The 284,868-nt window shown below is 39.0% G+C and overlaps 5 protein-coding genes and 2 long non-coding RNA genes across 14 annotated transcripts in view; 4 read left to right on the forward strand and 3 right to left on the reverse strand.

The window, feature by feature from the left end:
• Positions 1-649: 649 nt before the first annotated feature.
• On the reverse strand, positions 650-17,776 carry ODF2L (outer dense fiber of sperm tails 2 like). Its single transcript, XM_085067998.1, has 17 exons — positions 17,641-17,776; positions 17,111-17,250; positions 15,670-15,831; positions 14,124-14,186; positions 13,820-13,891; positions 12,980-13,096; positions 10,152-10,337; positions 9,186-9,295; positions 8,242-8,377; positions 7,561-7,671; positions 6,274-6,378; positions 5,516-5,662; positions 4,921-4,977; positions 3,786-3,871; positions 3,539-3,701; positions 2,529-2,654; positions 650-1,883 (listed from the first exon to the last, which is right to left on the reverse strand). The coding sequence occupies exons 2-17, from the start codon at positions 17,234-17,236 to the stop codon at positions 1,755-1,757; spliced, it is 1,896 nt and encodes a 631-aa protein (XP_084924124.1). The 5' UTR covers positions 17,237-17,250; positions 17,641-17,776; the 3' UTR covers positions 650-1,754.
• Positions 17,777-25,254: 7,478 nt separating this feature from the next.
• On the forward strand, positions 25,255-47,673 carry SH3GLB1 (SH3 domain containing GRB2 like, endophilin B1). 5 transcript variants are annotated; one of them, XM_085068001.1, is made up of 11 exons: positions 25,255-25,454; positions 28,306-28,447; positions 30,977-31,105; positions 32,861-32,994; positions 33,387-33,479; positions 34,672-34,758; positions 36,152-36,175; positions 40,405-40,494; positions 40,947-41,047; positions 45,980-46,211; positions 46,599-46,718. In XM_085068001.1, the coding sequence occupies exons 1-11, from the start codon at positions 25,383-25,385 to the stop codon at positions 46,653-46,655; spliced, it is 1,161 nt and encodes a 386-aa protein (XP_084924127.1). In that variant the 5' UTR covers positions 25,255-25,382; the 3' UTR covers positions 46,656-46,718. The 5 variants fall into 5 exon arrangements, with proteins under 5 accessions (XP_084924127.1, XP_084924125.1, XP_084924126.1 ...); XM_085067999.1 differs by lacking the exon at positions 46,599-46,718 and adding an exon at positions 47,202-47,673 and having other exon boundaries at positions 25,262-25,454; XM_085068000.1 differs by lacking the exon at positions 46,599-46,718 and adding an exon at positions 47,202-47,673 and having other exon boundaries at positions 25,263-25,454; positions 34,672-34,710.
• A 5,185-nt stretch (positions 47,674-52,858) lies between these two features.
• Positions 52,859-85,935, reverse strand: SELENOF (selenoprotein F). 3 transcript variants are annotated; one of them, XR_014853749.1, is made up of 8 exons: positions 85,565-85,935; positions 82,644-82,811; positions 71,630-71,693; positions 63,910-63,959; positions 60,987-62,248; positions 54,740-54,894; positions 53,875-53,958; positions 52,859-52,953 (listed from the first exon to the last, which is right to left on the reverse strand). XR_014853749.1 is itself a non-coding variant. In XM_085068005.1 (5 exons), the coding sequence occupies exons 1-5, from the start codon at positions 85,628-85,630 to the stop codon at positions 62,117-62,119; spliced, it is 480 nt and encodes a 159-aa protein (XP_084924131.1). In that variant the 5' UTR covers positions 85,631-85,935; the 3' UTR covers positions 59,057-62,116. The 3 variants fall into 3 exon arrangements, 1 of the variants encoding a protein (XP_084924131.1); XR_014853748.1 differs by having other exon boundaries at positions 52,859-53,958; XM_085068005.1 differs by lacking the exons at positions 52,859-52,953; positions 53,875-53,958; positions 54,740-54,894 and having other exon boundaries at positions 59,057-62,248.
• Positions 85,936-86,313: 378 nt separating this feature from the next.
• HS2ST1 (heparan sulfate 2-O-sulfotransferase 1) lies at positions 86,314-164,426 on the forward strand. Its single transcript, XM_085068006.1, has 7 exons — positions 86,314-86,641; positions 143,694-143,932; positions 149,795-149,880; positions 153,496-153,634; positions 157,035-157,132; positions 158,188-158,345; positions 159,812-164,426. The coding sequence occupies exons 1-7, from the start codon at positions 86,518-86,520 to the stop codon at positions 160,036-160,038; spliced, it is 1,071 nt and encodes a 356-aa protein (XP_084924132.1). The 5' UTR covers positions 86,314-86,517; the 3' UTR covers positions 160,039-164,426.
• A 59,121-nt stretch (positions 164,427-223,547) lies between these two features.
• Positions 223,548-256,218, forward strand: LOC146433895 (uncharacterized). The gene is made up of 6 exons (XR_014853750.1): positions 223,548-223,658; positions 234,525-234,661; positions 244,657-246,440; positions 248,660-249,269; positions 249,375-250,145; positions 255,868-256,218. It is a non-coding gene; the product is annotated as an uncharacterized LOC146433895 (long non-coding RNA).
• A 4,766-nt stretch (positions 256,219-260,984) lies between these two features.
• LMO4 (LIM domain only 4) lies at positions 260,985-276,667 on the forward strand. Of its 2 annotated transcripts, XM_085068026.1 has the most exons (5): positions 261,007-261,915; positions 264,138-264,376; positions 271,188-271,284; positions 271,650-271,805; positions 275,920-276,667. In XM_085068026.1, the coding sequence occupies exons 2-5, from the start codon at positions 264,141-264,143 to the stop codon at positions 275,926-275,928; spliced, it is 498 nt and encodes a 165-aa protein (XP_084924152.1). In that variant the 5' UTR covers positions 261,007-261,915; positions 264,138-264,140; the 3' UTR covers positions 275,929-276,667. The 2 variants fall into 2 exon arrangements, with proteins under 2 accessions (XP_084924151.1, XP_084924152.1); XM_085068025.1 differs by lacking the exon at positions 275,920-276,667 and having other exon boundaries at positions 260,985-261,915; positions 271,650-273,270.
• LOC146433897 (uncharacterized) overlaps positions 274,487-284,868 on the reverse strand; it is a 353,820-nt gene continuing 343,438 nt past the window's right edge. The window contains exons 16-18 of the long non-coding RNA XR_014853751.1: positions 283,346-283,427; positions 280,377-280,523; positions 274,487-280,115 (exon numbers count right to left, since the gene is read on the reverse strand). This is a non-coding gene — a long non-coding RNA (uncharacterized LOC146433897). The remainder of the gene's footprint in view (positions 280,116-280,376; positions 280,524-283,345; positions 283,428-284,868) is intronic.

Raw genomic sequence — 284,868 nt, forward strand, 5'->3', positions numbered from 1 at the left:
CTGGAGCCCAACTCTTCCTGCCCAGCTGATGCCTGCCTGGCCAGCTCGCAGCATGTTTCTCATGAGGGATTTTGAGCACACTCAACCTAACAGCTCATTAAATCCTGGCGACCTTCTGTGTGTGCTGGCCAGTCAACAGCTGAAGTATCCTTTTCAATCGTGCATATCTGGCTAGCAGAGTCTCTCTTCACCCAACTATCAATGACTGAACTGATTTAAAACTGAATAAAACCAAGTGATCTTTGTGACTAGCAGCTCTATTTCTACAATGCAGAAGGATCCCCAAACAAAAAGTTAATGGAGAGCAATAAAAAGAAACAAAACAAACTAAAAAGGAGGGGGAAAAAAATCTAATTTCCTGGAGAGTAAAATGTAGACCAAAATCAAATTGCTGTATAACTTTGTATCATGTCTCAATGAAAAGCGTACAGTTTTTCAGTATGAGCTTTGGAAAAATCACTCATGGATTGGATTGAAAAATTTGTTTCTGAACTCTTTCCTTTATATTTGATGACTTTCAAAAAATTTTGGTGTTTTATAAGTAGCACAATCAGAACTATATGAATACAAATGTTTGTGTGTGTGTGTGTGTGTGTGTGTGTAATGCAAATCCCCCAGATTTAAAAGAAATAGTTGCTACTAACATGTAATATATAATAAATTATAATTTTATTTTTTAAAAGTGCACAGAAGCAGATCATTAGCACATGTCAGTATTTGTTAGGATGGATAAACATTTGCAAAAAAAAAAAAAAAGTCCATATTCAACACAGTACTAATAACTAACAATGAAATAGAATGAGTATTGTCCATGCATGAACAAACTTATGTTTTCAGTCAAAAAATATGTATTATTTAAGTACACATTGTAGATTAACTTATATTTAACTGAATGTACTGCTTTTCAAAAACCAGATCACAGCATATATCTACAAAACCAATTAGAATTTTATAACAGAAACTACATTCAGAATTGTTTTTTGTATTAGTCCCATATCAGCTGAATATTTACGTGTATTTTACCTGAGGCACAAGTCAGTCTTGCTCAACAGCAACTCTTGACAAATACTTAAATATCTTACCCAAGCTGTGTCACCAGGTCTTTCCAGCACATTCATACTTAAACTATATTTGTATCTAAAATATTTTCCTACTCTTATATTTATAAATTATTACTACAGTATATTCCTGAGAATAATGAGATGTAGAGGAAAAAGGCTGGATAGAACAGCCTTGTGGTGGCAACTCTCCCATGTAGTGCAGCAGTGTGTGCTACATTGGTGCTAAACTGCAGGGGGAAAAAGGGGAGGAACCTAATGATCCAAATTTTTGCCTGTCTTAATAAGTTAGATATCATGGAACTGAAAGATAATCTGTGATCACCTGCATTTACCATGGACTAAAAGGACACATATAAGATTTTACTGCCCAGGACAGTCACAGGCCAATTTTGTGTGCATACCCCACACTAATGCACCTGCTACTGCCATGCACTCGGCCTTTGCACTGCTGGGCCATGGATAACACAACTTTTTATATCACTAATATCAGCTCCATTTCCCACATGTGACCAGCCAGGAGGATATATAGTAATGACTGACCTGCTTTCTCCTGCCCACAACAGATGCTTTCCTAGGGAAGAATTAACTTTATAGAACTCAATCTGGCAAAATAGTGTAAGGTCTCAACAGCTTCGCTTCCAGCAAGACTGGGAGCCAAATCCTTACAAGTTTCTTCACTATAAAATAAAGATTTCAGCCAAATATTGTAACATATGCATCTTTCAAAAACTGCACGTAATTCTGGATGCTCTGGTTATTGTTCTCTGACTTCTGTAGCCTGTTCTCCAGCTCTTTCAAATGTACTTCACGGTGCTTTTCATTCTAATGAAAAAAGAGAAGTGCAAAGACAATTAGAAATAAAATACAAATCAATCAAAAAAACAATCTAAGACAATTAGTACCTAATTCTTATAGCCTTATTTACCTGTAAAAGTTTTCAGGGGCTCCACAAAAGCAAAGGTGCTAAAAAGGTCCCAAATTATTATTTATTTATGTTCAGTCAGGACCAAACTAAACATGTTTGGATAGACTTAAAAGAAAGTCCTACAATAATTGTAAATTCAGATTATTGTAATCATCTCAGGAAAAAAAAAAAAAAAGATACCACTACATCGTTATGGAATTGTTACGCATCAAATGAAATCTAGATATGTTTACTGGACATGATTGATCTGAGAAGGAAATCACAATTTCATATACATTTTTTTATTTTTGTCTTGCTGGGCAAACTGGTCTGAGTAAGAGTTGTAAACTCAATATCATTCAAGTGATTTAGTTAGACTGGGCATCTGTCAGGTTAATAGGAAATGTCAATGTACAAAGTATATTGTCAAGATGAATTAATTTACTGTCCTGAAAAGTGTATATCAACTGTATTAGTAGTGTGTTTTCAGTAAAAGGAACTTTTTTTGTAAATGGTGATGTGGTAAGTGATTTATTAAGTCTCAAAGAGCATTATTTACTCACATGTTGAAATAAGCAGAGGAGTTGGTTTTTTTCTTCTTGCTGCTGTCTCACTTCAGCTTCAAGAAGTTGCAGTTTTGTCTGAAAGGCTTTTTCTTTGTATGACATTTTTTCCTGTTCTTCAGCTACCTATAAAATTATTGAGAAATTATATATATATATGTATGTATGTATTATATATACACATTTACTCTTAAAGCCCAAATCAAATTATTTTCTTATACCTTAACATTTCCTATTATTTTATCTAATAATTTACTTACTTCCCATGCACAGGAATTAAACAAACCTGAGAAATACTCTGGCTAAGTTTGAAAAATGTTTCAATTTTGGAAAAAATGTAATACTAGTGGGAGTGCAACACTTTTTAGCTCATTTTTAAGTTAAGCCAAAATTTTAGTTTTTTTCAAAGAAATATCCTCAGACAGTATTGAAAAAATCAGGTAGTTTATTTCAACGTGATTAATCTGAAATTGCAACTTCATACATTTTTTCTGATTAAACTAATATAATTCACTACAATCTAATTTCCTAAAGTTCCTCTTGCATTTGATTTACTGTTTGCATAGATTCTACAAATGACAAAATTTGTTTTAATATAGAAAGAATGCAAACTCTTCCTCTAAAAAGAGATGGATTTCAATAACAAAGTTTTTGTGGGCTTCTATACCAGAGAAAATAAAAGGTAAGATTAAGCTTTTGTTCCAAAACTTTTTGCCTTATCTGTCAGATTTAAGATTAGGTGGTTAAAACATTTTGATTTGTCAAAAAACAAAAACATACTTGGTCCACTGAAACTTATTATTAATTTCTGTAGGATCCAAACTTGACAAAGAAATTTAATTGTTCAAGCCATATTTAAAACATGCAGAAATTCATAGTAACATTTTTGTATTGCTCCCTATATGCAAAACAGTCTTGTCCCACCATTTTTTCTCAAGCACATCTTTTTCATGCTGTTTTAAAATAGAAAATGGAAAACAAGACTGAGAAACATATTAAATCACCAATACCATTTTTCTCTGCTCTTCCAAAGCAGATTCAAGTTGTCTGGTTAGTGCATTATATTCTGCAATTTTCTCTTCAAGCTGCAATTCGCTGCGCTGAAGACGCTCATCTACATTTCTGAGCTGACAAGCAAGTCCTTCATTCTGAAATTCCACCTCTCCTAATTGCCTTTACACAAAACAGATTAATGCATTATAATTCACTATAGCAAAATGATGTAGGAATTAATTTCAATCAGATTTTTAAAGTTACCTTTTAAGATGATCATATTTCTTCTGAATGTTATATTTCTCTTCTTCTAAGGAAATATTTCCCATAGAAGTTACACTATGGTTATCCTGTGAAAATGACAATCTGTTTCTGGTTGAAGAGACTTCTATACAGGATCTTACCAGAGTAAAGTAAGCTTGCCTATTAAAACCCAATCAAACAATTTAACTGTAATTTCAGATAAATGCTATGCTATATTCAGACAAATGTTATATTCAAGTAAATGTTATCTTGTATTTAAAATTAATAAAATACAGCCAAAGTAGCAGACTAAAATTTTGTGTGAACAATTTAGATTAAAAACCTGCTAGGTAACAAAATCCACTTCACATGCTGCTCATGCAGCCTTGTGTATTAGGAGCTGGTCAGGTCTATCTATCTCCCAGCAAAAAAATGCTCCCTCACACTACAGTCACAGGAGACACTAAAATAACACTGCATATATATATATATATAGCATATATATATATGGTTATCATGGAAGAACAGTGCAGCACTGGCAAAGGATTTCAGAAAGAAGTGAATATGAAAAAAGAGCAGCAGCAGAAGCTGAAGGAAGCAAGAAGACAAACTGTCTTCTCCTGCTCAGCATCCAGAGTGCCAAACTTTTCCATGTTTTCTTTCAAACCTCAGTAGCAATGAGATTATTGCTCCTTCTACCACCCATCAACAGCATGTTAGCAATAAACATGCTGTTTACTGCCTACTGGCACCATCATTCAAAGGGGTGACCCCCACCATTCATTGGAGTACCTCAAGCAGTCCCATTCAGCAAATTAAGCTTATCTGCCTAACACAGAATTTATTATGATGTATGAATTTTGCACCCAAAATTAATTATTGCTTAAGTACTTTGCCAAACAATGATAGACATGAGAGTTTACGAACATTCCTGGACGAATCAAAAATCAAGAGCTATGATTTTTATAAACATATAAAATTCATAGGAGCACAGAGACTCACTGTACTTCAGCTGTAGTTTTCCCACAGACACAGGAAGATGATTATTCCCCTTTCCCACCCTACTAACTTAAAAACCTTTGTCATTTGTGCTCTTCTAACTAAAAAGCACATTAAAACAAAGACAAAAGACAATACCAAAAAACCCCAAACCTACCCTGCCATTGAAATTGATGTCACAGACAACAAGAGCCGAGGAAAATTCAGATTCTTGCTTTAGAGAAAATACAAGCATAAGTGTTGAATACAGATAAAAATAGAAATTATCCTATTAAAGCATATTTAAAAAATATTTAATCAACCAAAACATTGCAACAATTAAATGCAATTTTAATTACAACATCAAGAATATAATTTATCTGATTAAATATTTTATGGCTTATAAATTAGCCATTAACACCAAAACTAATGTAGAATTTAATTATTCTACTGGGTACAAACAATATCTAGACTTGCATTTATTTCCAGGGAAGAATTCTGAAACACATCTAAGGACATAAGTATTCAAAAAGATCAAAAATATACTCACTCTAAAAGTAATGTGTCTTACCACATAATGAATTCACATAAATATAGTTGGCAACAGTTGTATTTGCATTATGCTATTTCTACAGAAAAAGCTCTTGATTTATGAAGAAAATAACAAAGGAAACCTCACCACTGTCACACACACCAATAAGGAAAAAAGTCCCAGAGACTTTTTTCCACATAATTTTCTCATTTATCTTTAGACACCAGCATGTTCTAACCACCTGAACCTCCAGCTCCCTAAGGGTTTTGCATTTCTCTGCATGGATCCTTTCCCGGGACATAAGCTTCTGCTGCTTTTCCTCAGCTGCTTTCAGCGAGTCACAAACATGTTCTAACTTCTTTAACTCAGCCTCCATTTTGCCCCTCACCTGCAAGGTAGCATCACAGGAGAAAAATGTAAGTGTAAAACCATAAATTAATTGGTGTAATACTGAATGGATTTTCATGTAAGTAATAAAGCTAAAATTCTACAGAAGTTGCATATCACCTATTTTATAAAATACTGACAAAGATTCAAGTTCTTTTCTGATGCTTAAGAATGTGCTGTGTTTCAGTGTTCAGCTCCATCTGCTGAAAAACTTGTAACTCATCTCAGTATGGATTCTCAATTCTGTTAGTTTTTAAAAAAAAACACTTACAGTAGGTTTGCTTCCATACACAACTTTCACTGCTGTTCCATCAAAAAGTTAGTTTCAAAATCATCAACAATAAAACCACATTTTTGAAAGTGACAAAAGAATTCTGGAATTCTAAAATAGCAGCCCAACTACTTTGTCATTGCGCTAGGAATCATTGCTCATTTGTTTGCAATTCTGTAGTATCCAAAAGCCACCTGCTTGAGATAGCAGTTAGTAAAACTCCCAGAAATTTAAAAACAAGAGACTGTACCTTATGACTTCTAACAGGATCACAAAAATGTAGAAAATAGGAGTATCCTACAGAATTGTTTCAAAACATTTTTTATTAGTGCAAAACTTACCTTATCTACTTCTAAGCATTTGTTTTCTGTTATTTTTTTGTTTTCATTTAAGACTGTTTCATATCTGCATTTCAATTCTTCTGCTGCAATTTGTCTTTTTTTAACCTAGGACAACATATATCTTTCACATACATTTGCAAGATAGAATCATTAGTATGAAGCATAAAGGAAAACCACTGATTTCCAAATAGTGTTTAAAGTTTGTCATTATTTGAAGTTATTTATTTTCATTACCCTACTTGTCACAGCAAGTATACAAGTGTTACCAGGGAAAGAGCACTGTCATATCAGCAGTGTGTTACCAACAATGGAGAATGAGCTGCAGTTGTGCTGTAGGAACAGCCAGTGTCACTCACACCTCTCTCCCCTGATAACAAGCATCACTGACACTTCCCATCTGGAGTCACCACAGCTATGAGCTGGGGAATTTTACTCCACTCAATGCTTAAGGCTGGCTGTTACCTGGAACTACATCTACCATCTTAAAACTGGCAACAACTTTAATTGTGACAATGCATTCCACAGACAAGGCTCACTTGCTCTACTTAGATTTTGTTTCATGTCTTTCTTTTCTCTTGTCAATGTTTAAAAAAAAATAAGTGAAGAATGTCAGTGAAATTGTGTCTAGACTATAGCAGCAATACATACATATTTGAATCAATGTTCTAAAATTTCTGAGTGAATAAAGCCAAATACAAAAAATTAATTGGTAAAAAGCCCATTTTAAGTTTGGTTTATTCATTTTACTGGTATTTTCAGTGTGGATTTACCTACTGAAATAAAAAACTCATATAACCCTATACTCATTACCCTATCCTTATCATATATTTCTTGAATTAACTTGAATTTCTTGAACTTACTTGAATATTTATATGCTCTTAGGAACATGAAAATAAAATGTGGCCAAAAAGAGGTAAAATATCATTGGTATATCCATTGAAGACATCAGACTCAAACTTACTTTTTAAATACATAGTTTACTAGGTGCTAACCTGCTTTTTAGGAGGCAAATGTTGTCAAAGCAAATTTGCAGTTGTTGGCTTCAATGAACTTCAAGTGGGCTTCACACAACTCAGTACAGACTATGTGTTTTTGTAAGTGTGGAGACTATTCTTTGATATGGTTTGTAACAGCACTTTCTTCTCCTTTTATACTCAGTATTACAAAAATATGACAATCACCATGACAACAAAATGGATTTATTACAAACTAAATCTTTATAATTTCCTCAAAACTGCTTACAATTTTAAAAAAGCATACTTAAAGATTTCAAACATGGTGAGTCACCTCATTTTTATGCCGTTCTACAAGTTTTTTCTGCAGCTTTGCTTTTTCTTGAAGATGTAGCAACTCATTTTCAGCAGAAACTCTACTTTTTTCCAATGCAGCAAGGGAAGCCTTGATCAAAACATAGAAAATACAAAAATTTGGAAAGTGTTATTAAAATAACACATTCCACAATATGATATTACCAGCAAGTGACCTGCAAGCATTAGGAAGAGTGACAGAAGTATTTTTCCTGTCAAACAAAAATGATAGTCCCTAGTTCATTTGTCAGCTCATGAGAACATTTATATCAGAGAATAAATACAATACAAAACCTGTAAACTCTTTCAAAATTGAAATTAATAATTGAGGTAAACTCAGTTCTTTAATTTGAAAGACAGTTTAACAAACATAAAAGAACAGTTTGTACTTAAGCATTTGTGTAGTTACTGACAGTAAAATAAATACCATCCAGATTAAGCAGATATATCATCAGACAACCCTGTTCCTAGTTTTGCCATAAATTTCCACTGAAAATTTTTCAATGTTTCATTTACCCTTACTGTTATAAATGGATGGCAAACTTTATTCTACAGGTTTGGTCCAAACTTTATTCTACAGAAGGTCCAAAGAGAATTAATGTGGTTACTTCATTAATGTATGAAAAATGTAGTGCCATTCAACAATTATTTATAATCTCACCTCTAGTTTTTTGTTTTCAAGGTAAATCTTTTCATTTTCTGAGTTAAGAGAATTTAGCTTTTCAAGAATTTCCTCCTCCAAATTTCTTCTCCAGTCCTCCCTTCCTTCCATGTTTTTCATCAGGTCTGTGATCTGACTTGTTAGACAGGAAAGAAATTCTCTATAATATACAATGCTTGCAAAACTCTCACCATGAAAATTAAATTGAACCTTAACACATTCCGCTTCATTGTTTATACGTGTGTATATATATACACACATATAAAAGGGAGAATGCATTTAAGCATCCAAAGAAAGGAGTATCTCCTAAAATAAGAAACTCCCTGAAAGATGAGAGTTTCTACTCCAAGGAAGGGGTTCTAGCTCAATCATAGAACACCAAATCATAGTTTCAAGAGAACACATGCATAAGCACACTGTACAATTGGATAATTGATTGGATAATTTTGTTCTGCTTTTCCTCAAATGAGTAAACAGTTCAAAAGGACATCTGAGAGGAACCCCTCTCTATCCTCTAGTGAGGTGAGACATTAATGGAACTGAAATAATTTTGCCATCACTAGTCTTAAGTAGGAACTAGAAGTGAAAGAACATTTTTCTATTCTGTAAACACAAGGGTTAACACTCAAGCTGTTGAATCAGATATTAAATAAGTGGTTATGTGGAGGCAGCATAGTAGCTGCCAGCAAGTTCAGGCTAATCAGAAGTATGCAAGAAAAAGAATATGTTCCTTACTGGTAAAGAGGAATAAAGCTTTAAAATAAGGGAAATGCAGCATAGAGGAGGCGAAAAATCTTTAATTGTTCTTATTTCCAACTTCTAAATTCTGCTCAGAATTTTAAAATATTAATAAACTTGTTTACTTTGTCATCACTGAGTATTGCATTATTGAATATCAACACTCCAATACAGAAATAAATAAACACATATACAGTCTGACTTACTTCTCAAGATCTTCTTTTTGAACTTCTAACACTGTCTTTTCTTCAACTAGTCTATCATGCTCATTTTTCCAGACATCAGAAGCTGACAATATCTTACGCAGTTTGACTTCCTAGAGAATGTAGAAATTATAAGTTATATAACAAAAGAATGCCACCGAAGAATGCCATTTAATTCAACAAATTTTTCTAAACATAAAAGCTATTTAATATAAGATGGTTTTATTGGATCTTCTTGTACAAAGTGAAATAATTTTTCTTTCATCTCAAAAGAAAACCAGCAAAATTACCCACATTTTTTAAAAATCAAAGTCTAAGTACAGACTTACTTTCAAGGCAGAGACATAGTTAAACACTGGTACTGTATATCAACTGAAGAATACAACATTTCAAAATTTAATATAACAATCTTTTCTTACCAAAAAAATTGTCTTTGATACATCTCAACTACATATAAATTACATAAATTAATAAACAAACAATACTGGCAAAAATATTTTAATAATGAAAAATACTAGCCAGGTAAGAAATGAAATGTTAGGTAAAATCCCTCAAATGAATATAGATAATGAAGCAATACATGCTATCTTGACAGTGCATCAGGTTTTCAATGAGGAAGAAAACAGCAGTGTGACTACAAAACATCTGAAGTTCAAGAGTTAGTTGCTGTCCCTCTATACTGCTAGTTTTACTTAAAGATCCACTACTGTCTTCTCACAAAGATCCAACAATACAAAAACCATTATTAATCAGCTCCTGACAACAGACTTAAGACAATCACTAAATTTTAACAAAACCAAGGCAGTTTTCATGTCACCTATAGCAACCTTTTCCTTAAAAATGAGCAACAAAACAAAAGACATAAAAGCACAGCATAATCAAAAAACTTTTTCTATTTTCCACAGGTGAAAGTCGATTGTTCAGTTTCAAACAATACAACACAACATTGCTCATGGCATAGTCACTCACATGTTCTCTTATTTTAGAGGTTACATTTTTCACAGCTTCTCCAAAGTGTTGAGCTCTTAGTTTCTGGGACCTAATTGCTTCTTTCAGAGCAATCTTCTTTTGCACACATATTTCCTTTAAGGCTATTTTCTGCAGCTTGTGTTCACCAATTTGATGTTTCCATGCTGCTATTTTCTTTTCTATAGTCTGTAGCAGAAATAAACATCAACTCTTCAAATTCTAAACCTTACAGATAATTTTGTAATATTAAATAATCAGGAAGAGCAGTTTCACTTATAACCTGTTTCCACATTATCTCGGTGTCTCAAATCTTGTGGTTGATACAAGGAACTAAGTACAACGGTAGACAAGAAAAATACAGAGAGAAAGTCATTACAAAGATGAAGAGGCTGAAATGGTGCAGGAGCAGGCAGCAGTAGGGGGAAAGACAGAAATCTGACCACCTCTGTGTACTCTTGGAAATGAATACAGAATTTCAGGGTAGAAGGCATGGCATGGATCTTAAACCCATTTATGAGGAGGGAAAAGATGGTTTCATCAGAGTATTTCTGTAAAGAATATCACCTTAATGATGCTACCAGTGATATGCATGGATGTATTAGAGTATCTGCTCTGAATCTGGTGACACACACACTACTAGGTCTGGAGATAGGCTGTAAGACTATATGAAATTTTAATATGAAAGTTAATATTGTGGATTTGTGTTTTAAAGTCAGGAAGCTAGAAAGGCTGCGGTCTTTTCTTGAGTATATGTATTATGATATTGTCTGTGATTAGATGACAATATACTACTTTCTTGCCAGACCTCTTAATTTTTTCATGCACAAAATCGTCCCACTCTATTAATGACATGGATTTTTTTACTGAAGAAACTATTTTTTATACACAATGAAGCAGAAATGCATTTTAATGCATTTAATAATATTATGAAACATATACAAAGCAGTCAAGATGAGAACTGGTTTCTACAAGTGACATTGTATTATCTTTTCTATTGCTGTTATTGTTTCTGACTAACTATATCCTTGTATCGCTTTGATGAAGACAGTATACTGATCCCATACCATCCAGGAAGCTGATCTCTCTAACTTCATGACTTTTGTATTTTTCATCTATGTACCACATAAATATGAATGGAAAATAGCAACAGACATCAAAACACTACATTATGATGTTCATTAGAAGCAATACCAGACTCTGTTTCAAGGAGAATCTCAGACCCACTTATCAAACATGACCAAGCTACCAATAGACAATTAGTTTCATAAAGACTAGTGTAAATTCTGTTCATATCTCATACTATTCTTCCACCAAACTCCAGCAATGTAGTAAGCCAGCAGTATAAATACATTTCTCCGTTCAGTGATAAATATCCTAATTGTAGGAAGGATTAATGCATTTGTTTCCTTCTTTTTAGCCCTGGTCTGACACTACATTACGTACTACATGGATAAAGATATAATACTTAGCTACTGACCACGTGAATGTTCTAGCCTTATTGAAGATACTCACTGCAAAAGTACTACTTCAAAAAATTAAATTATTTTTAAAAACCCAAGTATGTAAAAAGTAGTTTTTCTATGTAAGTGCTTACAGGGCATCTAATAAACAAAGATGTGATTTGAAGTGGTGGATAAACACCTTCAATAAACACGGCAAATAGAAAATCTCAGTCTATGCAGGAATTTCTTTAACTGCTGGTATAAGTAAACAGCTGCTATCCCCTATTATAACCACAGGAGGTCAGAATCACACTAAGAAAAAGTGCTTTGGGCATAAATCAGTCGCTGAGGTCCATTCAAACTGAGAACTAATTTCATAAGAGTAATGCTAAGCTTTTGCAAGCTTTTGTCTAGATGTTAACAAAATCATCACCGGGATTTAAGCTAGCAAATTACTTCAGCAATTTCTGAAAGTGAACAAAACTTCTAAATAGAGATTGAATGAAAATACAGCTGTATATCAAGCTATTTTATCTAATGAAAATGTTGTTGGAATTCTATAATTGTACTAAGTAGAACAAGAAAGTAATTTTTATTTGGAAGAAAACATGAGGCATTTATGCAGACATAGACATGATTTGAAATTGCCTTGATATATCAGGTTGTGTAACAGCCTAAAATGATACAATTAGCAAGGGATGTATGCTAGTAAAAAGTAGTTTGGAAATTGGAAATACATTATTTTTAGCGAACATTTTCTCATTCATGCCTATTTTCTTGACAAGTTTCATACATTGTATTCTGATGCCACAGCTCCAGCCTCTCACACGTGACCTCCTCCCTGCCTTTTTCTAAAGCCAGTTACTGATACAAATGCCCAAATTTAACTCATGCTTTTTAGAACAGAAAATGGAAATAATTCAGCCTACCTTAAACGAAGTGAGATTAGGCATTAGTCTTTAGTGTTACACTTTCAGTCAGTATTAAGAGACTCGATTCCTTCACAGACAGTAAGAAGAAACAGGGTGTGGCTGCCACTGTTCTCTTAGAACAGAAAGTCACCACAGGGACTTGCCTATCTCTTTCTCCTGACTGTATGGATACTGTCTTGTAGACAGTGCAGTTAAGTGAGTGCTAACACTTCTATGCATGTTTCACTTTGCTTCACTGGAACTGTATGAGTGAGCACAAGCTGAGAAAAGAAGAAAAAAACAAAAAAAGCAACCTTGCAATTAAAATAATGTGGCCAGGCAGATCTTGCAAAATATAAATACTTATGATTTTAACTGTTTTGGATCTTTCTTTTACCAAGAATTTGATTTCAAAACTGGCCGAAGTAAGGTTTTGCTATTTTTTCCCAATAAACACAAGCAAAAATATTTTGACCTGTATTTTCACTCTTAATTCATCATTTTCCACTTCTTTTCTTTCAATCTGACACTCCAGGTGAGCTAGTACTTCCTTCATAGATCTTGACAGCTGATTTCCTTTCTGTATGTTGGTCTAAGAAAGATAAACACAAATCTATTGGACTATGCTGTATGATGCTCTCTGCATTTTTACTACTATGCCGTAGTTTCTAACTGACATTTGAATGTCCTCAAAACCTGGAAAAGGTAAAACATGCTCTGTAAGTATATTCGCAAACAGTAACTTGTTACTAATTGTATTAACATTATACAGAAATCACCAAATTGAAACAACTTATGTTCAATTATTGCATCATATATAATCCGAGTTAAAGTAGTAGGAATAAGGCCTGGAAGCATGAACTCAGAAATCCAGGCTGAGCAAAGGCATCCAGCTAACAGGATGACTAACATTAAGCCACACTGGTCAGCTGTGCTGTGACTAATTAGACCTGAACTGACCTTCATTAAATTCCAAACTTACTGTGAACAGTATCTGTTTAGCTTACTCCATATTACTTCCTTATAAGTACTGTTTCCCCAGAACTATTGCAAATCGGTAAATGAGAAGTTAAAAGCCGTTAGTCTGGATGTGTGCCTCTCCCTGAACCTTAGGATATTAGTGTTAAGGATAATCCTTAGTTGGTTTCAGTACAGTTTTGATAGTTTTAATACATTTCTGTAAGAAACACCTTTCAAGATTTTGCTTTTTTCATACTTGCTTTGAAATAATTGTTTTACTCAAAATTTAAATTTTGTAATTAAGAATTTATTACATTGGAAGTAAACATTCGTTACAATGGAACTGGTCACTCACCTTTTCACAATGAAGAATGGATGAAAGTTCTTCAATCTGTTTCTCCCTTTCATGTATTTTTTTCCTGAGATTCTTCATGGGGGAAAAAAAAAAGAAAAAAAATATTTTAATGTCAGTGTACAACAATGCATCAGTAGTGCACATTGATGAACATTTCAGATGTAAAACTAAGATTCCATTTTGTGATAGTAAACCACAAACATTCCCACTTTGCCACTGTTACTGGAAATTGTATGGCCCTGTAAGGCAGCCAGTTTCAGATGTACAGCATAGAACAAAGAGAATTTAATTTTAATTTACTTGCCGTATTCTGAATTTCCTTTTCACTTAGCTTTTGCATCCAAGTGTCAACGTTTTTACTGTTTAACTGCAACACAGGAAACATTAAAAATTTCTTCTGATTGTAACTGATTTAGCCTTTTTTTCAATGTTTTTTAATTGGTTACATATATTTTGCTACATTTTCAAATCTGGTACATATGACTATAAAAGCTCACATACAAGCTACTTAGTTGGTGGTTTAGATTCAATTTATTTTTGTGCACAGAACTTTGTAGCTGAAGAAAACAAACATACAGCTGTTTATTTCTTTATTTTAGTTGGAAGGGCTCTAAATACCATAGGTAAGTGTTATTTAAGCAAGTAGTTGAATGGTAAAAGCATTTGAAGAATTCACAATATTTCAAAGACAAATATTAAGTGCTACAGCCTTTCAGGAGCCTCAGTTGTTAGGAAGGATTTGAAGATTGAACCAGAAAACATAAGTTGGAAGATCACAAAAATCAGTTTGCAATAACTCTTTCTAGAACTTATGTGCCCATGATATTGTCAACTAAGCTTGTTATTTTAAAATGTCCAATTGTGTGTGTGTGTATGTGTGTGTGTGCATAACTTTCTATTTTAAAAAAGCAGACTTTTGTGGTTTTCAGATTGTAAATCCCAAACATTTTAATTTCACTAATGAGAAGATAAACCCACTAACTCAAGTTGGAAACTTCGGCATCAAAATTTTACTACAACTCCTTCATCTTATCCTGGCCTGCATGTAATTCCTCATAATGTTCTGTAATCTCAATCCCATGCCTATCTGTAAAGTCAGTTCATGGACCTTAGTTCTGCATTCAGGTTTCCACCTTGGCATGCACAGCAAACTTATAAATATTGTATTAAGCAGAAGTCCTATTCTTTCCTGACCACACAGAGTCATATTTGCTATCAGCAAAAAAAAAAATATATATAAACAGGAATGCTGTTTAATGACCTGACACTAATTTATCAGCAAAAATGCTTAGAAGACTTCCAAGAATTGGGAAGTGACTGGAAACCTAAATTACTCATACCATCCTTCCATTCTCAGAAAATTGTCTTTCACACAGTTTGCTCTTTATGAACTTCCTGTCTTTTTGTTAAATGATCAGCAGAAAGCCTTATGCCTGTAAGACAGCTATCATTGTTTATGAAAACCTGAAAATGAAGAATACTATCTTCAAACTAAAAAAATAAAGATCAGAATAAACATCCCTCTTTGTTAGCTTCTGAAAGAGAGTTAAGTAAGTAATGACAAATTACATTTAATTTTAAGAGAAATCTACATTCTTCACTCCATCAGATTTCTGTGTGAGTTGCACATGACTACTGTTATACAGGAATTCACTCAGATCCACCTCCTGTTTCAACATACATAGTTCGACAAATGTGATGCAAATGTTTAGGAACTTTCTTAGTGCACAGGACATAACAAAAAAAATCTTCCCCAAGTGTGTCTATTAAATAATATGATATGACTAAATGTTTCTTTCAGACTTGTGTAAGAAATGTATATTTGCATTGATTCTATGTTTATGCCTTATATATTTTCTTACTTGGTATTCTCGACTGTCATATTCTTTGCTCAGATGAGTAAAATACTTTTCATGTTGGGTGGCACCTGTAGTTCTATGAGAATCCTTTCTATATGGCTGACTCAGTGAAGAGAGTTTTCCTGTTTCTCCAGGTGGCACATATATTTTCCCCTGAAATAGCATTCATAATTATTTAACATTTAGTTTCACTCACAGTTAGGTCACTGATATTGCTAATTCAAGGATATCAACATAAACCAAATCAGCTCCTCAGAAGATTCCTTTAGGAGAAAGTTTAGAGATCAAAGAATCACTTAGGACTTTCAACAAGAATAAAAGCCTGTGATATTACAGGACATACCCTCAAACAGTTTGCTCACAGAACACACCTAATCTACAAGGCAAATGCATACAGACTACCTCCAATGAAGGTGAAGGCCAAGACCTGCTCAGATTCCAATACTGCTGTTTTCCAGAGCAGTAATGGAAACTTCCAGTTTGGAGGCAGTAATGGCTTTCCTCTTTTCCCAGTATGGAAAAAGGCAGGGCTGCTCAGGAAAATGCTGCTGCCCATGCCATGGCAAGTCCAGAGCCATATCAGGGCTACTAATTAACTGCTTCCCAATCCCCCACTTCTTTATCAAGCACCAGGAACCTGTCATCACCCTCACCCCTTCTCCTAACACCTCTCTTCTGCCTTTACCCTAGCACTCCAGCATGACTGATGCCTTCATCAAGCATAAAGTTATCTGTTTACTCCACTCATTGCTCCACTGACTACTCATTTTTTCAGAAGTGGATTGTGTTGCCTTCCTCACCCACTAGGACCCATTTCTCTTACACTTGGCCTGTGCCAGTTGCATCTCCATCAAAAGAATTTGTCAGACTAAGAGTTTATATTCTTACATCCATATTCTCCTTCATATAATTTAGAAAATGAGTAACAAATGGAAAGTTCCCATCTTAAATAATCCCTTCCCCATAGAATCAGAATGCAGACTGCTCTGTTTCCAGTTGCTGTCTTAAGGCAAATAAGCACACTCAAACAGCTAAGGTGTTTTTTTTTTTATGTGTGTGTGTGTCTTGTTTTATTATAGGATTAGATTTCCTGACAGACCTCAACTTGTGTAACACAGGGCAACTGTAGCCTTTTCCTGGATATCCAACCCAGTATAAAACCAAGTTCTTGAATGTAATTTCCAGTGAAAACAGCACCTTGGAAGATTAAACATCATGCTTTATTTATCATAGCCAATCTGTGTAAGCAGAAGAGGACAAATAAGAATTTTGCCATAGTTTCAGTATACTGTTGCTAAGTCCAGCACTGTCACTTAGCCATTTCTTGAAATATCACCTACTTCACATTTACAACTAGGAAGTATATTTCAACCTTGTTAACAAAGTAAATACAATTTAAAAAATCACGTTGACAGGAACAAAATGAACTTGCCTGAACAGTGTGAAGAAGAATAAACTTTTCCTGAAGATGAAGCTCCAATGAAGGAGCAGTACAGTCATGTACAGGCAGGGCCCAGGCTGGTTGTGATGATGATGAGGATGGTGATGATGATGACATTTTGATTTAATGCTCTACAACAAGACAGTATATGTTAACATATGTTTGTGTTCCACAAATCAGCAACTGAAGCATCACTGGTATCCCAGGTTGTTCCCACTACAGTAGGACTACTGGACTGGACCAAGTAAACCCCAGTCACAGCAGAACTGTAACACAGCTAATGCAACTGAAATCTTCCACAAGAACTCACAACTTTCAATTGCTTAGGCAGCACTGAATTCTCAAATCTGCTGCACAGAAATCAAATCCCTCCACAGCAGAAAACTGAATACACACGAAGGATGAGGTAAATCCCGCAGCTGCAGTTTCCCACTCCCACGCTCCCCAGCACACAGGACAGGCTCAGGGGCACAGGTCACCCAACGCCAGCCCTCCCCGCGGCCTCACGCCCGGCCTCTCACCTCAGCAAACGCCCCAGCCCTCGCAGCCCGCGGCTCCTGTCCCTGAGGTGTCCCGAGGGTCGCGGCCCCTCAGCACCGCTCCTGAGGGGCAGGGACCCTCAGCACCCCTCGCCGCCGGGAGCCCTTGCCGTTGCCGTGCCGTCGCCGTTGCCATGCCTGCCCCTCTGGCGGCGGGGGGAGGCGGCGGTGCCCTCCCTGCGCCGGCCTTGCGCGACGCTCTCCGCGAGCACCCACTGTCCCCGCCTGGGGCCGGAGCGGGATGGAGACCCCGCCTGGGGCCGGAGCGGGATGGAGACCCCGCCTGGGGCCGGAGCGGGATGGAGACCCCCGCCTGGGGCCGGAGCGGGATGGAGACCCCCGCCTGGGGCCGGAGCGGGCCTAGACAACAAGGTGCTTCAAGAAGCGGCTGTGCCCCTCACCAGCCAGCGACGAGTCCGGGTGCACCCAGGAGGTTACTGTCAGACCCAGATGGACAGTAACCTGGAGACCTCCGGGGAGCTTTAGATCCTCCAATTAATTTCTTATTGGGTGTTTCCATTAATTTTTAATTTTTTTCCTGGGGTTAAACACTACGTATTGATGTAACCTGACTGTATGTGAAGCTGCTTTGGCAATACATTGTCAAACACTGCAGAAAAGCCACATATTTTTAAATAACCACGTTCAGATGAAGAATGAACCAATTACTCTTGCATCATACCATAGGAGAAAGCACTATTGCCCTTGAGGCAGCACCTCATAGAGTATCTAAGACACTACAAGAGATGTATGGAAAGATCACTTTCAGATAATGAATTGTGCAAAACCAAGTGATCGTGTGATATAAACATGATTGTTTGTACAGGTGCATATGTAGATATGTACATAGACACATAAGCTCATACACAATTATAATTTGCACATTTTGTATAAAAAAATCATACTGATAGAAATGTTACATTTTAATATGCTGAGCAAATATCAGCATCAGCAACTTACACTAAAAAAAACCTAGATAGAAATAATCAGAAATCAAACATCCTTTGGCATCAGTTATAAGCATGCCAGTGTGTATTACCTTCTACTGCTTGGAAATGGAACTTCTGAGAGCAGTTACTCACTTTACACACTCTTTGAAGAACATTACCTAGCCATGTGCGTCTGGTAACGAAAATCAATGACTAAATTTCTACCTTTTTAATTCAAGTAGACATGAAATCCTCCATTCTCCATTCTGGAGTGAGTGTCTGATTGTACCTAAATTCCAAGGGAGATTTTGTCTTTGCATGTCAAAAAAGGCCTAAGGCTTTGTTCTCTATAGGACCCACAGCCTTGAACTGAGAATTCACCACCTCTGAGAGACTTTTGCTTCAGCACCGCAGTTATGAGCTGTGGCTTTGGTACCCCATAGTCACCTCAGAAAAAATTCTTAATTTTAGCTTCCCAGAACTTGCAATAAGATTGGCTTATTTTTAAAAGAAAACAATAAATTTTTGCAATTTTTAAAAAATCTGGTCATAGTTTATAAAATAAAGCAAGCACTACCCATCAGTGAGGGCTAATTAGCATGATAATTAGCATTGCACTCTATACCTTGTAAACAAAGAATGAATTACAAGTTTCAGTCCTCAAAACCACATTTTAATGACAGTAGCACAATCCACAGAGTGGAATATAATTAAAGGAAATAGGACACACAGTTCCACAATGACATAATTACAGGCCTTATTGAAAGAGATGTGCTGGAGAGAAGCTTCTTTAGATACCACAGGAACACTGCTGAGTGTTTGTCACAGTTCATGACTTCATCTGCTCTAAAGGTATAATTGAACCTTTCATTTCCACGTCAGAAATTCAAGACTCCAATGTGTTTCTTTGTTCATTGGTTAATTTTGGCAATAGCCTGCTATTGCAAAAGCTTCAGATTTACTGTGACTCTGTCCCTTTCCCACCCTTGTATGCACTGCTTGGTGCAATACTGACCAGATTTAATTTCTCCAGCAATCCTTACACTCGCTGCTTTATACAGAAGTGGATATCTGTCAGAGACACAGTATTGTGTTTTCAGATCTAAAAGTTCATTTTCCCAAGCAATAATCAATGCTGTAATTTCCCTTCATATCAAGGCCAGAATAGCTGTCACATTTAAGAGGAGAAAGACTCCTTTGGAGAAAAGAGTCAAAGATGAAGCATTAGTTGCTAGTACCAGCTCCGTCTAATTGCTTTTAGGTCAGTGAATGTCCTTCATTCAGAAATATCTCCTCTTGTTTGCTTCTGATAAGCCTTTTTATTCCATAAAGGAGTTCTGCTGCATACAAATTCTTTGATAGGAACTCCACCATACAATCAGAATAAGTGGGTTGCACCATTGGTCCTGTAACTAGTTTGCAGTTATGTAAAAATATGATAGACCTTACACAGACAATCCCCACGATCCAAGACAACTCACCCGTTACTCTGGGACACCCAGTCCCACCTGCCTAGTGAGCAGAGCTGCAGTAGTCTGTTGTGTGGCACCACTGACATCTAGTGGGCTCCAACTACACTTCCAGTTTTCCCAAATGTTCCAAAAATCGGTCACAGCATCTCTTTTTGAGATGCTCTGACCTTGATATAAATGCATATTTAAGATCACAATCAAATATTAATTGAATTTAGCAATTAAGGTGAATATAGCAATTAAGGCTGTCTCCTACTATAGTAGCACAAGGAAGATTTGTTTTAATTAGGAGCTCAGGTTCACTGAGCTCTGCTGATAGTAAAAGCTCTGAAGAAGTCAGTTCAAGTAACGCAGGATTGAGCACCTCCCCAGACATCTCTGCAAAAGACAGACAAAATTTGTTCTTTCACGCTTTCTGACAAACAGGTCTAAAATGACAGGGTAAGGTTGTTTGATTTTCATTATTATGTTTACATGTATATGTGAATACATATGTACTTATGTTCAAAAGCTCTGTGGGCTGCAGGCCCTGTTGCCGACACAACTGCCACATGCCAGCTCAAATTACCTAGAAAAGATGTGATAGTTGATGTCAAAACCATAAAAGCTGTGCACCTCAATATGGTCTTCCCAATGTTCTTAAAATAATTTCAGCTTCCAGCTTCCTACCTAGAATTCATGATGTTCCATGAAGAAGGTAAGTTTAATTATTCCTATGCCACATGTGGAGAAACCGTAGTACCATATGATGAAACCACTTTCCCACAGTCATTAAGGAAGTGGTAAAGCTGCAAATATACCTCCAGTTATTAAGCTATCATTGGACAATAAAAGGAAGAAACCCCCAAAATTTTATTTCTATTTTCTCAGGGGCCAGTTTCTCCAAGTATAAGATAGTCAGCTTCTTCTAAGATGGACAGCTGGTGTGGGGGACTAAATTATTATCCGTCCTGCTCCAGGAAGTATGATACTGAAAGGACAAAGACCATGGAAACAACACATGATATACCTCGTCCAGTTCCTGAAATTTCAGGACTTTTGCCTATTGAATGTTTTGCCAGTTACTGCATGCAGTCCTAGTACAACTCCAGTTCGAGTGTTTAGGGGAAGAACAGCAACAGCTGCCACAAGGACCACTGAAAGGCTGCACTAATGTGAAAAGGAGCATTAATTCTCCCTCAGATAACTGTAGTTTCTGAGCGGAAGTGTGCTGTTGAGAACAGCTGCTTTCTGGTTCTGTCAAATCCAGTCCCCACATTTTTCATGAAAGCCTGATTGTACACAGGCCAGGCAGCTGGCACTACTGATTTTATAATCTTTGCCTGGTTATTATCAAACTAAGCTTACACTTGTTAATGTTGGCAAAGAATCTATGGACTCACACATGAACAAATGTCCTTACCTATTTTAGTAAAACAAGTTTCAGTTATTAAATGGAGATTCTGCTCCTTTTATTTTTATATGTCTTTTCAATACATTAATAAATGTTAAATCAAATTTATACACACTTATCTGGAAAATCTGGTTCCAGGATTGCTACCATTCTTCAAAGTATTAGCTGGCATTCTGCAGGGTTTTGACTGGTAAAACATTGCCAGAATTCCGAATTTGCCATTGTTAAATTGCATTAATTTATTACATTAATATGTTAAATATTAATAAAACACCTGTTTTATGCAAATATATGCTGCAGTTACATAATCGTGAGTGGGAAGAGGTTTATATACATGCAGTGACACAAGACATGACCCATAAACCTCAATGCATTACAGAACTAAATAGGTATGAATTCCAACATGGGCACCACATTATTGGGATTAGATGTGCTACCAGAAGGTGTTTGTTTCATTTACAGTGTTTTCACAGGATATAAACTGACTTACGGAGGCATTTCTGGGATTGTGTTTTTCAAATCTTTGGCTCCAAAGCCTTTGGTTTAAACATTACCTTCCCATACTGTCAGAAAGCAGCACTGGGAGTCAACTGAGAATCAATTCAGTTATAAGCTAGTATTCTTTACATAAAAATATTTTACTTTAATTACACCATAAACTTTTATATTAATATAATTTTGGCTGGTTTGTTGGTTGGTTTGGGTTTTCCATATGAATTCTATTTCTAGTCATAGAAAGGGATGTTTCAGGGTCCATTTATATCCAACTGTACAATGTTATAAAAGGTTATTTCTTCTTTTGGGGTATGTTACAAGAAAGGCTGAAGATCAGACAGTAGACAAAGGATGGTGTTCACAATACCTTCTGGTACATTGGTCACACACCCTATTCTTAATTCTAGAGATTGGGCACAGGACAAACTTTATTTTCTTTTTCAGCCTGAGACAATTCTTCAGCCTGACAATCTTATGGCTCCAGTACCTTACAAGTGACCATCCCTGCTGTCTACCCCACACTTCTGAGGACAGGTACTGTTTGATACTGTTCCTCCAGCACTGCTCCTTAGCCCTGGCAACTGATTTTATCAGAATGCTTTGGCGTATCTCTCTACACACTGTGCATGCTTTGAATATACCTTCAGCACTCCCTGTGTGAATATCTGGGTTGTAACTAAGCCTGTGTGCTATGGTATGGCTTTCCTTACCTGAGCCAGATACATCAGTTTATCCCAAACCCAAATCCCTGACCATGCTTTTGGCTCTGAATAGTAGTTGTAGAGAGGGACCTGAGTTCCTACTAGAATCAGGTATTGAAGCGTCCAATAAAGACAGGGTAGACAGCCTGAATTTCTTAAAAATAATTTCTTAGAATGGCAGCAGCAATCTCCAAAATTTTGCTGTTAACACCTCCTAGGATGCCAAAAAAATTTCCAGAGTTTGTCCTGAATAGTATGTAATAGGCCTGCAGCATGCAAACAAAAGGAATGTCAAGAGAGGGAGAAGCTCAGTAGTGTTTCACAAGTAGTAGAATACTGTGGAATTTAGAAATCATGGAGTTCCAGGTTGTGATTCATTAACTGGATTTATTTTTATATTAAAGTACAAAATGGGAAAAATATCTGAACTAGAGTTTTATAGGAAATATATAATCATGCAGTGGAACAGATCTTCCTCTTGAACAAGTGCAATAATCACTAGCTAAAGAGTTATTTTCTCCCTCTCACTCACATTCTGACCACTTAACATTCATGAAAGGAGGAAGGATGTTAAAAGTGGGAACTGAAACACCAGATCCAGTGCCCCACGTATGCCAAGCAGCCCATCTGCTAGTGGTGCAAATACTGGCTACTTAAGGCATTTTCCTAAGAAGTAGTATCACTCTGTTTCGGGTTCCTCAGGAGAGCAGCAACTAAAAGGAGGTGTTCCAAATACTACAAGATCACTCTAACCCATGGGGCCTTAAAGGATGGGAGTCTTGTTCCTCTTCCATCCAGCCATTTTCTGAAGGAAAAGCAGTGCCAAGAATGTCAGACAAAGTCACAGAAAGCAGCAACTTCCTCTCTGGCAGGTGAGGCTCACATGTCATGGGCAGCAGCAGGCTGCAAGCTTCAGGGAAGAACTAGCAGTATTTTGGGAAGATTTAGACTGACTTGATGGCTGTCCATTCCAGCCTGAAAATACTACACATCCAAGGCATTATTGGGGTTCATCGCAGCTGAGGTGGTGGTGCTTCTGCTTCAAGCTCAGGCACCATTGCTTTCAGTTGTTTGGCATCTTTTTCGTGGAACTCCATCAATGGGAACTGCTGGAACTTAGTGCCAATGGACGTTATGAAGTGAAATAATTCCATCCGTATATCCAAATTTAAAATATTTGATGTTGCTGTCTTTTCACACATGCTAAATTGATATCACAGTGAATTGTAATCAGCACTTACATGACTGTAATCAGCTTTTATCAGGCCTTATAGTACTGAGCATTGAAGGAAAGACTCATGGAGCTTCTATGTAACAGTAACACTTTTACAAAATGGAAACAAACTTGCCATATAGATTTATATGCAAAAACTTATACCAACGTAGAAGCAGGGCAATACAAGCTGAGAAAGGTAAAATGATTCAAGAAAAGCAAACACACACACACAATAGCTTTCAGGCCCTGTTCTTATCAGGATACAAAGGTACAATAGGAACTTGACACAGCCTGAGTTTTGTTTTGGTTTAAATTCCTGGAATCTGACCGACATGCAAGCAAGATTGCTCTGATTGTTAGTTACTTCCCTTCTCTGGAATTCGCTTCTTGTCATAATGCCATAGGACTTCCTTTGACTTTATCAAATTCAGCCACACATTACTTATTATTTGGATTATGAAATAAATTACTTAACTGAATGATCAGGACAATTTTCAAGGTGGATATATTAAGTCATTGCTAATGATGCTCCAACGTAAATGTTTTCTAATTCCTGGCCATGTCAAAGATCCTTTCTTCTTCAACATTCAAAAATCACGATAAGAAATGTTAAAATACTGGAAATTACTAAAAGTAGAGACTATTTTCTCCTAATTTGCTTGATTACTGCTATTGAGTCTTGCTACTGTATGCAAGGTTTTCAAAAACTCTCTTTGTGATGTTTTAGTGCTATCCCCTAGTTGCATCTCAGTAGATGTATATCCAAACATCTTTTACTAAACAGCCTTTTTTTTGAACGACTTCCTAAAAATTCATCCCCAGCTTGCTTTACGACGGTCTATCCGAAAACTATTTTTCGTGAAGACAGGGTTTCACTCACAAAACTCAGGACACAATAAGGGAGCGGGGGCGGGACTTTTTCTCCCAGAGAGTGCCAGCCCCCGGGACAGGCCGGGCCGCTGCCTGGGACCGGCGGGATGACCCGCGCGGGGCGCGGCCGATGTGCCCGGGGGTTCACCCCGGCCCGCCCGAGGGCACTCTGCCCGTGCCGCCCACTCCGCTAGCGAGTCTTTAGGGCAAAGGCCCCCGGCTCCCTTGCCCGGGGCTGGCGGGCGGGCTGACCCGCCCCGAAGCAGCCGCAGTGGCAGCCTCGGGGCCGCCGATAACGCCCGGGACCGTCCAAGACTCCGCCGGGCCTCCAGGGCCAACGCTCTGCGCTCGTCCCACCCGCCATCCCCTCACGCCAGCGCAGGGCGGGCCGGAGCCGGGCCGGGGCGGAGCGCGGCCGGGGAGGAAGGCGGCCGGGGCGGAGCGGGGCCAGGGCAGAGCGGGGCCGGGGCGGGGCGGCCGCCGGCGCCGCTCCCCCGGCCGATCCGGGCCCTGGGCTGACGCCGCGGCCCCGCCAATCCGCTGCGGCCGGGCCGGGCCCGGCACCGCCCCCGGCGGCTCCCACAGGGACGGGCCGGAGCGGCCGCCGCCGCCGCGGGTGCCCGGGCTGAGTCAGCGCCCCCGCCCAAGATGAACATCATGGATTTCAATGTGAAGAAGCTGGCGGCTGACGCGGGCACCTTCCTGAGCCGTGCCGTGCAGGTACGGGCCTTCCGCCCCTGCCGGGGCCTCGCCGGGACGGTGCTCTGCCGGGGCGCTCCCAGCCGGGGACGCGTCAGCCGGGGCCGAGGCCGCGGGTGGCTCCGTTGGGCCGCCGCCGCTGGGCCCGCCGCGGGGCGCTGGGCTCCGCCTCGGGGGCCGGGAGGGGCCGGGCCCGCCGTGGGCTCCCAGCGCGAAGGGAGCGCCAGGCTCGCCTGCGCCGGCGAGGCCGGAGCGCTGGCCGGGCCGGGCGGCGATGGGCTGCTGCGAGCTGTCCCTTCGGCCCGGGCTGGGCGGGCCCGGCGGTTCGCCAGGCTGGCTGCACAAGGGCAGCCTCGGGGGGCTGGCGGGGGTGATGCAGCCCAAGGTCAGACAGGCAGAGAGGGGAGAAGGTGCCAGCACTGGGGGGACGAGGTGCGCAGACATCAGCTGCCGGGAGAGACTGCCGGACTTTGTGCATGCAAAGGACAAAGGTGTGTCTCTCCTCAAATAAGCGGCTGGATTTTACTGGCTGCTAGAAATGTATCCATGTCGCCGCCTGATCGGTAAAAGTCGAGCTGTGATGTGACACATGAAAGTCCGGTATGTGTCTGCTTCAGCTTTTTGGTTTGCTCCACCTTTGGTATCGTTTTTAAGCTTGTTTGATAGCCCATTGTTTCCCATTCGGTCTTCCCCTTTCTTCGCAGTAAGGACACTAGAACTGTCTTTTGTTCCTTAGTGCTTGTCTTGCGCTGTAATCCCCTTTCTTTATATAATCAAACTTGAACAGATTTCCTGTATGGAGATGGGCATCCCAGCAGTATACAGTAATCCACTTTGGTTTCTTACGAGTTCTCGCTGGGTCACAGTCCAGTTTGGAACGTGATTAGCGTTGTTATCTGGTCTGATCAGTCTGATGTGTTGCCCTAAAACTCAATATTCATGCAGAAGCAATGATCAGCAGCACAGCAGAGCTCTGAAAATGCAAACTCGTCAAAAAACATTGTTGTTCATATTTAAATTACCTAAAAGCAGTCATTGTGGCTTCTCTTTGTGGTGGAGGTATTTCCATGCTTCCCCCACTACTCCTGGCTGCTTCCAGGTCTACCTGCTTCCCAGATCGACTCTGCCTTTCCAGCCTCCACTTTCTCTTTTCTTGTTGGACAAGGGAAAAAAAGGAGGTGCAGTTTCACCCTTCATTGTAAGATCTTGTGATGTGACCTTGTGATTTCATGTAAGTGTATATGTGAAATCTTAACATTGTGGTCTTCACTAAGCAGTCTTCACACTGCTGAGAAGATTTATGGAAATATTAATAGGAAATACTAATAATTTTATTTAGAAATACTCTTGTCTGTAATTAGTAAAAAATAATTCCAGAACTATTTTTACTGTATTGAAATGAATCTGTACCAAGTTTTTGAGAACACCTGGCGTAGATTTAAAAGCCTTTTACATGGTAGTAGTAGTAATACATCTATGAATAAATTCCCTTCTTCCCTATACGGCAGCTGAACTTTCTCATGAATGCAGTTGTTTTTATGTAGAACTGCAAATGCCAGAAGCATTTATCAAGGTGTGCATGCTATCAAAGTCGGTTTTAATCTCCCTGCAATGGAAAGTAAAACAAACTTGGACAATGCAATTTACATCTATTGTATTCTTGTTTCTTACTAACCACCAAAAAACTTGTTAAGAATGAAGCTGGGCAGTCAGAATGCTTCCAGTCCTGTTATGTTCCTAATTGGTAAATTTGTTAGGGACTTAATCATAAGCCAGATTCTCCTGGAAATGCCTGAATTTGAACAACGGGCTGTCAAGGGATGAGATCATCATTGTTATGAGGAACTGCTGCTCTGAAGAGAGGCAGGCAAAGCCCTCACTTCCGGCTTTGCTTGCTTCCCTCATGTGAAACGTGTTGCTTCTCCCTGTCTGGGATTGAGGAATAAACTGCTTGTGGCAGTAAGACTTGGCATGAATTTTGTATCTTGTGAAATGAATTGTCTGATGGATTTATTTAGCTGAATGAAGTTATATTGTACTTCATGGTCACTGAAATCACAGCTTGGATGAGAACAGCAGAGGTCATATTACTGTTTCTGTAATGCATAACAGGATCAGTTATCTCAGTTATATCTAAACAGTTTATCAAACATTGGTTTGTCCTATTCTAAAAAGCAAAACACCCCCCACTCCCAAAAAGCAAAACACCCCCCACTCCCAAAGATACATATTTCATAACTTCCCAAGAAAGTTTGTTTTAGCATTTAATCCTTGTCATTAGAAGCTTTCTTTAATGTGTAATTATAATTTAAATCTTCTTACTGAATTTTAAGCTCTCTATTTTTGTCCTGTTTCCCCTGGACAGGACTTTTTTTTTTTTTTTTTTTGCAATATATTCAAGGTAGCTGCAATGGGAATCTGTTTTGTTCTCAGGTTTTACACTGGAAGAATTGACAAACAATTACAAAATATACAAGACTGAAGTAATCTTTTAGTTTTTGTTATTACCTCTGGACTTTCTTTCATTTTGGTTCATGTTTTAAAGCACACTGTACAAAATTGGTCAAAATGCTTCATGTGAGAATTCTCAGTACCAAGTTGAGCAGAGGATTTTTTCATAATGTTATAAACAACCTTTCTCATCTTTTGTCTGACTGACATCTTCCTGCCCCTTTTTTTAACCTGATAGTATGGATTTGTTGGTGAGCTCAATAACTTTCAAATTTTTCCTTAGATTTTTATTGATGACTGGCTAATGGTTATATCTTTTAAAGCATCATCTTCAACCTAATACACGTGACTGTTTTAAATTTGTCCTGGAAAACTATTTCTATGAATTCTATGAACAATTTTTAACCTGACTAACTTGCAGTTCACAGAAGAAAAGCTTGGTCAAGCAGAGAAGACTGAACTGGATGCTCATCTGGAGAACCTTCTCAGCAAAGCAGAATGCACTAAATTGTGGACAGAAAAAATAATGAAGCAAACAGAAGTCTTATTGCAGCCAAATCCAAGTAAGGAGTCCTGGTTTTTGTTTTCAACTTTTGAACTAATAGATATGCCGGTGTAACTATTTACTGCAATAGTTATTGCATAAGTTATGACTACAGAAAGCACATTTTGAAGAGCTGCTAAGAAGTGGAGAAACTGTAAAAACTGCTGTTACTTCCTTAACTTTTCAAATGGGGAAAACTTTAGAGAGAGCTTTATAAATTGTATAGTATTGGTTCCATACTCTGGTCAGTCTCAGGTTGATGGGTTTTTTAGCTTGTTTACTGTTTAATTGACTTTCCCACTCTTACTTCCATGTATCTTGGGTATCTGTAAGAATTTTAAAGTTCTTCATGGGGTAGATACCGTGGCTCAAGAAACTTCATTACTATTTCATTACTTAAACTCTCTGCAAAATACAATTCAGCTTGAAGCAGGCAAGGTGAACTAAAATACCTGTCTTTAACAATTCCATTACTAAAGAATTGGCGCCCTACTTAGGCAATACAAAAAAGTTTTAAATATGATTTCATCACTGTTGAGTCTTTAACAATAGTAGAAAAAAACATGGGTAGAAGAAAGTGAAGTTTTATGGTGTGTTAATTTTATTTGTTTCTGAAATTGCTGCTATGAGTAGTAATGCTGAGGAGATCAGTTTCTGAGTCATCCTACAGTTGTACCAGAGCTGGCAGCTATAGGAATTTGCTTAGTGTATAGATCTAAATTTCAAGTCAAGACCTGGTCTCTAGTCACTGGGTGAACTACTTTACTGAAAAAATCTAAATTTCCTTTAGGTTTGCTCAAATGATAAAATTATAATACTGCTTCTGCCTCTGCACTGAAACCATACATACTCTGCTTGTAATGACATACTGAGCTAGGATTTATTAGTAACAGTAAGTCATACACTCTTAGCACTTCTAATGCCAAGTAGATAAATTCTTTATAACAGTGATGTTTGAAGTATGGCTTTGGAAGTCTGTGGCATCTTTTAGTTCCATAAAAACAGTATTTCAAAAATAAACTAACTAATCCTGTGGGAAGGATGCAGTAGAACTGGCAGAATATTCTGGCTCAAATTTCTACTTTTGTCTAGGCCAGAGGAAATAGTTGTCTTTTTCATTCAATTCAGTATTTGTACTATCCATTGGACTTTTTTAGAAACACGTAAGCTTAGAATACTGAAGGCTGAGCTTCCTAACTGGAGGCTAGTGGAAGTGTATAAAGATGTTTCAGTAGGAGGATAATGTATGGCAGTATCTCAGTTCTGCTCACCACTCCATTTTCTGATGGCTAAAAATACTCAGCATTGAGCAGTGGTCTTTGTGAATGTAACTTCAGCTGTTTGGTGGCCTACTTGGGAGAAAGATCACATGTTGCAGAGAGCTGGTTTTGCTGGTTGTTAGTGGAGTGACCCTGTCTGGGGGAGAAAAAATCACTGAGTCCTGTTTTCAATTGTGCCTATAGATCAGACTCATGTAATAGTCCAATAATTGTAGGTAAATTTTCAGTTCTTTTGTGGTTTAGTAAAAAATAAATATTATGGCTTGAGTAAAGAAAACAAACAACTTTGGATTATTTTTGCTTCACTTGTTTTAGGGAATGCATTGGTTGCCATAATTGTCTGTCTTAGATTAATTTTTGTTACCTGCATGAGAGAGCAGTTATTTAATGCACCGCTGTTGAAAATTGTTTAATTAACAAGTAGTATTAAAGTGGCAGGTTCATACACTAGAAAGTTTCTTTGTGATTGTCTGTACTATTGCAGGCTGAAATTAGTTCATACTGACTGTATAAATAAAGCCAGCTAGATGGGAAATGAAAGCAGGGAAATCGGGTACTGTCTCTGAGGAGTTTGCTTTTTCAATTAACAGAGCCCCTGTTTTAGGTGTGTGAGACCTTTCCCCCTAAGAAGCTCACTGTGGGTTAGTATTATTATAGATGGGTATTAATGCTCACATACTCTTGACAAGTTTTTCTGATAATATTATTGCTCAAACTAAGAATATATCAGAATACCAAATGAAACATTTTCTAATATTTTATGATGATTTCTTTTAGAATGTTTCAAGGGAGCATGGGGCATGGGAAAGAGGATATAATTTCTTGGGCCACCAAACTTTCAGAGTATCTTAATAGGGAACTTACAGTAGTTGTTGAACTTAATTCCTATTCTGCTAATTCTAGAGAACAATTTTGATTATTTTTTCTGGAGGGGGAACAGAAGACTGGTTTTTTTAAGAAGAAGTGTTCTATTATTGCTCTTACTGTGAAGACTTCTGATCAAAATTCTGAAAAGTTGTATAACTCTGCTAATGGAAAAGTGTATTTTTTCACTTTCCCAGATCTAGGAAACACTTGAACATGGCATGGCAAACATGGAATACGGTCAGTTTCCAAGAACAGGATTTTCAGCTTAATATTATTCACTTAATGTTGAGTTTAATGGCTGGATTTTGAAATTCTTTTTTGTGTTCCTTTTTTCTTGTTTGTTTCTCTTTCTAACTTGTGCTTTGAATGACAGTAATTATTTCAATTAAACATTTTTTTAGATGCCAGAATAGAAGAATTTGTCTATGAGAAGCTGGACCGCAAAGCACCAAGTCGCATGAATAATCCAGAGTTACTAGGCCAGTATATGATTGATGCTGGGAATGAATTTGGCCCAGGAACGGCCTATGGTAAGAAGTAAAAAAAAAAAAAAAAAAAAAAATCACAGATTTTGCCTTGTTAACAAGATGCCTTGTTAACAATATAAAATTATATTTCTTGTCTTCCTCTAGATAAAACAGTTTAATGACATTTGTATCAGTTTGAGTTGACTTGCTGTATAACTTTGAGCATTAGGAGATCAATGATGAGATTTCTATCCAAATCTAGAAACAGAACATGTGGTTGGAATGGTATCCGTCTTTGTGGATGTATAATTTTCTTACCAGAATAACTAATTTTGGAATTCAGTTTCCGTGTTCAAGGAACACGTTTGCACATCTGAGAGTATTTATTGATTTTATTTATTGTTTGGAGTGAAAATGTTACCTGAAATTAAATTCTATAGTAAGAAACCTCTCTAATGTACAGTATTCCTGCTTTTCTTAATATATAATATTTTGATAAGCATGAGAGTGTGGAACACAGTCTAAATTTTATACCTTCTCTAGTAAAGTTATGACAGGATGGTTGGGGGTACTATCTTTAGTATTTTTACCCTAGTGTTAGTTAAAAAGCCTAAATTCTGATGTTCTCTACAACTGTTAAAGTTGCTGATAACTTCAGCTGTTAATTTAACTTAGACTACTGAAAAATATAGCTGTCTGTATATGGTATAGTGTACAAAGTCTGATAGTTCCCTCTCTCCAGTTCTTTCTTCAAAATTACAGTGGGAGAGACAACTTCTGTTCTGTGAATGAGTTCCTTGTATCAGTAAATAATGACGTTCCTTTCCAAAAAAGGAATCCAATTAAATAAAAGTAAATGTTTATAGAATTCTTATGGATACAAAGTCAATAATAGCAGGCTTTGTTCTTCTTACTTCCACATGATTTTATGTATCTGTTGCTTTCCTTCTGAGCATCACCCTCAAGTCTTGCTTTTTAACATCAAACAGAGTTGCACTTACAGGCATACTGTCCCTTAAGTTGCAGAATTTTTTTAATTCAGGCAAATAACATAAACTATTAGCATAAAGATAGATACACTGTTAGGGTTTCATGCACTGTCATAAAATGTTAGTTCTCTGAACACTTAGTGTCCTTTCTGACTAAGCTGTGTCAACCTGTTGACATTCCATTTGACACACTAACTTCAGTTTCAATACCTAGGTTGCAACCAAATTTCAAAGTATTGTTTGATTAATGTGCAAATGCCTATTTAGAAGTTTGAGTAGATGGGGAAGAGGAAAAGCACATTATTTTCTAGTATGTAAATAAGCTTTTTCCTTGCTACCAACTGCTCCTGTGATAGTGTAAAAACGTTGTATGAGGAGAGGAAGTTGTTGGATTAAAATAAGTAGGTATGATATCCAGTTCTGAAATACGTGTTCAGCATGGAGTTGTCATAGTACCATTTCTACATTGTGGCCTCACTGAAATCTTGCCTTGACCTGTGATCATGATAAAAATGGTTTGGCTTGGTGTTTGCATGGTTGTTTATTTCGGTGTGGTTTTTGTTTGTTTTTATGTTGGGGCTTTTTGGTGTTTTATTTTGAGGGGTTTGGAGTGTTTTTTGGTGGGGAAAAGGGGGTTATTTTTGTTTTTTGTTTTTTAGTTGGTTTGGTTTGTTTTGGGGTTTTTTTTGCACATTTTTTTTTCTTTTGAAGGCCCTTCTCATGGCATTGGATTGTCTTTCAAACTGCTGGCCTAAACTTTCTTAACTAGCAACCTGTTTTGTTAACCTCCTGCCTGAACCATATGATTAACATATATTTTCCTTTGCAGGAAATGCACTCATTAAATGTGGAGAAACACAAAAGCGAATTGGGACTGCAGACAGAGAACTGATTCAAACTTCTGCCATAAACTTTCTCACTCCCCTAAGAAACTTTATTGAAGGCGACTACAAAACTATTACTGTAAGTTTAATTGTACATTCTTCAGTATTTAACACCAATTGTAACTGTCAGTCTTCAAAATGTAAATGGTGCATTATTACTTTCCTCAAGGTAATATAGAAAAATTCAAGTTAAATTTGTGCCTTTGGTGTATTTGCTGTTCTTCTGCTGAGGTAAAAACAAAATAATAATGAAAACATTTTTTAACTATTGTTCTATTAAAAGTATGCATACTGAGTATAAGCTGTATAAGAATAATTAGGATCTAACTTTGCCTCTCTCTTTAACTGGAGAATGTCTTTTTATATGATACTTCATTGAAAACATTTCCAAGTATGTCTTTTACTTGTGAGTATGTGTATACTTGTGAGTATGTGTACCTATTTTCACAAAGTAACCTAACTCACTTTCAGAAAGAACGTAAACTGTTACAAAATAAAAGACTGGATTTGGATGCTGCAAAAACCAGACTGAAGAAGGCAAAAGTTGCAGAAGCTCGAGCTGCAGTAAGTAGAGGATTTTGTTTTGTCCATAACTTTCAGATTTACTGATACATATTTATCAGTTTGACTGCTTGGTTATGTTTCCAGTCCTAGCCTCTTACCTTGGTTGTTTTTCTAGATACTTTTGTAAGAAATGCCTTAGTGGAGCACAAGGAAATGGAAGTGAGTTACTGAGCAAGGTGTTAGTCTTCTACTTTTAAATATTCCATCAAACTGAACTTACTTATTCTCTTCTTGCTCTATACTAGATGAGGCTATACTGCCAAAAATTACTTGCTACAACCTGCCAGTGTGGGTATAAATACAAATATTTGAATCTCTGCAAATGTTGAAGCATATGTATAATGGCTTTCAACTGATGAACCTATGTAAACTTCTCTATGTCAACAATATTTGTGGTTTCTCTTTAAGTATTGCTTACTATTTCACACTACCAAACAGAGGTGAGACTCTTTAATTCATAATATACAATATATAATATGCATATATATATTGTACTTAAGTTTTAGTTCCATCACCAGTGCAATCATCCAGAGCTTGGTGCCAATTGCTGCTGCTACTACTTGATCCTAAGTATTCATACAGCAAATATGCAGTTTTATGCACAAATAATTTAGTGCTGGAAGAGCATGAAATTCTAAACCTCTTCACTATTTTGCCTATACTTTAATTTTAATTACATTTTGACAATAATGTGCATGTTTAAGAAGTATCAGATTGTAGAATTCCAGCAGAAATAACAAAATTGCAGCTCTATTTTATCCTCTGCAATACAGAAGTGAGAACTAACCAGGATGTAGGTGTGATGCAAATGGGTCATATTCTGGAAGGAATATGATATAAAGGAAGAAGCCTAACAGGGCTGGACTGATAGGTTAGTGAAGTATATTGAGTTATGATGCAAATTTTTATGTTTTACTATTTTCTTTGATAGGATGAAGTGATAAATTATATCTACATGTGCTTACATATTTTTATAACTGAGTAAAATAATATTTGAAAATTACTTGTCCCATGCTTACTACACAACTGAAACAGCTTAGATCAGTGTTTAAAATCAAAATCAACACTATTTTATTTATCTATATTCACTTCACAGTCTTGGTTAGCTTAAATTTGTAGTGCTTTGTGCTGATAATACCTGCTATATTCACAGTGTTGTAACTTGCTTTTGTCTTTTATCTATACATTTAAGCAACTAAACATCTCTCAGCCTGAAGAGAATAACATTATGGTAAATGTCTCTTACATGCTCAACTTGCTGCATGTAAAATGGCTAAAGGTTTGTTGGCCTCCTGTGTTCATTCATTTTCCTGCCAAATGTTTCCTCTTGCTATCCAGATCATTTTGGTCTTGTTTCAGATGTTTTCCATTCTAAAATAGATTGGTATAATGCACTAAATGCACTTATGTCAGTACAGCATTGGATGTTGTTTTTATCAGACTATTTCTGATAATTTGAAATATACAGTATTATATTCCTAATTTCTGTGATTTTATGAATCACAGTAAACTTAGGATACAAAGGAGTTGATTTTTCACTTCTGACATTTTTCCCAGCTGTTAGAGGGAAGGAATTATTTAGTTTTCCTATCTTTTTAATATGAGTACAAGTGAATTATGTGAAACAGCCAGGAATACATAGAACTTACTCCCTTCAAGAAATATGTTACAAATAAATGCAACTGAATAATGTCACAGAAGTTAATGCCTTAACTTAGAGTACAACATATCCTAAATTTGTTGCAGGAACTCGCTAGTGCAGCTGGTTTTAGCACTGTAGTGGTGAAAGTGGAAGAGAATGGGATTAATTAGTTATGTACAGCACAGACTGTGCTATCCAGCCTGTTCTGGTTGAAGTTTGGATCTGCACAGCATATTGGATCTCACCTCAATTTAGTGTTCAGATTCCTCAGCTGTGATCAGATAAAAAAAGGAGCGAATAAACTTGTTTGTTACAGTTTGCTCCTGCAACCTTTATACACATTTGTTCCTACTCCTGATTGTGTCATCATCTTACAGTGGCAGGGGATGAGAACCACATTGCAAGAGAAAATTGGAAGAGCAAGCTGAAGTAATTAACTTTTAGACTAAATCCCTTGCGGTTCTATGATTTTGCTGTGCTGCTTGCTACTACTTTAATACTCAATTTGAGATACCTCTGTAGCATTTTTAATTACATTTACATTTCAGCAAAAGTGCATGTGAAATAGAAAACTGTTAATGAAATTAGCAAGAGAAAGCATTCATCTGTTTCAGTGTAAAAATGAGAATAGCTTTCCATAGTTTTCCATTATTATAACACATTAAGGTAACTTAAGTTTCTCCTAAGGTAATTTAGTTTGTCTGATTCATGTCATTTTTTAAGTAGTTATGTGTTGCGGTGTAATAGCTTGTTTTAAATAGATTCTTATAATATATGAGTTCTACAAGTCACACTCTCTTCAGTATCTAACTTGTTTCATGGATGTAGTGTTATCCATATTCATTGTAGATTCATTGTATATGAAGGGCTTTGGACAACTGACTTGTAGCACTCCACAAATCCCTGTCAAGTTCTGAGGACAGGAAAGTAGTTAAAAGCCAAAGTATGATTACATACTGTAATAGAGTACCGCCAATGTCTAAGTATGGATATTTTTATTTTTTCCTCCCCCACTCTTAATGCTGCCTAGATATGGGCTGAGGAAGTGACAAAAGTAAGTAAACAATTTTAAAATTGCAGAATTCTGAAACCATAACTTGTGCTAGTTGCTGTAATAAAGGATATTACATGTTGTTGATTTCAGTCTGATACTGGCAGCCCGATGCATTACATCAGAGTGCACTGCACCCCTCCAGGGCCTTCCAAGTTTCAGTGACAAAATAATGCCTGGGGCTTGTTTTATAGTAAGCTGTTTCTGGCTGTCACTTAGTACCATATAATTCTCATGTGACAAGATACAATAGAAAGACACCTACAGGACTTCTCTTAAAATGTACTGGTATGGTACCCTGTTAAGAATGTGCTTATGTGAAAATTTTCAGAAATACTTGGGTCTAGTAATCTAAGCTGTCCTGAAAACACTGATCTTCAAGTTTTACCCAGGACATGGAACATGCCACCTTTCTCCCCAGTGTCACTGGATCTTCAGCAGCTCACATTAGGGGGTAGGCACATCTGAAAACTACACCTGCCCTGAAGGCTAGTTCATAAACTTAGTATTAGCCTTGGGATGGGGGTTGCAGCCTTCTCTGTCATGCCACCCCTTGCCATGGGACAAACTCAGAGGAGCTAATGGAATGTTAGGCAATAGCTGCTCTGGTGCCATTCCTAGGCTCACTGGCTCTGGCAAACCAGTATTGGCAACAGGCTGTGAGGGGATGTGCTAATAGTGAAGGAGAGATTTCTTAGTGGATTTCTGTAAAGGAGGGGTAATTAAAATTAAGTCAGTAAGAAGGGGAGTGCAGGGGCTTTGGAGCATGGTTTTTAAAGAGGATCTAGCTAGGCAGCTGTGGAGGGTGTAGGGAGTAGCTGGGATATGCAGCTTCAAATGACATCTTGGGAGTTGTGGGAGAAATTAAGGCTTTTGCTCTTCTGACTTTCTGGGAGTTATGGTACAAACAGGTGAGGATGAGTGTGAGTTCAGAGGAAAGGAGGCATTTAGAGTAAAATGAGGGTTAACTGTAAAAAGAGCGTTATATCAACTTTGATCCCAAAGTTTGAGAATTACTTTATTAAGTAAAATAACATTTGGAAGCAGCATACCTGTCTGTTGTTATACTTGGTACTATTTTGGGGAAAAATGGCAGGGAAGGAGTACTGCTCTAATGAAAACTAATCTTGAAGCTATTTGCTTTTCAGAGACAAGGACAAGCAATTTTAAGGATAGTGAAATTTAACAGATTGTGTCTTGGAAAGAAGAAGAAATAATACAAAGTACTTAACTACAGCTTAAAGAAGACTAAAACCTCTAGCTTTTGTAATAAATTATGTAATTCAAGGTTCCCTTTTTTATTTAGTATATAAATTGCAGAGACTATTGAGAAGAAACTACAACATTATGTACTGTAACGGAGCAGTAATCCATCCACATTTTTAAAGGAAATCTGTCCTTCTGTGTTTGAGAGTTGGAGGAGGGTATTCATAAATGTTGTCAGTTTAAACACAGGAAGCTTCCCAGCAAAGATTTCAGACCATCCAGTCATCTCTGGATCAGTTACAGGTTTTGGTTTTTTTGGGGTTTTTTTGAGTTAGAATAAAAGATGTGCATGGTGGCAATGACAAACTTCTTCAGTTTGGCTTCCTCTAACTCCATTATTTCAGAAGGAATATTAAATACTAGGCACAGCAATATATCCACTATCAGTGTTTTACTAAAAGTGAGTCTATTAAAACAATCTTACGAAGGTGATTTTATTTCATATGCTTTTATGTGTGTTGTCCCTTCACTGCAGGACTTCACAGTGTTTCTGAGAGGTCCTGTATTCCTGTGTGAAATCTGGGGAGATTGTTTACATATGAATACTTGGATTTAAAACCTGGGCTCAAATTCTGAAGTTGCAGAGCAAGTACCATTTTGAGGGATCTTCATGAGACTTATCTAGTGAGACCTTTTAACAGTCCTAAAAACACAGTACAAGTGCAGCTGGAAAGTTTAGTCTTAGGTTTTTGAGCTCCTCACTCTGTTCAGAGACAAAGGTGATCAGGCCATACACTTGTTAGATTGGAAGTCAGCTGGTTTTCACCTTTACCCCAAGGTGTAGAATAGATACACTGTCCTGCTACTGTTCACCCAGCAGTACTGAAAATAGGGGTGGGCAAAACTGATTAAACACATCATTACATAATTCAGTTCATGTAAATCTCTACAAAACCAGTACATCAGGCTTTTGTAAATACATTTCAAGGCACTCTGTAATGGCTAAATTAGTATGGGTTACCATGTAATTGGCTTTGCCTTTTCTTAAAAGTAGTTGATTTGCTAGAATGTTGTTGAAACAAATATAATTATTCCGATGTATATGTCCCCTTCTTGTAAGTTCCTGTTCTTATGTATTTACTTACTTGACAGGGAGACAGAAACACATTAGCAACTGCTGACTTCACAGCAAGAGATAACTGTTTGTCTCCAGATAAATGATTTACTTATTGTTTTGATGGGGTTTTTAAAAGAAAATTAAGATGTTGCTTTTCTTTCCCTCTTGGCTATCAGATTAGATTTTTTCATCTGTTTGTTCTTACATTTCTCTCAAAGACTGACAGATGGATTTCACTGACACTAATTCAGATTTAATCAGAAAATTCCAAGCAAAGATTCTTTCCTCAACAAACTCTGAAAACCTAATTAGTTTGGAACTTGATACAAGCACTGCTATCTCAGTTTTAAGTAAGAGCTACACAGTTCTCTCTAGCTGCTTCCTCACTGTTTAATTACTGTGTAAACCTTTCCATCTGCAGTGACTTCAGATGGAAAAACATTTCTTAGGTAACTATCATTCTTCAGTGCTCTTTTTTGAGATTCCGTGTGACTTTTCATACTGATTACCATTAGCTGAGTGCAAGAGCAGAATGTTTGCAAGCACAAATGATTGCAAATGCTTTTTAAACCAGTGTTTTACTGATACCACCTCATTAATTTTCCTGAAAATGGTTTTCCTCCTTTGTTGAGAATAGTAACTGCTGCATCTTGGACTTAATGTAGATTTTTGCTCTTGAGTTTGTTTTTAGAAACAAGGCACTAAATGAATATAAGCACTGAGGCAAGGTAATCCAGATTCCAGGCTGAGGACATTCTGTCTTGGAACAATGAATCTTAGATATTAGAGCACATATTCTGTATATGTGTGTTTAGTGTCCTTTTTTCTCCAACCCCCCCCCCCCAAAAGAAAGTACTCTAAAGTAATTTTAGCTGTGCTAGATTGAAATAATTTAAAACTACTATAACACTGATGACTTACTTAAAAATTTTGAGAACTATATGTAACAGGGAAAAAATTTGAATTATTGAAATATGAAAGTTGTATTACATAATTTTAATAGAAATTTTACTCTAATTGTAACACCAAGTGTTAGAACATTTGTTATAGTTTAGATTTATTTATTTTCAAAGACTCCTTGATCACAACCTCCAGAAACAGTTGTAGTAGTTTAGTGGCCAGTATAAGACATTAAATTATGAGACATCCTGGTAAAATGTAGCATCAAAGATTTATGTACAGCTGATTGCTGTGTGTCGCTGTTGAGCCACTAGCAGAGAAAAGGACCCGGGTTCTCAGTGTGACAAGAGAAAGAGGACTTTTTTATTTTGATTTCAGCTTATATAGACTTTTCAGAGGTCACCCAGATTGGTCAGTCAGAAACTTTCCCCCAGGCCTGATTGGCCAGGCCTCAACTGTCCAAATCTCAAGACACTGTTTTTAATAACATCCAAACTTTATCTTTGTTTATAAAACACAGAAGAAGTTCTCATGAAAAAGACCTGTGCTAGCCACAGCTGTGCAGTTACCTGGCAAAAATAACGTGAGATTTACCCTGAATTGTTTCCTCAGAGACCTGCTAAGTTGATGTGTAGGGAAAAATACATTATTCTTGGCTGCCACTGGTATGCTGACAGAATCCCTGGTGCAGACATGGTTATGCCAGTGAACACTTGCTTTGTTATTGGGAGAGGTGGGGTAATACTGCTGGCAAAGAAATGCCTTTCTTTTGCATGTGTAGTAGGTGTGTGATAATAAAGCTGCTTGTTGGGTACACAGGGCCTCAACATTTCTGAACCCAGAATGCAATTACTGTTTTTGCCCAGTAAAGATCTGCAAAGGAAAGGCACATTTCAAACACCTAAGCTTGTGATTAATGCATTTGTATGAGCATCAAATGGGACTGTTGCAGTGGGCAGGTGTAGCAGAGAGCACTGTATCAGTAGCTGACATGCATTCTTATTTTTAGTCTGAACAGGAAGTGCGAATTACTCAGAGTGAATTTGACCGTCAAGCAGAGATTACCAGACTGCTGCTGGAAGGAATCAGCAGCACACATGTGAGTACCCAAAAGGTGTTGAGGGGGAAAGTCAATATCAGGGCACTTCCTAAAAATAGCTACAGTAGACTACTTGGGAACAACTCTGTTCTATGAGGTTTCACTTCAGTGCATGAAAGCATCAAACCACAAGGATATTTTTGTATTCTAATTTAGCATCCATTGAATTTACTTTCATATTAACCATCAGAATGCAGGAGCTTTCATTTTCATTCTTTATACCCAGCTTCCCATTCATCAGATCAATTGAGTGTTGAAACCACAAAACTGTTTGCTCAAATATGTTAATTTTTGTGACATTTTATCCTGTTTACCTGATAAATCCAGGCACTATGCCTGTCTGGTGTTTATCCCCAAGTGCCAGTATTGGCATTAGGACCTGACTAGGGGCCTGCTCTTTCTAATGCACCATGGAACCCTTGTAGACTGAACACTTCTTTGCTGTGTTACAGGCACATCATCTCCGCTGTCTGAATGATTTTGTTGAAGCTCAGATGACCTATTATGCACAATGTTACCAATATATGTTGGATCTCCAGAAACAACTTGGAAGGTAGTAATAGTGTATAAACTTCAGGAAAAAGCTCAGTTTTTAATATGTGCTTATGAATGGTAGGAAAACTCACACTGATACAACAGTAGTGAACACACAAGCATGCTGGACTAAAAGGAAATATATCTGTTCTCAGGTACTTAATATGTAATTACCCAGTGCAACTACTTCCCTAAGCCTACACACAGCACTAATGCCTTTTGAGGGTTGAAGGTGAGCCCGTGGTAACTTCATTTAATGTGACAAAAAGGAATTTCTAGAGATTTATTTGTAATTACTCGGTTGTCTTATGCTTCATGCTACTAAATCTCTGTGCAATGTGGGAGAAGTTTTTATATTTCCTATAAATTCTTGTTGCCTCTTAATTCACTACAGGTCATTATCTGATTTTCAATGAAACCCTGTCCTCCACGCTTAACTGAGTTGCCAGCATAGATACTGTATAGGTAGAAATCTACATCACAGCACATATCATCCAGAGCACACACAGTGGAATAAACAAGTTTGTCTTGTTTCACTGTTTCATGGGTTTAGCATTTTTAAAATAAGAGAAGAAACTGACTTTAGTTTGTGCTCTTAATCCTTTTTGTGTGATTGGTGGGAATATAGAGAGATACAATTCATCAAGTTTCCCTGTTCTAATTCTTTACAAACCAGCCTTTCTTAGAGTTATACAGATCATGTTATTTGAGTGTATGCATTGAAGGATTGTCTGTACTTAGAAGTTTACTGTAGTGTTTGTTCTAGGTAACTGTCTCCGAGGTATCTCTGTTTATGTTTTCCATGACAAGGAAGTAAAAACAAAAGTGTTCTTGAGTCTTATCCTTTTCCTGTCTTGCAACTTCCTGTGGCATTTGATTTCCTTAGTTTGTTTGAATGTGTAAAGACTTCTTTTAGTCTTGAAAAAGGCTTTAAACTACTAAACTGTAGTTTAAAGTGTTTAAAACTTAGATCTAAAAAAAAGCTACATCTTTTAAGTTACATCCCAATCTAATGCATTCCAAATATTCAACTATAAAATGTGTGTTAGCACATAAATACAAGTTGTAGAATTGAAAGCCTGAAAACAAACATTTACGGTACTAAGGAAAAGCAACTCTTAAATTAGAAATTAAGTGACATATATTTACACAGCAATTTTGAGAGGATATTTTTAAAATGTGTACTCTTATCCTAGTGCAGTTACCAAACAGGAAGTCTTAAGCATTGTAGCCTTATTCTAAGAAATATGCTCCTCTCTAAATTCTGCTTTAGGATGTATAGCTTGTCCCAGAACAGCTGTCTTTGTTTAAAATCTGTGTAAACTGGTACCAGGTATAAAAAAAGTGTATTTGAAGAAAATAGTGCCTTTAGGAAAATAGGAGGTGTCTTTATGTGGTTGTGATCTGATTAGTATTTTTAATAAAATTATTATGACTGTTAGAAGGGCAAAAGCATGGAAGCTTTGTAAAATTCTAAATGCCTTGAACAGTGAAATGAAGTTTCTCTGCCTATGTGGGTTAAAATAGTTATGGTATTAAATCTTGGGTGTGTCTTTCCTTCCCTGTGCAAGAAAGCCCCACTGAACTATAACAGAGCCCTGGGACCGTGTCTCAAGCTGTGCTCCTTGTTTTGGAACAGTGCCTTCATTTATAGGGATGTGGTGTGTAGCACTTGCATTAAATAAACAGATTGGTAGGGTTTGTGTTCGGTGCTCCCTATGTTATGCAGGCAGATACAGACCAAATAAACAACTTAAGCAGCTCAGCTAGAGTTTGGTTGTGTCTGCCAGTGCTGTGTTGGTTAACACATAGTGCTGAGTTACACGTGTTCTTTTCACACATAAAAGATTGGTGTGCAATATTCTCATATGAAAGCCAAGAACTGTGAAGGACTTAGTTTTGTTTTGAGGTTGTTGATGGAGCTGAGGTGTTCAGCCTCTAAGTGAGATTAGTTTGTTACTTGAAACAGAAACCTGGTTCGCAGAGGAGATGGATATTTTTACCTGGGTCAGAATCTAGGGCATAAATGCTGTCCTGGTTCACATTGAGACTATTCAAGTTCAAAGCTGAGCACTGATCTTCCTGATCAGTGTGCAGAGACACTGTGCAGAGTGTACAGAGACAGCTGTAAGGAAGGTGGGGGAAAACTTGTACTCAGCTCTCTTTATATAAATAGACATGTTTTTATGGATGTTTCTCTTCAAGGCAGCACCAGCTGCTTATCTCTGTACTGCCTTACCCTCCTGTGGGGCTGCATTGATTCTTTAAATCAAATCTCCCTTTTTTCTTATTTTCAGTTCCTCAGAATGAACTAAACAAATCTATTTCAAATGCTCTGGTACTCTGGCTGCTTTTTTTCTTCCTGATAACTGGTTTTGCTCTGAAGTCTCTCAGCTTCCCTGACAGGCAAATGTAAGATTTGGCATAATTATTTTTTCAGATTATCCATTACTAGTATCCTACTCTACAAGCTGTGAAACTCCTGTTACTCAAGGTAAAAAAAAAAGCCCAAACCAAGCAACCTCTGTATAGCTGAAGCCTTCCAGTAAAATGCCTACATAAGGCTTTGCAAAAAAAGTGAGACTTAATGTCCCACTGATGGACAGAGAGATTGTAAAGCTTTGGCTTTCTGTTCCACTGACTGTACAAACCAGTGACCCTTTGGACTGAGCAGAATGACTTACAAGTAATTAGTGTGTTAACTGAGAACAGGTTTAGCTGTATATTAAACAGTCATTTAGCAATGTTGAGAAACAGCTGATTGTCATTTAAAATTAAATCAGTCTGGTTGAACGCCAACTAATCAAGTAATAAATACATCATGAGGCACAGCTGAGTTTTACCTACAGAAATGTGGGGTCTGGTTTTGGCTGTCTTTGTTCTGCTTGTTTGATTTGTTCAGGGAACATGGTGAACTAATTTGAAAAACTAATCTAGCAAATGAAAAAAAAATTGTGGAGCTGGAGCCTCTTCTTAGGGAGTTGAACCAGCTCTTTATGATCAAGTGGGGTCAAGGTAAGCCAAAGGGGGAAGTGGGACTTCCTCCCTTGCATGGTAGTAAGCTGTTAACTAAATTCAGAACAGTCTCCTGAAAGTCTTTGCTATGTTTACATGCAATTCAGCCTGACTGTCGGCTAGTGCTGTCCTTTTCATTGCACTGCTGCTTTTTCCCTTCAGTCAGATACAACTGTGTGACTGCAGGGTAAACATGTTTAAAAAGCTGGTCTCATGGAAAGTAAGCATATCTTCCTGATTTTTTTATTAGATCAGATTGTTGAATCAAAAGCAGCAGATTGCTAGGTCTGACTCAAATGACAGAGCATGAACATTTGTGCAAACAAAGGGTACAGGAGTGGATCCACCTGTTTGGTGGCACTGTGCGTTTACCAGGTTAAGTATAGTGTGAACCTCTAACCTGTGTGCAGGACTGCTGCAGCTCTTACAGATTTGAGCTGCATTTATTCCACTATTTATTCCACATGAGCCAAAAATTAGTTTAGTTTTCACCTACATCAGCTCCCTTAAAACAGCTCCTCTTATGATAGTATGAGCACCAGTAATGTTGCAGACATGGTTATGGGAATATCTTGGTCTGGATTTACATGGGTGAACTACACCTTTAGAAAGAATGTAACTGGAGAGCAGAGGTGGGAAGGGATGAGATGAGACTGTTTTCTAGTGAGTTCATATGGAAGGTATGTATAGATTTTCCTTACTTCAAAAGAGAAGGCAAACAAAAGGAGTGGGGAGGTAGTATGTCCATGTCCCACATGTTAATGAAAAAACATCAGAGTGGAAGGACTGATGAGAGAATGTGGGAATGGACTTGTCAAAAGAGTGGAAGGAAATGCAGCTACAGTTGCATGTCATCATGACTCGGTTTAACTCCTAGTTGCTGATGCATTTTTACTGCATCAGCACTTTTTAAAACCATCATTGATCTGTTCTTTGGGTAGAATCCAGATGAGTGTTACAACAAAGTAAGGCAGCAAAGGGACAAGAAATTGCTACATCAGCTTCTTAATAAATAAGTTTAGTCTGCCATGGAACTGCGTCCTAGGATGTAGGGCAGAGTGACATCAGACAGTCTCAGAGCTCATCGTTGCTGTTTCATTCTTCCTACTCCACTGCCCCAAAAGCTCTTGCTGCTTTGCTCTCCTTTCTGCTCCTTCCAATTTTCAGTCATGTTGTTCTGTGCTTTCCCTTGTATCTGTTCTGTCACTCATAACAGTTTTGTGTGATTGAGCTCATTAACCAAGTAGGAGATTATATACTTTTTTCCCTCTTTTTCAGTCAGGTTAATGAGTTTAATTGACTTCATGGGAGGGTCTGGCAAGCACTACAGCTGGCACTGAGCAAGTAGCAGCTTGACCTAGAAATGAGGAGCTTAAGTTGATATAAGTTCATTTTTAGTGTAAAAAATATTTTTGTTTTGTAGTATGAAGTTAGCTGAATCAATGAACTGATTTAGATTACAAAAATAGTTGTGTGATTTTTCTTGCTTTCAGAGGGAGGCTGTGTTTTTAAGTTGCATTATATTTCCCTGATCTGGTTTGTCAGCACAATCTTTTGTGTAACCACATAATTGAGGAATGAGCAGGAGGAGGTGGAGGCTACTTTTCCTGGCAGAGCTGTCAAAAGAAATGTTTATCAAAATACAGTCTGAATTAAGTTTGACCAACGGTGCTTTCTTGGTTCTGCCTTTTCTTAAGAGGCAAATTCCAAGGGTTTTTTAAGGTGGCAGTATTTCTTTTAAATTATATTGATTTGATTTATGCTACTTATCAGGAACAAGTATATTTATGTTATAAAACTCTCAGTGCTGTTCTGTTACTGCTATCTGCTGCTGTTTATTGCTGATAAAAATAAGAATGCTAATTTAGGCATGGGAGCATGTATAATGTCCTGTGTAAAATAGATTCACTCAGAAGTCTTTTTTTTTCTCTCGCAGCTTTCCATCTACTTTCCTCTCTAACAACAATCAGTCTTCCACAACTCCTGTGCAGAGTGTTTCTACTCCCTCAGTCTTAGCCTCAGCCTCTGCTTCATTGCCTTCAGTAAGCAATTCAATTGTTACTTCAGGCTTCAGTGAACTGAAGTCATCAAGTGGCAGCAGGAAAGCAAGAGTTCTCTATGATTATGATGCTGCAAACAGCAGTGAATTATCACTACTTGCAGATGAGGTAAGAGTTTTCTATGTACTTTGATTATTTGAAAGTAAAATGGGAGTGCTTGTGAGTAGCCAGTTAATATGTGCTACATCTAAAAGTCTGTGTAGTTGATTATTTTCAAATTAGATTTCAGTAATATCCTTGGAGCATTGTCCTATACCTATGTATCCTAATATTCTACAGAGGGAGTCAACGTTTGTTGCACCATCTTAGCTTGCAAGAACATCTGCTAGACAGCCAAGATACAGTTCTGCTGTCTACTTTTCACCACACCTTTTACACTATTATCAATATGATTCGTTTTTCCTATGTTGAATATTGCAATTTGGGAAGAATATGAAAAGACAACTATTTCTTGCTTTCATGGTGAAGGTTGTGCTGTGTTTATTCCTGTTCCAGTTCAGTTGCAGTTATAAGTCAGAGAGTCTAGACAAAGCAGATGGAGATAGATGTTGAAGCACAGTGCTGGAACAGAGTTCTACCTGGTAATGTGACTGTAGCTTAATGCTGAAAAAGAAATTTTGAAAAAAAAATCTGAATTTTGGGGTTTTTAAATGTGCATTACTTCAATATTTCTATTTGACTCTTTTCTTATCTAAAGAGTGACTTAGAAGCTGTGGGCTTAGATTTTCTGTGAAGATGTAGCACATCAACACCATCTGTCTTTCTATTGTGCAAGCTAAAGAAGTTTCTTTTAGATTGCCTGTTAAAGCTGATGGTAGATACACAAGATTTAAACATAAAATATAATAGAAAAGAAACAGTAATGGATAGAATTTCAGTGGAAAAAAAGATACTTTAAAATATGCTACTGTGTCTATTCTTTTCCATGGACCAGTGAAATAATTTTTATGAGGATTAGATTATGTTTCATGGATGCTCTTATGAAATGCTCTGTTTAACCTTAATCTCAATTCTAAGATATTGGAAATCACGTGAAGGTAGGCTGTAACTCTCTTCCCTGCAAACAGAGTTTATGATAATGTGTTTCTCTTTTTTTAGGTGATAACAGTGTACAGTATCCCTGGCATGGATTCAGACTGGCTGATGGGTGAAAGGGGAAATCAGAAAGGCAAAGTGCCTATTACTTATTTAGAACTGCTAAACTAAATGGTTGGCCTGAATAGAGACTGTCAATTATGGCAACACCATATTTATATACAATTAACGTTATGTAAGCAGGTTTATGTGTCTTCCATGTCATTGTCTTGAGGGACAAATACCAGCCATTAAAAACTGGCTTTTCTGCCAGCATGGTTGCACGGTCAATACTCTATTCAAACTTAATGTGTTTTAAGCTTTTACTTCATGTGCCAAGAACGTTTCCTACAGATTTGTTTCTACTGAAGTTTTCACTAATACAAGCTTCTACTTTTGAGTAATCTAGATTGAAAGCAGGAGGTACTGTTTTCTACTGAAATTTTCATTAATGGCAAAGCTTTTCTTCACATAAAATAAACTTATTGTGAACTGATGCAGGTGTAGTGCATGTTATTTGAATAACCAAAACATAAACCATGAAACATAAAATGTGGGTCTGTCACCAACACTTGTGGAGCTCAGATGTGCTGAGGCACACATGGCTTCTGAGGAGTGTCTCCTGCATTTAGTCACCTCTGAAAACTTAAGGCAAGTTCTCAGTATGCTGAAATTTTACACTGCACCTAGGTGCATTGATGCAAGCTAGAGACATACATTCTGACTTGTTTTTAACCTTGCCTTGTATTTTTTGCCTTTAAATGCTTTCCAGAAAAGAGTCTAATTCAGTTTGATTAGTAATTATAACAATTCTTTCAACTGAAAATCAGCCTTTATATTAAATTAAGCACTGCATTTTGCTAACCAAGTATGCACTGTCTCCCTACATTTAAGTAGTTCTATAGATGAGCATACATTTGTTCAGATTATAGGTTGTAATGAAATTCTGCATCCCCAATTCTTATGCAACAGTTTATTGTCATGTTCTAATTGGATTCAATTAGTGGTAGGCATTTTGCTTTGTAAGGGAATCTCCTTTCAATGTGGGAAGAAATGTTTTGAATCTAAAAATGGCTTCATCAAAGGTCGTATTATTTGTAAACAAAATAACATTTTCCTAAACACTGTAGCCTTTAGTGTTTCATAAGTAGCAGATCTTTCGGGCTGTAAAAAGATTTTAAAAGTATAGTTGAGGGGAATCATCCTTCCTTTCTTTTACTTTTAGTTTGAGTATTTTTAATTAATTGGGTTGCACTTGTAGAAGGAAACTCCATCCACTGAGAAGGAAATTCTTCTCGCACCATTAACGGAAGTCCACTTCAGCTCTCAGGGAGCACTGGTACCAATGCTTAGCTAACTGCTTCTGATCAACACCTTTGTTTGCAATGACATTTCTTTAACACATTTTTAACATTGTCATTGCAAGCATGTAGTGATGAAACTTTCAGCAATAGAAATTACTTCAGTGGTATGGATAAAACTATATTAATTTAGGTGGTATGGCGGTTTAATTAAAAAGTGATTTTCATTTTGAATTTCACTTCCAAAAATAGTCTCTTTCATTTTTACAGTGCAGAGGTTACATTAAAGCAAATATATTGCATTGGTTCATCAATTGCAACCTTCTTGGGGTAACTGCCAAGAAAATCCTAAATTTATTCTGTCTATTAAATGCAACTATTACAGGGAACAATTATAATAATTACTGACTAATTGGAAATAACCATGAATCATTCATGATGCATTAAGTAAAATAATTATGAAGACAAAAACCTACAGGTTAGAAGCAAAAAGACTGAACCATTTAACCACTGTGATGATCTTCTGTAGTCCTCTCTAAAGTGAACTGCTATAAAATGTGTTTAAATTCAAATCAAAATTGTTCATTTGACTTAGTTTGTAGAATATTCAAGATAATTTTTTTAAGTCTCTTTGCTATACTGGCCTATTTACTTCCTATTTTAGTGCAATAAAATGTTACAGAGCAGCATTTAAAATGATGATGGAGATTTGGTGAAGTCTCTAAGCAGTACAGCTATGTGAAGGCAACATTTGGCAGCAGTCAGAATTACATTTTGTTATATGTCAACATCTTAAGCTGTGTGTGAGAAAAATTGAAGTTGACCCTTAGTCTAACAAGGGTGAAAATCCATATTCTCAGTTCTCCCTGGTTTTGTTTAATTTGAACCCAAAAGTAATTTAAGTAAAGAAATTTGTTAGTGTTTTCTTAAACTCACGTATTTTGAGATTCCCTGTTGCACCCTTGAGGAGGGGAGCTGGTAGAACAGTGCTTGTTTGCACTTGTGTTACATTGAATAGAACTTCACTGCAGGTAGTCCCAAAACTCAGTCTCTCTGTGTGTCACTTTGTGGGCAACTTTCAAGCAAAAGTTGACTGGAAGTTTTTGGTTTTGCTTGCTGACTCAATGATTTTTGCAACAAATATGAAAGGAACTGATTTTGGCTTTGGGTCTCTCATTTCTTTGGTTAAATTCCCTGTTTACTTAGAACAAAATTAATTGGTTGAAAGGAAGGAAAAAAGGTAAACCAGGCCAAAAAAATCCTGTGTGAAAGTTCTAGATAGTTATGAAATCAGATTTCAAACACAGAAAAACATAGAGAATATGCATTATCTTATATTTAATAACTGGTTTGGCAAGATAAGTACATTTGGAATTGATACCTAAGAATATGTGCATGGGGGAAGATAAATACTTCCATTGCTGTTCAATGTATATTTTTTTTTTTTCTGTATTCGCTGGCATTTTACTTCATTATTCTAATTAATGCTAAGATTTTGAACAATTTCAACTAGAATAGTCATCACATTTATATTCTGTAACAGACCTGAGTGAGTTTTCCTCACAGATTATCAGCTTTTGTGGCAGATGGGATAATATACAACATCATTAGTGCCAGTAAATGAATACTTTTAGAAAACTACATACTAGTTTTATGTAGTTTCTGTCATAACTGCTGTTTTAATGCTTTCTTAGTCAGACCAAGCTTGAAAACTAACTCCTACTGATTCTGAACAGAAATCCTGATTTGGACTTTTTGCAAACCATGAGATTTTCATCATTTTTGTTACTTCTTTCCAAAGAAGTGTATCTTGGAGCAAAATTCTCTACCATAAGGTAATTTTGGACACAGGTAAACCCATCAGTATGTAGTGTCTTAATTTAGACAAATGTGTGTGGGGAGGTGGAGGAAGGAAAGAAATGTCCTTGGAGTGCATGACTGTGCAAAGATACTGAACTTAGCAAGGGCTCTACCCAAACTAGTAAGTCTTGTGAAATGCAAGCATAATTAGCCCACAAACAGCAGTGTTAGTACAGCTCTGCTGCTGCTGGGATTGGAGCTGGCATCTCTGGATCTCATACACAGTGCAGGAATTACTGTGCTGCCACAGTGTCATTAGTGCAGGTACCAGTTTATTGAATGCTGTTGTAGGAAGGGTAGAGTTAAGCCCATATATTCTAGTTGTCAGGATAGCCCATATCTTCAAGGCACACTTCAAGGAGAGTATCTTTCTTGTTACAATGCAGATGCTGTAGTGGCAGACTAAAGCAGTAATATGAAGATTGAAAAATACAAAGTTTGATAACTGTGGGTGCTCTGCTAAAACGAACTTGAGAGAATTGCTTACAAGCTGCTTAGGCAATGACTTGCAAGCCCATGTCCAACAGAAGCTACCAAAAGTTGGTTGTGATGTTTCAGGAAGAGAAGCAAAATGGGAAAAGCCCAAATGTGAAACCTAAAGATACTTTGACAAAACCATGCAAATAATGGGAGTTTATGTATATGCTCTGCATGGGGCTTACAGTAAGTAACCACTGAAAATGTATAGGTGTATTCTGAAACATTAGCAGAGTAAATTATAAGAGTGATCTAGATTAAATATTTACATAAGGTGGTTGTAGCTTGATTGTTTTTCTTTTCATGCAGGTAGCTGTACAATTGAGCCCTAAGTTTAGCCACAGAATGCATCTTCATAATTTCATTTTGCTGTATTGTTCTCAGTAGAAGAAACATACGTGACAGTTTCACTTTTAAATCTGGCCCAGGGAAAAAGCTAACATTAAAACTGTTTTGGTTCTGCTATCAATAAAACATTTCAAGTTTAATCTGGGAATTAATTGTAAATCATTAGATTAAATGAGATTAAATAGGAATCAATTAATTTGATTATCTGCACTGAATAAGGGCCTTTTGGATCTCAACTCGATTCTTGGAAAATTGTGCAAGAGTGACCTGAGGTATATTCTAGGAGCCTAGGCGTGAAAATATATAGAAAATTAGTTGCCTATATAGTGCTTCAAAATAACTGATACAAAAGCTCAGTGTACTATAGGCAACTCGAGTGTATCTGTGTAGAATGTGGGTTTTCATATATTACATCTGGGATCTGGGCTTTCCAGTCTTTCTAAAAGTATGCTTTCTACCAAGCAGCTTCATCAAAGTTCAGTCTGGGAGTCTGACAAAGGTTTTATTCATCCTTAATACTTGGACCAGGGCATACATTGAGCCAATTTTAAGACCAATTATCATTTTAATATTCCATGACAATGCTTTTTACTATTGTCTGAATCAGTCATGCCACAAAATAAGCATCAGAAGTACAACATATGTAGCTACTTTTGTCAGAAAATTATGGTCTTTATTGCTTGGTTTCTGCAACAAGTTTCTGCTGTCAGCAGTCTGTCTGTCTGGCTTTTTGAACTGGCAACACCACAAAGACATAATGATATCCCCTTTCAAGCACAGGCATTTGAGAGTTTGTGCTGACTCCAACAATACCAGCAATTACCCAGTGCTATTAAATACCAGGCACTATGAAGGTACTCCAGCAGAATCCACTGGGGATGTGTTGTTTTTGGAGGGTTTTGTTTTCTTTGGGAGTCATTATGCCTTCCAGTATTATGATACCATGCTAAAGTTTGAGGTTTAATATGACAAGAATTCTTCTTTTATGTAGAATCTTTTTAGCATAGTGCCAGTTATCACTGGAAGATACGTTTAAGACATAATATGTTGAACAGAACTGTGTTAGTGGCATGCTTTTAGGTTAGTGGTGGCCAGCGTCTCAGTTACTAGGAATTAGTCTGACCCCACACTATCTCATTGGTCTTAAAAAAATGATCCTGATTTTTTTTTTTTTATCTGGTTGTACTGAATATAGAGATGCCTTGAATTTATATTTTGTTTTGTTTGTCTTCCATTTTTAGCTTATCCCCAGGGCTGACTGTTGTTATGAAACAGGCTTTCTGATCATTAGAACAGACCAAGAATATATTGCAACTCAGAAAACATAAGAACAAATATAGAGCTTGTTAGGACTTGTGCTGGCTGTGTCTGTACTGTGCACACACCTTGTCTGGGATTTCAGAATCAAAGGTATTATTCACTGTAAAAAAATTTAGTACTGGTGTCCACATAATACCATCAGTATTGATTGGAATAGCTGAACTGTACTTCATCCAGCTTGAAAGCTGAGAGGGCTTAAAAACTGATTCATTATGAAATAAATCTTTGGTCTGGGGTTTAGCCAGGTAATGCAGTCCTGTGAAGTTGTAGGGGAACAGCAGTAGACTTCCTCCTTGCATTTTAGAAGGCCCAAGAATCACCATTTCAATGTTGTACACAGAAAGGCACTCATGGCAGTCCACAAATATGAAATGCTTATGAAGCAAATGTTCTTTATTCAAAAGACATCATATTACTTCTCTGACTCAAATTTCTGGCAGGAGTCCCATTAGTCATTTTTATGCTTCCACCTAGAGTGAACAGGCATAAATATTCCCATTTGTATTCAGTACAAAATACTTGAGCATAAAAGGAAACAGATTTTCAGTTCCCAAAAAATGTAGACTGAAATTGTCAATGGAAGCTGGCGAAGCTGTGTGAAATTCTTTAGTGCAACATAGTACCTTTTAATCCCTCTTTCAGAATTTGTGGAGTGTCTCTACCTAAACATGGAACTCCACATTAGAGTTAGAGCAAAAGGATTTAGTGTTTAAATGTCACATCAGTAGTTATGTTTGTGGCTTCCCGTATCCCAATTCAAGGCTGGTCTTTTAGAGGGTCAGGTAGTCATCTGGTCTGAAATAAATACTTCTGGGAAAGAGAATATGGCTATCAAAACCCCATGAGCCATAAATAAACTAAGTTCTGGAATCTTGTGTAACAAGAACTCCCATGAGTTTGTACCCTGTAAGAGGTGAAGGGAAATTAGCCATTGCCTCTCTGGCACTATGGCTGCAGGTGCTGTCTAAACAAGGACTGCAGAATGAGGCTGTCTTATTTTCCATGAACTGCCAAAGGTATCTATTTAGGCTTATAGTCTGCCGAGTCCTGTGAGACTGGTATTGAAGCCCAGTATCTCAGACCTCCTTGAAACTGTTTTAGTTTTTTTCTTCTATTTCATTCACCTTAAGAATTTATTAATTGCTGAAAATCCTTGCTAAACTCGGCCTGCAGCCCAATCCTGATTCATTTTCTTTAAGCAGAATTCCTAGCTTATTTGTTCTGATATAATGGGCTGTAACCAATTAATCACACAGCTATTAATGGAAGTACAAGGCAGTACATTGCAAGCTTGTTAGTTTGGCCATGCGAATTTGTGTTTGGTGAAGATGCAAAGAACATCAGTCAAGCTGACAGACAGCCTCAGTTGTCTTCTGTGCTGCTGCCCTTACCATTGAGCCGTGACATGGAGCATTCACTGTGGCATCTGGTGGTGAGAAACCCCTCCAAGCTGGGTAACTTAATGAATTCTGCACCTTAGCCGAGGGAAAGGCAAGAAAATGTACCATGAATGCAAACACTGAACTACTGTATGAATGTTATGCCTTTTTTAAATAGTTTCCTGCCAAAAGTGAACAACAGGAAATACATTAGCATGGGGAGCTTGCATGCAATTAATAATCTGGACTTTTTCCTCCTGACAGCACAGAATTGTTTTATAAATTTTTTAAAAACATTAAATAGGTGTTTGACATGAGCAATTAAGGAAAGCTATTTGGAATTGCAAAATGAATTAAAGCTTTAAAATGTCTTTACACAGTTATAGGCAGAAGCAAAAGTACTGGAAATTGAATAATGAGGAAATTGTTTCTTCAAATAGAGAAATGTTTGAAACAAGAAATCTTCCAGTTTTTCTTCTGAATTAAACTGCTTTTAATTTTATATGCTCAACAGTGATATTTGTATACATTGGGAGTCTCACAAAAACAGGGAGGGTTTGTATGTTAGAAATCTTGAAAATGTGCAGATCCCCTTTTTTGAGATTTTGGGGAGTTATGTTTTATGTATCTTTGGAAAAGGGAAAGGCATATGTCACTGAAGCTTAATTTCACATTGCCCCACATCAATCTCTACATGCCATCCAATGGGAAAAGCATTGATGTTTCTTCATTGAAAATATTGAGCACCTAGGAGAATTTCTAGGTTTCTAATCCTGTTCTCTGTGCAGAGAAACTGTTCATTATTTTCAGTGTAATGCCTCCACATTGCTGATCATAAACTTAGCTTATAAAGGTGACTGTCATTGTCTCTGTTTACCTGGGAGAACAGCATGGAAATGGGGGATGATTCATCCACATCCTCTTAGTGATCTGGTGATTGAAGCTACTGTTTCCTGATGCCTTGTGCCTTCATCATATCCTCCTGTAAAGATGGGCTCGCAGATGACCTCTCGAGGGCTCTGCTTACATTTTCTATTAACAGCAAGAAAAAATTACTTTAGATAGAATTCTTTCTCACTGGTCAGAATGAAAAGAGACCTTGATATTACTTCACAATTTTTCCAAACTTTAATTTTGCTCTGTTATTGTGTTCAGCACAAGTTGTGAGAAGATCTGGCAGCCACTCAGGGGAATACAGAAGTAGACAGGGTCCAACCTAGATCAGAACAGATGTATTTTTGACCTGTGCTAATAGAATCACTGCTGGTGTCAGCTTAATATGGATTTTCTTTTCCATGTCAATTCAAAGCTTTCTAGCTTTTTTTAGATCTGTAGATTTTAATATTAAAATACTTACAGACACAAGACTATTTTTCTCCAAAGCAGGATAGTGACTGTAGTGCATCAGGTGAAGTTACCATGGCTACCCTAACGCTTTTGCAAGTCACACTTGGCTGAGCTCACATTAACTGCAGTTTGTAGCTGTGAAAGACTGAAAGGCCAGTGCTGCCTCCCCCAGAGCTGCTGCCCTGCTGACCACCACAGCCTGAAGTTTCCCTGCCCCAAATGTGGCACGGGAGACCTTTTCTTAGACAAGCAGATTTTTCTTCCCTCCAGCTTCCCAGACAGGGTCAAACCCTGCCAACATTTGTGGGCAAGAAGGTAAGAGGTTGTAGGGCTGTGGATGGTGGGAAATTAATGATTAGAAAACCAAAATCCAAACTGCAGCTGTCAGTGCAGTGGAAATCCTGTGGTGTCTGTTGCAATCCCAGCTGAGGCCATTAGGTAGCATGTGTTCACTAATATGCTGGGAGGTTTAGAGAAATCACTGATAACAAGGGAAGAACCTAAAGCTTTTCAATAATTACATTAATCCTGTAAAAAAGCATAGATCATACATTTTTCTCTTTTTTTTTTTGTTACATAATTTGAAGACATGCCTAAGGATAAAAAGTGTTCAGTTAAATTTGGCATAAATAAGGAAACTGGTTAAGTTTAGAGATGAGTGGAGGCTGGTTGTGTGTGAATTCTTAGATAGGTGTGATGGGCTAGATTGGTAGCTTACTCTCTTTAAATTGTAGCATTGGCTGGAGAGCTATTTAAGTTTTGGTGCCAAATGAATATTGAGCAGGTGTGCTGGAAGCTGTATTTAATTCTCCCAGAGTCTTTGATCACTATGTATGAGACTTGCATAGACAGTCTTGCATAGGCAGCTCTCCCTAGACCACACACTGCCGGATACAAAGTAAGAAAAGCCCACTTACACCTGCTTCCTGACATGATTGTGTCTCTCAGATCCCCTTAGATAAACAGTTCTGTGCAATTCTGATACTGGTTCTCATCCAATGCTGCAGTGCAGACCAGTCCCTCTCTGCAGTGGTTGGTGCTGAGGCAGGAGCAGGGGCAGCCAGGATGTCTCTGAGCAGCAGAGCGTGGAGAACAGCCCTGCTCTCCCTTCTTTCCTACACACACCTCCTTGGGTGGGTTTCACATGTCCCTCAGTTTGTTTGACAGTAGTAAGTGCATTGCCTGATGGCAGGATCTGCCTTTTGTTCCACTGAAGCAGAAATTATCTGTAAGGCTTATTTCTTGGCCTGGCAAATCTGTTTTGAGGGCTGGTGACAGCTGCCATGCTTTCATCAGGAAACCCAAATCTTTGCCACCAGGATTAAGGCGTAAAAGATCTGCTTTGGTTTAGTTTCTCTGTATTTGCTATTCTGATGGACTGTGGCCTCTGGTGTGACAGGAATGGGGAACCAGTGCCAGCTCCAGAGGGAGCTGCTGCTGTAGGGTCAGAGGTCCAGGCTGAGCTGGGGGTCATGGAAAGACTGTCCCATGGCCAGTGACACAGCTCTGACTACTCTCTGCAACCAGGAAAATCAGGTTGTGGATATTTTTTGTCACGGTCCCTTTAGCAACCTTTTGGCAAGGTCAAAGGTGGCACTTGGCTGTTGCCCTTGGTCTTTGTGCATGAGGTAACCTTCCACTGGGAGGCTGTGTCCTGGGCAGGGAAAGCCTGGCCAGGCTCCCAGGGAGGCGTGTGGCGTGGGGGGCACTGGAGTTTGGAAGCGACCGGTCATAAAACTTGATACTCTGTGACTGATACAGAGTATCTAATCAAGCATTAGCAAGACTCAGCTCTGGAGACAGCTGCTTCAGCTGGGGCACGCCAGGATGAGCATGTTTGCTGCAGCAGGGATGGGGCTGTTTCCTTACTCCTGGGTGTGGAGGGAAGCTGTGGTTTGTCACCTTATTACAGCTCTGCTGTCAGACCCAGGAGGGGAAAAATCCAACCCGGCAGTATTAGAAATCACAGTCTGACTGGAAACTCGTCAGGTTGGAGCCTGTCTGCACTGAGTACAGAGGCTCTGAGGTGTTTCACCATGAGCCACCTAAATCTGCTGCTTGAAGATGTGTCTGTCAGCAAGACCTTTCCCTATCAAAGATGAGTGCTTTCCAAAAGCTGGGTCAGGAGGCCTAAAAATCCAGAGTAGCACTGAGAAGGCAGGTCACTGAATGCAGGGGAAAAGGTGGAGCAAAAATATTATCTACTGATCCTGTTCTCTGCTTATCTTGCACCAAAAATATGTTTGCCCATTGAATTCCAGTCAGTCAGGAACAGTAGCCAAGAGACAGGTTTGGCAGACATCCTGCTTTGAAATTACCTACATTCTGCAACAGAAAAAAGTGGACATTTTACCGTGCCCATATTTAAGATGAATAATGCTTTAGTCTGTCCTACAAATCTCACTTTAATCTTGAGGGGAGAGTCAGAAAAGTTCCTAACTAACCTAATTAAATCCAACCTCAAAAGATCATCATCAAGAGAACATCCCCCAGTATGTTTCCTGATTCTCCTCCCCATCTCACTGTGGAAAGGGAGAGAGCAGGGGGCTGTGTGGTACTTTAGCTGCCAGCTGGGGTTAAACCATGACAGCTTGACAACTCAGCCAGAGAGCAGACAAATGGACTATGAATCAAAAGAAGGGCTTGATTGATGCAAGAGTAAATCATGGTCAACCGTTTTGATCATGGTTGCCTGAGGAGTGGGAAGTGCTGAGAGAACTCTTCCATGTCTCAGTGTTTAGACACTTTAACTTGCATGGTGGTGGGCATGTGCTGATGTCAGGCTTTCACTGTACCAGGGACAACTGAAACGTGTTATACACCTTATTTCTTGGACAGCAACAAAGCTGATGGGGATTCCTGAAAATGAAGGAGGCCTATTCTAAAATGTAACAGATAATCAGGTACTCTGTAAGACAGTCTGTGTTCACCTGGTGCCAGGGTTCCAGTTTAGATCAATAAATACCAGACAACACTGATCACTTCTGTAGTCTGTCTCCTGTCTGAGCTCACTAGGTGGATTATTTCATAATGCACTGCCTTCTGTTCATCTTTCATGACCAGTGATAAGAAAAAAATTACTGAGAATATTATCCTCTATCTTCTTCTTAGACCTTTTATAGCAATGCATTTGGGAGTGAAGGTGGTGTTCTGAATCACAGTATTCAGTGACTTACCAGCAGGCTGTCTCCTTAACTGTCTTCTCCTTGGGCTCTTCCTCTTAAGACATCACAGCAAATTTGTTTTAAAGTACTTGTGTTGGGCATTAGCAGTTAACAACTTAAGGAAAATCACACAAGTTCAGGAAGTTTTCTTTAGCTGTTTTTTGTAGAAATACTCTGTCTTTTAGCATTTGATGGACCCTTGTCAGGCACACTTGAAAAATTTCAAAGTCCATTTACTTTAAGTGGCCAAAGCATCCCTAGCAAAGAAAATTTAATGCTTTGTCTGACCTTCCTTATGCACTCCAAGAACTGGCAAATGAGGATGTTCCTTGCAAGGCACTCTTGAAAACCATCTTGTTAGATTTGAGCCTGCTTGCCTTTATGGGTAAATGTAGAGAAATTCTACTGCAGCCCTTAGAATCCAGCATCCATGCTAATGAAGTAGAATGACACCTATAGCATTTTTTGGTTTTTTCTCTTTTTTGTGAGGTGTGGTGTCAAATCTCCCTTGCTGAACACCAGAACATATATTCTGCTTCTGAAAGCTCAAGTTTAAAAACAGTGACACTCTGAATAGCTGCTCTGGCTTCTAAACACAATTTTTTGGTGTGTTTTTCATTAAGTTGGCTATCTGTTCTTATTTAATCTATGTGCTGAAACAATGAAACAAATACAGAGTGGAATACTTGCTTGCTTTCCATGCTTTTAATGTCTGCTGGAAGGTTTCTCTTAACTCTGAAACAGATTTTTGCTGGCTACAATCACGTAATTCAGGTTCACATTACAGGAATCTATGACTAAGTAAGTACCCAGGAAACCCTTAAAAGTGGCTTGTACATTATGCTTCAAGTTCCTCTACATAACATATGTATGTGTAAAATGGAGTGTACAACACACTTTTTTCTTAAAAGTACAGATATTCTCTCCTGCAAAAGGATTGCTTTCTTTCCTTCTTAAAATATAGGGGTAGTAGATGGACAGTTCATGCTCCAACTCAGTCATGCATGCTTGCTGCTTTTATTTGTCCTTTCATTAACTCTCAAGATTTGGCACAACAAGAGCATTATATAAGATTAAATAATTCTTACATAAGTCTGAGTGAATGCCTTTCATGAAGTACTGGGTGCTTATCATGGCTATAAGTAAAAATGAATCACTTCCTTTTTAAACTGGAGCTTTCAACCTTGTATTCTGTGTGGTTAATTGCCACAAGCCAAAATAACCTTTTGAGCTCTATGAATTTTCACAGCTGCAGACTGGAGAAAAAAAACCTCTCACCAATAAATAGAAACTTAAGAATTTCCAAAAGAAATTATTCCCCACTCTAATTGCCTCTTTTAGCACAAAGCCCAGCTCATTTGTGCCAGAATGTTAAATGTTCCTAACACATGTCTGTAGAGCCAAGAACCGGAGTATCATCTAAAGGACAGAATGAGAAAGAATAAAGCCAGGACAGTATGAATTCCACACTTTAGAACATCATGGAGCACAGCCAACAGGTCAGGAAGTGTAGGTAATTAGTTTTTGCTAAAAGCTGCAGATTGAGTAGGATCAGGGCTCAGCAGCCCAGTAACAGAATCATGGAGGACTCTCAACATGTCCCTAAATTTAGGCAATTACAGGAATGTACCTTGTGCATGCTTTTAACTGGGGCTGTATGTATCAAAGGCCAGATTAGTATGTGGAATAGGAATCAGCAAACCAGGAACCTAGGAGGAAACTGGGAGAAAAGCTTATTTCCAGTTTTCTTAATGGAAATACTTGAGAACCAGTATTGGGAAAGGTCAGAAACTGCAGAAACAGCACTGGGACTCCAGTATAAAACTTGATTATGCTGGAGGAGAAATTCTTTGGCCTGTCAATCTCCTCCACTCTGGCAAGGTCCTTGCCTGGTACAAGAGTTAGTTCCTTCCTTCTCTGAAAAACAAGAGCAGCGGTGAAGGACCTGGTGAAAGAATACAAAGTCTGTGTAGGGAAGTACTGGGTTGGCAGTAGGAAGCCATAGAAATAAAAGGGAGACTGAAGGTAAAAGAAACACTGGCTGTCATGTTAAGGAAGAAGAAAAGGAAAGAGTTGAGGAAAGCAAAGAGAAGTATTTGGTAGATATCAAATCAAGTGAACAGTCTCTCTGATGAATGGTAAAGAGTACCTAAAGCTGGAGAGAAGAATGAGGTTGAAATATTCTGCTAAAACAACTTGATAAATCATCCACATAGAAACTGAAATCCCCTGTGGGCAAACAAAGGAATGGGAAGTATAGTCAGTATTTTAAAAGACCAGTGGATGGCAGCACATTTTTACCAGCAGAATGCTGACTGGGTTGTCATGCCACACATTCTGGTTGTAGCTCATCTGCTGACTAATATATCATATAGCCCAAGAACAAGTCCAAATTTGATTCTGACTTTGCACAAGCTGCAAAGATTTGTGCTTTTTATGTACAGATCATGTTTCTCCAAGACAGTGGTGACCACTATTGTAGCTGTCTCACACTGACTCATCTGGAAGATCAGGAACATACTCACAAGAATAGGAGTCAGCTGCACACACCTTCTGTGGGTTTTTAAGAATATTTCAGGAATAAAAACTCAGAAGCTATGTCTGAAGAATCACCTTAGTGTATTACTTCTGATAGTTCAACGTTGTCTCAGTCCCAGGTTTATTGTTCTGCTATGAAGCTGATGATTTCTTCTCAAAAGCTGGGGATAAAGTCTGTAAATTACAGAGAAGTTTCTGGAGATATAAAATTACATATGAAGAGAAAAACTGTGTATTGCTTCAGGTCATATCATAATACCCATCCAACCAAAAACTGGTGAGTATGAAGTAAAGGGAAGACTTATTTGCTAATTAGACTTCAGAAAAAAAACCCCACACTGTTCTTGATTACCGTATTTATTGATTCAAAGTGGAAAAAACCTGACAAGTTTTAATGGATTTGATTCATTATCATACATACTGTCTATATTCCCTGTTCACATAAATTTCAACTGAGAAAGAAAACTATACATTTTAAAAGAACAGTTTGAAGATTCATTTCATAAACAAACTTCCAATAAACTTCTGAAAGTTAGAAGGAAAGCTTTTTCAAGAGTTATAGCTCATGTTTTCTGAAGCAAAACACTTAGTGTAAAGCACACCTGACATCTGACTTCATACACCACAGAGGTTTTCTATGTAGTCTTCACTAAAGTGTACTTACTAAATGTTTCACAGTATCAAAGCATGAGTTCCTCCATCAGCTTTCAAACCTATGAACTAGGTACTCACTGTAAACAAGGCTTCTATAAAAAGACAGTTCAAATACAAAAAAAAAGAGGGCATTAGTAGCCAAGTTTCTTTGGGAGATAGATTGCATTTGGTTCTAACTTCCTTAGAAAGAGCAGCAGACAAAAACCATGGTAATAATTTCTATTATTTGAAGCTCTTCAATTTTATGAGCATTTGTAAAAACAGACCCGATTACAACAAACTGGGATTTGCATAATTAACTTTGAAACAAAGCATTCTTAGTGATAAATGCATTAAGAGCTGAAATAATAATGTTAAGACAAGCTATTGTTTGTCAACTTGTCAGATGTGTGTGCTGAAGCTTCCCTTCTAATTACAAGATGTTTAGTACAGCACAACAGATATTTCAAAACTAATATAGAAGCTGGAATGTTTCTTCAATTGTAGCGCACTTCATCTGAGAAGATTACCATGACAAAATATGAAAAGGAAAGAGGACAAAAAGCAATTATTTATAGACGTTCTAATTTTTCACTTAGAAATTCTTCCACACTATCTGTATTCCACTTGAGAATGCTCAGTTCTTCTGCAATGTTCCCACTGTCGTCCAGCAGCTTCAGTACAGGATCAGAACCACGCACATACTGTGGGGGAAAAAAGAAAAGTCAGTTACCTTGGGTGGGAAATGCATTCTCCACATTAACACTGCCCCTGCTCTCAAGTGATTTAAATCAGCTCAGACTTCTGACTTACATTTAATGTCAGAGGGAGGAAAGTGGAGGAACAAGTCAAATGAAGGGTGCTGGGGGTGGGTGTCAGAAAAATCTTGTTCTCCTTGGTGCACCACACCAGTTAATGCTTGTGCAGAGGACCAGTGCCATAGGCCTGGCTTTCAAAGGGTATTTACTCCAACTGTTTAAAGTTACCAAAGCTGGATTGTTGAATCAAGCAGATGAATGATTTTTCTCATACGATCAATAGCCTTTTTACCATTTTAGAAATTCTGGGTCACTTTAACAGGTCAAAGTTCTGCTATCAATTTTTAATGTAATCACATTCTTTCTTGCCGTGTTTTATCTGTGCCTACCACGCTTTGCTGGTAACATAATTCTTCAGTGCTTCTGCAAACTCACTAAGTCACAAAATAAGTAATGCACATAAAAGCTTTTAACAGTATCAGAAAGCTCTGACTATTTAAGTTTATGGAAAGATTTGCCCAGAAATATTTCTCTTTACTCAACTGAGCTAACCTAGCTGGTCTTACTTAATGAAGCAAGTGGCACCTCTAATCAGTTTTCAAAAGTCTTGTGAAATAAACACAGATTCATCTACACATTTTTTTCCTGGTAGCACTCAATACCAATTGTAGTCTAGACTGCTATGATGTTCAATAAATCTACAAAGTTAAAAAAAAAGAGATAGACGTACAGAAGGAGAGAAAGAAAGAAAGAAACTGGAGGACACGGAGACATGAATGCGTGAGACAGACAGAGGAAATCTGTTTTACATAGAATCTGCTGCTAAGAAGACAAATCACTTATTGCAGCCATGCATAGCTATGAAGTGATTCCAGATGGTGCCATTTGGGCAACAGAGATGGGAACACAAGATGTGAGAATCAAGATGTGTATCTGTGAAGTACACTCAAAGTTCACACAGGATTTTAAGAGGAAGGTGAAGTCTTACGCTAGATTTTGAAAGCAAAGAATTGTTGAAGCTTAGGGCAGTGCAGCTTATGCAACTTTGCATATATGCAAGTCATAAGAAACACCATTCAGTATATGCATTTCTATAAAGCTGGACATTTGAAGTATAAAGAAAAACCAGCACAATAGAACACAGCAAGGGAATTCTGAGAGGAAGGAGAAAAATCCAAGAATTACTAAATGTATGGAAAGGGCAGCTCCGTAAGAAAACTAGGTGAGAACAGAACAGGAAAAAAGGAAACTGTGGCAGAATAGCTTGAATAAATCCAAGGTATCTACAAAGTAAGAACAGAATATAAGCATTCCTCAGACTCTTTTCTCATCTACAATAATTTTTTTTTCTTGGATTAAAACCAATCAAACGACAATAAAATCAACCAAAACTCCCCCACCACCAAAGAATTAGTACCAGTTACTGACCAATAAACAAATCAATATTACTAGCAGGAACTTGTAAAGATTCATACTGGCAATTCAAATATATGTCCCCTGCTAAAGGATTACTTGATCAGAAAATAAGAAACAATCCACAGGAGGACTTCTCCACCAAACTTATTTCTTCCTAACATCACAAATAAAAAAGCTGGGCTACTACTCACCTTGATTTGCAGTCCCCTGAAGAGTTTTGGCTTATCACTCCTGACAAAAGCTGGTTTGGAAAAGAGAAAGAAAATAAAATTCTTGTCTACTTGCGTAAAGTAGATTTACATCAAATTAGTATTCACCAAATTATTTTTTTAATGATGCTTTAGAAGATATTTTAATGTTCAAATCTTAGTACCTTCACAAAGTTAACAATACTAAACTTATTATGCCAAAGGAAGAGCTATTTTTGCTAGTAACCCAAACAAGAATTCTATCTGCTTGGATTTTCCTCCAACACTAGTGCAACTGTGTAAGGCAGTTTATCTGCACGTACATCTGACAGCCTTCAGCAGACTGGCCCATATGCTGCTGCTACGCAAATGTGAGGGAAAGCGTTGGAGCGATCAAAATCTGGCAGAGGATAAGCTTTGTGAGGGAGGCTGAATGTGACACCCATCTCATCAGCACGCTCCACGCACGCCGCAGCTCTGCGGGGGACAGGGCAACAGGAAACTTGTGGGGAGAGGTGTTATTCTGGTGAACAACACGGACAATCTCTGAGACTGCGTGTTGAAAACCAGCAAGAAAACAAGGCTAGAAAACAGGAAGAGAAGCTCTTGACACTTGTGAAGGCAGTCAGCTTCAAGGCTCTATGGGCTGTCAGGGAGCTATGTGGAGAGAAGGCCAGCTCTGAGGTGAGCTGCTACTGCACACCCCCTCACTTGCAGGCAGCACACATTTACAGCAGCAAAGGCTCTGTGACACTACAGCACAACCCAGGCCTTGTGTTAACCTTAACTTTGAACAGAAAATAGGAGGTATTTCAGGACAAAGTGTGAGCATAATCCCCTACTTTCAAGCATTTCACCCTAATGAATGTCTGAGTTCTAAAAGTATTTAAAATTTATTTAGAACATAATAGTCCTCATTCCTCCTTTTTACAGTCAGGTTGTGCTAAAAGCTGAATTTAGTATCTGTATTGACATTAAGTGGATTCAGGATGCTCCTGCAGTACGTCAGCAGCATCTCCCCAAGGATGAACCCTGTCAGTATGGATTGACTCCTACAAGGGTGCCAGCTGCATGTGAAAGCTGCTTTTTCAAGGTTAGACAACAATGAATCTCTCACAAATTGCAGTGCACCCAGCTGGTGCACGGAGATGAGTGCAACCTCAGGACTAATGTTTCACACTGCCTCACAAAATGTAATGCTTTCCTCAGTAATTGCAGAGATATCCCCTGGCATCTTTATACCTATCTTTACATTACTGCAGATAGTTACCTTAACACTTTCTCAGCATGGTTATACAGAGTGGCATTTATTTTCTTCCCTTTTCCACTGAGCTCCCAGTACAGATCAAAATCATATACTCTGCTTGCTGCACCAGCCACTACACAGTACAAACAAGGTAAAAAAAATATACCAATGGCCCACAGAGATGCCAGATGTACCGGGCCCCTGAAGAAAATGAGACTTTTCTTTATTCTTTCTACAGGACTATACACTAATGTAATAGTGTAAGCTGTGTATAACAATTTCAAATAGCACAAAATAACCAGTACGTGCTCACATACCATAGTTTGATTCTAATTTAAACTCAGACATATTTCCAACTTCAGTGTTTCCCATGTCCTTGTGACATGTTGTCTTGGCTGTCATCAAATGTAACATACAAAAAAGCAGCAAAGAAATTTCTTGTTCTTTCTTAAGTGCACAGACTGTTGAAGTGTTTCTGGAGGAATTTTTCCACATTTTACTTCAATTTAAATCTAAAGCTGAAATGAGTCTATAGGGCTTTATATGAAAAGGAGGTTGTGAGAAGCAGTCAGTACAGTGGGTAACATTGCAAAATTGTAAGAGAGCATAGTAAAATGGATAAAGTTTCTGAAGCAAATCTGAACTCTGGAACTTAACTGTGTTAAAAAATAGCCTTTGGGAGGGACCTCAGGTTACAGCATTTCAAGCTTGTAATAGGTGTGAGGATTTGTTACTTGAGTGACAAAGAGATGAGAGCTCACTTGGACATGAGAGGCTGTTCTCTGGCTGCAGTGTTGGACTGAACAAGCTCACATAAAGTGGGAACAATTAGGTGGAAGAAGAAAGTATTCTAGAGGCAGCATTACATTCTGCCACAATAAAAGTAGCTATTACACACTTGTATCAATGTCAAATGTCTAAATCTTCCGAAAGCTGAAGCACTACAGAACACTTTTCCTGAAATTTTAGACAGCTGGAACAAAATTAGCTTCTGTTATGGCATATTTATTCCTAATGCTGATCATAGTGACTTTCTGCATCATTCACTTGAATTTGCAATGCAACAAAGAAAAACACTCAATGTACAAATAACTTAATTTGTATATTCTGAATTTTGGAAGCTAAAATGAGAAACTCAAATACTGACATGCATTAAAAACACAGATTATCCCATCAAACACTTTTTTTTTTCTTTCCACAAAATCAGTCCTCAAGTTGAATTAACAGCCTTTGAAATGATGGGGCTAGGAAGTCAGATGCAGCTACAGTGCACATTTTGGGACACATGACTGCTTGCTTATCATGTGATGAGGTGCATATGCTCCACCTTCACATTGCCCCAACAGTTTCCCCTCTATACCCTGAGATTAATGCTGCTTCTTATGGTTCTATGTCTAAAGAGTAGTTGCACATCATCCATACACCATTATTTAGCAGTTTGGTGTTTAATACTAAAATCCTATCCTAGCTATCTCCCTATTTTCTTTTCTCTGTAGCAGCTTTAGAAATTACACACTGCAGAGAAAGAAGCCTTTCTCTACCCCATCTATGGGTGAACACAAGAGGCATTTTCCATTGTGACTTCTTTTCTCAGATGAACTCTGAGCTTGGTGCCATGACACCATGTGCTGGTGAATTAAACACTAGACCAGAAGTCAGAGCTATTCTCTGGACAGCTTTGAAAAATCACTTGACCTTATGCACTTACAAGCCATGAGCAGTACCAAAGCACTTCTGTTGGAAGGCACTCCTGAGGTGTTCCTGAAGAGCAGACTGGACTGCCATGCAATCAACTACAAGGTCAGAGAAAGACCCAGTGTGTATGAACATTTTAAAGCCTGGCCCCATGAAACTGTTTTGCAAAGAGAGGTAACATTGAACCTAACCTAAGAGCAGCCTCTACCTAGGAACATAGTAGAATGGAAAACTCACTGCCATTGTTACAATGTCCCTTTGTTTTGATACAAAACAAAGAGGTGTTACAAGAAAGTCTCTGAAGTCTAGTTTGTTGGAATTAAATGCCAGAGTCCTAAGTGCAGACTGTTAAGGAATCTAAGAATCACTGTGGTTCAAAGGGCACATGTGTGTATAAGCACACACACACCTGTACTATTCTCTTAGGTTCAGTAGGACACAGCTTAAGAGAAGCTCCTGACCCAAAATGGACACAACACCACATCTCCCCAAGCAGAAAACACTTGTTTTGAGTAAACTTGAATAAACAGAAAGCAAGTGTAATATTACTCCAGCTAAGTCAAAGGGTAGTCTCCTTGTTTGGCCATGGATTATTAGACACCAGCTGTTCAAAAGAAAGAAATTTTACTGGAGACACAAGTTTGTGCATAATGGTGCAGAATCATATATAAAAAGGCACAAAGGACTTGACCATATAGACTTGACCATTTTGTACCTGAAATGAACTTGAATTAAAAAACATTTTACTGATGCATTGCCAATTATCAAGTGTTAAATCTATGAAAAAGGAAAGAAACTAAAATGAAAGGTAGAGTGAGACATTTTATGAAGACAGGAAATCCCAACATTTAATTATGCCACCAATAGCTAAGCATTGCCAAGACAATTGGCAATACTTGCTAAAAATGTGAGTATGTAAATCACTGGGCAAGCCAAAACCATTAACGTCTTTCCTCAGGCTTTTTAATAACTTGTTTTGGGGACAAATACATGCTCTGCAGTTTTGAAGAGGGTATGAGTCTGCTTCAAAAGTTACCATGAAAGCCTAGCAAAAAGACTGAACTACAGGACACAACAAGCACCCATTTACATTTTAATAACTATAGCTCTTTACCTTTTGGGGACCTCAGTTTGAGATTAAAATTTAAATTTAAGATTTGTATGGCACATCAATAACTACTATTTGTAGTCTCTTAATCAAGTTACAATGCAGCTGTTCAAGATTTTATAAAAAGCACCACATGCTTTCAGAAATGAATCCAACACAGAGCTCCAGTCAAGCCTGTAGAAGAAACTTCAAAAAATCTCAAAGACAGCGTATTTTGTATAAGCAGTTGGGCAAGGGACATTTCTGAATCTGAAGGGAAATATTGTTTTAATTTGTGAATCATCTATTTACAAAAGATTATGATAAAGCAATGCATAACTCCCATTACAATATCTGTATTTTTAGTGAGAGTTTTACTAATGTTTTTATCTGTACAATGTTTAATATAATTTTCGAAGTTTCTTTCGTCAGTATTTATGGATTACAGATTAAAATAATTAGGAAATGAGTGATCTTACCTCATACAATTCAATCCCATAAGAAATTAGATTTTAGTGGCTAAAAGAATCCCCCTCACACTTGGAGAACTTGGGTGATATAATAGCGGTAATTGACTCTGAAGTCAGAGGATCTAATGTAGCTGCACAATGCATGAATTCAAGAATTAAGGACCTTGTTTCTAGAACAGATTTGCTGGGACCACATCAGTTTCTTAACTAAAGAGTCACACAGGGAGAGGTGAGAATTAGTTTATTGAAAAAGAAAAGAATGGAGAGAAATATGAAAGGAATGTTCAATGAAAAAACACAGCCTAATTCAGTTTTTTAAACAAACTAGAAAGAATGTAGGAGTCTAAACACTGAACTCCTATCTCACGGTAAACAGAACACAGCTGCCACTGAAAAGTCAACTTAAAACAAATATGCTAGATTAATCACTGATGCAGTTAATTTATTATTCTATTCCAGAGCCTTAGTTTTATGTATGTCAGCCAAAAACTGTCACATTTTGTGCTACCTGGTGTATTAAGGTATTGCTTCATCTATGAATCTTGTGACTTAGGTTTTTAATGTTCTGCTTTGATGGAGTGCTTTTAAATGGCAAATATTTAAGAACAGTTTTATACCGATCTATTTCAAAATTTATGTAATATAGGAATTAATTTTCGAGTACAGCATTTATAATAGAGCAAACTATTTTTAAGGGAAACTTATCAGTAAGAGTATTTCAGTATTGAATTTGAAAGATACATATAGAAATGTGGTCTGTAACCAGACTGATCACAAGAAACTGTACCTAAAAACCTAACAGACAGCCTTGGCCATATTCACAAAAGCATTTAGTAGTTTAGTGTGACACTACAAAGAGTAACATCCAGTTCAAACCTAAGATAATCTTGCTGAAGACCAGATTTTTTCATCCTCTTGCTGAGGACTTGATTTTTTTCATAACTTCTCACTCCTTGGCTTTCCTAGTACATACAAATATATTCCATATGTAATGATTTGCACATTTCAGGCACACAGGTGTATTCAGCAACTGTTTATAGCTAAAGACTATATAATCAGTAATTTTGAAAGAAACTTAGATAGACCATAGAATATTGCATTTAGTAACCATGCACAGCTTCTTCCAACTGTGTAACTTTTACAAACCTTTATTAATTCACCTGTTTTCAATCCTTAACTATTTTAATAAGTGAATCTCACAATAAAAAAATCCAACCACAACAAAAAACCCAACAAAACAACACTATTCATCCTTTGGCCAAATAAAACATTACCCAGAAATAGTCTGAGACATATCAACTCCGTGGGACTAAGCCAAGTGACAAAACAATTTACACAGGTACTTAAAGGTCAAGACTTTGCAGTTGCATACAGGAGTAACATACACTGATCCACGTAATTCCAGCATATACACAGTCTTGTCGTTAACAGTGCCATTTTGTGTATATTCTGGGGAAAAAACACAAACACACCCAAAGAAACTCTAACAAAAGCCTCACAGAAGCTATGGAAAAAGATTCAGTTATTTGTGATGAGACATTGTCACTGACAGGCTACACAGTTCAATGAAGCCTACAAAGACAATGCTTCAAAAGCAGTAGCATGACCATTAGGCAACCTAACTTCATAGCAAATGTCCAAGTGCAAAGTTGAAATAAAACCACTTTTTGAGTGTAAATGTCTTAAGATGGAGACATTAAATATTGTATCTGTTAGAAGTTAAAATAAAGGATAAAATCTAAATATTCTGAGATTAATACCATTGTGAAGACAAATACCAGGAAGAATATATTCTATTGCTTTTTAAAATTTCAAAGTATGCTCCTAAAATATATTCCATCTTCCAATCTGTTCTAATATTCTAGCAGTAAATTTTGTCAAGATAAATTTAGATTGAGTAGCTGCAGAAACTGGTGATGAAAAGTCGAAAGAGAAATTTAAGTGCACTGCTCAGTCCTTTTCTAATTCTTACTGTACCAAAGAAAAACTGGTAGTCAAAACAGAGATCCTACTTAAACAATGAAATTTATCCAGCCATTTAAAACAGTAAGCTATATGATTAATGGAATGTAAATATTTGAGGAGGTTTAAATAGCCAAGAATTGAAAGGGAAAAAAAAACTAGCCACAATTTTCAAGTTTTTCTTTTGCACCATTCCAAGTCTTTGGAACATGTTTCAAGGTGTGCACCCAGCAGAAACTGAGGGCCTTTCCCTTCAAGGAGCTACACATGAAGATAACTGAGGACATAATGCAGGCTGGAGTCAGGCTAACAGGTTGACCTTTTCCTTCAAACCAATGGCTCAAATGAGCATTTAACTGTTATAAATCCAAACCACAAGGCAGCTGAGCGAATAGGCAACAACAGTTGGGAACATTTTTATGTTTGCTAAATTTAACAGTCATGGAGATAATATGGACTCCTGTGCTAACGAAGTTAGTGTCCTCACACCCCTGAAGTAGGACAAGTCATTTAAAGAATTCTTATTTTGACATATAATACAGTGGAAAAGAGCTTTGCTGTGGTCTTGTAGTCATTCAACTCAACTGTGTGTGGGCAGAGGTGGCAGAAAGGGGTATAATGCAGTGCAACTTATGTAAATTGTAGCCTGTTTTAAAACCTTTTCTTTCCCACTGTTTGTCAGCCAGCCTTCAAACAGGGAGATATTAATACTTCCCATGGTAAATGGAGACCTGCTGTTTGTGCAATTTTTAATTCTAAAGCTAGATTAGCATTTATGTCTAACTAAGTGTAAAGTACAGTATCAGGGAGTACAGTATTAGGGTCCGCGTTAGAGGAAAAAAACCCAAAATAACCATAGTACTGCTATCACCTAAGCTCTTCCATATTTTATAAGAGAAGTCCAGTTTGAAATTTCTAACAGAATCTTTTCCTGTAGCTTCCTCCCACCAGACACTGATGGTAGTGATTTTCCTTTTACACTACTGTATTCCATTCCTGTTAGTTGATTGTCATTATCCACTGATAAAACAATTACATGGCAGGATCTAGTCATTCAAGTGAGAATAAAGTCATTCCATAAGTGCACAATATAATTTCATCTATCAGTTATTGGAGAGTAGTTCTATGAGTCTCAGGTCAATGCAACTTTACTGATATAATACACTAAATTTATGGTTGCTTGTAAGAGTACATAAAAGTACATTTTGTCATTCAGCTGTGACAGGATTTCATATTTGAAGGAATACTAGTGGCTTTACTTACCCTGGACTTGAGGGAACCTTCCCAATTTTCATCCACATACCTCCAGGACAGCTCCTGCATAAAGCTGCAATAATAAACAGAAGCTGTTAATGACAAAAGTAATCTAAATTACTAGTTTATTTATGGTGTGTTATTGGTTGAACTACTTTCCTCTGAGGATGCAATATGCTACTCTGTTGATGCTAATTACAAGTAAGATCCTAAACATAATCACAATTCTAGACCTCTCTCTGATTTATGCAACAACTAACTGTTCACTCAAAATATATGGTAATTTTCATTCAGTATACTAAAAATGTAAAAAGAGGAAAAAAGAGCATTTGAGATATACTGCTAGTGTAAGCAAAGCTTCATTTAAAAAAATGCAACTGGACATTTTACAATGGGAACTATGTGCTTCCTTCCCAAAGATACTAACAAACTCCCACTACATGAAATTTTGGTTTCCACTTTAAACCTAACTTGGACAGTAAAATACTGCTTATAATAAAGATAAGGCAGTGACTTTTAACTTCTCATTTGGGCTATTGGTTGATTTTAATTAATTGTGTTTGCAGAAAGAGGACAGATCACATCAACCAGCCTTAGGTGAAGTAATATGTACAGGCTGGGTTACCTTTGATACTTGCACTTAGATGTCAATCACTTCTGTCAGCTATGCAAGATACTCCGATTCAATCTTCTTAAAATACAAGTTATTTTCAATTTTATATATCTAAACTTAAAAAACCTCCACCTAATTATCTTGCATATGGTCATATTTTAAAACTATTTTGCAAGTTTTTTTGCAACATGCAAATGATTCTATAGTTTGCTGAATCTTAAATAAATTAACAACAGATTTTCCAGCTACTAAAATAGAACTTCATACTCAAAAGTTAGGCATTTTAATATTACACATAATATATATACTATATATGTAATACATAGTATATATTCAAGCCTTAAACCCCACTGTTTATAGATAAGCGGACAGAATGAGCTTAATTCAAAAATTTTTAATTCATTAGCTTCCACAGAGAATTAAAACCTCTGCTTCCATTTCCTTTTAGATAGTGTTTTCATAACAAATGTGCAAGTCAGGATATAGAAAAATATAATCTTACTGAAATTAAGTAAATTCACATTTCACTTAAAATACAAAAACTGTGAACACAAGTAATTAAAAGTAACTTTCATGAACCACTCTGAAAAACCAAACCACACATGACAGGACAGAAATCTCAAAGACAATTTTATTAACATTTTGTCACCTATTGTATGGAAGCATTATGGACAGCCAGAAATACATCTTCATTTCTGAATATTCAAATTCTGAATTCAGGTCCAAATCAGTATTTGCTTAAAAACTACAAATTAGAACTTAAGAAATACTCTAATCATTTGCAGGGAAATTACAATTTCTCTCTTGGCGTGAACTAATCAGTAATCATTACTTCCATAGGAAACTGAAAAGAGAATGTTACGCTGCATTATCTGTTCAGACCAGCATCTCAGAAATTTGCTTAACTACAGATACATTTCAACGAAACATTATATTTAAGATAAAAACCTAAGATTTTACTGTTAAAACCCAGAACTACTATGAAACGATATGCAAGAGATGAAAAATATCAGATTTTTTTTAAAGCTTTCTCACCACCAAACTAAAGGTTTTAATTAAAAAAATGCAGTGATAAAAAGCTCAGATACTAGCTTGCATAATTAAAGTTGCTCTGAAATTAATACATGAAGTAATTACAAAGATGAAAGAAACATGAAATAGTGGTTTATAAACATCACTTACCTTGTCTCTGTCATTCTTTAAAAAACATTCAACAACAATCCTAAATTTGGATACTCCTTTGCACACTCACTAATCCACTGAACATTTATACTGATTTTTCTAACACTAACAGTTATCTGCATTTTTCTATCAGGAAGTCAGTATAAAGAAGTAGACAAAGGAATAAATAGCCTTTTATCTATTTAATTAACTATTTTAAGTAAGTCTATAATGAGCTAAGTGCACTCAAATTGAGGATAACACTAAAATGAGCATTTTTTAATTCCCATTACTACAAATTATTCTTAGTTATTTTTTTCCTTCCAAACAAAGACTTTTATGGAACAAGATCACTGTAGGAATCTAAAATATGCAAGACATTTTGTAACTACTCACTATTCCCAGTTTGTAACTCCTGGCCAATATCTGATAGAAATTTAACAAAGAACACAGCTCAGTCATTGATGTCTAAATTTTGAGCCTGTAATTCTGCCATAATTGAAACCCAACTGTTCTGGTACAAAAAGGTTTAGATTCATGCTGGGACAAACAGCTGCTCTCCTGATGGCTAGACCAGAAAAAAAGAAGACTCAACTGGCTTCATTTATAACTCTAAACAAAGGTGTCTTTTGCAAAAACTGCAGGTTTATTTGCATCACTTAACCCACCACAAAAGCCTAGTTGTTAATATCTGCTGCTGCTTCCATCTCATTGTGTCCAGAGCAGATGTTCTCCAAATTTCCTTGTGAAGGCAGTCACTGTGTTCAAGTATTAATACGAATGATATGTATCACTCAGCATGGAGGCACACAAACATCTCGAGTCAGTTCATTACACAATGCTTAACTCATGAGTCAGTTCATTTCAAAGTAATGCTTCACTTGTTTTAGTGCTCATGAAAGTGAGTTCAGTACCACAAGCAATGAAATGAAGACTCTCTAAACCATTACTAGTGCCCATGCTAACATCCAAAACAAGTGCTGTTATGATTTCCAGGCTGATTCATGTCTGCATCTATAAAAAGAACTTAGCTTTTTTCACAACATTTTAATAGCCATGTTTTCTAAGGTTATTGGGACAATATCTGAACTTTTGCCTCATCTTTTCCAAAGCATCAACTTGAGTTCATTCAAAAGTTTTTGTGAAGCACCTGAAACTCTCGTAACAGTTCATACTGATGTAATCAAGATGGCTCTTCAAAAGTGAGAAGAGAAACTACATTATTGGTCATGTCTGTTTTACTGATGAAGGATAGTGCTAATTATAGCAGAATAACACCATTTACGTAAGAATTGTGCTAGTTAAAAATATGCATTGTAAAAATAAGGAACTTTAACTTACATGAAAGAAAACATTTCACCTGCTATTAGGCAGGGAATTGAAGCAATTTCTGAAAGAAACAATTCCAGCAGTGCTTCATTTATACATTGATATGATGCTGCTTCACAGTTATTCATGGCAAAGACTCCAGAAGAAAAGTTACATTCCTGCTACATAATCATTAACATTTATAACCAAACAGGAATTCAGATCAAACTGAACTGCAAAATGTGGTACTGAACAGAGAGTGTTCCTTGATCATAATAAAATTATGTTAGATCAAAGGTGACAAAAAAGTTTTATAAAATACAGCAAATTATACCTAATTTTACTTCTATGACACTTAGGCTTTGCATGCTTCTTTCTTCTAACTACTGACTAAAGGTGACTCTGCCTGGCACAGGTTACCAACTGCCATTCAGACTGGATTTGTACAGCTGTTTGTAATCAGCTGAAAAAAATACATGTCTTAAAATATAAATTAAAATACCAGCATGTCTTAAAGCATGAAATTAAACAGGCTGTTAAGGCAGACCCATAAAAGGGTCAATAGCTACTTTATGGTATCTGGTTTCTCTCTGATATCTGTGTATTGTCCTCTCCTGATATTTAACAGCTTAAAAAACATAGTTAAGCTCTAAGAACAAGCAGTACAGCAAACTTAAGACTACAGCTAAACCTCTAGAATTTTCACTGGCCTCAGGTACAAGATGATCTTCCACTAACTATTTAGCAACAACTCCCTTTCCAATGCAAACAATGTTGCCACGAAATTCACTGCAATTCTAATTTCATATTACAATATATGCAGATCTGCAGAAGAGAGGTCCTCATCTCCTATCAACTTCCAAAAATTTCAGGAAAAAATATGGATGTTATTATTCTTAATGGCCAAAGTTGCTTGGTATTTGCAAAATGTTACTGTTGAAAAAGCAGGTAAATGATCTCTTTTATGAAAGCATAAAAATTAATTTTTATTGTGTTCCATCCACCCAGAAAAGCAAAACAGGTTAATTAACATTTGTTCTTCTGAGAAATTTATAGCAAGAAGACATTTTGTTGCATTTTCCTAAACCCTTCTGATTAGCAGTTCATTTGAGACTTTTACTAGAAAACTAATCTTCTAAACTAGTAAACTTTAAAAGAAAATACATTGAGATATGAACTACGAAATATTTTCTATGGGAGAGAATGCACTTATATGGACAGCTCAAGGTTTTCAAAATCACTTGTTTTTTCTTTTCCTGGACGCAGAACATGAGTAAGAATCTGTGGGTTAGGAGGCAGCAGTCAGAAAGCCTCACTGCCAGGAACATTATGAATTACTGCTCTGTAATACAGAAAGCCAAGAAAGTCATTGCTACACACACACATCATTCTGAACTGATGTCATCAGTAAATTTAGCAACAAAGCAACTTCTCCCATTGACAGCTCATTATCCTGTGAGGGGAGATGCCTAACTCTAAATAAGAATTTGGAAACAGAGTCTAACAGTCAAAAACCAGTTATGTGAATCAGTGTTACTCCTGTTTGTCTGTATTACAAGCAAATTGCTCTGAACAAAGATGAAGCAGAATCTAAGCTCATTTATTTGTGGGGAAGGAAATTCCAACTGAATATAAGGGTGAAAAAAAGTCTCAATGATGGTGTTTAAGCAATGAAATAATTTACTTAGAAAGACTGGATAATCTGCATTCTTGGAGATCCTCGGGACTTTGAGTTCTGCTTTGAGTAGCAGACTCTAAGGAGACTATTTATTCTGCACATACAAAACATAGCTGTGCATTACTATTACATTCTTCAGCATACAGGAAATGTGTCTATCACTATTTTTGATAGTTGTGTCATCTATCACCAATTTTGTTAAATTGTATCCTCATTGCAGGATACAATTTTGTTAAATTGTATCCTCCTTGCAGGATTTCATAAATGTTTGTGCTCTTTAAATGCAATAACCACCGAAAAGTTCCAAAAGAACTTCTGCTCCTGGCAGCCTATATTTATTAACTTTGGTCTCTGAAATACTTTGGTGTAAGGTCATGTGAGCAAGAGATCTGGCACAAGGGTGAGAGAAAAAATGCAAAAGCTGAGCAACCATTGACTTTAGACCACTGGAGCTGTAGCCTGGATTAAGTGGTGTGAATACCCAAATGGAGTGGGGTGGAGAGCAGAGCTGAATAGGCTCCTATGGAAACTCCCTAGAAAAAGGGCTCCTATGTTCAGACTCTCACTTGGACCTAGTCAGAATTATGCAACCAAAAGAGTATAGGCAGGAAGTTAACAGGTCAAGTTTCAATTCTGGAATATACCATCTGATTCCATCGAAGCACCTACTTATCTCTAGAAGTAGAATCCCTGAACATCTCTTTTATTCTCCAGTCTGTGCTTTTGTTAAAAAATAAAGCATCTTAGAGTTGCAAAGAAAACGGTGAGAACAGGTCTCATAAGATAGTCATTTAACCTTGCGCATTTCATTAATTTTGAGACTTTTACTTTTGGAAGTTTCTTCAACAAATGTAGAGTCAAATGCCAGTACCTTATCTAGATGAAGGCCAGCCTTAATTAGCTAAACCTATTCCATTCACCAGCACAGATGCACATCAACAACTGAACTCACATTTAGCAAACTCACATTTATAGTTTCCCTAACTGTTTTTTTTTTAACTGATGAGATTAGATGCAGCTCTTCCATGGGTAAGTCTTACCCTATGACAGACAGATAATGTATTTTATCTTAGTTTATCTGACAGAGATGAGCACTTGGTGAATCTGAGCCAAACAAAAGACAGTAAATTTCTGTCTTAGGCATTGACTAGGTAACTACACCTTCCTTATCTAGCACTACTGCTTGTCAGCGTTAATTTTCATTGCCAATAACATCATGTACAGAAGGAAGAGAGAGAGTGTACATAGTAAGGTTCTTGAGAAGGACATCCATTGCAGCACATTTTTAGTAGAAGGAATGGTTGAGAACAGTATTTTGAAGCAACAGTACTGGTAAGAGACTTTCTCAATTAGAGAGAAAATTATCATCTCAGTTCCCCTAACTTCCCTATCAATACAGCCCATATGAACTATGTGGGACACTTAATTAAAAGCAAACTTTGAAAGGAGATCATATGACATATTAGTCTTAATTACAGAGTTCTGATTATTTACTTGAATGTTAAATAGAATATGCTGTCATTGAATCACACTGGTTTTGAAGTCACACTTGCTACAAAACCAATGAATTTGAACCATTTTGTGTAGTATGTTAAAAATAAGGAATACAGTTATGTAAAAACACAATTTGATTTTTTACAAAGTAGCCAAGAGACTTTACTAAGCACATCAAAAGACAGAAAAAGATGGGGGTTTTGAGAAACAGCTAGAAGAAGTTAACTAAAATTCTAATTAATTTCAGTAAGCATTGATATGACTTACACTTTCTTAACATCACTGAGATGTTAATGAATTCTAAGTAGTTCTCTGTTTTTAACCATTGAGTTGAAAACTGGAAGTTCCAATGAGAGTGGAACTATTCCCGTTAAGAGCCTCTGGCAGAACAAGCAGGCAGGCAACAGTAATTTGAGTGTAGCACTTTAATTAGTGAAAAGGAAAAAAAAAACAAACCTGAAAAACGAATGTAAATTGGGTCACACAGGCATAGCCAGAAGTATTAAAAGCACATCAAGTTATTCTACTTCCAGTAATTATTGTGAGTTTTGTAAACTATTTTTTGAGTTTTAAAAAGTAAGTCTGAACAAGAACGCCACCTTATTCCTCCTTATAATTCATAAGAGCACATTTAAGAATTCTATACATGTAAAATAGTGGAGTTTTAAGAAAGCTTTCAATTTGTGGTGTTGGTTGTTTTTAACAGAAGAAACACCTAGTCACTACATCTAATGTCATGTTTTGTAAGCCACCAAGCACTTTAACATTATAACAACAAATACTTGACAGTAGGAATTTAAAATGCTAAAGTTCAACACATATTAGTGAGCAAAATATATTTCAAAGCTCCATTTAGATATATTGATAACTTTAATGGGTTGTAGCAATCCTGCACAGTGCGACTGTGAAATTTAATGTGTTGCAAATTTTATCAGAGAGTTGATTTCTAAAATCAATTTGGATTTTGACACGCATGTATTGTTGAGATAAATCTAAGATTATAATATACAATTAATGGAACATGCTTATAGCTATGTCTGAAGTGATCACACAGCCTAAATGAAGCTGCAGATGGAGTGCAGCTATTTTCAGCTACTGAAAAATATGGACAATCTCTCCTGCTACTACAATTTCATGCACAGTTAGCTTCACCTCCATTTCATCCTTCTATGTTTTACACACCAGCAGTACTCTGCATCTGACAGACTGAAGCTTAAAACTTGCAGCTGTCTAAAGCAATACCGTTTAGGCTAGCTTCTGAATTAGTGTGAGACTTCATACAAAATCTCTAGAGGAGGAGAAAATAACCAAAACATTTCATTTTACCCACAGTCCAATTATGAAGTAATTAAAATATTTCACTGGACAGGTGTCAGCAGAAGCTCAGAGCAAGACAAATTCTGTGTAACAAGGATATCTCACAGCTATTTTCCACAATGTCAATTCACAAACTACTGGACCAATAACAAGAGCAGGATTAATAAATCAACTTCTTTCAAGGCTATGAAACAGTTCAAATCTGTGAACATCTCATTTGAGGCTGCACTGATACTATGCAGCATGAAGTATTTTTAGGCCTGAGGGTGTTTCACAGATAATTTGTGAAACACAGCAATTACACAAAAATTCTCAGATAGATGTGCTATTACGTTTAATTTTAAATTCTTGTTTAGAACTCAGGCACGAGTCATGCAATAGACTAACTCTTGCTCTCCCTATTTCTAGTATTTGCCACATACTTGCAAAGAGAATTAAATTACAATTCTGAAGCCTGTCCTGGAACTCCAATAGTTTGCAAGTCTGCTTGTAGCACAGACTACCAACCTGCTGTGCCACCTCATGGGAACCAATACCTGCTCACATAATGAGCAAGCTGTGTCACGTACTGGAATCCTGGTTCAGAGAAGAAAGATTCATGTACTTGGATGATTTTCAAGCATGTAGTCACAGCTTTAGCACAAACCAGAGCACCACTGCTCTGGAACTCTGCAACATGCCAGGCTGCTCATCAGAAAGTCAAACATCTTACTTTGAGATGCAGGATTTCAGAGTAAGATTAAAAATTCTGCATATAAGCAAGAGGGTAGGAAAAAAAAGACTTTAAAAACTTTCAACACCCATTCACTCTTTACTATCAAATTTTCATTAGAAAGAAGATTTCTGTGGTAATGGAAAAAAAGAGGGAGGAAAGGAAAAACTAGCATAAGGCAGCATTCAGTTTTTCTATTCTGCATGTATATAATGGAAATTCTTTAGCAAGAAGCTACTATAAATTATATTGTTAATTTTTATGTAATAGTAAAATCTCAAGCTTAATTACAGACACCTGTTGCAACCAGCACTATATATTCAGAATCATCATATTTTGGGTTGACTTGTGTTTTAACAATCTGTCAAGATAATACTAACAGTCTCCAAACACTAATTTTCCCCTGGCTAGTCTTAAAAAAAAAAGTTACTGAATACAAGTTAAAAAAAAAAAAAAAAAAAGTAAAACCTCCAGACAATCACCAAATCTGAAATATACATTTCCAAGCAGTAGTAACAGTATAAAAAATTTCCACTTTCTGAAAGAACATTCATAAGAAAAAATACAAATGATGCTTCAATAAACCATATAATCATAATGTTGTAACAATCCAATATTTCTATTCATGCACACAATATGGAAAGCATGCATTCAAATCCAGACATGAAAATGTATGAAAAGACTATCATATTCCCTCCTATAATTCATGCTGATGACTACCATATTAGCTCCAAATCTCAAATACCATTTGTATTACATTTCTTCAGAAATGTCACAGAAATAAGAATAGATAAAGTAATGATGAAAATGTACATTGCTCACATTTACTACAAAACCCAAGCAGAAAATGAAACTGGGTAAACCAACACAAACAGATTAAAAACAACTTATAACATACCATTTCTTGCTTCCTGTGAATATACAAGGAAATCAGGTTCACTATGAAGGAATTTGTCAAACAACCTTGAGACCCTGTCCAGCTCTATGCTATTAATTTTATTTATCATGACTAATATAAAAATAAGTTTTCAGACTGATAATTCTTACAGTGTGAAGTCCTGACCACAAAATGGCATTTGCTTATTCTTATACAAAGTGTGATTACCAACAAAATGAAATCTAGGTCTGATTAAGGAAATTCGGAAAAACATAAATTGATTTAATTTCTGTTATTTGATCCAACTTTTATTAACACAGTGTTTACAGTACTAAGTGACATCCTTAAGTGTGTTACTCATATTACTAAGACTTTTTTTTTCTCAGAGGTTATATTGACAGAAATGCAAGCTTACTTCCCCATCAAATGACAACTTACTTCCTCAAGCTTACTTCCCCATCAAATGACAACAGAAATTGTCCTGCTCTGTAAGTTCTTGTGCTACATCTTATGCACAGAGGCAGAACTCTTAAAAATATTACCTGAGCAAATAAAGCATCTTCTCCTTACATGAGGACATGTAGACTTGCTGCTGCTGCCAGCACAACTGTTACTGAGCACACTGGAGACCCCTTCTATTTTGCCATTCCCTGTTAGTACATTTCGGTAGACTTTATTCTGAAACTTCAGGTTTTGTCTATGTATGGATATGTACATATTTATGTATATATATATATATGTATGTATAGACATGTAAAAGAACTGGAGCATTCCCCAGAGACAAACTTTCCTTTATAAGGTTCATATATCTAGCAAAGAAAAAGCCTTACATATCAAGTCCTGTAAGGATTGTACCGAAATATTACTTTGTTAATGTATAAAACAGCACAATTTATAACTTAAAGTCTGTCAGTATTAGGAAACTACTAATTATTCATTCCCTGCCAATCTCAAGCACTTGCTTCTTGATACTTAATATATAGTACCTAACATTGTAATGAGTGGTTTTATTAAAAATTAAAGGCAGACTTTCTTTTTTAAATACTAGGCTGAATTTAACTGACAGGAGAAACCTGCTAGATTTCCTCATTAATTTTATGTTGTCAGTTATTTCACAATCTCCTAGCCATTAAACATAATTTCAGCCTCTCTCCTCCTTGAAACCTCTACTTTCCTGACAACTGATTTGTCTTTAATATATTCTAGAACACTGTTAAATTGCCACATATTAGAAAACATGTGTTCTTTTCAAGGACTCTAAAACTGCTTCCTTGATGACATACCTTAAGGAGCACAAATACTCATTTACTACAGATAAAGGAAAGGTTTTGCCTTAGTTTAACTGATCGAAGCATAGCATGAGCTCTGAGAGAGATCATTCCCAAAATATCCAGCTGTTCTCACTGCTGCAGGATGGAGCTGAGCAGTCTTGCTTCTGTTGGGTTCTGTCAGGTTCATGCCACTCCAGGAACTGGAGGCACCAGCCTTTTGTTCCTCAGGACTGACCTAAGCTACCATGGCCATTACATTAGGGCTCAATGACCAAGCAGGAGCTGTGATTAAGCACCACTCTCCTTATCCTCTTCTTTTGCCCTCTTCAAATCCCATGTACCTTCCACTCAAAAGAAGTTGGATATAGTTCCCATGTATGGTCACATCACACCAGAGACGGGCTGCCAAAGAACCAAAGATTCCTCTACTGGTACAGGGACATGATTTTAAGCAATAGGGCAAGTCTGCAAATCTAGACCTTGTAGATGTGTATTGGATTATGAATAAATGTTGCATTTTCCTCTTGAAATTATAATCCAGATTCTCATAACATGTTAAATTATTCCACAAGGGATTTGGTCCAAAACTCACCTTTCTAGTTTCCAATTGAGCTTCTTCTTGGCAGCACTCCCTGCAGAATGGATCCAACTGATTCAGATTGAATTGTCCAAGAAGGTTGCAAGAACTGCACAGCAAGTTACTGGAGAAGCCCAGCTCTCTGCAAGCTTCTGATGACAACTGTGCGCCATAAACACTTATCTGAAAGTCAATACAACGTTACACTTTAGTATTAATTCATTTTTTTAAGACTACTTTAAATGTTTAATGATTAGAAAGAGCAAGTAAGTCTCTTGTGATTGTTTTACAATAATGCCAAAATGGTCAGCCCAAGGATTCACAGCACCACCCTATTTTGAAGAAGGGTCTTAAGCTAACAGGGAATTTCAGACACTCATAAATATGTACATTTCAAGGTATGAAACCTGCCAAAATTAATTTATATACACTTCTGATAACTACTGCTTTCCTATTGCTACCTCCAAATTAAGAAAAAGCCCCAAAGGTAATGATTCAGCTGGAATGCATGTGTCTACAGCTTTCCAAAGCCCCCTCTTCAAAAAGAATTTTAGGAAGTTTTGTATCACTGAAAACACTCTTGGAAAGCAATGTAACAGCTAAGCTTGGGAAAAACACAACCAGGAAGTGATGAAATTACCCAAACCACTCAACAAGAGAAGTAAGATTTTAATTTCATGTTTGCTTTAATTTTACCAGAAAATCGTATATCCTGTAAGTGGAAGAGCAGAGAAAAACCTGCAATTCTGATTTATTAGCAATACATTACAACAGGCAAATTGAATTATATGGGTTCTATGTAAAACACCAGTTCTGCCTTTTAGGGGCAGCAAAAATAATGCAACCAAACACAACACTTAAATGATATTTGGGTTCTCATAGAATCACCAAGGTTGGAAAAGACCTCTAAGGACATTACTGAGTCCAATCATTAACCCAGCACCACAGTGTTCACCCACAAACCATGTCCCAAGTGTCACATCCACGTGCCTTTTGAACATTTCCAGAGATGGTGATTCCACCACTTCCCTGGGCAGCACATTGCAATGCCTGACCACAATTTCATTGAGGAAATTATTCCTAATATCCTATCTAAACCTCCCCTCGTGCAACCTGAGGCCATCTTCTCTCATCCCATGACTTGTTACTTGGGAGAAGAGGCTGACCCCCACCTGCCTACACCCTCCTTTCCAGCGATTGTAGAGACTGGTAAGTTCCCTCAGCTGCTCCTCATAGAACTTGTGCTCCAGACCCTTCCCCAGCTCCACTGTCCTTCTCTGGACTCAATCCAGCACCTCAACGTCTTTAATGTAGCAAATTCACATTCCTACTTTTCTACACATGGATTTCTCATGCCTTGGCTTAAAACCTTCCCTTCCATCTGCTTGTTTTGGAGGAGAAAATGTGAGAAAGGAAATTAAGAGAGAAGGGAGAAGGTTTTCCCTGATGCTCCTCAGTCTGTGTAAAAGACCTCAGGCAAAACTTGCTACATCCAAAGCACCAACAAAACAATCAGCACCACCGTGTTCAGGGATGAGTGAGAAGGCAACACAAACCGCACTGGATGATAACAGACTAAGACTCGGAAGAATTACGCTGGGCCAAACAGGAAAGTACAGAAGTAAAACTGAGTTTGCCATTCAGCAAATCAGACTTCACATTTACACATCATCTAATCCCTCAGCACACCCAAGCAGAGACAAAACTCTTTTCCTCTGCTGAAGTGCCCAACCTACAGCTGAAGGAGACATGTCACTTATGTGACAGAAAATATTCTGGGTTGGGAATTGGCAGAAAATATACTAGGTGCTTCATTATTCTGTTTCTCTGTATCTGCTAAAAAAAAGAGTTAAAGCATGAACAGAGAAGTATAACATACAAAAAACTACTCTGTCAGACAGAAAGCTATTTTTCTTCTTCCTATAAGATACTGTATGACAGCAGGCATGCAAAATAGAACCTTGTTCTATTGGAATAACTTTTTTTTAAGTATTTTTACTAATGTATTTAGTTTTTTTAGCATTTTGTATTTATCATTTTTATGTATTTGTTTTCTTAGGAATACTGACAATAAGAAACACAACAACACAGTAGTATAAAAAAAACTCCTAAGGAGCATTCAAAACACTGCCAAAGCTACATTTTAATTATTGTTCACTTATTAAATTAATGATAGTAGTAACCAAAGCAATTTTCTTGCACCTTGCTGCTTGCCATCCACCCATCCCTTTGATGCTTTACCATCTTTTCACCACTTTTGAATCTGTTCACCTTGGAGCAAAACCAGGGCTACTGGCATTGTCCCTTACACCAACAGTGTATGAAGGTGAGCAACGACTCCATCACATGGTAATTCCTCACTGAAGCCGTTGTGGTTACAGGGCAAGCTTAAAACAACTTGAGAATACTTGACAAAACTACAGAGAGGTAAAGGAAAAAACAGATAGAAGAAAGTCGCTCTCCCTAATATTTTTCTTTAGCTTTTAGTACTTTAACTATCATATTATCCTGAAATAATACATATGCTAATCATAATAAATGTCTCTGATTGGGACTGGAAAAAACCCCTCACACTTCAGAAGGTAAATTCCCATCAGAACAAGGTAATTTCAGCTCCTTAGCAAGTGATGCGCCTCATTTCATCACCATTTTCTCCTTCAAAGCTTTGACTGCAAATACACGTTACACTGTTGCTTTGTTTTCACACTAATAATTTAATCTATTAAACCCAAGGTAGCACCAATACAAACTGTTTCAGGAAGAAGGCAGAAGCAGAGCCCACTCTCCGCCACGGCCGCAGAGAGGGTGGAGCCGCCCACAGCTCCCGCACCGGGACACGTCTCACCCCGCCTCCCCCGCCCTCGCACCCGCTCTCTTTCGCTCAGGAGTCGCAGCCGCGCTCAGCCCGCAGCGCGAGCACGCTAGCCGGCCCTCACCGCCTGCAGCCCCAGGAGCCAGCAGAGCCAGCGCCGCCCCAGCACAGCCAGCTCCGCCGCCGCCATCTTGTGCCGGAGCGCCCTGCCAGCGCCGCCGGGGGCCGCGGAAGGACCTCACCCACCGCGGGTGACCGGCACGCCGCCTGATGCGGGAGAGCACACGCGTGCTCCCAGCCCGCGGCACCGCAAGCAGAAACAGCTAACCCAGAATATCTCCTGGAATTTTAGAGCAAAGATGCTCTAGTCTGTTCAGAGCGGTGCTTCGCAGCGAGGCTAAAGGAACTGCCGTTCCCCAGCGCTGGTCGGGCATTGCGCAAACAACCCTGAATAAAGCCTTTTCCCCTTTCTCGGAAATTGCAGCCAACCGGCACATCGGCCCCCAGCCCCCTGACTGACAGCAGATCTGACCAATAGTATTGTGCTTCTCCCAAGAGCCGTGATGCCTGCGGCCAATGAGAATGGGAGGATGGGCGGGACTGAAAGCAGCCCTTCCAATCAGGAAGGGACGCATGTAGGCGGGACATGGCCTCGCTCCGGCGGCTCAGCGCCGCGGGGAAGGCGGAGTCAGCCTCAGGGGGCGGGGCGGCTCCGAGCCGGGCCAGTCGGGCCGCGGCAGGGGCGGGGCCGCGGCAGCACCGGCCAATGGCGGAGGCGCGGGGCGGGGCGGGCCCGGCGGGGGCGGGGGCGGGCGCGCGGCCGGGCGTTCGGTTGCTGAGCAGCGCGCGCAGGGCGGGCGGGCGGGGCGCGGCGGGGGCCGGGCCGCGCGGGCGGGGCGGGCGCGCTGCGGGCCGTGCGCGGCGATGTGAGAGCGGCGGCGCCGGGCCCTGTCCGCGCCCCCGGCCGCGCTCCCTCCGTCCCTCCGCGCCCGCGCCGTCCCCGCGGCTCCCGCCGGCCCCCGCGGGCCGGGCCCCGCGTTATGTCGTGATCCCGGGCGGGCGGCGCTGCTGCTGCTCATGGGGCTGCTCAGGATTATGCTGCCGCCCAAGTTGCAGCTGCTGGCGGTGCTGGTCTTCGGGGTGGCCGTGCTGTTCCTGGAGAACCAGATCCAGAAGCTGGAGGAGTCCCGCGGCAAGCTGGGTGAGCGGCGGCGGGCGCGGCCGGGGCGAGGCGCGGGGGGCGGCAGCGCCGGGGCTGAGGGAGCGGGCCGGGCTGGAGAGCCCCGGCGGGCGCTGCTCCGCCGGCTCCGTGCGCTGCCGTGCCGCCGCGCCGCGGGACCGGAGCGGTGCGGGCCGGCCGCTCTGCAGAAGGGCTGTCCGCGGCGGGCTCGGCCTCGAGTTCATTTGTTTGTTCTGCGATATCAGGAGACCTGTGAGAGGTCAGTGCTGGGAAGGCAGACGTGTCTGTGGTGTCTGAACGGGTTTTGTCAGAAGAGCCGCGGTGCCCAGAGCCGTGGGCAGCAGCGGCCGGCCTGCCCGTGCCTCCTCAGGCACCTGACGAGGGAGGAGAGAGGCAGCCGTGCTGCCCAAACTGAGCCTGGTGCTGCTGCTGCTGCAGCGAATTAGCATCTTCTTCACATCTAATTTCTGATTCAGGCGTTTTACTAACGCTTAGCACTGTAATGGAAAGCACGGTGTTAAGAAAAGAAAGCTAAAGACATCGCTCTTAAGGACAAATGGGTAATTTGTTTAACTCTTATTTAGTGTAGGATGCTATTTTCTGCATTTACTGAGTGTAGTTAGTGATTTCTTAGAGTGTCACTGAGCTGTACTTAACAGAATAGTGATGAACTAGAAGTCTCTTGAGTAAAATTTGTTCTTCTCTTCCTGCCTTAAAAGGATATTTTTAGAGTAAATATCTGCCTGGTAGGTAACATCTTGCTACTTTGTCTGTTTTGCATAAGGCTACAGAACTTGTAAAGATTTTACATTAGTTAATGAAAGGTCTCAAGGATGTGAAAAAACACCATTTTCAACCTAGTTTGTGGTGCTTAGGACTTGTGAAAACAGAGCACTGAGACTTTGTGGTGTATACAAGAGCAAGAGCTGGTTTGCACACATTGTGGGTTTGCTTTCTCATATTATTCTACTAATATATTTAGAGTATTAACTATGGTTAATAGTGTAAATTTAAGTTTGAAGGAAGAAAAGTGCAGATCATGTTCCTTCTGGTGTTAACACTAGAAGTGGATTTGAGTCACATGGCAAGTTTAACAATAAGTTTTTAACAGAATCCACATAACTTAATGTTGAGCTGTATGAATGCCATTGGAATTTTACTTCACAGCATTTCTTTTCACTCTCTGAACTGCATATTACAGATTAGAACCCTGAAAATTGCAGTGGCTTGAGTTGAGGGAGGCCCTTACTCTGCATACTTTTCAACTGAAAGTTCCTACCAATTATAATCGAGGCATTTTTTTTGCAGGGTCTCAATAACTTTAAACAAACATTTGAAGAAGAAAATGAATGAAATTGGAAGATAAAGCAAGCAAGTGCTGCCATAGTGCTGAAGGTTCAGTGGTATTTTGTATACATCTGCTTTAAAGTGGTTCATAGCCATGGCTTCAATGCTTCTGTTGCTGATAGCGTGTTACTTTAGGGAAATCTACCTCCTGGCATGAAAAGAATAACATAATGCCTCTGAGAATAAAGAATTTTGCTGGTAAAACCTCTTCTTCCTCCTTAATATATACGCAAGTGACATGTTTAAGTTACATACTTATAGGATTAAAATATTCATACTGCTTTGGGACAAGAATCTAATTACTGTCTTCTGCTGATTTTATTTCTTAAGGAGAAGAGAAAACTGCTGTAAAGTTTCTTAAATGTAAGATGGAAAGATTTGCTTTGTCCGTAACTTACTGGTGATTCTCCAAAACCTGTAGAAGGAAGGGGAAAAGGGCTTTCTGTAGCAGCTTTGAACTCAGATTCCATTTCTTAGTGTGAGAATATGCTTTGTTAAAAATCTGTCTGAATGTCTCCCTTTTCACATGTTTGGTATGTATTTTATGGCTAGCAAATATTAAGGTTTCATTATGGTTTTTTTACCATCGTGGGTGGTTATATTTCTGCTGAGCTGCAATACAGAAAATGTTTTTTTCCAAATCAAAGTAATTAATTGGCCTAATGTACTTGAATGCCAAGTTTTCTCCCTGCCCCCTAAAAGAATGGGAGTGGTGTGCGTGTGTGAAATGATACTGTGATTTTAGGGTAAGGACAGAGTAGCTCATTTGGTTTTTCAGTTGTGTTTCAGTGGGTGCTTTATATCAGAAGTCATGTTGCACAGCATTTGGGGCTGGGTTTTGAGCTATGCCATGTGTTTGCATTGATATATGATAAACTGTCATCTTGGAAAGCTCTTGTAAGAGTTAGGCATTGGCTAGGAAAACCAAGTGACTTCAGATTTGATAGCAAAACAATTGTGCAGTCTTATCAGCAGTTCTAAAAATTTTCAACTGTGCTTTCTGACAGAAAGGTCTTTGTCCAATTCCTTCACAAATTAGCAACTCCAGATTCTGTAGTGAACAGCTGGGGGCCTTAATTTCAGTTTAATAACTTAAGATATCTTGCCTGCAAGGTGAAATTGCAGCATGTTTCTGAGTGAAAAAAAAATGGCAACCTCCTTTCTTCCTGTAAGACTTTATTATATAGGTAATGTCAGTCACCCTGACAAGCTTTTCTAAGTTGAGAAGTATGGGATGTGTAAGCAAATGAGCATCACAAATGCTGCTGCTGCTTTTTGTCTCAGTGATGAAATTACTATGATCCTTTAAAAGGATATTTGTAAACCCGTGGGCTTCTTCATTTGAAAAATAACTTCCTAATTAAAAAGAAGTAAATCAAAATATGAACTTTAACTTCTTTGTAGCTCTTTACGAATAGTGTGTAGTGGTGAGATCACAAGCAGAGTGTGAACAATTTGAAATACTTTTTTTATTGGTGAGATTTGTACCTACAGCTATTAATCTTTCGTATTATTTTCAGGTTTACATGATAAATTAACATTCTCTCTGGACTAAGCTGTCCCTAATTGCCAGTGAGAACTTTATTGTTTTTATTTAAGCCTGGTGTAGGTATGTGCCTGTTAGCTCTAGGAATGCACAGCTCTAATAGAGAATATTGCACAGGAAAGGCAAATGTTGAGGTTTCACTGTCGTTCCTGGAACAGAAGAACAGAAGTAATGTCTGACTGTCACTTTTGGGTTTTGGAAGCCTACCAAGTGTGGTTCTGCCTTTGGTATAAACTGACCTAGCATTTAACATGTTTAATGTGTACCATGCCATCTCCTGCATTGCCATTAGTATTTGTGGAGAGTTGGACCAAAAAAAATGATCCAGCTGGATGTAATCAGTCCCTATCTTCTCTTCCCTCCCTGAGATTTTGTAAATTATTGGTGGGGAGAAGGAAGAGGGAAGTTCATATGTGTTCTAGTTCTTCTGTGGAAATAATGATGTTTTACAACACCAAGCACTAGAAGCACTTCATGTTTGGCCAGGGAAGTGGGAGAAGACAATGCCTCATTTGAGGATTGAAGTCTGTAGGATTGATCAGAGAAGGTGAGGATAGCAGCTGGAAAAGGATTGCGCTTTGGTGAGGTGGAAATTAAGTAATAGTGCTGCTTTCTAGCACTTCAGTGATGTTTACATATTCCATTTGGAAAAAGTCTAGTCTGAGAAACATGATATACTGTAACAGTGAAAGCACGGATTGAACCTGCTTCAGATCATGTTGAAACACTTCTTAGCTGTAATGTGGGAGTGTTTGTTCTCTTAAGTGAGAAACAAAATAATGGCTTGTATGTATTAATTCAGCACCTTAAATTCAGCATATAAGAGTCTGTAATTTAAAAGAGAACCCTAATATTTTAATTTTTTTGTTTGTTTTGTTTAAAAATAATTAAACAATAATTAAATAATTCAAAAGGCTAAGGCTCTTTTCCTAATCCCAGGAAAGAAAATTTAATTGATGATTTATTGCCAGATTAAAAAAAAAAAAGGTAGTTTCTTAGTGCCTGTGGCCCTTTCTGGGGTATTGTCTTTCTAAGCACTGTGTGTACCTAATAAACCACTGTTCCCCTGAAGTTAAAGGATTTAACTTCCCAATGATTAAATCTTATGCTTTATGGAAATATAAAGTTTTCTGCTTTTTTGGAATGATGAAATGATAGGCATCTCATGTTTCTTTCATTTAGAAATAAAAATTCTCCTGTTGGTAGGCTTGCCTGTTGCATGTTGTTGGAAAATCCCTCAGAAAACTTAAGTTGTCTGTTCTAACAGAGCACTCATGGTTCCTTAGCATATTGTTATTTATAATTGAACATTTGTAAAGAGGAACACTGAACATTTATAAAGAAAAGTTAGTGATTATTGGCAGGTCTACTCACACACCACGATGCAGATAATTTCCTAGCATATTTTAAAATATTGTCTTGTTACCCAGTAGCTATTATTTGCTGCTGAGTTGCCCTAGGCATTCCTTCAGAAGCTGTTTTATTGTATACTGGGTTTCCTGAAATAAGAATTGTAGTGCTGCTTCCTTAGTATATCTCCATCCAGTGGAACTTTCTTCCACTTTGTCTTGATGGTTTTTTCATATTTTTTCACTTGGTTCCCTCTTACCGTTCCCTTCCACCATGCCTCCAGTTGTCCCAGACAGTTTCAGAATAAATTTTATACTATTCCCGTAGAACAATTGTACTTCCCACTGAAAACTGTGATATTGAATAATTGTATGAATTTTGGTTTACTTTTTGTTCATGTTATTGTTCGTGTTTTTGTATTTCTTTATAACTTTTTGGGGAATAAATGTTGCAGCTGTTGTATTTTCTGTGAAATTGGTAATGTCTGAATTTTGACGAGTACAGAACTGTGCACATTCCCAAGCATACAGCAAGGCAGCTCAGATTTGTTGATGGGCTCTGTGACTTGATCTCACCCCTTTTTGCTGGTACCCCAACAGCTGGTTATAACAGTGGAAATAAGAGGCAAAACTTTTTAAAATACCTTTCCCCTTCTGAAAGGCTGCATGTGAGAAACTTTAGTATTGTTGGACCTAATTTGCAGGCATCGTGCTTTAAGTAAAATAACTTGGAGAATTGGTGATGTGCTGACAGCTGTGCCTTTGCTTCTAATAGCAGATGCTGTGTTGGAAAGTTATCTCGCAGGGGGTTATTTTTATTAGAGATATTTTGAGGGCAGTTCTGAGAGGTGAAGTGGACTTGAGAAATCAGATAAAGCACCTCCAGTCCTTCCGAGTCCCTCCAGCCATGGGCGGTGGATGAAGTAATCACCAGGTAAGGTACTCTATCTTTCTGGATTCTCCATTGAAAAAGGCCAAATTTGGGCCAGTATGTATCTGTCTGTGTTACTTAGTAAGGCACAAATTGAGTTGAAGAGCGCATGGAAATCCTGGAAAAAAGACATGTTTGTAAATCACCTTTTTAGGATAGAAAAGGCTTGTTGGGCAGCCAAAGAAATGTGAGTACCATGTTCTTCATTGTGAATTAATGCAGTATTAAAAATTTGTAGTGATGGCTGTGAGGTAGCTTAACTGTGAGTTCAAGGCTGACAACCTCAGGAGAAAGTGTTTCAAGGAGTTCTGCATCCTGTTCTTCCATATCATTGTTTTTCTGCTTAGGAAGAGCGATTGGGTTATTTCAATAATGAAATACCTGGCAGGTTTTCATTTTGTGCTTAGCGCTCTAAAAGGAAAAGTGGTAACACTACAGGAAATGAGAAAATAATGCATTTGATGCCTTTATTTACTCTGTGCTAAAGCAACTAAAACAGCATCATGGCATAACGGCATGCTAGTGCTCACTTTGTTTTTCTTGTCTGTTTCCTACTTCTGAGCATGCTGAAACTAAGTAAAATTTTCATGTCTGCAATATACCTCTGAAATCCAATGACTGGAAGTTCCTATGTCCTTCTTTTTTCCTTAGTTCTCACTGGAGGTTAGTATTTAAATACTACCTGTCCAAAAGAGACCTTGTTAAACCACTTAAACCTTGGATTTAGTATAATGGATGAAACCATTGCTTTCCAGTTTGCCATGGTTGCCAAGGGAAGTTGTGGATGCTCCATCCCTCGGAGTGTTCAAGGACAGGTTGGACGGGTCTTTGAGCAGCCTGCTCTAGTGAAAGGTGTCCCTGCCCATGGTAGGGGTGTTGGAACTAAATGATCTTTGAAGTCTCAACCCAAGTCATTCTATGATTCTATATACATGTGAAATGAAATAAATTGTAGATTTTTTTTTTCTTCCTTTTTTCAGAAAACTGATATATTTGCAGCTGGGTGGGGCTTTTTTGGTTGGTTGGTTTTTTTATTTGGTTTTTTGTCGCTGTTGAGCCGCTAGCAGAGAAAAGACCCAGTTCTCAGTGGCAAGAAGGAAAAAGACCTTTATTGTTTTGATTTCATCGTATATATAGAGTTTTCAAAGGTCACCCAGATTGGTCAGTCAGAAACCTCCCCCTAGGCCTGATTGGCCAGGCCTGCACCATCCAAATCCTGGGACACTGTTTTCAATAACATCCAAACTTTATCTTTATTTATAAAACACAAAAGGAATTCTCATGGGAAAGACCTGTGCTAGCCACAGAATTTTTTTTTGCATAGCTTTGTATTGCTCCTGGCTGTTGAAGTTAGGGATATTTGAGCAGTTCATGAACAAGTCATTTCTATATCTACTGACTGGCAGCCATGAGTCACTCACTGCTAGACTTATTCTGACCAGACTCATCTTCCAATAATGAGCACCTTCCCTTAAATTCTTGCTTCTCTTTAGGAAATAGATGGCTTTTGCATATGGAATCCTCCATGTATTATCACTTCAATGGATCAAAAGACAGTCTTTTTGTGTAACTGTGTGCAATCTGTAGTTTTTGTCACTTATCTGAAGTGTAGTTAAACCTTGTCAAAGCAGTATTAAAATAGTGGTAAGAGCTTTGCTTGAAATCTGTTTATGTATCTGAAATACTAGCCTGGCAAGCATAATGAAAGTTCCATGCTGTAGAAAAATAGCTGAACTAGTACATGTATTTGCATTATTTTTTCAACTGGAAATAAAAGATAAAAGACTGAGTGAAAGGACTCCAGTGTTGAGAGAGGCATCTGAAATTTGGCCAGCTGGCTGCAGCCTTTCATAAATCTGTACAGACTCTTAGCTGCAATCTGGGGGACAAGCGGTATCTTTTTCAAACCCTCAGCTTGTGGTGCTCAAGCCTATCAGTTGCGCTGGATTTGCCTACTCCCCTGAAAACCTGTGGCACTGTGAAGCTGTTGTGCTCAAAGCCCAGCATCTTGAGAACAGTGGCATTCAGAGACGTCTCCGTCCACTTAGGAGAGAAGAGCAAACCTCTTTCCTTTCTGGACTTGGCCCAGCTGGTTCTTTATTCAGCCCCCAGCTCCTAACCACTTGACCTTTTAAGTTTTGGAGAACTCAAGTCCCACCATTTGGCATTCCTATCAGTAATTGCCTGTAACAAAATAACTGCTAGTGTTGATTGTAGTTGATATGCCCAGACACTTCCCTAAAGATACCAAGTCTTGATACCCATGGAAGTGTTCTTGTTGCACTGATTTGTATGGTTCTGTGTCAGGAATATGCTGACAATCAGGACATCAGTGTTACTGCAGGATGTGCCCTAGTGTGTCAGGGACTGGCTTCATATTGAGTGTCTGTATTTTACCAAGTAATTATTTCATTGCTGCAAATTGATTTTTTATGGCTATAAATTAAGAGCATGCTTTTACCATACAGGTATTGTTAGCAAATGTGTCTGCAGAAAACCCAATTGTGCCTGTGTGTCTTTTTATTGTCTTTAGTACTCAGCATATTATTGTTGTCCTTACTTTGCAATATCCTTGTGTCATCATGGTTTCAATAACATTACTGCTGTAAAAATTATTATTCAAGCTTTTGGTAGTGATAAAATTCATCATGAGTAGCTAGAAGTCTAGGGCAGTGAAAGAATTAATAAGATAATTAAATTATGAAAAGTATTTGGAAAGAACTTTTCTGTCACTTTGGCCCAGTCTTTGTCTTCCTCCTTCATGTCCATCTTCTACATCTGGTTAGAGTTTAAAATGACAGCTGACACCCTTTTTTTTTCATCAACTTGCTGTTTAATTCTGAATACTAATTTGTGTTGAAACATATGTAAAACTTAAGTGGTGTTTTGATAAAACAGCTTTTGATGATTTTGAAGTGTTTATGCAAACCTTGTGCATAATTGCTGTAAAACTGTAAAGAGTGTGGGGATGGGTTCTTAGGTTCCTTAAATTAAAATGCATATATTCTCCATTTACTTCTGTAGTGGCTTTTCTCTCAGATGGTCTTATTTTCTTCTCCTTTTTTTCTAATACATATAAAAACACATAGGTGAGAGTATGGAGCATATAAATTTATGATGTATATAATCCAATGAAATAGAAACCTGATTTGTGTATATAGTCGTCACCCTCCTTGTCTATATTTTCCAGTGCTGTAATATAGGACTGATCTTTCTTGGACGACAGATTGAAAGGCAGTAGCATTTAATTTCACTTTGAAAAAGGTGTGAAAGGGCTATTGAGAATATGAAGGAACTTGGAGATATGAGAGAAATTGGACCAAGATTATGCTTATGCGTCTCACTTTCTGCAAAGTGAAAAGGAAAATCCAGTTTAATTATTTTTTTTCCCCTTGAATCTTTTCTCTGCATATCTTTCCACTCTCTATTATCTTTTTTTCGGGATTTGTTGTTATTGAACATATTCAGAACTATTGCATAAATAGTATATCTTTGTATTTTCTTTGAAATATTTGCATTTCTTTACATTCATTCTATGGAGGGCTTTGGAGGAATAGAAGTCTCTTTTTGCAAAACATGGAATTTGCAATGAGTTTTAATCTACAAAACCTTAATCAACAATTGATTATATTATATTGGTGTAGATATTGATCATTCATTCGGAGCAAAGAATTTCACTAGTTCGAAGAAGGATTTACAAATTTAGAGTAAAAGTCAAAAGATAGGATGTGAAAATGAGAGAATCTTATTCTGGCAAATTAAATATATAAAAATTGTCTCAATAATAAAAGAAGGCACTCTAAGATTTTGGCTCCTTTAGCATTTGAATGACAGATGTAAATTAAGGAGAAGAAGTTTTTTTGGATAATGTAATTTAAAAGTTTTTATTCTTTCAAGAAAAGAGGATTAATTTTTTAAAAAGCTGAGTCCAGCCTCATCCTTCCACTGTCTGCAGTAAAACTAATATTTCACAGGATTTTGTAACCATGCTGAAGGACAAAAACACTACACCTTGTCTCCTGACCAAAACATTCTTGAGCACAAGCGTGTGATCACTTTCTGAAGATGTGGGTTTATACCTGGCACACAAAACAGCTAGTGTGAGGATCTGTGTATTTTGAAACAAAGCCATAATGTCAGGGTTTTTTTGTATGCTGGTGTTGAATTAAGTGTTCCATTGGTTGAATCCTGTTTCAGCTACACTCCCTGGGAGAACTTCAGACCCAAGGTTTTTCAGCATCTCATTTGTAAGTAAACCCTCAGCAGTGTGCACTCTTAAAAGTGTGAAAAGGTATTTTCCTGGGAAAATACTTACAATATGATACTATTCTTGATACATTATCCTATGAACTGAGATGACCATAGCACTAAAATGCTTTCCCGTAATCAAATTGGTGCCTTTGGGAATATTGACTGTTTTACAGTTTGTTCCTCCTTTTTTTTTCTTTTTTAATTTAAACCAAACAAAAGATGCTCACAAAGCCATCCTGCTTATCTGAGAGTAATTTAGACTGTTTTAATAGATTTAGGCAGATTAACTAGTTTGTATTAAGTTTGTTGATTCTGCCAACAAGGCAAGCTTTTGAAGATAAGTACCTAGTAAATGGTTTGCTGTTTTATGATGAAGTGATTAGATCTTGCTGTCCAGTTTGATGACTTCAAGCTGAGTATAGTGGAATTGGACTGACTGTTTTTGAACTCCATTTCACTTAGGTAGCATTTCAAGAATATATATATATTTGCTTTTTGAAGACTTCTTGTTATAAAAATGATCTTTTGGTGTATGAGCATTTAGTGGGAATTGGAATGTTTTGTAATTTTAATGTGTTTCTATTTTTATCAAAACCATTATTTTAAAATACTTCAGTGTGTCTTTCACTGTACTCTGTACATTGTTAATCCAATGTGCTAATTGCACTGCTGCTGTTGGTTTGAGCGAAGGCAAAACTTGCTCTGGTGTTTTCGCCGAGCCTCTTTAGATTTAAAGTTAACTTCAATAGGAGTGTATTGAATATTTTTGTTGATCAAATTGTAAAGAATACCCTAGAAAATTTCTGGCATATTGCTTGATTTGTACCTGTAAACAAGGGCTTACTGTCTGTGCTGGATGTGTATGCAGAAGTCTAGGTGTTTTCTGCTATGACAAGTACCAGAATGTCTAACTTTCTTGTGGGCAAGTAATATTTATTCTAGTCCTTGAACTGCCACACAAACATGCATTCTGAGCCAAAAGCACAGGCTGAATGACCAGGAATACCTATCTAAGCTTACACTTAAACATAGCAGTGTTTATGACCTGTCATGTCTGGTACAGGCTTGAATTTTGTCTTTGAAACTATTCATATGGCCAAAGCAGTTAGGGTTAAGTAAAACCTTCTACACAGAATTCAGTTGGAGCTGCTTTTATTCAAAAATTTTATATTTTGGGGAAAGATTTTGGAATGGTTAATAAAGTAAAATTGCTACCAGTCATAGAGGTGTGTAAGGGGGCTTGAGAAGTCACAGATGAGCTATTGAAGTTAGCAGAGGGTGCATAAAATGTTCTCCCAGCAGTATGCCTGGCACTCTGGTGGGAGAGTATCACCCCACTGATAGCCAGGGTAAGAGCCAAAGCTGTGCCCAGATCCTCCACCAGCGGGAATCAGAGCCTGGAGCATGAAGTTAAAGCGCTCTTGATTTCAGTTGAGTGTAATGCTTTGGGCCTTTAGCAGCAGAGATGGCATATGTTTGCTTCTGGATGGGAAGGGACAGCCATCCCTTCATCCAACCCAGAAAAATAATGGTACAGGATACTAGTCAGACTTCTTAGTTATTCCTGAGGCATGTTAAGGGAATTTGGCCTAAGGGCAAATTTGTCTTGTAATCACATGGTCAGGCATAGAGGAGAATGTTAAAAATTAAATTCTAGAGAGGGTAAGAGAAGAAGAAAGGATATGTATTTGAGGATCAGTGCAACTTTTGCATTTGCGAGCTATCCACAGTCTTTCTGATCCCAACAAAAAGCCAGTGAGTATTGGGAAATATGTTTATTTTCAAGGCTGGCATCACTCTAGTTTAATACTCTGAAAATGTAGTTGCTTCTGATTCCTATTGCTTTGTCATTTGCCCTCTGCAATGCCAGACTCTTCTTCCTGATGTGAAAAGCCAGCATAAAGCTGAGGTGTTGGTTTAGCACAAAGAAATGATAAATCAAAGAGCAAAACATTTAAATGTATCCTCTTTTGGTTTTCCTGTCTGTGCTTTCCAAACCATACTCTGAAAAATATGGTCTCGCTGACATGCTTGTGGGGGCATTTTTCTAAACATTTGTGGTTGCTGGAGCAACGCAAAGCATTGTTTCTACTGATTTTTATGTGCCTACTTAAGTGTGATTGCATACTGCAGATGGCAAGGCAGTCTTAATATGAGAATTAAGAAAGAGAAATAGATGGTAAATTATTCACATATCAAGTTTAAAGAAAGAAAATGTGTGAAGGAGGAATGGAGATACTGAAAGATGTTTGGGTTTTTTTCCTTGTTTTAATCCATAATAAAAAACCCTTCATTGGAAACTGAATGACTAAGAACATTAGTGGTGATTATGTGGAGGTTTTAAATACATGCACACTTTGGGGGGATGGAAGCTTGTGTCAAGGTTGCAGTTGAAAGCACCTATTGTTTTGCAGTAAGTAATGGTATGTAATAAATTTCTTAAACTGGTGCTATAAAATATTCATACAAGATAGTTGTTTTGATGGAAATGATGAGAAAAGGTTTTAAATGTTAAGTGAGATTGAAATTTTAGTTTTCAAGAATGAATCTAGGAAAATAGTAAACTTTTTTTTAGACTTGCTTCTTCTCATTATAACTCTTAAAACAATGTGGAAATAAAAATAACACATAATGTGCTTTTTAAGTATGAGAAAACCTGCTAAATGTCTGACAACATGACACTTAAGCAACAAAATCTGTCAAGTATTCATATAGCAGCAGGTATATGAAATAAATTGATTGTTCCTACATCTCTTTTACTCAATACATATATTAAGTATTTGCATGTAAATGTAAACATGGGATGGCACTCTAGAGATAACTGCTATGCAAGAGAAACCTATATCAACATCCTCTCAGGTATCCAGGATATCCTCTCAGATATTGATTTGGGTGAGTTTTCTGGCCTTGATGGAATTGCTTATCAATAAACTCTTCAAATTCTGTTAAAATCCTCAACCTTTGCTGTAACAGGTTGCACAATTAAATAGTAACGTAAATTGGGTTTTCTATAGAAAATGCCTAGTCCTTGTGACTAGTGAGTTTTATTTTATAGTAGTTGGAATAAAACTGTGCAGTGACACTGTCTTTCATGATTGGTTGCTAAAGAGCTAAACTTTGTGTTGGTGGAGAAATGACTGTTGGGTTAAGTGTTTGTTCTTGGTTTTTTTTGGGGGGGGAGGTGCATTATTTCTGGGTTTTTTAACATGACCATCCAAGAAGAACATTTACTAGTGCCAACTGCTGAAGTGACATTTTCTAATGAAAATTTAAGATCTCTTGCCTTGAGTGGTCTAACAACCACTGGATCAACAAGATGCACATGACTTCCCTTGTTCGTGTGTTTTGTGGAAGTTTTCCTTTTTATGCTTTGTGAGCCCTGGCTACGATGCTAGAATGAAGAACATTTTTATTGAGCTTTTTGCCATTTTACAGGTTAATTTGTGAACCACTGACTGAACAGAACAACTTTTACAGACTATAAAGGGCAGCCTTGTAACATGGAGTAACAATCAAATAAAAAAGAGTCTGTTGGGCAAAGTAATTTTCCCACATTTTAAAGAGTCTGTACTTGAAGCAGGAGGAAGGTTGGGGCTGTAGGGCCTTGTGATGATTCATAACAATACAATAGATGATGTGATGGCAGGAGGTTACTGCTAAAGGTATAGGTCACTATAGGCCATCAAGCATGGCAACCTTCAGTAACTCTTCTGCCTCTACTCCCCTTCTTCTGTGCAGTCACAAGAATGTAGCTGATAAGCTTATATTTGTGTGGATGAAAATGACAGTCTTTGTATTTTTAAAATACCCATCCTAATACAGAAACAATACAGTTTATATATTTGATCCATGTCCTTCACAAGTGGATTGCAGGTATGTGACGTTACAAACTTGTGTGCGTACAAAAAGCCACTGTTTGTGTTTATATTTGAGTTTAAACTTGGTATTTCTTCACAAAATTTGATAGATATTGCTATGGAGAGAAAACTATATTGGTATTCTTGTGTCACCTGGCAGAGAACTGCTTAGTCTCCCTTACCCTGTAAAAGCTGCATGAATTAGGTTTGAATGAGCCAGGATGCTTACTCAGGCCACTGCAGCGTCTTTGGAGACATGAACTTGGCTTCTCCAAGCCTCTTTCTGCTCAGCTATTAGATCCACAGCTCACTTATGTTTCTGAAGTGCTGCATTCATGATGTAGGTTTAAGCATGTGTCTGTTCATGATGTGTGTTGTCCTGAAGAGACTACTGTGCCATTTGTTCCATTGTACTTCACACAAAATATGGAGACATTTCTTCCCTTGAAGTCCTGCAGCCATCCTCATACTGAGAGAATCTTTATAGTTGGACTTATATGATTTAATGACATATTTTTAGTTATTATTCCATATGGTTTGTTAATTATTTAATGAGTTATGTTCAGTATGTATTGAAATAAAACCTTTATAGAGTTAGGTACTTTTTATATTAATTGGAAGTAAGCTTATTAAACTAACATTTCAGAGGAGAGAGTGTATGTTGAGAAGACTGATGACTGTTTTGGGGACAGTGTATAATTTCTGCACAGTATTTCGTAATAAAATCATGCCGTTAAAGACTTTCCAGTGTTTAATATGTATATGAAAAAATATGTTGTACTTATTATTCTACTCCTTAAATAAGCAATAGTCTATCAGTCTTAGGAGCTCACTGGCTATTTCAAGAATTTAACCTGCTTTTGATGCTTCCATGGCTTCTTCTTGTGAGCAGCTTGAATGCCACTTACTCAGCAGTAAGTAAAATAAAATCAGCTTAGGGGAGCAGCATACTGTAAATGATGCTGGTAACAGAAAAGGCATGTAAAATTGCTTGTAAGATGATAACATTTCATAACATTCTTGAAAACAACCTCTCATGTATTGATTTTTTCCCATATTTTTTTTATTCCCCCCCGTGTCTGCAAATATGAAATGTAGTCTTTCAAGGAGTCTTATTTCTTCCTTGAAGACTTGCTGTATTGATCTGAAACCACAGAACTGAAATTGGTCGTATTTTAACAGTGTCCCTTTTCTAATGACAATATATGGCCTTATGTTTAAGTGGAAAACTTGCTGCAGTATTTCTGTTACTGGAATTTGTGGACTAGTCAGGGAGGGACTTCACTAAAAATCCCCTATGAGATACTGCGAATGGAATACTTCACTGACATCTGTGTGAATGGAAAGAAGACCTTTGGAGACGTGATTCATGGAAGCATACTGCCAACTTGCTTCAGAATAAAGTGATGGGGGAGAAGAGGTATTGAATAATCCTGTGTGAATGAATACAAATTTTTGAGGTTTCTTTTTGGCCAGGTGCTCCACTTAGGAGCAACGAATAGGCCAACCAATGAGCACACTTTTTGTTAGTGCAACTTTAGATTACTCAATGATAAATATAAGAAAACTTACCATCTGAGAACAACAGACGATTTCTCCTTCTCTCCTGCTCCCTTTGCCAGATGAGGAATTTAAAAGCTGCTGTGTATTAATTTTTCCCCATGGTAAGTGTGCTGGGGTTGTTGCAAAGCATTGCTATTACTCTAAAAATGTTGTAAGTTTAATAAAGTCTGGACTTACAATTAATGAGAGAACTTTTCCCTTCCCCTGAAAAAAAGGGAGTGAAAAATTTTGGAAGAAAACATACACAAAAGCTTGGGGTGATTTTTTTTCAAAGTCTGGTTCTGAAAACAAAGGAAGTACAGAAGGTCAGAATAACAGTGTAGAATATTTGATGCTTTCCAGTCTCATTTGTCCTTTTACCTCTACTGTCATAAACCTGTTGCTTCAGAACATGGCAAAGTGTTTGTAATCCCTCAGAGGAAATGATTTTTCAGTAACAAATACTATGTTAAGCTAATTTAGCCTGGGCACTCAAACTCAGAACACTGTATATGCAGTAATACAATTACTGTATTTTTAGACATAACAACTTGCAGGGTGAGGATAGACAACTGAAAGATGCCAAGAGTCTGTGCAAGCTTGGCTTTAGGGAGGAATAGGAACTCACTAGGTCTAAGTAACTTAAAGAGCCTGGTAAATGTACAGTCTCTGAACAGATTTTTCTATTTTAAAAAACACAATATAAATTGAACATTAAATCAACAAATAATATCATTGTAGTTGTGTCTGCATGAACCATGTTTTTAAATTCTACTGTAGTGAAATTTATGCCGGGAAAATGGGCCTCCAGTGTAACAAACAAACAGAAAACCCATTAAAAAAACTGTGTTTGAAGTTTTGAAAACTTGAAATGTCCAAAATGGTTTTTCTTATCCAGTGCACATGAAAACCAGTTGGTTAATAATTTCACAAATGGTTGGGAACAAAATTAGTTCAGGATGATGCACTCTTGTGTATCATAAATTCTTGCAGAAAGTGGTGTTATCAGGAGAACGTAAAACACTAAACAGATGTATTGTTGCATACAAATTATATAGGCAAGTTAGGCACAATTTACTGAAATGAGATAGGAACTGGACAGCGAATGTGATATTCTTCCCCTCCCCTATTGCCTTCCTGCTGTTGCTGCATTCATCCCAAGAGAAATTGTTATTGTAGCTTCACAGCTCTTTGACTGAGGAAGGACAGTGTTACCACCACAAAGACTGAAACTGTATGGTCTCAACATTGTAACATTACTTAGTAAAAGTTTTTCTAGATATAGTTTCAACTGTAAAAAACCCAGCTGCTTAGCCAGTCTAATAAAGTCACATGGTAAGGTTGGTTTAAATCTGGGTGATTTGGTGTCTTGTGAGGCAGTAGACAATTGTTAATAGTGAAACTGATTATGTGGAGTATCCTTCTGCAATTAGATTTCTTAAGTTTGTAGTATAGTCACACTGGGTGCAGTAGTACCCGTGGAATGCTTTTGCGTTTTATTCAAGTGTATATGTATGTTCAAACCTAAATTCTAAAGACGTCTGCTTAAAACAAAAAAACAAAAAAACAAACAAACAAAAAAACAAAAAAAACGGGTGCTATTGCTTGGGAATAGTTTTTAATGTATTTTGAATAGCGGAGCTTAAGGCATTGAGGGTTGGGGCCTGTGTGGGATTTTGAAAAATAACCACATAGTGTGACCTCTGCAGGTATCTCCTTTATTACATCTGGTTTCTGCTCCTTCTGATGCTTTAGAGAGAGGGCTGAATGGTAGCTGAGTGAGATTGTTAGCATTTTTTAAAAGTCTTTTTAGGTTGTTAATTAGCTGTTTAAAAATCTGAATCTTTTGAAGAATGTGATTAGAATTGTTGCTTGTATATTTTACTGAACATTAATTCATGGTTTGAACTTGTGATACGTACTTTCCTGTTTGTTTAGAGTTTACTGGGCATTGTTTGATGATAATGAGCTTTTCAGGGAAAGAATCTCTCAATACCAGGTGACTGGCTAATGACAGGTGAGACTCAATTTTGTCATATCTAAATGTATTAAGAGAAAAACAATCCCAAGTTTAGGTATGTTAAATTCTGAATTGGCTGTCCTCATTGAGGCAGGAATTCTTGGGGTTATAGGAGTTATCTCTATGGAAACTTCTGATCAGTTATCAACAAGGGTCAAAAATGCATGTTAAAAACAAATGACGAACCACATGAGAATATTTTGTTTTCTATTGGATGCAGCAATTCTGCTGTGTTGGCTGTTCTTGCCCTTCATCATGGAAAAGGTAACAGCAGATTTGGAAAAGATCTATGACTGCTGAGAATAATTAAAGAAACAAAGCATCTCCCTTATGGGGAATGATTAAGTAGACCACGGCCCACCAGACTTGGGAAAACATGAGAGGAAAGGAATGGTAGGAGCCTGTAAAGTGAGCAAGGATAAAGTGAGCAAGAAATCCCTATTATACAAGTGGTAGGAAACAATCAAAAATTAGCTGTTGCTTAATAGCCTCAGAAGTGCTGAAACAAACTAGTGAACTGTAGAACACAATGCCACAGCATGAAATGATTATTGAAATGCTTAGAAGAACTAGGGGTAGAAAAATCATTCATCTGAAAATTCATTAATCTACTAAGTTACAAGTAGATTGGATGATGTTAAATACATCAGGAGCATATAACCACGTGCTTGACCTGTTTTTGTCTTCTCCAGACATCAGTTGGCCTTTGTCAGAAACAGGATATTAGAACCTTGGTCTGAGCCAGTAAAGCCTTTTAGGTAATGTATGCACCAGGCCACTTCTCTTGAATACCATGTGTCCCTTAATGCATCCCTATTCATCCTTTGCAGGGTATGCCTGACAACTCTTCAGCATTGCGTAGATTTATAGCTTTGGCCTCTTCAGAAGGCAATTAAAGACTTTTGTTTGTCATTAGTCACTTAAATTTCAAGCCAGATCTAGGAACAGTTTTGTTAATCCATTTCTTCCAGGAAGGCATGCAGTCTTGTTTTCAAAATGTCATCAAGAATGGGACCATTTTCTTTGTTAATTTGGAACCTTTCACTATTTTGAAATAAAGCCACAGTTTCTTAAAATCTGGATATGGTTGGTCTCATGTTACAGCTGCTGGATCTTACTGTGTTCTCTATACTCCCTCCTCACCACCCTGCAGTATTTTTCCCCTGTGAAGGTACTTACATCCTGTAATCATCTCATTTCTCAACCTCTCTGAAAAACTAAACATGTTGAATTCCCTAAGCCTCTCATTGTAAGGTATCTTTCTTATTCCTGAATCATTTTTATGGCACTTCTGCACCCTCATCGTTTTCCACCAACCACTTTAAAATGTGGACAAAAATAGTTTGAGGTGTTTCAGTAGCAGGTTCCTCCCTGCCATGCACTTCATTGTTTCTCCTTTTTTTTGCCCTCCTGACCCATCAGTGGATGCTGTTTGTGATTGCTTATGCGGCTGCAGATACAGCTGAAGTGACTGGTTGTGTCAGCAAGATGCTATGTTCTGACATTTCCCAATTTTTACTGAAATCAAATAGCAGATAGAGCTCTGATAACACCAGCATTATATGAAATTGAAAGCAGGGAATTTATCATATTATCTCTAACTAAGAATGGCAACAAATATTTGCCTTCAATTAATTTGTTAGATAGTAGTGACTTAGTTTGTGATCAAAATACAGAGCTTCTATAATATGGAGATGATAGTATAGATAGAACCCCCAAACTGTTTTGAAGAGTTGATACTTGCAGTTTTTATTGATTTATTTTACTGGTAGTAAAATCTAGCATCTACCATCTATCAAATACTGTGAATAGATGTAATGTGGAGTTTCTAGTTCCAGTCCAAACTATAGTTTAACTGGCATGGAACCAGACATATTTATGCAACTGTGCTGCTTTTATTTTTGAGCTGTTTACAGGTTTGTCCACATGATACTCAGGGATTCAGAAGGATTTCTTTATAGAAGGCAAATTGGAAAAAAACCCAGATCTTAATTTTAAAGGTCTAGGTAGCATTTGGAGGGTGTTTAAATATGTGTGAATGTAGCATTTATTGGAAACACTGCATAATTTCCAGTGTTGTAACAGTATGAAATGTGATAAAACACCTTTCAGGATGAGTGATGGATTACGTTCTTAGTGTTATTGGTCAGGTATCTCTGTTCCTAGCTCTGAAGTCAAGAGCTTGCATGCAGCTGAGAAAATAATTACCAACTTGTTATAAAGTGCTCACTTTTTTTATGAAGAAATACTGTTGGAGTGCTCTTTGCTTGGATTGGAGTTGTGACTCAGTTGAGCACCCTGAGGGATAAAAAAGTGGATACACTTTGTCCCTCTGGTTGCCTTTGCAGATTTGTTGAACGATGGAGGAGTAGAGCAGCTTATACTTCTGTTCTTTTTTTTTTTTTAAATCTGAAAATATGGAAACACAGGCAATCACGATTGTAATGCCAAATGTGAGAGCAGTTGCACTGTTTATTTATGTAACTGTTTTGTTAAAGTTAAGCAGTATTTTGCAGAATTTGGGTTTTTGTTTTTCTGGAGTCCAGACCATAGCTCAATCCTTTCTCACTGGGTATTGAGGGTGTTTTTTACAAGAACATGTGTATCTGATGTTTACTGTAGCATCACCATGCTGTGTGCCTCCTGAGGTGTGGAGAAGGACCATGCTGGTCTGAGTTTAGAGAGACCCAGGCAAACCAACTGGGATATTGGAGAGCTTGGTGTCTGCCCAGCAGTACCCCTAGTGTGATTGGAATTTGAACCTCTCTCAGACATTGTTAATGCAGGAGTAATGCACAACAAGCAGTTTGCTGTGTTAATGAGTGAGGTTATGCCCATCTCATGGCTTTATCAGAAGAATAGAGCCTTAATTTTTCAGGTGAAATCTTGTCATAAATGGAGCTGCTTGGCTTGGAGGGAAAAACATGGATCATCAGCTATGCTCATAGTATTTTAAATCTGCAGTTATTCTGCATTGCAAGCATGTTTCTCCACAATGAGAAGTACATGGTACGCATTTTACTTTAAAGTTGAAATCATTCAGTTTCTCTTACTTCTCTGAGTTTTAAAGAGGAGGAATAGGTAGAGAAGTTAAATGCACGCAACATATGGCTGAAATATCACATATACTAAAGATCTAAAAATCAAAGTTGGTGTCTCCATGACAACTGTAGCTGAGCCAAAGAGTTCTTTTCATAAAGACAGCAGTCATGCACAGCTAAAGTTCAGAGTCTGGGAACCTGACTCCTAGGATGCTTTTGGATCCACATATAGATCTACAGGGAGGTGCTATTTATGTTTGTATCCACTTGGAACTTAAGAGTGTCACTTGTTCCCAGCTTCTGCCTACAAAACACACTGATGGGAGTAGAGTGTTTTTGTGAGATCTAATTGAGATGTCTGACATGTTGCAGATGGGAATAGCAAACTAAGAAGTAATACAACCTTGGCAAAGAGGAGTTTTAAATGGAAAATGGGAGGATTTCTATTTTTAATTTTGTGGGTAAGGGATGATGAGGGCTTTGACCTGCGGCTTTTGCTGATCTGAATTGTTTGTATGAATACACATAACCAGACTCTTTCTGTGCAACGACTCCATGATCTTGATTACAGGAAATATTTGGGTATTCAACTTCTCAGCTCTAGTGCCACTATATAATGGTCGTGTCAGGTGGAAATTTAATTTTTTTCTCTCTGATGTTAATTGTTTATGTTATCACAGAATAGGAAAAGTGAATCTTGATCACAGATAGTAAATATAATGAAAGTGAGTGAAACAATATCCTAACTGTGGTGAGTTCTGTTTAACCATAGGGTTGCATTGGTGTATTTATTGTGCTTAACTCCAGTTTAATTCAGATTTTGGATTGATACTGGAACAGAAATTTTATGAGATTAGTTACTATTTACCCTATTTTCAGTATCCAGACATAGAGATAAATAAAATGTGGATTAACCAAATCTGTCCGCAAGTAATTTTCCTTCATCCAGGCTACCCAGCAGAGAAGCTTTATTTTACCCTACTGAAGCAAATATTTCCAGTAATTTTTTTGGCTAGTCTCCAGTTTAATCTAAATATGTTTAGATTACCCGTTTTATAATTTAAAAGTAGATAAAAGCCCTATTACTTAAAAAGGGAGGATAATAATGGTGCTATATGGTACCACACAGCCCCCCCCCCAATTAAAAAGTAAGACTTCTAATTCATGAAAACTCTTAAAAATGTAATTGAACTTTCAATAACCCCATTACTGTAACTGGTTGCCATTACTTTGATTTGAATACTTCGAACCTTTTCTACTGGGACAGCCTGTATAATAATAGTGCTGTTCCTTTTTTCTGCTCTGGCTTCTCTATATTAGTGTATCTCAGTGGCAGTAATGGAGTTTGATCATCATATTTCTGGAATACTAATTCAAGAAAATTTAATCCCCTGGTGATAGGACTTAGCCTTTCCAAATGTGCTGTTATAAATCCACGTGAGAGCTGAGCTGCTGGTGGTTGGCAATCAATGTTAGCACAGAAGATGGAAGCAAAGTGTTTAGAAATCCGGTGCCCCTTCTTCATAAAAGAGCTCTGATTCATATTCCCAGATGGATTTTGCTATCTTGGTTTAAGTGATTCTCTGCCTCTTGGGCTTGACCTTCCAATCTGCCAAAGGTAGAGCTGCTTGGCACAGATGGTAGAAGGGACTTTGCACCAGCTCATGGTCCCATTTGCACTGGTATTCCTCAAGGTTTAACATGAACTTTAGGCTGGAGCAGAAGCAGAGTCTCTTGGCTGAAAGAACAACACAGGACCATTATCACTGGGCTTTGGATTGGGTGCTCAGATATTTTGAGGCAATTCCACTACAGACTGTGTCACAGTCAGGGCATGGGCTTGTAAAGTGTTTGATTAGGTTTCACTAGTCAGGAACTTCCAAATACAATATGAATTCATAAATAAAGATTTATTAATAAAACCACAGGAAAATCATTAAAAATACTAGCAAAGCCTAGCAACAGTTTTTTTCTGCTTTCCACAACTTGAAAAAGCTTTGTGGACAGAGCCACTTAACCCTGTTTTTAATTTCAGTGCTTTGTGTTAGCAATGAGGGCACCCTCTTCATTTAATACATAGTAGGTGAACATTGCAGTAAAAGTTCTAAGTTGGCTTTTTAAGTGATGTTGCTTTTGGGGACATAATTGAAAATGGATCTGTATTTCCTGACAAATGGGTTTATGGTTAAATTTTTTGTTATTACTTGAAATAACCAAATATACTTTAACTTCTGTCATTGAAGTCTTGGCTCATGCATCAGGTTTTGAAATCAAATTTTGTAGATGGCACTCTTGGAAAAAGTGCCACCCAAATGAAACATTTTTCTTCTGGTTTCTCAAGTGCTACAAATGTATCACAGGCTGAACATAAATGTCACCGAAGCAGAATTCTTAAATACCATTTTCAGAAGCAGTACAGTGGAAAATATAATCTTTCACTTCAATTTTTCTTTACCTCTAAGCCCAGGTGAAATTCCTCAATTTCTATAAAGTATATAAGACCCCATCACAGCATAGTTGCAGATTTTTTGAGCAATGCAGGGTTTTGGATTGTGCAGGCTTCATCATCTATCACAATTCTGCAGATATTTGTATAAAAGAGCTAATTTTTTTCTGTTCTTTGTTTTCATTTTTGCTAGAATTCAAAATGGGCTTTTCATGACTGGTTTCCCAGATTCCATTTTACAAATCAAAAGTCTTTTGAGAATAGCTTATGATATTTTGTTTTAGCAAAGAATATATAATTGATAAACATCCATTGAAAGTATTCTTTAAACATAGAATATAAATGTCTCTGTTAAATGGTTATACATTGATTAGTAAGAGACAAATCCTATCTTACCCAGCCTAATTCACAAGTCAAAGGGGTTGCTAAGAGAGAAGTTATTGCCATTGACAAAACTGTTAGCATTAGATTTAACTACTGAAAGCATAGATAGGCCTGAGTTATTGTGTTGAGTTGATCCTTCTATCCCTGAGGTTCTGTATATGCAACATTTTCCCTTTTCTGAGATGTTTGTCTACAAATGGCTATTCCGGCATATCAGATTGTCTCCCTTTATGTATCCCATTCCCCTTTGTGCCTGTAAGACTTCCATGCCCTCGTATTATTTTTGTGGGGGGTTTTTTTGAGGGGAGGGCATGTTTGGGGGTGGTTGGGTTTTTTTAATTGTGGAAATACAACTGTTTAACAGCTCCAGTGTTCAATTATAATTTCTTTCAGACATTCCAAAGAGTGATTTTTGCCTGTGGGGGAATGTGAATGAGAACAGCTCTTAAACCTTCCACATTCTCATTCAGGGTGTTAGTAAACACATGAGGAATCATTTTACAAATCTATATCTTTGTAATCAGCATTACTGAAGTCTGACCAAAATACTTAAAATCAAACTATATTTTTGTTCATTAGAGGTTTAAAGGTGCAGGACATTTGGATTCCAAACTTGCATTTTTCATTATAAACTGAAAGATAAAGGGAATACAAAAGCTTTCTCTTCCATAGTTTTAAACTGTAATACAAATGTATTTTTTGGTTATCTAAGTAGATGCAACTTAAAATCCTATTTAGAACTGATGTTCACACAGCAGGCTGCTGGTATTGATGTAGTTCTGCTGACCACCACATTGTACAGTGAGATCATGGTGCTAGGTATGTTACTACTAGGGACAGAATATTTTTTATAATGTGGAAATTTATATTTACAAGAATTTTAAAGTCTATCAAGCTTCACTTCTGAGCAGAAATCTGCTGATAATCTGATTCATTAATTTTAAAGCAAGTCAAGGTTAGGTGAATCATTGAAAAATGAATTACTAACCCACAGACTTTAGTAGTGAATGGTACATGTTGATGTAAGTTGGCTGAAAAAAATAAATGTTGTAATGTTTGGCTTTTTGCTAAAAAGAATCCTTTATACAGATGTAGGTTAACTGCTTCATTATTGCCTGCTATAATCAGTAAAAGCTTGCCAGTTCTATTTTGGAATTTGGAAGTCTGAATGGGACAGATACTTTGAAATGTCTTAAAATACTTATATTATCTATTGCTGATTTTAAATAGCAATTTGATCTTGGCAAGATTAGCCTGGGGCTTCCTCTAGCTGAGTTTGAATAATGAAGTATTTAATGCAGTGACAAGCTGTGAGGTTTCTAACAATGGTCTGGGTCAATCAAGATCAACTTTATGCTTTGTGAGTTGTTTTTTAGTGGTCGTCACCATCTAAATAATGCACTGACTTGACCATTCCCTTATGCCACCTGAGTTTATGTCCTGGTGGAGAACACTGAATGAAGCTTCCAACTTTCTGGGCAAAGACCCAAAACTACTACTGCTTTGAAGGCATGTTGGATGGAGCTTTGAGCAACATGGTGTAGTGGAAGCTGTCCCTGTCCATGGAAGGGGATAGTACCTAAATAATTGTTAAGGTCCCTTCCAACCCAAACTTTTCTATTATTCTGTGATATTAGTTAAACCATTGAAATGAATTGCTCTATGTGTAATGTTGGGATGACTTAAGAACACATTGTGCTATGACATAGGATCCCCTTTATAAAAAATGTAGGGCTGCATAGCTCTGGTATTATGTTGTATCAGTTTAAATAAGGGCTGTCCAAGGAAGAAACAGGAGAAAGGGGTGAAGTGCAGATGAACACAGTTCATCTGAGGAGCTTTAAAGCCTTCCTTGACTAGTCTAGAATGTGGTTTTAATTGTGAGCAAAGAACAAATACTTATTAATAGTAATTGGAAAGGAGGATATTGCAAATTAGTTACCCTGAAAACTCTCTGCCAGATTATTTCCCCCTTCCTTTTCAAAGCACAAGTTGAAAATATGAAGTGTGCTTTTCAGATTTCATGCTATTCTATTGTATCTGACTTGATGTCATAAATATTTTTAATTTCTGTTTTAAGACTTCACAAATCTGTGGTTTCAGAAGCAAAGAGATGAGGAAAAATAGAGACTTAAGTCTGCCTGTATACCAGGCCAACTTACTAACAAAAGAAATTTTGTGTGTTTGTTACTACTAAAAAACCCAACCTAATTCATCCTCTCATGTCCACTTTTGTTGTTACATTTCTGGCTATTAAAGTATGTACCTTACACAGTAAGTTTGTGCTTATTTTAATTTATAAGATATCATAGTAATGATCTAGACAGTGTCTCCATTCTCAGAGTCATGTATATTTGAAATAATCTTCTATAGTAAGGCATTAATGTGCACTCATGACTCCTGCTTTTTGGTGATACTCTCACTAAAATATAAGTGTAACTTGCATTACCTGTGGAATATTGCATAACATTTGCGTAAACATACATTTACCAAATTGTACCAAGAGGGAAAACGCAACATAATCATATCGTAATTGCATAATCAATTCACTGTGATTATATTTTCTCCCTCGATGCAATTTAGTAAATGGGAGTTTGGGTGAATATGAAACAGAATTTTTTGCTTACTGTGATGTGTTCAGTTAGTTTTGGGTGGCTTTTTGACTTTATAAATTGTGAGAAATACCTTTTTAACTTAATTCAGTTCAGAACATATTTTCCTAATGACCTTTTCAGATTAAGCAGGTATTTTCATGGAGATCAGATCTGTTTCTGATGGTTTAAGTGTCTAGATTGTCCATTGTCCTACATGTCATAGAATTATAGAATCACAGAATGTTTTGAGTTGGAAGGGACCTCAAAGATCATCCAATTCCAACCCTCCTGCCATGGACAGGGTCATCTTTCTCTAGACCAGGTTGCTAAGATCCCCATCCAACCTGGCCTGGAACGCTGCCAGCAATGGAGGATCCACCTCTTCTCTGGGTAACCTCTTCTGGTGTCTCACCACCCTTACAGTAAAGAATGTCTTCTTGATAGCTAATCTAAACTTACTCTCAGTTTGAAGCCATTCCCCCTTGTCCTGTGACTACATGTCCTTGTAAAAAGTCTCTATCTGTCTTTTCTGTAGGCCCTCTTCATGTGCTGGATGGCCATAACTAGGTCACCCTGAAGCCTTTTTTTCTCCAGGCTGAGCAATCCCTACGCTCAGCCTTTCCTCATAGCAGTGGTGCTCCATCCCTCTGATCATTTTGGTGGCCTCCTCTGGACAGGCTCCAGCAGGTTGATGTCCTTCCTGTGCTGGGGATCCCAGAGCTAAACATAACACTCCAGGTGGAACTACTGCCAGCTCTTGGAGGTTACTCCAGGTGAGAGTAACCAGAAGAGTGTGGAAAGATTCCTTAATGTAAAGCTTTTCTGCCGTTAGTATTAGGTTGATTATTCAACATTTCTAACATTCCTTTACAGTAACAAGTGATGTAGCAAGGCTTTGAGTAAAAAAAGGCAACAAAAGAAAAGGAGTTTTATATCTGAAAGTTACCGTTGGTGTGTAGTGGAAAAACTATTTCCTATTTTAATACAAAATAAACACAAGAAAAATAGCTTAAATATTGGGAGTAGTAGTTTAACAAAAAGGTACTTGTCAGATGGATTCTGTAAGTGTAGCTTAAATCTCAGTGTAATTTTCTTAGTTGTGCATGACATAGCTTAGTGTTAAGAAATATGGAGTATTACTGGCTATAATCGTGATTACTACACACTGTAATGTATTTAGGATTTTGCGGTGTGTTTGTATAGGATAGAGCATATTTTCTAGTTGCAGTTACTGTTACAGGGATAGATGTTCTTATGTGAGCAACTAGCCAAAAAAGCTAGCACCTTGTCATGGAAGTGTTTTTTTTTCTGTTTCAATGAGGTGTAATGATGTGGAGGCAGAGGAGAGAAAGTAATAGATATGTAGGTACCACAGGTGCCTTATAAATTAACTAGATGCTATTTACTTTGAACTGTATTGCTATTTTAAATTTTCAGTTTTCACACAGGGTAAGGTTCTAGATCTTTGTCAGTAGGTGTCACTGAGAAGCTCTGCCATTAAAAGCAGAATACAAAGTCTGCTGAATATGGAGTAAATCACAAGACAGCCATAGCTTTACAGCTCTGATAAAGAAAATGGGGAATGCGAACTCTGCCCTGAGAAGGGTAATGGCTAAATACATAAGATCAATAGCCATGCTCAGAAGGGATGGATGAGTACTGAAAAGATGCAGTCTTCTTTAAGCAAGGACACACATTGCTTCTTTTCATGCCCTTTGACTTTTTTTATCAGTCTGAGATTCCTAGCCAGGATTTTTTGAACTGTAAGACTAAATAGTGCTTAGGCAGCTAATGGAGAAGGCCTGGGTCTCTGGATCTAGCTGGGCTTAAAGAACATGCTGCTGCTGCCCAGCTGGGGGTTGCTGCCCTTGCTGTTTTGCTTTGACAGAAAGGGATTATGTACATGCTTTCTCATCTGCTTTAGGCTTGTAGTTTAATCATCTGATAAAGACTGGTAAGAGCTAACTCACCTGACTTTGCTTAAGGCTGTTTGTAAACCTTAAACATGATTTTTCCAGAGGAGAAGTGAGTAACAGCTGATAGAGGTCAGCAGTCAAGAACTACAAGATACAGGGTTTTTTAGTTGACTATGAGTTTAGGACCCAAGGAAAATTTCTATGGAAATAACTGGCTGCAAATTACAGTTGGGCAGATATGATCTGATGAGTTTCTTCATTAAAAAGGAGTTATGTAATTTCTCAAGTCTAGTTTTCTCTTCAGTGAGTCAGCAGGTGCTGACTGACAAGTTTAACAGAGAAAGGCATAGCACTTCTGAGTGTTATATTTGTGAATTTTGACCTTGCTTATTACATAAGCAATATTTATGACAAGAAATTAGTGGTTTTGTTTGTTTTGAACATCAAACATCAGTCTCTGCTTTGTTAGTGATGGACAAAATGATACTGATTTTACTAGCAAACTTTAATTTTTGTACAGTGTGTTCCTAAAAAGGTCTTAACACATTTTTTTGTGTCGTTACTGGCATTATTTGATGCACAGGATATGTGAATATCTTCATCATACAAGGTTGAATAAAAGTAGTACCCCTGAAAAAAGTGAAAAATAAAGCCCAGAAATTTAAGATTTCCAGTAACAAATGATTTAAAATGTGACTAGTCTTGTACAAGTGAGTGGAAATACATGCTTAACTATCTTGTTGAACTGGAAACTGAGCCATCCGCAGTATCATCAGCTAGTACTGGATTAGATGTTTATCTCACTTAGATACAGAGGTCTAAGAATTAAACTCCTGGGGTGTATTGGTGAATGTATTGTCTAACTAGGCTCTCCTCCCTTTCTGGAAAATTAAGCAAAGCTTTTTTGCTCTTAGGATAAATATAGCTTGCAAAATTCCTTTAACTATATGTTATTGGTTTAGAAGTAATGCTACAAACAATGCTACATTCTTGAAATGCAGAAATAAAATTTGCTTACTTTTCCATTAAAATGTTTGTCGCTTATGTAATGATATAGTTGTTAGGTTTTAGTAACGTTTTTCCCTGAAAGTTGAGTCATATGACACTAAAAAGCACAAGAATTTTATTTTAAAACATGGTTTTGTTTTTTGTTTGATTTTTTTTTGGGGGGGGGTGGGGGCAGTTGTTCAGTTTGGTTTGGTTTGGTTTTAATTAGTTTTGTTAAGACATCTTAACTTGATTATGTTTGGTTTTCAGGTATTCAGTAAGTTATATTTAATGTTACAGTGAGGGAGAAGGGGGTTTGAGAAGAATGAAAAGCAGGCTAAGATCCAGACATATTATTTATTCATTCCTCAATGTTCTAGATGTCTTAGGGATGTTCTTTGACATGCATTATTTCTGGCAGCAATGCTGACTTAGACAGACCCCGCTACTCCTTCCCTTGGTGCTTGTTCCAAATCTGTATAATCTTTGTGGGATACAGAGGTAAAGTGAATCAGAGCCTTGTTTTACCGTGTAGCAAAACTGGTACTCATAGGTATAAGGACTGAAAGAGCAGTGAAGAATGTTCATATTGCATAAATACCTGTGTATTGGTGGTTGTTTTTTTCTGTTTCACTCTTTTATTTCTCTGAAAATAGATACTTGGACATAGAAGCTGGTTGCTGAGGTACTGCTGCTGGACATTGGAACAGGAAATTACAAAGTTGATCTCACAGTAGGGGTAGCAGGAAGAAGAGAAAAAAATATACCCTGAAAGTAACTGAAGTATGTATGCTCTGTGAGATCAGATTCCCCCTCACCACTCTGTCTAATTGAACTGCTTAGGAGAGCATGGTTGAAGGTGTGTATGGTATAGGTGTTCTGGTGAAGAGTAAAGAGTTGTAGGTAGAGGGAATAGAAAAGTAACAAGGACTGATGTTTATCTCTAGCTGTCCTTTGTCTGAAGTTGTCATGTTGTTAGTCACTGGATTCAAGACCTCATGAAAGTTGGAAGATTACAGTTCAGGACTCAGGAAAAAGCCTTAATTGATTAGCTATGTTTTCACTTCAATATTGAATATGGGTTATTCCATAGTCCCTGTTACATCATCCATGGAATGGTTTCATACATGTCACTGGATTATCCCACTCTTCTGTGGGAAGTCTGTAGAGATGCTCTACGGAAACTTTTTTATCTGGTTATTTGATGAACATTCTTTCTCTTCCCAGTGTCTAAAGAAGATAGGGAGTTGCAAAACTGGCTGATATGCACTTCAGTTTCACTAAGGACAGTGATGGTTTTGGGTAAAAGATGCAGGGGTTTTAGGAGTTAGTTGGGCTGCTGAATTGGAGGCAAAAGGCCTTCAGTTGGAAAGGTGCACTGCAGTCTGAGTTGTGAGAGATTTACTGCTTGTTCTTTGGATAGCCTGAGTAACTAGGAAAATATATTTGCTTCCAGCTGGCCAAGTGATTGCAGCTTTTCTTTGAGGATGTGAACAAAACTGCAGGCATCCATCTTTGTCATCTTTAGACTTGATTACTATAGCACACCTTTTCTTTACATACTTTATGCCTGACATTTTGCTCTGATCAGCATTTTCAAGTGAAACTGCTTCTAATTGGGCTTGCTAGACTAACATGCTCTGTATTTTGCATTATTTACAAGTTTTCTCTTGGAATTGCTTTGTGTTTGATTATCTGACATTTCATATACCCAAAGACTGACTTTATGGGGCAAATATTTTGAAATATATCTGGGCACACTAGCAGCCAATTCAATTCATGAGAGCCTGAATCTTACTGTTTGTAAGTCTTGATACATGGACCTGATCTGTCTTTGTGGATTCATAATATTTTTTGCCACTTTGCTTATTGAGATCTCTTCTATCTTGTATTTTTCTAGTTTGAACATTGTTTCTTTTGTTCTTGCTTTTTTTGCATCATGCAACTGATAGTCTCTTGCAGTTACTTATGATTGGAATTGTACTATTTTTAAGCCTCTGAAAGTGTTTGAAGTCCTGCACTTCTTAATAACTAAACCTTCAGTTTTACAGCAGTAAAAATAGAGCAGTATAGGGATTGTATCTGATGCTGCTTGCATTGCTTAATATTATATTCATGGATTCTTTATGCACACTTGCTTTCACCACCACATATGTTCCCCACCCCACACCCAAGACCCTCAAATCAGGTGTCAGTTTTTTTTCAAGCTGTAAAATTTTGTAAGTTTATGGATACTGTGACTTCCAGTAGAAGAAAACAGCCAATTTAACTGTTGATACTTTGAGTAGCACTTCCTTACATACGTAACCTGAAATACCTTTACAGCTGTAGCACTTTAAAAGGAAGTTGAAGAGTATAAACAGTGTCTGAGGAAATAAATAAATAGCTTGCCAAATAGTCTGCTTTATTTATGGCCTGACAGCTTACTTGTGCAGTTGGACATACAGATTTAGACAAGCGTATTTGAGGAGGTACTTTAGAAATATTTCTCCACACTGGCTCTATAGAAAACCCATTGACCTGTAAAAGGATGCTGCCGAGTGCTGTAAGTTCTTCTGGATAGTAAATGTATTTTGTTATTCATTACTGGCCCTAGTGATCCTGAAGGTGTTTTAATGTGTACTTCACTTAACTCAGGTTATTCTCTGTGCCTGCTGTCAAATGCTATTTAGTTTTCATCTATTTAGAGTAATGGTTGCAAAGAATTGCCCTCAACATTTGGTTACAAGAATGGAGATTCAAAAATTCTGAAAATAACCTGATGCAAGTAGTGTCCACATTTGTAGGGCAGTCCTTTTGGTTTAATTTTCACCTTTAATATGCTAGTAATGGGAATGTCCCTGACCTTTACCTTTACCTTTACCTTCCCCTGGATGAAGCTTGCTACATTTTAAACATTATTCCTCTGCATTTCCTTTAGATATCACATTACTGATTATTGTCTTTAAAATCATATGAACTGATTCCCTCAGTCTCCAGAAAAAGTATTTTGAAAAAAGTCCCCCATCCCATCTTGTAACACAGAAACATCTCTGATGCATCTGTTGGTAAGAAACAATATGGGAAACAGAGCAACTACTGAAAGAAATCACTGTCGTTATTTCTGGGGGAAAAAACCCAAAATGTAGTAAAGAAGAAAGAAGCAATTCCAGTTTATGGCTATAAATATAATTTTACTGCAGTGATGAACAGGAAGTCCCTGTTAGGGAACTGCTTGGTAACTGCAAAGTGATTGGGTTTGAATGTATCTGTGAAAAAGATACTCTGGGTATTTGCTGCAAATAGAGGAGTAGCCTGTTAATCCTGACTCCTGTTACAACTTTCTCATTGTTTCTGTGACTAGAATGTTGGCTTTTCCTGCTGACACATTCACAATTGATTTGCGTAGAAAAAGCGGAAAAAAGTTTTGAAAATTTATTGTAGAATCTTAATGGAAGTATGTTTGTTTCTATTGACGTGAGGGAAGAAGAGATGAATAAGAACATTCAGATCATATTTGCTCTGGAGTAACACTTAAATTCTTAATAGAGTTTTGGATGATAAAGTTAAGTTAGGTGGCTCTTGCACAAAATGAGATGAGAAGAGAGACCTTTTGTTTGACTATAAACTTTAATGAAATTCCGGAATACATTGATAGGCTCTTCAGTGCATCAATAGGGCTGCACTAAAATGCTTGCTGTTTTCCTTGGGGTATCTTCTGTTACTTGAAAATGTACAGTAAACTAGTCATAACTATATTTTCTCATGAGAATAGTGGTGAACTAAGGCCTGGTTTTTACATTAACATTATCAGCTCAACTTCTTTTTGCTGCCAAAGAAATTCAGTACAGTTTATAGTGTTGTTTCCAACTGTATTAGTTGTGCTGATTTGTTGGTATGGTGCATTATAATACCATTAAATCCTTAATAAAATATTAATGTAAATAATTTGTCTATAATACTTAGAAGTCAAGTGGGGCTGATTTGTATAGGCAGAGGCTGCCTGCTGATTGATGGCATTCATTCCAGTAATGTTTTAAACAACAAATGAGTAATTATGTGTAGACTGCCAGGTATAGAAGGTGATTCTCAGGTAGAAAAATTGTAGCTCTTGATATCACTGACTGGGTCTTCTGTAGGACTTTTGGTTCCTATTTCAGGATTGTAGAAAAAAAACTGAAATTGGGAAACGGTTCATAAACTTCTACATTCCTCTAAATATTAGGATATTAGGAGAAAAAATCTACTTTTGGAGCCTGTAGTTTCAAAATGTGATTTAGGTTACCAAGTTCTTAGAGCAGTAGTTGTTTGAGGAAGCTTTCAGGGTTATACATCTCCTAAGGCATTGTAGTGAATGTGGAAGCTGATAACAGGAGTTATCTTCCTATCATTAGACCCTGGAATATCTTGAATGATAAAATATATAGTTTGAGAGAGCATGTATTTCCAGAACCTCAAACTTCTATAATTTCATTTTATGAAAGTCTGATTAGTTAGTATTGTATAATTGGTTGGATAGATGAGATTATGGATTGATGGTTTTTTATTCTAACCAGAAAGAGAAACCTACTGATTGACGATAAAGTGTGGTCAGTATTAGACATGTTGTAAAATTTTTATTAAAGCCCTTTATTCAGTTCTTAATTCTGTGAAGTGGAAATGTACAATGGTATGTGAGTGTATTTTTAAAAAATGTATCTAATTTTTAGATCGTTTATAAGTTCATGAGTTTATTCAATGCCCTCAAGAAGAAAAATCACAATGTATATGCGATAGAAAAAACAAAGTCTTATTATCAGTCATGGAAACTGCAAGATGCAAAGAATTGTTTTCATCTCCAAGAGCACAAAGAAGTGACTGCAGTATTTTTAAAATCAGTTAACATTGAGAATCAAAGAGGAAAACCCAAGCAATAATGAACTTAGTCTAACAAAATGGAGGCTTTTAAAGGCCAGCAAACCTACCTCTGCAAAACTAGTTGCTGTCCACTAAATAAGCTGAGGAATATAGCCAGATTCTTACCTAGCCCCACATCTATTTCTCAGGCTAACTCTACTGACATTTTCCTTTGCAATTTTGGCATGACTTTCACCTATCAAGGACTTCTTTCAAGAAGATAAAGCTCTTTGTTTTAAAAAAGTAAATACACTTACTGTCAAAGAGAATGTTCATCTCTAATAGTCATAGGCTCCCTAATTAAAAATACCTTAAAAAGTCATTACATAATTAGTACTTGTATTGGAGCAAAGGGAAAACACATATCTTGAGTGGATCTGCCAGAGCTTCCTTTACCTACTCTACTAAATAATGGCTGATGAAGAGGATCAAAGATCACATGATGCCAGACCTTGCAGAGCTTGCAAGTCTCAAGGGACGCTTACAAAAATATATCAAAGTATGTGAATTTGGTTTGTGTGCAGTCATAACTGTGTATTTAATGTAGACTGCTTCTCCATTTTTGCACATGGAAACCACATTGGTGAAACTAAAATACGAGGGCAAATTCTCACACAGTTAATGGATAAATGTCTAATTGCAGCATAGAACAGTATCACTGGTATCTTGGGCCTTACTCTCAGGACAAACTACAAGATGTCTAGGTAAGGTAAGTCTGATAATTTAAATTTACATTTTTGCTGAATAAAATTCGTGCTTGGTGGAAAACCCTTCATGAACAAATATGCAACAATCTTTCTGTGTCTTTATAAGGATACTGGCAGCTTGGTCCCGTGCTCTGAAAGCCAGCTATCCTTTTTTTCTCAAGGGGCTGAATTACTGCAATTAAGTTTAACTAAGCACAATTCTCTAAAACTATAATTAGTTTGGAAAGTGTCACTTCTTGACAGACCTGATGCTGCAGGGACTGGATACTTGCTCACCTTTTTTTTAACCCCAAGTGTATAATTTTGTGTAATTTTATATACACCGGAGAAATGAGTAGCGAAAGGTAAACATTTGATGGCTGATTTTTATTTTCCTGGTAGTTGTGTGCCTGTTGTCATTCTCAAAGGGCACTGGTGACTTAACAGATTTTGGTAAGGTATTGTACTTAATGCAATAATGTAATTGAATTATCTACACTGAGTAGATGATTCATTGCTATCTTGACCCTCTGCAGTATGCAAGTTTCAAACCTAACACAGTATGTCCTTTTAATCCAGTTACCTCAGTGTCAAGTGCCCAAGCAGGTAATTTAATGCATATTAGACAACTGCGTTAGTAACAAAGTAGGGCATAATGTGATACTGGAGCAAAATAAATCCTATCTAGCTATTTGACAAAACATTCTGGTGAAGAAGTAGAAAATAAAATGTGCGTTCTGGTGTGCAGCTGAAGTCTCTTCTGAGAATCAAACTTGAATAAGATTTCAGGACGCCTTTCTTGAAATATCAGCTACTCTTTTGGATCCATCAGGGCTGCAGAAAACTGTGATACTGATACTACAATTAAGGTCTGAGCCTAGGATTTATGCAGTCTGGCTTTAAATTCTGGGCTGGGGGCTGCGTGTGTGCATGCATGGGCAAATGGCTTCTTTGTGCTATGCTTCCTGTTTATAAAATGTTCATTTATAGCTATGAAAAAACACATAGTCTATTTAATCTTTATAAGCATATTCACTAATTTTGATTTCTGTTTTCCAGTGCAGAGTAAACACTGGACTAAACTCTAGCAGTAGTAGCTTTATTGTTTATTGTAAAAAGATGTAAATATGCAGGAGTTTTTATCAGAATGTTTTACAAACTTTTGACTAAATTAATAGTGTTAGTGGGGAACAGCCAAAAAGTTTTATCTTATCTAATATGCTGTTTCACAAAATGTAAATCAGGCCATCACGAGTCTTGAAACTTTATGTAGCAGTGTATTAAAGTTAACACTCAAAATGTGAGTGTTCCCACCATTTCATCCCACATTAAGCTTCAGATCTATGTGTATTTATTGTCGTAGAAATCTGTGTTAATGTAGTGCCTGACTCCTAATGAATAATTTGCAAAAGAGGTGGACTGACACTTTCTCAGCATATTGTGTTTGCATCTTAATGAACATTTTCTGCTTGGTCATGATCAAAATAGGAATACATTTACATAATGTTAATCAAGTACTTGTTCTTAACATTTGGAAAAGGGCAGGACTTTAATTTTTACTGTCTGCATGTCTCTAACACAAATTTAACAACTAGTTTAAACTACATGTTGCTGTCGTGGTGAAAACTGATGATAACCATGCCTACTACAAGCTCTATATTTAATGTTCTTTTAACATGTTTTATAGCTTGATATTTTATAACTCATTCCTATTGCTAGTTCTCTAGACATAAATCTTATCTGAACTTCCCCTAATCTTTCTCAGCCTTTTTAATTTAGATGATCACTTTCCATTTTTAGCTATTCACAGAGTCATCATTCTTTTCTGCTAGTTGGATACCACTTTTTCTTTGGAAGCAGAAAGTAACAGGTGCTTATAAAGACCTTTAAAGATTTTTTACTTGCATCCTAAAGGAAACAGATTTTTTTCTTTTTTCTTTTTTTTCCTTTCTCCAATGTTAAAGTAGAAACCTAGTCAGCGTAAAGCTGAGAGAAACAGAGAAATATATAGAGAGGTAGAAATAATTATTTTTAGACAAGGTGATGCCAGGTTTCATTTGTTTGCTGCTTCTGTTCCTTGTAGTAGTATTTTGTATAAAAAAAATGTGAAAGGAGGCATAAGAAATTAATTTGTGACACTCTTAATTGAAAAAGAAAATGTCAGTCATGGGCAACCTGTATTGGCTATGTAATTTTGGTGGAGTTTTTTAATGGTGTTTGGGTTTTTTGTGGTTTTGTTGGGTTTTTTTCCTTCATATTCCAAGAGTTTCATGTATTTCATTGTTTTATTAATTGACAACCAGTAAGTTAGCATTCATCTTTCTGGAATCAGGAGAAGATTTTGAGGTACAAGAAATAGAATGGAAAAGTGAGAAAGATGAGACTATAGGTAGTAAGACTATAGAAGTAAGACTAAAAAAAAAACCACCCTAAAGCATCATTTTGCTGCTTTGCTACTTTGCTTTATTCAGCACTGTTTGTTTGAGAAAGGTACTGTGCTTCACGCACATGCTCCAGAAACTGCTAACATGTGCTCAGTAGCCAGCAGAGCAAGACTACAGGGAGTTTGTATGCTTTCTGGCATATTGTAAAAATTGAATTATGAGGGCTTGTGTTGTTAATGCTTCTGTGATAGCGTCTTTCAACTCTCAGCACTAATTGTGCCCATAATGGTACTGCTGGGCATGCATTGAAATTTCAGTGCCATTCCTGTGGACTTAGAATCAGGGCTCAGTTAATGCAGTACTCTTAAGTGTCTCCTAGTGTTCAATTGTCATAAAAATCATATGCAGAGTGTATGAAGCAATTCTGTCCCTGATCTTCATTCATACAGGTAGAAATCAGTTTTCTGTCAGCCTCTCACTGAGATAAGCCATCCTTTATTAGTGTTAAAACACAGGCCATCAGACTGCACTCTTTTTACCCTTTATTCTGCAGTAACCTTGCACTATTTGTTTGCTTTTGGATAAATAGTATGTTTGTATGTACAGGTGTAGGACAACAGCAGCAAAAAAAAGAAAAAAAGGAACTGATACTGATAATAGCAAAACAGTGATAACTTGCTTTCTTTTTATAGTATTCATCTATATATGGTGACTTTATTCCTGTGAATTGTTTGGTTAAAGCCTATGAATTTACTGAGAAAATACCAATTTTTCTTTCAATTGCTTTTATGCAAAACAAATAGTGGTCTGACTTTTACTATCCCAACCTTTTCTTCTTAGTTGAAATGACTATGACATTTCAATAGTATCAGACAATTTAGGCAAAATGCCTTTTTCCCAGAATCTCTAGCATTGCTTTCCAGGTGAAGCAAAAATCGTAAGAGGATCAAACTGAGATTAATTTTTTGTCCCTGGGAGGTGAATTTTGCTGTATTTTGGTACAGCCATTGAAAATGTGCATCAGTCTTTGGTTTCCTTCAGCTCTTTGCTGTGTCTTCATTGAAAACTGTGTCACTTGTTTGTGGTTTACCATGGCTTAAGCCACTGATGGAGGTTAGTTTGTGGCAACAGACTAAGATGGGAGGTAGGGCTGAGGAGAAGCAGACACATGGCCCATTCCTTATTCCTGTTAAGGAATGGTACTTTCCAGGCTCTGCTTTGTAAGAAGAGCTCTACCTGAGCTCTTCTGTAAAATAATTGAGAGGCCAAAGGAGTTGACAAATGTTGCACTGGCATCTGGAATTTTAGGAAAGCTAAACATAAGCAGGAGACATCTGTTATCACCTCTACTATAAATACTTCGATAGAAGCAGACACTCTGGTAGTAAAGCACAAGTTTAATGACCAGCCTCAAAAAGACAATTACTGGGTTTGATTTTACAGAGAGTCTGACTGGTGTACAATGTGTTCATTTTAGCTGAAGTTGTATAATGAGAATATGGTGCTGTGTTTTGTTTTGAGAAAGAACTGCAGTGTTTTAATTGTCCAGATTGTTTCTGAAAGGACATGAATTAACAGTTCACTGTTAATGAACTGTTGTGAACCTTTGCATTCATTCAGTGCTGGGAAGAGTGTTGCAAGCTGATATGTAATAGCTGCTTCCAAAGTAGATATTGACAATGGGGTATCCTTGTGCGAGACAGAAGAGTGATTGAGTATTTTCACTTTGAAATCAGAATTCTAGTGTCTAACACATTCTTTCAATTATACATGAGCATATTTAATTTTTTTTACTGGCAAAATTTTTTCGACTCAAAGGAAGTTCTGATTTTGGTGCCATTCAATATTCTGCTGGGTCTTTGCACTTCAAGGATGGAGAAATTGATCCCTTAGGATAAGTTTCATTTGCATAAGTATGCTATATCTGTGTTGCATAATTATAGACCACCAGTACAAGCAGCAGAATATTACATGTCTGGAACTTGAAAAAATCTTTTAATTTGACATTTTTGTATTTTTTGTCAGTCAAGGGTTGGTTTCATTTTACAAAATAGTTAAATAGGGAAATGATGATTGAAGTAGAAGCTGTTTTAAGCACCTAGTCTGTGTATTAGTCGTTTGCATGTTGCTGTATCAATGTTTATTTCTGTAAAAGAATTTTTCATTATCATTTTGTTTTTCTTTCTCTTCTTTAGCAAAATATAGGTGTAAAAATGCATATTACTAACTTGGATTGAGAGATAAATCTCTAAGAATATAGCATGGAGCAGAAATCAAACACAACTGAAAAAACCCAAATACCTTCATTTGCCACAGTGTAGTGATTATCAGATCTTCATGTATGTAAGAGAGTTTAAGTATAAACACTTCCAAGTGATTTCTGTTTTTCTCGTGTTCAGAACTTCTTTAGGGAGAAGGTGAGAGATCTTTTCAGGAAGTATATATGTATTACCAAAGCTAAGTATCTCACGAAACATTGTCATGATTATAGAGAAAAGGGCTTGATTTTCTAGCACTGTTTAATTCATACCACCCATGTCATGGCATGGGTGTGGTGTCAGCAGGAGGCAGCTGACAGCAGAAAGGTCAGACTCAAGGGAGAGGTGTGCAGGCATTGGGTCATCCTGGCAGACCAAGTCCCCCTCTGCAACTGCAGGCTCCTTTTCCTGTTCCTCTGAATCTCAGGTTTTGTGGTTTGGTGCTGAAAGACAGCGCCAGCGAGCCCAAGATGTGGCTCATGGAAAAAGAAAAAGTAGAGAATGTAATAGAGCCCAGCTGAGCCCCATGGAGCCAAAGCTGCAGCTGCTGGAGCCACAGCCAGAACTCCAAATGTTCCAGTCCTGCTACCACAAAGTCAGGCCCAGAAGATGTGGCATCTGACCTGTTTCAGAGCCCTGTCAAGTCCCACCAGGTTCTGCCTTGTCCCTGTTTTCCCGCTGCTTTGGGGCTGGGGAGTGTTAAGCTGTGAGGCTCCCTGACACACTGCCTTTGTTTTCCCATGTACCATGGGCCCAGCATGGGGCCAATCACCATTTTGCCTTTGGGAAACCACACTGGGCACTGTCTGCAGGAAGCATTTTTGTTTGTTCTGTGGTGAATCCCCTTTTGGGGGTAAAACACTCTTTTGTACATTTTTATTCATATTGTTGTGGTTGTGGTGATTTTTCAGTAAATTGTGATTCCATCTTATAATCTCTGCCAGTGTTTCCTCCACCATCAGGAGGTAGAGGAAAGGGGACAGCTTGAATGGGTTTAATTTTCCTGCTGGGTTTTAAACCAGAATAAAAATTAACTAAATAAGTTGAGGTAGCAAATTTTGTCTAAGGGATAGAATTTGTGAAATGCAAAGTAGAACAAAACTCTTTTAATGGAAATAAAAGTAGAATTTGTGTTTATTTTCTGTGGGTGTGATTGACCTGGGGGAACTGTCTTTCAATTGCCATTATCTTAATCTGGGAACTGCTTCTGCATCAATTGATAAATGTGGATTTTCTTGGATCAGAATAATAGCATTTCTATCCCTAAGTATTTAGCTTTATTCCTGTTGCTTTATTTGTAGTTGTTAACAGAAACTAGGCAACAGCAATTTGTATGTGGGCATGTTAACATTTGGGTATGTTTAAGACAGCGGAGTAGGAGCTTCAGAGGGTTTAGGAAGCACTGGGGAGATTTGACACTGGCAGCTGAACAGCTGAAGGCTTGGTGCTTAAAATGACACCAGTGAGAGGTGACAAGGTGTGTTTGAAAAGACACTGATAGCTATGAACAGAACACAAATAGGGCCATTGTAGCTGAAAACTCACAATTGTGAACTTTATGACAAAGTACTTAGCATAGTCATGTACTGATCAGCAATTTTTTGTGTCAGTGGCAGGGAGTTACTTTGCGTGAGGTTTTTTTGTTTGGGATTTGTTTTCGGGTGTCCAATTGAATACTAGGCCTTTTTCCCCTAAAAGAAGTAAGTGCTCTGTCTTCTCAGTGGCAGAGCTTTGAGATGAAAGGAGTTGGATGATGTATTCCTCCCCTGTAGTTTATGGGTCTGCAATCAAAAAGTTGTTTACTGTTATTTGTGTCTGCCAGCACAAATACCAAGTGTATTGAAAGATCCTCTGGTGAACTCACTTGGATGTATTGCTGCATGTTAGTAAACTTTCTCTGAATAGACCAGTGGCTCTGTGTTCTTGGTTCCTTCTTCATTCTCTAATAAATGGGCAAAGAAGTATCTTGTTTAATTTTATAATAATAGATCTGTTCTGTAGAGCAGAAGTTTGTGCTTGGAGGGAGTTTAAGGGGAGCTGAAGTGATGTCCCTAGTGTTCTCAGCCTGTTCACGAGCCTTTTGTATGTCATGTTATATTACCTCTGAGCTGGAAGATACTAAAACAAAATCCATTAAGACAAGACCTAATGTTATCTCAACTGCCTTACATATAAAAAGATAGATAAAGACTATCATTCTTCTGATAGGGAAAGCCAAATGTCCCTTCCCCCTCAAATTCCTGCGGCTTTATAAACAAATATTTATTTTTATTTTTTGATAAAGCAGCCATAGAAAAATGGCTGAGGCAGTAGATTGCATAAGCATAATGGTTGGAAGATGGGATCCTCAGGCTGCTCACTGCTTCCTGGCCTCAGAGTCTTCCCATTCAAGTCTTTTAAAAGCTACCTAAAAAAACTTTAAAAGCTTTTCAAACTGCTGGTTTGGTGGTTTTTTTTGTTTGGTACTAGCACTACTTCTTTACCTCCAGTACACCTAGTTAACCATCAAGAGTGCCTGGTGTTCTTTCATTGTACTATATGGGGGTATATTTTTCTACTCATTAAGGTGTTTTCCCACCTTTTTTAGTATTTTTTATGGCTATTTTTATTTTAACTTCTCTTTCTAGAACTATGGTTGTGTTTTAATGGTGGTTTTCAGTAAACCCTCTGACTCCTCTCCAGTTTGGGTTAACAGGCAACTTCTTATTCAGCTGCATAATGTAAAATAAAACGAGAGCACTGTTAATTATGAATGACTAGGCTTATTAGCTCTGTCCAGACATATATTGCAGAATTCTGATGCCCTTCCCAAGGGTTAGTTTGAGATAGCTGTGAGCTGCCAGGTTTACTTCATGTAGACTATTCCCAGCTCTCACCAAAATAACACAAACTTCCTGAACTTTTATGCAGCTGTATGTGAACTTATGTACAAATAAGAAATTCTGCATTCAGTGTTGGCTCTTTAGTGGAGTGTGGAATAATGCACCATACTCTAATTAATAGTCAACTTATATGTTGTTTTTTTCTTTTCCTTCCTCCCCATGTTTAATGAACTTTGACCTCCTGAATTTACCACATGAATTGGGGAATTAAGTATGTTGTGTTGGTTGTGCCTGAAGCCCTAACTGTTGTTAGCTTGGAGTAATTAATAGTAAGACCCTCCATTACTTAAATCCTTTTGGAATTAATCAGTGATCTTGAAGATTGGTTTGTCTTTAAGACTATTGAAACAGAAGGAAGTCTGTATGTTCCTTTGCTTGTTTTGTGTTTGTGCAGAAAAGTAAAGGAAATCAAAGAAGCTGAATATATGGAGGAATAACATTACAAGCTTTCATTGTTGAGTCCAGAAAAAAAAATAGCAAATTCAGTCTATCTGCAGACTAAAAATTTATGCTACTATTGACTTTGATGCAAAAGGAAACATTCATGCAGTGTTCTGAAGTTTTGATAAAATACTGTTTGGAGATTTGTTAGTTTTCAGGTACCTTAAGTTATCAATTTATCCATTGTGAAATACATGACCCAGATGTACCTTATCTCCCATAGGCCCCATTCCTCTTGGATTGCATATTCAGCAATTGATGATCTCTGTATTGTGTTCTAATAGCCTTAATATTTACTTTTCTTTTTAAGTCCTGTCAGTGAAGCAGAAGGTTCTGATTAAGTGTAATCCAAGACAATACTGTATTTCAAAATAGTTGTATTGACTGCAACAGCTGATACTACTTTCCCCTTAAACAAAGGGAGCAGTTTATTTTCATACTAATTTGATATTATATACCTTAATCTTTGCAACTTGAGTATCTTTCATATCTAAATGATATAAACAATGTGTTTACTGTTCTAGCCAAGACAGCTCATTACAGTTTATAATGGGAAAGTTTAATACATTTTTGGCCTGTGATACAATAATCAGTTCTGACAAACGTGTGAAGCTTTGTAGTGCATCAATGGCTTCCACTGATTTTTCAGCCAAAAGTAAGAATTCAAGCCTGAGAAGTCTTAATTTTTAACTGTAACTGAAATGTGTGTGTTCTTTGGTGGGTAGTTTATTGGTTTTGATCCTATATTGTCTGCCTAAGGATAAAAACATAAGCATAAATAAGACTATCTTGTATGTAAGGGACATGAAAAAATACGGATTAAAAATAGGTTGTTGTGTCATAGGCATTACATGGATGCCTCTGTTTTTTTCAGTGATTTGATGTTGGCTAATGGAAAATGTTAAGCATATTTCCTTCTTTTCTTTTTATATAAGTTTCTGACAGGAAATCTGTAGCTAAATATCAGTTTATGATTTCCATCTGTTCATGTATAATAGTGTCTTATAATGCAGTCCAGATTGCTGCCCAATGAAATGTCCTATAGTAGGAGACAGGCTTTCAAGTGATTGTTGTACATACTAATTATTTTTTTTTATGAGTACTTCATTTAATTTTGAAGACACGTAACTCATTTTAAAGACAGCTTCCTTGATGCAAAAATTCCCACTAATTAGCAAATATAGCGTCTCATCTTTCTAGTGACAGTATTTTTTAAAATAAAGATTTGCATAGTTTTACTACTATGGTAAAATAAGAAAATAAAATGCATCCTTAGATTCAGGCAGGCAACAGAAACAGAAAAATTGCTGAAATGTTTCTTAATCGCAAACTTTTGTGATCTCTGTGGTGTGTTTCTCAGCTAGTGAGGACTGAAGATTAAAGAGCATTTACTATTACAAATATAATTTTAATTCTGAGAACTCGGGCGACTTCCTCAAGTATTTAGACTAATTGGCAAAACTGTTAAAACTAGCTTTTGAAAGATGTGTGTCAGCATATGTTTTACAGTGAGGATTTCCATCCTTCCCAGCTGGGAAGAAGGATTTGGTAATGGGAACCAGGTGTATCTGTATGGTGAAAAAACAAGATGGCAAATAAAAACACCTTACCTGTGTTATTCATGCTCTTCATCACGTCAGTCTTCATTTTTGCACAACTGACTGTAAATCATAACAGAGGAGTTGGACTAGATGACCTTTCAAGGCCCCTTCTGACCCAGACTATTCTGTGATAAATGGTAAATTGTTGTTGCTTTTCTTTATAAACTTTGCAATCAAGTTACCTTTAAATACCTGTACTGCCTGAGAGTTTCCTGCTTTCACATGTAATGACAATCTGAATAATAAAATCAACATGACAAATAATTTTAATATTTTTCAGTTTGGGACTAATTTGACAACTGTGTTGTGCGTTAAATGAGCCGGGATGCTGTCTGTGACTTCCAAATTGGGCTAAAAGTGCCTCTGAGAGCCAGAACTGTGCTCCCCCTAGTGAGATTTAGCTTTGTAATAGCCTAAATAATTATTATCAAGAGCTCTTACCTCCTGAAAAAAATGTGTTTCATATCCATGGTGAATTTCCTTTCACCAAGACAGTTTGTTGCAGTTGTTTTAGTGATGTGAATGTGAATTTCTGTGGGTTTTGCAGATCAGTTGTTATCAATTCAGAAATGTTCTCCATGGTAAAGCTAATTTCCTGTGGGTTGTTTCCTGTGGCCGTGTGCCTTGCACAGGGTGACCCTTCACAGAGGAGCTGGGAGTACTTTGTCTCAAGTTCAGAAGTTGGAGCTAGTCATGTTTGTAGTCATGAGGGAGTGTGGCTCTGTCGTTTTGGAAAATGAAAGCCATTGGATTCAACTGCTTTTTTGATGAATGTACTGGATGATTTCGTATCTGGACTGAAAGCAGGGATTGTTCTCAAATGCTTATATCCACAACAGATGTGCAGAGACAGCCAGTCTGACTCCCACGGCTCAGTTGGCCAGACAGCGCCATTAAACTTGTGTCAATTACCCCACTGCAGTCACAGCACAGCGCTCGGCAGCTTCCCTCTGATGGCAGGAGACGTCTGTCGTGTTCTGATGCACAGTCATCTTTTCCTCCTTGGAGAGAAGCAGCGTGAAACTCTTGCTTCTAAGGTGTTGAGGGCCATGGTTTAAAAACAAAACCTCACGATACCTAAACCAACTCTTTTTCCCCTTCTGAGCAGCTGGAAGGCACAAAAACAGAACAGAGCTGTGGCAGCTCAGTGTTTATTGTTCAACGGGAAATGTTGTATTTTGAAATAAACCTTACTCTGTACAATTGTAAATACAGTTTTTAGAAGTCAGTGTATGACAGAAATTGTAACTCAGCTGAAGAACAGGTTAAAATAATTCATGGGGCATAGAAAATTACTGAAGTTCCGGATGCTTTTTAAGTGCCACATACTTTTTAAGTGTAAAGTCAAGTGAAATTTCTACTACTTGTATTTGCAGTCTTGTGACATTGGCTACAGGGAAGGGCCTTTTCCATAGCCTGTGGAAGAAATGGCTACTACTGTAACCAAATTATCATTGGCATAATTTGTCCACATTTGGGAACACAGAGGGGAGGCCACTTGGACAAAATAAGCTCTTTTAAATTTACATAGTTTTACTGAAAAAAAAAGCTATACATAATTTCTGAAGTACATCCCTGTATCTTGCTTGAGAGTTCTCTTATCTCAGTTGGCCGGAGGCTAGTAGTGTACAGAGATGTGAAGTCTTGATCTACAACAATTTTGATGAAGAATTTCCTTTTGATGAAGAGTGACCCATTTTCTCATTGATAGTGTGATGTATGAAACATAGTGAGAATTTTTACTCTAAGTCAGTTTTACTCCTGCATATTGATGTCAGCCCATGATATCCTTGCCTTCCTGAGAAGATAAGTTGGTATGAACTAGGTGTCAAAAGAGGTGTGAAAATATTTTGAGGTGGTTGCTCAGAAACTAAGAGAAGTTACGTTTATCTAGGAATGTGAAAGTAATAAGACTTCAGAAATTATTTTAATATGAGCAAGGGAGGTTGGTGTTTACAACTTACATACAGCCCTAGTATTTCTGCCTTTTTAAGGATAAACTGTGATTGGAAAAGAAGATAAAAATGATGAGGTGGATCTAGAACAGTAACTGAGGAGTTGATGGATGAGAGTATGCACATTTTCAATGTTTACTCATCACAGAGCTTCCTTTGCACCACATGATACTATAAAGGACTATTGCCTCTTGACTTTTCCTCTGTCTTTTCTGTCCAAACTTGAGTATGTATAGTTCCTACCATAATATGATGTCTTCCAAGCACTGTTGTCACCTGGCTAGTTCCTTCTTTAACCACTGCCACTAAATTTGCTGAGTATCATGAGTCAGAGTTCCATTTATTTTATTTTGATTTATTTATTTTTAAAATTTATTTTATGTTATTTTATTCCTTGTGTAACAATGTTGCCAGAGAGTTGGTATCATGACAGAGAAGTCCTTTCCATGTTTCCCTCTGCTCACTCAGTCTGAAGAGCAACTTCAGTGTTTAACATGTATCTGGAAGGTGATGTGTCATCACAATTCACCAGTGGTATTTTTTGCTTTGAAGTATCCCAGATAAATAATACATTTCTTATAAGAAACTATATCAATTGGTGTATCTTCCAACAGAAGTTTATAGTAGTGTTGTTGTAGCCCCTCCCGCTAGTACTGGCTTGGATTAAAATATCTTTCTGATTTAAAATTCTGATGTAGTAACTTCCGTTTCATATAGCAGACAGGAAGGCCTGTGTGTTTTTTTATGCATGCTTTATTTGAATTGCCAACAAATATTCATATATATATATATATATTTATTTATATATATGTATGTATATATGTATATATATCCTTACATGGATGCAGCTTGTTAACACAAAAAAGAATTTTTGAACCTTACTATTCATATACACAAAAATAGTAACAGACTAATGGAATTTCAGGATGGAGACTTAATGCAACAGCAAGGGAAATTTAAATTGTATATATGGAAACCATCAACCATCACTGGAGACTTTAACCAAAAGCAACTCAGGAGAATTTGGGTTCATGTATGGAGATATGAAGAACAGACAGTAAAAGTTTGTTTTAGATGAATTCAGTAGTTTTAATACTGGCACAGAAAGGGAGTGTTGTGGCTGTACAGCTTCTCTGGGGAAAGCTGCATTCAGACCAACACCTGCACCTCTGGTGAGGGCACAGACTCTTTGAGAACTCAGGCTATGAAGTGTGCCACAAATCTTTTCTTCAAAATAGAGTTTCAGCATTGCTATTCATAGCTGTGCTGACTGTATAATATTTCTTTAAAATCAAGTTAAAATATCATCAGTGCCTCTGTATTGACAGTTCAAAACACTCCGCTCTCAATGGCAGCAAAAGGATTATTGCCTTATAGAGCTCTGCAGGTTTCAGCCTTATTAGAAATGGGTTAATGCTAGATTTTAGGCTATTGACTATTGTTGGAAGCAGATTACTTTGCTTGTATAAAATAAAATCTGACAATTGAAAGTCTTAATGTCTGCAAAAGATAATCTAACCAAATATATGGATGTTCCTAGTGTTTGGTTTGGCGTGGTTTGGTTTTTTTTCAAGACCAGTCAACTCTTTGCATACCATGCACTTCTGACTGCTAGCAAAACAGTGTGAAAAGCTAAATTAACTTTCTTGCCATAAGTATTTTAATGAATTTGAAATACCAAAAGAGAATATTGATGCCTGTTTTTCTCTGGACTTACTGGAGGGAATCTGTAGGAACTCTTTTTGACTTTTATTTCAGTGGCATTTCCTTACTCAGAATAGCATTCTGCAGTTCTGACTTTTAGTGAGTTCAGTGATGATATGTCTCTGAGAATGAACAATTATTCTGTATTGTAGTCAGGAAGCATTGGTAGAGATTGATGAATACAAATCTATTGTATCCCTTACTGCTGTGGCACCAAAGTGCTGAGCAAGGGGCTGGTATTGTTTTTAGCTTTTTTAAAGAGCTACCTGAAATGCAGTTGAGAGAATTCTTTGCCCATTTGTTCTGGACAAATTTTCATCACATAGTCCTTGTTCAAAAAAAGATTTGGGAGAAGACCAGAATATTTCTCATGCATGTAGGAAAAGAATTCTTTTTAATTAAAAAGCTTAATCAAATCTAAATCAGGATTAACACCAAAAGGCTTTCAATAAGCCAGCTGGCTCTCCTACCAGAGGGAAGTTCTTTGTACAAAACCACCTTACTGTACACATCTCCAGACCTGGACTGTTTGTTTTCACCAAGCACAAGGAGCTCCATATCACACTGACATGAAATCAGGTCAAGCTCTTGCTTCTGTAATTCTGATTTTGCTAATCAATATCTGCTGCAAAGAGATTTATAGTAGTGATGTTGGTATGCCAGTATTTGAAGTATGATTGCCATTGTTTCTTAGCATGGAGAAGATCGTTGGGGAAGGTTTGCATTAGCTGCTAGTTGTGTCACAAATGTTCTATAATGCATGGTTTCAAACTCATATTGAGGATTTCATCTGGGCATCTTTCATGAAAGTCCAGCTGAACTTCTAGGGAAGGGCCAGGGAGGGTACATGTTGTGAGGGCTTCTTTGTAGTGTTCCCTCTACAGACACCTTGAGTCCACTGGAGCACTGCTCCTTTGAACCCTCTGAAAGTCAAAGGGGCAAGGGCTCCCCTTAAAGCAGGTGATTATTTTATTTGGAGAGGAACCAGGTTGATACTGTCTGTATTTTTATTCCTAGTTCTACCTGAGAATAGCTTGGACTTAGGTGTGAAGAGGGGAGGGATACAGCAAGAAGAGTTTTCCAGAGATAATGAAAAAGTTTCAATTTAATGTCTGTTGTAATTCTAGCATTTAATTAAAAATAGGGAGGTTTTTGTGCTTTCGTGTACTTAAAATGGCTTTGATGTTCCTGAAATGTAATTTTTAAGTGGTCTGTATGTTGTTAGAACTTATCTTTATTCATGCTTATCTTTCTCTCATCTCCATTGCAGATGAAGTTTTTAGGCTGCTAACCTTAGACTGGAAAAAAAGATAAAGCAGTATTTTTAATCTATGTTGGTATTTTAGCTACATGAGGCAGCAAATATCTCCATTACAAATTCCCATTTTTGAGGGAAAAATAAAACTTACTTTTGATTTATATAGAATCAAATTGGGTATAGAATTAAATTGAAGTTCTTAAATGAAGCTAAGAGCAAGATAAATGGTTTTCATAAAGAAAACAAAAAATATAATCAAGAGCTTATCTAATCAGTATTTTTAAAATGTAATTAAAATTAATACTGTAATGACTTAACAAGTGTGGAACTCATGCTGCATGCAGGCTCATTTCTGTTTTTTTTTTAAAACTTCTGTCAAAACTTCTATTTTACGCAAACTCCTGTAACAACATTAAGGTTAGAAATCATGTTTATCACTGTAAATGCTTAATCTATACATAGCCAGTGTCAATTAAGCAAATATCACGCTCTATCTGTTGGTGCTACACAGAGTTCTCATAAGCTTATTCTTGGTACTCTAACTTCCTAAGATTCCTAGTAAAATATTTAGCACTTCTACCTTAACCACGTCAGTTGACGTTCTGATTAGAAGGCAGTGCTGTTTACTGTCTTCCTTTTTTTGGCTGTTAGACCAGATGGCAATAGCTTGTTTTCCAGATTAGGTTAGTTTAGCCAAGAAGTGTGAAGACAAGCAGGGGTATAAATGCAATATGTTGCAAATAACAGTATATCTTAGCAATTAGTTTTATTAAACCTGATGGTGGCTTACTAGAATACAGCATTGTCCTTACGTATAGGTCTTTCAATTATTTTAAAAGATAGTTTAGTGATTCTTTTTGCTTTTTTGCTAGTTAATATCCTTTTTAAAAAAGTAAATATATGGCTGCAGAAAGCTTATATAATAATATAAATAACAAATATGTGTAAATAACCACCAGTCTCCAGGCTGCCTTACTAAATAGAGTCAGACACTCTATATTGATCTTGCTTTTTTTCACTATTTGAATTGGATTTTTCTTGAGGGAGTGACGTGCACATTTGTATAGTGGAATGCTTGTGACAGTTGTGACAACTGTATGTATGTAGAAAACAGTTCCATTAACTTTTTTTGCTAACACTGGAGACCTGCATTAAGATATTAAGGCACTATAAATAAGAGCAAACCCTGTTGTTACATACTCCGCTGAGGTTTATTATTTAGAGAACAAATCCCTGGTTTGCAACTATTTTTCTTTGCTTCTATCATAGTCACAGTGCTCATAACATTTTACTGACAGTATTGGGGTTCTGAAAAGCCACAAACCTTTTCCTTGTGTGATTACATCCTTCTCTTTACAGCTATCTGTTTACTTGTCCTAATGAAACAAGAAATTGCAAGTAACTGGGAGAAAACAAAGATGAATGGTGACTCTTGTGTTTGCTCTCATGCTAATTCATCTGCTTGAAGTCAGCACTTGGGTTAAGCAAAACAGATAAGTCTGAAGTTATAAAGTTTATGGAGCTGTGCTTGACATATGCTTATTTTTAAATATACTAATACATCATGGTGCCTAAAGAAGTTGCTTCTGTAGATTTTTACCTAACTTTGTAGTCAGTATTATGTGCAGTATTCAGGAGTCATAGTAATGATGCTGTAGTTAGAGCTGCAGATGTGTTTTAAGTATGCACCTTTTGTTTTAAAGCATTTACAAATTCTTGAAAATTTCATATTTGGTGGAATTAAGCCTTTTATTTTTTTCTGTTTTATTGGATGCTGTTTTACCAGAATATCTGCTATAAACCGTGTTATTTCTGGGAATAACCATGCTTGTTGGGGTATCTTAACTTTGATGTATATATGCAATTCATCTGATATGTACGTTCCCATGGGATTTTGTCTAGTTTTGTCCTTCCTGGGAGAACTTGAGATGTAGGCCCTTACCTGTCCTATATATTACGTGAACTAAGAGGTTGACTTAATAGTACATGCGTGGTATGCCTGGTCTTAAATCCCAAAAGGGCCACAACATAGTCTTTAATTAAAATATTTTGAGAAGTGGAATGCTGGAAGAAAAATATATAAGGCTGTATGTTAACTGTAGTCTTAAGAAAAGAAAAATAAAGCAAGCAAATACTTCATCAGGCCCTAATCTCTTTTCCTTAAAAACTTTGCAGAAAAAGGAGAAATGCAGGCTCTGATGTTAACACCAGGTTGGATGTACATGTGGGATAGTGATTTCAGTGTTGGGTAGACCTTTTCTCTTTTAGTTTAAAATCAAGGCCTTAACAGTATTATTCACTACTCAATATGCATGTTGAGAATAAAGCCCTGGCAAAAACGCTATCTTGAAATAAAGTGACAGATATCAATTGCCAGTGGAACTGTAGCAAGCTTTTCAGATTTGCTACTTCTAATTTTCAGGCAGCTGCTGCATTAGATTTCAGTTAACAGTCACAGTGCTTCCTTGGTGGTCTGTGTTGGGATTTGTGAGGGGTGTTGCTTTTTCTTTTAACTCGTTCCAATGAGCATTTCTTGTAGTTTAAAGTTTGGAGTTTGAAAACAATTCTCTTGTCTGGACAGTTCTGAAGTGCAGAACAGTCTTTTCCTTCTTTTCTGAAAGTGCATTAACCACTATGAAAGAAAATGTTTTGGCAATATTAGTGACTTCGAATTGGTCACTAAACTATGGGGTCTTATTACAAAATATCTTTTATACCTATTTTTTTCATGCATTACTGGAAAAGAAACAAGCTGGAATAAAATTTCTAAAATTAGTCAATAGAATTTAATGCCACTAAGGCAACTGAATTCTTAAAAGAGGAAGAAAACATGTTTTTTTGACCTTACTGGAAAAACTTAGAATTACCTTTCTGGTATTATTTTAAGCTTTGTACTCTGTTTCCATCTTGGTTTGTGCTTTGCATGTGATCTTTGCTTGCTAAAGGTCAGAACTGGGTTCTGTGCTAAGGCTGTCCTGAATTTGAAAACTTTTTAAGGCTAAATGTTAAATTAAAGGTTTTAGCCAGTATTTCACAGGCTGATTAAAGATAGCTGACTTGCAAATGAGACCAACAGTCTTTTTTTTCTAAAATGCAAATAACTTACCTAAGATGCAACTTATCTAAATGCAAATAAATATCTAAGAAAAGAAGAAATCAAAAGGTCCAAATTATTATTTGAGCCAGAGTAAGTTATAAGGCATTAGCAGTGCTTTCCAGAAGTGTCTTTCCCTGAATGGTATTGTTGTTAACCAAAGTTTCTGAAGCTGTGAAGTGATTGGTAGTAGTATGTGTGAGTGGCTGGCAATGCAATAGGACCATCTACCCTCTGTCCAAGGGCAGCGGTCTGCTGCTTGGGTACCAGTGCTCCTGATGTGTGACTGAAAAAAATTAACTGAAATTGCAGTTTTGTTTCTTAGAAATCTCTTTTACTATTTTTGCTCCCAAATAAGTGTTGGTCTTTAATTCATGAAGTTGCTAGAGAACCCATGGTGGTTTTGGTCTTTGTAAGACTTAAAACTAGAGCAGAATAGACTTGTCATTTTTAAAGCTCTTTGAAAAAGTTGGTATGTTAATACTGGTACCTTGCACAAATTTAACTGTAAGGCACTTTTTATTAATTCAATCTATATTTTTCCTTCAGATTTAATTGGGTATAGTGACACAAATCCTCCATGAGCATAAATTGTCATAGCACCATTGATTCTTTCTCTTCTTCTCTGTATCCCTGAAGTATTGGTATCTACACAGATTTGCACTCCGGTTTGTAAGTTGTGTGCTGCTAAACAGCTCCCAGAGGAGACCACATTTCAGTGACAGATGAAGGCTGTGTGTATATGGTGGGTGTTGAAAATGATTCAGAACATTAACTTTGCTAAGAATTACGATTTGGTTTTAAGCCACTCTTCAGTTTTCATTCTTCATCAGAGGAGAATGGAGTCCATACTGAGTAGGTTTTCAGTCCTACTCGGGTTCAGTATTTAGGCCAATCGTGTTTAGTGCAGCTTTTGGGCAGGGAAACAGCTTGAGAGCTGCTCAATGCCTCAGGCTACCAGCTGCTTGCCTAATTGGCCTGGGAGCAGAGTAGAAAGAAAGCTGAGACACAAAGTCAGCTGGCTTCAGTGTTCCCAACTGGAAGAAACCTGCTTATTGGTTTAACATGGCATCCAGTAGTGTAGATATACAGCAACTATTTGCTCAAGGATGGTGCTATTAACACTAGCTGTCCAGTTCCTTCACATCAAGTCAGTGTGACTGAAGTTTGAATCCACATCTTTTTCTTCTGTTGGGTAGCACTTGAAGGCTGCTGAGCTAAAATTTATTTTAAGACTGAGTCTTTCCTCATCTGAGTGGGAGCTTTTACAATGAAGCATGGCAGGCACATAAGACACATTGAAGAGAGAGCCTAAATAATATCTGTAGATACCTTCAGAAGGAAAATAGATGTAGAGGACAAAGAACATAGTTGGGACAGTAGAGCAGTATGCTCTGAATTATTCTTCCAGTTACTCAGTGAACTTGATTTTGACAACCAGTAAGGCTCAAAATGTCTCTTTCATCAAGAGTGGTAAGTGCTAAGTTATAGGGTAAAGAAGAATTTCTGATTTTGATAGATCTCTTTGTTGAGAAATCCCAGGAGGTTCTTATGCTTCTGTGAAAAATGTGAGGAACTTGAAATGTTTGGTTTTGTTAATTTTTAAGTTGTTAAAATCCATGACACACAATTTTCTTTGGGAAGATTTTGTATGCAGTTATGCAGTTAACACTTGGATTTGAAGTTAATGCTAATAAGCTTGTTTTACCTAGGACATTCATCTGTTTGAATGTGCAAGGAATGTAGACTAATAACTGCTTATGATCACAGTCATTTGTTTCTTTAATTATTTAAATATTGTTCATTTGGATGGTTTGTTTCTGTAATTATGTAAATATTGTTCAGCTGGGTTTTCAAATATTTTTAGAAGTATGTGTGGGTCCACTGCATTTTCACAGGTGATTTTATTAGTTGAGATCCTTGGCCTGTCCATTTCTCTCCAAGTGTTTCTTGTTAGTAACTTTTGAGCTTGTTGAGAAACTGCTTTGACTTAAAAGGGCAGCGACCTTGAAGAGATGTTGCTATTAGTGCTTCTGCTGAAGGAGAAACATAACTTGCCCATTATATGCTATTTTCTGGTAGCATCTGATTGGCAAACCAATTCGTTGCTAGCCATGATATTTTGTGGTTTATTGCTACAAGAGGATGGCACAAGAAATATAAGTCGTGCCAAGATGTGGAGTTACAGAAATGGGATAAAGCAGGATTTAGAAGAACATGTAGACAAATAGGTAAGGAAACAAACTTGTTGAGCTGTTTGCAAAGCAGCTACTTCAGCCAGCTAAAGAATTTCTGCAAGTAATTAATCTGCTGGAAAGTAATCAGTGCAGCAACTGTTATTACACTGATCATATTGGTACTGTCTTTGTGCAAACTGTCCCTGCAGCTGACGAAAGTTTGCTTGCAGGACAACTGCAGCTGACAGAACAGAGTTTATCCCAAGGGTATAGCAATTATATTATTCATTACAGTGAAATTAAACAAACAATAATAAAAAAGTGTGAGACAGAATATCTTATGCCTTAAAATTATCCCATATTACAGTTTTATGAAAATCTGTCTTGTATTCAAAGGTATCACTGGCTTAAATGCTGCATATCTTTTAAAATGGATGTAGTTATGTAATGTCAAATTTAGAGTGCATGGTTTTAACCCTGTTTAAGCACTTGGCTCTTAATAATTTTGCATAGGTGTTTTTCCTACAACATGATGTTTAAATAGAATGCAGTGAAAGCAATGAGACTGTAGGACATTTTGTCCACTGAATCTCTGACAGGAAAGAAATCACCTATCCTGACTTCTTTTTTGTTTTCAGTGAAACCAGTCCAACCTTATGTAGAGAGGTTCTTGTAATCAAAGTTAAATTTGTAGGGCTGTCATGTAAGGAGGTTTTTGGTAAACACAATATATTTAGTAAATACTTACATCTTTTTCCTCCCTATCTTCCACGTGTAAAATGTCATTAAAGTATACATAGCATTTTCTACCATACTTCTAAAGACATATGAACATTGTTCATTTTTCAGCCATTACAGGACTTCTACTTCCAAGACTATCTAAATTTTATAGACGACCAAATGAAGTAGTTAATCAAATGCCCATTAACTCCTCAAAATCTCTAACTTCTGATTACACAGGTATCCCCAAGACTATTCTCAGTTGCATGTTACCATTATTACTGGGCCTATTCCACTCTCCAAATAATAAATCAAGTAACTAACTAACCTTATCAATGAAAAAAATAAATATGCGTAATTCTAAGAGTTGAACTGACTTTTCTGTAAGTATCAGAAGAGCTTCCTGACTTCACAGCAAAAACTGCAAACTATTTATGACTGGGAAAACATGTGCACTTTTAGAAAACTTGCAATTTTCATTACTATATTATTCATCGACTCGAATGAAATAGGCCATTATGATGGCTGACCAGGTTAGACACTTCTGGGTGCTTTGTCTGCTTCTCACTTTAACTTCCCTTCCCTAACTGTAGCAGTTTAGATCCTTCACTTCATTTCAGCTTTTGTTTTTTAACTATTGCAGTTATTTCAAAAGGGTGATTTCAGTGTTTCATCTTAAAGATCCGTTTTTGTTTTAGTTTGAAATTTAAAGCCTCCTCTTTTTTCGTAATAGGACTATCTGTATACTTCAGGCTTGTGAAGGTTCTGCTCCTTACATGAATTCTTGCTTTCCCCCTCACCATGGGAAGCTGAAGGTGGTTGGATGCAATAGCCTTTCTGCTAATTGCATCCAATCATGCAGCTTTTATATCTTATGCATGGTCTTTAAAGTGCACTTATCACACTAATTCTTGAATCATCGAGATTTAAAATACCTCATTAGAGGAATACTTCTCATCAATCCTCTTGCAAATCATGTCTGTTTCTCACAAATGTTTCCCTCTTCCATGTAAGAGAGGAAGCTTCCCTCTGTGCCAGCCAGCCTCATCAGCCCTGGGGTTCTGTGCAGCTATGATTCAAATCTAGCTTAGATCTACTACTCTGGTGTAGAAAATACCAATTAAATTTGTTTCATTTCAGCCTCTCTAGGTGGTATTCAGTATCCATGTAGCCTTGGGCAGCCACATGGTTAACTATGTTCCCTACCAAATGCTTCCCTAAGCTGTTACTGGCAGGAAGGGGAGAGTTGCCAGCCCCATTTCGTTGTAGCCATCTTCAGAGAGATGAAACCTGAGTCTGTTGCCTCCTCTCTTCCAAAACAGGACGTTTGCCAGCAGTGATGGGAGAGGTAGCAAATGAGAAAGGAAGGAGCAAAAACTGTGACTGATATAGTGGGGAGCAACAGATGTCATGTGGAAAATTGAGATATACTCAATAAGCATTTTCTACAAACATTTTCATACTGATGTAACTTAGTTATGGGGTGTGAGAGATGAGCATATGAGAGAGTGAGTGAGTTTAAGCTTTGAAGCATTTCAGACAGATGGAAGTTTGTGGTTTAAGACAATTTATGTGGAATTACATGGTAGGCTATTCACAGCTTAATGATTCTGCTTTAAAAGTGTTTTTATGTTATAATTAAAGAGATTTGGTGAAAGAGAATAGAAGGAGCTGGGTTAAAGAAGCAGAGGAAGTAAAGGCCAAGAGCTGCAGCTGCTATTAAAAGTGTGTCATCCACAAAGAGTTATACCCTGTAAGAGAACATAATACAGAGAATTACAGGTTACTTTTGTGATATCAACTTCAGCTTATACTGTTGACAAATGCAGATTTCTTTGAATGCATTATTAAATGCAATATCACCATAAGTGAATGAGAAAAAGTACTTTGACATCTGTATTACAACTCGTATTAAAGTACATACTTATCTGGAAAAGAAAAAACCTGTGTCTCAATCAGCACAGGGTATTTGATATTCAGCAGCATAAAAAAAGCTGTAATACTGTGAGTTTTCTTTTCCAAATAAGCTTTTATCACTTGAAGCAATGCTCAATTACTCAGAGTATTGCCCTTTGTATAAAAGGAAAGGTGGTTTATTTGCAAAGTACTTACTCTACCAAAATGTCTTGTTTGTAGCTTACCTTTCCATGTTTCTTTTTGATGTATTTGATGTATTTCAGTACTCAGAGATCATTCACCTTAATGTTTACCTGTTTTGTAACCATCTCTTGCTTCTATTCTTGTCAAACTTCAAATTAATAAAACTAATTGAATTTTTGCAACCTCATTTATTGTAATGCTTTACTCTCGGGGCTTGTATCAATTGAAATAAAAACAAGCACTGGTTACATTTGAACAACAGTTGCCTCTACATAGTTAGTCGACTGGTCTCTGGTGTTAGTATTTCTGCTGTTTCCAGAAGAATAATATTTTTCAACTTGTTTGATTTATTTCTTCCATTATAATTTTTGAAGAGGTGTATTGTAGAAATTGTTTAGGATATTTCAGGGATGTTGCCATTTTGATAGTGCATTATAGACCTTTTTTTTTTTAGAGATCATGACTTCCAGTGATCAGTGTGAGTCAGAGTATGGTCTGTGTTCCCTAAGTATATTGTTTTCTAGCCTTTGTGTTTTGTGTTGGAGTGTCTTTCGTTCATTTTTTTATAGAATTAAGTTTTCCTTCAGATATGTCAGAAATACATAGGGCAGCAAGTGTTTCCTTTATTGCTGAGGAGTTACTGCTTTTCACCAGATTGTGTTCTAAGGTTTGAACTTCAGAATTGGTCATATTTACATTGAAGTTTTATATTTTTCATCCTTAACAGAAAGGGCTATTGCAAGACATGAAGTCAGAGAAATAGAGCAACGTCATACAGTAGATGGTCCCCGACAAGATGTGACACTGGATGAAGAGGATGATGTGGTGATTATATACAACAGAGTACCCAAGACTGCCAGCACATCCTTCACAAATATTGCCTATGATCTCTGTGCGAAGAACAAATACCATGTTCTGCATATCAATACAACCAAAAATAATCCTGTTATGTCTCTGCAAGATCAGGTAAGCTGCTGAATTTGGGATGTCGTTATGAAACAAGGAAAGAGCACAGGAAAGAAAATTTACTATTGTAAACTTGGGTGATCTGATGTAATTGGCTTTTATGTCACTTTTTCCAATATAAATGAAATTTAATGTGTTCATATTTTCTTTGTAGAGAATTATTACTATTTCTTAATAGGTTTTGGTTTTTTGCTGGGCTACTGGAGGTTGTAAGTATCTGTTTATTGGACAAAAGCAAAGCTAGAAAGGGACATGACTGGGGTAGAAATGACCTTTGTTGTTGTAACTGTTTTGGCTGTGTAATACCACTTGCCTGTCATCTCCATCTGCAGTGAATGCAGTCATAGGGAATTTGCTCTCTGAGTAGTGCAGGCACTGTGCATGCTGTCAGGGCTAGACTTGTGTCTTTGGTGCTGGGTCCAGTCAGGTCTCACAGGTGGTAAAAACATACAGAAAAGTGGTTGTAAATAGCTTGCGCTGTGAAGGACAGGTCACTTTGCATCCATTTAAAGCTCTCACTGAAATCACTGTAGTATCAGACTAGAAATTATTGTGGCTACTACCACTGCATCAGATGATGAGGATTTAAAAAAGATGATGAAAGTTCAGTGCCCTGTTTTTCTTAGGCTGGGATGAGGAAGTAGGTTTGTTGTTTTACTTTCTTTAATATTTCCTTGACTGTCATGAGTGCACTTGCAGGCAACCCAGGTTAGTGATCTGAAACATCACTGTCATCATCCCTGCCTGTAAAACAAATGTTTCCGATCTCTGTACTGCCGGTTGTATGCTGATCACTTGAGTTGATATGCAGCAGAGGCAGGAGCTGTTCTGCATTGCAGCATGTCAGCACTGAACCTTACAGCTCCTTTAAGTGCATGTCTGTGGGCAGAAGCAGCTCAGCACAACTGGACTGGAGCAAGGGGAAGCAGCTGCTAAAGGCCCTCCACTTCCAGTTCTATATGTGGGAGAAAGGTTGAGCTAGGGATCTCCATGAAGAGGAAATAATGGACTGAGGTGATACTGGCATCTGTTTTGTGATGGTGGAGTTGTGTTATTGTTGAGTATTTTCTCTTGTAAAATTGTTTCCTAAGTATGAATGTGATATTGTCATACATGGTTACTGAGATTATTAAATCTGGTAGCCATCACTATAGTCCCGTCCACTGCGTAGAACAAGTACTAAAGACTTGTGCACTAAGAGCAGAGTGATTTTCTGAAAGATTTAATAAGCTTATATCTGACTAAAAATCATGCTCAAGTCAGTCATACTTTGTGCTGCACTTCCCACCAAATTCTGTTTCTGTCAAGGTGTCTCTTGAAATGGAGATCTGTCCTGAAGGATAAGAGAGCTAGTCATTGAATAGGTATAAATTAAACCTAGGCTTCCTTAAATTTCTACATCAGTTTGAGCTTAAATGAAATTTGTTTTTCACTGGCTTAGTTTTGTATAATAGAAACTCTTCATCTTCCCTCTAATAATAATAATCTATTGAAAAATTAAAGTCTGTCAGTGCTGAGTGTGTCCTGTCAGTCAGTCCCACCTTCATTTGATATTATGCTCTTGTCCAAAGTGGTAAATTATGTAGTTTAATTAGACAGTAGATACTGTTCTTCTTTGGTGGCCATTAACTGGGATATGCTGACAGTGAAGAACTTAATATATTGCGTAGTTGTTCAAAGATGCAGAAATAATTATGCATCTTTAATACATGGAGATAACAATTTGCCATTGTAAGTCATAGTGCATAATTCTGGAGATGGCAGGGATGCTGAGTGGTAGCTGATGACGTTTACTCTGTGTGGGCTTTGATTAGCATGACATACTCATATGCCACCTTAGCAGTATAGCTCATTTGGGTGCATTAGGTGTAAATGTGCCAGTAGTAAAATACATAAACGTATCATAGAGACAAAATTGTTCTATTAGTGATACTGTTTGTTAAAGCAAATCTCCCTTAGCAAGGTGAAGATTGCCTTGTGCCTGGCAGGAATTTGTAAATTACTGAGCCTTCTTTTGTGCAGTATTGCTGCTGTACTTTTTCCAAACTACTATAATAGTGTAACAGATTTTAAGTTCTCTGTCCATATGTGAAACCTTTACTTATTGAATGCAATATGAAAAAAATTATATTTAAAATCCACTCCAAATATAGTCTGTATCTGATTTCAGATAAACTGATAAGAGTCCCTAACACCCATTTTAGCTTCAGGTGTAACTTGTCGCAGCAACCCTCCTTTCTTTTGCAGTTTCTCTGGCAGCAGGATCCTGGGAACTGCCCCTCTTTCCCCAGGTTTGGCATTTTCTCTGCAGGAAGCTGAGTGCCATGTTGCCCGTATTGCATTCCTGACCTGTGTGGTCTGTAGTACAATCACTTGTTTTACATAATTAAGTCAGTGTAGTTGTTTGATTTTTATTTTTGACTTTTATTTGCTGCTTGCATGTTTCAGCAGTGACACAGTCCATAAAAGAATGCCTGTGTTATGGTTATCAGGCTGGCATACCAGCCACACAAACTTTATTAGTTTTGTTACATGGTGAAATTGTCATCTAAAACATTTGAAATTAAATGAGTGTTCTGCATTACAGCATGTATTCTTGATGCATTATTTAAAAAGTGGGTGTGAGTTGTTCACTTGTGAATGCTACAATTATCCAGTGTTTCACTCCTTTAGCTTGCTGTTTCTTGTTCTTTTTTTTCCTTCAGTTTCTCTCTCAATTTTTCTCAAAAGAGCAACCTGAAAATATATTATCTTTCTTCCAGGTGCATTGTAAAACAGTTTGTCTCTCAGAGGACACCACAGTCATACTGGCTTTAGTGGTACTTATATCCTCTGCTAGTGCAGGTTTCAGTGGCTGTCAGAAGTGGAACAAGTGAAAGGCTGCAGCAACTCAGTTAGCAATGGCAGTACTGTTATGTGCTTGAGACCATTTAAGAATTTTTCTCTTGGCATTAGATGGCCTACTGCGCACACTCACATATACTCTTGCAAAGTTATGCATTCTCTTGCATACACTTGCATACCCTGGCACACACCTGCACACTCGTGCACACTCTTATGCACATTCGATCACACTCAGGCTCACACGTATGTTTGTGTGTACATGTCTGCACGTGTGTGTGGTCAGACTGTAGAGCAGAGGGACTGATGGTTGCAGTTAATGGACAGAGATCAGAACTTACAGCATCATTTAGTTTGCACACATGGCTTTTTCTCAGACCAGGTAATGCTGGTTGGGTATTTCCTCATTCTGGCTCACTGGGACTTTTTAAAATTCTTAACATCCTAGAAACTGAATATGTTTAACTTACCTTTCAGGACATCTTATGCCCCTAGAGTATGTTTGATCTGGCTTTTTAATTCCGTGAACCTCAGCTGATTTCCCACTTTCTAAAGGCTGTGAAGCAACTTTGTAGCTGATTATATAAAAGCACCATGAAACAACTTCACAGGAATTCAATTCACGTCTATCTGAACTTTCAAAGTTACCTCAAATTTTATTCACTTGGGCTCAGATGGGGAAGCTTGTTCTGTCTCTTGAAAGCTCCAGTATCTGCTAAGCCCTGAAAAGAAAGGTAAAATTGATCATATTTAACAGTATGAAGCAGTGAGAAGTATTCATCTCTGACCTAAAATGTGTGAATCCAGACTCATTAGGATGTCCATGACCTGGAACAATTCTGGCTTTTGGAATGCTGCAAACTGTGGGAGAAAAAAAAATAATCTCTTGCCTGCTGGCTAGTTATAGGTGTTAATAACTATAGTTCTCAGGGGCTCACCGTGTTGCAGGTCCATCTTAAGACAAATGTAAATGTCACAGCTGTCTTATAAAACCTTCCTAGCCTTCTTGTAGCTTGGCTGGTGTTAGAGGCTAGACTATCCATCCTATGCTCTTAAAAATTATTTCCATAGCAGACAATAACATTGTAAGACAAAGGCAATAAAGGATTTTTTTAGCTGTTAGTGGAACATCCGTGGTTTGGATGCCAGATGCTGGCACGGGAATCTAAGACAAAACCATGGGATTTTGTCCTTAACATTACCTTATGTCTAGTCCCAGTCTATCAGAAACTGTAATCTAGATGATGTAAGATTTCAAATCTAGATGATGTAAGATTTCAAAAAGCTTGTTTATGGAAATATAAATGTACGCTTTAATATATGGGCTGCACTGCACAGCATAAATAGCATAACTGGTCTACTTGCAGAGTTGTATCAACCAACTATGACATTTCAGGGGTTTTGGGTGAAGGAAGGAAAGATGGTTTATATTTAGGATACTTCTTTCCCAGGTAAAGAAATACTTATAGCTGAGATTCTCCACTGAAAATACCTTGTCATTAATCTTTGAAAGATGCAGTCAAAGGAAGTATGGTTTATTTCAGTAGCAGTAAAGGCAGTTCAGGTGGATTCAAAGTTCCGTATTACCAGTTTGTGCTGTGGATAAAACCAGACAGAAAGCCAATGCAGTTTATGAAACACCATTGTGTAACACTGTGCAGTGCTTTTCAGCTAGATTTGCCACAATTTTCATGTGCAATATATGGTTTAAATTTTGTAATGCCACAGCCTGTGAGACTTGTGCAGTGAAAAAAATAATGTTGCCTGCTATTAAAATGTAATACACATTCCTGTTATCTGAGAGTCCAAGAGCAAGTGTTCAAAGAGGTAAGTACAGGTTACCAACCTCTTAAATCCTAGACCATGAGTTATGCACATTTGAAGAAACAGCAGCAGGCCAGTCTCACCTCTTAAAATCCTCAACTGGTAGGTTATAATAAATAGTAAATATTGTGCTTCAGGACACTCTCAATCCACTTGACCTTACAGAATGTTGGTTAGTGTGTTGTGTTGAGCTCTCAAACTTTCCTTTTTTGTCTCTCCTGTCTCACCTCAGTATCTTTGTAGTTATCTGTTTTGCTGTGTAACAGAAAAGATATTGCAGATGTGCAAAGAACACTATCTTTTAATTCACAGCTTCAGAAATGGCATATCTTTATTGGACAGCTCAGGCAGTACAAATTTATCATCCTCTTTATTATCCAATTCACTAGTTTTGAAATAACTTTCAGTTACATGCTTTGATGTTAAAATATTCTGTTCATCTAATACAGCCAAGCTCTATCAGAATTTGCATGTCCCACTTAATTTGATCACACTCTCTGGTTTGGGGTGTGTGCCTTATTTTGTTCTTGGAAATGTAAAGCTATTCCTATTTTTGTAAAGTTTGCCGATAACTGCTTTATCAGCCCTCATTCAAGGGCTACTTCATGTTTTAGCAGGAAAGTTTCACTGAAATGTTTGGCTTAAGATGACCATTCAAAATAGTAAACTATAGATCTGATTTACATATATATGTTTATAACATTTCTGGATTACTTGTGCATTGCATTTTGGGATGGAGGAGGAAATGAACCCTCAGATTCATTTCTTATGTCCCAGTAAAATAGGTCTAAGAACATGCTGTAAATCTTGTACGTTTTTGTTAAGAGGGAGTGAATACAGATCAGACAATTCTATCAAATATATACTTATATTTCTACTGAAAGAATTCTGCATTTCTTTCAAATTCTGCATAAAATGGGTTAGCAAAAATAGAAATGTTTGTCTTGCTGATGTTTTTGTGGTAGCTTTCCTTGAACTGCCCTTCTGAGTGCTGTATTCTGATTATCTAAAATCAGTCATCTGGATGCTGCAGGAAAGTCTATTTTAGCCAACACAGGGTATTTTTTTGTAATATTCAAAATCGACTTTTTTATCTAATGCATTGTAAGATTTTACTTACAAGCCAGGAAACACCGTATGGGGAAACGAGATGAGTTCCAGCAGTACAAAAACACTTTCTGTTGTCCACTTTTGCAGGTCCGATTTGTGAAGAACGTGACTTCCTGGAAGGAGATGAAGCCAGGATTTTACCATGGCCACATTTCGTACCTGGACTTCGCCAAGTACGTTCCCGGGCGGTACCTGCGGGGCGCCGAGCGCGCTCCGGCCGGGCTGCCAGTGCCCTCTAGTGCTCGGAGCCTGGCAGCTGCGCCTTGCTAAAAATCCTCGCACTGGCCTTCCCATCGCGGCCAGTGTTTGGGGCTGATTTTCACCGATTTCTCTTGTTTTCTTGCATGAGAAAATGTAGCCGACTCTCATTTAGGAAAAAAAAAAAAAAATGTATATATATATATATATATATATATACATACTGGGATTAATAGTCCTTGTCTAAATTCCAAGCTTGTTTTGCTGAAAATCATGGCTTTTCCCTGAAACACTGCCAGTTCTGTTTTAGGATTAGCTTCCCATTTGGGGAAGTTTAACATACCTGTTCTCAAAAGTGTTTCATGTAAAGAGTAATACCGCCTGCCTCTTAAGTTACATAATTCTCCTCTGCCTTAGTATCCCTTTACACTTTATCAAAATATGAAAAGTTATATTTTGAAGTAGTGTTCTGGTCTGCAGTAGTTTGACTTGCTAGAAAAAGCATTCAAATAATTCTTGTGGAGTTAAATGCTGCTACTTCTAAAATTAAATTAAAATAAAATATGGTAAAAATCCTCCCACTGACCTCAAAAGGTTCAGGATCATATCTTTATTCCCACTTTCATTAGTTTCTTTTCTTGTCTGATTTTTGCTTCTGTATCTAAAGCAGTGATCCTCAGTAGCTCAGTCTTATGAAACCCCCCCTTGAACTGACAAGTCAGTTTTGCTTAAGATGCTTACTAGGCAGTGCTTCATCTTGCACTTGAAGCATGTGGAAAATGATTTAAAATTGAAAGTGGAATTTTCAGATATCATTACATTTGACTGCACAAATGAAACTAACCACTAATTTTACCTATTGCTGACAGTCAGTCATCAGTGTTGTTATGTTTCTGTGCATTAGAGTATTTATTTAATTAAATTATTTTTTGTATGTAATAATTCCTTTTGTTTAGTCATTCCTTTTAATTACTCGTTCTGTCATGTACACTGATTTTTAACTTTTTATTCCAAAGAATAAGATGGGGAAGTGAGAACTTTGCAGATTCCCAATACAATATATTATACATAGAAAATGCTAAAAACTACAGTAGCAGCTGAAAATGACCAATAGCACCAAGTATACAAAAAGTAACAGGCAAAAAGTGTTACTTGCAAATCAGTCAACTAAATAAAATATATATAAATTCATTAATATCCTTTCTGCCTTTTAAAAATTAAAATGCTGTATCATTAATAAATAGTTGAACTGAGTAACAGCTTTCTGGTGCGGTGAAGCTGAATGTTATTTTATACCTTACTTCATAAAGCTGAAAACATTTTCAGATACTGGAACTTCTAAAACTGAAATAATTATTTTACATCTAGAAAGCATCTAAGCAATTTCACAGATTTCTTTCATCTGCATCTTCCCTCCGGGACTGTGTTATCCTTGTCTTTGTTGTTTGTTATCCTTTCACCTGAGTGATTTTTTTTTTTCCCACAACAGCTTGCTTTCTCATACTTTGGGTTTTCATTATTAAAATAATATCTTGAATACGCTGGTTGTGCTTGGCAAGGCCCACACCTTTAAGGCTGTGAGGTATGTTCTTGTAACGAACATTCTTGTAGTTAAGAAGTGTAAAATATTTCAGAAAAGTCAATGCTTCCATGTACATGGACATCAGACTTAGGTCCACTGTCAAATATCAGAAGTATCTCTTAAAATATGCTGAAACTTAAGGTACTGGATTCCATTGATGATTCACAGTATGGAGCACAGGTTATCATCATCCATCCCTGTAGAAACTACAGTAATAAAAGTTTAAAATTTTTCCCTTTTCATCTTTTTAAAATTTCTTATCCACTCTTATTCCCTATTTTCTCTGGTTGGGAGATATAAATATATAAATATATAAATAGTTGGGAAAAAAAGTTATTTGACAAAGCAATTGCCAATTCATTGTCATTATTAATAAAGTTACAGTAGTAACTTATGTTTATGTTTGTGGTTTATGTTACTGTAACTGAAGCTAATTCTACAAGCTCATGTGCAATCCAGCACAAGCATTTTTAAGGAGTTGGTCATCTTCATTTAACCTACAGATATGTGTTGTTCGTTGGTTGAGTCTGCTGCTATATCAAACTGGTTTGTTACAGGTTTCTCAGCATTTGCACTAGTCTGTAGAAGGGGACATGTGCATGTCTCATGTACTTCAGTGGACCTTAAAGAGGGTGGAGTTCAAAGTCTGGACTCTGCATCAGAATGGTTGAAACATTCACACACTCTGCTGTGCAGACTTTGGGCAGTCAGAGCTGGCATGCAGACAGATGCCAGCAATGCTGCCTTTGAGTGCTCCAGTCTGACTCATTGGTACTCTGCTGGCAGCACTGGAGAATCAATTGCTCTTTCTGTAGCCTTTGACAATTTCTCTGTCTGTAGTGCTGGTCTTTGGCAAAAGTAATGCCTGTTAATTGGTGGTTTTTTTCCTAACTTCCTCCTTTCTGCTGCTTATGCTATGTTTCTGTTCTTCAGCTTTTCAACTTAAGATTCCTCATATGCACACTATCTGGTAGTAAAATTTACCCCTTTAACAATAATGGTAATGCATCTTAAAACTATGAGTGCTCTGTTTTAGCCAAGCTAGGAGGCATGAATGGCCCTCTGTTGATGCAGAACACTTTCCCAGTTTGCATAGGAACAGAAGAGAACTTTTTTTTCCAGCTTCTAGTTTTACTTCAGGGCACTTGACACACTTGTAATTTCCATTTTGATATAAACTCTTTAATATTTTGATACCATAATTATTTGCCACAGCATATCTCAAGTGAAAGAGAAAATAAAACTCAGAAACTTACTGTAAAAGCTGACTTGAATGTAGATCACTGAAAGGTAGCATTTGCACAAAACAGTTTGGTGGTTTAATCTTTCTCATGTGTCATATGTGCTTACCACCTCATTTCATCAGGCTTCCTGTTTGCACTGCAGTAGTACCTCAAAATTTGCTTAGGGTAAATGTCTAAGGGAAAGTTTTATATCTTTAAATAGAGAAGTTAATATGGTTACAGATACTATATTAGACTTATATTTAATAAGCATAATCACATGCATTCAACCCAGGTAATGGATGGGCTCTGAGCTCTGTCTTCCTGCTGTTAGAGTTAATGTCTCTGACTGCTGGAGACCTGCCAGGAAAACCACTCATAGCTTTGCAAAGCCCAGTTCACAAGGGCAGGAACTCAATGTCAAACTTCCTTGTACTTATTATAGATGTGTATGTGGCTGCTAAACTAGTTAAGGCATTTCTAGAGTCAGGATGGTTGTGTAAACATTTTTAGTATCTATTTGTATGACAATATGTCTGTTTTGTTTGTTTCTTTGATAATAAACCCCTAAAATCATAATCCTAGGGAAACTGAAATTGAACTTATTTTCACATCCATGTTATGGACTGGATATGAGGATGAAAAGAAGTGATCATTAAACTTCCTCTCACTATCACCTATTCTGTGTATAGATTTCAGTTGTAGCATTAGAGACAGGCTTTTACGTTTTAGATGAGAAGATTTGATTTGTCCTTTGAAAGATGTTTTTTCCTCTTTTACTTTAGATTTGGTGTTAAAAAGAAACCAATTTACATAAATGTCATAAGAGATCCTATAGAACGTCTAGTTTCTTATTATTACTTTCTGCGCTTTGGAGATGATTACAGACCAGGGCTACGGAGGAGAAAACAGGGGGATAAAAAGGTAAAGTACACCCTATTATAAATGCTGTGCTTACTAAAATTAATGTGAAAACATTTTTAAAAATGTCCTGATAAAAGCTGAATTGTTCTTTTTATCAGTCTTGGTGATAATAGTGGCTTTGTAAGTTATATTCTCCATTTCCTGTCCATACTGGAGAAGAGCATGACATTAAGTAGGCTCTTTGTACCCTTATAAATTTACTATATGTTGCAATTTGTTAAAAAAAAATTAAATTTGGTTTTAGGTATCCAGAGCTGTAATTATCAAATTAAGCATATCCTCCTATGTAAGAAGGCTACATCTTGTTGAAGACTGAGACACATTTTTTCAGCAAAAGCTGTAGAACTGCTGATGCTTTGGCTTTGTTATTTTCATATAATTAGCAACCCAAATATTTAATTTTTTTTAAATGTAAACATTGCAATGTCTTTTTGAAAACTGTGGAGTATGATACATACATTTCTATACTTCCTCCTTGTGTCTTAGGTTGCTGTAGGTATAAGTTCAGGTTAGCACATTCAAACATTGACTACTAATACAGTTTCAGAATGGTAACATCATTCAGGCTCCATGATATATTTGTTCCAGAAAGAATCTATACATCTACTGTCACGGTTTGCAGTATGACATTTTTTGGGCATATTGCTTTGGATTTTTCTTAAATTGGGAAGAAAAGTAGGGTATTACATATAGGAGTATAGTTTATAAAACTGTAGCTACAACAGTGTGGAATCTTATCAAATACAAGTTTTTGTACTTCACAGACCCAAACACTTTTTACAATTTCAGTGATATTTTCTTAAGCTGATGCAGTTTTTCTGTAATGTTGACAATTTACTGTTGTGCTGTGTGAGTACCAAGAGACATTGAAAAAATAAGCAAAAATCACACTAAATACAGCTTAGTCTATAAACACCATAACAACTAATAAACATGACTAATCATTTTGTGTGCTGCTGCCATCCAAATAGTGCTTTTTAAATACTGGGAGTAAACCATTCCTCTTTTCTTTCCAGTTGGGAATCAACTCCTCTGTTATTTAGGGTTTAGCGCCATCTTCAGCTACTGCATTTCAGTTTGTCCAGATACCCTGCAACATAGGAAGAGGAAAGCTTCAAGAATAAATCGAAATTAAGCTTAAAAAATTGTCTTTATAGAATTAGTTAAACAGATGAACAGGTGATACAATACCATAAAGGCATTTTTCAAAAGAGAGATAGGATCTCACCTTTTGTAGCCTGCTGTCTCACTCTTTCCTGCTGGAAATCAGTCACTTGGAAAGCTGAGCATGCTGCCAAGTCTCCACTGTTTCTAGGACATAAAACTTACTAAAAAGAGTGAAATTTAACAGTGTTTGTTTTATTTTTGAATTATAATCAAAACACCCTTGTTAGGTAGTCACTGGGAAACACTATGCCAAAAATCCCTAGTGTTGCTGCTTGGTAGACTGCTCTGTAAGCTTTGATTTGCTGGAAAACAGTTGAAATGTATTCCTGTTTATAGTGCTTGCAAGGCATTGCATTAATAATTTTATTTTTTTCTGTTAAAGATGCTTTTTTTCATTTTGTCACTGATACCATTTTATTTAGGTCTGAGACTTAGTTGTTATACAGATTTAACACATCCTGTAAGGATCTCAAGTTCATTTAAAGTGAAATTGATGTACTGCATCAAACTTCTGGCTTCTTTCATTTAAATCAGGTGGTAGTACTGTTTTTCCAACGTGTCCCTAGAGAACTGTACATGTATAGATGATGTAAGTTTTGCATACATTAGTTACAAAATTCATAAGCTCAAAAATTGATTGAGCCAATTGCAGTGTCTTTATTTTGTGTATGTAACACTAGTATGTATTACAGTAGATTCACTTAAAGCTCTTCACATGAAAAGTAGGCAAGGTTAGAAATTACTTCTAGTGGAAGTCAGATGTTCCTTTATTAGTGGAAAGAAATCTCAATGCACTTTACACCCTCATCCCCTTCTAGTCCATACCATGGCTTTTATATGGAAGAATTCTTAATTAGTTTTTTTTTCTGTATCCCTGTTCTTCCAGTCTTAGATAGCTTGGCTTCAAATGCAGAGTCTGTAGAGGCAAGGGTTTCTTATAATAGCATCTCTGGATGGATCAGTCAAGGTAGGTACATAAGAGGAAGTGTGGAAGGAAGTCGGTCCTATTTCAGCTTACTTAGAAAATGGCTTGCTTCCTTTTGCTTATTAACTGTAAAATAACCTGCAAGTATAAGCAAAGAAATCTTTCTTTGCACAGATGCTAGTTCATTTTTAGTATATGCATTCATAATTTAGGAGGTGCATTTAACAATACATTGGTGCAGAATTTCCCTAGATAACTATGCTAGGGAAAGCGTACGTACCAGTGTCTTGTTTTCCCAGTTAAACTGCGTTTTTATCTATGTGACATGTTCAAACTATTCTAAACTCAAGAGTTCAGTGTGAACCAAGGCAGCACAGTTTACTCCCTGCTTTGGCATAGTACCAATATTTTTTTCAGATTATCTCAGAAACTTCACCTCAAAATAGAAGCAAATGATGTCGTTTTTCTTAACCCCAAATAACTACGTAAAATGTGTTTTTACATCATTGCTTTGAACAAAAACTTGTAATTATACAGAAGAAGCAGTCTAAAAAGTTGTGATCTCTTACTTTTTTTAATCTAGGCTAGATCCAGGCCTTATATCTTGATTAGAAATATCATGAATACTTACTTTATGATGACACAATAAAACATTTACAAATTCTTTCCAGTGCTAATGGAGTTCCTATTGTAAGTGTGTTACTGCAGTTGAAACTGTTCCTACAGCTGTGTATCCACGTAGGGAGCGATGTTGTATGGAATACTCTGTTATGCAGTGAACAACTTCCTTTCAGTTCTTCTGACTGCCAAAACAAAATTAGCATCTGAAATGGCAGTTATTTGTCATAATTAAAATATAATAGAACCTCGTTTATTCTAAAACAAAATGCATGATGTCCTATGTTATGAAGATCCAGCTGTTGCAGGATCACATAATTCCTGATGGCATTTGATGCTGTATCTGTAGTGACTTCCATTATAGGGGAAAACAATTATACCAGCACTTATTGACTAATTTTGCTAGTTTTGACAAATAGTTTTTGCTAAGGTTATATCAAGGGTATATCAGTGTATCATGTAAGATCAACTGTTCATTAGTAGTAACCATAAAAGGCTGTCCAAGTACTGTTTTAATTGAGACAATAGGTTGTCCTAACACTGTGAAAGCAAGGCTTGACAAAGATTTTTTTTTCTTTAACATCATATATGTGTTTTTCTGTCCCCACTGCATTTAGCAACTAACCAGTTTGAGATGTTTGATACATATACGAGATTTTAAAGCTCAGCTCAATTTTGTCTTTGTTCCAGACCTTTGATGAATGTGTGGCAGCTGGAGGTTCCGACTGTGCTCCAGAGAAACTTTGGCTTCAAATTCCATTCTTCTGTGGCCACAGCTCGGAGTGCTGGTAGGGAGATAAATGTTGCTTGTTAGTCAAGTACATCAGTGCTGAAATCTAAACTTTAACAAATCTCAATATGTAGCCCAATTGATAAAAGTGTGAGGGGCTGGACAGAGTGAAGCAGTGGGTACTTGAGTAATGTGTTTTCTGTTGGAGATGGATTTACTGAAACAGTTTTGCGGTTCTTCAAACTAGCAATATGTTACAATACTGTACCAGCAGTGCTATGAGGGAAAACATATGTTTTCAATTTTAAAAATCAATTTTGCAGATTTAGAGTCTTGACATTTTTCTCTTATGTCAGACTACAGTATTCTTCTTTTGGAATGGAGATATTTTAGTTCAAACTCCTAAACTTTCTGGGGAGTACACAATAATTGAGACCAGGATAAATTTATCTTCTTAAACCTTTACCAGATATACAGTAGTCAGTGCTACCTAGCAGAAACTGAAACAAAAGCAAATAGTGTCCATCTGTCAATGCAACGTGTTTTATGACAATGGCACAGGCTTTAAAAAACTCTTTAGCAAAAAAAAAGAAAAAAACATAGATTAATTAAAATAATCTGAGTGATATCAAGGGCAATTATTTGTCAGAGGTATTGTTAATTCAAACATAAGCAAAGTAAGTGGCCACTTGGGAGCTCTTCTTTTCAGTGCCTGTTGGTCTGTGTACTCTTTGGCCAGGTGGAGAAGTACAGAAACAAGAGGCAAAAGGGAAAGAGTGTTCTTACATGATTTTTGGTATCTAATGTGAAAGTGGAGACAGAATATTAATATTGAGACAATGTAAATCCTCAAAAAATTGCACAAATAGAGACATAAACCATATACACATATCGGATGTTTTTGCTGAGGTGCTTTAATAAATAGAGTCACATTTTTAGGTAAGAACACAGATGAGAGAAACTGAAAAGGGAAATGAAGTTAGGAGCAGTTATAATTTGGAATGAGTCTTGCCTTTCCTATACAAATGTCCTGTTGTGAAGTAATCTCCATCTAGGGACCAAGGATTGTTGGCTGACATCAGAACTTGCTGTAATCATTCTCTGTCATTTTAGGAATGTGGGAAGCAGATGGGCTTTGGAACAAGCCAAATACAATCTGATTAATGAATACTTCCTAGTGGGAGTTACTGAAGAGCTTGAAGACTTTATCATGTTATTGGAGGCAGCTTTGCCCCGGTTCTTCAGGGGTGCCACAGAACTGTACCGGACAGGTATTTAAATAGTTGATTTCCATGGATTTTCCACCTTCTTATTGCCTTTTTTAGTGTGAATTCTTTAGATCTAGATGAATAGTTTGCCTCTCAGCTGGATGATGCTCCTACAGAAGAAATAAACTCCTTTTAAAAAATTCTCAGTACTTTCTTCCCTTTTTTTTTTTTTTGTTTTTTAGGGCTAGTCCAAGTATCCTTCCGTCTTAGACAAATTGTAAATATTTAAAGTTGGGGTAAAGACAGTTGTGTAGGTATACTGCATGTAACATTATGACGTGTTTATAACAGAACATGTTTTTAAGGTTTTGCAGTAGTTTCAGTTTTGTAAAGTGGCTGATGTGGCACATTTCCATTTCCTCAGAAGCCCTGCTGGAATTAACTGTGCTCAATGCAGCCTAGTTGGCTGAGTGATAAAGCCTGAGGGCTGCAGAGACCCAAGTAGATGTTTATCTTCCTGGGTTCCTAGTAAGATGTAACTAGTAGCTTAGTTTCTAGCAGCTGGCCATGCAATTTATGATGAAGAAAAGATCTATCTGAGCAGAACTTCTATCAACATCTATTCTACAAATAGAGGGAGAAAAGGATCTGATGTACAGAGCCAGGATATGTAGTATTAACAAGTTAATTACAAAGCAACAGGAAGCATTCCTTGGGGAAAATCTGGTCATCATTTTGGTCATCTTTGTCTCAGAAATTCTGTGCAACAAGGATGTGGCTTATGTATCATTTATTATAAGACTATAGTATGCTCTTTAGATTGGAGAATAATGCTTTAAATGCCATTAGTAGAGATTATATTTTGATTCAAAATTGACAATTGACATGCAAAAACAGGGGTTTTTTTTCTTTCATGGAGAGCTAAAGAAAGCTACACCAGAACAGGGTGGGTTTTGGTAGTCTGAGTTGAATAGAACCTTCCCTGGAGATATTTAAAAGATGTGTATAAGTGGTGGAGGTATTTAAAAGGTGTATAGGTGTGGCACTCAGGGACATGGTTTAGTGGGACTTGGCAGTCTTAGGTTTGTGGTTGGACTCAATGACCTTAAATGTCTTTTCTGACCTAAATGTTTGTATGATTCTGTGAAAGTCTCTCCTGCAGTTTCTAAAGTTCTTAACATTTGATACCAAATTAACATCTAAATAATTAATTTTGAAAGACCAATTTTGCTCCAAGTACATTATGTGGAGTAATCTTATTCCTTAAATGAATGTTCATTCCCTGGGTTTATTAGAACAAAGAGGAAGAATTGAAATAATGGATGCAAAATTCATAAACATTTAGTGAGAGAGGCTGCAGTTTTCCAGCTCTGCATGTTATGTTAATAAATTCTGGATAAAAGCTTGTCCCTTTTAATGCAGTTTATCAACACACTGAGAGTATAAAAACTCTGTAAATAAAATGACTGTAAATATTTTTTGAGAACGTGAACTTGAGAGTGAAGTTATTGCTTTCATTTTGCATTTAGGAAAGAAGTCGCATCTTAGGAAAACAACTGAGAAGAAACTTCCAACAAAAGAAACTATTGCCAAGCTACAACAGTCTGAAATCTGGAAAATGGAGAATGAGTTCTATGAATTTGCACTGGAGCAATTTCAGTTTGTCAGAGCACATGCAGTTCGGGAAAAAGATGGAGAATTGTATATTCTGGCTCAAAACTTTTTCTATGAAAAGATTTACCCTAAATCAAACTAAGAACACTATACTGTTAGATTTATGGACCTAAATCTTTGGTCACATCATCATCTTAGTCCTCAGCCATGGAAACTAGATTGCCTGTAGACCTCCAAGACATTTCTTTATACGAGAAAAGTGGGTTGTGGATCACCTCCAGGGCTTTGGATGTAGCTGTGTTGGTAATCCAGAAGCAAAGGCTTCCTTTCTTTTATCTAACTAGTACTTTCAGTGGGAGTCAATATCCTGAACCTGAAGAAATTTACACTGTAATATGGAGCAATTAATACAGTTCTGTTTGAAAATATAAACAGTCCAAAAACCACTTTTGTTGATGCTCTTTTTAATTTTCAGAGCAATTTATTTTCATTTATACTTCTGTGAAGAGGAAATCATTTTCCCCAACTTTCAACATGGAAATTTTGGTTGTATACAGTATGAGTAGTCTTAATAACTGGTTGACATCTGTGCTTTGTTTTTGTGAATCATGTCACATGATGTTAATTTGGATGGTTAATCATGTTCTGCTGAGAAATGCTGCTGCTGCTGGAATTGCCCATATTTATATATGTGGTTTTATTAAAAAAATACAACTACTCATTAGTGTTAAAATGTCATTTTCACATTAATATTGTAAAAAGTTAACGAATCAGAGCAGTGGGGTTTTTATTTTGGTTTTTTTTAATCACCACCACCACTGACTGGGGTTGGGAAAACTACAAAGAAATTTGCTATTGTCTGCAGTTCTAGTTGATCCTTACACAGTGGTATAAAAATTCATAAATTCAGTAAGTTTCTCCATGGATTCTTTGTAATAATCGTAAACTAAGGTATTGGTGAATCCATATTATGACTCTATTAGTGAGCTGTGGTATGGCTAGGGTTTTCCTACTACTTCAATACTTTTATCTGTAGAATATTTTTACTGAGGTGCTTTATAATGTGTTTTAAAGCATTGCATTTACAAAAGGAGTAAAATGCTGTAAATACTGCTTATTTTATGTATTTGGACCAAAAGGTTTAAAGTAACTAGTTTAAAGTGGGGGTTTTTGCACCAGTTCTGTTATGTGTGAAGTGAAAAACATCACATCTGCTTCCTGGTTGAGTTAACTGTTGGACATTGCTGAAATGCACTTCAGCAACCTCTCTGACTTCAATACCAGAATGTTGTCCAGGGATTCTCTTTACAGAAATGTAGTCTTCATCATTTTAATAGGGTAAGAGAACAAGAAGAAAAATGTCATGTGCAGTCTGGTTGAGAAAGATTCAGTGAACTTGATTGACATAATTGTATTTATGTAACTGCCTTACGTGACTGTTGTAAATTTGTGAGTTGCCATTATTAACAATGTGAAACACCTGGTAGATGAAGTAAATTGAAATTTGAGAACAGATGTTTGGGGCCACTGCATTATAGCAAATGGCAGTGGAGCACTGCAAGAATTTTTCTTACTGACTTTTCTTAAAGATCTGAGTATTTATACATCTTATACCTGCCTTTTCTTAAAAGTGCTTTTCACAGGATTTGATGGGGAAGGCACTGAGGAGACAAGGAAAGGAACGGTGGGAAAGGTTTAAATTCCTAAGGTATGATGCTGAAGGCTTAGTTTAAAATTACCGAGTGGAGTTTCTTTAACCAGCTTGTTCTTGTAATGAAAACAAAGGAAATGGAAAATGGTCTGTGAATTGGATGTCTGCAGCCAAAAGCAACAGCCCAATTACAGAGAGGATAACAGACTATCAAGTACATCTTGCAGTTTGTTTTCTTAGATTTTTCCCTTCTGATTTTAAAAATAGATCTTTGTTCTTCCCAAATGATCAGGGAAGTTCCTTCTCATAAGTTGCCATTTATATAGCATGAACCATGCATAAGACTTCCTGTTCTAGTTCTTGTCTGTTGTCATCAATAATAATGCCAACATGTTTGGATATAGGATGTTTTAGGTCACACATGAAGACATGTTTCCTAGCTAATGAAAGGAACTGACGAGTCATATGCAAAAAGTAGTTAATGGAGATCTAAAAGTTCATTGGAAAACAGTCACTTTTTTTTTCAATAAATATTTATAATCCCAGGAAAGATTTCTGCTCAGTGATAGTTTTATGTTACATCTTTTTTTTACTATGTTGTTTTCCTTCAGAATAGTTCAGTTCAGTTTACCTTCTTGCATCTCCTTTAGAATTTTCAGAAGAGCACCTGTAAGAGAGCTGAAGAGGTTGCTAAGTGAAAATACAAAATATTCATCTAAGTAAGGAAATAGGTATGTAGACAAATGCTTCTCTATTGACAAGAAAACAATAGGCAAAACTTCTACTGCTTTCAGTAGGGTCTACAGAAACTTCTTCTATTCTGTAAGCAATTTTAAAAGTTGTTTCTTTTTTTTCCTTCCAGGAATTAGAATTTCTTAATTATGAGTCTTCAGTAACAAAACCAATAGAACAATGCAATTTTTTTTTTTTACTTTTAAAAGAGCAATATATTTTTCATAGTTCTTGTAAGGTAACAGATTTTATTTAATCAGATATCATTTCCTGTTCTTTGCTGTGAACTGTCAAGTTTGAGACAAACAGAAATTTTAGGAATAGTTTTTGGAAATGCTTGCAACAATTGGAACAGTACTAATTTCAGATGTACTCTGAAAATGGGATCATCTGTAGAATACAGAAGGAATCAAGACTGTCTACTTTTATATCTAGTGCAACCATTAAAGTCAGCTGTTAACTTAGAATAATTTGAATTCAGAACTATCAAACTTGGATTTCCTAAAAGACAGTGTAGGAAAAGGAGCTTTACAGATTTTTAATAATCTGCTCTATTTGTCTTCTATTTGGAAACAGAAACAATTCAAGTTGTTGCCATTAAAAATATTTTACAGTATATAAATATGATTTATCTCATGTATTTTCCCTTAATGACTCAGAGGAAAGCAGCAATATGTGAATTTTTATTTTTGCAGGTTGTGTGATCAGTAAACTACTATGCAGCCTCCTGAACACAGATCTTATAACTGAAGTCACTGTACTCTGCAGAGGAGTGAGATTGGCTTTTTGCAGGGCAAAGTTCATTTGAAAGGTGCTGAAATGCTCATACATCTACATATAGTTGAGGGCAGATTTTGTTACACTGTTCTGTACTTCCTGTACAAAATTACCCAGATTTTGTGCAAAACTGTAGCCCTGTTGAAACTCTTGATGTCAGCACGAGGTGCAAGGGCCTGCTGTGCTGGTGACAACTCAGCCATAGCCACAGTGTGCCTAGAGCACCTGTGATACACTGGGCAGTGCTGTCAAGAGAGCAACAGTGTTTGTAGCTCCTTCCCTTAAAAATTCTGCAGCCATGCTACAAGAATTTCACTCTTTATTTTGTTAGTGCATCCTTAAGCAGACCCATGGCTAGGGTGCAGAATGTCCTCTTTGCACATTCCCTCTTCTTCTGGGTGGATTTTCTAGCAGTCTCTCTTTTATTGGTATGCTGATCATGGCTTCATTTCCAAACAGACATGAACATTTATGGCTATACAATATGGGAGATGAAGAATCAGCCCATCCTGGTCATTTGAAATGCCTTTTCTGGGTGTTTAGTTTTTCTGAAGATATCTAGCTATTTTTACGTTACAGGAATAAGCTTTTGCTTATTGATGGTCTCAGAGCAGTTCTATCTTATATTGGGAAAAATTCAGTTATTTTTGGTTACACTTCCATTAAAATTTTCCTTTAAGCTTACCTGGTGTTGCTAAAGGTGTAAATGACAAAAAGGTGTGTGGATGATACTGTCTGAACTATGCTGCTTAAGCAGTCAATGGAAAAGCCTGATTCAAGTGCACTGCCAATTTAGCTCTTCAAAATTAGAGCATATTTTATGACTACTAGAGATTAAACTTAACGTACAAGGCTGCTTAGTTGGATGGATGCTTCCTTTACTGTAAGCCTATGCAACTGTGTAACCTTTGCAGCAGTATTTATAGAAAGAGCCCTCTTCCTGAGACTTTTCTGGAGCATAATTATAAATGTTCATACACTTACACTGTCTGATATTTACATCAGCAGCTTTCCATAGCTTCTGCAAAAGAGACAGGTTTATGAGCATTTCTAAAGCAGTACTGAATGTAATTTTGAAAAACATGGATTGTGCTTCATGACCTTTTTCTTTTTAAACACACACACAGCTAAATAGTGCCTTTTTTCCTCACAATCCATGTTGAAGATGCTTGCTCCCACTCACGCTCCATAAATTGATTCATTTGTGCAATACTATTCCAACTTGAAACCATTTTGTCACAGCTGTTTGAGAAATAATCTCCATTTTTCCTCACTGTGCTGCCAGCTTTCTGTTGTTTAAGTGTTTCAGTTGATTACCTAATGCAAATGCTATAAAATAAAACACCCATTGGGAAGGGGAAAGAAAAGAAGTCTGGTGTCCTGTCTTAATATTTGCATGTCACATTCACATTGAATGCTTTTTTTCTGGAACATGTTGTTATACAGTATTGTGAACTTAGTTGGCAGCTATTATGATTTTGGAGGGGAGAGATGAGCTGGAGTGTAGCTTGTCTGTAAGAATTTCATACAGCTATAACCAAATATATTTATAAGCCCTTAGAATTTGCATGGGCTTTGTGACCAGATATGTATTGAGTTTGCAGAGGATATACACTGTGCTGAAAGTGTCAATGAAAAGTTGTTAATATTAAAGCCAAGACTTGTAAGCACAGAAAACTGGCATTAAAACAGTGGATTGATAGATTTGTGCTTCCCTGCCTGAGGGAACAAATGACCAGGCAATTGCTGTGGTACAGGAACACCCTCAGTTACTGCAGTGCTGAGAGTGCTGTAACAACTTGAGTAGACCAGAAATGTCATTTGCATGTGTAAGCAAGGACTTAGAACAAGAAAATACCCTGAGCATGGGTATGCTGCTGTTTAGGATTTCTGAGGCTTACTGTAACTACTACCCTATAATGATTCCTGGCTGTGTGTGCTATGGAGCTGAACATCATCTGACCCTGCCAAGTTTCTTAATGCAGTTCCTAAATAGGTAGTTATCAGCCTTGGCAATTAAGAATCATCATGCAGTAACACAGCAACTTCCACTTGAGGATTTGGGTAGCTTTTAAATCCCCCTTTTGTTTAAAATAGACTTCTTCTTAGTACTGTGAATGGAAGTGATAGGTGTAATTCTCCACAGGAAAAAAGTCTCTATGCTTTTATCAGCCAGGATGAAGTGGTGGAAAAAAATGCCTATATAAAGGTACAGGATTTCCTAAGGTCACTGTACCTGTCTCTGAAATGACATAGTAAATAAAATGACAGCCAAAAAAAGTTGCAATACAATAAAAAGTTTTATTTGAAATGACAGTAGCTCCTCCTCTGAAAGACAGAATGACTGTAGAGTATATGTGCTAAGTCATGGTTGAACCATTTTTAACCGTTGTTGCCATTTGCACAAGTAATTAATCTCAGCAGCTGGAATTCATGGGAGGGGGAGAAAGAGAAGGGAAAGGTGGTTTTTGTTCCAACCAATTTTTTTTTTCAGATCCTGTATTTTCATTTTATTTATTGTTTGCATCTTGCAACTGATTTCAGTATAATTTCCTTACTTTTTAATAAAATAAAAGAATTTGCTAGTGAATGTCAAAGCAATGCCCAGATGTTTTCTTCAAGCACAAGTCCCCTGCTATGACCTCCTCCCCCAGCTTCATTACCACATAACACAGATGTGGTAACTTTCAGTAAGAGCTAATTTAAAGGACTAATAATACTCTTTATTAAAAAAAAACTCTACAAAGAACACCTGTGGCCTAAAAATGAAGGCTTTGAGACCTTTCACCTTGTCATAATAACCAACTGCATCCTCATAAAAATGGAAAATACTGTGATAAACATTCTCTGCCCATTTTCTGCACACTTACAAGGCTGATACTGAATCCATTCTCACATTTGCTACAGACAGACATTAACCTTTTATAATAAATATGACTGTCAAAATAATTATACAGAGAATAATCTTCCTATTGAAAAAAAAATAAAATCTGGGAACAAAATAGGTTAAAATGGTGATTCATGGAAATTGTGGTTATAGGTCAAGTCTACAGGTATTGTATTCCTCCAGTGTTTTAAGAAATTATTCACTACTGTGCTGTATCCATGCATGTGTTATTTCAAACACAGTTTCAGTATTATAAGGAAAAACCTTGTTCTGTTTTGAAAAAGAAGCATACCTAATTTGGTATAATCTGAATGCTCTAACTCTACCAGAACTCTTAGTTTGATGAAGCAGTTACTGGAAAATATTATAAGCTGTCTCTTTACCAAAAAAAGAGAAAAGCTAGTCCAGAGAATAATGGCCTAGAGGGCCTAAAGGCATTATTATTTTCTTGACAAATATTGATTGCTGTTTTTAGCACAGAATATAATTTGGAATCCCTAATCTCCTTTATTTAGAATTTAATAACTTCTAAAATGTTGCATGACTTGAAGAATTGGCAAGAGGAGAAGGAATGCTTAAGTGCTAGAGATTTGTGCAATTACAGGCTGGCTTTCTCAAGACTGCCTCACAGCAGCATATAACAATGGCTGTAAATATGGGCAAACATTGTGTATGGAAGGAGGGGTGTATTTATATCTGTGAAGAACAGAGGAAAGTACAGGCAGAAATATAAACCACTATATATTGCAGTAATTGATTAAATTAACAGCTATGATGGCTATCTCTGGCCTAATTATCTGCTTTGGATCTTCAGTGCCTTCTCTTGACTGAATTAATGAACTCAAAGCTGCAGCCATCAGGGCTGCTGCTATTATAAGCAAGGTCTGTACACCACCAAATGAAATGTCTCCTATTTATAACCCCAGACCAAATACCTACTTCCTGCACTCTGCTCCAGTACTACTTATAGCTAAGCTATAGATCTGGAAAAGCAAATTACATTGACTGGGAGGCTCCTGTGCTCTGCATTTTAGGTCTTTGCTTCTTGATGATAAAATAATTGCATGATAGAAGTTAAATCCATAAAGTCTGGGAGAAAGCATCTTATGTTCAGATTATGTGGAGCAAAAATTGTGCACTTTTTTTGTTGTCCATTCAGAATGAGCTCACTGGCTCAGGCAGATTCCAAGCAGTCAGACATCTGTTAATACTAAAGGCTACTTCAGAGAGATGGTTGGAAACCTGAGTTTTACTTTTAGCAAAAATTGCTGGAAATGTTTTCCACAAAACTTTTCAACAAATTTTTTGAGATGTTTTTTTAAGATGAACAGGGAGTTTTCCCCTTAAAACAGAGCAAAACAGGAACATGTCAGTGCCCTCCCCACACCAGTATTCTTTTTCAGTGCTCTTTTATTTTCTTTTCCTCAAGTGTATGGAAAAATATGTATGAGTGCATGACATATGTGATCAGTCTCTCTCTTTTCTCAGCTGGCTCTGTGAGATAGTGTGCTAGTTTTTCTTCCTTCACAAGCCTTCCAAAGGACAAGGCTTATCCTGCAGGTATTGTTGTAGGACATGTTATCACTCTCCAGTATGGAGTTTATCAAATTTGGTGTTTACTCAGGGTCACCTTTGAGAGCCTGGTGGCAATGGAGGTCCCTGTCCTGTGTGTGGGGGCAGTGCTCGCGTGTTGTGCTGCATTAGCTCGTGTGTGCTGCTGGCAGTGCATACGACAGTTTGGATACATTTACCCCATGTATCTGGCAAGGATATTTAACTTGGGGGGATGTTTTTTCTTTTTTTAATCTTTGTGCAGCAAAAGTGTCTGACAAGATGAGAATCAGGCTGCAATCAACAGGTTTTATTAAGCAAAGCTTTACAGTCAGCTTACGTGTATCTTTGGTTCTATACCCTCTCTTCCCTAATTCACCCATCCAGGAATGTTCTTTAAAAAAAATTATATATATATACATATATAATGTATGTATGTATATGTGTGTGTGTGTGTGTGTGTGTGTGTGTGTGTGGACATAAAAAGTCATAGTTTTCATCACTTTCATACTGAGAAAAATGAGTGAATTACAAGGCCAAGGGCAGCTTTGGAAGACAAGGTTGAAAACCCTGTAAGTAGCCAGAGGCACAGGCAGATGTGTAAATGCACCTTCAAAACCCAGCTTCTTTGTGTATCTGAAACGATGTTTCAGCATCTGAGTACAGCTGGGGCTGTACTCAGTTCAAGTACCAAGGAAACAATTTTAAAAGAGCTCCTTGCAATGAAAGATTCTGAGTTAAAGTTTGTTGTTCCTTTTGACAACAGTGTTTTCTAAGGCAATCATGTACCTTGGGACAGAGAGGATGGAAAAACCTTGATGTCATCGTGGTTTATCATAGATGTTCAAACTGATTTCATAATTTCATGTCTGGCTTGTGTGTGCTAATATAAACTCTTTCTTGTCCTTTATTGTATGCATGAAAAAGATGTGTTAAAAATCCAAAAGAATGTGCCTTTTTTCTGTAGCTGCACTGGTAGACTCTCCCCCTTGCCAATCTCATTTTGTTTATCCAAATTCAAATAATGACTGAAAACTGAAAGTCTTCCTGTCTAGTTCCAAAAATATTGCAGAAGGCTAGGAAATGGGGGCCTGGATACCATACAGCCATACTAGATGTTGTAAAATTTCTTGAAGTCTGTGATATCCCATAGCTAAAAGCAATGCAAACTAAGTGTTGTGATATTTGACTGTATTTGTCAAATTTTCAGGTGTGGAGCCTGAATTTAGCTATTTATGTTAATATGTAGTTATGTTCATGAGTTGGTTTTTTTCAGGTTGAGCAAATACCAGTAACTTTCTAGGAAAGCCAAGGTATTAACATCACAACACTTTGGCATCTGAGTTTGTAATTCTTTACTTTATTCTTTTAAAACCACCCAGAAAATTGTTTTCTGTTGTTTCATGCCTTGTTATGAAAATACATATATACATGTCTAACAATTTTTAAAAATAATTTCCTCTTCATGTTCTCTTCTGTAATCACATCTGCAAGAAAAATGTGAGTTAGAGACATTAATCATTTGGGAGCCTTGTGTCTAAGTCTTTGAAGACAAAGTGCTGCTTCTGCTGACTCTAGACTTTTTTGCCCAGGGTGGTTTCCTCTTTCCATATAAATCAAAAAACCCCATACTGCTGTTCTTCCTAGATCAGTTGGGGGCAGGGGGAACCCTCGAGGAATAAATAGCTGGTTTTCATGTGATGTTGCCACCACAAAAAACAGGCCATCAACAGAATCTTAAAGGATTTTTGTGAAACAAAGGTTAAGCAATGTAAATTAAAAACAAAGCCAGATTTTCTCGCTGCCTAAAGCTGGTGCAAATCCTTACCCACATCACTTCAAAATTGATAGGATTCCATTCTCTGAATGTCCCTTCAGATTCTTCTGAAGGGAAGAACTTCCCTTCAGGAGTGTTTCTAAGGGTCCTGCAGACTGGTTTCTAAGCTTCATCTGCTGATGCATCAACTTTCTATAAATGCATGAAATAATGAGATTTATTAGCATTTGTTGATGTCTCAAATTTCTGTGAAGAATATCCAAGGGATGGTAAAAACTGGCTGTTGGGCAAAGACTTTACTATTGAAAGGTGGGAGAAAGATTAGTTGTGGGATATTGGTGTCAGGTTTCAGGAATTATGATTTTCCAGTCTCTCAGATGACACAAAGCATAACCAAGAAGTTTAAGTAACTTCTTCACAGTTACTCATCAGAGACAGATGTTTCACCCTGCACGTGCAAAGCAAGTAAACAAACACGGATGCCAGAGGTGAATTGCTTCATCTTACACATCTCGTCTGTCTGCTCATCTCTGGGTACCTGTTGTCATCATCATCTGTCCAGCAGAGAAGAGTCCCTCCATCAGGTAAGCACTTTCTTTACCTGTTTTGGAGCAGTATAGATGCTTGTTCTTTGTAGATCAAGTACGTAAAGAGCTGTGTTAGTATTATTGCACAGAAATATTTTTATTGGCACATAAGGCAATAGTGCTGCAGATCCAAAGGAAGACTGTGTTGGTAAGAGGTATTGCCACATGGCTGCTATAATATCTACTTATTACTGGATAGTATAGGATAAAGTCCCCTTATCCTTTGCAAAGTTTTGGCTAGAAAATCTGGTACTGTTGTCGTGTGTCAGAAGTAAGGCACTGAAACACTGGTGGGGTTTACCTGTCTTGAGAAGCTGCATCTTCTGATCCCTGCTGCTGCCTGTGTGCAGCCTCACCCCTGGCCTAGCTACAGCGTGGCTGGCTGGTGCCTTGGCAGGGCTGCCCTGTGCCCAGGAGGGAATGGCTCTGCTGGCAGTGAGAACGCTGCTGCCAGCTGTCAGATACAGCAAATGGGAACAGCTTTGAGAAATGAGGCCTAGACCTGGTGGGTCTGCCTGCTGAGGTATTTTGATCCTGATTTGTGCTGGGGTAACATCAAGATTGGGCTTTTCACTGCACTTGTAAGCCAAGAGTGTGGTGCCTGCAAATACAGCTAGGCAAGAACACTGTGGAGGAGCCAGGAGTTCAGCTAAGACCTCCTGAGCCCTGCACAGGCTCCTCCTGTATCTTTTCACTAATCTTCCCATATAACTTTCTGCCTTGGCATGACTAATGTTCCCAATTAATGTATACTAACCTCTAGCATTTTAATATAATAAAGTAATAATTTATGTCTTAATACAGAATTTAATTTTTGTACTTGCCTGTCACATTTCAGGCACCATGAAAGGCCAAAGAACAGGTGTGGGTGTCAGGGGAGTGCTGCATTTGCAGCACTGGTCATGAGTTATGAATCCGTCAAACTTGCTGGTGTTGGCTGTATCAAGGAACAAGATGTTGTTATTTGGGACTCCAGAATGAATACTAGTCTCTGAAGTGGGAAATAAACATACAACTGCTTTCTGAAAGTTGGAACTAACTCCTTTGACTGATTTGGAAAAGAGTCAGAACAGGAACAGCTGTCTGTGCTGGCAACGTGAGGGGATTACAATTGCAGCAATTGCGCCTGCTTTTCTCCCCCCCAGGTCTGATTCTTGCTTCTGAAGTTTTGTGTGATTGGAGAAAAGAAGTGTCACAACTACCTTCTTTGTTTGCCTGCTATATTAACCACTTCAAAAAACAAGGAGAAGATCAGAGAAGGTGATCTGATCCTTTTGGACATCTGTAGCTGTTGGGAGCAGTGGTGTTTCAGAGTCCTGTCTTCAGCTAGCCTTGTGGTGAAATATGCAGCTGGTGGAAGGAACTGGGGAGACAACAGAAAGCATCGTATTAGATAGAACTTGCGCACTTCTGTTCGCAGACCAGCATCCCTCTTGCCCAAACTCCATTAATATTTCACAGAGTAAAAAGAGGTTATTTTACTTTATTACTTCATTTTGAAAAAGAAAGCAAGCATCTTTCCCTGCCCTAGCAAGGACTAGTCATATAAAATGAAAGCATGAGGATATTGGATTGAGATCATGCCAAAAAAACCTGTTCATTTTTTTCTCTACATTCAGGCCTATGTCTAACTAAAAACATGCCCAAGAGCACCTGTGCCCTTGCCATGCAGTAATGCTGTCAAAAGGAATGTTACCTCCCTGTCCACTCCAAAGAAATACCAGTGGGCCATAAATACATGCCTGTGCAAGCTGAGGGCTGGAACATCTCATCTGCTTTAGAGAGCAATGATCCTAGGGCTTTCCATACCTACAGGACCACTGCACACTTTTTTAGAACTCTGGGCAAGTAACAGATTTAAACTCTCCCCGACCATTGCTACAAAGGCCACTGTAGAGTCCTCCCCATCCCTGACTACCCATTCTGTGCTTTGGGTTTTGAAGGGGAGACCTTTCACGACCTCTGAAAGCTCTCCCCGTCTCCAGCGGGGCTGGGGGTAGGCACCCTTCACAGGGCAATAACTGCTTTAAAATTAACACGTGTCTCTTTGCACTTGCTGCAATTATTTAGAAACCCCCTTGTCAAACGGCTTGTTAAGCCAAAGAGCATATTACTGGGGGTGTGCTAACAGCACCAGTGCACTAAACCACAACTGACAGCCTGACCCAGTGCTGTGCTTTAAAAGGGCAGGGCCACAGCACTGGAGCTGGAATTCTGCTTTAATTAGGCCATTACCTGACCTTCAAAGCTGTATTTTCTTCCTCCTCTGCATGCTATGCTGGAGGAAGGGCTGCTGGAGAAGACAGGAAGAGCCCTATCTGATCGTTATCAGGAGCGGATGAAAGCCATGCATTGCCTTTTCCTTTTGACGTGCGCAATTAGTTAGGCTTGTGTGGAAGAAGCATGTCAAGGTAAATGGCCATCTCTGTCTTTTCCCCTGCTGATCCCTGGCAAGGTCCATCATGCAAAAAGCTATTCAATCACCTGTTGACAGTGGTATCCCTCTCATAAAACCTGATTATACACCATCATGAAGTACCTTTGCCCAGTGGTGGCCTGACACTACCATGGGCTGTTTTACAGGATGAGTGCACTCCAGCTCTCCTCATAAAACTTTATTTGAACCCATTTGTTTCTACATCTCTCTGCTCCCCTCCCCCCTGCCCTTCAAAATAAGTTTTTCCATTTTTATGGGGATAGAAGAATCTTTATGTCCAGGGCACGTGACATCTGTGGTGTTCACTGGGAACACACTGCCATTACCACCACTTCAGAGTAATCCCCACCCTGCCAACCCAGCAGAGTCCCACAGCTCTGCTGCTGCCTTTGGCCTTCTTGTTGAAGATGTTGTGTGTTTCCTGTGTTTGCCCTAACTTCTCTGTCTTAGGCAGGGATCTGTGCTAATGCACTTACCTTTGGGAAACCAGTGAAATCAGTTCCTGCCTGGAACTGCTGCTGGCTGCCGCCAGCACTCAGCACACACAGGGGACAGACCCTCTATGACTGCCTGTTGCAGATGGCTCTCACAAAAGGCAAAAGACCCGTTTCATGTTTGGGGCTTTTTTAAAATATACAGGCATAAGATATTTTTTTTTTTTAATTCAGTTCACTAGATTTAACTAATGCTCTGCTTACAAGAAATTAAGTCCAAAGCAAAGAAATCCAGTGGAAGTGCTGAGCGAGAGTTCACTTTTAATTCACCTTTTTGGCCAGTTGCTGATGGGTTATGCCAAGGAAAGGCATTAAGCTCACTCTGTATCCATATCTCAGAAGCATGTGCATGTGCCTTTCCACCACTGCTGAAGGGGTGGCCCCTTGCTGTGCCCAGCGTGAGCCTTGGTCACAAGTCTCTGGTCATACCCTCCATCTCACTGCAGATTTCCTGTGTGGTCACGGGAAAGTCATTTTGAACTCGTGCTATCTCTTTTGCTTTGACCAGAAGTGCTGCTAATCCTTTTCCTTGTGAAGTTGACTGTGCATGAACACTGGCAGTGCGGCAGGCCAGTGGCTGCCAGGGCAACGTCTGTCCCAGGACTGTGCCGATGGTTTATCTGACCCCATCTGGGTGCTGCACCTCAACAGATGGTGATACCAGTGCTCCCCAGTGTCACTTAGATCACAGTGGACAATGTTTGAGAGAAAGGTTTGAGAAAAATTTCTTTGTTTAATCACAGAAACTTTGTTTTCGCCTCTAAGCAATATTTGAAGCGCAATGGAGTAGCAGCTGAGTTAATTACGGGACAGAAATTAGATAATGTGTCACAAAAGGAGGGATATTCAGAGATGAGCACAATGGAAACAGCTTTGGATTTTTACAGTGCTATTATACAGTTTAAAAAAGTATTTAGCTCTGGTTTATAAAGGGGAAAAATGAGGCATGGCAAGATCCAGTGGCCTCCTCGAGGTCAGAGAGGAAAATTTTTTTGTTGGCATTAACATATGGAAAGATCTGCCCAACAAATTACTGAAGTCCTGTGCTGCCAGAGAGCCCTGGAGGGTGGTGTCTGAGTGGGATGTGGCCCTAGCCTCCCTGCTCAAACTCCCCTCTGCAAACAGGGACTTACACCCGGCTGCCCCAGGCCAGGGCAGTGTCAGGAGCTCTGTCCGTGCTGAGCTGCCATGGGATCTGGGTGGGTGTGGGGAGATGGGGCTGTGGACACTGGGTGCTGATGTGCAGCTGCTCGCTGCCCCTCTGCCTGTGTTCGGAGGTGATGGTTGTGCAGTCACAGTGATAAAGCTGGTAATCAGAAAGGTCATTTGTGCTTTTTATCATTTTATCACCAAAAAGCCTAGTCTTTAATCAGATGGCGTTCTGAGCTGGATCTGCGGACAGACAAACTGGTAGCTGCTGAGTTCAGTCTGGGTCAGGCTCTGAAGCGGTGCAATCACCATCCCCCGAATGGTTCAAAAATCGTACGGGTGTGGCACTTATGGACATAGTTTTATGGCGGACCTGACAGCGTTATGCTAATAGTTGGACTCCATGATCTCCGAGGTCTTTTCCAACCTTAATGACTCTGTGATTCTGCGGACCCCTGGCGGGCGGCAGCTGTGGGGGGCTCGGCAGGGACGCGCTGCCCTCCGCCGTGTCCCGCGCTGCGCTGAGGGCGGCCCGAAGCCATGGTGGCAGCCGCCGCGAGATGGCGCCCGAGGAGCGGGCAGGCCCGGCCGCCCCGCCCCGCCCGCCGCAGCCCGCCGGCGCAGCGCGGCCCTCAGGCAGCTTCCCGCGCCCGCCCGCCTCTGCAGGAAGGTGCCTGCTTGGGGGGCTAATTTTAGCGCTAAATTGAGCCCGATTATTATAGTTTAATGAAGGGCTGCTCCAAGTTAAATAATGACCCTGGCTTTGTATTTATGTGAATGAAGAATTAACCTTAAAAGGTTGCCCTTCTCAGAAAATGGATTGCACGCTCGGCTCTCTCTATTGATTAGTTTAGGTATTTAAAGTGCTGCATTTTATCTCTCCAGCCTCCCGGTAAATTTGTCATGATGATACTTAAAGGAGCAAATTGACGTTGTTTATTTTTGCGAAGTTTTTTGGTATATTTCTGAGGCTTCTTACTGCACCTTTGAGCCATATAGTATTGTGTGAGGGAACAGTGATAACCCTTCTGCTTAAATAAGCGTGACAGTCTAACATCTCTGTTCAGCTGAAATGCCACTGAAAAGGATGCTGTAGTGTGAAATGTGTATTGCATTGCAGCTGATGCAGTGGGGTGAGCAATACTGAAGAGGTTTTCAAGAGGGCTGGACTCTTCCCATATTAATGACTGATGGGAGGGTTTGTCAGAATTTCTCTTCACTCCAAAGATTGGAGTTCGTTTCTCCTTGGAGGCTGCCAGACAGTGGGAGTACTATTATTATCCTAATAATTGCAAAGTACTTCAATACTGGGTAGTGTTAGGGATTTTGCATGCGACGTGCAATTAAGCAGAAAGAACAGGACACGTGCGTGCGTTTCCGTGTTACAGATTTCTGAGGAAAAATAGGATCACGTAAAGTTTTTAAGTTAAATATGGGCATTTGGTTTTCCTACAGAAGTTTTTAAGTCTTGTTGAATTTACTCCAAAAGTTATGGAGAAGGGGGAATTTTATGCTGTGATGCTGAAAGTCGGTCTCCTGTGTGCTGCTGCAGGAAGCACCACTAGCAGGGCTGTGTCCCCTGCAGGATGACCCCACTGTTGCCTCCCACAGTGGGACAGGGAGCGTGGGTGTGGATGCACCATGTCGGGCAGCAGAGGTTTGCAGGCATCTGTGGCGAGGCACAGCAGCATCTGCACTCCCCACGCTGGACCAGAGTCCAGCCACCCCTGTTGGGCTGCACTGCCCAGGTGTAAGAGGGGCAGCCAGCCTCCTCCAAGGCTTCTGTTCCCACAGCTGTCAGTCTCTAGCCTGCTCCTTCAGTTACCCTCTCTGGTTTCTCAAGTTTACAGATCTGCTTTTGGTCTCTGAGTGAGGGATTGCCACCCCTTTTCTAACCCCGTATCCTGGCTGGCGGTAGGAATACGCACGCCACTTAAATTCCCCAAACAAAATGGAAATGGAAAGTCTTGGGTTTAGTTGAAAAGAACAGCGAATTCTGCTTGCAATCTGTAATGCAATTAGTGTTATTTGACTTGGCAGCCGTCGGAGGGCCTGCGTGGGCTGCAGGCTGTGAGGGCCCAGAGTCAGCCTCCATCTAGGAAGAGGGCTTTGGAGGAACTCTCAGTAATTTTTACATCTGAAGTCTCTCAGTGGTTTCTCTCCCCCATATCCTCTTCCCTCCACCCTCGGCATTCGGATGCTGCAGCCAGTCCTTTTTTCCAGCTGCGAAGGGGAGAAGTCGGCTGGTCCTCCAGCCCCGCGCCTGCTCCACGCCCCCACCAGTCCCCCTGGGTGTCTGTGTCCCCCCACCCGGCCAAAGGAAAATAATTCTGGGTCAGAACTCACTGAGCCATCTGTGTTTCTGAGGCTAAATTATTTCTTATAAAGGAAATAGCATTAGGTCGGTGTATCTGGCTGCTAATTGCTTTAACTGGCTGAAAAGATTTCAGTCTGTTCCTGAACTGTTTGTGCAAACTTAACGGAATAGTGTTACCTTCAGATCCTGCCCCAGCCACAGCCAGAACATATAAACAAGTCTTTCGGTACAAAAAGCAGCACAAAGTTTCAAGCTATGCTAGCAGGGGTTATGAGAGACAGGAAGTTATGGGCAAATTGATTTCACCACTGGGAAACATGGGATTTTTTTGCTCACCCCAAGTAATGACTGTAAAGCATTCTAATGCTATTCAACATTAGTGCATTAAAGTGTGGCCTTATTAATTCAAGGCATAAAGGCAACAAAATAAGCTGTTAAATTTAAAATATAATACATATATAATGAGGAAAAAAATGTGTGAAAGCTTTATTCAAATGAAAATGCAGAATTGTTTGAGCTAGTGAAGTATCTTTTGTGCTGAGTTATGAGCATATGTAATAGATTTAATTATTAATTTCTCCATTGTTCTATGCACACAGACAGGGTTCAAGGCACAGTCATTCTCTGGCTTTCATGGATCTAATTTGTATAATTATTGTCTGAATAAAGAACTACTCCAATTCATAGCTCACTTTTTCCCTCTCCTAAGTACTACCTCACTGCTGCTTTCCAAAAGAAGAGCACCTGCCAATTCTTCAGGAATCAGCTGATCACTTCCAGTGATGAGACACGCTCCCAGTGACGTTCCTTTTCAAGCCTTTTTGTCTAAATGAATTATTGTGCGTACTTTTTAATTTTATTGAACAAATTAGATTTGTCAAGGTCTAGCTTTGTAAATAAATAGCTAGAGACACATGGATGCATATTGCTGCTGTTCAAGGTCTCCTGTTCTATTTATGGAAGCCAGATGAATGTGAAACAAAAGAGAAACTTTTCTCTAAAAGCAATTATGTTTCTGCATTCCCATCAGTATAATTATATTGCAGGGAATTTTAAGAAGTCATACAAGTAGAATTGAATACTTAAAATCATGGCTGGGTAGTTATGCAAAAACTGCATGGAGCATCTCGCCTCATGCTAACACAACATACAGTGGCTTGCTGTTCTCTAATGCCTTTATACCTGACATGTGTGTATTCATCAGCAAATAAGAACCTGAGATCCAGGATAAACATGAAAAGTATTTCTGGCATGAACTACTGAAATCCTCTCCGTTTTGAAGTAGTAATATTAATGGGTTGAATTATTTTGTCACTCAGGCATTTACAAGTCATGGCCCTGCTCTGTGAGCATCTTTAATCATTAGTGTTTTCTTTGACTTTGGAAATACATTGTGTTATTAAAACAGGGCATCTCCTTTTTTATGGAAATCTTCTCAGATCGCAAAAGGAATAAGGCCCAAGAACACATAGCGAGGTCCAGACTGTGCTGGTAGAGGGGACTGGTAAAAATCATTATGTTGACTGTGCTTAGAGATAAACTTTTTAGGAAGCTCTAGTGCTGGCACATGGTTTGTAAAAAGTCACATCATTCTGGGTGGAGGAATAGACAAAGTTTGCCAGAAGAGTACTTTTTTTTTGCCATTATCAAATTTTGAGAATTTTTCTTAAAATTACTGTTGTCATTTGCCTTTAATTTTTTTGGAAAATCCTGTCGGACCACCAAAGTAAAAGTTATGGTGGTATTATATAGGTGCTTTTACACTCCATTTAGAGCAGAAAGCTCAGCAAGAGCAGCTGCAGGGGTACTTCTTGAGGAGAAGTACCAGCCTTTAAAAAAGCCCAGCTAAAGTCCTTCTTCCAAAGCAAAGCAAAGGGTATTACTGCCGGAGGGATCTTCTACACCACAGTTCATCGGTCACCTTCCTTTACAGGAAGGTACTGTGAAGAGGTGAGGACATGATAGTGCAATTAAAAACCATTAAACAGTCCTTGTATGAGGAAGGAAAATAAAAATGGCATGGGATAAATATATAGTATTTCCAGATTTGAATCTGTAACCTATATGTTTAAGTGTATATTTGCATTTAATATTAGAAGTAGACATGTATTCTTTCCAGCTAGACTTTTCCCCTTACGTCCCTCCACATCTGCTGTATCCAGGGTTGCTGAATTTTTCCTTTGCTCTGCCGCCCCTTTTTCCCTCTTCCAGCCTTTTTTATGTCAAACAGAATCATGTAAATTAAACATTTAAAACCCAATTATGAAGAAATTATATATTTAACCTGACCTTGGCAAACAGCTTTAGCAAGTCAGGAAATGTTGGTAGCTGCCCATGCTATGGCAGACGGCTGCACAAAGCTGCCTACCGAGAGGTGCCCATCCCACAGGGACCAGCTCCATTCTGCACACCCACAGCAGCTCCAGCCCAATGTTTTCTTTTCTGGGAAAGCCATTTTGACTGCCATGTGTTTGCATTTATTTCCTTTCCGGCTCTGTACATGACTCATCTGCAGCAGGACAGAGGAGCCAGGGCAGAGCTGGGCCGCCCAGGAGCTGCTTTCCTTACTTACAGCCCTGGTTTGGGCAGCTTTCTGGAAGGCACTCCCATGGAGAGGAGCAGTTCTCCAGGCTGCAGGAATTAACTTGCTATGCTTGTGTCAGCTGGGCTCAGTGTTGCTTTGCAGGGCAGGTACACGAGGGCTCTCATACCCTTCCCATACTAGAAAACAGAGATGCTTTTCGCTCTGTAAATTGATGGAGGCAGCTTTTATTTACTCAGGCTTTGAACCTTGCCGTTCCCTATAGGTTACCCAAAAAGCGCCCTGCCACAGGTCTGACACTCGTAGGTTTTAGTTCAATCCAAACCTAATATTTTCTTCTTTTTCCAGAAGTCCTGTTGGCACCAGAGTTTTCTTGCATTCAGCCATGGGCAGGGTTGCAGTAAATGGTTTCCTTTCTCTTCTTTCTGGGATCCTGTGCCTGGGCAGAAGGTATGTTTCCTTGTGAGGGTTCCTCTTGGGAATGACTTACTTTTTGGAGGGTCTGTGCTTGAACCATGATGGTATTTTAACTGACTTTTGTTTCTTAGTAAATTCTCCTCCCTTGTCCAATAATCTGTAAATCTGTTACCAATCAGAATATGATACGTATCCTCAGCCAGTTTCAATGGGGTTTATTTCTATTACATCTGGCAGTGTATCCAGAAGGGGGAAAAAACCTCAGCCAGAATTAGCTGCACTCAAATCAGCTGAATTTTGGATGTGTTCAACCTTTTTGGCCAGACTCATTCCGGTTCATGAGAAGTAATTATCTCTTGAGCATCACATTAATATTAAAGATCCATAGGCATTACCGTTTATCCAATATACCTTCTTCCCAGCTCCAAAAAAAATTATGTGGGATAATTGATCTGAACATGCTCCAAATGTGCATATGTCTTTATTTATGAATTCCAATGTGGATTGTTTGGGAGGATAAGATGGAAAAAGGAAAAGCAGGCAAAAATGTTGAGACCTCTTCATCTCCCTAGCCATTTCTGTTAGGAGTAGTTATAATCCTCTGAAAATGAGTTGTGAAAGCTAACAGCATGTTAATAGCATATGTTACAAACACTAAATCACTTCAACTGGTATTTCCGATTTACGCCTTCCTCTCTTTCTTAGATCAGGGAATTCATGGTAAATGCAGTTTGTGTGTGCCTGCAGCCAGGCCAGTAACTGCAGAGCCTGGTTTGGGCGCTGATGGATCTACTTCCTAAGGATGGCATGCAATTGCACTCCAGCTTCTGCCTGCTGAAGGAAAAATTGTCCCTGAAGCACCCAAAATGCTGTTTTCTGCAGGGTACCCATCAGCTGACATGCATCAAGTCCCAGACATAGAGGTGATGCTGGCTGAGCTGTGTCCCAGGACATGGTGGCCTCAGGTGTTCAGGCATTGTTTGCAGGGAGTGTGGCCAGGCCCAGTGCAGATGGCGGCGCTGCTGGCTGAGGGCTGGCCTTGAGCCACTGGGCAGCCCCATGCTGACACACTCACCTGCCTTCCATTGCATCTGGGACACTTGTGCCTATGCTCAGGTGGGCTCTGGGTACGTAGCTGCTGTTGTGTCACTCATACTTCCACTGGAAGAAAATTCGATTACTCCACTCCAGCCAGCAATGTCATACATTCAATAGAAGGGGAACTTTCCCTTCACTGGATTCTTTAGTGTGTTCACCTTCATTCAGTAGGGGAAAACAGGTCTATAAAAGTGCCACTAGCATGTGCTCCCACCTCATTTTCACACCCTGGAGAGGGGTGTCAGACACAGCCTGACTGCCTGAGCGGTCATGGACTGGCCCAATTTCCTGCAGAGTGCCATGAAGGCCATAGATATCAACTTCAAAGGTAAACAATTACCTTTTATTATCACACATGGCTTTAACTCTACCAGTTTCAAATAGCACATAATCACAAGTCTGTGATAACATTTACTCCTGATGAGAGAAAATTCACCAAGTACTAAATTGCTGCTGAGATGACGGGAACATGAGCCAGGCACAAATTAACTGCGATGATGAGTCAGCAGATGTTAATGTCTTGCACCATGCTGGAGACATCTGCTGAGCCGTCCACTGTTGAATCATCTTAAATATTTCTGTGTTATTACCCCTCCAGGAGCAAGCATCAGAGAACTTCTGTGTCTCTGTGTTATATATGCATAAGCTATTTTAGAATAAATATATGCAGGCACATAACAAGTGTATGCATTTAGGTATGTAGGTAATTTTCAGCTATGGGAAGGATGAGCAAGTAGCAACTATTTAAAGTAAAACATGCATGGAAATGCTGATAGCAATTGCCCACATTTGGTGTTTGAAAAGTGATAGCTTTGCTTAGTCGTAGCTCTAATGAGCCTGGGACGGTGACCTCATGTCTGCACGATACACCCCGAACCTTCATGCAGACCAGGCTGTCCAAGTTCTTAAAGTAGGAATTACAAGTTTACTGAGGGCTCGCCCCATGTTTTGGGAATAAATCCCTCCAAAACAGCTGCAGGTTGCTGTGCTCAAGTGTATCATCACTTTGGCTTTTCCCAGGTTTTTTCCCATATACCCAGAAAGTCAATATGTGTTTAGATAAATGTAGTAACTAGGCACTAGCAAGAGCATCAGATGAATTCAGTAGAAATTCTTTTAAATTAGATCCTTTTTCACTGAAGGCCCCGCAACTCTGCCAAAATGTGCTGTCCTGCAGTGGATCTTCAGCAGATGCTAAAGGCAGTGCTATATAACTGGGGGTGCCAAAGGATGGTACTTTGGACAATGTAATCATTGCACAAAGGAAGAGGCAGAGCTTTTATTTGGTTGCATTTGGTTGTTAATCCTTCGTTGCATTCATCTTAACTCACTGCAACAAAACAATTCACACTTTTTAAACTCAGACTGTTCTAAAGTACATTTTCTGTCTGGCCTTAATTTAAACTTTTGCATACATAATTACCCAATTGTATGCACATGAGAACTGCAGTAATTCAGTGCACATTGTGCAAAGCTGCATTTTTTGAAACTCTGACTCTCTGAGGTCTGGAGGTCAAAAGTTAATTCTAGTGAGATGTGAGAGTTGTCCACGTTTGCCAAAAAAAATTGTTATTTCAAGCATTCTGCAGTCTGAGAGTCACCGTTCCAACTTGTGTTTTTAAGGTTTCCCCACCCCCTGAATTTTCATGTGCAATTGAAAAAAAATACCATCCAACCCACCGAATGTTTGGGAAGCAGGGTGAGAGCAGGCTTGGCTGTTGCAGAGGGGACATGGGAATCACAAGCTGACAGTGGAACTGGTGCCTCACAGTGTGGCTGTGGGGCAGTGGGACCAGACAGCCTCATGGTGCCCATCCTCCCTCTCCTGTTCTCCTCACTGCTGCAGATCCCAGGGTTAGTCCCCATTCAAGGCACGCCCATGGCTGGCTGCTGTCTGATGGAGGTGCTCAGGGACCTTGTCCCCCTTTTCATGGGGCTTGGGATTGGTGCAGATGCCTGCTGGTCCCCACTCATGTGCCTGAGGACCTCAGGTCTTGTGAACTGATTCAATGCTAGGTGCTTAAAATAGCCCAAAGGAAATGACGTGAACATCCCCTGCATGCTGCGTTTTGCACTCAAACACTATTTTTTCCAAAAATCAGCTCTAACCACTCATCTTGAGGTGCCCTAAACTAACAACTTAGTATTTAATGAACATTAAGGGGAAATTAAATTAATCTAAACAGTAGCTAGGTTTCAGACTTCTCAGTAGTGGCTGCACAAAAGTAAGGCAGTGTTTTTAGAGCAAATAAGAAATCCATCCTGTGAGGATTGGTTTACAGTCCTCCAGAATTTTCCATGAGGTTAATAACCAAGTGAAATGTGCTGGCAGGAATGATCACATTCCCACTACTGCCCAGTCATTAGAATGGTACATCAGGAGGTTTCAAGTAAATCACAGGATTTTTCTGCTACTGTGGAAGACATTGTGTCTCCATATTTAGTTGAAAAGCTTTCTCCCATTTTGCTTTGCATGCTGAACTTCTTGGGCACAGTGCATTAACTCTTCTTGAAGTACAAAATGGAGAATAGAAGTGCCAGAACATTTTTGTCAATGGTTTCCAAAAACTATGGAATTTCCTGCCCAGCTACATCAGATCAGCCAACAACTTTGTAATTGCTAAAAACAGCCTGTTGATTTTCCTCCCAAGTGTTTCAGCTGGCCTGGCTGAGCTTTCTCTTTTCCACTGTCTTGAGATGTTTCTCTCATTGTGCACTATACTGTATTTTTATGGTCAACATATCTTCTAGCAAACAATTTCAAGCTGATGGCGGAAGGGAGATTGGATTCAGGTTAGAGATTTGAGCCTGGGACAGGGAGCCAGGAATGCCTCAGTTCCTGAATCAGATCTGCCACTAAATCAGGAATCCACATAAAGCAAAGCCACATGATGAGCAATTGTATGTTGATTTGATTTTTTGTGCAGAGGAGGAAGTGAGCCTTTGAATGCGGTTCTCTCCTTGGCATGCCTGCTGCAACCAAAGCTGTGGCTACAGGTGGCCCGTGAGTGACGGGCATGGCACAGGTTCCTTCCAAGAAGAGGCAGAGATTGGTGAGGCTGCTGTCTAACTGGGAGTCTGAAGTTTTCAACAGAGTGGTACTTGGACTGACATCTCACTGGTAAATGCAAATAAATTAGTTAAATAGGCCTGCATGAAATTTTCCTGCTGAAAAACTCATTCTATAAAAGCATTTATACTGTATTCTTTATTGTCAGCTAATCCAGCCCAAACTCATTAAATGGCAGTGTGTGGGTTACTTGCTGTCAGTGAAATTATCAAAGGCATTTTTCAGCTGATGCACTGGGAAAGCATGTGCTTCAATGCCAACTAAAACAATAACGAGGAAATGTTATGATCAGACTTGACCAAATGACCTTTCCCATTTTAGATTAGTTCTTAATTTCAGCACAAGGGTCATCCTGTGAGAATAGTTACAATAAGTCACTGCTCACCTCTCACATGAAAAAGAAGTGACTTATTAGAAATCTCACTGTACTCATTGCAGTTAATGAGATGTGGAAAGCTTTATAATTTGATTTGCTGGACCATATGCTGTAAAGGGATACTGCTGATTTCATTCCTCCACATTTAATTTAAGCAGTATGCAATGGCTTCTTCGTATGGCTACTTATATAATAAAAATTAACTTGGAGGATAAAAAAAATACACCATTGTGGGGTTTATTACTCTATGTGGTTGAGTTTCAAGTGTTTTTCATTGAAACATCTGTAAGTAATGTGTAGGTCTAATTTTAAATCCTGGCAAATATTTTCCATTTAACATTTGGTTTTACTGACAGACTTGGAGCGGTGGTTTTCAGAGCTTGTCAGTAACAGATACGTATTTTCAAAGATAAACAGTTTTTTAATTGAAGATAACTGTAACCCAATACCTGCTTTTCCTACCCCTCTTGTACTTCAGTGGTTGCAAGCAGCAGCACAGACACTCATCCCCTGTTCCCCGGACCTTGGCCATGGCAGCAGCCCTGTGGTGGTGCAGGCTGTCTCTCACAGCCAGTCCCAGGCATGTGGAGCCACCTGGGGCCACACAGCATCCAGAGAGCGAGTGTGGCCCTGGGCATGGGCTCACCAGCCCAAGGGACGAGGCAACAGTCCTGAACTCCCTGAGACTGTCTCCTTCAGAGATGTCCCCTCAGCTATTTTGCAGGAGAAGTTACCTCTGGAGGGTCTATTTGTGCCTCAGCCCCAGGTGGGGCTTGGCCGCCTGCCGCCACTCAGCAGCATCGCTCTGCTCTCAGGGCCAAGTGTGCTCGCTTGCACCACCGCGTCTCAGCGTCACAGCTTTACTCCAGGTTATTTGAGTTTCGGCTGTAGACAAAATGAAACAGCTCGAGCAGGCAGGCTGGCTGCACGGCCCATAAAAGTGGAAACTGTGCTGCCTTGTCAGCGGGTGTCACCTGGCCCAGCTGGGGCCTGCGCTCCTGGTGCTTCGTGTGAGAGCCAGGGCTACGGCTGGGCTGAAGGTGGTGGTGGAAATACCCAGTGTGAGGCAAGGAAAGGTCAGTTTGGAAGTAAAATGTTAAATCATTTTCAAAAAGAAGTCTTGAAAGGCTAGAAATGTGGGGAAGTGACTGGTTTCACCTGGAAAAAATGCCACAGCATTATTTGCAATTAATGCCATGATGTCCACAATCTCTAAATACAAAGGCTGCATGTGCTTTAATCTAACCTGTTAGTAGAACTTGAGATCAGGCCAAGAAATCTTGTGTATTTGCTGCCCATGTGGGACTGTGCTGAGGCAGGCCATGGCCCTGCAGCATGGCAGGGCTCCATCAGCTACTGAAACACCATTTTGTGAGGTGCTCGGTAGCGGGACAGTGCTTGCTTGTGTCACCCTCCTCCGTCACTCCCTCTCTCTAGTTTTTACTGTTTCCTCACCATGATTTTACAAACAAGTTTAATCCTGCTTTCAATGAGAAGTAATAATAATACTAGTACACTATTCCCTTCAGATGCAGGCTGTTGTCTTATTGAGCCCTGAACTGCAGCAGCAGAAAATAGGGTTTTGGTGCAGGGGCATTAGCCATGGCTAGGGTCTGTGGTTTGGGATGCTGGTGGGAGGCCAGCAAGGGGCACTGTGGCAGCCAGAAGGAGCACAGGGACCTCCAGGCTCCCACAGCCCTGTGCTGAGCCTCCAGGAAAGAGTGTCAGTGTTACCTAATTTAACAGCTTTTCATTTAGAGAGAAAAACATGTCTCTGCTACCAAAGACAACCTATTTAATTTAATTTGGAAACTGCCTTTAATGCTTTGTGACCATCTGTGGTGTGGGTTCAGCAGCTGAATTGAAAGTGTGGGCTTGAGCCAGCCCTCTGTGCTTCCTGGGTCTGAGTCTTCTTGGTGGAGACCCTGACAGGGATTGAATTGCAGGCCCTTCATGAGTTGACCTCCAGATTAAAAAAATAATCACAAAACCAGGTTTCAATTTTAACACGTCCCTGTTTTCTTTCATCAGAAGTTTTGAAATGCTTCTGAGGAGGTTGGTGATAGCCATAATCTCAGCCACAGTGATTTCTCATAAACATTGAGAGAAACTGCAGCTTTACTGAATATAGCGTCTGTTTTAAATGGCTGGTGGTTCACTTGGTTTTAATATGAGTACAAGCACAGAGGCAAGTAAAATCTAATGAAAGTACTTAGAAGATTTTGTTTGGATACGCCACAGCAGCCGTGGTTTATACTGAAAGGGAAAAGATTTCTTTATAGCCAGGTCTGCAGAAGCCAGAAATTTAATTTTGCTCCACAACTTATTTTATTGCATTTTTAATTTTCTCTTGCATTACCCTGACCCTTTTCTATAGCTTTTGACGCCTGGTGCTTAATTACTTATCATTAGCTATGTACATGGGGGCCTTCCTGCATATTTATAAATGTGATCATTAGTACATGGGAAGACAAAGACTTCTTTAAGACCATCATTAGTTATTCTGTTTTCATAGAAATGTTCATTAGAGAAACTACCCACCTGGTTAAATAATTATAATTAAGAATTGGTAATCTCCTTTGCATTTTTAACTCGATCTTCAGGATGCATGTGCATAGCTAAAGAAGCCTTGTTTGGCCATCTTACTATCTTTTCTTTTTTGATTTGAATTGTCAAGCAGATTTAAATTATGTGTTTTGGAACTGTGTACCCTATAGAATGATTTATAGAAAGATAGGTTATTAAAAAAAAAAAAAAACAGAAAGAAAGAAATCAACCCTGCAATTTTCTCTGAATTCATTAACTGTGCACTGGCAGCAAGAGGTTGTGTAAGCCATTTACTGTAATGCACTGTATGGAGTTAAAACAAAATGTCACTGGAGCCTGATTTCCCTGCCCTAGCTGTGGTATTTACTGCAGACACCCAGACTGCAGAAAAATGCTTGCAGAAAGGTACCATTTCCATGTCGGGCTCTGGTGTTACTGGGAAATGCTGACAATAACTGTGATGGTGTCAGTAGTCCTGCACCCAGCCGTTGTGGGGAGCTGGTGGGAAACCTGTCTGAAATGTGTAAGCCTGCCCATCAGCTGTGCCTGTGGGGAAGGGAGAGCATTGCCCTGCCGTGCCCACTGTGGGGCACAGGGAGGGCTCACCTCGCCGACACCACGGCTATAGGAAGAGCTTGTCAGTGGCATAAATATCATCTGTAAACAATTAAGCAGCTACTGCTCATTCAGGGCAGTTCTGAGAAGGAAGTCTGCAATCAGTTATATCTCCAATTACCATAAAAATATATTAGCCATTCATTCATTTATTAATGATTCATCAGTTAACCACACATAATGAGCAAATAATTAGCAATGCTGTACGGTTGCCAAAATTGAAGAAGTGTTGGCATTTTAAAGATGAAAGGTTGCATTTATGTAAAAAGTCGGGTGGTGATAAAGTTAATACAGAAGATAATTATAAAAGTGTCTGTCCTATTTTAGAGGCTGAGGTCCTGCAAAACTTGCCTAATTGAACCGAAATTAATATTCTTCAAAAGCATGCATGTTACTGGTTCCTCGCTGCTGCATTTAGTGGGAGATCTCCCTTCAGTAAGGTACATCACACAATACAAGTTAATAAAATGCCAGACAGCAAGACTGCGTTCTTTGTTTGCTCGGTTCAGGGCCTTGTGGAAAACAATAAATTGCATTCATGTCAGCCGAGGCCCATCCCTTTGCTAATTACCGTTTGGTGCTGAAATGACTTCTGTGAAATTGGGAGCATGAAGAAACACACAGCCATACAAGGGAGGCTTTTCAGGCAGCGGCAGTAAATGTGAGATAGGCCTTAGGCACACAGATGTTAAAACAGTGAATTCCCCTACAGATTACACTAATGGAAACCCTGTCAGGGTAAGTCAAATCTGGGGTCTGTGGTCAAAATCTAATTAATGTTCCTGTACTTAAAAAGAATATGAATGCCTGGAGGTGATGAAGAACACATAAGAAACTTGCTTGTTTGTAAAATTGCTGGTGTGGATGGCAACTGCCGCCAAGCCCTTCCTTAGGAGGTAACACCTGCTACAGAAGCTACTAGCACGGCTTGGTGCGGGGCTGTGGGCACTGGGCTCAACCCCTCTTGCAAGTCCCGTGCAGAAATGGCTCTTGGCAGCTGGCCCACAGGGAATATAGATAGTCATTGCTGTAATTGAATGCCTTCTCTTCCTTCAGCATGGCCACCCAGAGTCAGCAACGCTGTTTAGGAAGTACTTGTAGCTGACGACATAAGAGAGGAGCAACTGCTCTTTGTGCAAAAACAAAGGCTTGGCCATCTACATTGGGCTTGAGGACATTGCCGGGGCTCTTACAGCGCTTTCACAGCTGCACAGTGCATGGCCTGTGCAATAACAGAGGAAATGAATTTATAATGCAACAATCTCTTCATTTTCACAAGCACAAAAATTCCCCTAAATACTTAAAATAACACTCAGAGTGGGACAGACTTTAAATTTTGAATAAATGAAACCCTAATCCAGTGTGTTGCTGAAACAAGCTTGTTATTAAAGAAATAAATTTGAAACAGTAAGTGGTTTGAGAATTTTGGATTTAATTATTTAAATCTGCTTAAGATAACTCTAACACTGTGTTTGGGTTTCCTGTTGAGAGCATGTTTTCTGGGAAAGGTATTCCACCCAGTGCCTAGAAAATATTAACTTTCTCATGCAACAGTGGTTTAAGCAGTAGAGACAAATAATTATTATTATAATAAGCAAGGTATTATGTGGCAACTTGGTGGTGTTTCTGGGATGCAGCCTGTCATGAAAACTGCACAGAGCCAATCGGGGTTGGAGAGATCACCACTCTCCTTGGTTAAATGGCACATGGAATGTGGCTCCAAATGCTCTTCAGGTAAAAAGTGATTCCCTCAGTGATGTTACCTACTCAGCTATGACCAATAAAATCTGAACCAGCAGATTTGCAATTTTAAGCTGATCTGAAATATTATATGTTATTTAGTAGGTAGATATTGCAAATCAGACTTTGTTCATTTCTTATTGCTATACTTTAGTTAAAAACTAACTACTTCATCTTTAGGATATAAGACTATCTCTTAATGCAGCATAGATCAAGATGGCAAAATCTATCTTTTCTTTTGTAGGGCCTTAACAGAAGTTTCCTGGATCCTGACAAGTATTCAAGATGACCCTGATCTGTATAAAATCTAGCAGAGGGATGAGAACCGGGGAGGTGTTCCTCATCCCCAGCCACAACCCAGGCACGCAGAAACTCAGCTTCCCCAGCCAGGAGTGAGTAGGGGAGAAACCTCTGGCTCTGAGTCACATTTCCTTCCCCACAGCTTATGCTGGGACAGAGGGATACAGCCATGCTGCATGCTGGCTCAGTCTCACCACTTGGCTTGGCTCCTGCAGGGCAAGCAGACTGTACATATGCTGGGAAGATCAAGGAAAGGTGGTTTTCTGCTGAATATCCTCACAACTAATAATTTATGTCTTCAAGGCAGGATGCTCATCTTAGCCATTTTCTTACAGTATGTTCTCTGCCTTGTCAGTTTGCAGTACAGCTCTTGCAGGGGGGAGTCACATGCTGGTCTGGGGACCAGCCTCTGTTGCTGAGTATTGCCAACATTTACTCTATCAGTCATGTTGGCTATGGTTGCTCAAGTGCCACTCTCAGCCACAGGGATGAAGCCTTTTTGTTTTCCTAATGCTACTGAGGTTGCATTGATGTAACTGAATTTGTCCCTTCTGTCATGCATATGAGTGGGGTCTTAGGGAGTGTTCAGTTTTCTAGCAAAAATTTGTGGGGACAAAAAAAAAAGGCAAGTCCAGACTTAATATTAATTGAGTTAAATGGTTCAGTTGCTACTCACAGGTCTAATGGTCAACATAGCCATGTTATTGTCTGATTCCAACAGCACCAACTGACTCAGGAGATGGTGCTCAGTTCAGTACTAGATCCACTAAAATTCACAACATGTGTAAGAATGCTCTTCAACCAAACGCCAAAGGATTTGCCTGGTTGTCCTCATTCAAGCATGCTCACTGATCTACCTAGTGATTATTAGCAATATTTTCTTTTATAAATGTTTTTTATTTTCAAGAAAAGTTCCTACAAATACTTCTTTCTTAAGCAATAATGTCTATGTTTATGTGTTACATGAGGCAGATGATTTAAAGCTTAGTTCTTGCTTAAGATATTTTTCAGTCCACTGAAAGGGGTTGATTAGTGTCCCCTAGCTGAGCCATTTTTTCCCTCTGTTGCTTTGACCCATTGATTTAATTAAGGTCTAATAAAGAGAGGGCTGAAAGATTGTTAAAAATCCTTTTTTTTTTTTTCACAGATCTGACCTATGCTAGTCTGTCAGTGCAATTTGACTCGCATATGCCCTCTTTAATATGTGAGCAGGCTGATACAGAGTTTGTCTTCTTTAGAGTCAGTTGGTTTTTTCCGTCAGTGATAGGTCAGATTTAATTTTGATTTTAACCAAAGCAAATGCTTTCCTAGAGACCTTCTACTTTAGTGAAAATAAGTAATGAAAAAATAACCAAAACAAGTCACAGTATCAAAAGGAAAGACCTTAGAAAGCTTAGTGGTGACCCTTTCTTTCTCTGTTTCCTTTCCCATCCTCCTCTTGCCAGCATAGAGAAAAAGAGAAATGAAAACTCTGGGTTTCTTGTTCAATTAAGTAACAAGAATGACTCAAAGTTTATGAAACATGGTGGGGTTTTTATTGAAAATGGTTGCTACTTTTCAACTTTGTATCTTGCCTAGGTCAGTGTTAATGCTCAAAAAAATACTTCACAGTACTTGTCATATTGCCAAACTCCTGTTTTCCTTTCCCTTCTCCTCCCACCAGCTCTGCAGTTTTCTACTCTAGGGTGAGAAGAGCTGTTCCCAGCATGCTAATTTTGCCACTGAGCAGGCTCATCTGTATCTTGTAAAAAGGAGATTACCATGAATGTGGACCCTCACCACACTGTGCTTCTGTGGTAGGAGAGGACTGCTAGCACTGGGGCTCCCAGTGCTATCCCTGCTGCGCTAGGATTGCAATGATGGTCTTAAAATAAAATAAAAAACGAAAAAAAGCCCCAGCTGCAACTTCAAGGAATGGCTCAATATGCTATTCATGGCTTGAAAGAACAGCATTGCTATCCACAGTGGCAGTTTGTGTCTACGGACCTTCTTAGATGGCTCTCATGCTCAGATTTCCGTGCTGCAGCTCGTTAGTAGGAGAGCTGCCTGTGGGGCTGCGTCAGGTTTGTAGTACAGCAGGATGTGCATGAAAATAAAAATCCAGTTAGGAGTAGTGGGATCCCAGTGCTGCCTGGGCACTGGCAAATTAAACCAGGATGAGAATAAGACACCTGGACTTTGGGACACCTGGGATGAACATACTGCTTGCTGAGGGCAGTCCCTGCCCAGGAAAGCACTGAAACAGGTGTATAAATCCTACTGTGTTCAGTGGGATTTAGGCACCTGCTTAAACTTAAGTGCTTGTTTAGAGAGTTTCCTGAATGAAAGCCTGACAACTGTGCCCGAGAGTAACTTCTAAATTAGTTTTAATTTGCTCATCATAACCAGCTGTCATGAGTCTGTGTGAAAAAAGGGTTTGATTCTGGAAAAATGAAAGGCTTCCCAGGCCCTTGGCTTTTATGTAAGCACCCTTGTTGGATGGCCAGCACGCTGCTGAGCTGAAGCAGCCATGCTCAGCCCTGCCTTTATTGTGTGTTGCTCTGTGGTCCCTCTGGGGCTGCAGTGCCAGCCCAGCAAACTGCCCTGCTAGCAGCTGACACCACCCACCTGCAGCTCATCAGCAGAGTCCCATCGGAGGCAATCTACAGGCTGCAACAGAGGAGGAGAAATTCCCTGCTGTTTTTAGTAGGTGAGTGCAAATGAAAGTTAGAGGAATGAGAGAGAGGGAGAGGAGATTTGTGTCCAAGTGGAAGAGTCAACTGAACCTCCCACTTGGAAACAGAGCAGTCCTTCCTTTTGTGCCACAGGAGTCAGAAAGCTTCAGGAGCTTTTGCTTTTAGGATGTTTTCCCCTCTCTAATCCCTTCTTTCTTACAATAGAATTTGAGGATAAACCTGAAAATAAATCTAGTGCTATGTTTATACCAACCACCCTCAAAGGAAACACAAAATCTAGCAAATTCAAATTACTACTTAATTCTGTGTGTGCACATGTTTACATGCATCATCTACTTAAGACAAGCAGGACTGTGTCCATGTAGCTGAGAGTTATTTTTTTCTTTAAATACATGGTTAATTAGTCAATGGATGATACCACTGTTGTGTAGCTCTCAGAAAGACTAAATTTGCAATTAAAACATTTTAAAAGCTTTCTTTTGTAGAGTCCTTAGGTAATTAAGCTGAAGTGCCTGAACATTTTATATATAAATGTACTGGAGCAGTGGTAGCTGATGTAGTAGTTAAGGTCAGGTAGAAACCAACCTTGCATTTAGAGCCTTTTATTCCCACTATCTCAGTTGAAACCTCCCTAAATCTAAATTAATCTTCCAGAAATGTATGGCAAATTTGGTTTATGAGGGGAAAAAAAGGTCTTGCATTATTACCATAGTCTATCAGTCTTCCCTCAGCGTGACTCCATTCATTTTGCAATGCGTGGCTGTTCAGCATTGCCACGGCTGAACTTCAGAAGACTTTTGCTGAAATAAAGCATATCGTGGGAACAGTCACATTGGGTGCCCCCACCAAGGCAGCAGCAGGAGCTCAGCCCTGCCTGGCTGCAGCTTAGGGGGCAGGTGTAAGGGAAGCCTTTGTGTGGCCCACAACAAGGGACTTGGGGACAGCATAATCCTCAAGGTGGCTGTGACAAAACTGGGAGCAAACTTGACTTTATTTCTGTGTCCTGCTGCAGTGCTGCTGTGGCCTATTCCACTCCCCAGAAACCCCTGCTTGGGCTACAGCTTCCCTCTTTGCCTCCTGAAGCCATTCCCTCCCTTGCAGTCTTGCTTCCTCTCTTCCTTGCCAAGTACACTGACTCCAGGCTGATCTGAAAGTTAATTTTAACAAATAACATCTTGGGCCAAGCCAAGTTAGGATCTGGAGATAGGACACGCTGCGGGAAGGGAGAGGGGTGGGGTGTAAGGGAGCATGAACGCTCAGCCTTGTAATACGTGTGAGAGCTGATGCTCTCTGAGCAATCGAGTGCTTATTATTATTTCTCTTGGATAGGTCACCTGGGAGTGGAGGAATTTTTCATTTTAAATTAAAAAGAAATCTTTTATAATGCTCATTTCTGAAAGGAAAAAAAAAAAATCTCATCATGGAAGCAATTAGATGGAGGACACATTGAAAGGAGTGATTAGTTGTTAATTTTTGAGCTGTTGGCCCTGACAGAGGGTTTTTTTTTGTCAAGGATTTTTTTTAAAGGTGTCTCATATGCCTATAGTCCAAGGTTACTTCTCATTCAATAGCAATTACCGTATGTCCATTACATGCTGGAGACTGCTTTAGGTGGATGCCGTGGTCCCCATCAGAGCATGTGCCAAGTTGAAGTGCCAGCAGCTGTGTGAGCCATGGGATAATTGTTCCTATCTGTTTCTTCTCTTTTCCAAGTTCCAGTAAATGTTCTAGGGAGTAACTTCCTCCTTCCTTGATGCAACCTGAAAGTACAGCTCTCCAGTTTGCATTTCAGGTTCTAAATCAGCCGTGTCAAGATTTGAACAAGAACCAAGGAGGATAATGGGTCAGATATAAGTAAGAAGTAAAACTACGGGTGAAATAGGTTTTCTTTCTTTCTGCCCATCAGATTACAAACCTTAGCCCTACCATCACTTAAAAAAACTAATCTCTAACTGCAAACCCTGTATAACTGCTCTATTGTATTAGATGAAAACCAACTAACCAGACACCACAATACAAAAAAATTAACACATTGTACCTCAGAAAAATATGGGGCTGAAAACACAGGAAAAATGCAATCTTGTTAAAATGTGGACATGGTCCAGTAATGGAATGAGTAGGGAAACTTGAATGGATCAGAGTCAAAAAGCACTGCTTAATTCTTGAGGTTTTTTATTTGCCATTCAGCTTACATCAGTGTTAACATCTACTGAGAAATGCAGCCATTTACAATTTGCAGTTCAATGTGTTACTTTAATTAGTATGAAAATTAAAGGGCAACTATAGGCCAATGTGAATGATTATGGAAATACATGTGCATCACATGCTATGCTCTCATTTAATTAATCGTCTTGTAAACTATATCAAGCACTTAAAGTCAGTTGCTGAGTATAACAACTCTATTTTAAATAACCACTTAATACTTAACAGGATGTGGAGAAAACACTAGCACACGACCACTTCTCAAGTTTCAGTGTCTGAGATTTTTCAAAGCTGACCCAAGTCAACCCAAAGAATGCTTAACACCCTGTGTCTGCACACAAGAAACTCTGTGATGTACAGACATTCAATTACATTTTTTAAAAAGTGAGAAACATTTTGCAAAATAGTGACTTTAGGAAACTAATTGGCAGCAGCAAACTTGAGAGTCAAAAGCCAAAAGCTAGAGGGGACCTTTTACTACAGTAACTCTAGTCAAGGAAAATGAAAATAAAGGCATCTTTGTTTCTCAGTCAAATTAGCTGATTAAGAAATAAAACATTTTAACATGCTTTAAATGCAGCATTAATTATTTATATGTAAAAAAATTAAAGCCAGGTTCCATGAATTACACTTTGTGTGTGTGAATTGAATGTTACGGGAATACTAATCCTTTTACATTCATGCCTTACTTCATTAGGCAAAACTAAATATTAAGGGCTCTATTCATTCAAAAAATTGTTATACATTCAAGTCACACCTTTTCTATGACCCTTTTTTTTTAGAGTATAATTTACTGCACTGATTTTTAAATATGATTCAGAAAAAGCAATCTAATTCTACAGGATGGGCTCTAGTAAACAGATATGTTTAGAAAAGGACAAGGATACAGTGGTGTGTCTTGCTTGTCATCACTGAAAAGTCCAGAGTAAGTGATATCGTATGGTCTCAAAGCTGGTGTAACATAGGAAATCAGATGCATTGCTAGCAGGGAAGCTCTGAAATCTCTGAACATTTTTTCCTATATATTGGTTAGTAAATAATTTCCCCCCCACATTATTTAATTAAATCCATCCCTCATTTATTGTTTCCAGTGACTGGGCAGTGCTTTATTCAGGTGAATGAAGAAAAAAGGGTGATTTACTCATGCTGATGTGTTCAGGAAGGTATTTTTCTATTTTCCATATATGTCCATTTTAGCAATGGTGTGTTCCATGCTTGGCTCCCTGGGAGGAGAGTCCATCCACTAAAGCTGCACTGATCTGTGGGATGTGGTTAAACACCCACTGGGACTGAAGCTGGGACCATCAAAATCTGTTTGCATTTTTTTGAACACGGACCATGAGTTAAGGAGGTTGTGCGTTAATTAATTGTTTTGTTAACACTTATGTGAAAAGAAATAAGTATTGAACTCTGGTTAGTTTCAGCTTCTTTTCCTTGAGTGTTTTGTTGTTGTTTTCTACTGAGTGAAGAGAGGAACAGCTAGAACTGTGCAATGATGATCATGTTGAACTTTCAAAATAATTAGAAGATTCACTTAACATTAAAGTAATAACTTTAAAGGAGAGAGAGAAGGGGGGAGAGATGGGGGTGGGGTGCGGTGGAAAGCAAGAAATTATGTAAAAAGAGTTACCCAGAAGCTTGCAAATTGTCAGCTGGCTGAATTTAGATAAACTTTTGGGAAACAAAATATTGGGAAGTAGGACAAGGCGTCAGATGGTTGGGTGAGATTGATGTATTTAATAGTTTAGTTAATATGGATCAACATCTGCCTTTAGTTACATCTGCACAACCCCCTGACTTCAGCAGTGTTGTACTTTTGCAACCAAGTTTGGACTGATGTTTTTAAATAGGCCCCAGTGCAGAATATCTGCAGAGAGCCTGCAGTGCTCAGTGCTGGTGTAATCAGGCAGCTCTGGAGAGAAGGGGTAATACAATATGTTATTGTTTCTCATGTAATTTTTAAAATACATTGAGGAGTAATATATTTTTTATAATAGGGTGCTCCCTGTCTCTTTAAGCAACTGTCAGATGTAGGATGTCCTCGTGCCAGAATGTTACGGTCTGCTCCCTCTGTGCAATTGTTAATTAAATCCATCCCTTATTGTAGAGCCTGCCTAGTCTCTTACCCATTCTGCTTATCTGTGATACCAGATGATTCTCAGTAATTCATGGCCAACCTGCTCCCACCTTCAATAGGGCCTCCTGTGCACTGACCTTAACCAGCTTCACCTTTTCATTATTCCCAAGGAGAACAGAGCCCCAAAGGTAACAGTTTTATCAACTTTTCCTGTTGACCAGATGACGGTTCAGTGATAAATAAATGGAGTGTGCTTGAGCTTGAGGCCTCCCACACGCCATCACTCCCTGTCCTCTGGCTCCTGCTACCTGCCTGGACACAGAGCTGTGCATGGAAATGGGACTGTCCTCAAAGGGCACTGCAGCCTTCACTGCTGCTGGCAGGCAAAAACCACCTTTATCTATCCAGGTAATGCTACTCTGCCACTCACCATGTCAGCTGAAAAGTTCCTCTGCTTGCTATTGAGCTATGCCACCTGAAAATCTCTTTTCCCCAGTGGTAAGGCTGATATACAGGAGCTGGTAGGAATATTTTCATAGCTGACAAGCTGTTTCCCATGAACAGTGTCAAAGATTTAAAAGCCACTTCTGCAAATAGGACTTTCTGGCAAATATAGTCTAAGCAAATCTTTTATTATTACCACATGGCTAGAAATACTCCTAGAGTTCTCCTGAAAATGGGTACTGTACCAGCAGAAAGCAATATTCTGTTGGCCTGTGCATTGCCTCAAGGGTATTTACTATGGTAATAAGATCAGTAATTCATCTCCTAAAATCACTGGGAGTACAAATGCTTATTTAAGTAGATGGTATCTTGATTACAACTGAGTCAGGAGAGTTCTTAAAGCTGCCTGTTTAGGCTACAGATCTTCTTTTAAAGGCAAAGGGCTGGTAAACGCAAGAACATCGTGTTTCATAGCTACCTTACATTTTCAGCAATTCACAGTAGATGCACAGCACATCCCTTGACAAGATGGGTATGTACAAATAAGTCAGGAAACTACGTCTGTTGAGTGGTTTGTTTTTTTTCTTTCCATAGAAATGTAATGAAAAGAGAGAGGACTCTCTCTCCATATCTTAATGGTTGGTTGGTTAGAACAAAGGAAACAGAGAGAAAGCCATACTCTAACAGCATATAGAGCCATTTGAATCCCATTGTCCTGGGACATGTAGTACCAGCATCAATTAAGAGACAGATTTGGCCCAGAAAAACAAAAAGGGTAAAGATCTGGAGGTAAAATGATTTGCTTCATCACAGAGTAGACCAGTGCTGAAGAAGTAGCCTGTGTTCTTGAGACTCTTGCAGCCTACCATTTGCTAGCTCACATACTCAGCAGGCTTCTTCTCTGGAAGTCCTGGAGGCAGAAGCCAACAGTCTTGCTCAACTGCTTTTGTTTGTTTACAAATCTGACCAAGAGAAACCATGGGTTTGTGACAAAGGCATAGAAATGGAAGTTTAAGGATGTAGTTTCTTATCCCAAACTCTGTCATAGGAAGTATTCATGAAAGGATGATACAACCTAGAGAAACAGAGATTCATCCAATTGGTTTATTTGAGGAAAAACATAGTTTGACTTCTGAGAATCCAAAAGCAGTGCCCATAGCCCTGTGCCAGTAAAGTCTCAGGCAGTCCATAGTATTTCACGTTGGTGATGTGTCATTGAATGTGAATCACAGAAAAACAGAGCTAGAAGTTCCTAAAACAGATGTTTTCTAGTTTGCCAGGAAGCCTGAGCCCTTAATGAGGACATGTGATTGAAATGGAAAGCGTTAGCAGTTTCCCTGCTGAATGTTGTTCTGTACTTTAAATTCATCAATACCACTCCTTCTTTGCACAGTTATTAAGTTGAATATCACTGAGGTGTGTGCATATTTGATGAGAGGAATAGTTGTTTGTGCTCTTTATGTATTTCAGAAATTAAAGATTTTTTCAGCAGACACAATTCTGCCTTATGAGCCAGAATTTTCCCTCTAATTTTTTCTGCAGTCATGGAGCATAACAAACATTTGAAATAACTCAGCAGCTTGATCACTGTTGTCAGACAGAGTACAAATGCAAATGAAACTAATAATTTTTGCTGAAGTTCTCTAGATTCCACCAGAATGTATGGAATTGTCTTTCATTAAACAGTGCTTAACACTTATGTAGCAATTTCCATCCTCAGTGACAAGCTTATTAATCAATGCAACACCTCTGAAAGGAGCATTGCTATGTGTTTCTATTAAAGTGTGAAATTTAAAATGTATGGATGTGCTCTGAAGTGTTGGTCAAATAGCTAAAGAAATCTTGGTTTCAAATTTGTAAGTTTGTGGTTACTGTCCCCTGATTAGACCAGACTCCTTTGACACACAGACCCCTTTATGCATTTAATAGATCAAGCTCCACTGGGTTTAGAGCCACACATCAGCATGGCCATACTCAGACTTTGAAATGTGGCGATAACAGAAACGGTTTCTATAATTGCTGCCTTGAGGACCTGAGATGGGGATACAGCACACTGCTGTGATTTGCTCTTTGCAGCTTTGTTAAGAGTCGCAGGAGCTGGAATGTGTGTTTCCAGTGCACAGTAAAGAGGGTTGTGTTAAATGACCAGTGCCTTTTTTTCATGCTAATAGGTGTGACCCTGTTAGGCTAACAAAGAAGTCAATCCTGACATAGCGATAATTTTGTCTCGAGTGAAATCCATTGGATTCCCTCACCTCTTTTCAATGCCTGGTCCTGTAGGACACTAATGGTACTGCTGATCTGCTCTCCTTGCAGCCAAGTGTCAGATGAGAGTGTTTTCTGTTTGCTACATCCCAGCAAGAAAATGTGTATTTTATCCAATAGGCTTGGTTTGGGAAATGAGTTTTGCTGAATGTTGCCAGCTCTGCAGAAGCCACCAGGCAAGTGCAGTGAAAAAGGCCTCCTATAAAGGGTATAACAAAAGATAAACCATTTCAGTTGGTGACTAGAGGCATATCAATAAAAATCAACTCCTGTATATATCAAGTGATTCATAGCAAGTTTGAAAGCTTTTCACTTCCCTGTTAGTACCATCCAACTGCAATAAAACATATGGATTTCTCTGCTACCCTTGCAGATAACCCCTCCTCATGTGGCATGTGAGAAGAGCTTCAAGAATTAAAAAAAAAAAAAAAAGTAGTACACGGAGGTTTTGGTTTTAAGTAGCTTAATCCATTGCTTTTAAAGGTGAAAATGTCTAAACTATAGCAGGAGGGGAGCTGTTAAACATTGCTTTGGTCTGTTGGTATGCAGCCTGTGAGACTGTCAGCAACCAGGCTTAAATCAGCCTGCTCAGTGGTGACAGCCCTGAGATGTGCCCTGTCAGCCAGGAGAGGAGCTTTTGGGATGTCTTAAGAGAAGATTTCAGATGACAACAGCTATCTAAAAATTCACCTCTCTGGCAAGTCCAACAAGCATTGTCCCTATGCTGGGTACCTTGACAGGACAGAGCAGGGCTATGGGCCAAGCAGTGCAGCCACCCACATACCTGCCTACAAGGCATAGGCTGCAGTCTCATTCTCACTCTCTCCTCAATAGGTAAGTTGCTTGCTTCTGCCCATGGTTTGGCGTTGAGGCTTGTAGCTACTTCTGTCCCTCATGGATGCTGAGTCTGGGCTCTCAGGTCGTCTAATGTTTGGTCTTGTGCTGTTAATAGGACCCAATTGCTCCTGTTGAAAAGGACTCTGTGTTTTGAGGATTTGTGCATCCAGATATTGTGAAACATTCAAACCTAAAAGCAATATATGAGTGTTATATGATTTTGTATGGGAAGTATTTTATGGGATTTTATTACTAAACCTGTATCTGTTTCATTGCCTCATGGTCATGGAAGTCTTATTTCAGCTGTGGGGAGCCTACAAACCTTAGAGAAGTCAAGGGCCTTCTAGAATCTCTTTCTGAGTTTAATTTTATAGATAGATGCTGTTCCTTCTCACAAGAGAAGGAAATCTGGGCTCATGAGACTTCAAGAGCTGGGAAAGCACACTGAAAATACCAAGGTTGATCTGCTTTGTCCACGCACAGACTGTTTAGAAATTGATTCCAGCTACAAATCTTGGATTTGGATCTGGGTCCAAATAGTTGTTAATTCAAAGGTGAGACCTTTATCCTATTGATGTCAATATGATTTCTATCACTGGCTTAACTGGATGAGGGTCTATGCTGTGTTTAAAACCACAGATTTTTAGTTTGACCTATATGTAAGGTAAAGACAGGTATTAACTGGGAAGTCTAAATTTCTGGAAGTCTCTCTCGCAGTAGTTCTTATTAAATTCACTACTCCAGCATAATGTAGCTTTCTGTTCTAATCATAGCATTGCTGCACTTGGGCATGGCACATCAAAGGGGTTACCTTTCTCTCGTAGCAGAATCCTCCTTAGATTCGCTCACTCTAGGGACCCACACCAGATTTCCCCGGTTCTGCACACAGGCCAGATTTTCAGCTCCCTTTTAATCTTTGACAATTTGAATTTATATGGAAAACTTACAGGTGACAGTCTGGCTACATTGAGACAAGTAGGATAGAAACCATGTCAGAACAGTCCCTGAAAGTCCTACGATGTGCTTAAAGCATTTCAAGAGAACCCTTGATCCAAAGTATCAAAGGGTTACAGTAAGATCAAGAAGAATTAAAACTGATGGTGTGCCAGAAATCACGTGCAGCACAAGGTCATTACTCACCCTCGTTAAAGTGGTCTCAGTACTGTGGCCTGATCTGAAGCTTAATTGAAAAGTTTCAAATCATGCATTATAACGAAGACAAGACAGCCACTGCCCATTTCTCGACCCCTGCTAAAAAAGGCAGATCAGTAATAGGGCAGAAATCTAAGCAATTGCTCGAGGATAATCAAGACCTAATGAGGTATCCACTTCAGTCTTTCAAAGGTGGAGGAACCTCTCCCTGGCGCTGGAGAGAATGACTGATGTGAGCAGGTTCCTGCATTCAGGGAACAAGCCATCTTGCCAAAGTAGTCACTTGGCAGCATGGGGAATACAGAGGGTGACATGATATCCATGGTGCAGGTTTTCAGCTGTACAAAAGGTTAGTGCTACGGCCAGGAAAGCCTCTTCTCAGTTGTCTTCTTTTGCAATCATTTTCTGTTACTCCACACCTTGGCCCAAAGTGATCAAAAGGAGCCAATCAGGTCTGAATTATTAGTTGTGTTACGAACCAAGAGAGTGGCAATAGGAGATATGTGACTGCTGATGTTATCAATTTTCCCTAAAAATTCATTAAAAACCCAAAATCCGTTGATGTTCAACTTAAGCATGATAACAAACTGCAAGTCACAATTACCCAAAGAAATCAAGTATCTCCTTGCCATCTTCCTCTTTTTTTTGTTCTATTATCTGTTCTAGCAGAGAGGTCAGGTCCCATATCCACATGATTATCTCCACATCCAGCTGCCAAGTTGTGAAAGCTACTCTTCCTGGGCTACTTCTTGGGCAGCTGTACTAAAAGGTTTGCATATCCTCTGCCCAATGAGCAGTTACAGCACGGAATCACCTTTCAGTCTGCAGAAGCCAAATGTTTCTTCAACTTTTTAAAATAGCCATTTTAACCCATTGTAAGCCATATCTGGAGGATGTGCTTTTGTCAGGAGAGAGTGTCTCTCCAGATTCACATCTGTTTGCTGAGCAGGTTGCTTGCTGTTGCTAGTCTCTCCTGTTTTGATAAGATCTCCCTCCTGTCTTGAAATACACTAGCCATGGAAAGCTAGAGTAGATAAAAACATTGAACAGGGTTTTGGGCTCAGTGACAGAGGACAGCCTTCAGTGATGGACTTGCTTAAAAGCATCATACTCAATGACAAGTTATAAACATTGTTTAGCAGCGTGGGGCATTTTCTTTGGCCTTCATGTTCCTCCCTAATTTTAAGTGCCTTTAAAATCAAAGTACCTTCTTTCTTTGCTATGAATCCTACTTTAATTATCTTTTGCTTTTTCATGTAATTTACTTCAACTTTAAATATGGAGCCTGAAAAAGAAAGGCAACATAAAAGAAAAGTTATACTAAAATAATTAGCTCCCCATTTCTGCAACTCTTTGTCTTGAAGACCATGAGAGGTGCAACTGGCTTCACCGGGACACCCTTGGACTTTGCATTAAACAACGTGTTTTGCTGATGTAAGACTTTTAATACGTGACATATTGCATCAGCTCTACAAAATATTACTTGCTGGCTGACAGCCCTGTTTCTGTCTGTTGCTTGCAAATTAATACTGTAAGTCTATGTGCATAAAAAGGTTGTCATCACCAGTGCCCGTGGTGACTGCAAGCTGCACCCACCAGCCTGAGGACTCTGCATCTGTACTTTCCTTGAGAGGTGTTTGTGTGTTAAGCTGCTGGCACTGCCCATGGAAGCAGTGGCTGAGCAGGCCTGCCTGGGGAACAAACGGTGCCACTTTGTTTCCCGGTCTCTGGGGACAGTACTGGATGATGGGACACTGCCAGCTGCTGCATGAGAGCTGGAGTCATCACTGGGGCCAGCAGTGAGAAATGGGCTGCCTGTACCAGACTGAAGGTACAGTGTCAAGAGGCATTTCTTGATATATTGTTTCTTGTTAACAACCATTGATCGATTTAGCCATTAACAGGATTTTTTTACTCATTTTACTTGTATATGAACAAGAACAAAATACAGGTGGAGTGATGTCTAGTGTGTCTTGGAATCAGGTACCTGCCTACTCTTCTCAGGAGCCTGCAAACCGCAGCTAGGTCTGATCATGTCGACTTCAGGGTTGCATTTTTCTTGTCTGTTCCTGGCAATACAATTGCCTGCTCTTTCCTTAGATCATTGCACCGTTCAGACAACTCACTGGGTCTCATCTTACAATACCTTAGGTTCGGGAAGGTTGAGCCTTAATTTGTCTATTTTACAGGTATTCTGCATGTGTGCATGCAGAGTGTGTGATAGGCCATAGACTATGGACTGGCCACTGCTGGTTTGACTGTGAAGGATAAGAAAAACTTCCAAAGAACTTGCTAAGGATGAGGGCCATGAAAGTGAACTTTGCAACCTACATGCAAACCCCTATGTTTTCTGAGTTTTAAGCAATGGGGGGAAGAAACTTCTGTTTGCTTTTTCTCTTTTTGAAATGCAGCTCCTGGAATCCATGTAGCCAAAAAATAGTGCAGCTGAGTATCAGTAGCTGATGAGAATATGGGAAGAGTAACTATTGTATAGTCCTACTAATAAAATTGTATTGCAGCTTGAAAGGAAAAACAGAAAGTTGCCAAAGAGAGACCGGTGAGTTACTTCAGGGGAAAAAATAGCTTATATTATATGAATCAAAATATCAGCTTGTGTGCTAGCAGAGAGCTCTGGACACTTATGGAAATTCAAAACATTTCCATATATCCCAGTCCAGGATGGAATTAAAGTGTTGTAAAGCTTCCCTGGAAGCCAACATTTATCTATTATGTAAGCATATTTGTATTTCATTTTGAAATGGTTGTTAAAGGCTATCCTTTGGCTGCACTCTATCCTTCTATCTTTTTTTTTTTAATGGTTGAACTCTGAGAATTTTAGGCTAAGAAAAATGTACTTACAGGACCAGGGATGTCTGAATGACCAGTTACAGTATGTACTAACCCTGAGAGTTATCCATTGAATCTGCTCCCCTCCTTCAATTTATTTGCTGTTTTACCAATCATGCCTTGCATTAATGTCCTACACTTAGCTAAACTGTGTGTTATGTTTTAGACATATTTTTGTTTTGTCTAAAAAATTTCCAAATTGGCATTAAGTATTCAAGATGTAATCTCTGTAGCAGGAAACTAGTTATCAGATTCATATAAAATAACTGGGCTATAGAAATAACTCTGAGCAGAAAGGGGTTTTTTTTCTGTAGAATTAATTTAGAGGGAATTTAATGCCTGTGAAAGGTGCTGGATTGCAACATCAGGGAACTGAAGCTGCTATTTAACCACAGAGCAGTTACAGGATGGGAGATGGCTTTACAAGATTCCCCATGAGGGTTGACAAAATATTTGTCTCAGGTTTGGTGCCTTTCATCTAGCTAGAACAACCAAGTTTTCATGTGTTGGTAACGGCTGCTCTCGGGTTGGTACTTGGGTGATGGACAGAGCCCTGCTGTAAAAATGGGGGGGACTTTGCTTTTGTGATAGTTGGCTAACATTTATAACATGATTAAACCTAAAAGACTAGATTTACTACAGCTGAATTGGCATATCACTGTAAGGGACTGTTGTGAGTAACAAATTCAGAACCCCAGGTGCATCCATGCTGGCCCTACCCTGTGCCACAGAGGCAGATGGAACTGGAAGGGAATGAAAAGGCAGACACCATGACCTGCACCCCAATGCATGCTCTGCCACCATCCCTGCAGTGCCCCTGGGCATGGTGCCTCTGTGCTTGGACCACTTCAGAGGGACTTTTAGACCCAAGTTTGCATCTTTTGCATTCTGTTACCACCTGTTTATCAGAGGAAAGATGATAGTGGTAGGCTCTAAACTACTATGCCAGGTTCAGGGTCCAATTCTCATATTTTCTCCCTTTTTTCCCCAACATTTTGTCAACAGTTATCTCTGAAGGCCATGTATGGTCTCCATGCTTTGGGTCATAGGTCTCAGTAGTTAGGTTACTATTACACAGTACAGACAATATCAATATCATGTGTGCTCACTGCTAGTCTTGCCAGCTGCAGGAGACACTGAAAACCATTTCTCATGATACAGGTTAAGCTTCAATCTATATTTGCTACTTAGTTAAATTAATGCATTTGGTATTGATGGTTTTTACTGGCTCCACGAGGAGGGAGAGAAGCTGGTAGCCTCAGGGTAGTTCTAATTCCACACAAAGGGAGAGACTTTCACAGCAGCGCCTGCCTCCCCTGAGCTCATCAGGAAAAGCAAATCGTCCTTTTCATGTCTCCCATATGCCTGGTCTTGCAGGCCCACATGGGACATGTAGCAGGCTGTCCACCATGGCTCTGCTACTCTCACAGCAAGGCCAGCTGAAATACATCCATGGCTGAATGGACCGATGGACTTCTTACTGTAAGAAGTACAGTTACAAAGTCAGCTTATGCAGAAGCCCACTAAGAACCAGTTAAAAGTTTTTCCTGGGAAGCGACATTTTTCTGCTGGTTGTAGTATGTTGGACAGAGGCTGCATTTCCTCACACTGGAATTTCCTGTATTAGGACTGCACAGGAGTGGGTTTATTTTGTAGTCCTTGAGATTTCTGAGCTTCATGGATTTCACAGCCCTTCTGCACCATGAAACAAAGATCTGGTTTCTACTGAGGCATTGCAGAAAGTATGAGCATCTGCTGACTTTTTGGTCTTCTGGAAACTAATGCCCTCCAAGACCAGAGGTGAAGCAGACTGGGATAATTTCACTGAAGACTGAGGTATTAGTGACACAGCTTGCATGTAGCTCACATATACTAGTTGCACTAATTTTTAGAGCTAAAAGAAATATTTCCTCTTTCTGTTGTCAATTTAGACCTAGTGTACTGCTGAGGGAGCTCTTGTTGCTTCTGTTTTTGTGAGAATATGGTGGTTACAATCTGTAAAACACTAAACTAGGCCAAGGCACAGACATCCTGCTTTAACATCTCCCACCCTAAACAAGCTTGTCATCTTCTGGGCTTGTGGGCTCAGTACTATAAAGGCAATGTTATAGGTTCACTTTGGATGAGAGCTTTTTAGAGAGGCCTGTGGAATCTCTCTTTTCTCTAACTCCTGTGACTCCAGCCCATCTGTGCTATTCCCACTTCTTAATCAAAATTGCATGTCATATATACAGCTCCCAGATTTACAGCTTCATTGAAATGGAGACAGGTTGTGTAAGACTTTCTGCATAAAAATGTGTAATAAGTTACATTATATTGAATTTTGTGGATGAGTGGAAAATATCTGTTTGGTTTTGGAAATACTTTATAGAGTTATTTAGATGCCAAGTTTTTCATTGTTCTACTAATGTCTTCCTGGTCTGCAAGGTTTTAAAAGATATACCTAAAAAATTTTGCACTATGGTGTGGAGTCAGGTCTCAGACTTTCACAAGAAATAAAGTGGCAGATGTGTAGAACAGGTTTCCCAAAACTGCCCCAGCCCAACTCTTTACCCCTCTCCTTTATGCACTTCCCCATCTTAAACTGCTCTTACTGAGTCACTGAGTTACTTAGTTTGCCAGGGACTCTGAGTAACTGGTGAAGTGGACTGAAATGCTCAATTTTCCCAGTATTTGTACTTTATGACTAATGTACATTATCGGTTTAGGATTTTTTCAATCTAAGTAAGGATACTTTCTACCTTAATTGTATGCTAACTAACATTTTGCCTTGTGGAGCATTAATAGTATGTAAACGGTAGGCCTACCTCATCCATGTCTCTCCTATACCTGCAGCTGAGAAAACCGTTTGGTTTTTTCCCTAATGCGACTCTTTTGCTTCTCAGCAGGACAACATGAATTTTCAGAATTGTCACAGAGCTCCACAAATAACCAGTCAAACCACCCCCACCCAAACTTTCCCAACGGCATCTTTCTTTTATATCTTTACATTCTTTTTTATTAAATTTGCCTTGGTAATCAATATGTCCCAAACCTGTGGAGTGTCTTGATGGGAAATTTCATCCACCCCCCCTTAAAGGAGCACTGCTCTGCTCTCATGTCCCTGCTGCAGATCCCTGTGAAAGAGGATGCCAGAGCACTGACTGATCTCATCTCTCCCAAGCACTAATTTAATTTGCAAAGTGTTGTGGTTGTTTTTCTAAAGTGTGTGAACTTTCCTTACTCTGTGTTCTTGAAACATGAGTCAATGCTCTGTTTTCATCTGTGTGGCCCCAGTATGTATCCTGCCTTTGCATAAAAGCCTTCAAAGCTGTGTGGCAAAGATGGTATGAAAAGAAATAGCTGTTCAAGCCATGAAATTAAATTTTCTATGGGTCCCACTGATCAGAAGTTTGCAGTGGTCCTTGCCAGTGACACCTTTATTGGTGTGAATGGCCAAGCCACCACACTTGGGTGGCTGTGTCTAGAAGCTCTGTCTTGATCACTGAAAACTAACTGAAGGTAAAGCAGAGCAGTGGGAAACAGCTGAGCTGTGGTGCACTGTTCACTGCAGACACAGCCAGGCCATGGCCTGTGTGATCAAGCAGGGGGCTGGTGAGATCCTGCTATGTAAATACAAACAGAACCATGGTAGTTTATAATTTTCATTTAATTCTTATGGTTTTTTCCTATCCAAAGTTCATACTTATAATTTGTATTTGAAACCACCTGGCCTTTAAATCAAGAGTTAACATTGCTCTGTGTATTTTCCATGCCAAGCTGAGGTTTGAACTTCTTGTTATAAATTGCCCTTGTTTTATAATTTCAGCTGAATAGTTTTAATCACTTCTTGTTTTGAGCCATAGTGCTGTACAGTAGGCTGCACATCACTGAGAAGCTTCAGTCTAGAGGTAGCTGCACTTCAGTGCCAAGGGAAATAATAACTGGATGGATGGAAAGCATCTGGGATTGATGTGGTTTAAAGGTGCTGTTCATGCAAGCTATTATCAAAGAGGGAGTTGAGGATGAGATTCATTCTTAAAATGCAGGTGCTCTCATGCTTTCTCTGACAGATGTGTTCCAACAGTGTTTTGAATTCTGTTTAAATTTTGAAAGAGCTAAACCTTCAGGCTCTTCTCTCCCTTTCTTAAATTCATTTCCCTGTTTAGATGAAAAAGAAACATTTTGCAACTTACTTTAAACTTTCTTCAAAAGAACTGCTGGAAAAGGAACATTTCGTGTGAAGCACATAAGCTATAAATGAGTTTAAGCACAGCAGAAGAAGCAATTTTAAATGTGCTAATGGACACACATTAGACTGTAGGAATTTACCTAAGAGAAAACCTGAGAAATGGAGGGGCTACCAGGTGGGGATAAAACCCCAATAAATGAGCCAAATGATAGAAAGGTATTACCAGAGTAAAGAGTTGTACATGTGAAATAAATACGGAAATGGGGAAATAGCACCAGCAAAGATATTGAAAGATGGAGAACATTTTGGTTAAGTGATGCAGGAGCATGTACACACAACCCATATTGAAAATGCAAGCTCTTAGGGAGAGATATCTCTCTCTTTTTCTCTCTCCCTGCCTCATTTTGACATTTTTCCCCTGCTCATAACAGTAACATAACAGAGTTTACAGCATTAATGGGCAAAACTCCATCCACCTAAATGTGCCACAGACTTTTTCACAGTGCTCTGTCAGATGTTTTCAGGTGTGTACTTACCTCAATGTTTCCAACAAACTCTTTTCCTCAGATAATTTTTGATTAATTTTGTAGGTCTCCTGGCTAGTGGTTAGTTACTCTGGCTGTGTAAAAGTAGCAAAGCAAGTGGGTTGAGGTTTGCATGATTTGTGAATATGAAGGGGCAAAAAAAGAAACAGACTAAGAAAAAGAAAATACCCCACAGGAAAGAAATAATGGCCAATATATTTCCTTTTGAACTTTTTCAAATCAGCCTCTGGAAAAGGTGTCATAAAGCCCCCAGAAATGAGTAACAGCACAGGGACAAAGAAAACTCTGTTACAGATGTCCCTGCAAGTCTATGAGTAAATTGTTTTTTTCCAAATAACTCCAGAACATTACATGGCCTTAACAAGTTTCCCAGGACAGGAACTCCTAGTTTATTACTTGCTCACATTGTCATCAGAAATTAATTTTGTCCCTGAAAGACAAATTGGCTGGTAGCTTATGAAGTTAAATGGAAAGAACAAGTGAGCATCTGTTTCTTCTGCATTTTGTCTCCTTGGTGTCTTACATATAAATGAATCAGAGTGTTCAAACTTAAATTAAGATCTTTGGCTAGATAAACAGTTAAAACTGGTTCCCATAGCTACCTCTCACACATAGCTGTGATTGCATTATAATCCCCTAGTAATCAGGTCTAAATGAAAGAAAGATGATAAGGGTGCTATTTTCAGTTTTCAGTACTGATTTTTATTAGCTCTCAATCAGATCAGGACTGCTTTGCCTTTCATCACATTGTGGCAGTGTTTGTAGAATCATTAGAGTAATAAAGTGTAAATCTTACCAAGGTGCATTTTTCTTGAGGTGTTTTATATAATGAAAACTTAGAAGATTACATTGGCAGGTACAGGAAAGATTTGTTTCTGCAGCTAAAGTGAGGATATAATGTATGCTATATTCATTTATTCTTTACCCAAGCGAATATCTAATGAATTACCTTGCCGAGGTAAAACAAAAAATAAAAATATCCAAAGAATCAGCCTGTCTGAACATGGTCCTAATATACTGTATATTGCCAGTACTGAGTTTAGTAGTTTTTTTTAATTTGCCTTATTATCTTGTATCATATCTCTCCCTGTGCATTAGCATCCACAAATGAATTACATGCAGAACCACAAGCACTGCTATTACCAGCCTGCTGTTTTTAGTAAACTAGTGCAGCCCAATAAAGCATCATGTTGCAGCAATATATAAGTATTTATTGTAGACTAAATTTCAGCTAAACAAAAGCACACAGGGAGGCCTGATCCTGCTGGTAGGAGAAGCAGTGGTATAGCTTGAGTTTGGCTCATACATTATCTCACCTGCACCCTTGATTTGCAGTATCCTTTGAGGTAAATTTTACTTAATGACTTTACTTTTAAACTGTTCCTGACTGCCAAATTTAGAAAATACTTCATCCAACTTCCAGAGGTGTTCCTGGGTGTTTCTGCAGGCAGAGCTATCCTTTAGCACAGAAATTGCCTTGTGTGGTGTTGCAGGATTGTTCACAGAGTTTGCAGGTGTGCCCCACATTTGCAATTAACTCCCAGTTTAATACTGGAGTGATTTTACTTTCCCACAGACTTTTTTGTTTTTTTAATATCTGGTGAATATTACTAGAGCATAGCTATTAAAATGCCTCCTCATTTTAAATATCTGTATTTAAATGAGTAGTAAACTGTCCCAGTACTTCTGTGTTACACACAACTTCAGGAGTATTAGGTAGCAACAGCAATTAGTCAGAAAGCTGAAAAAGGATACGCAAACAGCTTTCTGACTTTCTGATTGATTTTAATGTACCTGATGTAGGATCGATGCCTGATATTGACCTTAACATGTTTTATTATCTTTTATATAAAAGGTGGATCTGTTCAGCCATCAAATACTGGTTTTCATATAGTTAGCACAGTCTGACATAGCATCTGATGTTAGGACATGGAATAATTTAGGACAGAGGCCATTTAAGGTATACAAATTTACACCTGAGATAATTGGGTACTGGTATTCACATCAGGCAAAAAAAGAATAAATCAGTTCATATGATGTTACAGATAGGGAAACAAAATTTATGTTTCAAATTTTAATCTATTAAGACATCTAAGATGCAGAGAGGTTCTCAGTCTAAAATGATTAATTTCCTACCAATATTTTAAACTACAAAAAGCTTAAATTCCAGTGCTATTTCAAGGAAAATAGGCAAAGAGAGCATTTTGGTAAGGAAGGTTTTGTGTGTGTTTGTATGTTGACACACAAATGTAATATGTCTGGAAGATGTTGCTATGGCTAATGACACAAAAGAGAGTAAATTGTAGAGCCTGATTATCAACAGATAACAAGACATTCTGTATATAAATAAATGCTCAGCATCAAAATCCATTATTGGATTAGCTATATAATCATGTTTTAGGCTGTAAGTCTGTGCTGACAAATGAACACTTTTCATTTGGCTCAAGGTCCTCATCAGCAACGGAACTAATTTTACATTCTCACCCATTAAGTGAATAAGATGTGGAAAAAGCTGTCTGCTTTTTGAAGTGTAAATTTGCTGCTACAGGCTGTGCAGACCAAAGCTCTTTTGAAGCAGTGAAATGAGATCATCTCTAGGGACATGTGAACCTGACAAAGTTTAGGTCATTTCTGTGGAAGGTATGGCGGGGGGGGGGTTGGGGGGGAGGGAGTCATTTGGATGTGGTTTCAGTAGTGACTTATATGGGGCAATTTGGAAGATGCTGAACTTTACAAGCTTTTTGTTCAAATTTGTGAGAGGACTTGAACTGGAAGCACAGATGCAAGCTTTCAGCCCTCAGAAAGAAACCTCCATAAACATCTGAACTGGGTAGGTAGCCAGCACAATTTGGGAGTGCTAAGCAGGCTGTGTGCTGAACCTCTCCTGCAAGTCACTTTTAGGGGCTGGATGCTTCCTTTGCTTTCCCCTACACACACACACACCCCTGCATACAAATGGAGATCCAGGACCTAAAGAGGACCATTTCCTTGAAAAGGCACTGGAGGTGAAGGAACTAGACCATCACATCTCACTTTCCACCCTGGGAAGTCCCCGAGGAGAAAGGAAAATCACAGCTCTGTACCTCATCTAGCTGGCAGACCCATAAATTGCAGCGTGGCACCAGCTTTGCCCCCTGGAAGCCCCTGGGAGGGGGTTGTGCCTGTGGAAGAAGGGCATGGTGGGCATGGAGAGCAGTGTGTACAGAATAGGAAGGGAGAGGACCCCTCAGAGAGCTCAGTATTGATCCCCATGATCAGCTATTGTATGAGACAGGATTGCAATAAGCTCTAGGGATGTATAACAGTGTTGTGATGCACCACAGTTCAGGCAAGGGTGATGAAGATATTGCTAACATCAGCTGAGAAGAGTCGTCTCATGAAAATAATTTAACTTTTCAGATTTCTAGACACACAAAGGTGTTTAACCACTGTTTAAGATCATGACAAAAATATCCCCAGGCTGTGTTGTGTGCCTAACCACAAAGCTTTTCATTTGCAAACCAACAAAAAATTCAGATAGGTTTGATTGTTCATTTGTTAATTTGATTCCACTCCCTTAACTTTGTTTGCTCACCATAGAATGTGGCTTAGGCTTTCGGTCCTTCCTTGGAAATCGTGCAGTTGTTTCATATACCACTTCCTGATTTTTTGTAGCTCACCAGTGGTCCATGGACTACATGCTAAGAAACACTGTGAGAATCCTGTACAGTGCTTTGTGGGTATAACGAAACCAAAGGAAATTACAGGAAGCCCAGGCTGGCATATTTGCATATGAAAATAAACCTAACCCATGATATGCCCCTATGTGAAATGGGCTAGTTATGTCTTAATTCAAGCACTTTGAGCATATGATTTTGACATTGTTTTTCTAAGAGTAATGGCTATCAAAGAGTAAAGATGTTTGTCAGGCACTTGTATAAAGTCACAGCTTTTTTAAAAATACCCTCTAGGCATATAATTGCACTGCTTTCCCCCTCAGTGTTCTTGGCCAGATGTACTAATATTGTGAAGGAACATCTGACCAGCAGAACTGAACAGTAACTTAGGTGGGTAAGCTCTGTGGAATCTTCACCTAAAAAAAAAGTGAAATAAAGGCAGCTGCAAGCAAAATTTTTCACTCACTTCCCGGAGCTCAGCTTTTCTGTTGATGGTGGTGTGCCCACCACCAGGCTTAATTGTCTACTTGTCTGGGCACATGAACAGGGGTTTTGGCCCTTGGAGCAGCCCTTCTGCAGTCAGCTTCGATTATGCAGGACCTCCCCTTCCCTTTCCTCATCAAAATAAAGCTATAAATACTTCTCTACCTCACTGGCATGTTATGAAAGTTAATGAGTAGACATCTGCAAAAGACTTTGAAAGTATAAAATGGTGTGGAAGTTCTGAGCACTGTGTTGTGAAGGTCTCCCTTTCCCCAGCTTAAGGCAGAATGAGTTAAAGTTAGCCAAAGGGGATAAGAGAAACAAGAGAGACTTTATGAGTGTACCAGGGGAAAAGGAAATACTGGAGAGAAAATAGACCCATTAGCAAATGAGGAAGGAGATGAAGTTAATTATGATTTTAAAATGGATGAGCATCACAGCTGCTTTTTTTTAAAGAAAAAAATCAGTCTTGAACAAAAATAATAAGGACTGACAATTGCAAAGAAGTGAAGGCCTTGTGAAAACTGGGGTTTGATTAAAAAGTGAGGGGAAAAGAACTTGTAAACATGAATATGTGTGAATAAGCAAGTCTAGATGAAACTTGTCTAAAGAAGAATGAGAAGTTAATGGGTTTTTCCAAGTATTTACCCATGGCAGATGAGGAAAAAGTCGTATCAGAAAAAAAAAACTCTAACAACAGCCCCAAAAAAGTTAATGACATTTGGAAAACTGATGCCAGTGATTACCTGCCAGTATGTATTCGTCTGTACTAAAAGCAAGAAGCACAACTGGAGTGAGCAGGCAAGTAACATGTCTGCTGGGTTATGAAGTCAAGCATCACATCTGATGGGTTATGAAACCATGCTACACAAATGAGGTTTTGTTATAGAGTTACAAAATACAGCAATGAGAAACCCAATACATGCTGGGTCAGATCCAGAATTGCTGCTCTGCCCCTTTACACCAGCAGATCTATTTGCAACATCTGAACTTGAGTAAATCATTTGACAGAAATACCTTCCAAACTTGTGTTTGAGAAAATAAATCCAAATTGGCTTTGATAGGAAGGGTGTCATTTGGGCTGAGAATGGCAGTATGAGGCCACATAGAAAGTGATCTGAAGACAAAAATTAAAATAGTCTGGCTGTAAATATGTTATGATTATTTCAGCATAAAGAATGATTAAGACATAATTATAAAAAGAAAAACAAGTTACTGTGTGAGCAGCAGAACTAGGACAGCCTGGTTCCTGATGTATTTAGATACTGTGGCTGGATTCTCAGGTGGCTGATAGGTTTCCTCTGTGACAGCCCCTCTGAGGCAGGGGTGGGCTAGCACCTCAGTGTGGCTGTTGTTAGGGATGCACTTCATGATTTCTGTGATAGTATTGTGTATTTGAGCCCTACACAATGTCCAAATCCAACTGCGGTCAAATGGCCAACATTTCCAAAAGTTCTGGGGAGGGAACTCAGAGACAGTGATCTCATTTCCCACAACCATTTATTGGCAACTCAGATTTTAAAATCTTGAAAGAGGGCAAATTCTGACTGAAATTTGGAATGTCACAAATGAACAAAATGCTCTGAATTTTGAGACCCTGCCCCTCTCCTTTCTCTTGTTTCCAAAACACTGTGTCTACATGGATGTAGTACATAGAGATAATAGCTGTAATGATCTTGCTTTCATACCTACTTCTCAGCTATTACTTTAGAAACTTCCCATTCTCCCCTGCCAAAAGGACAAAGCATTTTCCCTAGGAGCTATTTGTTTCCTTTCAGTGTAAATGGTTAAGGAAATAAAGAGTTTCTATACAGATTATTTTGAGACATATTATTCTTTAAAGCTGGTCTCTGACTGTTGAACATGTACACCCAGCTATGATCAATAAAATTGCTTCTTGCAGAGGATGTTGCATACAGAACTTCAGACAAGTTAAATTTGCCTGTTGTAGGGAGAGGATCAAAGCTCACTTCAGGTTTATGATATTCAACCTTCAGTATAAAGCTAGATCTGCAGAACTTCCTGAATATCATGTCTGTGTCTCTGTTGTTGCACTGGGAACTGAAATGATTACAAGGGCACCATTTCTTGTCTGTAATTAAAAATATCAGAGTTACATGGAACATCCAATAGCTTTTTATAAGAGGACAGAAGGATGCAACTCCTTTTAAGAACAACGTTATGGTGATTCCTTTTCATGTCCAATTACTATTCTCCACTAGTTAACAGCAGAATTTTTAAAATCTTCTAGCCTTATTACATTTCACATTTAATAAAAAAATGTGCCCTACATGGTTTCACACCAGTAGAGAGGCCACAGCAAACATGGACTGAGGAGAAACCCCCTTAAACAGCAGGAACTGTGTAAGTAACACCTCAAATATGGTTTTGAGAAAAGTGACTTAGTAGTTTTCATAGCTGTAAAGCTGGCTCACAGATGCACAGAAATCTATGTAGAAATTTACTTCCCTGTCTACCATCAGGATAACAAAGCCCAAAATGGAAAATGTAAAAGGAATGGTATGAAACCAGAGCCAGCATACATTCTGTAAGAGCAGCAAGGCTCAGAGAACCCAACTCCCACTTGTAACCAGTCTTCTTCCCATGGCTCCAAGACAAAGTTCCATTAGGAGTAGCAGTTTTATAGTGGGGAGGATTAGGGTGCCTAGAGACCCCTCTTCCTTCTCTAGTCCTCCTCTCCTCCCTTCAGATCACATATCTGGGGAGCACCCAGGGACCTTCATCTGCTGCTGGGGTAATGTTGAGCATGAGGGTGTGGATTGACACATTCTGATTCCTTCCGTGCTCCTTAAGGTCCTGGTTTCCCCCTTCTCATGCTTTCCCTTGCAGATTTGCTTATTTCTTAATAGTGCAACGTAGTATATTGTGCATTTGCTGGGAGCCTAAAAAAGCAAGACAGATTTTATCATTTGGGCTGTAGCTATCTAATGCCCATTATGGGCTGACTAAATTTAGTAGAGTGGCAATTCACCAGACTACTAAATTTAGTTAGGCCATCCGGTCATATCATTTTACTTAGCTTAATATTGGATATCATAAGATAGGGCCTATCAAACAGTATGGCTCCAGCTTCCCCAGCTGCAGATTATATTATCACTATAGCTTTTCAAAACATTCATGCTAACTTTTTTAAAGCCTTGACATTTTTTAGTTTGTATATTTTGTTACAAGTTTATAAATATGGTCAAAATTAATTTGGTTTTTACAGTAAAGATCACTGTTTAAAAAGAAAAACGCTGTTCTTTTCATTTTAAGCAAAACCTTTGACTTTCCTTGTTTGACTTCAGTTAGAATAGGAGGAATTTTATCATCAAAGCTAGGTAGACAAGGTGGAGTCCCACTTGGAGAGAAATTTTGCACAATGTTTTCCATTGCCTTCATGCATTTCTCATTGCAATCAAATTTCAGTTCTGTTCCAGACAGAAAAGAAAAAAGCTTTACAAGAATCCAGACAACCTGGCCGGTGACAGCAAGAAGGAGTTCTCAATGCTGAAAATTCAAACTTGTCTTGTGTGGAGTAAATGGGAAAATGATCTTGGTAGATCCCATGCACAAAAGCTGGAGTTACGGCAATGGGATCAAATATGACTAACAGAATGGCACTTACAAACTCTTCAGTCCTGCTATAATTCTTATGTATTATATGGAAAGAAAATTGCAGTAGCAATATTCTGGGAGTCTGTGGACTTAAACTTTTTTGGGAGGCCTTGAAAGGGAGCCAGTGTCTCTCCATCCCAAGTCAGTCATTTCCTATCCAAGTAAACTGAACTGAGATCATCTAGATTCTGGCCTTCGTTCCTAATGAGCTTTCACAGTGAAACAGGAAATAATAATCTTGAAAGGGGAAAAAATGGTCAAAAATCACTCAGAGAACATTTAAAGGTTTGTTCTGAACAAGCAGGGCTAAGAAAAAGGCCTGAGAAAAGTGTCCTGGGATCACTCACAGTTAAAGCACTGATTAATTAAGCAGAGGGTCATTCTTCAGAAAGACTCAAGGGCAGTTTTGGCCCTGCGGCTGTAATTTGGACACTTCTGGAGTTCTAGATACACTGAGCTATTCTGTGCAGGGCCTGTGAATATGTGCATTCTTCTGGCTGAACAATGGCATCTTTATTCAAATGGGAGCGACTAAGTAAGTGGCTGTCTCCTAATATGGGTGGTATTTCTTCCTGCTCTGCCTCAGTCTTTGCTGCTTTCCCGTGGCCTTATCAGTGCTTTGTAGCACAACTTACAAAATGAAATCTATTCATAATGCTAAAACCTCCCCCTTTTATAGACACAGGAAAAAAAACCCCAAAGACTTACATATCCTCCAATTCTATGGCAGGGTGTTTACTTTTTTAAATGCAATTCTGCTTATCTGACGCTGGTTTGGAAATTAATAAAATGGTGCCTGGCTTTTATTGTTTTGACTATAGGAAGGAAATTAATCCACAACTATTACAAGTGTTTGATCCAAATAAGCAGAGATAAAACTACGGTTTCAAGAAACATCGCTCCCTGTTTGTCAGGTATCCTAGTGCTCCTGACATGTCTGATTTATTCCTCCCCTGTTTAGCAGCAACACTGTCCAGGTAGCTGATGCCCATTCATCTTGCTTTGTGTAGGTATTTCTTCAGGGTGGCTTTATTTATTATGCCTTAACTACCGTTCCTTCTTATTCACTAGGTTTAGCTCTGCCAGAGGTTAGAAAAGATATTGTTTGTCTGAAGAGACAAGGGTGTGGTGAAAATACTCTGTGCCAGCCAAGTGAACCAAAACACTATCTGAATTACTAAGCAGACTGGAAAATAAAATTTAACTGAGAGAAGATCTAGACCCCACATGTGCTGAGAGACAGAGAGAAAAAGAGTCACAGGAATTGCCATGTACAGTTGGAGGTAGGTCTGGAGAGGGAGGCTGTGTCCCTCAAATCCTCTCAGCAGTTCACAGCAGAGGAGGAGGATTTATAGCATTATTGCATGGGCAAAGCTAGTGTCAATGTTTATGCAATATTAGTTGGTATTGTTAATAGTTAATTTGGTGACAGCAGGGTTACTGTGAAACTGTACTCAGAAATCTGTGACTTCCCATATCATGGGGACTGGGCTGTCCCCAGTCACAGACCAGACCTGTCCCAAAGTTCACTGAATAATCAATGGCTGATGGAGTGGCAGGGATTGGGTTGATGAGGTAGACATGTTACTTGTTTCTACCAAAAAGCAGAGCTCAGGCATCTCTTAGCTGCATGTACATCCAGAAATTGTGCTTCCTGAAATATTTTTGAACACACTAGATCTGCATAACCAAAAGACACTGTACTGAGTGCTGGTTTGGTATTTCATACAATTGCAGTGTAATATAAAATACACCACCTAGAGTGAAGAACATCTTTGTCTTCCTCTGTAAGAGTCCACTCATGTGAGTGGGCAGCTGCTATCCCTCTTCCCAGAGGTTTTTACTCCATTCCACCATCCCATGAGAACTAGGCAGACCAGCAGTCACACTGGTGGTGCCAGGGTAGCCTGGAAGATGTGGCCCTTAGTGGAGGCATGACTCCTCACAAACCACGTGGCTATCATCTAAAGCTCCACAGAAACACTTGGCAGTCTTTGGGATGGGGACAAAATGGAAAGGGAAAATGCCATCATTCCTACCTGCTGGCTGCTAAGCAGTGCCTACTGTGGGAGAGGGCATTGAGTGGATGTGTCTCCCCACGCCTGCATGGGGAAGGAAGCCATGAGCTGAGCCCTGAAGGAGTCCAGAGAACAGAAGTTTTGCATTAGTCATGAGCCAGAGGCAGTTACTCGTATTTAAACAGTACCGGGCTCTGGGGAAATTCAGATGTAGACCTGAAATACATGGCTTGGCAAAAAACTTCTGTTACTGTCACATGTCTGACCTCTGAAAAATAATATTAATTCAAAAGTTAAACGTGTTCAGCTGACAGTGATAGAGTATTTGTGTTAAGGAGGAGTTTTTCAAAGGCATAAAATCAACTCAGTGATGTGTTACAATTGCTTCTGTGACATCCAACAGAAGGCCTGAGTGCAGCAGGTTTGGGGGCCTTTCAGCTGCCATGAGGGGTGGCATTGTGGGCTCATTGCACTGAGGGGTGTGGTTGTGGGCTCCCACTAAAAGGGCTGCATTTCCAAAGGAGTTTCTGAAGATTCATGATCTTTTGAGACACTTTAAATACAATTCTTCAGGATATTATTTCTCCTTGCTTAGTTTCCAAGCAGGCAGTTAGACTGAGCAACCACAAACATAGATCTTGTAACCATGTGAGAGAGCAGCATTGCCATAATTCTGGAGATACCTTTCTTTTCAGAACTATATTGGCAGCCCATGATACCAGCATGTCAAAATGACATTCCCGCTATATTACACAGAGTGTATAAAAATTTGTGTTTACATTTTTTCTCCTTTGCCCTTTTCGATTTTTACTTTTTTATAGTTTTGTAACTTAAGCTGTAGATATTTAGAGATTTTTTTTTTCCTTTCCTCATTGAGCTTTATGGCTTGTTCTGGCTGAGGCGTCCTTACATGATTTGATTTTACAAGAAATATAGGCTAACACATATGTATGTAATTGTTCCACAGTGAACCAATCTGTCTGGAGTGCTGGGGGAAGATATATATTAAAGTTTTCTTTCATGCTATTTACAGACTGTATTGCTGGCTATACAAATGATGCAAAATATTAGGAACTGAAACAATAAGGCTTGGGCTAGTTAGCATGGAGCGTAAATGTATAGTGGAGCCAAACACTCATCAGAGTAATATTTTCATGAGAATATTTTCATGAGAAACAGAATGTACTGTAACTAGGGGAGATAAGCATGAGTAGGCAAAACCGACTATGCTTAGAGCCAACATGCAACAGCAACTACAAATCACACACTTCTGAGTGACACCTGAAATACTGAAGCCTGATTCTTCTATCAGGAAGAGCCCTTCCTGCTCTGAGTAGAGTGTGAGGCAGGAGCAGGTCATGGGGACTACCAAAGTGTGCCAAAATGCATCTGTGCCAATAGCACAGAGCAGCTGTGCACTAGCTAGGAGGAGAGACCAGGCTGTGCTCAGCCTCTGGAGATCTGCCACTTGGACCTTGTGCTGGTGGCAAGTGGCCCTTTGATAATGGAGTGTTTAAGGAAGTGTCACAGAGCCAAGTGGTTTGAGAGCAGGGAATCATTGTGGAGGAGCTTGGTAGCCTTTTCCACAAAAAGAAATGTGTGAGGACTTTGGTGTTTCCAAGTAGGAGAGCAGTGAAGAAAACAGCTAAGGATTGTTGCTGAGATAGAGTAGCAAACCTTGCTTAACAGAGGGTGCATTGCAGTGGTATCAGCAACGTGGAATCGGTGCTGCAAGTGCCGCATACTAGGACTTATTTAAAGAGACTATTGTAAAAGTCTCTGAGCCAGTTAATTACCAGTTTTTGTTATGTCAGGAACTCCTTGAGTTAAAGCAGAAAGAAACTATTCATGAATATGTTCCAGTTCTGTAGTTTAATGGGACAAATTTAAAAAAAAAAAAAAGAAAGAAAGAGAGAATGAAACTGATAAAATGATTTAGTTCATAGAACGATTGAAAACCCTTACAGAAAATGCTGAAATTACATATTGTGCCCCATCTACTCTTGCATAAGCCATTGAAATTGCTGGAGACTTAGTTGGACTAATCGCCCATTGCAGTTATGCATGAGCCTTTGGGAGTGCACAGGCTGCATATAGGCCAAAGCATCAGCCTATGAAAGAGAGAGAAATTACCCAACAGCATTTTTAAAAATGCAGATGTCCAGGTATGAAAAGCCAAGAGGCTTTGCTTGCATTTAAAAAGTATTGAGAGCAAGTAAGGAATTTAATTTAATTTATTCACCAAATGGACTTGAAGAAGTGTGAAAAAAGGACTGAAGTTGCCCAGGTTGGACAGGTCTTTGAGCAACCTGTTCTCATGGAAGGTGTCCCTGCCCCTTGCAGAGGGATTGGAACTAGATGATGTGTAATGTCCCTTCCAACCCAAATCATTCTATGAAGTGATGCTAGGCAAGAGAAAACTTTCAATGGAAAACAAAAATCTACAGAAGACATTAAGGTAGACTCATTCTCTTCCTGCTTACATGAGTTTTTCCCTCTGCACCTCCCTGTTTGCTGTGAAGTTACTGATGGACCATGGTGATTGCAAGCCGATTTAGCCCTATAAGTTCCATCTAGTCAGAACAAAAGTCATATTGCATGCTGCATATTAAATTGAACTGCAGATATTGGAGTAAATGCCTGTTTAGAGCTTGTCTCATACTATCAGTATTCTTTAGACATCTACTTTACTCCTTCAGAACACCCTGGAAATCACCAACACATCTATTGAATTGAGTCTTAAAAGCAACTCAGAAACAGAAACAAATCATAGGTCTTGGCTCTGCTGGCTAGAAGAATACTGTTGCCAAGGGGGTGCTTCCTGCATGTGTCTGAGTGCCTCCAAAATGGCCTGTCATGTATATATGTGTCCTGGTTTCTTTTGTGGCAGAGAGTTTGTTAGGAATTTAGACTACCTCTTGAGAGAAGAAATGAGTCCAGCATATCAGAATACCGATCTTCCTAATTCTTACCATTCCACAACTGAGACCCCAGACCTGCTGATATATTATGAAGCATCGTGGAGGAAGCTTTTATGGTTTTGTGCCTAAACATGCAGTAATCTCTCAGGTTATGGAGAGAGTGTGGAGGATATTGAACACAATTTGTTAGATATTTTCTCTTGGCATTACTTGTATATTTTCATCCCCGGTAAACTTTGTGCTTGGCTTTTCAGAAGTCCCCAACTCCTACATCAAACACCTTAGGTGATGATCCTACTGTAATGCAGGGCTGGCCACACTGTAGAGGTTATCAGCCTTTCAGTGGTGCTCTCTTCCCAGGGCTGATTTCCCATTTGGCATGCTGCTCCTCACTTCTGCCTGCTCCTGCTCCCCTCCCCTGCCCAAGGGCTTTGCTCTGGGTGTAAGAGCCCCTCTGATGCATGCTGAACTTCCAGGGCTCAAGACAAGAGGCTTTTGCTGTGTTGTTCTTTAAAGTGCTAATTTGGTTTTACTAATATATTTTCAATGTTTGGGATTAGCAGAGCTTGTAAGAACACATCAGACCTGTCAGGTTTACAAGTCCACTCACCACCTCCACCCCCTTACATATATTTTTAAATAGCTAATTGGGAGATAATGCCAGTGGAACGAAATACTGTCACAAGATAATGATCTCACACCGCTATAGAAATGGTAAGTGGAAATGTTTATTTTCAAAGGGAAAAAACACTGATCATGTGCCTAATCCTATATTCTTAAACAAGTAAAATTCCTGTAGATGTCAGTAGAGCCTGAGGTGACAACATCCTATTACTGTGGTAGTATTTCTGGATACCAAACGGCCGTAAGTGATGCAGTCATTTTCTCCAAATGATACTGGTGCAGTATTGGAACAGATGTTTCCCTTACCTTTATTAGTCTGTTGTATCTTCTAACTTGGAGGACAAATTTTGCATGTGCTTCATTGCACCAGCTTAGATGGTTTTTTTTTTTAAGACGTGCTTTAGGAAGCAGTGAGCTGTGGTTTGGATGAAGTTATGCTTATTTTTAACTTACTGACAGTTCATAATGGTGATACACAAGTCTCAGTTGCTACTGCAGGCTCCCTTTGGTACACTAAGGATCCTCTCCGTTTAAATCAAATCTCTATTTAAATCAAATTCCCTCTGTCTTTCTGGAATTTTGGAAACAAGGGTTGTCTTAAGTTCACCTTCAGAAGTAAACCACTTTACCTTTTGGTGGGGTGAGGGACTACTCACAGGTAACAGGTACAACTTCATTAGCTCTTCTGGCCTAACTGCTCCTGTTCCCCAGTAATGGAACTGAGACAATTTGGGGCAGCTTTACCTCTCTCTCAGGCTCATCCTTGCGTTTGTATTTCCACCAGCAGTGCTGGTGAGGGCTGCGCCGTGCAAATTATTTCCCAGATCACCTGCCAGGGAGCCTCTCTCTGCTACGAGGCAGCAGTAATGGGATGGCTGCATTCACCTTTACTGCCTTCCCCCAGGGAAGCCTTTCTACTGCAGCTCTGGACTCACTTTAGATGCAGGGTTGTCTTACAGACAGGTGAATACTGAAATGGAAATCAGAGGCAGCTACAGAGCTGCTTTCAGAGAAAAGCCTGACAATGAAAGCATTGAGGTTTATCCTGGTCAGAATTAACTTGCACAAGTTGTCAGTGCTTCTCCGTGGAAGGTGGCCATTGGTTTTTAGAAATTACTGCTGTTTTCATTATTAATGAAGCTTCATCATTCCATTGGATCATCTCTAACCTGCTGTAATTGTTCTGATTTTTATTTTTTACCTTGTTCACCAGTTCATGTCTAAATACAAGAAGATGTTTATATTGCATACATTCAGCTTTAATTGGCCCTTAAAAGAAGGTGTTGATTAGAATCTTCTCAACATCAACAGCTCGCTCGCACAACATTCTCTAATTACTGTTTATTAATTTAGTTCAAGTGGCATAGTTGAAAGCCCTGCTCAGATGGGAGAAGTAAATTGTCACTGGTATTGAATATGTAAATTATGTGCCATGTAAGTTTCCATGAAGAATGTTTAAAGTTAAATGTTACCCACATAAAGCCTTCCAGTTTCATCTAAGCCAGCCATATGACAGCTTTGCAAAAAGTGTCATGAAAATTTACCAGCCCTGGCAAAAAAAGTACTTGCCTATCCTTTACTTTTTTCTATTAACATAATCACGATGATAATAATAATTTATTTGCCCATCAAAAAAAAAGTAATCATTCATTCTGGCTTGCTGGAGATTTGCAAAGCTGCCAATTGAATGTGAATTACATGTTGCTGTAGTATAGACATTCAGCAGCCTGGATTTCTTGCCCTAGTGCAGTAACCCTCCCTTCTCTTTAATTAGCTTAGAAAGTCAGAATTTTTTTAACAAAGTACTCATTAAACATTGCCTTGTTACATTACTTTAAAATGCAATTAAAAGTTTTAAGAGTATCGTGGAGTTTGTGTGCCATTGTCAGCATCCATGTCACTCACTATCAGTTTCCACCCACTCACACAGATCAGAGGCCTCCTGTTAAATATAGATGGCACTTCATAGCGTTTCTATATAGACTAGGCATAAAACAATATCCTGATGAGGATGACCTCACTGCTCCTTATATTTCTAGGAATAAGTGAGGAATGGAGGGGAGGGCATTCTAGAGGAAGGAGGAGCCTGGAGTATTGGTTGTCCTTCCACCTCTGCAGTTCTCTGTCTGTGACCCTCTGCGTGGGAGTAGCTGCACATTGCTGGTAAGTGTGCTGCTTCCAAGTCTTCCCAGACAAAAGCTGCATGGGAATTACCACATAGTTATTCTATTATGCATCTGAAACAAGAGAGACCAGACATCGCGTTAAAAGAGAATGAAAAATATCCAATGCCTGAATGCTGCCTGGGCCTTCACCCAGTCCTCACACTCTCGCTGGCTGCTGTTATCATGAATGGCACTAATCAGTTCCAGGAAATCTCTACAACAAGCATTATGTCACATTTGGTTACATCATTCCCTCTAACCTCTAGGGCTTCCTGTTGACATCTTTGGAGCCCTTCTACTACCAAATGGTATTAGAAGAAATGCCAAGCTGTACATTTACCCATTTCTGCCTGCCAAAAATAATTCAAATGTTTCCCTTTTGCAGGTTTCACCTGCTGGGTCTCATCTTTGCTCCTTAAAACCAAGAAATCTTAGTGGGCTGGCTCAGGGTCTCCCCAGATGTTTGCATAAAGGATGGTGAGAGTATGCGAGGGGTTATTGAGACAGAAAGGGCTAATGCTTCTGCAGAATGTATTTATTCTTAATGCCTACCAAATCGCTAATCCAGCCTGTCAGTTGTGTAACTTCTGTTATAAATTCCATCCCAGGTAGCTTTTTCTCTGTTTGTTTCTTAATTCTTTCCTAGTAGATGCTGCTTCCCAGTGTGGGTTATGTTTCACCCTCTCATTGATTCCAAGCATTGTGATGCTTGGCATTCCTCTTTCTCCTTGCAGGGCTATCTCCAAAGGTAGAAGCCATTTCTCTCTTGGAACAGACAGTGACACCCCATCAGCTTCTCCTTGCAACCCCCACTTATCCAACTGCTTAGCTGAAAAAAGCAGGGCTCAGAGTCTTTCCAGATCTAATGTGCATGATTTTTCCTTCTCAAAAACCGCTATGCTCCTTGGTTTGGGTCTTTTTTATTCTTATTATTTGTCTGGTTTATACCTTCCTTTCATTCTGAGAGTTTGATTTTTGTGGCTGTTTCTGTGTTTGTTCACTGCTGCAGTAGGTATCAACAACATGATTAAATTCCAGCTCTGACTGTTGCAACATAAGCGCTCTGCCTTCATTATCCGCGGTGCCTAAAACTATTTGATCTCTAATAAGTTCACCTGCAAGTGTGCCTCATTTGCATGATGAGGCTAACTGGTGCAGCCTGGGTGCATATTGGTCTGTGATTTCAGTTTCTCTTCGATCAGATGCATCAAATAGAAGGAACTATTAGAATTGCCAGCAACTGTATTTTTTTGTGTTAATCACGCCAGAATACTAGGAGTCCCAGGCAGCCTTACCAGGCTGGAGAAATCCAGTGATAAAAGGCATGGGAGTACTTCTGATGTCAGATCACATACAAAACAGTGCTGTGCTGGGGATAGTTGGTCTGGTTTGATGGCACACAGTGTTAAGATCACACCCGTCTCCTGAGCAGGTTATTCAGTAGCTTCTTTGGTGAGCTGTGCATCCCATTGTCCCAAGCCCTTGAGGGAGTTGTGCTACCCAGCAAGGACCTCTCCTCTGGTCCTTCAGGCTCACACCTGGAGGTGTCCCTCAGCCTCTCTGAGGGTCTCTGCCTGACTGCCCCCAGCTTACATTCATCCTCACTGGTCCTGCACTTAGACCCAGTTGGCATTCACTTGGCAGTAGTACCAAGGGTTTTACTGCCCAAAGTGTGTAGGGAGAGAAAATGTGTTTTCATATGCCAAGCTTTTAGGAACCTGAACCTTTCTTTGTGTCTGAAATGGAAGCAGCAGACTTCAAAGCTAAATGTAAGTAGAGAACAGCAGCTCAGTGATTGTGAGATTCATAGCAATAGTGCTGAAAATGTGTCAAGTTGCCTATTTCCTTTCTAGATCAAGCTCAGGATAGGCCTGTGGGTTTTACTGTGTTCTGCATGAGTTCAAGAAATGTGATTTGCCTCACTGTGGCATCCCTTACTTCTCTAATTTCAGAATTCAGCTTCTTACATTGCATTTTCATTTGAGACAACTTTTAATTGAGCTGAATGGTCTCTCAGAACATCAAAATGTCTCTCATTGATCCACATGGGTCCTAGTTTGAGTTTGCATTTCATACACAAAACCAACTGTTTTCTTTTGCTCTTGGGCTCACACAGAAACAAAAAATCTAAACAAAGCAGAACCAAAAAAAGAATTCTGAGGATCTCATCAGCAGTATTTGCTTTGCACAGAACAGTAATTTTTCCCTAGCACATACTTCCAAGAATTTTTTAAAATGTCATTCATACATCATCTGCCCCAACAGACAATAGCTGTTCCAGAGAAGCTGTTGCTCTCTATTAGGTCAATGATCAGTGAACTAAACATTTTCTACTTAGGCCTTCATATGATAAAAGCCTAAGAGCTTTGAAGGAGCCATTACAGACTATTGCCTAGAAGAAATATCCATTTGAAAATTCAGCAATTATGTACTTCTATAATAGCGTGTAAAAGGAGCTCTGGACCCATTATGGGTTATTGAGTAAATAATGTATTTTTAAAAGTGTCTAAGTAATTTATATGATAGCCTGTATTGGCAGCAAAGAGTGATTGTAGACTAAACATTCTGTCTTTCTTTCTTTTTAAAAATCTCATTTAAATCCCTAAATAGCAATTAAAGAAAGAAATCCCTGATGCAGTTTCAGTATTTCTATACTAGTCAATAGCTAATGGCTCTGACTTTGCTACACTGAGGCTGCCATTTTGTGCTGAGACAGTTTTCTCTGGTCTGACTTACTTTTTTGTCTTGATTGGATAAGACAGGAGGCTTCATTATCAAATATAATATAGAAGTGTCCCGAGGCCTCCTGGAGGTCAGACTCACAGTCATCAGACCTACCCATAATCAGGAAGAGCCACTAGCCAGAAGAGCCACAAGCCCAGAGAGAGAAGACAGAAAGCTGTCAGTCCCTATTTTAGGGAAAAAATAAGGCTTGGAGAGAGGAAATATGTTGTCTGAGATCATGCATGGGACAAAGAACCTCTGCCTCCCAAGTCCAAGTTCAGTTTCCCTGCTTTATATTTGTACCTTCCATGGAGAGGCACAGCCCATGCTGTGCATCCTGAGTTCTAATGTAAACTGGTCCTCTATCAGGTGACCTCAAGAGTATTGCTTCAGACCACTGCACTCAGCCCTTTCAGGCACAGATCCCGGTCAGAGCAGATAGGAAAATGCTGCAGTTCAAAAAATTTACATTGCAGCAACAATGCACTATGAAACATGCACGAAAACAAACTTGTTTGCCACTCATAAGTGTGGAGTAAGTTTCCTTAGTCCTCCTATTTATATATCATACTGCTTCCTGCCATAGCAAGGGTAGTCACCTCTTTAATAATTTTCTGTCAAAAATTGAAAGAGTAAGTTGAAACAGTTGTTATTTTGAGAAACACTGATGTTTGAGCTGCTCTGAATTTTGTACATTATCTTGAGATCCCCAAATACCAATTAGACCAAGCAGCCTTCAGTGCTCTAGGGACAATATTGGACTTCTCTACTACTTGTACATTACAATATTGCAGTGGCCTGACTTGAGGCAACAAAAGTAAGAAAATTTTCTGCCTATGGCGATGCTCCACCTTAACTCTTTTTGCTGCAAATCACCTGGCATAAATCACTTAATTTGGTGTTCTGGAACCTGTAGGTCCAGCCCTGTGTTGTAACTCATTTTGTACATGAAACATCCTAACAGTCAGCAGGAAGCAAGCATCTGTTTTCCATGACTGCCAGGAGTTCTGATTTCCCTTTTTCAAGGCTGTGTAATGCCTGCCCCTTCACATATGTGTTCAGAGAACACAATGTGCTTCCCATAGCTAGCTATGCTCTTCAGTCACACCTCAAGAACATCACCTTTAGACCTGAATTTGAATACATGTTTAATTTCTCATTGTTTAAGAAAAGTGGTTCTGATGCAATGAATAAAAGTGTGGTGGTTTAGCTGCCTTCTGGGAGATGTCAAGAGATAAGTCTCTATAGTGAGGCTGCTGGCACATGAGAATTTGTTTTTCCTGTGTTTGGAAAGGGGCAAAAAAGAAAAGAAATGCAAGGGTACCAATAAGCACGTAGTTCAGAAGACAAAAAAGATAGGGAGTGAGTTAATGTAGAAATGGTAAGGTAGTAGGGAGAAAGGTAAAGTAAAAAATGGTGAAGGACTGGTAACAGAGACAGAAATAAATGAAGAAACAAGGTGAAAGGCATAAATACATTTAAGTTGTATTTGAGCAAAACATATAACGCCTAAGAAAGCAATCGGTCTCTCTCACAGTTAGACTGTATTTGTCACTTAGGAAAGGAGAGTGATCTGTTGGGATAATTGACTGGAGTGATGATGAAGTACCTATCACTGGAGCATTTCTATGACAGAGTAGTCAAGAATCTGGGGAATGCTGTCAGGTATTGGACGATCCCTTCCAGTTCTATTTTCTATGACCTCAGCATCCTATAGTGTATGAGTGGGTGCAATACCTCAGTTGTGTGGTCATGAAAATCTGTTTCTGAACTGGTCACCTCCTCACTGAAATTCTCTAAGACCTGAAAGAGTAAACAAGGCACAAATTTGGAAATGAAGTCTATGAGGAAAATTAATATAGACGGGGGGAAAAAGAAAAGGAACCAGTTGATCTGAAGACATTTTCTTCTGACCTATGAACCCAGTGCCACAACCCTTACATTTTCCTTCTCACACTGAACAGGCCCATTCTGCAACAAATACATAGTTTGGCTTAGATACAAACCCAAGGCCCTCACAACTTAAGTTAAAGGTTCTTGGTGTCTTTTGCTCAAGAACAGTTATTAGCTGATCTACCATGCTTCAACTCTAAATAATTCTGTTCTCCTTTTCAAGGAAAATTCCTCCTAATTTCAACCACAATCACACTTTTAAAGTAATCTGGGGTTATTCTAGACTAGTGATTATTTCTATGTAAAGCACCAGTTAGCACTGCACTACAAAACAAAGTGCAACACAGGATTTTAAAAGTAAAGTCTGGAGAGGTATCACATTGAAATGAAACTAACTTTCATTCTCCCATCATGTTGAATTTCTCAGGGCTTCCCAATAGAATCTAGCAATGCCGAGTATGCTAACATTAGTGGTCCTTCCCTGGAGGCAGGAGCCTTGGATTGCTCCAGTACATATATATATATACAGCATAGAAAGGCACAGGCTTTTAAAGTGACCACTCCTTCCCCATGCAAATCTGCCCTATGTTCTTTTACACTCTGGGCCACCAAGTACAATGCTGGTAATGGGAGGAAACAGCTTTTTTTCTTCCTGACAGTACTTTAGAGACATTAGATTCATTATTTGAGGGCGTGTATGAGATTCTGGAAGTACAGTTTATGTCTGCTATGCTGTGAGATCTTTGGTATGATATTGACTCACTCATTGGCACCTGAGAGAGGTTTGGGGAATTCAGCAAGGTTTCAACAATCCAGTTTGAGAAATTAAACAGAATTATAGCTCGCTCAGGTTTGTCCTAATTTTATTAGATTTTCACCATTTCTAATTGCATAAATATATGCAGCCAAATATGCAGATGGGGACTGGGATGATGAACAAGGACACTCAGGCTCCATAGACAATTAATTGGTGGACTAAGTAACAGGGCACTTGGAAAGACTGGTATTTTTTTCAGAACATTCCAGGGTAAAATCCTGTCCCCATTTAAACTGAGGCAATCAAGAGAGAAAATATTTTAGCTGTAGATTTTGTTGGAACTGGAGAAAAAGATGAGAGGAACTGTATGATACAGAAAATATCCAGGATGAAGTTTGCTGTTTTGGGCAAGATGCATTACTTCTTTGTCTTGAACATAGGAAAAAGATAGAATGTCTCAAAACCATAGAACTAGCCTGATAAATATGGTGATGTCAGAAGGTTTTTGATCAGGGCTAAACACAAGACAAGAAATGGTTAACAATTTCAGATAATAGCAGGGCAAATGAGAAGTCATTTTATGTGAACATTGTTATTGTTAGCAAATGCCAAGCTGTAATGTTTTCAGTAATATTTTATATTTTGTTTTAGAAAATATATCCGATTTTTCCATGGATAGGAGGGCTCTTGGGCCCCAAGTTAAAGTGTGCTATGGTAAAGTGACACCAGATGAGGTACTGGCATGGCTGTTCATGTGGGTACTTTCACATGAAATAATATTGCTGTCCATATTTGTTAAGGGAATGCTGCTGTTGACTTATTTTCTCCAATCCAAACAGAAAGAGGGGTAGGAGGGAAAAGTCTACACTCAGGTTTTTGCTCTGCAGTATTCTTTATCTCTGATACAGATAAAGATCTGCCCTACGAAATTCACTCATTCATCTGAGTGAATGGACACTCAGATGTCTTAACTTCCAGCAGAGAGGACACAACTCTCAGGCTGAATTAGGCCATTTGGATAGGTTTACTACAATCTCCATGGGTTACAGACACAGGAGACTTTTCCCTCACGCTGGCCTGGACTAAACACTTGGTGGATAAGTACAATTTTACTTTTTTTTTTGAACAGTAGAATAAACAAAACAAATTGGTCACATATTTGGACCTGGACTTCCCAGCAAAGGTTTGCAAAGTCCTCTAAAAAGTCAGAATATTTGGTAAACAGATCATGAAATATTTTCTAGCAAAACAGAAAAAAAAATTCAAGGGGGATTAATGTTAGGATGTAGTTTTCTATTAATGACTTTATTTTCTTCTTCCTCCTGTTTAGGCAGTAACATGCCAACTCTGACCACATCACTGGTGTGAAATTGCTGATTAACCTTTTGACTCTGACGATTGGGACTTCTCTCAACACCAACTGGTAATGCAAAAGACCATTAGTAGTTAATACTGGGACATCCCAGCTCCAGATGTCAAAAGGTTAATGAAAAATCAAGTATCTTGCTTTTACTGGGGAACTTGGAAACCTTCCCCCCAAAACAGTTCATTTTTTGTGATAAATAAGCCAGACTGCTTGAGCTGAGAAAGACGGGTGTTTTGCTAATGTGTACAGCTGTTAATTGAAAAAGATTTGGGTATGCTTGTTCTTCTGGATGTAGATAAAAGAGAGATTTGTTGGCAAACTTAGTTGGTCTTGAACACCCCTTTGTTCAAATACACTACTTAATAATAACGCTTTGTTCTTTCTGTTACAGCCATGAAGGGATTTTGAGTGGAATACTCATTTTCTTTAAGTCATATCTGCCAGGAATCATTCCTGGCTTAAGACCAGCTGCCATTTATGTGTTTTATGAAAATATAACAGTTTTACACTCAAAACTATTTTCTTTTTAGGTAAAAGCTTCAGCACAAGCTGGTTCCCCATATCTACCATAAATGCTATTTATCACAGATTTTGGTCTTTAAAACAGAAAGATAATGTTAAAACATTTTGATTACCCTTTCCTTACTGCTATCATTCACAACACATCTTTTCTAATTATGGTATTAGGACATTTACATAACCGGGAAAAGGGTCCTTTAACTACATTTCTATTATGTTTGGCACTTCTGTGAAAGGATATTATATTCATGTGCATTAGAGATTGCTTATAAAAGATCAAGACAATAATAGCAGATCAGACGATAAAGATTCCCTTTTCTCCTCCCAGACAGGCTGTCTCTGACAGAAGAATACAGTTCATCAAAAGTGTCTGCAGGTTGTCAAACTCGGTGAGATTTGGGGACACTCAGAGGCTGTCATGGCCAACAAGAAGATTTTCTGTAGGGTTCTGCCATCATTCACCCTCAGGAAATAATCACTCACTACATTCTGCATGCTCTCATGATAGAGCTCTATTTGAGAGAAAAGAGCCATTTTATCAAAGGACAATATATCCCTTCTCTTGGTCCATGTAGCTTCCATTATCAGACCATAATAAATCATATTTATGTTCTCAGTTAATAAGACTGATTACAATGCAGGTTACAGGCATGGGAAAAGAAAATCAGGTGAAAAGATGTTTTAATGAAAATATGATAAGCAAACAGCTTCTTGTGAACATTTCAGGCTGTTATTTGTAATGATCACAGGCAATTTTGATACATCTTCTTTAGCAATGGTTTAAGCTGCATAAATTGGCTTGCCACTTTATACGTTGAAATAGGAAGAATCCCAGGGTCCTTCTTATGTTGTCTAGAATCATTATATACATTATAAGCATAAAATGAGTTTAATGTATGTGCTTTGAAAAGAAGGGGAAAACAGAAAATCAGGGAAGACTGATTTTAATGCTGCTCAGAATGATTTTGAAATTTTCTACTCATCTTTGTTACTAACGGTGCATTTTCCATGAAATTTAGGAATGACATGTACTGCTTTCATCTCCTTAAAATTAATATACTGCACTCTCTGTTTTTCTCAATTTCTTCAAAGTTCTTAGAGCAAAGAGACAGAGAGAAATTCTCCACTCGTAGTGTAAGCATATCTGCTATTAATGCTGAGGGGAGTTAAGTCTCTGCTTCCACCAGAGAATACACCCCAGCATTCCTGAAGCGTACCCTGTTAAAATGGTGCAAAATTGTTTAACTCCAGCACATGTGATGCATTCAAGGGCCAACTTCCATAGAATTTTTTAAAGTGATTAAGGCAGTTTTTTTATTAGGGTAAATATTCTGATATAATATGATTCATCATATAAGTGTATGGACAGAAGTGGCTGATAGATTGCCTTGCTCTTATCTTGTGAAAAGTCTTATTTTGCTTATGTTCAGTGTCATACTTTCAAGATGAAGTTAGAATTTTAAGGAATAATTTTCTCCTGCTGATACATAATTTTGACTAGGTCTCTGAAATTCTACAGCACTTGTAGAATGGTGAAAAAGACTCCTCGGTGTTGTGTGTCTGCAGGACCTATTCTGGTCTATGGTATTTCCCTAAAACCACTCTTAAACAAATTTTAAAGCTTTGTATTTGGCCTGGCCCTGGAGAATGGCCATAAAATTACCTTAACCCTTTTAGGACACTTCAAAAGAGCAGTGCCCATATAAGAAACAGCAAATTTCTCTTCAAAGGCAATATCCTGATATGACAACAGACATAGATAATGTACTTCATGATGGAACTGCTTGATACAGAGAAAAACATGTTGTAACTGCCTTTACCGTGAAAGGGGTTTAAAAATGCTGCCTGCCAACTCCACAAAAACCAGAGCTGCTATTTCGGTTAAAGGCCAGTGGATTGTATTTTTCACGTCAGTTTTCACTAACCTCAAACATCACTGTTATGACAGACTGTCATCCAACCAAACCAGCACTCTGGTGCCATTCAAGCAAGCAGGAAGAAAGCAAACACAAAGGAAACTTGAAAGTCCAGTTAGTAATTGGGGGGTGCATGTGAGCAAAGTACTTTTGTGTAACAATACTGATTACTGAAAATGAAACACTTTAAAGAAAATAAACAAAAAGCAGTGCTTTCTGAGCCAGTGGTGTTTTCTTGGCTGGCAATTTCTCTTTGTTCTATTTCGTGACACCAGGCTCAATGGTTGAAGGGGTGTTCTGGGCCAGATGTCAATCACAATGTCTGACATAAACAAAAATAGCTAAAAAGGCATGCCAGCATCTTCCTTTTGTTTTCCCATTAGCTCCATTTTTCTTTTCATAAGCTGACAAAAAATTACTGCCTCCAAGTGAATTCAGTAATGTCACTATATATCTAATATCTAGGAGACCTTTTGTTTTAGCTTTACTGGGCTTAACCACAAAAGACACTTGACATTGACAAAGAATCTGTCAAACATACAATGATCAGTGCAATGAAACCTCTCATGACAGAGGGGCACTATTCTGCCTCCCCCTTGCCTCCAGCAGCAGCCTGTCTGAGCAAAATATGCTGGAGCACATGTAGCAGCTGAACCATTACAGAGCAGGCCAGAAGCTGAGATGTGTCTTGTTTAAATTGTCATAGCATATTAGTATAATTAAAACTGCCAAAAGAGTAGAAAAGATAGATGGAAATGTTACATTACTTGTTTCTAGAGATTAACCTCCAGCCAGAACTGAAATAGAGAGACACATTTTGGATTTCTTAGAGCTCAGATACGGAAGAAAACAAGCCCAAGAGTACATCTCTCGAAGTGCGAGACATGAAGTCATAGTTCCTATATTTACACAAAAAATGCAGAAATAGTGTTTCAGACAGACACTGTTTCCTCTGTGATTACAGCTCCCGTTGTGGCTGTGCTCTGCAGAGCAGTTGTATCATATCTCAGCTAATTCCTTTTCACTCCCCTCTGCCTTTGTGCCTTCCAGGTCTTGACACTTCAAGGCTTGCTGATGAGCGATGTCACTGCTCTCCACCCTATCCCCATCTGTGGGCTCGGCTGGTGCTCCAGGTGCCCAGCCCCACAGCAGTACATGGTGTCCCATGGTCCAGGCTCTGGGCCTTGGCAATGCCCTGCAGCAATGGTCAGGAACTCATCCTGCACAGGTTTCATCCTTTGGGCATGCCCATCCCTGGGGAAGAGAAAAAAATGCCTGTTGGAGGCAGGCACAGATAGACCAGCCCTGAGACTGCTCTTGAATCCAGCTCCCTTGTGCACAAGAGAGCCAGACAGGGAGCAGGGAAGACTTAGATTGCTTTGCCTAAGCTGTTTCTGCTTCTCATTGCATGGGAAGATGTTTGAACAATGGCTTCAATTTAAAGTCTGACCTTTCAAATGCCAAGCTTCATGCTTGTTTCTGTGTTGAACGTATAGATAAAACATACAGCTTTCTAAAATTGACTCTGAAAATTATGTTCTCTTCATCAATGAGATGTTTTCCTTCCCATGCATCATTATCTCTCATAACTGTTCAGGACAAACTAGTTATCATCCCAATTTATAATTATGCCCTGAGTTATAACTGGTGGTGAGAAAATTATATAAAACCTTTGGTGTATTTGTTCAGTTGTAGATGTTGGAACTCAACCTATCCAGAAGCTGGGGAGGACCTGAACTCTCTCCAGCAGTTCTGAAAGACAGAAGAATCAGCACAACTTTCCTCTAACAAAAATGGTATATTCAAGGAGAAGATTCAGGAATCAGGTAGGTCTCATGTTCATTTCTTCTAGTATTAATGAATTTCACAGCTTTGCCTCATTTGCTGATTTGCTTTAAGTAGAGAGATGTTAAATGTGAACCTTAAATTTTAGGTTCCTACGTATTTCCTGTATTTTGCAAATTTAAATCTTGGTGAATGACTTCTCCATATAGGGTTTCTCTTAAGCTACTGTCAGGGCCTGTAGATGCGCATAACTAGTAAAAAATATGTTATCTGCATTTAGTGTTGGCTTTTGGAGCCCTCATTGCCAAGTCACCTCTCCACTGCATCTCACCTCACATGCATTTCTGTGTAGTGCCAGGAGAAGAATGGAAAATAGCCATGAAGTAAAAGCAAATTTTACTCCCATTAAAGGCAATGAAAACTATGCTTTTACTTCTACTTACTCATAATAGCAGAGAAAAATGAAGTGGAAACAAGCACAACAAAACACCTCTGCCAGCTATCTACAAGCTAACCAAGGCTTCCACTAATGAGGTGCTCTGGCATTTTGAGAAAGACAGGCTCTTCCAGAAATGGAAAAGATACACTGAGTTTTTCCTTCAGTTCTGAAGGACTAGTGAAAGAACAAAAAATTGTATTTCAAAAAAGGGATGGCAGTCAAACTTTTAATGCTGTCTGTGCTATTAAATACGTACAGATGCCCATAGAGTTTCTTGTCAATTAAATGCTTTTACATATATGTTTGGCAGCTTATTAAATATTGATACTTACATACCTCACCTAATTATCAACTGTATTTACAGGGTCATCTAAATGACCATAAAATTTTTGACGAAGTTAATAATATCAAATCACAATAATGAAGTAATTTTCAGGTCAAGTTTGCTAGAAGACTCTGTACCATGGACAATCACAGTCTATTAAACAGAAGAGTACAGTTTGTGGAAAAGATAATAGTCCAGATCATGAGATAGCACCAGATTTCACATTATGATTTCCAGATGTCTTTGTGAGCTTAATGCATACAGCATTGGTTCAAGTCTAATCTGCATGGCAGAAATGCAAGTTGTTCCAATTTTCTCCTCACTGCAGCTGTGTGGAGAAACAGGAGGGCATTGTGCTTTGGAGAGAGTTTACCTGAAGGACAGGGGAAAGTCCCACCTAGAAGTGTCCACATCCTCATCTGGTTGCAGAAAGCTGATAAATCTGCCCCTGACCCTCATCTTCCCACCTCAACAGCCCTTTTTCTGCACGCTGGAACAGACCTCCCTGTCCTGCCCTCAGCCCTAACCACTGGAAGCATCAACATCCTCTTTTGTTTACAATGCTGAAAAGATCTGAGTTACAGCAGCCTGTCACAGCTGTCAGGCTGCTTTTAGAACCTGGTTGTATTATTCTAAGCAGTGCATGTTGATTCACTGGAGAGAGAGAGAGGGTGGACTTTGCCAAACTGAAGCACCATATACTTGCTCAGAAGCTCCTGGAGTGAGTGTCTCTGCAAGCAGAAGGCAGCTTCCCAGCTGTTTCTAGGGTGCAGCTTTGGAAAAAAAGTTCCCTGAATGTGCAGTGCAAAACAATGTATTGCATCAGTTTCCTGAACCAGGGACTAGGTGAAGTCACCGTGTATCGGTGGCAGCCCGGGGGATTTACAGCACTTTGCAGAGCAGCCCAGTATCCTCCTGTGCCCAGAGGGGCCACAGATGTCCAGGAGTTCCTGGTGGGTCACTAAAAACATGAAACAGTATTTCCTCTGTTACATTCCTGCTGGAGAGCACTTTGCTGATACAGGTAGATGGGCTAGATAACAGTGCAAGCATCTGCCAAGACATTCGCTTTTCAGTTTGAGGACTGTTGGGCTGGAAAGTGAAAAAGAGCTCTGCAAACAGAACAGGTATCTGACATGACAGTGCAATGGGAAAAAAAGCTCAAGGCGACTTTTTCTCCATGGAAACCTGTACAAAAAATTGTCAATTTGGGCCTTCATGAATTTCTCTCTGGAGTCAAACATTCAGTGTGAATTTACAAAACAATGTGAGGAAAGGAGTATTTTGGCTCCTTCAATCCTGTGCACAAAACCTCCTGGGGTTACAGTGAGGATTTTAGCATCTCTTGCTGTCTTCAAATGTTGTGTTGTGCAAGGATGTGCTTATACATAATTTTGTAATTGAAATGGCATGTTTACTGTTCTATTTCATGCTTGATTGTGTTTTTTAAACACCTTTACTCATGCTGTTAGAAGTGGGATTATAATTAAAATGTCCTGTTGAACACCTTGTTCAGTTCAATGAAGGCATAATAGAAGTATAAATACTTGTTCTCGTTGACTCTGTGATGTCAGCACAACAAATGCAGTAAATGTCATAAGATAAATCTCCCTTTCACCAAAGCATCTGTCAGAAAGGAAGGGAAAACAGAATCTGTGACTGGGCAAAGAGGGGTCCTCTTCTTTGGAAAAAGGAAATACTTTGAGATATTATCTGTCATATAGATGTGTTAACTAAGGCATGGAATGATTGATTGATTGATTGATTGAGCCAGTTACGAGGCAAAAAAAATCAGAGTGGAATTTGTTCCTCTACTCACAGTCCCTTGGCCTAAAGACTAGGCAGTACTTTCTCCTACACTTGCCTCAGAAATGCCGAGTCTGCATGTCAAGTGTTAAGGAGTAACTTACATTTCTTTTCTTAATATTCTGGTTTCCTTAAAATATATACAGATATGCAGACTTCATGTCTTTATGGTGGAATGGAACTACAACACAACATCCATATGTTTCTAAGTCACCATCCAGTGGTTTCAGAACTTTTGCATAGTAATAATGGTTTCATTTTCTGTGTGTTTTCTCTTGTACTCTAAGTTACCACCGATGATGTGATGTCTAACCTTTCTGGCAGGCTCTTGTTCAGTCCTAAGGAGCTTTAAATTACTTCACAGCTTGAAATTCCATGTAAGTAGGGATGTTCCAACATTTAGCCTAATTGATGCTTTCTTGGGCAGATTACTTGGATACCTTGGCTCAGATTCCTCCTCTGAAAAATGGGGAGAACAATGTCTGTGTTCTTTGTGCTCTTTGATGTAATAATATTTTCAATATACTAAATACTAAGCTCTACACTACAGAAACCCCATGAGATTTTAGGTTGGTGTCCTTTCACTGGCTGAGAGAGGGCGCTTAAAACCAATCCCAGGATGTGTAATATTTCTGTGCCAGAGCAGGACTTGCCAGTCAGTAGTTGCCCTTTAGGAAAATACCACACAATCTTTATGAAGCAAGCAAATAAGCAGACCTGAAGGGTGTGGAAATTGCCTTCTGTGCCCAGTTTCATTTCCAGCTACTTCAAGCTCAACAGAAGTTGAACAGGCAGATGGTTCACAGGATTTAGTCTTTAGAATGAAAGCAGTGATGAAGTGACAAAGTAGGAGGGTTTTTTTTTCCCCTGGGATGAGAGAGGCAGGTGGGTACATAGGACAGTCCAGCCCAGACCAGAGAAAGATTCAGCAGCAGCAGGGGTATGGCTACAGAACACGGAACACAGAATGTGCAGGAGAAAATGGACAAGAATGTTGTCAATGGGATTGCAACAAAACTTGGTGTATTTCTTTGAATGTCTCATTATATGTACAGGTGCAGCTCTACACACCCACACATGCTGCATTTATTTCAGTGTGTGATCATATAAATACCTGCAGGTGCGATACTGGAGAGACACCCATGCTGAGGCATGAATATGGAGTTCCACATCTGTATTTGCTGCCTGGTTCACACAATAAACTTGTGCAGTCAGTGTGCTCTATTTCCACCTCCCATATGCACTTTAGAACTAAAACCAAAGAAAAGTCCATCCTGGTGACTACATTTAACAGGATGTCATGGCATAGAACTAAAATATGTGACAGAGAAGGTGTATGGAACAGTCATCATTACTTCACTGTGTTGCACATGTATATACAAAATTAGGAAGGAACTAATTTCAGATAAAAATGGCCACATCAGTTTAATGTATGGTAATAAATCCATGAAGCTGGAATTTAATGTGTCTTTTGGGACACCTAAAACTTCAGTTGGGCTTCAGTGCAGGGGCTGATTTGTCTCTTCTGGCATACACAGAGATGGCTCCTTGTCTATAATATGTCAGACAGTCCATAATACATGGGGTGAAAATCATGGCTCCTGCAAAACCATGGTTCTGAATTCACTGACCTGCTTACATGTAAAAAGTCTCAGCCATGGCATTACACTCATGCAGCTGGTTTCATTAAACAATAACATGATGCTGACTACTTGACTACAAACACCCTCCTTTCAATGTCAAAAATGTAAAACAGCTAAGGGGTATAAACTGGGGGCAATCTTTTGCATGTAATTGCTGCCTGCAGAGACTCAAGGTTGTCAAAGTTTCTTACTTTTTATAAGGTCTTTAGTGATAACTTTTGTTTCCCAAAGAGAAAAATAAACCTACCAAAGTTCCTTTGAACATTTCAGCAGTCTTTCATAGCGTTAGCTGTGAAAGTAATGGTGTCACATTCCTAATAAGGATGTATAGGAAGTGTGTTTTAGGAGTCCCTGCTGCTTTCTTTGTGGAAACTATCTCAGATGCTTTGGGATTATTTGGCAGTAACTTCTTTTTGCACTGTGATTTCACAGAGATCTTCTCTGTTATCTTCTCTTCAACATATTCCTTTGAAGATCTAGGGAGAAAATGTGGCACTTGAGCATTCAGTGAAACCTGGTTTGCATCTCCATCTAGCTAAAGTCAGGGCTGTCCTGTGACAGAAAATGTGGAGGGACTGTAGTGCCCAAAATTCAGCAAAATTTTTACATGGTGTTGTCCAAGGAATAATGAGAATGTGGTCAATTGAGATTTCATAGGAAGCAAAGAAGAAAGCATGAGTTTTTTTCTGATCTGAATGTCACTGCTTTGCCCAGAGGGACCCCGGTTGCCATCCATGGTCACAATAGCAAATGTACTCTGTGCAGTGACACAGGGAAAGGGACCCCAAGTGACTGGAGCAGTGATAGAAATAACACTGTGTTAATGAAGAGTTTCATCTAGGCAAATTTAACTCCCTCAGAATTAGCCTGGGTATCTCTCCATGACACATTTGTTTTAGAGTCACAGCATGTTGCAATTATTAGGCTCTGGCAGCCTCCTACATAGGAACTGTGTCCAAGAGCCTTTATTTCATCTGCTCCAATTGGGAAGAGTGTGGCAGTTTCTTTTGGTTGAGACTTTGCTATAACGATCTGAGCTTTAGTCACTGTGAGACTGGCCCTCTGCAAACCATTCAGTTGGTGTTACAACCTGAGACAACTGAGTTCCAAAAGTGAGAGCAGACTGTGTCTACTTATTAAGTAAAGGGGCATGTGGAGAGCCCATTACTCAGTAATTGGTGCTCGCTGCCAGTTAGCATTCACCAGAACTTCCAGGATTTGTATAGACCTCACAGCCCAGAATGGCCTGAGATTGTTCTTGCCTCATTTGCTGCCACTGTAATCAGCTGGTGGCTCTCTGCTTTGCAGAGCTACCAAAACCAGTTTGATCAGACTGAAAGGCACCTGGAAGTACAGGATGTCCCCAAGGAATTCATCCAGAGGGACATGCAAGTCTGAGAGACTTTGTGGCTAGGGTTGTGTTCCAGTTTTGTGAGCTTGCAGGTTTCTTCCCCTGCCATGGAAGAGGAAAATGATGACTGGAACTTGTGGTAGATTATACAAATGCCTGCCTAATTGTGTAAAACCTTAAATAGGTCTTTAAATGTGGGGCCCTCAAGTGTTGTGTGACTTTTTAGATTGAGAAAAACAGCACTTTCGTATGGGGAGTCTGGAAAGACAGTGTGGGAAGTCTTTACAGAAAAGACTACATAGAGATTAGACAAAAACACAGCTCTGTGGAGTACATGCCACTTGCAGCTTTGCCCTGGGAAACCTTCAGTTCTCCCTGGCCCAGCTGCTCCCGTTGCTCCCAAGGAGGTGTCCCGGTGAGGTGTCAGACAGGTGCCCACAGACCCGGGCCGGCAGCCCAGGGGCTGGTGGGTTCCGAGTGTGCAGAGGGAAGACAGGGGCTATTCCCTGCAATATTGCAGGGAATATTGCCTGCATTGCCTATTCCCTGCAATATTGTATTTATTTATTTATTTACAGCATAGGCGGCAGTAGCCTCAGAGGCTGACAAGGCCATTGAACGTATGCAGACAAACTGCCCTCCCCAAGCAGGCGGGCTCTGTCAACACCCGTGAAGCGACAACCTGTCTGTCCGCAGGTGAGAACGCAAATAACGCAGGGTGCGGCCGCGGGAGTGAGCCCCGTCAGCGGGACTGCCGCAGCCACGTCCGCTGTCCCCATAGACGGCGGCCCGGGGCCGTGGCAGAGCCGCCGGGTGGATCCCGGCCCATGGCGGCCCCGGGCGGGCTGGCGGCGCCCCGCCGTACCGGGCCGCACAAGGCGGCGGCGGGCGCTGTTCGCCGCAGCGTCCGCCAGGTGGCGCCGTTGATCGCCGAGTGGGTTGAGGGCGGGCGGGCCCGAGAAACACACAGCGCCCACCCCCCGCCCGCCCCGCAATTTCGGGAGCATTATAGCTAAAGTGTTTTCAACTTATTATTATGCATGAGTAAAAATTCCATGAATGTGTAACATTTTCGCCTGTATTTCCCTCTTTTATAACATCATTTAAATTCCTCATTAATAATTTAGCAACGTTCTGGATTTTAATCACTTTTCTCATCCCCGCGGTCTCTATCAGAGGCAGCGCTCTCCTCCCCACCTGAAGGTGACAAAGGTGACAGGCAGGCAGGGCTGGGGCCAGGGGCATCCACCCCAGCGCCATGGCCGGCTGCAGGGTATTTCCTTCAGCAATTACAAATCCAAAGTTTACCAAACCTAAGGCTTGAGTAGGTCACCATTAGTGATTTTTTTTTTATTTGCATCTGAATTTAATTATAGTGGTATTTGTTTGATAGCTTGTTACTGTAAATAAAAGAGATAAAAGGAGCCCTTCACTCGAGCAGCTTCAGAGTTGTGAAATATGTACCTAATTAAAACTATTGGTGTAAAAGGCTAATAAAGTACATGTGCCTACTAGATGTCTTATTCTAATGAATCTCAGCTAACTTGCTCTGAGTGATGTATTTTGGTGTTGGTAGTAAGAGCTGAATAATGATGGAATTTATCATGAGGTGCTCATGGAGGACTGCAGGGTCTGTGGGGGACGGGGCGGGAAGGGGCCCAGCCATGGTGGGGCGCAGAGCAGCAGAGCCCAGGCTCCCCCAAGCACAGGGGCTGCCAGCGCCCAGCCTGCCAGCCCCAGGGTGGCCATGGAGCCCCGCGGGCTGCGGCTGTGCAGGCTGGGGCAGCCGGGACGGGCAGCGTGAGCAGGGTGTGCGGCTGGATGCAGAGGTGAGAGAGCTCCCACTGCCCCTGGGTACTCCTCCCCAGCCAGCTCCTCACCCCCTGCTTTCCCCCTTGTTTCGCCTGGCACGGGTGAGGAGCAGGCCACAGCATGCGCTCCTCAGACTCCCAAACCCAGTGCAGATGGGTTGTCTAAAGCATTTCAGATGGAGTTTTGGTCCTGTGCCAGCAGCTAATCAAAGTCTTAATTCTGGAGAATAAAAAGGCCGGGCTTTCCAAGCTTCCTCCAGCTGGTTTCTGCCGGGGATGTGGACGGCCAGCACTGCCAAAAACCCTTTTGCTGTGGGTGCTCCCAGTGCCATGGGCCGGGCAGTGGGGCTGGGTGCAGGGCTGGCACAGCTCTCATCCTCTGCAGCCAGGCTGGGCTCGAGGTGAGCTACCTGGCCCGGCTGAATGGTCCAGCTTGGTACAGGCCTGTGGGCAGACACCCTCAAACCCACCCTGGTCTGACCTGTAGTGGAGCTGAGCACGTGAAAAATGTGTGTTGAGAACCCCTGCCTGAGACCTGAGCTTTGCCCTTTGGAGCAGTACAGGCTTGTCAGGAGAAAGGGTATGTACTGAGAGAAGCTGGGTAATAATAAAGGGGCTGGTTAAGCAGAGAAAGAGCCCTCAGACTAGCACATATTTTTATTGCTTTTTTTTGCAGCAGAGCAGTGAAAACATCCCAAGGCAAAATGTCTATTGTAGGCTTTCCTGTAGTCCCCAGCAACAACTATTTAAACGCTTGCACGTGTGTGTGTCCTGTCGGCGTCCCCCATTTAGCGGCACTGCGGGCGGCATGGGGCTGCCGCACTGGGCTCTCCCATCTTAACCTGGTGCCCAGAAAATCTGCGGGGCCCCAGCCACGCCGTGCCTCACCCCACGTGAGGCTGCAGGGCTTTGTGTACAGCCGAGCCATCTGGGCTTTGCTGTCTGTCCCAGAGTCAGATCTGATGAGTTCAAATGACTCTCTGCAAGTGTGTGGTAGCTGCAGCTGTTGAAAGCACGCCGGCAGTTTCTGATCTGCACATGAATTTGGAGGTTTTTTACAAGTGCTGCATCGGCAGTTTTTCTGCAGAATGAAATTTTCACTATTGCTAGTATCAGCTGGAGAGACGGGTGGAACTTGCTATCATCTTTGCAAAACCTACCTTTTCACAGGGAAGAGATCATTTTCATGGTTGTACAATCTGTTAATCTGCTACATTGAGAATAAGATTGGGAAGAACTATTCTGTTTCTGTCTTTGTCCCTGACTTACTGTTTGACCTTAGTAAAGTCTCTTAGTCATTCTGGAAATCTGGTTTCTCTATCTGTAAAAAAACAATAATAGCTATATCAAAAGAGGCAGTCATCAATATCTAGAAGTGGCTGTAAAATTTCAGGTGGAAGTGTTATGTATTGTCACACAAGCAATGTCTGTTGTGGTTTCTCAGATACCTGTAAAAATCTGGTTTTTCCTGCTGAGAGAATTTTTTCCATGTTGCTCAATCACTGATCATTTTAATATATTTTTCTGCCTCTCAGTTACATCTCAAATATTTGTGTCTGTGCAATTTTCATGGTCTCATATCTTGTCTCTTTCTGTATAAAATGTATGTTGTCAGCTTGAGGGGATGCTTTTTCTTTCAGCTTCTTTGTAATTACCAAAAATAGTTTTAACCTGGTAGAAGATTTCAGAGTTGTCGGCATGATGTGGTATGGTATTGAAACCTTGTTACTTTGCAGCAAACGTTTCTGTGTGTTGTATTTACCTGCTGAAGACATTTCTAATAAGAAACCAAACACCAACAGAATGAAGGGGATACTTGCAGTGTTGGGTCCAGTGTGACTTTGCATAATGAAAATATGCAAAAATAAATTACACTCTCGAGTAGGTAAGAGAGAAAGAAATATAATCAAATTGTTTCTGCTGGCTTTTCTTCAAGGTAGAAAACCTGTGTGTGTTTTTTCTGGTCAAGTTTTATATATACTATGGTCTGGGACCTGGCAGCAGGGATTCCTGTGCCTGGGCAAAGTTACTTTGATTTCACCATGCCTCCACCAAGAGGCCCCAGCATAGAGGACTACACCCATTTAGAGGGCAGTGAGCTTGGGTCCTCATCAAGGCCTAGATTTGAGGCACTCTGAACTAAAGTTATGGGTAGAACCAGAACAAGAGCTAAACTCTAACAAAGACTGGGGCTGCAAGGAAACTTTCCACCCAAAGTGGGTTTCCTAGATGTTGATAGCAGATGGCCCTCCCATACCACAGGCTGGGGATGTCCTGACGTTTCACTCACACTCTAACTTGTTCTCACATCACAGAACTTCTAATTTTTATTTTAAAAAGCATGATTTGATAAGCTAAGATAAATACTTTTAAAATTAATTTTAGGCATAAATTACTAATTCTGTTGTCCAGATTCTCAGAGATGGTTAATATAATTTCCCTTTTCCTTTGGCACCTAAGCAAAAATGTGACATAGATTTCATTCTTCTGGTGGTAGAGAGAGGAGTGTAACCATAACCAGAGGTGACCAGTACTAGCCCTGTCTGAATGTGCCTTGCAATCTCTGCTTTTGTATGATGAATTGGTGTTCCAGCAACATTTTGTTTTCCTATGCTCTACCCATATCAATTGCCTTTTTTTTTTCTTTTTTCTTTTTTCCAGCTCTGCCTTGACTTTCTCTGTGAAGCCAGAGACACCTGACGCTGGCAGTTACATTTTAAAGATTATCTGCTCAGGAACATCTGCCCAGAGAAGTCTATTTTCACTATTTTGCACATCTGTAACAACAGCTTGGGACTGGATGAGTTGTTGCCTGGACAAGTGTGTAAAGAGAATTGGTTTAGGCTAGTACTGCAGAAGGGAGCTGTTTGTGAATGGACTCAGATGCATGGAGGTCTGAGAATGATAAATCCAAGGCTTCATCCCACTGGGTCAATGGTCTTTGGGACAAGGCAGAGAGGAGACAGGAGCTGAGGAGACACTGCTGTTTTGGCGTCTATGTTTCAGGTCACAGTCTTGTCAGGTCAACAAAAGTCACACAATGTGAATGGTGCCAAAGCAGACTTGATGGATGTGCATGAATATTTATCCTCTGTCTTTTTATTATAAATTTCATTTTGCATTCTGACAGAGTTGTCATTACACACCTTTTCTGAAAACCTACCAGAAAAAGCCTCCAAATGTGCTTTGTTTTGTAGTACACTAGGCAACAAGCCAAAATGTAAGTTTCAGGAAACCGTTTTGTCACCCTCTTCTTGGAGCTTTCTTCCAGATCTTCTGTGTTGTACTGGATCCAGCCCTTTCAAGCTGAGCTGTGGTGACCCTAGACTTTGTCCTGAGACATGTTTTGGGGCTGCTGTCTGGGCTGTGGTGCTACTGGCAGCAGCACTTGAATTCCTTCGACTGATCATCAGTTGGATGTTATGGATGGTGCTGACCCCTGACTCGTGTCTCGTGCCCTTGTTTTAGACCCTGGTGCTGACTGGTGGGCCAGACTGCCTTTCCCCATTCCCATCAGCTTATAGATAGTTCTTTGGCATGCATCCAAACCTAATGCAGTATAAAGGGAAAGGTCTTCAGGTTCCCAGAGTGTATATACACATGTGGTCAAAGCCCCAGCTCATTAAATTAGTATGTGCAGTGGAGACCAGCTACTGATTTATGTTTTCATCTACGCAAGGTAAATTGGATTGAAACTTCACACTGTTTAAAAAGGAGAGTTGAGATTCTTGCTTACCTTTGAGTTCTAAATTAGTAGGCACATGACTGAGCTTCATGGACCTGAAGAAGCTGGTCCTGAGTTAATACGATGCCTATACCATTGATTTCACTGGAGCCTTTTGTATCAGAAACCACATGTACACAGCCTCACATTGTGAAGCAAGATTAATTTAGCTGTTGGCAAATTATGTGCTGTATAAGAACATTCTGTGAATGACTTGGATTGCAAATTCTACTTATTTTTTGCAATGCAAAGTACCAGTAACATGAACTACTGGTTTCAGCTGAACTTTACAGAAATGTGAATGACGCACCCAAAATAAGGAGATAAATGGTGGAGAACTAAACAACATAAGGCCTACTGAGTCAGATATTAAGATATATCTGACTTGATATAAATTATAACATAGAAGATAGATATAAAAGTAAAGGTTTTAGAGCTTCAGTTCCTCTAAAAATGCAGAAGGGATGGCTTCTCAACAAAATGTTGATTTGTGATTCTCAGCTGTAATTATAGGGAGCAACACAGGAGTGACTACTGGGAATATTTCCATGTTTCAGTTTAATATGTTATTTCAATAGTTCTAAAATCTCTCCACTTTTAGAACTGAAATTCTTGTGCTCTGTCTCTCTTTCTCTTTGAATTGTTGTAGCAATAGCTGAAGTGAAACAAACTTCCCATGATCTACCTGCCCTGGAGAACAGAACCACTCTGGATCATAGAGGTAAATTAATGGTTTGTAAGCTCAGTTTTTGATGTGCTTCCTAACTGTACCAATTCACTTAATGCAAGTGTTCCTTACTCGTATCAGTCAGCTGTAGAAAGATGAAATTTTCTTGCTCTCTGTATTGCTGATAATGTTTTCCTTGAGTAAAACTCAAGGTTTTAAGGTTTTATTCAGTCTTAAGATTGTATTGATCCCAGTCTTCATGTTCATGTGTTCTCCTAGACCAAAAAAAAAATCTTCACCAGTGCCTTTAGACACCATTTACTAGCTGAAAACCACACCACATTTAGCTGCTTGCCCCTGGTCCCTCCCCATATCTCTGCCATCAGAAGAGGCCAAGCAAGCATTCCCTAATGCACTACAAGTAAAGCCAGCCTGGTTAGCTCATATCCATGTTCATCACCAGGTGAAATGAATCTGGCTGCCTTAACTTAAACAGATTAGGAGGTGATTTGTGATCCCTTTTGCTAATGGAGCAGTATGTTGGGTACTTGGAAGACAGCAATAAGCATTAGAGACAGTGCTGTCATCTCCCAGAGGAGCTTCCCTGTAGTCTCAGGTTTTTGCAGCACTCCCATCCTTGAACCCAATCTTGCACCCCTCGACTTCCATATTTTTTCTATGTATATTGCCTTTATTTTTACTTTAGCTGCCACAACTAAAGATATATTTTGACGTTTTAAATGAGTCTTCTCTGTTCAGCTTGCTCTGCCTGTCTTTATTAATTAAACTTGTGTCTTCATATTAGGCTCCTTCAGTTCATCTCTTTTAGTTTCAGCTCTTACTTTCCATTTGCCTTCATTATACTTTGCCATCCTTGAACTGCACTGAACTCTTCCTCATTTCACATCATCCCATACAATATTCAGATCTGCTATTCCTCTGTCTAATTTTACCATGGCTGATGTGAAAATCTTCTTTGCTAGAGAAGCAGCAGTGAGGAGACAGACCTTTCTTCTCTTTGCCACATTCGATCTCACTCTTACATAAAATCCCAGCTGAAAAAGGACATTCTCATCTGTGATCATAACTTCACATTCCTCTTTTTCCTGCTACTCTTCCCTTTGGAATACATTTTAATACATCCTCATCCATGGAAACTATACTGTTTATGTTTGCAATTTTTCAATGTGCTTGGAGTTGGTGTTTTTCAGATGAGCAGTGTATTAAGATTTAATCTGAACCTAGTCAGATAATATTGACCTGCAATGAAAAAGCTGTATGAATGAGATAGCAGCAGACAGGTAAAAGTGCTGAGTGCCAAGTGCTGACTGAAAAATGATACCCCAGAATTTGGTGGTGGAGAGTAGATGGGACATTTATGAATGGAAAAGCTTTTTAATTGTTTAAATATTGTGTTGGGTTTTGTTTTGTTTTGTTTTTTAAAGTTCCTCCATTTTTTTCTAACTTTTCCAAAATTTGCCTGTGCCTGTACAGTGGTACAGCAGCAAACTTCCAGGAGCTCCTTATCCCTCTGCAAGCTACCACATCCTGATACCAACTCTAAGGCCTCTCTGTTTTGCCACAGTAGACTTCCCCAAAATTAAAACAAAGAACTGAATCTAATACTTGGGATTCCTGATGCTTCTTTCTGTGCCCATTTCAGCTATATTTCCTGTTGTTCACTGTTAACTGTCATCAGGAAATGTGTATTTTGGTTCCAAAATCGGGGTCTCCTGAAACAAATCCCTGGGTGTTAAGATATTGCCACAATTTGTGTTAGGGCCACAAACAATGAGTCGGCCCTTGCCCAAAGCAGCTTTTAATCCAGGTCATGTATATGGAAGATAGGAAGTGAAGCTGATTCTGCATGTATCTGAGTTGCCTGGGTTAAATGTGGTGAATAATCTCAGCAAATAGATTCTAAACCTTCCTCTTCAGTTTTTCACAAATTCCAAATTTGGATGCTGCTCAAAATGAAAAGAAACAATTAAAATGCCTTTCTGAATGCATTTGAAATTAAATAAGTTACTGTAATTTCCCTGGGCGAGCTAGCTCTTTGGAGGGGGCAAAAGTTGCAAATGGAAAAACAAACAAACAAATGAGTGAGTAACTGTGGGATGTGCTGCCAGAGAATCAGAAACAAGCCTGATAGAAGGGGGGAGTTAAAAGGCTCTTGTCTGCTGTGGGACAATTTGTAGAAACCAAAATGTGGGAGAGAGTTGAAATGAATAGGAGAAAAAAAATTCCTTTTTTTTTTTTTTTTTTTAATCCAGATAATCAGGCTACCAGGACTCATGATGCTGCTATGAAATAGGACTGACTTCAAGGCCATTGAAAAATAAAATAGAAATTTCCAACTTTGTTGTTCAGGTTCTTCCTTTACAGGGGTCCCTTTAGCCACACAACTAGGAGGTGAGTCCCTTGGTTGCAACTGTGAAGGGGAAGACTGAATGACAGGCCCAAATGCCCCAAGTTAACGGTTAGTGAGCCGAGAAAAGCCTGACTACCAGCCTTTCTTGCCTTCCAAATCCTGGACCAGCGAGAAATCAAGACATGGTTTAGGTCAGTGTAGAGGTACAGAGCATGCTTCACCTCCTATGAACCTCATGGGGAAGCAAAGGGAAGAGTGCTGCAGAGCTGCTGCTTGTCTGCTCTCCAAAGACTTCCTGTTAGGGAGAATCCTCAGTTGTCCATTTAGGGTAGTATTAGAGCTGCTCAGAGCTGCTAAGGCATGCAGAGAAGCTGCACATGGGGCTGAGAGTACAGCTTGATACTCCTCTGTTCATTCACCGGTTACAGTGTTACCAAATGCTCGCTAGAGGTGGGTACCAAGACTCCTGGAATGGCTGAAGGCAAAGCAGGAGGTCTGCTTTTAATGGAAAGGTAGTTTATGCACAGCATTTTTCTTATTATAATGATAAAATGGATATGAAGCAGTTACACTCCAGATCCTTCCTTTTTTTTTTTAGTGCTATTTTTTTTTCCCAGAACATTGAAAAGAAAACAAGCGAAAGGAGGGGAGGAAAAAAAAAAGGAAAAAGAAAACTCCCTTCAGACAACAATCACCTTTTGAGTTAAATTCTCATGCTTGGTCTTAGCCTAGAGGGATTTGTCTTGAGTGAAGTTCGAAGAAAATCCTTTCAGCAGTTTCTGAGTTACTTAAATGTAACCATGGAGGTTTGGATTCAGATGCTTTTTTTTTACTTATATAACTCAAAAATAGCTTTGCTTTAAAACTTTTAAATTAACCCTCCTTAACTTTTCAACTTGTCACCTATCCTACTGTATGGCTTATAAAATTTTAAAGCTAATAGTATAACAAACTCAAATAATGATACTGCAGATGTTCAAATGAATCTTGGGAGAAATAAATTATAGGAGTCACAGTGGGTTGTTACTGAAGAAAGAGTGGCTGCATGCCTTAAACCATGTGTTCTTACTGGTCTGAAAAAGGCCCAATTTTTTCTACTCCTAAGAAGCATAAGTGTGCTTACGTGTGGATTTTAATACTCAGTTACACATACAAAACAAAGCATGTAAGTCCTGTTCCTTTTTTTCCTCCTGATAGCCCTGATTTAGACTTGTCAAAACATTCTCTTAAATTTTCCTGCTTTCTTTTTAGCACAATCCCAATCAGCAGGACCCTTAAATGTCTCCTAAATATTTATGGACTTCAAAGTCACTGAAATGCTCTGTGATTCTCTTACTGTTATTATTTTATTGCCAGAAGATCAAGGCAATGAGAGGTGAAGTGTCTTGGTAAGTAATAGTTTTTCCTTTTTCTTTGTCCAATCCTCCTCTTGCTCTCTAATGTTTCTTCTTTGTCTTCTTTCCAACATTTCTGCCTCACTTACTAGTCCTGTTCTCACTGTCTCCTATCTATCTTTCAACCATCTTTCTCCATTTATTCTTCTCCAACAATTGCACTGAAGAGAGCCCGTGATAGAAATTATTTTTACTTTGGCAGCAGCTTTTTACTTTTATCTTTTCTCTAAATGTCTGGGATGGGTCCAGGCAGCTCTCCCCACTTTCATCATCTCTTCACATTCCTCGTGACCCTGAGCTCTAGTCAGCAATCTGATGTCTGCCATGAGAGCACCTCCCATGATCCAAAGCCACAATCAGACTAAGGTGTTGTAACACCATGTTGCTTTACCTACTTACCATGCTTGCTCTGCTGCTTTCTAGGAACTGCACACCTGTGCCAGGTTTTTCTCACAGAATAATAACAACAGCACTGTCACCTTTTGCACGTCTCTCCTCCTTGCTCCTGTGCCCATCTTCCTCTCCCTGAGCTTTTGTGGTTCAATCTCCTGGCTGGTGCAATTTAGCCAAGATATGGGAAACTTGTATTTAGGCTCTGCCTGGAGGCAATTTGAACTTGAATCTCTTGCCCCCTGAATTAGAACCCTACCCAAGAGATTATCAGCTTTTCTGTGATGAGGGTGACCCGAGTCCTTGCTTCAAATGGCAAAGCTTGCGCTTGACTTTTCAGCTTTGCAGTGGAGACACTCACCTGGGTGGGGAAACCACGTCTGCCAGGGCCTGCCCCAGTCAATGCTTAATACCAAGTATGGAGGTGTTCCCTGGAAGAGGGTAGCAAACCCCAGGTTTCTTGCTCTTAGTAGTGCTTTGAGAGCAAGCACACGGAACAATCAATTTTATCCATTTAATTATTCCACACAAACTGGAACAGCTCCAACAGGATGCACTGGAGAAAGACCCTGTTCAACAAGATCCTTTTAGAACTGTGCTGATCTCACTGGGCTGCTGTGGGTCAGCTCCCTCATACCAAAGAGCAGCCATGGCAGCTGCCTCAGCACCACTGACTTGAAATAGTACTGGGTAGTGAGGACCTGTGTGGCGACTGGAGGGAAGGGAAGTGTGCTCCTGAATGTACTCTGTTATCCATGGCGACAGGTTTGTAGTTGTAGCTGAAACAAACACCTGCCAGTGCTGCCTCAGTTACCATTCTGGACAGGAGTGGCAGCAAATATGTGGTGGAGGGAAAAGAATTCTGTTAAAAGACAGGGCAGCAGGCTGGGGCACTATGAGGCAAATTGCTTTTAAAGGTGGAAACACAATAAAAATTGACTAAAGAGTCTTAAAATACAAAATCAATGCCAAAACAGAGAAAGCCAGAATGACTTCCAGATCTCAGCTATAGGCAGTTGTCCCCCAACATAAGCCAGATACTGTCAGTGTGTGGGAGACATCCAGGAATTTTCTCTCCTACAAAAATATTAGGGACATTATATGTTTTAACTGTAATGGAAAACTAGAGCTCTAGTGCTCAGTTCCAAAGACAAACACTAACCATTGGAAGCGATGCAGTACTCTCTCTCTGTGTGTGTGTGTGTGTGTGTGTGTGGCTGCTCCTTTTCTCCTCGGGATTCTATAGCTTCCTTCATTCTTCGCTTCTCTCATATTACAGAAAGAAGGTAATTTTTCCTGGCCATTTACTAAAGCTCATTAAAGACCGAAGAGAACAAACAATGCTATTCCTTAGAGACTACCATTCAAAGTCATTCTACAATTCTCTGTTCTAATACTTGAGACAAATTAATTATTCCTTAGTGAAAAGTGTATAATTCCTATTCTTCATTTTTGGGGTGGGGAGTGGGGAATAATAATAGGAAGTTTATATCTGAGTCAAAAGCTGTCTGTGCTGAAGGGAAATGAGAAAAAATGTGTGCTCCAAGAAGAGTAAAAGCAATTATTCTAATAATAATTCCAGGGATATTAATGTCTTTTAAAAGTAGATTGCTTTCAAATAAACACCAAAGTTGAAGGCATAGGAAAGGCTGGTTTATTTATTAATCATTCCAAAAGTGCATTTTTCTAAATGAACAAGTGCATGAGCAACTTCGCTGGCACATATTAAATTTAGTTAAATGGCAACTTGTAAATATCTAAAAACTTCTGTAACCAGAGACTAATTTGTTTAACGTGTTGAAAATGTTATGTGGATGTGAGGAGCTACATATTAAACTTCAAAGCAAAATGCTCCAGAGATTACACCATCTTAAAGACTGCATATTGGAAAGGCCTTTATACATTAAACATAAAGGATTTTTAATTCTCTTCTATTTTGTATACTTGTCAATCTGTGTGACTCATGCTTAAGATTATAAACTGTCATTTAAGGTGTGATGTCCATGTTGAGACCTGGACCATGATTTGCAAGGGGCTGGCTTTTCTCTTTCATCTCTATTAATTAATCCTGTTTCAGTTTGCCCAGCGTACACTTCTGTTGACATCACCTTTTCCATATATTTTAAAGAGTCCCCAGAGAGACCTACTGCAGAACAAAAACTGGACAGAGAATACATTTGGAAACCATTTTATTTCTCAATTACCAACCAAAACGTATGGAAAAGATTTACACTCTATCTGATTTACACAATAATTATACTTTGAAAGCTTAGAAATAAATGGCTTGATCCCTGAAATCATTAGTTACTATACCAAATGTAATTGGTGTAAACTAATGAGTTTACTGGATGGCTGACCCTTAATTACTGATTATAGTTAAACTCTAGCCAATCAAAATTTCGTTTACTTATAAAAGTACAGTGTAGTATTAACAAGCATTACATATCCAAGCAAGCAGCTTTATGATTAGTTGTAGCACACAACTCAAGCCTGTTCGGGGCTATCAAAAGCAGCTTTTTAATAAGAGTGCACTAAGCAACCATCACTCTCTTACCTCAGCTTCTATCAGACAAACAGAAAGAAACCACATAATTAATCATCTCATGCACTGGAAATAAAGCATCTGGGCCAGATCCAGGTGGGATACACACAGCCGCCTTAGTCCAAAGAACTGCAAAAGGCTGGGGATCTGCCTTGTGATAGGATAACTGACATGGGGAATTCTGGCTCTCTTGGGGGGCAGTATGGGGTATGGAAATGAAATACTGATTGATTGTGTGCAGTCCCATGTGATGTGGAGAAACCTATCAACAAAACAGGTTTAATAATTCCTTGAACTGAGTAGGATTTCTTGGGCAGATTCAGTATGTAGTAATAGGATATTTGGTTACTGTACTGGCAATCCCAAAAATCCAGAAGTCATGACTCCTCACTATTAGATCAAATGGAGAATATTTTTTAAAGTAAAATACTAAAGGGGAACAAATTATCTTCATTTGTCTCTGGTTGATCTTTAAGAGCTAATGTTTTACTTAACCAGGAACACTCAAAATTCCTACTAAAAAAGCTGAAAGCAGATTTGTATTTAGACCATGATTCCAGAGTTGGGATTTTAAACAGATACACCAAATATGTTAAAATCATAAGACTTTACAGTCACATCCTTAAAGGTACTTAGGTAAATTACTCCATTGAATTAAGGATCTGGAAATTCTCCATCTCCTAAATTGTTCCTTTGAATCCTAAACTTCAGATAGGAGATTGATACCAAAAGGCACAAGCATTAGGAGATCACCTGCTATGGAGATTTAGTTGGAAGAATATATATTTGCTGGAGCTCTGCACTGTGTGCTCTGCAGATGACCCAACAGACCTCACATCAGCAAGGGTTAATTCCGTTGGGATTGCAGGTCTCTCCAATTTCTGTTTTTCTCTATGATGTTGTCTCTGGGGCTTGCCTTTCATAAGGAGCTAGGATCAGCAGAGGAACAACCTTACCTGATGGCCCTTTGGAAAAAGTATTGTAACACTTGTCCATTTGTTAGTATAAACATTTTCTTAAAACACAGAAACTGAAGAATGAATTAGTTCTCTGAATATCTGCACATGGGTTAAAGTGAAATTTATGTATTTACTGAACTCCTGTTTGTGAGATGTGTCTGGGGTCAAGAAAAGGTTAAAGTTGTTTACTGCCTTCAAGCTCTGGTCTTAGAAGTTAATTCAGAACTGTGCTGTGAGCAGCTACAGAGAGTAAGTCCTTGGAGCAGTGAATTGCTGGTTTGATGTCAAGGTCCGTGGGCCTTATTAATAAAATTAGTTTGTTTCTTAAGGAGATCCTAGCAGGGATTTTATGGTTATATAAAGTCATTATACTGTTTTACAACACAACTTTAAAGATGCTTCAGAATGATCAGAGTTTGTGGGAAGGGATCATGCTTTTATTATTTGTGCAATATCCTCAAGCTGTCATAGCTACAGCACTGCCACTTGGATAGCTGCTCTGCAGTTCATAAGAAAAAACAAAGGATCTGTTGAAGCCTAAGTCAGGCAATTAGGACATATCTGTCCAGAGAAAACTCATTGAATTGAATGGATCCCATGTACTTCCCGACAACCGACTCCAATTTTGTAGGAGCTGTATATAAGGGGCAATGAAGGTGTTTAATTACAATTCCACAAGCAGATAGAGAGCCTATGAAGCTCTGCAAGTTCTGCTTTACACAGATCTCTGTTGGAGGATTCAGGAGTGAGCAATTTTGAAAGTCATGGAAAAGGAAGAAGGCATATTTTCCAAAACTTCGAGATCCTGTGAATGCAGACAGAGGAAACACTAGACTACACAAAAACTTTCCACCCTCTGCACAGCAGTGCTGGTAAGAACAATGCTGCCATTTCTGTTCTGTGAACACTGAGGCAACACCATCCAATGCAGAAGGGAGACAAGGAACCATTGATTTGGGAGGAGGGGAGCACACGATGGACAGGTTCACTCTTCCCAGCCTGCCATCCCTACAGCACAGAGGGAAGGAGGGGCTTCTGGAATAACTGGTGGAGCAAGCACCGAAGGGGGCCACTTTCCTCCTCTCCTGTGAACTCTGTATAACTGTTTCTGTGAAAGAAAGCATCAAGCTCCATCTTGCTCATGGAAATACAACATATTTTAAAGCCGTAGTTAATGGATAAACTGTTTTCTGATTGGATGAGCCACACAATAAATCTCTTCCCGAGCCAAGTGCAATGCAGCTTATTCAGTTACAGTGAAATGAGCCACTGTCACTTTGCTGCACTTGCATACATCAGGCAAAATGCTTCCATCTTCATCAGTCTCTTAGTGAAATAGAAATAAAACAATTGTAACAGAATGGTGTCACTGGATCTGTGGCACCTGCTTTAAAAATAAATCTCTTAGCTTTGTCTTCACTATTACTTTCAATAAATGTCCTAGCATTGCCACAGCATTTATCTAGCAGCAGGAAACCATTATCCTATGACAACAATCTATTCCATTAACATTAGCTCTTAATTGTAAGATTGTTTATAAGACAGCAAAAGCTACTGAATCATAGTAGAATGATAAAAAGAGTTATGGTCATGGAGTATAGCAGTCGCTCCAGTTATGAAAAACAAGAGTAGAGAGTTATATTTTTATATGAAAAATAATGTAATATTCTTACGCAATACAATGCTTTTAAATAATGGATTACATCAGCAAAGTAACTATTAAAGAGTTAATGTTAAAAACTGTTAGTAAGAAACTCTTTATTTGATAAATGGTATTGCTAAAAAATGGAATAGAAAGCTTAGAAACTCTCCCTCTTGCTTTTAGCAATGCTGCACTGAGCCAAACAGAGAAATCATAATAACAGAAACACATTTGTCTGGCGGAGTGAACAGAAGAAATGTTGCAGAATTGAGATATGAAGAACCTCACTGCAGAATAGAAGGAGAACTGTCATTCTGATTGTTTGTCATTATTGTTTCATGTCCAGTTAAGTGAACTTAAAGTGACAGTTGTGTCATAACTACTGGCATCTATGTAAATTTCGAATCAAATATGATAGAGGCATTTCTGCCAGACACAAGTCACCAGGCTGCTCTTCCTCTTCATTTTTTGTAACCCTCCATTTTCTCATACTATGCTGGTAGCCCTTAAATTAAAAAGACAGCTTCAACAGGGGATCTTTGTGATGTGTGTGTTTCAGTGCTCAACCTGTACCTTGCTTTCTCTCAGCTTTTTGAAACAACACCCAGTGTCAAATTTCCACCAGAAACAAATTTCCACACAAACATGCAGATGGATTAGCTAAAACGGTGCCTTCCCATTAATGACATATCATACAACAAAACCCTATGAAATTCTAGGTTGAGAACAACCCCTGAAGACCTACAGAGAAAACAGTTCGAGCAAATGTTCTTTCATTGGTTTACTATAGCCCAAGCCAGGTACTGCAGAGGTCATCTCTGTGGATAGGTGCAAAATAGGCAGAAAACATTGTTCATGGACGTTTCCGTAAATTGCAGCATTGTTCAGAGGTCATGGGAACTTCATAAAGATATCAGACATACTTCTCCATTGCAATGAGCTACAGGTAAATGATTCATTTCCAGGATACACTCATAACAGACACATATTCTCATTATATAGGATTTGCTACTGGACACACATCTTTGAAAATAATTTCAATGCAATTATAAAGGTATTTTGTGTAGACAACATCATGAAAAAATATTAAACATGCTATTTATGCACTCGGGGATAATATACTAATTTCTTCTGCATGTTTAAAGTTATTTGGCTAATTAATTAGATAATAAAGGCTAGAGTTAAGTTTTCTTTTTTCGTTGTAACACATTGCATAAATGATAGTGTTATAAACGTACCTCTGCATTAGGTAAGTGAATTTTGGTCAGCTGATTGAGTCAGACTTTTATTTTTATAATTCCTTTCCAGTTGGTCTTTTTGTACTGTAAATTTAAAGTAGCCCAGTGGCTCCTTTTACCTATAATTTAGGCCTGCAAACAGCACCAAATTGTGCTGTCCCACCCTCTCATTTGTTAAGATGACTAGCGAATAGAGGCAACATATTAATGCCAGTATTCTATGAAAGTATCTGTGAAGAAAACATTTTTTACCCCAAGGGGTAAGTTCTATATGCTTTTATATAAGGTTTTTGTCAAAGGATCTTTTCCTTATCAAAGATGGAGACATGTGAATCATAAAAATATTCATATTTGAGACAAAATATCACTCTACAGATATGTCATTACAAAAATCAATTGTCAGTACATGTTCAAGAGTCGCAAATTAATTTTTAACCTATTTGCTTAAAAAATGCCTACAGACTGTGGAGTGTAAAGCTCTCGTTCAAAAGTCACATAGCATTTCCAATTTTAAAATTGTTTTGTGTAGTGAACTTGTTATGACATACACATATTCTAGAGGCCTTTTGAGACTTTTTAAACAAAAATTACATATAATTTCAAACTCTGATATCTTTGACAGTAGTCACGGAAGCCACTTGCAGGACTTTCTGCTGCTGATGGCTTGTGGTAATGTATCAATTTCTCCCATCAGAAATGTGCACTGGACAAATTGGTGAATGTAATTTTCAGCCATATGACATCATTACAAATCTAGCCTTAGCCCTTCCAAAAGTGGACTTTATTGTTAATATAAATATATACCTGTAATTACTGACATTTATATTATTTGGCTCCTGTCCTAAGTTATGGATACAGTGATGATAAAAGGGTCTTGCAAGCCCTTACCTAAGCAAACTGTGCTTACTAATTACCTCCCATGGTTCTAGGTTCCTGTAAATAAAGTTACTCATATATTTATAAGCAGTCAAAATCTATACACATATTTCTAAATGTAGCTTATCTTACTCTTTTGGGCAAACAGTACTGTCTACTGCTTAGAAAATAATGCTAAGAGTGAAGCCATCCAGGATTCTTCCCAGCTTCTGCCAGGAGACGACTCTGCTGTATCATTGGATATCCGACTTAAATACTTAATCCAGGCACATTTCTAAATTGTTTGAGGCCTAAACCAGAAGATCCTATGTAAGTAAAAGGATGCATTACTTTAAAGAAAGAAATGGCTGTTGATTTTTCATCACTGTTTCTGGAGAGACGAGTCAGAGGGTTTGTTTTAAAAGTTTGTTTGTTCAAAAGGTGTAGCTCACAAGACACATGGATTAGCAAAGTGCCACATGGAAGATCTGAAAGCAGCAGCCTCAACATCTCTCTCTAAAGACAAAAGGAAAAGAGAGTCCCCTAGGTATGCAGTATTCAGGGAGAGAACCTAGAGATCCCATAGGAATGCAATATTTAGGGAGAGAACCAAGATTCTTCCTTTCCTGAACAGAGAGATAACTCTGATGAGTTCTGGACTACCTGCTATCTTAGGGGCACATCTAGGTTTAAGAATGATTTGGATCACAGGCTGTAACATTTTCCAGACATTCAGACTGCAACTACTAAGCCAGCAATTTTATGCTTTCCTTTCCCTGATTCCAACAGTACCGCAATATAAGCAGCCAGATTTTCTTCTGCATTGTGTTTTTTATCCATTCAGCCAAAATTAACAGTCTTCTAGGATAACGTATGCCAAGTGAATTTAAATCTTGTGGACTCAAATCGACCTAAAGTTGATGGATACATTCATGCCTACTGCTGAAATCTACCAATTACACAGAACTATGTTAACTTACCATAGAAACATCTCATCTAATAGCACAGATGATGTTGAACTAACTAATTACATTATGGCACATAGACAATGAAAAACATAACGAAGATGACAGCACAGCAACAGCAGATGCTGCACAAAAGAAAAATTAGAAAAATATTGCTCTGCAAAATGCTCTCAGTTAAGGTTTCCTCTGTTAAAATTAATCACAAAAATTAGTGATGATCAGATTTCAGAAAAAGATATGAACATTGTAATGCTATTTGGAAGACATCATTAAGCCATTTAAAACTCCGTTCCTTGAAAAGGTAATTCCTGTTTTTTGTATCACTCTCATTTTTAAGACTAGTAAACATTTTAGTGCCTATGGCAGAGTTTCTTGGTAGAATATCTTTTCCAATAAGGAGAGGTCCTAATGGCTCTCCCAGAGTCTGAATTTGGTAGCTTCCAGCCATTACATGCTTAGATAATTAGACAATGTAGATTTTATTTTAGCTTGGCATTTGCTCTATTCTTGTGCTCTTAACTGTCAGAGAGCTAAAATATCAGTGATTGTTGATTATGTGTAGCGTGCCTTGTTGCTTTATATATTTTAAATTGTACCAGATCCTACATAACAAATCTAAAACTGCTGAGTATGTTTAAATGTAATACGTACACAGAGATTACATCCAGATGATATATTTCATAGACCTATGCTAAAAGAAATTTTAACCACAACACTGGTCCTCTCCCCTCTTTCCCTGTGGGAGCTTTCCATGAGCTGGACTCTGAATGTATCCCAGTCTATGGAGAAAGACAGAAATAGAATTTTCTCCCGTATTTAAATCATACCCGTGGTGCCATTCAAATTTCAGTTTTGTATTTCCTATATATATAGAAGCAAAATCTATCTTCGCTATCCTACGTTTTCCTAAATACATTTCTCCCAGGTAGACGATTTTCCTTTCAATTCTAAATGGTTGCTGGGCGCTGGGCTCCGTGCCCAGCCCAGGCCGGGGCTGCAGGGCTGCGGGAGACCCACAGGTGGCGATGTGGTTAAAGCACACCTGGGCTGCCACTGCCGGGCTGTCAGCGGGCGGCGGGCAGCATTCCTGCGCCGGGCACTCCGTCCTTGGGAAGTGCTCCGGGGGAGAGTTCCGTGTACTTGTGCGGGGCACCGCGGCTGCGTTAGCCGCCGGCAGGAGTAGGTTTAAAATACTTTGTTTCCTCGGACACCGGCTGGGCGCACGGAGCTCGTAGCTCGGTCACGCTGCAATCACCACACCCTTGGCAGGGCAGCGAGCGTGCCCGCGGGCGCTGGGGCCGCTGTGTCCCGCCCTGCCGTGCCCGCGGCGGGGACAGAGCCGGCCGGGGTGCACGTCGAGCGCTGCTGCCGTCCGGCCTGCGCTGCATTGGCTGCTGCTTACGTCAGCGGTCTGGAATCGAGGAACTCCTGTTACGAGTTCTTCTGTCCTTTAACAGATCCCGGGGATGTGCCACAGCTGGGGCTCCCCGCGTGCGCGGGTGACAGGGGCGCGTGTCCCCCTGTGCGGCACCGCCGGGCGCGGAGCTGCGCCGGGGACAGCACCGCACTTAGGAGCACTTTGTTATTCCGGGCATGAGCTCCAGCCATTCGCGGCTGTGCTTATCCTGTGTGCTGCACTTAGGCCTCACAGGCGTGCAGTTAATACGTAGTGGTTTTTCACAGTTTTAAGTGTCCCCACTGAGCATACTTGTTCTGATTTGCCGTCATCCCCGGGTTTCTCCCTCAGAAACGCAGCTGCCTTCCCTGCTGATGAGCCCTGTTGTCAACTGCGGCTGCTTAACCCACAGACACCTCCACTGGGGCGGCCACCGAGGGCCGTGCCCGCCCGAGTCCCGCAGCGCAGCTGCCGCGGGGAACGTGTGGCAGTGTGCGGCACCACACGGCCCCTCGGCCCGCAGGAGGAGCCGGGCACGGCCTCGCGGCCTCTCCCCGCCCCGGCGCGGGACCCCAGAGCGGGGTGCGGGCACGGGGGCCGGCCGCGGGCAGCGGGGGGCGCCACGAAGGCGGCGAGAAGCGGCTGCCGCGACCGCGCCTCCCCTCGGCCCGGCGGGGCTGCGGCGGCGTGGGAAGCGCCCAGCGGCCGAGAAGGGCTCCGAAGGACGCCGCCGCCCGGGCGGAGCGGGCCTGCCCTCGGGGACAGCCGGGACGACCCCGCGCCGCCAAGTTTCTCAACTGGTGGCCGGGAGCGGGCGGGCGGGGCGGGGCGGGGCGGACGGCGCCCTCACGGCCGCGCACCTCCCCTCAGCGCCCGGGCGGGCGGCGCGGCCAGCGCTGCCCACCTGACTCCCTCCTTCCTCTCCATTCCCCTCCTCCTCCTCCTCGCCCCCTCCCTTCCTCTCTCTCTGTGTCTCTCTTTTTTTTTTTTTTTTTTTTTTTTCCCTCCCCTCTCACTCATTCCTTTGTCTTCCCGGGGATTGGCAGGTTTTATTATTCCGCCTGAACAAGCCGGGGGCGGATTGGCTGCGGCGGGCTGACGGGGGCGCCGAGCCGGAGTGTAGTTGGGATTCTGCTCTGTCAGTAACACATGTGTGAGGGCAGCGGGCACACGCGCACCGTGCGGGCACACACGCACTCGCACGGGCACACACGCACTTGCAGCCTCACGCTCAGGCGGGCACAGGGGCCCCCCGCGCCCCGCCAGCGCCGCCGCCGCAGGATCCCGGCAGCAGCTCCGCGCCCGGCCCCGCTCAAACTCGCCGGCTCCCGCCCGCTCCGCTGAGGCGCTCCGGCGGGCCGCGGCCGGCCGGCTCCGCGCCGCGGGAAGCTCGGGAGCCGCCGCAGCCCGGAGAGGGGGCGGAGGTGGGGGGGCGGGGGGAGAAGCGGCACAAAGTGAAGCCACATTGCCAAACTTGCCCGGCGATTGCAGCAGCGAGCGGCGGCGGCGCCCTGCGTGTGCGGCTCAGCGGCGGGGACCGAGCTCTGCAGCTCCCCTCCCGGGAAGCGGGAGCTGGAGGAAGGACCCGGGCAGACGCCTCTCATAGCAATATCTATATTTTTCCAGCCTGGGCTGCCCCTTGCCGGGCGGGGGGCTCCCTCCAGCGCTCCCGACAGCCGGCGAGAGGGCGAGCGCTGTGCTTGTTTCTTTGCAAGGAGACCTCTTCAGGCACCCCGAGCGGCGCTCCCCGGCCTTTTGCAATATAGAGGGGAAGCAGGTAAGAAGTGCCGGTCGCTCCCCCGTGTTTCGCAGCGTTCGTGTGTGCGGTGCCCGCCCGCCGCCGTCCCGCTGCCCGCCGGGCGGAGGGGCGCGGAGCGGGGCGCCGCGGGCCCCGGGCATTGTCGCGGCCCCCGTACAAAGCCTGGCGGCCGCCGCTAGAACGCCTTTCCTTACCCCACTTCCCAGCTGCCGCCGGGAAAGGGCTCTGCCTGCCTCGGCTGTGAATGGAGGGGACGGGGGGGAGGCTGGGGCACCCTCTTCCCCCGTAGTAAACACTGTTCTGAAACAGTGGCAGAAAAGATCAAAGTGAGCTCTCTATTTCTCTCCTCTCCGGTTCCCTTCCTGCCCCCCACACGGTCTTTTGTTTCAATCCAGGAGAAATTCGGTGAATCACCTAATTAAAACCAAGACATGAATTAAGCATCCATTTTTGTACTACAAATTTCTAGCTCTCCGCTTGTCCCTCCCTTGGTCTCCATTAAAAAAGCACCAGAGACGCTGTTAAAAGGGGGGGTATTTTGCCTCTAGGTTCTAGCTCTGCTTTCTATTTCACTGACTCCTATCCCAGGACCTAAATTGCTTGGCTCTGTAATTACTAGAGTAAGCCTATTTAAGTTAAAAGCTTCCCCCCCCGACTCTAAATGAAACTTGATGAGGGCCCGTCCTTAGTTATCAAGGGAGTCACTTTCTGGTCAGTCCTCTTGATTCATCTTTTTAGATTTAATCAGCATTAAGGTATTGCTTGTCCTTAAGAGCTTTAGCTTAATGGGGTTACTGGATGGTTTTCTCAGTGTAACGTTTCCCATTTTATATTTATACATATTTGTCTTCGACAAAGACAGGTTAAGGTGGTGGCATGGAGCCTTTATCTTTCTTTTAAGAAATCCAAAGTGATTTAAAGCGTAGGAAAACGGTTTAAAGACTCGGAGCAGGAAATGCAGATTCATTAGGCTGTAGCTGGAAACTGTAACAAAAGGCAATTCCTTGAACAAATGCATCAGAAATCAATTTACATAAAGGTATACGATGCGTTCGGATAAATGCAATGCTAATGGCTTTTAGAGTGGTTTTCTTTCCAAAGTCTCGGGGTTTTTGTTACAGCTTAATTGGTGCAGTTCTCCTGGTTTATTGTGCGGTCACTGGACATACCTCCAGGTACTCTTTCTGAGGAAATGTGTGTTTAAATCGGCCTGAGTTCTCCTCCTGCAGCCGAGTTGGGCCAGTGGCAGGAAAAGTTCGTCCTCGCTGCTCTGGACGTATCAGTCTGAAGGTCCTTAGCAGATAGCCAGATGCCTCGGCATGAGCACATACGGCTTACAAAGGACAAAGACAAAACATGCTGCTTAATTGGCAGTAAATAACTTGATCTTTTTATAGTATAAGTGACTAGAGGAACACCGGGAGTTTATTGGACTCTGGATTGAAGGCAACAAATTAATCGGTTTAGAGTAAGCTTTATGAATTGATTCCTATATTATCTCTCGGTTGTCCTGCTTGCATAAAGCATTTATTAGAAAGTGAAAAATACCCTGAGTAGCAGTTTCGGGGGCGGCCAGAGTAACCGCGGCGGGAGCGGTGCACTTCATTACTCTGCTGCTTTCTTAGGGTCGGTAAACTTTTTTTCTTTTTTTTTTTTTTTTTTTTTTTTTTGAGTAAAAAAGCTTTAGCATTTAAACTGCTGATCAAGGGCAGATTAGCGAGACAAAAGTTGAGTATGTTTGTGTAGGAAGTTAACAGGCGTCCTGAAGTTCAATGATCTATTATTCGGGCCAGTGTCCTCAATCTGGAGTGTGTTCTCTGGGAGGTTTTAGTTCTCAAAAATAAAACTACAAAAAAATAAAATCCCAAGGCCTCGAGGGCCAGTCCAGAGCCCCTCGTTACCGCCCCGAGCCTGCGGAGCCTCTCCTAGACTGAAAAACCAGTTTCACAACTTTTTTTTTTTTTCCCTCCACTCTTCACACAGTTTTTTTTTTCATAAGCAAAACAAACCCCGGGACTGTTCCTGACTTGCGAGCTGCAGCTGCACAAGCCCGGAGCGGGGGGGCGGAGGGCTCGCTCTGCCCCCCGCGCCCGGCGCTCCCCGCCAGCTGCGCGGCCGCGCCCCTGCCCCGCGGCCGGCCGCGCTGTCCCCGCAGGGCCCGGGAGCGGCGCTGGCCCGCGCTGCCGCCCCGGCCCGTCCTGTCCCGCCGCTGACCCGCCTCCGCCCCTCTCTCCGCGCAGGCCATGGTGAACCCCGGCGGCAGCGCGCAGCCGCCCCCGGTCACGGCGGGCTCCCTCTCCTGGAAGAGGTGCGCCGGCTGCGGGGGGAAGATCGCCGACCGCTTTCTGCTCTACGCCATGGACAGCTACTGGCACAGCCGCTGCCTCAAGTGCTCCTGCTGCCAGGCCCAGCTGGGGGACATCGGCACCTCCTGCTACACCAAGAGCGGGATGATTCTCTGCAGAAACGACTACATCAGGTGAGGCGACGGCCAGGCTGGTGAGGACCGCATTCCCCCTTTCTCTCTGCGTTTTTCTCCATTTTTCTCTTTCCCCCCCCACTGTATTTCTCGTGGTGGGTGTCAGCAGGGCAGACGGGTGGGCTGGCTCAGGACGGCTCCTTTAGGAGTGGAGAGACGTGCGGGTGCGGGTGTTAGCGCCTAGCCCAGGGCGCAGTTGCAACTGCCAAGTGGAGAGAAGAGTTGGGGGGGCCGAACGACGACTGTAACTTTAAAGTGGTTTGTCAGCACAAAACAAGTCCTAACTAAAAATAAACAGCAATCAGAGAGGCTAAATTAATCTGCTTTGTTGTAGTGTTGAAGGAGAAGTGTGCATATCTGAACAGTAAATGTTAAAATCGTAGGGCTTAAATAAGGCTGTGGCAGAGGTGCTAAATAATGAAATGCCTGCCTTTAGTATCTGATTAATTATGATATTTACATAAGCACCTTTAAACTCCTTTGAGTGGAAACAGAATGACTCATTCTCTGTTCTCCTTGTGAAAGAGCTGATTAACCATCAGTTGGAGGGCTACGGATTCTACTTATAGCAAAAAACAGTGGTACGATGTTTGTTTTAGCATTGTTACGGAGAAGCTTTGAACCGACATTTCTCTTAACTTCCAGTATAGACAATGCAGCAGATAGCAGAGGAGGTATATGCTCTTGCCCTTTATTTCTTATCTCTTCCTCTTTTGAAGCTGTTTGCTTTAAATGCCACAGATTTGGGTAGGGGGAACTAAGCCTCACTAATCTCACATCTGTTGGGGTACAGTAAGATTATGCAGAGTATCCCTTCCAACAAGTTTCCAATATAATTAATAGAAAGAATTTGTGAGGTCAGGTGCCTGTATGATCTTTTCAGGTGAACTCAAGCTACTTAAACTCATTAATTTAAAAGGAGGCATTTTGAAGGATTACACATTTAATTTGAGTAAATGGTTTGATAGACTGATGCACATGAATGCTTCAAGGTGTTCTGTTTCAATATTCGGTAATTAAAAAAACAACAAAAAAGCCCCATACCTTCCCAGCATCACAGAAATGCTTAGTTAAAGCAAATTGTGTTCTGTTCAAATGCTTCTGGCTTCTCATTTATAGTAAATGTCAAGAGTTAACCCAGGACTTCACTTCTCTCTGATGGCCACGAAGTTCCACTTTTTTTCCCTTTCGGCAAAAAAAAAAAACCCTCTACCAAAAGCGACCATCAAATGTTACAAGTTTGCTTATGTTGTAAAACTTATATTTGAGAAGATGCAAATTGTAGTGAATATGTGCACAGAGACCTCCTTAGTTAAGAGGATGGAGTTAAGATTTGGTAACTCCGATAGTGCAGCCTCTGACCGGGTACGTGGCCGTGGCTTGGCAGAGTTAAGTACGTAAAACATGTCCCGTGGTTTGTCTGAGGAGTTGAAGCCTTAGCTTTGCTAGTTTTGGGGGTATTTCTAGAGAGAAGTGCTAACAAATCAGCACATGGGGGGGGGTTAGTGGTGCTTTTTGGTCATCATCCTAAGCAACAAGCCTAAGCCTGGCAGAATAGTGATTAAATAGAGCAGAACGGTGTTAGGGAAAGAGTCTCGTTTGAAGTGGAAAAATTGACACTGCTGTTAAGATGCTCTGAATAGTACAGATTCATCACTCGACCAACACCATCAAACAAACCCTCATGTCTGATTGCTACTAATTAAAAAGAGAAGATGCGTCCACTGTGTCCCAGAGGCAAGTTCAGGCAAGCTTATCGCTGTTCTCTGGTTTTGTGTTGCCAAAAATTAATACTCGTTTATTTTAATGTAGGCGATTATGAATAGGATGCTTTATCAGATGAGGGGTTTGAATTGATCTCCTTGTCCTATCGCCTGACTTCTCTTTAGATCTGTGTAATTTGACTTTCAAAAATAACTCTGACAGATGCTTGCTGAAACTTGAGCTGGACACTGTACACTCAAGGTGAGGTAGGATGGCCTGGCGCTGCCAGGGCTAAGTTAACTTGGAGCTTTCCTGCTGGAAGTGGACTTTGCAGGCTTCCTCGTGGGTCATGCTGGCATGACCATGCTCACCCTTTTCTTGTTCGAAATGGCCACATTTGGTTGTGGTGGCAATGCCAGTCTGACAGGGAGTCTCTCTGGTTCCCCTCTGCCATCCTTCCCCACTCTTAGTTTTCTGGCGGGCTTTTGTGGTGGCACATTCTCTTCCCCAGACAAGAGCCACGCGCACAGCTCTCCGCTGGAGACGCAGGGCACGCTGGACACGACTGACAAAATGGGAAAGAGAATTGATCGGCCCGGCAGGCGCCAGGTGAAAGGGACTTGACTCCTTCGGGCCAGGACCACAGGGCCATTTATTAATGAGCTTTTTAGCTGTCTGAAGCTGTATGTGGGTTTTTTTTTTGTTGTTTAAACAGCGCAACACTCGCCTTTCCCTCCCTCTCCCCCCCAAAACCCGAAAACAAATTGGCCGTAGAGCTACAGCTGCAGCTTTCATTGAAGGCCAAGGTTCCTGGGAAAAGAGAGGGAGGTGAAAACCCCGGTCCGTTCCCCTCCCTCCCCACGGCGAGCAGTGCGCTCAGGGAGGGGAGTGGAGCGCAGCCCTCCCAACCTTAAGATGCCAGATAAAGCAGCAGCGTGGCAGCGAATCCGCACAATTAAAAGCTTTAATTAGTGTCTCCTCCATTTTCTCTTAGTTCTGATAGGTTTTATCTAATGAGATCTGGTCGCTGGCTTAGATCTGCTCGGAATGACGTGTCCGAAATGAATGAGAGCCGCGTCGCAAACAAAACATTTAATTAACAAAATTGGCCTCTAAGAGAGAGCAGGGAGTGGTGGGGAGAGGGGAGAGGGGGAGGCTGCCCGGGCGCCTCTTAAAGGGGCAGCGCCCGGCGCCCCTCCCCGGGCTGGGCGCTCCGCACAGGCGGCAAGGGGCGCAGCCCGGGGCGGGGGGTGGCCGGAGCCGAACCGCAGTGAGGCCGCGCCGGGGAGGGGGCCGCCGGGCAGCCAGTTCATTTCCCTGGTAATCAGCGGCAAGCTGCTATATTCAGGGAATGCTGTCCCTTTAATTGAACAGGCTAGGTAATTAAATGGCACTTTTCCAATAGGACGTGCTAGGTAAATCTAATAGTTGGTTATTTAATATCACTTTGAAGTCTGCCCACTCAAGCACAATGACAGCACAGGAGCATGTGAACTATTAGCTAGGAAAAAAAAAAAAAAACAGGATCTCAAAAATTAATTAAATCGCATGCAATTTAGGGGGAACGTTTATCTTGATTTGTCATAACAGAATTAATTCAAGGCCTCCAATTCACTTGGGGGCAGATCTGTTACTCTGAATTAACCAAGCGTAATTTGGCTGGTTTTTTTTTTTTCTCTTTTTTTTTCTTCCTCTTCTCTAATGCAGCACTTGCCATTATGCACAGCCCCCCTTTTAAGTATCAATAGCTTCTGGTGCTTTTAAGGTGCTTGGTCTCTAGTTATTCTGAAGTACCTTTAATGGACTTGGCTTCAGGCGTAATTTCTGTGTTGCCTTTCTTTGTTACATTTGATATAGCTGGTGCAGAATTTAGATTAAATGTGGGGAATGTACAAAAACACTGATTCCTTCTGGATCAGTAGGTCTGGATGTGCATTTCTCTTTGCCAGGGCTTGGATATACGTATGTGGACGCAAATGTGTACCATATCATGCAAGAATCAGAGTGCTTAAATCTGTCTCCATGATTTTGGAAAGCAGTGGACCCTTATTTTGTTAGTACAAGATGCTGGAGACGTGTTTCTGCTGATGCTGAATTTTGAGCAGCAAGATGGGAAACTGGGTTGAGAAGATTTCTTGCTGCTTTCATTCCCACTCTCCTACAGAAAGTTCTGAAAAAAAACCCCACCCAAAAAAACCCCACCAACAGAAAAATCTAGGAATGTTTGGGGGTGTGGGGAATGCTGTGTTGGAACCACACAGTAGTTAATTTAAGGTGGCTCGGTAAAATGCTGCTAAGTGTAGAAGAGCTGCCTTGTCCGTACAGGGAACCTCTTGATGTTTGTGATTGATTGCATTGCCCAAATGTTGAAATATTAATGACCTTCTTGGACTGAGGACCCAAAGAGGAAACTGAAACCAATTCTGTCATCACAATTAAAGAGTCCCCTGGCTTTAATTAGCCTGACCTGGGGTATCTCTACCCATTGCTGCAGTTAAAGAGAAAAGAGCCCATTAAAGTCCAGTCTGAGACCGATAGCTACTTAATTGAGCACCTAAAGCCTCAAGCCTTTTAAATCAAATACTGTCCTGGACAGTCCCCCTGGTTAGATAATTAGCTCTCCAGCTTCCCAGAAACCATGCAAAACAACTTTTTCAGTAAAGAATAGTTAATGTGGAAGACTTCCTTTACTGGTAAGGAGAAAAAACAGTTTTTTAAAAGATAAAACCTTTTTCCTGTTAATGGTATTAAAGAACAAAACCATTCATAACAGTAGAGGAGGAAAAATAAGTTTAACTTTCTTGGTAAATGAAAATAAGCATTGGAAAGGTATTCTGAGTTTGTGAGTAATTTTTAGGAATTTCAGCAGAAGATTCAGCTGAAGTGGCTTCCCAAAGTAGAATTGTTCTGGAAACATGCCTGGGGAAAACTTAGGATATGTGGAAAGCCTCTGGATTAGTTTGACTCCGTTTATTAGAATTCACAGACATTCAAGGTGTAGAACCACTCTAGTTCAGAGAGAATAGTATAACAAATGAATGCTTAATGAAGACAAGTAGTGCAATGAGATCAGCATTCTGAAAGCTGTGTTTTCAGTTGGGTGGTGCAATTGTACAGGGGGAAGAGGGGATTGTGAGAGTCGGCTCACCATGTTCAGATTCTCCTGGACAATGACACTGTCTGCCCATCTTCAACCTTCTACCCAGCAATGCCCTTGCTGCCACCCCCTCACCCTTGATTTTTGGATCTTTGCTCTAGAAATGTAGCAGTGCCTTTCTGCCTCCTCTCACAGCCCTTCCCATGCACCTCCTCTAGTGCTAACTTCGTTACTAGTAACAATGACAGAAGAAAAATGCATATCGCAAAGCATTGGAAGTAACCTCGGTATATCATGCAGCTCCTCAGAACTGGTGCTGGTTTGGACAATGCCCTAGTAATGGACCTTTAGTTTCCAGACAGTTTAGTCCCTTTGGCGGGAGGTCCTGACAATGTATTAGTTCAGCTTTCCCTTTGTAACCGCTGTGATTCTGCAAGAACGTGTCAATGTGTCGTGGATCTCAGACTAATTAGTTTTGAAATGGAGTTTTGATTGAACTCTTCAAATCGATGCTGCTGCAAAATTTGTTTCTCAGCTTCCTATTAAAAGCCATCTTAAGGGGCAGTTTTACTACTCTCTCTGTCGTTCAGTCGATACATTTAATAACAACTTACAGGCTATTTTCAATAAAGTGGCGACAGCAAATTAGTAGTTTGAACATGACAAGCCTCCTCTGCAAGCTCAGATTCTGAAAATTCAAAGCAATTATTTTTATACAGAGGCACACTGCAATCATTCAGATTACGGGTATTCTGTTGTAATGCGTGTCCTAAGTTGACACAAACAGAATTTTATGACTTTATTTGGACAGGAAGGAGATGCAAATATTAATATTTATTATGACACCAATACGCTAATTTGTAAATCCTATTACTATGTTTTACATCGTGCAGAAAAGTGGGTCTGTGACCCTGCCAGCTAGTTCAGTTTCCACTTTTACTGCAAAAGGAATTGTGGTGGTCTTTATAAATATTTGTGTCTATTAGAGACTTGTGCAAAAGCAAATAAAGGTTTTTCTAATTCTAGCTAACGCAGCCTGTAAAAGTAGAACTCAATAATCATTATTGTATTATACTTTGAATCGATGCGTTGTGCCTTTAAATGGATTTGAAGAATTATGTATATATTTTTCTTCGCCACTCTTCTGCCTATTCCCCCCTCCCCCCACTGCGTGTGCCCCCCCCCAATGGCAGATGTTGTGGTCTCATTTGATTGCATAGGAAAACTGCAGTGATACAGCAAACACCCAGAGAGATATGATGACAAATGGGTCCAGATCCCGGTAAATTACTTTCTGCTCAAATCGAAATTTCATTCAGTTTGTTGCTAGCAGAGATGAAGTAATCTAAATTGTGGACTCAGGAGCAGATAGAGGGAAGTTGGAGCAAGCATTTCATTATCAAGAGAGAGAGAAGGTTAGGATGAAAGAGATGAGCAGAGGCAAATCTAAAGTGTTGACACCATGATTGAAAAGGTTAACCCATACACATTATATATCAACCTGGATAGCAGAGAGTTTCTAATGGAAACTCTGCACTGATGGAGGTTTACTGGAGTTTCAATACACTGAGCATGATGTCTTCTTAGATATACAATCAAATCCTCTTAACCCTTTTGATGACTCATATCTCAAGATATGATTAAAGTACAAAAGAGTTCTTCATATAATTTCAAGGACACAATGCATTTAAACTCCAGTCATGAATTGTATCTTTTTTTTTATGATGAACCCAGTAATCTGATAAAATGTGTGTAGTACAGAATTGTTTGTGTTTCTAGAGGTGTAAGTCAATATTTCTGATTAAATCCTGTGTAACCACATCCAAGGTAAGGTGAAGCTACCAGTTGTTACACAAAAAATATACTTTTTCATATTATGAAACATAAGCAAGTTGGAAGACGGGGGTCAGAAGTCTAAAATAGTTGTGTAATAAACCATGGCAGTGATGTGCAAAAATGCCTAGAGCCTTCTGTGTATTAAATTATTCATGATCATCACCTCTGTTTCAGGTTATTTGGAAATAGTGGTGCTTGCAGTGCCTGTGGACAGTCCATTCCTGCTAGTGAGCTGGTCATGAGGGCACAGGGCAATGTCTATCATCTTAAGGTGAGGGGTTTTTTCTGAGTACTTTTCGTTTTTAGTAGCTGATTAGTACTGCCATGCCTCTTTAGTGTAAAACCCGCATCTGCGCATGAATGAAATGCAAAATAATAACTAGAAGAATGAAGAATGAGTATCTATTATAAAGCTTTCCTTAGTGTGTAGCTTTGTTCCCTCTTAATCGGTAAAACTCTACTTGAGTTATGTACTGCATAGTCCCAACAGGTAAGACTAATGCCATATTTGGAGATACTAGAAACCAAGCAGCTCCATATCTCAACTGCACTTGCAGTCTCTGAAGTGTAATTTTCAAACCTGCAGCATACTTAATTTGTGCTGTAGTTTCACTTGCTGTCTCTTTCCTTTTCCAGTGTTTTACATGCTCTACCTGCCGGAATCGCCTGGTCCCCGGAGATCGGTTTCACTACATCAATGGCAGTTTATTTTGTGAACATGATAGACCTACAGCTCTCATCAATGGCCATTTGAATTCACTTCAGAGTAATCCACTACTGCCAGACCAGAAGGTGAATACTCCACAATTACTAATAAGCTTTCTTAGAGCTAAATGAAGATCAATTTCTTTTCATTCTAATAGTGGACATTCCCTATCCCTGCAAAGAGATCTTTAAGTAGCTGAACTTACCTTAAGTTGTTTAGGCACAGGGTGTGGGGAGAAAATAGGAATCTTTTAAATATGACATACAGGGTGAGTCAGTTTATTTTGGTTTGGGCACGTGCATCTGTACAGGTGTTGAACTCCTTATGTACAAAGCAAAATGGAGAGCGTACATTAATATAAACTTTCAAGAAAGAAAAGTATTTTATTTTATAATCTTGAAATTAAGGGCTACAAGAGAGCAGGTTTCTGGGGGAGGAAAATTAGATCCTTTAATATGGAAATAAATGTCTTGTGAAGAGAAGGTTCCTGGACTAAACTAATGTATTTAATTTTAATATTAAGATCTTAGTTGAGGAAGCATGCTGGGATACTCTTTCAGAAGTATTTTCTTGTCTGTTTTGCATGTCATAACTCAGATTTTAAAACCAAAGTGCTATTTTCTTATCGTTCTCTAACACTAATAGCTCAACTAGAAATTGTATATCTCTGTGGTTGGTAGTTTTGGTTTCTAGCTAAATGAGTAAATAATGACTGTACAAATCATATAGTGAAAAAGAAGAAGGAAAAAAATTCTGATCAACAGTTGTCTTGTAACTCTGAAACTAGATAGTTTTAGATGTATTTTAATCTCCTTAATCAGTCCTAAAGCTATGCAAGTGAGTGCATTTTGATAACTGCTGTGCCTAATTTGTAACAATTACTGTCAACCTTGAGTTAAGAGACTGTTCATTCCACCCTGGTCCAGAAAAGAGTGGATGTATGACTCTTGCACATAATTTTATTCACATCATATTTCATACTGATTATGTATTGATGACATTGATTCATTTACTCTTTACAGCGCCACTTGCATGGATATTAAATCTTATTGACCACAGATGAATTTTAATTTCAGATTGGTGATAGATTTTTCCATCAGCTCTGATAGTATATTTGACTTTTTCATCATTAACCCAGGCAATCACACAGCACTGAGTTATTGCAATGAAACAAAAAGTGCACACTTCAGTTGGTAATTCTTTATAGATTTACAATAGGAACTTCATTAATGTCTGTAAGGATCACAAAAAATAACATTTATCTGCAAGCAGGAATTCGGAAGATTAAAAAAAATCTGGGACAAATGCTAGGCTGATCTATTCTGCAGTGTACAGTATATTTTGTAGTGCTTTTAGTCAGTGGAGAAATATGTCCGAGAAAACAGAAACTGTTCTTTAATTTACATTATTTTTTTTGTTGTGTTGCTACATTTCAATATCTGTGTTTGCTTTTTTTTGTGCATAAATTTACTGATTAATTTTAAGTATTCTTTCAAGTCTTATACAGTGAATGTAATTACATCAAAATAAAACATGGACCTTTTTTATTTACTTAATTTGTCAATCGAGGTGATGAGAGAATTGAGTACAAAAATGCTACATAGTTAGGCAGAACAAAGATAATTAAGATTGGAGGAGAATGCGCAGCCTCTTCTCAAGGAAGTACAAATACAGTTAAAGATTCATAGATTTATACTGTTGAGAATTTTAATGAAACAAATCTGTAATATAGACTAGCTAGCAGTGATTCTGTTAAATGAATATTTATAGGTATCCCATTTCAAAATATAGGTAAAACCATTCATCTTTATACACTGCAGTAAAAGGTTTACCATTCTGAGAGTGGTTTATCCACTTGTCTTCTATGAATGTAAAGTTTAATGTAACTTCAAATAGGTGTCTAAATTGTCATTTAGTTTTATCAGTTTCTTTCTCTGCCTTAGCAAAACATAAAAATGATTTAGTTGCAATAAAAGCAGTAGACATGATGAGGAACATAGAACATGGAAAAGAGAAGTAAAACTGGACTGGGCTTGCAGAGCTTGTGACTGTAGGCACCTGGTGGAGGCTAAAGGCAAGAAGAATCGTGAGAGCAGTTTTTGTAAGCCCCTGTCACTGACTGTTACCGGCATTGCTGCGGTCAGAGCAGAGGCAGAGCAGCAGGTATGAGGGAGAAGATGGAGGGGAAATATAATGTGAGGGCTTTTTTTTCTTAATAATACAATCTCTCTAGAAATTGCTCTAACTTCTACTGGTTTTCCAAGGGAATTGCAGAGCACTGAAACTCCAGAAAACAAACATACTTAAAGAGATAAATTGATAATTCATGTATTTGTCAGGTTTCTGGAACTCTAGAAGCTACAGTGGCAGTTTCTAAGAGAGTTGTGTTTTATATTTTACTTATTTAACAGTCTAAAGATTTTAACATCAGAGATGTTTTCCAGAAAGCTGTGTGTTGTAGGGCCACTGATTAAAAATATTCTTCCACTGTAACAGAATTGGCTGTAACGGATACTTATTATTAAACATTAAAGATCAATCAGTTTCCAGATTATTCTACCACCAGAGATTATAGATACAGCAGAATATCCACAGTTTGTTGTTTTTTTATTTAACTAACAAGATTGAGACACTCCCAGTATTAAAACACATTTTTGTTGTGCATATGTAGGTGACAGTTATGAACTTGCCGTTGTCTTACTATAGTTTACAGGTGACTGGTGCAGGCAGGAAGGGTTGCATGCCCTAATTTGGTTTAAAAACTTGCTTTTTCTTTTTAAGGAGGCAGACGCAGGGATGTTTGCCATTGCCGCCTTTTGCCTCCCTGAGGCAATTCACACATGTAAATTATAACTTCTCATCACTTGCCATGTAGTTTAAAAAATCCCGTTTTCTCTAATTTCGGTACTGCTTGCCTGCAGAGTGCAAACGTAGTCTGTGATGTCCTGTGTGCTGTTTCATCTGAAGGGCTGTATTGTCAAGAATTCTCTATGCTTTTTTTGGTACTGGTAGTATTCCTGTAGTATTTCTTGTTTGCAACAGTATTACCACCTACTAAAAGTGTGAATTTTCCACCAGTTGGCAATGTTTGTAACAAATGCTTGTCTTCAGCCTCTATACTTTTAAATAAAGTATGAGTTACATTACGTCTCTTAGAGAAGATCTTAAAAACCTTCTAGTTTACATATCACTCAACAATTCCCTTGTAGTTACATAATTGGTGTTGTCTGTGTCCATAGTAGAAGATATTTGATGCTCATTTATTAAATATGCTTGCTGGCTGCTCCCTAATCTTTGTTCTGGACAGACAAATTACCTTTCTCACACTGAGCTTTGGCTCTGGGGAATTAAACCTCCAAGCCTCTACTACTTTAATTAGCTTGAAAGTGGGGGGTTGCAGTTACTAATAGACCTCAGGCTTTTAGTAACTTAGAGAAAGGGTGAAAAAAGAACTTCCTGGGAAGCGCAAAATGTCATTTAAAAGCCATAAAAATCTAATATATATTATTTCATATTGGTAATTGCAAACAGATTGTATTTGAAGACTATGGATGATCATTTCTATTTTATCCATGAAAGTTTAGATTTTTATTGAGTTAGACACTTTTAATTATCACAATTCATTAACACCAGTATGAAAGCACATGTTTGACTTTGTATATTAAAATGTTTATGTAACATTAACTAACGTACCAGATGAGGAATTTAAATGGGAGGGGGGAATCCTGAAATATCTATATTTAGCTCTTGTGCAATGCAGCATATTAACCAAAGTTGCCTTGGGAGGATATTGGCTGTACTTCATATTTGCTTTACACACTATTTCTTCCAATTACAAGATCATATAACTTGCTTCTTCAAAAGCATGGCATAATGGTCCTTCCCTTTTAAATGGGGCCCAGAGAAACCACCTTATCCACTGTATGATTTGTTACCAGAAAGTACACTTATTTCTTGTTGTAGTCCCTTTTTTTCATGTCTGCTTTCTTTAGTAGTGAAGCTGTGAAAAATGTTTGCTTTTTGCTCTTTAAAGTCAAAATGTTAGCAGTATGAATGGACAGTGTAGAAAGCCTTAATCAAGTCACAGTTGGAAAGTAGTCTAATAAGAAAGAGATTAGTGAATAGGGAAAAGACAAAAGCAGTCATGTTGTAGTTTCCTATCTCAAATTTAGCTAAGATACCCATTTTTATTTCTTACAGGTCTGCTAAAAGGTCAGAGTAATGCAGAATGCGTGCCTTCATCTCAAATTTTGTTCATCACAGATGGATCCCATGTCTCCAAGTAGACAAGTCACCTTTGTAGCTAGCATCAATGCCAGCTCCATACCATTGCACCTTCTTTATTCTTGATTGCCCTTCCCACATTTATTGGTGTATTAAAATGACTGAATATGAACATTAAGGACTCCATGAACCTGGGCTAATGGGAGACTGTAGAGAAAATGAAAAAAGATCCACCGGAGGACATCTTGGGGGGGGCGGGTGGGGAAGATGACTAATGAAGCTAATTAAAAGAAGCATTGAAATCTGCTTTCTACCCTCATTAACAATTAGCAGGGCACTGGCCAGTTTGTACCCTGTGTTTTACCTTAACAACATTCTATTTGCTCTTTGTATATTTAAGTGTTGTAAGGAAATGTGTTTCAATCAAACTGAACATGAGATAAAGATGTGGCTTTTGTGATATTCTATCACAAACACTTTTATTGTATCTCTGTAAAATACAATGTATGTATGCATGTAAGTGTTTTTGTCCTAATGTTGCTACTTCCCATGGCAAAAAAAAAGAAAAAAAGAAAAAAAAGTCGGGCTCATAGCAGCTACTGTGTAGAAATTTTCACCTACTTCTAATTTGCTGAATGAAGAAAAATCTTTTATTTGTGATATTTTCAGAGACATTTGCTCTAGTATGGTGTATTTAAATAATAAAAAGTAAAACAAAACTGAATTGAGTATGGGTTTTAGAAGCTTTGCTTTTTTTTTTTTTTTAATTACATTCAAAATATTCTGCAACTCGATCTTACATAGTCGTTACCTTAATTGTCAGTTACCTTTAAAGTAGGTTTTTGGTTTGGACTTTTCTTTTGTCTTATGCCAGTAAAGAATCTGCTAAACTACTTGATGGTGTTATTTTTGGCAAGGATACCAAGCGCTACTTCAAAATGATCTTTTTTTCATGGAGATTCTTAAGTCAGGTAACAGCAAGTATAATATAATTCACATTGCAGTGAATTACAGCACACACAGAGGTAGTGGTCTCTTTCTTTCCAGTTCCCTCTGTGTTAAGGGTATGCATGTGTCTCTGAGCATGCAAGCATAAGAGGGTATGAATATACCATCAGAGGTCAAAAAAATAAAAGCCAACGAAAGGTCTGTACCTCATGCTGAGCACTAGAATTGAGTATTCATGAAAAGGAATACAATAGCTATTCTGATCTGAACAACATAAGTTCTGTTTGCTGGGGTAAGAGACTTTAACTTTTCAATACTGATAATCTTAAGGAAAGAAAAACCTGCTCCCTGGGCTATTTCCGAGAACTGGCTGATCTCAAAATATGATCTGTTCTCTGAAAGCAAGAAAACAAAAATCACCTCCCCACAAAGCAGCAGAGCCACCTCTAAGCTTAGAAAGGGAACAACTTCATTTTGCATGTTTTTCCCATCAGCTGCTTTGCGGTAGATTGGTGCAGAATAATTTTGAGGAAAAAGAAAATCCAACTTTCCATGTTTTTAGTAATAATACTAACATGGGTCTGTGGCTGTGCACTGTATGCCTTCACTCAGGAACCTGCAAGCAACAAATAGCCTTTGCTGCAATTAAAAGCAAATCAATATGAAGAAATACTATACTAGGAAACTAATACATTTGTAACACATCATCATTTTGCTTAATTCTGGTTTTTTAAAGGTGTTCACTGCTCGGCACACTTGGTTATGGAGTGAACTTGACTTATTTTTGTTGTGATGCCGATACACAAAAAACTGATCTATAGATTTGTCTGTCTAAACAACCAACAGCAGATATTTTTGTTCCAGATTCTACTTCATGACCTCTAGTAGATTGCAGGGCTGCTGAATTTCTTCTTTTAACACTTCAGTGCTTGATGAAGAAGCACTGTTTCAGAGAAAAGAAAATGTAGCAACATACAGTATCAGTAAAGACAAAAGAGTACTTGCATAACATATAAGGCACAACATCAATGACTGACACTATGTATGACTTTTAATTAAATGCACTTACGGGTATTTTAAATAAGTTTCTAAGCTTTTTGATCTGGCATTAAAGTCTTTAGAGTCCTGCAAATTGTGCTGCTTCAATATCTTTCAAAAGACACTTGAAGTCATATGAAAATAGAATTCAAGTATTAGTGAGACTGTAGACATCTTTTTATATTCTTTCAGTATAAGCACTCAAGGTACAGTGTTTAAATCTAACATGTACAGATTTTTGGTTGTCCAATATAACCTAGAAGTGCTAAGAAGATAGCTAATAACTTCTAGTAAGTAATGTAGTATGGCATTTAGTGATGTAGAGGTTGAAGTTCATTAACAGCTTTAAATAAACTATTATATGACTCATTTGTAAAGCACAGCTACCTATTTAATAGCTTACTTTAAAAGCATTTCTTAAGTTGCAGACCTATAAGATTACAAATGTCACTCATGTTAGCATAATCCACATGCAAGTGATGAAGCCTTTGCTTTGATGTGCTAAATTGCAGGAGGACTAATGGATCTATGAATATACAATAGAACATATTTAAGTAGTATTCTTGCTTTAGGTAAAACACTTCCTTGAAACCAGAGGCATTTCACACAATGAAACAGGCTGTAATGGGGACAGTAGGTGTGGATAGAAGGCTACTGGAAACTCATAGATTTGTCCTTACGTGAAAAATCACTTTTGTTTTTAGGAGATCTGTAAAGAAAAAGATGTACTTGTTCACCTTTTATCACATGTATTTGCTGCACTGAGGCTGAAATACACCCTCTGCATTTAGTGCTGCTGAAAAGTCAAATAATCATTCAGTAAGAGCTTCCCTTACTTTCAAAAATGAATGCTGTTAAAAAAAGAATCAAAGGAAATATTACTAATCTGAAATCATCCTCATGAACCTAGATAAAATGCTCTGTCTATACTGCATCTAAACATCTCAATCATATAAATTGTCACTCTTATTAATGAAACAATTTTGTAAAAAGATTGCCCTCTAAATGGGTTTAATGTTTTTACCTATCCAGCTGTCTAGTTATGAGATTTACGCATCCTGGCAGGCAGTGGGACATTAAGCCTTTCCAAACCAAATTCTGTTTGCAACAAGATACTGTCTTTTCAGTTCTACATGATTTATCTTTAAATATTTTAACAGGTTATGCAGTATCTTATGAAATATAAAATGAGAATGTCTTACCAAAATGAAGCCTATGAAATTAAGTCACATCTTCAGAATATTAACCACACTGAGTTTGTCTCCCTTTTTCCCTGTTAGTTAACAGTGATAAAATTTGTATCATCTAACATTAGGGTAAATACTTAAAAACCCCAAAACTCACAAACTGGCATAGTATGCCTTGCTGTCAAGGTGGTGGAGTCACTGCCCCGGAGGCATTTAAGGAAAGACTGGACGTGGCACTGAGTGCCATGGTCTGGTTGACAAGGTGTTCAGTTCAACTCGATGATCTCAGAGGTCTTTTACAACCTGATTCTGTGATTTCAAAAGATGATTTCAATTTAAATTTTTTATCAAATTATTTTGCTGGTAGTTGTATGTGAAGTGCAAGGCTTTTTGCAAGTATCTATATTCTAAACGGCTCTATTAAAATAAAAAATAAAATTGAGATTAGGACATTTATGTATATAAGTCTTTTGAAGTATTACATTTAATCAGTGTGAAATTGTGTTCTGGGTTTGATGGCACTGCCTGAGCCTCATGTACAAGCAGTACCAGATAACCCTTGTTGCTGCTTGTTACTGTTACTACAAGGTGTATGCCTATTGTCAGTCCAGCTAAGCCACAGACAAGCTTATTGCAATTAAATAGCAATTTGTTTCTATGAAACTGCAATTAAAGTATTACTGATCAGCCATTTTAGATTGGCAGTGCCGTGACTGCATGTTAAACAGAGGAGCTCTCGATTCCTTTCCTGCAGCCGGAGAGGCGAGTACCAGTGAGGTGTAACATGCTCACCTCTGTCCCTTGTCAAGCTGGAAGTATGAGTGCTTGCTGAAGTGCTCTGATCTCATCACCAACATGCTGAGAGCGATGACAAGTCAGGGCTGATCTCTGTAAGTTGAACTTGCAACTTACAGGACCTGAAGTTATTGCTGTTTCTGTTCCTGTATAAGCAGGGATGTGTACGCTTCCTACGGGGATGTTTTCAGCTCCAGATTGATTCTGTTGAGAATGGACAGCAAGTTGTGGGCCCCAAGCCAATAACGTTCTGCAGGTCCTGACTTGTTAGAGCTGTGTAAACAGGGCTACTATAGCTCCTTAATCATAACTAATAAAAGACCAGAGGAAAGCAATCAATTACCTTATAAGTTTGGTTTGGTTTGTTTGGGTTTTTTTTAATAAAAAGCAGAAGTTTATCTGACACAGTGATTATTTTCACACTCATATGAGGGATGAGAGTTTAAAGCAATCCAATGGGCTTACCTGTGTGCACCTGGGCTTTGCTGGCAACTATTTGCTTGTGATATTCCTGGGAAGCCACAGTGCTCCTGCCCCCAAACCTCGCAGGACTCACCAACTGCTGCCTGGAGTCCCTGGCCAAGCTTGTACCATTCCTGGTTGACTTGAAATCTGAAATGTAAATTTTTGGTGCAAATGAAAGACTTGTTTGCAAGAACTCAAAGAGGAATTAACTTTGTGGTGGTAATTAAATTTTTTAATTATCACCATATTTTAACAAAGTCTGAGACATGTTAACTTTAGTTCCTGCATTTTTGTAGAGTGGAGGCAGTAGACATCCTGGTTCCTCCGCCAGAGGGGATGACATCACACCTGTGGCATGCATGAGATAAGCATTGCTTCATTTAGGCACAGGTTCTTGTCTCTGAGAGATAGTCCTTGTGGGGGTGAAGGCTTGGGTCCTGCAGTGTGACCCATGGGGTAGGTGGTTGCTGCTGGGGAAACTTCAGCAGGTTTGCTGCTCAGGTGGCACATGGATAACAAATGCCACCTGAGCAGCTCTTGGCTCCTGGCAAATGGCAGGTAAAATGCCTGTGCTTAAACCTAAGTGAAAATGGCCCAGCTGACAGTAATTCACTCACCCTGGCAGAGTGGTCTTATGTCTGAGCCCAAGGCCTGAAAAGAGCCCTGTTTACTGGAGACAGACGCCACTGTGTTGAGGAATTTCTTCCTCTGTGGGTATTTTTTAATAAGCTGAGTTCTGTTGTTGTGTTTCTTTTAACAGTAGCGCTAGCATTAAGCTCACAGAAATGTTTTTGGCGTGCAGGAGGCTGCACAGTTCGGGGGGGAGGCAATAGGATGTATGGGGGTAGCTGGCAGTGGCTCACCAGAGGCTTTTTTTACCCCACTCACCTGTAGTTTGTCCACTGAAGGCCCCTGTAGGAGGGCAGTGCTTGAGGAAGGCTCTGCAGGGGCTCAGGCCCCCAATGGACCAGTCCTGAAATGGGGCTGAGCTTTCAAACAGCAGAGCAGGCACCCCAGGAAGGCTGGAAATTTTAATAGGTGCTAACTTTCAACAAATTTAAGCTTAAAGTTCTCTCATATTCACTGCTGTAATAGAGGCATTGTAGACCATTGTGCCATTTTGTTCCCATGTGTAATATCGCTCTTACATATTTGTGATCGTTTTATCTGTTTAAATCAGCTCTCTGCTACATTATTCACCTGAGCTTACAAATGCTGAAGCTTGAAAATTGCTATTTTTTGAGTTATCAAAATGTTTTTAAAATATAATATTTTGCTTTTTAGAATTGCATTTATTCACTGCTGTGTATTTAACGTTAAAAAACCCAAATCCAAACAAAAAACCCTCAACAATTTAGTTAGAACAGTCCTACAAACCGTAGCATTAGGACCAAAACCAGGCTTGAGACATGCCTACCCCAAAATAATTTTTTTTGAGAGAGTATAGTGGAGAAAAATTTGACATTTTGAATATTCTTCCTCATTGGGTGCTGGACCCAGTGAAGCTGCTGGTGAGGAAGGTGCCGTGCTGCTGAGCACAGGGAGATGGGCAGTGGGAAAGGAGCCCCACGGACAGAGCCTGCCCCACTGCCTTTCCCAGCACTGGGGAGGGGTCCCCTCTGGTGCCCACTGTGTCCTTTGCTCCTAGCAATGGCTGCTGGGCAAGCCAAAGCTCTCCCTGTGCAGCCTGATTCCTCTGCAGCTAAACCAGATGATGTTTCTTTCTCACATTGTTGGAATATGCTGTTAATTACATTTTGAAATATCCATATACTTTTCCTCTTAGGGGATCTTACGAGCAAGCTTCTCGCTAACAACTTCTGTGGTTCACCATAACCTCTCAGAATAATCATCGCTTCCATTGAACCTATGCCAGTTGTTTTGTTAAACTAAGTTGAGAGAACAGGGCCTATATTAATTCTCGAAAGGCAAGAGATTGCCCTGTGATTTGGGGAAATCTTGATTGCTTACAATATGAATAAATGAACAAGGCAGATATTAACTTTACACCTGACTTCAATTTCTTTGAGCAATGAAGAAATGTCCAGTAGGAGGGTAAAAATCCAGCTAAAACTCATAAGCCAGCCATTAATAGGCTGACTTTATTGTATTGTAAAATCTTCAGCTGCTTATAGAAAACAAAGGGGCAACGAATGCGGTATTTGTCTTTTATTCTTAGGAAAAAAACACTAAGATCAAACAGCTCCTAAAAGACTGAGCTGATATGCATCCCACTTACATATTTTTGGATATCATCTGATATTCATTCCACTGATGTATCTGATAGGTAATTATATCAGCCATATCGAGATGCTCATACCGAACAGTGGAAGACTTCAGTGTTTTGCCATAAAGCTTATACCCCTTGTTACTGAACTCTCATCAGGCTTGAGAACTGCAACAATCATTTGAAAGCTGTAGTTGGTATTTTTGTGCTTATGCCACATTTAAAAATTATTATTCTTGCTTCATCAGTTAGTCTTTTTAGCTGACTTGAAAAAAAAAAAGCATATTGCAAATGAGCTACTATTCTTATTTGTTGTTTTAAGAAGGGTAAGCACTGAAGTATTCAAATGGAACAGATTATACCTTTAATTACATCCAAACAGGATGCTGAGCTGATTTTTCTATTTTCCGTTTAATTGCTATAGTTCAAAAAGATATTGCAAATTTGTAGATGAATTATTTAAGCATAGCCTTCTGGCCTCTGTGTTTACAGGAGAGACCAAACGGGGGGGGAAGAGAAAACCGAATTTAAAGGGGAAAATTACCACTTCCTTCTATAAGAAAAATCTTGAATAAAACATCTTGGGGGAAGCGTTTTAGCTGGATAGATATTTTATGCTTTGTAGGAGCATCTTGGAACTCCGTGGGATTTGTTTGTATCCCACCAACCACAGTGGATGCCTCTCTCCTGAGGGCCCCCCTGTCTTGTGCCATGGGTACAAAAGTGCTGTTTCTTCTCTAACCTGCTCCTTGGTGACTGTGCTGCTTCACAGATGCGATCCCAACCAGCCACCCTTTTCACGGATGTGCTTGATCTCCATTCTCCTATGTACAAAATGAGAATAATGAAAGCAAGCACAATTCATCACTTCTTAAACTAAATATATTTCCATTTTCTTTGCATGTGCATGGGTATATGTCATTCACCGTATATATTTTGAATATATACAATGACATTACAGCCAGTGATAAATCCTACTCACTTACTATATGTGTTATTTGCTGCAACATTAAACTCAGTAAGAATTTTATGTGTAACTTGTACCAAAACTAAATATATTGTGAAATTGATGCACAGTTATAAACAAGAACATCACTTCCTGCTTCAACACAGTCGAAGGTGGCAGCTTGTGTGGCAATTCTTTTGTAAACAACTGCAGACTTTCCAAAGAATAAGCCAGTTAATTACATTTTTAATGATGTTTTTAGAAAATAATATTCTTGGGGGGCATGGGGGGAACCCAACCTATACCACCAACAAAAAAGGCAAACCTAAAGCTTATACTGTACAAAGAAATGCTGTCAGTGAAAAACTGGATTGTGTTGGATGCAGTTCTTCTGCTCCCCCCATCTTATTTTTTTCTTCTACTGAACTTGTCTGTGCAAAGTACTTTTTTATAGCTCTACTGTGAATTCAAAGAAAGATGACACTGGCACAATCTATTTAAGTTTTTTAGTGGATTATCTTATTTCATTATTTTCAATACTGCTAAGTATGTGCTACCCACTTAGAGAGCTGATGCAGTGCATAGCAAAGCTCAAGATGTCCTCTTAAATACACAAAGCTTATGCAAGGCCGTGACACAAGTAGGTTTTAAACATCAGCAGTGCTGGCAGCTTTGAAGGGCTGATATGGTACTTTGTTGGCAAGTCACAGGTTACAGGGAGAGATTCAGGAGGAAACTGAACTAACCAGAGTAAGAGTAGGACACAACTTTTATTGATGAAGTTCAGGGGAAAGAGTCACCAGGGGCAGCTGTATTAATCCCATAATAACTTGAAATATAATCAGTACATTGCTGCAGGGATGGCTAGGAAGGCAGGGAGGTGGAGGTGTCAGGGTTTAAGTTCACAGGCTTTCCCAGTTCATTAAAAAGTGAATCAATCAGAAAAACAGGCTGGCTTTTCAAAGGGCTGGCAGTTGTGAACGGGCTTCGGACACTGGGAGGAACGCAGATGGTGAGCCCGGCCTCGTGCAGGGGCTGCTGGAGCTCAGCAGCCATTCATTTGAGGAGACGGCTCTGTTTTATGCTGCTCAAGCCAGTAAAATGTGTTATAATGTGCTAGGGGAGATTCTGGCTGGATTCTGAGAACTTAAAAGCTAGGCAGTGTTGGTGCTATGGGCCATATAAAGGTGACGTTGATAGATGTTTACAAAGGGAAAAAAGTTTTGTTTTATAATTTCTAAAGTGGTGGTTTAACCAGCAGGCAAATGGGCAGAAGGAGTCTGCCTACAGGACCCCTCTTTGTAGGCAGCTGGTATAGT

The sequence above is a fragment of the Lichenostomus cassidix genome, chromosome 8 (assembly GCF_008360975.1).
Source record: "Lichenostomus cassidix isolate B80296 chromosome 8, HeHo_3.0, whole genome shotgun sequence".
Taxonomy (NCBI): domain Eukaryota; kingdom Metazoa; phylum Chordata; class Aves; order Passeriformes; family Meliphagidae; genus Lichenostomus; species Lichenostomus cassidix.

What these genes read in the sequence shown, in the direction of transcription:
- LMO4 (XM_085068025.1), top strand. Translation starts at nt 264,141, where the DNA reads ATGGTGAACCCCGGCGGCAGCGCGCAGCCGCCCCCGGTCACGGCGGGC. An exon ending in TGCAGAAACGACTACATCAG is followed by an intron (nt 264,377 to 271,187) that starts GTGAGGCGACGG and finishes CCTCTGTTTCAG; the next exon opens with GTTATTTGGAAATAGTGGTG. An exon ending in GCAATGTCTATCATCTTAAG is followed by an intron (nt 271,285 to 271,649) that starts GTGAGGGGTTTT and finishes TTCCTTTTCCAG; the next exon opens with TGTTTTACATGCTCTACCTG.
- SH3GLB1 (XM_085067999.1), top strand. Translation starts at nt 25,383, where the DNA reads ATGAACATCATGGATTTCAATGTGAAGAAGCTGGCGGCTGACGCGGGC. An exon ending in TGGCCCAGGAACGGCCTATG is followed by an intron (nt 31,106 to 32,860) that starts GTAAGAAGTAAA and finishes TTTCCTTTGCAG; the next exon opens with GAAATGCACTCATTAAATGT. An exon ending in AAGGAATCAGCAGCACACAT is followed by an intron (nt 40,495 to 40,946) that starts GTGAGTACCCAA and finishes GCTGTGTTACAG; the next exon opens with GCACATCATCTCCGCTGTCT.
- HS2ST1 (XM_085068006.1), top strand. Translation starts at nt 86,518, where the DNA reads ATGGGGCTGCTCAGGATTATGCTGCCGCCCAAGTTGCAGCTGCTGGCG. An exon ending in GAAAACAGGGGGATAAAAAG is followed by an intron (nt 153,635 to 157,034) that starts GTAAAGTACACC and finishes TCTTTGTTCCAG; the next exon opens with ACCTTTGATGAATGTGTGGC. An exon ending in GGCCACAGCTCGGAGTGCTG is followed by an intron (nt 157,133 to 158,187) that starts GTAGGGAGATAA and finishes CTGTCATTTTAG; the next exon opens with GAATGTGGGAAGCAGATGGG.
- ODF2L (XM_085067998.1), bottom strand. Translation starts at nt 17,236, where the DNA reads ATGTCATCATCATCACCATCCTCATCATCATCACAACCAGCCTGGGCC. An exon ending in TTAGGGAGCTGGAGGTTCAG is followed by an intron (nt 4,978 to 5,515) that starts GTGGTTAGAACA and finishes TTTTCTCTAAAG; the next exon opens with CAAGAATCTGAATTTTCCTC. An exon ending in AAATATGATCATCTTAAAAG is followed by an intron (nt 3,702 to 3,785) that starts GTAACTTTAAAA and finishes TTTTGTGTAAAG; the next exon opens with GCAATTAGGAGAGGTGGAAT.